This window comes from Suncus etruscus, chromosome 9 (assembly GCF_024139225.1).
Source record: "Suncus etruscus isolate mSunEtr1 chromosome 9, mSunEtr1.pri.cur, whole genome shotgun sequence".
Classification (NCBI taxonomy): Eukaryota; Metazoa; Chordata; class Mammalia; order Eulipotyphla; family Soricidae; genus Suncus; species Suncus etruscus.
In genome coordinates, this window is record NC_064856.1 from 3980364 (window position 1) to 4268721 (window position 288358).

Below are 288358 nucleotides of genomic sequence, written 5' to 3' on the forward strand. Positions count from 1 at the left end.
TCTTTCATATCCTCTGGGTTTGAGGTGGAATAACACAAGAAAGCCCCAAAGCCAGAGAGTTTTTGAAGTTTATTCTTAATGGACTCAACTCTCCCTCCCTGTTACTCTATGAAGTGAATTCCGCCCAAGTTAAACAAAATAGCAAGAGCATAATATTTGTGGTGGCTTGAAAGAGAGGAGGCAATGACAAGCATACCCTTCCTCCTCAGTTTAGCTTTCAGATTGGTTGGACAGCGTTTTAACAAGTTGTTGTTATTAGTGAGGAAAAAGTAAACATTTATTGAACGCTGTGATATAGTGAAAAACTGTGTTAAAGATATTTTGTCTAAGAGAATCTTTTTTAAAAAGCATCTATGTAAGGTCCAAATCCCCCTCATAAGCACACATAAAGGGTGAGTTTCTAATATTTTTTCATGGATTCATAAGTAGTACATAATTTATTTCTATGTGGGCCTAAAACAAAAAGAAAATAATTTTTCTGCCCAGGGTTCTAGTAGCATCTTCATCAAGCATGGCCCTGTCCTTTTCTAGCTGCCCTATTGAGAATTAGGATGTCTCTGGGAAATGGAAAATAGAAAAAGAGTAAGGGCATAGCTATATCAGGACAAAAGAGTATAGAAAGACAAATGCAGTTCCAAGTTTTAAAAAACATGAGAGAAAGACAAAATGCAATTTTTACTTAGAATTGCTTGTGTCCGCTTTCCCTGCCCTTCCCCCAGTGAAGGGTGGGGAGGGCACAGGGAAAAGGGCGGGTAGATCCTGGCTTCCAGTTCTCTACCGAATCCTTTCTTGATTGGGGAGGCTAGCTCTAGCTGGCATGGGGTCTGGGGAAACCCCAATGTCGAAGGCTTTCTCCCTAGCTTGGGCGTGCTGGGAGCCTTGGTAGGCCCCCAGCCGTCCCCTCTCCTACCCGCACCCCTGGCCTCCAGGCCTTCCCTGGGACCGAGCCCAGGTGGCCAGAAAAGGTGGGTTCAAATTTGGGGGTGCTGAGAGCTGTTCATTTTATTTAAGGCAGTCTCTGGTATATATATTAATAATATATTCTATCCTTAAGTTATGTTTTGTGTATGTAGAATGTTCATCTGGTATTCTGCTCTTTTGCACACCCCTGTAAAGCTCATTTTCACTCCTTAACTCTCTCACCCCCAAGCATCAGTACCCCCCCATTTACCGCCTGTGTGTGTGTGTGTGTGTGTGTGTGTGTGTGTGTGTGTGTTTGGGTCACACCCGGCAGTGCTCAGGGGTTTTTCCTGGCTCTGTGCTCAGAAATTGCTCCTGGCAGGCACAGGGGACTATATGGGTTGCCGGGATTCGAACGGATGACCTTCTGCATGAAGGGTAATGCCTTACGTCTATGCTATCTCTCCGGTCCCCCATTTACCCTTTTTAACCTCAGTACTGCACACTCCTAATATCACACCAACGTGGTGCACTGGATTTAACAACCCCCAACTATTTCAAAAAATGTAAAATGGACACATATGGCTTTGAATATTTTATATCTATTTTCTTTGACAGCTAACTCTTACTAAATATTCTCTTATATAGTGAATATTTTCCCCACTTTTTATCTTTTCTTATCTCTGTGAGCTGTTCAATAAGAAATATTGTGTGAAAGTGTCCCTCAGTTTAATATTTATGTTTAAACATGTCAGGGGGAGGTTTGGACTTGTTCTATATGGGCCTATAATGCCATGTGGCATTGTTCCTTGTTTGCATAGGCACATTAAAATGGGAAAATACTATACACACAAATAAGTTCTTATTTAATAGAGATTGAAACACACAAATCTTGTAGTGCAATGGGATCTTACACCCTGAACATTGACATAATGACCTGGCACAGGCCTCAGAAGAATGGGCATTCTCCATTCACCCCCGAACCAGGGAAGCTATCTACGAAACATGCAAGGTTTTTTTTATAACAACACCTGGAAGCAATCCTCTACCAGGGAAGACCCTACCGCTGCTCTGACATCTATCTATTCAAAAGAGACTTCCCTTAACACTAAGAAGACTTAAGAACATCAACAACCTGCGTACTGGCCAGGGCTTTCTGAGTTGCCCTTTAATTGTGAGGTGAAACTAGAGGACGCTCCACATCCTGACTTCAATGTAGGATATGCAGATTCCAGGATCTTTAATACAGAAACATGATACCAACAACAGAGACTGTGTGAAAAATAAAAGTGTGTGTTGGCACTACAGACAATGACTTGGATTGGGCAAACTAGTTTGCCTGGAGCCTAGAGTTGGTCTTATGCCAGGAAACTTCAGGGGTAGGGTCTCCTTGTATTTAGGCCAAGACTTTTCCTTGCCATGTCCCCCATATTTTGGTGGGCCTATGCAAACAATGACTGCCACTCTAACACCGTTTTTACTGTGCTCCTTTGACTCTTATCCTTAAAAAGAAAAACCCACGTTTGAGGTTAACTTAAACTAAGATGCATGTGCATGGAAATGTAAAAAAATACTATGCCTTCAATGTTTAAGGAGTTACATAAGTTTTATGGCTTTAGATTGCTTGATGTGCTGCTAAGAAATATTATGTATTACAATCTGGGGACTTGAGGGACAACGTAATTGTACATGGGTTCTGTTTTATTTTTCTTAATATTCTTTGGCTGAAAGTTCAAAGTTAAAATATCAGCAAGGGGATTTCTGATAATTCTGTTTATGGGTGATTGTCCTTCCACTGTAACTTTACCTTGTCCTCTTTCTTTGCATCTTTTTTCTCATAATTAAAAATAAAAAAATAAAAAAAAAGAATTGCTTGTGTCACAAAACAGACACAGGTTATTGATATATGTTGATGTTGACATGAGATAAAATGAAAATTGGACTTGGTGGGCCGGTTTGGTGGTGCAGAGATAGGGCACTTGCCTTGCATGCAGTTGACCTAGGACGGACCACAGTTCTATCCCCCAGAGCCCCATATGGTCCCCCAAGCCAGGAGCGATTTCTGAGCACATAGCCAGGACTAACCCCTGAGCATCACCTGGTATGGCCCCTCAAAAATTTGGACTTGGGTTCTCAGCTCTTCAGAAAACTAAACTCACTTATACATACTTCAGAAATTGTACTTCAGAGCAAAACACTGCCAGGTCTACACAATTTTTAAAGACAAGTTACCTAGTCTTGATTATTGTTGTGTAGGCCACACCTGGAATGTGCTCAGGGATTACTCCTGGTTTTGCTTTCAGGAATCACTCCGTACAGGCTTGGGAGAACCATATGAACCCAGTTAGCTTCAAGAAAAGCAAGTGCCCTACCCAATGTACTGGTACCATCCCAGCTTTTGATTATAAAATTAATCCTCCCACACTCTATCTTCATATATCTATCCATTGCCCCCTTCCCAGCACAAACCCCCCCTCTCTACCCATTATATGACCTTCTTAGCATTTATGGGCAACTGAGTCATGTTAGAGCACAAACTGTTGATGTCCAGTAGGCAAGAGCCACTAGTAGCGCCATGTCCCACAGTATACTCCAATGAAGCATATTTATTTCAATGATTTAGGTGCTTAGCCTATAGCCTAGGGCAATGTTTTTCAACCACTGTGCTGCAAGATATTGTCTGGTGTGCAGTGGGAAAAATTACAATTTCATCTGTAACATGCAACTTTGGCTCACAAATAGACCAAGCATTAGATTATTTCATAAAAAAAAGTAATTATAAAATAATTTTTTTTGTTTTTAGAATCCTATTCAAGAGAAATATTTTATATATAGTCAATATAGGCAGAGTTAAATTTTTTTAACATTTTTTTAATGGTGGTGTACCTCGTGATTTTTTTTTTTTTTCATGAAAAAAGTGTGCCTTTGCACAAAAAGGTTGAAAAACATTGGCCTAGGGCAAAGTTTCCTGGCATTGAACAAGGAAGTTAGATTAGATGGATTATATGGTTCTTAAAACCCAGTTTTTTCTACTTTTGAGAGCCAGCAATTTTATTCTGTCCTGTGAGGCTCCCCTGTGTTGTCCTTCCTCATTCATCCATAAGATGCTCTTCCCAATAATCTTGTCTTGGAAAGAGTTTTGGTGTCTTCTGAGTTTCTCAAAAGTGGTAGATTCTTTTAGACTGTATGGTACACACTTATACTTTAAGCACATGAATGAGACCTTTTTGGAAAGAAAGGGTTATGACCATTTTCTTGATACCAAGACACTAGCCAGTTCAGTAGGTGGAAAATCAATTAACAAATTGGGAAATGTTTGTAGGGGAGTCAAACTCTGCCACCCCAAAATGTATCTTTGGCAAAAAGTTAAGTTCATGGGTGAGGCACTGAAAGCAGGAAGGAGGTTACTTCTGAAAAAGCTATTTACATGTAAACTCACTGGAAGGGTATGAAGCTGCCAGCAGGTAGGATGGTCCTTGGCAATGTTTTAAAAACCAGTCATAAAACCAAGATAAAATCTGGAAAGGAATGTCCCGTCACCAGCACCTACATCCAAATTAAAGGGCCAACTCAAAACTTTCATAAAGGCCCAGTAAAGGATGATTCAACAGGAAGAAAGACCTTATTAGATGTTTGATTAGAAATCACCAGTCCTTTTTCCATGATCAAATCCTAATAAAGCAATCGAATTTGCTAACCAGGCCCAGGTTGGGAAGGAAGCAGTCTTGAAAAAGCTTGAGGTCAGGAATGAGTGCAGAGGATGGGACCCTAACTTACATGCAATTTAGTGAGTCAGTCCTTTACCCTTTTCTATGGTCCCCTGAGCACCATTAGGTTGAGTTACTCCAGGAGAAATTTCATTTTGGAGTCACTTATGCTATTTTACTCTGGACATAAAAATTACTTTAAAACTCACTTTATTTGGAGATCATCTGCATATCAATCTAGGTTGTATAAACCCTTTTAATTCTTCTCTTTCTCCCTCTCCCCCACTTCCTCTCTCTACCTCCTCTCTCTTCTCTCTCCCTGCTTTCTCTCTCCGCTTTCTTTACTGGTCTCTCCTCTCTAGTATTTCCTAAGTAAAATATTTTGGTTCATTGTTTTCTTGTGAATCCCTTCCTTTGTTCATTTGGTTTAGGGGCTGTATCATTTGGTTTAGGGGTTGTATCAGCTAGTACTCATGGCTCTGCTCAGCAGTCATTCCTGGTGGTGCTTAGGGTACTAAATGCAGTGGCAAGCTGAACAAACCAGGTTTGGCTTTGTGCACCTAATACCTATAACATTTCTTCAACCCTTCTGAAATACTTTAAGAAGAAAATTGACAGTTAAGCAGAAAAATATGGGTGCAAATAAATATCTATGCTGCGTAAGAGTTCCTGCAGATTTTCTTAGCCCTATTGTCCATAGGCATTCTGCTAATGAAGTCAAGTCAAGACTATAAGGACAGTGTTACTACAGCCTCTCTTCTGGCTACTTCCCTCTTCTGGACTCTCCAATCATACCTTGGGAAAAGGTGCCTCGTCCATTATTCTGGGGAAGATTTAATTTTCTGAAATTTTCAATAAAGAAGATAAGCCATAAATTTACCATGACTTGATGTCTATGTCTTCCACGATAATCTCCCTAACTGACCTTTCCTTTCTTCTCCCCAGTACCCTCTGTATTAGCCCATTATTTTAAATATGACCCACATACATGAATTACCCAATTTAGCTCACTCTTGCCTTCTGTGTACAGGAGGGATTTCTTTGTTCAAGATGCTTTTAAGCTTTCAAATACCAATGTTGTGTATATATATACATTGGGATACTACTTAACTATGTGAAACAATGAAATCTTGCAGTGGGCTGCAAAGTGAATAGAATCAGAAAGGAAAAAATAAACACCAGATGATTTCACTTATCAGGAGCCTGAAGAAACAAAGCAAGAGATAAGATAATTCCCCAATGGAAACAAACCAAAAATAAAAGTCTGTAAGATTGATTTAGGAGTAAAAAGTTGTTGAGAGGAGAATGTGTGGGGTGTAGGGAGTGGGGGAACTGAACATAATGAATGGTGCAGGGCCTTCACATTCTGCTGGTGGGTATGATATCGTAGCATTGGAAATATGAAATGATAATATTGGATGGGGTCAATAGCATGAGGGTAAGGGTCTGCCATGTGTGTTGTCAACTCCAGTCTAATCCCTGGCATTTCATATGGTCTTATAGGTAGCACTATCAGAGATTCTTGATCACAGAACTAGGAGTACAGTTTATTGTGACGTAAGTTCCCACCCCTCAGCACTGCTTAAAAACAAAACCAAGAAAGATTTAAAAAATGATATTGGAATTACTGTAGAAATTAAAACAGATTCTGTTTTTGTTTTTGTTTTTGGGCACTCAGGGATTACTTCTGGTTCTGTGCCCAGAAATCGCCGTTCCTTCCTAGCTTGGGGGACCATATTGAATGCTGGGATTTGAACCCCAGTCCATCTTGGGTTAGTTGTGTGCAATGCAAATGCTCTACCTCTGTGCTATTGCTCAGGCCTCTAGAACAGATTTTTAAAAATGATAATAAATATATTTATGCCAGCAATCTATTTGAGGGTCTTGCCTCTAAAGAACCCTACGTTTCCTTGAGTGCTTTTTTTGTTTTTGTTTTTGTTGCTGTTGTTTTGGGGCCACAGTTGTAGTGATCAGGGAATACTGCTGGCTCTGTGTTAAGGGATCACTCCTGTTGGTTCTTCTGGACCTCATGCAATGTCAGAATAGAATCAGGTTTTGCCATGAACACCTTGACTCTTTTAACCATTGTATCACCAGGTCCACAACTATGTCTTTGTCTTTCCTAAATAAATAACAGGAGGCTAAACTTTAGAAATTTAGAATTTTATTATGCTTTCAGACTAGTCCTCTCTTACCACCAAATGGAACTGCTCTAGCAGAAATATTTACATACTATAACATTAGCAGAGAGCACATGGACCTGCAAAGGTTCTGTGCAAACCTAAAAGTAATTTAAGGGCTATATAAATCTGAATATAAAAAAATAAAGATCTTTATTTTGGTGAAACTGAACCCAAAATTTAGCGTTTAATTATTAATATTAATAGAAAACTGTTTTCAAATGTATTCTGATTCTGCCATTCCATACAGATTTCTTATTATACTGTTATAGCAAATCTAAACTTTGAAACTTATAGGCTCTTTATGATATCAATTTTAAATGTTTATTTTTCATGTACTTATAGACAAATTTTAAAAATAAAGATTTAATATCTGGTGGTTATATTTTGGTATAATATTTTATCCTAAAATTTCATATATTTTATTATGTATGTTTAAAATACTATTCCCAAGTAGTTCCACAGGCTTTACTGAAAGGCACTGGTCCTTGTCACTAAAACTCATTAATATTTCTTGATAATATATAATGTGGCAACAGAGAGGAATTAAGTTCATTTTTTAGGGCAGGTATACAACTCTGACCCATGATAGAGTCTAATTAAAGGTACTAGGCCATGGAAAATCATAATAAGTAACCAGAATGAAGCAGCAGAAATCTCAATGGACTAATTTAAGTAGTGGCTTTTTTGCTTCCTCTACTTGTGTTGTGCAACTTAGAACTGACCTAGAAGTCCAGGGCGTAAGAACACCCAGACACAATGAACAAGTACGGATCCAGATGATTCTGGGAAGTAAATGACAGCCAAATGTTTGTTGTCAGTTAGATGTTTAATTGGATAGCAATTATTTGAGAACAGAAAACATTATTTGGTAATGCTGCTTACAGTGGAAAACTTGGCCCAGTTCTCACTTAAACTCAAAGTCCAGTGGATCATCCATCCATTGATTTCAAAGGAAATTTCATGCCCATATGACTTCAGTGGTATATTGAACTAAACAGAGGCATTTGAAAAAAATAAAAACAACAAGAGTAATTTAGGACACTATGTTTTATTTTCCGTAAGGCCACCATTTAAATTGTTGAGCAACACTGCAATTTGTTTACTTAGGACTTGATGGAAGTTTTAAGTGGTCTTGTATATATTTTTTTACACAAAACCTTTTGTAGATTCTCCAAAAGTCTCAGTGGGTCTACAACATACATGCTTAATTATGGCACATCACATCTCATAACATAATAACTGTTAAAAAATTGACTATCAGATCCAAAGTATGAAATAGAACTGAGTCTAAGCAGAGTAAAAGGGAACTATCAGCAAGATGTCTCTAAAATTGAAAGGCAAAGAGTGAGCAAGCCTGTGTACATGTGACTGCATATTTATTTTTCCAAGCCAAGAAGGAATATTTAAGAGGAACCCAGGAAGCAAGTGATAACAACAGTGGATTCTTAAGGCAGAGAAATTGCATCAGATTTATACAGCTTTTTGGGTTCCAGTTCTGGGTCGCAAACTATAATATGAATCTCCTTTTGACTTCTTGTAAAATTAGGCCTATCATGACCTTCAGAGGAAACAGGAAACTCGGAAAGTCAGTTAGAATTTGAAGCCTTCATTGGTTTTCCACCCTGTGGGGTTAGAATAAATAGTTAATTTGAAAAACTTCACTCTAGTGTCTTGATGAATCCAAGCTTTGTAGTTATAACAGAAACTGTTGAGCTACCCTAAATTATGCCAGTAATAAAATTTCTCTCTCATAGGTGATCGTATGGCCTGATCATCAAATTTAATTATCTCAAGCATATATAGAAGCCCTAAAATATTCACCAACTACCTGTGGTTGCTAAAAATCACTGGGGTTCTGTTTGGGATTTCCTCTGCACTAGTAGAAGAACTAGGATTACATAAATGAAGAGTATATACACCTCATTTGAAAAGCATGACATTACCCGAAGCTGGAAATGAAAGTTTAGCAGGATGGCACTTCATGTTCACAGTAGCTGTCAAAGTTGGCAGTTCCTTTAAAACATTTTGAGTTAAATAAATCACCTGAAAAATTGAACTCAGGTTCTTGTTCATAAATCCAGTATTGTAGAGGCTTTTAGGTCAGGTGACAGGACACCAACAAACCTAGGACACATTATTTGTTTTCAGAATTTTTTCCCCATTCATTTACAATTTAACTGACTATAATATGAATCAGATGTATATTTTCTAACCTTGAGAGTGACTGAAAACATTTATGTAAGAAGAAACACTATTGGGTAAGTACTTAAAAGTTGTGATTTTCAGAGTTTTAATTTCAAAAAATAAAAAGTAAATAAATAATGTAGAAAAAAAGGATATGCAAAGAGGAGGAGAAGAAAGAGAAGGGAATAAGCCACTGGATCATTTATTGGGAGAATACTTAGTGTTACTGAGGTCTGCCATATTAGCTAATTGAGAGAATTTTGGAAGGTAGTTGCAATTATATCAGTTAAATGTGATTTGGATAAATAACTTGAAGGCCATTTGAACTAACTCTAGATTTGCTTTATTAAATCCATAAAAAATTATTTTTGAAGTGTCTTCCAAGCAATGCTCTTAAATAGCTTCTCTCTGGACATTCCAGAGTGGAGGGCTGAAAAAAGGGGCCTGAGAATACTGTTCTGCTGGGATTCTATAGTGCCAGGAGCTACTTGTAGTTAGTGGTGCTAAGGTGCCATGTAGTAAAGATAAAGGGACCAGGTTACTATTATGCTATTTTCCCAGAAGCTACCACTTCTTTCTTTTACAGGCAATGCTGTAAGTTTTTTAGGTCTAAACTGATTAGTATTTCTTTTTGAAGATGAGCAAATATTCTGAATGGTTGTGGGATTAATCAGTTTATTGATTATCAAAGAAAAAAGAGAGAATGGACATAACAAGCCATACTAATTTTTCAATTTTATCTTATCACAGAGTACATTAAAGCCAATATATACTCTCTATATATACTCTACTTCCATCTATCTAGAAAGATATTGATAATTTAAAATAGAAACTTGTATTGCCAATATAGTTAAGTAAATCATTTCTCCAATGGTCATTTCATAGCAGTCTTTCTCCTTGCCTTTTTCATGTCATGAGATCTAACTTCCCTTAAGGTCCTGGCCTCCTTTACTATTTAAAATTCTTTTTATTTTTTAAAACTTAAATTCTTAATCTGACCAGACTGATATTTCTACTCAGATCCATAAAATTTCTTTTTATAATGCAGCTGTGTCTCTCACTAATATAAAAACCTCTTTCCTAGGAAATGTTTTTTATCCTGTCTCAATTTCATTGCAAGATTAGCTTTCAAGTTTATCACTTAAGAGGATAAATTTTTATTCAACACAGTTGACTTTCTGATGTATAAAATGATTGACAATCAATCTCTCTTTGCCTTTTCAGACCCATTCCTCTCCAACCTTCTCTTCCCTCTATTCTGTGTCCCAGCAGTTTGAAATGAAGAGACAGATAACATATACCAGAGTCCTTCACCTTTTGGTCTCAATTATATTTGGTCACTGATAATGGCAAAGAAGAGATCCTCAATGAGAAAAGAACACAGTTTGGTGGTGGCCATTCTCTTATGATGGTAGAGTAGACGTAAGGTTTCTCTTTTTCTTTATAGCTACAGACTTTACTGCTTTTCTATGAACCATTTCTCCCTTTGTGCCTTTAAGATAATAATCTCAAACCTTCATACTATTCATTGTTCCAGATCCTCCTTATCCCCGTTGTTTCTTTTTATACAATAAGATACTGTTTTGTTTGTTTGTTTGTTTGTTTCCAAGGAGGGATTCACTCCATGGTGCTTAGAGACTACTCAGGACTCTGCACTCTGGGTGGTCAGATGCCATGAGGTACCAGAGGGGTACCTTAATCTCTCTTGAGGTGGTTTCCTTTCAAGATGACCATCTTGTACTTCTTTTGTTTGTTTGTTTGTTTGTTTTTTTCTTTTGGGTCACATCTAGCAGTGCTCATGGTTTACTCCTGGCTCTATGCTCAGAAATAGCTCCTGACAGGCTCAGGGGACCATATGGGATGCCGGGATTCATACCACCGTCCTTCAGCATGCAAGACAAACCCCCCACCTCCATGCTATCTCTCCGGTCCCCATCTTGTTCTTCTATGTGCTCCCAGCCATGATGCTAAGACACTGGTGGAAGGCTCAATGCCCGACTTAGTGCTATCTGAATTGTGCTAGAATGACCCCAGGTGTCCGGCTGTCACTATTCTCACAAATTTTTAAAAGAAACATTAAGGAAGTATCTTTGAACTCTGTTTTTCAAATCTTCTGAACAATGAGTTGGAACCAATAGAGTAGGCTGTGTGTGGACTTCAGCAGTCTCAATATTGCTACTCAAGAAATGACAACTAATGTTCAGTTTGAGATGCAAATGTTAGTCTTTTTCTTTTCAATAAAAAGTATCATTAACTTAAAAATGATATCTGCATCATGTTCTTGCTATGAAAGTTTATTTTATCTATTACAAAATTCTAAATCTAAAGATTAAAGGATAAAAATCCTTACTTTAAAGTATTATAGGGTTCAAAGATAAAATATTAGTGTATAGGAAACTTTATTCAATAGAACTATTTACATTGGAATTTTATTGAACCAAACTTTGTCTTTCAAAATTTCTTCAACATTATTTCTTCCTGAAAAATGAAGCTTAAACAAAAATTATCCAGAAATCCTTATGTTCTTCAGAAAGCAGAGCCAGGAGTAACTTGGCAATTTCTTTTTTTTTGTTTTTTTTTTTTTTGTTTTTTTTGGGCCACACCCGGCGGTGCTCAGGGGTCACTCCTGGCTGTCTGCTCAGAAATAGCTCCTGGCAGGCACGGGGACCATATGGGACACCGGGATTCGAACCAACCACCTTTGGTCCTGAATCGGCTGCTTGCAAGGCAAATGCTGCTGTGCTATCTCTCTGGGCCTGGCAATTTCTTAATAATTACATTTGTTCTATTATAGAATAATGTACAGAACATCATAATTCATTAATAAGAAAGGATCTTAATAAATATTCTTACCCATTAATTTAAATAGAGAAGATATTTAAGTAATGCTAATTGTATTAAAATATTTTCCCATAGTAATTCACCTTGAAATTTTAGAGGTTAAAGCCTCATTTCTCTGAGAAGCTTACAATGTTTTTTTTTTGGTTTTAATCACAGAGTAAATGAACCAAAGTTGATCTCTCTCCTTGTCTAGGATATTTTTTTCATTTTATTTCATTTGTTCTTATGTATCATGTTACTCAGCTGTTCTGTTTTTTCTTTGAGTCTTTGCCTTCTAGATTTAAATTCTCAGGTGTTAATCATCATGTAGCTCTTTCTTCTACCTCTCTCATCTTTCCATTTTGTTAATTCATGCAGATTCATGAATTTGGACAATGGTGCAGTTATTGACCAAAAAGGGCAATTTTTAATTTCCAGTATTATACATCACTTAACAGTATGATGTCTAATGTAATGACATATTTAGCACTATGGATGTGAATCAAATTCTTTATGTAAAGGCCTTGATATTCATTATGTCTGATAGTTCTCAATAACTAGATTTCACATTGAATTTATTGCTATTTACTTTACCATTCATTTTTGTTTATCAGTTCATTTGGGAAATATCAGTTGTATAACCTTGAAAAAGAGTGTGGAATATTTCTGGCTGAGAGTAAAAAGAGAAATCTCATGGGAAAGTAAATCCTCACATGAGTGTCAGCTGGATTCTGGATAGTGAAAAAAATTCAGATTATTTGGATAAGCTCTGTATGAGCAGATAACATTTTTTTGAAGATCATTTGAACTAGCTCTGAACTTACAAGCAACTATGGTTCATCTATTACTGGGTACCCACAAAGCTAATGCATTCATCTATCCTAAGTTCATAGAATATCTTGTTGCACTACATTCAAACAGTTGCAGTTTTGAATGTGGACTTCAAAGTCCCTTCCAGTTATAGAATGATAAGAGCAAAGTATACTCTGGAAAGTTATTCTGTGGACTGTATTCTATTTCAAAGCTACTTTTTTCTACTATATTACTCCCTTTACTGGCTGGATCTTAAAGGAGAATTGAGCTAATTCAATGGATAGTTTGCAATTTTTCCTAAGACGTGTACAATAGAGATATACATACACATATGATCACATATATGCATATGCTATATTTATATTGTATTAGTTTGAGGGCCACATCCAGCAGTGCTCAGGGGTTACTTCTGTCTCTGAACACAGAAATTACTTCTAATAAGCTCAGGGACCATTTTAGTATGCCAGGGAACAAACCCGGGTTGGCCACATGCAGGCATATGCCCTATCTGGTGTGCTATTACTTGGGCCCAATCTATAGTTATATTTTTTTAATTTTTTTCTCTTTATTTGAATATCTTGATTACATAAATGATTGTGATAATGTTTCAGTCATATAAAGAACACCCCTCTTCACCAGTGCAACATTCCCGCCACCAAAGTCCCAAATCTCCCTCCATCCCACCCCACCCCCACCTGTACTCCAGACAGGCTTTCCAGTTCCCTCATTCATTCACTTGATTATGGTAATTCTCAGTGTAGATATTTCTATAACTGTGCTCACCACTCTTTGTGGTGAGCTTCATGGAGTGAGCTGGTGTTCCAGCTCTCCTCTAATTGTCTCTGAGGATTGTTACAAAAATGACTTTTATTTTTCTTAAAACCCATAGATGAGTGAGACTATTCTGCGTCTCTCTCTCTCCCTCTGACTTATTTCACTGAGCATGATAGATTCCATGTACATCCATATATAGGATGTACATGGATGTATAGGATTCACCCAACATCCTTCAGATAAGGGGCTAATATCCAAAATATACAGGGCACTGACAGAGCTTTACAAAAAAAAACATCTAATCCCATCAAAAAATATAGTTATATTTTTAAGTAAGACGTGTAATCAAAGCAATAGTGCAGTGGTGCTTGTTTTGCCTCTAGCTGACCTAAATCAGATCCTGGCCCCCACAAGCATAGTCTCTGTAGTGATCCCTAAGCATAGAGCCAGAAGTACGTCCTGAAAAGCACTGGATATGGCCCCCAGAAAAAAAAAATGTTAAGTCTTTATTTTGATTTAAAACATTTTTGTCGTTGTTGTTGTTGATGTTATTTTTGGCCACACCCGGTGACTCACAAGGGTTACTCCTGGCTCTGTGCTCAGAAATCACTCCTAGCTTGGGGGACCATATGGGAAACCAGGGGATTGAACAGTAGTCCACCCTAATCTAGCGCTTGCGAGGCAGACGCCTTACTTCTAGAGCCAGCTCCCGTCCCTTGATTTAAATTTTTTACTTATTTTGCCTTCTAAGCAGTATACAGGATCTTTATGGGAGATATATTCAGGAATGTTCAGAGGCTTGGTGCTCTTCACTGGGAAAGAATGTGGTGCTGGGAATTGAACTCGGGTCTCCTACACGTAAAGCATGATGTCCAGTGGATTATGTTAACTTTCTGAGTCAAGAAGTTCAGACTCTTTCGTTATTATTTGTTTGTTGTTTTTGGGGTGGGCGAAGTGGTAGACATGAAAACCAGGTGCTCGACTGCTGACCCACATTCCAGCCACCTCCCCTGCACAAACGGTACAATAATTTTTTAGCATATCTCTGTACTTCCTATGGATTCTAAAAGAAGAAATAAATTACAACACTATGAGAGATTTTAGAGTCCAGATTCTGCTTCAGTTTTTTTTTTCTCTTGATGAAATAGGCCCTGCAATAAGTCTGCAGAGTCTTGCAACTGAGTAGCGATGGCTGTCTTTGCTTAGTTCACATTTCAACACTGCATCAGTTTGGATCATTTACTTCATCTCCACATCTGCAAAAATCTTTTTTCTCATTTGTCAATCACTCTTTTCTCACTTGTCAATGAAATCCTAGTCTATTTTATAATCTTTGGGTCTCATATGAAAATATTCTTTCTAGTGGAACATGAATATCAAGATTGTATTGAATGGTTTAGAATAAAATTTCTCATCCAGAGTTGTATAGTCCTCCAATGGACCGCAAAATATTCTAAAGATAGCATAAATAAAAATAACATATGTAGGATGCTAAGCAGAAGACTAGGGGATTCCTGGTAGGAAGGGTGGGTGCATTAGGAAAGGAACAGAAAGGAAAATCTTAAAAGGGGAGCTATAGTTGGAAAGTAGGTAAGAAACATTGGATTAGAGTAATGCTTATCAAACTTTGTCATGAATCAAAGTTACCTCAAAACTTGTGAAAGTGCAGAAGGTTGTATTTTACCCTCTTGTATTCATTTCCTATTGTTGCTATAGCAATTAGCAAAAAGGTATTGACTTGCAACATAATAAAATCCCTACTTTTGATGATGGAGTTGAAAAATCCAAGTGTAAAAAAAAAGAAAAAGAAAAATTCAAGGGTAGGCAGTATTATATTTATACTGGAGGGGAAAATCCATTTTCTCATCTTTCTTATTTTCTTCTTTCTTCTTTTCTTATTTTCACTCAGTCCTCTGTTTCTGTTGTCATATCCTCTTTCATTCTGATCCTGCTACTATGCTCTTATCATAATTACAGGATTATATTAGTACAATCTAGATAACCCAGGGTAAATTTTCTTGTCAATATCTTGAACTTAATTACAACTGCAAAGTCTCTTTTTGCAGTATTTGCAGGCTCCAAGGATTAGGGTGTGGGCATTATGGGAAGCCATTAACTCCTATCTCCCAAAGGATGGGATTCTAGCAACCTCCTGCTTGATACTTCTGTTGCTAGTCTGGGAACTATAAACAGAGAACTACAGTTGAGATTGGTCAGAGGATAGTGCCTTCTAAATCACGCACTCTCCCTGGTGATATAACCTGCAAAATGCCAGTTTATTTCTCTGAACTTTCTTTACACATCAAGTCAATTGTCAATTTGCTCTGATTGATAGAAAACACTAAAGATTATTCCTCATGTTATATATAAAAGCATAAGCCCATAATAATAAAAAAAGAGCATCCCTTCGAAATCTATGGACTGGGGCTGAAGAGATAGCACAGAGGCAGGGCATTTACCTTGCAAATGACCTGGAACGGACCCAGGTAGAAGCCCTGGAATTCCATATGCCCCCGCCCCCAACACCCGGAGCCTATCAGGAGTGATTTCGGAGCACAGAGCCAGGAGTAAACTCCTGAGCACCTCCGGTGTGGCTCAAAAACCAAAAACACAAAAACAAACAAACAAACAAAAATCTATGAGACATGACAGGCTAGATCTGGCACAGAAGGTAGGATGAATTCTGTTATGTCCAATAAGGGTAGAGAAAAGTCAAGAACCTCATGTTGAATGTAGAGATGAAAAACAATATTTGGACAGAACAGAAAGTTACAGACATTGTGCTTATTTATCTTCTTTAAACAAGGGTTGAATCAGAGGCATGTAATTGAGGTATTTTTTTCTTTAATCCATTAAACAAAATAAATCATGTGTCAAAGCAGCAAAAAATATATATATATATAGTTTGTGTCAGCCAAAAAGATTTTAATATCAAAATTAATATAAGGTAGTCTAATATACTTATAATATGCTTATTCATACAGGAATTATGCCCCAGACATATTTTCACTTTTATTTAAACAAAATATCATATATTTCTATTTTTAGAAAGTAAGCATCGAAAGTAATTATGAGGATTTGTTCTTGTGAAGTATAAAAATATTAAATAGTTGCAGAACACTTTATTTACTTGACCTCCCAGAAAATCCTTGATAGCAATTAATTGATCATGTAGGTTTTAGAGAACAGGAAGTCATCAATTATAAAATATATGCTAAATCAATTTAAACTCGAAGTAAAGCAATTATGTACTCACATGTGGTACCAGGGATTGAAGTTTCATTAACTGCATGCAATGCAAATGCCCTATCAGCTGCTTGATATCTCCAGATTGACAAGTTAGTTTTTAAGTAAGGGAAGCAAATGTATGAACTGTAAGTGAAATGACTGTAAGGCTGGAAATAGATTCGAGTTTTATACTTTATCATGAAATATACTCTTATTTACTAGAGAGAGATTATTTTTCATTGTTTTGGGGTCACATCCAGTGTACGCAGGGGTTACTTCTCATTCTGTGTGCAGGGATATCTCCTCTCAACAGAGAACAAGTCTGTGTTGGCTACATGCAAGACAAGTGCATCAACCACTGTACTGACTTTCTGGCTCTAAAGAACATTTTTTAAAAGGTAGTCTTTAAACTTTCTAAACTCTAGTTTTCTCTGAAATAATGAGAATTTGAATAAATAAAAATTTCATTTACACTTTAAAACCATGAATACCCATGTTTGGCTTGATAACCCATAAACCCAGAGAGCTATTAGTTTTTTTCCGGTTGTAAGGGTGTACAATGTTTACTTCTTTTAATAAGTTGAAGTAAATGGTTCCTTGAAAATCTCTTTGAGACAATTTTTTAACAGTGAAGCCTTTGATGAAGCACATTTCTGAGGCAACAAAAAGGAGAATAATCCTAAAGATAAAGCAGAACTCCCTTTAGACATATAGTTGTGTCATCAGTGTTAGATACAACTTAAATCTGAGTTCCATTATATTATCTTATATTTAATGATTTGGACAAAGAACAAAACCAGGATATTTCTAGCAAATATCTAAAGTAAAGAAAAATTCTACTGCAAATCTAAAGTATCATCCTGGAAGTATGACAAATTTTCAGAAAATTTCCAGGAACAAATGTGTTCTTGCAGACAGTCTCATGTGCCTTTTAAAATATATAAAAGTGGTGAGTTGTCCTTAGAACATCTGAATCATAAAAGGAGATAAATCTCAATAACTTCTAACTGGCTTTATTCACAGTTCATTTTCCCTCAAATCCATTTCAAAGTTGATATAGAACAGGTTACTTTGGAAATACCTCTTTCAGGCTTGTTTTGTATCTACCAATCATTTCTTCTTCCAATTTTACACTAAATGACTAAAACATGTGCAAGTTTAATTAGTATATTGTTATTTATGGCGATAAAACAATTCTTATAAGCCACTTACTAAAATATATCCACACATATCTAAAATATTTTTATTGCTTAATTAATTCTAATATAGACATTCTAATAGACTAAACAATTTTGGTCTAGGATTAGAAATGTTAGTAGCTATTAAAACTGCCATAGCAATCATTTGGGGTTTTTTTCTAATTTAGATATATTAATTTTCACTATTACTACTTGAGTTTGCCTTAATTGATTATTAATTGATTATTGATCATATGTAAGCAATAACACTGACACAATAGTTACTTTTATTTCACATTTCTTTCTTTTAAGATGAAGGTCTTGTCACAAAGTCATTAATGTTTTCTTGCCTATTTTATGTGATTTAGCTATTTGTTGTAATCACATAATTTCATGTGCTTTCTAGTATATATAGTGGACCTCTTTTAAATAAATTATGATCACATTCTTATTTGTTGAGATTAGTGGTATATAAAAGAGTCCCTTTAGCATTTTTATATTAGGGGTCACTAAATCGATGGGAAAAAAAATCAATATGCTCACTCCACAGGGACTTTATGTTACATTGATGAATCATGAAAATACTAGCTCACAATGCATCACATGTAAAAGACTTGTATTAACATGATAGTTTTTTCTTTCAATTTTTGGTTGTTAAGCTACACCCGGTAACACTCAGGGATTACTCCTGGCTATACACTCAGAAATCGCTCCTGGCTCAGGGGAGGGGGGGTCATATGGAACGCTAGGGATTGAATCCAGGTCCATCCTGGGTTGATGGTGTGCGAGGCAAATGCCCTACTACTGTGCTATCACACTGGCCCCAACATGACAGTTTTTAGTGAAAAGAACAAGGTTGGGAAGTTTTACTCTAAACACAATTTAAATATCCTGAAAAAAAAAATGCTCTTTAGTGGGTTGTTCTTAAGATGCCTTGGTCATCATAGGGCCAGAGAGGTAGCACGGTGGTATGGTATTTGCCTTGCATGCTACTGGTCCAGAAGGATGGTGGTTCGAATCCCAGCATCCCATATGGTCCCCCCGGAGCCTGCCAGCAGCGATTTCTGCCAGCAGAGCCAGGAGTAACCCCTGAGCGTCTCTGAGTGTGACCCAAAATCCAAACACAAACAAAAATGTCCTAGTCATCATTTATTACTTCATAACACTACAAATCCTTGTTTTTAGCTTCCTGCTAGAAATTCACACATGTATTTCCACAATCACTGTCTATTGACTGATATAACTATATGTAAAAACTTTCATTAGGACATGAAAAGAGCATGAGTGAGACAGTTGACATGAAGTCTATGGGGCTTCATTTTCTCGTTCAGAGACTATAATCCAAACACTATAAAATTATTAGCAAAAAATCTTCAAGGTATATTTCTTGTATTCTGTGGAAAGAACAAGCTTTCAGTGGAAAAGCTTCAAGAATGAACAAACTTAATAAGTGACAGCCTTTGCTTCAAATGCACTATGTGTGTAAATGTATGATTCAAACTAAAAGGGATGCTGGCAGAAGTTTAAGCTCCCATACCCACAAAGTGACAGATAGCTTGACTTTGCAGTTTATAGCTCTAAAACTCTGTCCTCTGACTGGTTCTTTTGAATTCGGATGAACTGAGTATAACGTATCAATACTTTACAATAATTGTGGTAACTTACACAGTGTCTGGTAAATAGTCACTTCACTTGTCCTCATAATATCTATGTAAAGTATATGAGTGACCTTTAGACAATGGTGAGGTTCAGGGCACTCACCCCTGTGCAGTTGAAAAACTTAGGTTTAATTCTTGAGTCCCCACAGAACTGAATTTAGTACACTGCTGTTCAGTAGAAGCTTTGCCATGTCATCATTGTTTAACTACCCATATTCTTTTTTTGTTGTTGTTTTTGTTTTTGTTTTTGGGCCACACCCGGCAGTACTCAGGGGTTACTCCTGGCTATCTGCTCAGAAATAGCTCCTGGCAGGCACAGGGAACCATATGGGACACCAGGATTCGAACCAACCACCTTTGGTCCTGAATCGGCTGCTTGCAAGGCAAACGCCGCTGTGCTATCTCTCTGGGCCCTATTACCCATATTCTGTGTAGCAAATAAAGTATAAAAATTGTGGGTTTTCAGGACAAAGAAGAAGTCTGTCTCTTCTATTGAAACAGACTTTCTGAAGCTACCTTAAATTCATGTTTATCTCAACGAAAACAATATTTTTTCAGCAATAAGCAAAGTTTAATTGGATGTAAAGAACAGAAGAGAGGGCAAAGTGAATATTGCAGTCATCATATGATTCTAGTGTACCTCCTCAAACCCCAAACTAATGATCCTTTAAAATAAACTCTGGAAGACCTCCTCTAAGTTCCTTACAGAGGGACAAATAACTTCATTTCTTGAGAAGTGAAAAGGCTATTTGGGCTTTTAGTTTGTTAATTTACATATTTGGGGCATACTGTTTTTAGCCTCTTGATCTCATTTAAATAGGTTTCTGGGCATTAATGTTCATGTCACATGGAGAAAGCTGTAACTCACCCCACATCATTATGTATAAATAAAAGAAAGAATGAATAACAAAGTCTTAGATTTTTTTTTATTATCATGGTGATCTAGTCCACTGTGAAGATAACACAGTTTCTTAAGATTATTTTTCTTTGAAGGTATGGTGAAGATTTCATAAGCTATATGTTGAACATTAGAGGGTGTTCCTTATTGGAAAAGCAAGGTGATATTTATAAATATTATGCCTATATCGAATAATAAGTATCAGTACTATAAATGTGACATCATAAATATATTATCAAATATCTATAAATGGCTTAGCTCGTTAGTTTTGCGTTTTTATGAACAATCCACTGAGACTTTCTTTTTCCTCAAAAGCCTTGGTGGAAAATTGAAATATTGGCAAAAGTTTCTGAAAAAATATTTTTGAGGCAGTTTACTTAGACTACAGTCCAAAAATAACACAAAGATAGGTTCGTGTAGGGCTTGAATGCAGGTAGCTACCTCAATTAACCCATTGTCTCATCTCCAAGGCTGTTGAAAGAGGAGAGGGCAGCTCAGGAAAAGGGCCCAGCTTGCTCCTGCACATTCATTTTCATAAAGTTCATAGAAAGGTGAGTGGCCTTAGAACCATTAGCAGAGTTGGGGAAGAGACAAAGAGATGCAAATGAGCCCAAATTCTGTACCCAGGAACTCTGGGCTCAAAGTCTTTAACACTTTGCAGCTTTGAAGAGCACTTTTCATATGGAGGATAACTGTGACTTGACCCCAGGTCACCCAGGCAGTAGGGAATTTGTAGTTTCTGTAAGATAAGCAAATGCTTCTGGGCCAGAGCAGTAGCACAAGTGGTCGGGCACTTGCCTTGCACGGGGCTGACCTAGGACGAACTGATGTTCAATCCCAAGTGTCCCAGATGGTCCCCAAGCCAGGAGCAATTTCTGAGAGCATAGCCAGGAGTATCTCCTGAGAGTCACTGGGTGTGGCCCAAACACCAAAAAATAAAAAGATATGCAAATGTTTCTTTATATAATAGTACATATTTGGGCAAAATGGGACCATTACTAATTTTATGGGTTTTTTTTCTGAGTCAAATTGCTAACTCAGAAGGGTATGAGCATAATAATCAAATTAATATTTAATGGGTGACCTGTTAGACAGCTATACTTGTTGGAAAAGTCCTTTCATAAAAACATACATATATCCAGATGCTACTTACAAAAACATAGCTGAAATTTCCCAAGCAAAGCTCCAAGTTATCCTGACAATATTGCTTAGACCTCCACAAAACTAACATTACAGGGCTGAAACTCAACTATCAACAGCTTTGGATCTGTGAATCTCATGGAGATACAATAATTTTTGGAGAAAAAACAAAACAAAACAAAAAACAACAACTAGACTTTACATAGTTTCCTCTATTTTCTTTTAGTCACTGGTAATGGAAAGTTTAATCAGAAAAAATTACTAATGCAGTCAACTGCCTCTAAAAGGCTATGTGGGGACCTTAAAATCTTAGAATTTTTCTCACTTTCCATATAAACTCAATAACCTATTTGTGCAGAGACATGAGGGTACTTAAAATCAGGGATGTTTCTAATTTTTTACATGACAGGTAACCCTCTTTGCACAGGTTGGCACAGGCCTTAGTTAGGGTGTAAGCTAATCTCTGACATGGTACAGCTTCCTCGTGTCCTGTTTTCTCTCCCAATTTTTATTCAGGGCAACTATTGCCAAAAAGGCCATCAGGAATTATTCAGTGCTTGAACTCCACATATTACATCCAGACCCACATTGTCATGTGATTGGAAGGAGATGTTATAGAACATGTATTTTGTGTTTACAGTTAGCTCCATATGGACCAGCATGGAAATGTCTCTGGTATAAATTGTTCTTTCACATCTGTGGAGCAGCAGTTGCTGATTGTCTCTACCCTGGAGATCAAGACTGGTGATGAAGGAGGAAAAAAAAAAATCAAAGGACTATTTTGGATATCTTAAACTTAAAAAATATTTAGGAGTATTACCTCCATGCTAACACAACGATGGATGAAGAAAATAAAGGACACAGAAAGGTTAATAATTGTGCTTGTGTTCAGCAATGACGGAATTTTTTAGAATGAATTGTGGCAAATGACCTTCACTCAACAAATACTTGGGTGATTCTGGTTAATGTCAAATAAGGATGGTTCTCATAAAACTCCAAGAAGAAATTTAAAGGAAAAGCATAAGAGAGGAAAATTGAAGCATTTATAATTAATGGTATATTATGGTATCTAATTCACAGAAGTTTCAGCGAGTAATGAAAGTATGTATAACATATGTTCTTATCCAAGTGTAGCACTAAGACCATTATTTCCTCAAGAGTATCAACCCTCCTCTTAATCAGAGTCTGTTCTCTAGTTTCAGGTATTTACAAATAATTAGATTCTTAAAAATAGTTGAGCTCCCAAGAGATTATTTATATGGGATTTAGCAAAATTTTAGAGCAGGGCAAATTCTGTGCTCAGAGGTCACTTCTGGCCTGGGTCCAACGGATTACAGTTTGTTTGGGCAATTGAGCCACAGGTAGAATATCTATTTGCAAGGAAAGTGGCTTACTCACCCTAGTATCTCTCCATTCCTGACAGTTCTATGATGTTTTCATGTATCATTCTTTTTCATCTTTATGCTTGTCCTGAATTATTAATTTTCCAGCCTATGGAGAGGCTGGAGCACATGTTTTGCATGTGGAAGGACTTGAGTACCTTTTGGATCAACTTTCTAGCACAGAGCTGGTAGTAGAGGCCCCCAGTACTCCTGGATGTGAAACCAAAACAAACAAAAATATTACATTCACCATCATTGTTAGTAGATGCTGAAATCTCATTGGAGACCTTCTTGCCGTGTGCCAGGCAGAAATGAAGGCAGGTTGGTAGAGTTTCAGGATACTAAAAGCCTTCTCACCTTTTCTCCAGTCTACATTATATCACTCTCACAGCTGTTGTCTTCACCCTCATGTTCCTTTCTATTCTTTATACTGTAACTAAATAATTTACTATATAATTCTGTTTAACAGTAAAAAATATGTGCTGAGAGCATGTACATTTCCAAGGGTAAAAATAGTGTTTTTATAAACACATTCCTAATATTCTGTTAGAGTTTCTACTTCTCTTAGAACATGCTTTCTGGGTGCATTTTAATAGCCTTTCAACAACAAGTTAACTCGATTTTGTTTTTCTGCCAAAGAGAACCTACATAAGTTCCCCAGAGCCAATTTGTCAAACAATATAAATAAATGCCAATTCATGTCAAGAAGACGTGCTTTCCTGACTTTATTGCTTAGATAAAACATATGCTTTTGAAAAGTTTTATATGTTCATAAAATATTTCATACTTGCATCTTCATTATTTTTAATGTTAAAAAATTCTGTGACCATGATTTACCATACTATTAGTAATATGGTTTTAGACATACAATGTTCTAACTCCATGCCCCGTACAGAGTGTTAGCCCCCATCCTTAACTCCCTCCTCATCATGGTAAAACTCATTTCTATAGACCAATTCTCATTTTCTGTTGTTACCTTTGGCTGTTTATAATTCACTTAATAAATTATTTTACATCGCACATAAGAGATTGATCATTATCTATCTGTCCCCTCTCTTTAGACTAACTCCATTCAGTCTGATATACTTAAGAACCATCCACACAGCATATATTTTCCTGATTCCTTTTCCTATAGCTGAGTAGTATTTCACTCTGTTTATGTACCTGAATTTCTTTATCTACACCTCTGTTCTTGGGAACTTGACTGTTTTTTCATTCTTTTTATGACATTTGTCCTATTGCATCCAGATGGTCTCTGATTTCTCTCTTAAAGGATCATTTTTTTATTACAGTGTTTCTGCAATCATTAATAAAGAGTAAATATTAATTAAATTTAAAAGTCAAAATGAGTCAGTTACATTACTCTGTTCCTTATGTCTCCAACCTTTGAAATAACTGAAGGTTTCTGAGGGATCAAGAAGGGCATTTGCAGGCTGGAGAGGTTATGTTACCTCTAGCCAGCTTCTTTGTCACTGACTTAAGACATGGTTAGATTATTGCTTGCTGTTTCTTCTCACAAGCCTGCTTTGCTCAGAGTCAACACCCTCTGCTCACCTCCCCCAGGGAACTTAACCAACTTGCTTCTTACATTTAACAGCTTATTTCATACAATTTTGAGTTAATAAAGTGGATTATAGAAAAGAACAAGACATTCCTGAAAGTTGAACATTAGAGCTCCTTGTCCTCAACATCCATTAATTCTTCCCAGACATGGGAAAATTCTTGGAGGCTACAGTTGCCTTAATTTTCTAAATACGTATTTTAGTTCCTACGCTTGCCAGTTTCTTAATGTGCTTGATGATAAAACCAAAGTTCTGTAGTTTACTTTGATTAGAGATTGAGTTTTTCTCCTAATTGAACTCTACCTTATCTTTGGAAAGTAATGCCCCTTAACGAGTCTTCTTAAAGGAAAGGCCATGCAGCTACATTCTTAGTATTCAACACTTAGAAAGTACAGAAAGATTTTGCAAAGTAAGTATTTTGAACTACCATGATAATGGTAGTAAGAGAAGTAGATTGCCTGTCTCAGACAGGCAGGGGTCGTGGAAGAAGATGGGGGGGGGGGGCGGGAATTGGTGATGGGAAGGTTGCCCTGATGAAGGGGGATATACTTTTTTATTAGTGAAACCCAAGTACAAACATGCTTGTAATCACGGTGCTTAGATAAATATCTTAATTTTTAAAATTATTTTGGTTTAATTTTAGGTTTAAATTTAGGTTTAGGTAAAATGATTAGAACATCTGCCCGACTCTTATCCAAGCAGGGTTCAATCCCCAATATTAAGAATCTCCTAACCATTTAGTTACTTTAAGAGTAACAACAAACAGCAAGGTGAGTTATTAAACAAAATGCCTCTAGTGCCTTTGAAGAATTTTGACTTCAAATTGTGGACAACAGAGTCCAATATGTCTCAAAGCAGAAAGGTACAATATTAGCTCATGTTTATAGAATGTCAAAGTTAGAGAGGAGCTCAGTCGCTTTGCTCTGCGTTGTGGTCTCGCTCATCTTCTTGCCAATGAATCACAGCATAACATGTGGAAAAAACACACTACAAGAGTGACAATAGGGAAACAATGCACGCCAACACCAGGCATAGAGAATGAAGATGGCAGCTCTGATAACCCAAAAAGTTCCACCACCTAGTTACCCTCTCAGATAAGGATTTTAGAGAAGAAATATGGAGGATATTCACAGAACTCAAAGAAAGCATAGATCAAGTTGAAGAGACCACAAAGATAGAAATCAGAAAACCTCAAACTAAAATAATAGGACTGTAAAACCGGTAGATGAAATGAAAGCCTCAATGGAAAGCCTCTCCAACAGAATAACAGCAGCTGAGTACAGAATTAGTGAGTTATAAGATGAGATGTAGAACAACTCCATACAGCAGTAGAGATCGAAAAAAGAACCTTCAGGCAAATAATCAGACAATGTAAAAATACTCAAAGAATGTGAACAGATTAAAACGGAAGTCTTTGATAAATTCAACAGAATAGCATAAGAATAATTGGAGTCCCAGTGACTCAGGAAGAAAATCTCCAGGAAGAATCAACAAAGACATCATTACAGAGAAACTTCCAGAGCTAAGAGTGCATGCAATCAAATCTTGCATGCCCAAAGAGTACCAGCTAGAAGAGACCCAAGGAGAATATCCCCAAGGCACATCGTAGTCACTGTGATGAATCCCACAAATATGAATATAATAATAAAATCAGCAAGATTGAAGTAGGGAGGGGGAATTACATTCAAAGGTGCACCCTTAAGGGGGACCAGTTACACTAGCATTCTAGGGGGTAAAGGAGGGAGATATGGGATTCATGCTGGGAACAGAGGTGGAGGAAAGACAACATTGGTGGTGGGATTGCCCCTCAATTATTGTCACTATGTACCTTAAATATCACTGTGAAAGGTTTGTAATTTGCTTTGGCCACAATAAAAATTAAAAAGAAAAGATTTACAATAGACCTGTCACAAGAAACCCTCCAGGCCAGAAGGCAGTGCTGGGATATGATGACAAAGTTAAATAAAATTAATACTTTGCCTACAATACTGCACCTAGCCAGACTCACTTTCAGGTTGGGAGAAAGTTTACATAGCTTCACAAAAAAATAGAGCTCAGAAACTTTAGAAAATCAAAATCAGCCTTAAAAGAAAAAATGAAAGGTCTACTTTAAGACAAGACAGAAAACACACACAAAAGTACACAAAGAAGGGACCGGAGAGATAGCATGGAGATAGGGCATTTGCCTTGCATGCAGAAGGATGGTGGTTCGAATTCCGGCATCCCATATGGTTCCCTGAGACTGCCAGAAGAGATTTCTGAGAATAGTGCCAGGAGCCCTTAGCACTCCCTGGTGTGACCCAAAAACAAACAAAAAAAATACAAAAAGAAGACACTAAACCCCATGACAATTATTTTTCTCAACAGTAATGGGCTAAATGCACCTATTAAGAGACACAGTGCGGCAAGATGGATCAAAAAGATGAATCCAACATTTTCCTGCCTAAAAGAAACACACCTGAATAGTCACAACAAATATTAAAAATAAAAGACTGGAGGAAAATCATCCAATCAAACAACTCACTTAAAAAGTTGGAGTGACCATATTAATATTAGATGACAAAAACTTTAGACTCAGAAAAAAAGCTGCAAGGGACAAAGATGGACATTTAACACTAATCAAAGAATATGTACAAAGAAAGAAATCACATTCCTTAACATATATATACCCAATGAGAAACCAGCAAAATGTTAATACAATTATTGACAAATCTGAAAGAAGATATCAATAGCAATATAATAATATTGGGAGACCTCAACACTGCCCTGTCACCCCTTAATAGGTAAACCAGGCTGAAACCCACAAGAATATACTAGCTCTGAAAATAGAAATGGAAGAAAGTGGGCTAGTAGATATATATATATATAGGGCACTCATTTCCCAGAAAAATGGATACACATTCTTCTCTGATGCATATGGGTCATTCTCCAGGATCGACCACATGCTGGCCCATAAAACATATCTCCATAAAGTCAAGAGGATAGAAATTGTACAGATTACCTTCTCAGATCATAAGGCACTGAAATTAGAAGTGAATTACAAAGGGACACAAAAGAAAAATGTTAACACCTGGAAATTAAACAGCTTACTACTGAACCACCAGTGGGTCAGAGACGAAATCAAAGAGGAAATCAAAATATTCCTGGAAACAAATGACAATGAAGACACAAATTACCAGAACTTTTAGGACATAGCAAAAACAGTACTAAGAGGAAAATTTATAGTTTTTCAAGCACATATCAGAAAGGAAGAAGGGGCCTACATAATAAGCTCAATGACACAGCTTACAAAAAGAAACCAAAATAGGTAGGCAGAAAACAATAATAAAGTTTAGAGTAGAAATCAATTAAGTAGAAATAAAAGAAACAATTCAAAAGATCAACTAAAACAAAACTTGGTTCTTTGAAAAAATAAACAAGATTGATAAATCACTAGCAAAACTCACAAAGAAACAAGAGAGATAAATTTAATAAATCAGATTAGAAATGAAAAGGGGAAAATCATTACAGATACTGCAGAGATTCAAAGGGTAATCAGGTAACTTTGAGAAGCTCTATGCCACAAAACATGAGAAGCTGGAATAACTGGATAAATTATTGGACTCATACTCTTTCATAGTTAAACCAGGATGATCTAGCATAACTAAACAGATCTATCCTTACTGAGGAAATCAAAATGGTAATCAAAAGTCTCCCCATAAACAAAGGCTCAGGCCCAGTTGTATTCATTATCAAATTCTTTCAAACATTTCTAGACAAACTACTACCAATCTTTTTCAGGTTCTTTCATGAAATTGAAAAACCAGGAACAGTCCCAAATACTTTTTATGAAGGACTATCACTCTGCTACCAAAACCAGACAAAGATGCTGGGAAAAAAGAAAACTACAAACTAATAACCCTGATGAACACAGATACAAAGATTCTTAACAAAATTCTAGCAAATAGGATCCTAGACCTCATCAAGAATATCATATTGCATGACCAAGTTGCTTTCATTCCAGGAATGTAAGGATGGTTTAACAAAAGTAAATCAATCAACATAATACACTATATCAACAAAAAGAAAAAATAAAAACCACATGATCATATAAGTAGATGCAGAGAAAGAATTCCATAAGGTCCATTCTTGATAAAAAAAAAAAAAACACTCATCAAGATGGAAATGGAAGGAACTTTTCTCAATATTGTCAGGGTCATCTACCACAAGCCAATGGCAAATATTATTCTCAATGAAGATAAAATAAATGCCTTTCCTATAAAATATGTTACAAGACAAGGCTGTCCTCTCTCACTACTCCTATTCAACATAATGCTGGATGATCTTGCCCATAGCAAGTAGGCAAGAAAAATATATCAAGGGTATCCAGATAGGAAAGAAAAAAGTCAAGCTTTCACTGTTTGCAGATGACATGATAATATATTGAGAAAACACTAAGACACTACCAAAAAGCTCTAGAACCAAAAAATTCATATTGCAAAGTGGCAGGCTACCAAATTAACGTGCAAAAATCAATGGCTTTCTTGCACACCAATAATGATAGAGGAGAAATGAACATTAAAAACAATCCCATTCATATTAGTGTCACACAAGCTCAAATATCTTGGAGTCAACTAGACGAAGAAAACTATAACACTCCAAGAAAATTGAGGACACACGGAAATGGAGATATATACCCTGCTCATGGATTGGAAAGATTAAGATCAATAAAATGGCAATACTTCACAAACTATGGTACAGATTTAATGCAATTTCTCTAAGCATACCCATGACATTCTTCAAAGAAGTTGATCAAACACTCCTGAAATACATTTGAAACAATAAACACCCACAAATAGCTAAGCAACCCTTGGGAAAAGGAATATGGGAGGCATCATTTTTCCAAATTTAAATTGTATTACAAAACTGTAGTATAATCATTAAAACAGCATTAAATTGAAATAGACTTGAGTATTCAAAGACTGTTCCTCATACATACAGCAATTCATCTTTGATAAAGGGGCAACAAATGCAAATGGAGTAAGAAAAGCCCCTTCAACAAGTGGTGTTGTGACAATTGTTCAGGCATTTGCGAAAAAACAAACTCAGACCTCCATCTAACACCATCCACAAAGGTCAAATCCAAATGGACTAAAGACCTTGATATCAGACATGAAACCATAAGCTATATAGAGGCAAAACACTCCATGACATTGACATTAAAGGCATCTTCAAGGAGAAAATGGCACTCACCAAACAAGTCAAAGCAAAGATAAACAGATTAGAAACTTCTGCACTTCAAAGGAAATAGTGCCTAGGATTCAATAGCCACTCACAGAATGGGTGAAAATATTCACTCAATACCCATCAGGTAAGGGAATGATATCTAAGATATAAAAGTTAATGACAGAACTTAACCAAAAAAAAAAAAAAAAAAAGATATCTAACCCGATCAATAAATGGGGAGAAGAAATGAACAATTTCTCAAAGAAGAAATACAAATGAAGAAAAGGCACATGAAAAAATGCTCCACATCAATAATCATCAGTGAGATGCAAATCAAAACAGCAACGAAATACCACTTCATGCTACAGAGACTGGGACACATTACAAAGAACAAAAACAATCAGTGCTGGCGGGGATGTGAGAGAAAGAAACTCTTATCGATTGCTAGACTAACGTCTAGTTGAGCCTTTATGAAAAACAATATGGAGATTGCTCAAAAAAAATTAAAAATTGAGGGCCGGAGCGGTGGTACAGCAATAGGGTGTTTGTCATACACGTGGCTGACCTAGGATGGATTGCAGTTCGATTCCCCCGTGTCCCATATGGTTCCCCCAATCCAGGAGCGATTTTTGAGAGCATAGCCAGGAGTAACCCCTGAGACTCACCAGGTGTGGCTCAAAAACAAACAAAAAAATTGGAAAATTTAGCTCACATATGATCCAGCTCTACCATTCCTAGGGATACAGCCTAGGGAAAAAATGCAATACAAAAATGTCTTCCTCACACTTATATTCACTGCAGCTCTATTTACAGTAGCCATATTATGAAAACAACCCAGACACCTTTAAACAGATGAATGGTTAACGAAGCTGTGGCATACATACACACTGCAATACTATGCAGCCGTCAGGAGAGATAAAGTCAGGAAATTTTTCTATACATGGGTGGACATGGAAACTATTATGCTGTGTGAAATGAGTCAGAAGGAGAGAGATACAGAAAAGTCTCACTCATGTCTATGGGTTTTACCAATAATAAATTACATTCTTGCAATAATACCCAGAGACAGCAGACATGAGGGCCGGAAGGACTGGCACATGATATGAAGTTTACCACAAAGAGTGGTGACTGCAGGTAGAGAAATAACTACACTAACAACTACCATGATAATGTTAATGAGTGAGAGAAGTAGACTACCTGTCTCAAATACAGGCAGGGATGGGGGAGGTAGGAGATGGAGGGCATTGTTGGAGGGAATGTTGCACTGGTGAAGGGGGGGGTGTTCTTTCTATGACTGAAAACCTACTACAATCATGTTTGTAATTATGTCGCTTAAATAAATACATAATAAACAAATTTACCCCAAAGGCCTAATGTTTTCTCCAGTTACTCACAGTGAATATCTGTGATTTTGTAGCTTAAAGGGTCCAACCAGTACCACTTCTTCCCGTGGTCTCAGGGTGAGAAGGTGTTATTTGAAGTTCTTTGACTCAATTTTGGTGAAGCAGTGTAAATGGAGGACGAGCCTCCTCAAGTAATCCTTAATATCAGATGTTTATGTTGCAACTGAACTGAATTCTAACACTATCACCCAGACATAGAAAAAATCCTGAAGCAACTTAATTTCTATCCAGTTTCTAGAAATTGTCATTGTCATTGTCATTCTAGAAATTGGCTTAAGGATATCACTAATTATTAAAAACACAGTCAATCCAGTGAGGATTTTTAAGTAAACTTTTGGCTGCTTTTTATTTTATATTCTGCTATTTTTTTTAAATACTAAGAAAACCTGGCAAGTAAAGCTATGAAGATAATAGGAACATTGCTTGTTGCTTAAGGCATTTGAAGCATAAAATTCTAGAGATTCTACTACTCAGGAATAATAAATTTTTCCATAACTGAAAATGAAAAGACAAAATATTTTAAAGATTTGAAAACTTTATTACTTCATTTATCAAGAAAATAACGCTGTCTAAAAGTTTACATAAAAGTTATTATTTTTATCAATAAATCTGAGCCTATATAATAGATATATCAATACTCATTGTTAACTTTTAAGTTATTAGTTTAAATGTATTATTCTACTAATATTGCCAAATTTCATGGTTTAAGATCTCAGCCTTTAAGAAGCTCCTTATGCCTATTCAGACAAGAGTCTTTTGTTTGACGTGTTATATTTTTGAGTCACATGCTATAGTGCTCAGGGGTCACTCCTGGTAGGTCTGGGGGACAATATAGGGGTACTGGGGATTGAACCAGTGTACAAAGTAAGCACTGGTTGGAACATTCTGCCTTTACCCAAAACAAAGACTTTCCCCAGCTTCCTCTTTTCTTTCTACCTATCCCTTTGACATGTAAAAGTAGATTGACTTGTAGATACTTAAGTACCCTGCTAGGTTGGGATTTGAACTGGTAAATAAAGAGATGTTTCAGTTGTCGGCCTGGAGAGACCACTAGGCAAGAAGTCACCAGCTGAATGATTTTCTCCCTATGACTGGAAGGGTTTATTAATTTTTCATGGCTTCCTGCTTCAGACACACTTACCAGGTTTGGAAATTCAGCGTGGGAAATTGTTTTCCATCACCCTATTGACTGTATTATCTCTCTGGCCCCAGAAAAAAGTATCATGCCCCATTTGTCATCCATACATCTAACCATTCAACTAAAAATGAAGGTTATAATGACTCTTTCATTGGGTTCAATTTATTTATTAATATTGCACACAGAACTTAGAGATTTAACTTAATAATCATTGATTTATTAATATAAAAGCATTTATCTCAGTAACAGGTGGAAGATAAGGCAAGGTGTGAGAAAAAGCACGGAACACCCATTATATCACCTGGTAACTCCATGATTCACAAGTTAGAATGTTCTCTAAACCCTGTTTTTTTAATTTTATTTTATGGCATTTGCATTCCATAAGAGTGATTGGCCTAATTTTCAGCCTCCCTCTTCAAGGAGGTCATTAGGGTGAGACAAGTTTCATCCTGCATTCACCTGGTTAGCTTCACTGGTAAAAAACCCCCATCCTTTATTGTTCTCCCAGGAAATTCTCTGAGCTAGAAGAACTAATATGTGTGTCTAAATATATTGCTATAGGTAAGTATGTAGATATATATTTATGAGGATTGACATAGATGTGTAATTCATCACAATTTACTGATGCTCACAAAGAAATGCAACATACAGAAGTCTAATCAAAATATGCATTTTAAAAAAAGGAAAAAAAGAAAAATATGTATTTTACTTATTTATTTATTTATTTTGCTTCTGGGCCACCCCTGGTGGTGCTCAGGGGTTACTCCTGGTTCTGTGCTCAGAAATCAATCCTGACAGGCTTGGGGAACCATATGTGTGCAAGGCAAACTACCCGTTGTGCTATTACTCTGGCTCCTAAATAAGATATTTAAAGGCTGCAAAATATCAAACTCAAAATAATTGTTGATTATTTTCACAGAAAAATAATAGGGGTGTTATAATGAAAAAATATGTCTATATTTTGGGCAAAAGCTGTTTTACTTAATTAATTCATCTATTAAGAGTCAAAAAATAACTCAAGATAAGGTATAGATTTCATGCATTTTTTTGTTATTTAGGGATTGGTATTTGATGTTTCGTATTTCTAATATGTCAGTTGGCTTCATTTGATATTTGTTTGGTTTTTTTTTAGGGGGAGTCACACCCGATGATGCTCAGGGGTTACTCCTGGTTATGTGCTCGGAAATCGTTCCTGACTTGGGGGACCATATAGGACGCCAGGGATTGAACACAGGTCCTTCCTGGGTCAGCTGCGTGCAAGTCGAATGTCCTACTGCTATACTATTGCACATTTGTTGACGGAAAAGAATACTTTTTTTTTGAGTTCTTATTTTAATTTTTTAATTTGTTATTATTTACTCATTTGTTTTTTGGCGTAGTGCCCAAATAATAAAGTTACCATTTAAATATTGAATCTGAAATTCTTGAAGAAATAGGCTTATTTAATGTTATTTAATGCTTAAGATGTTATTTGAGCAAAAAGGGAAAATTAGATCTTTAACTATTTTTATGCAGAGATATATTTGGAAGTAATGAAGAAAATCATACTAGAATTCATTCTTTCAGAGTAGACTATTATATTCTTAGTTGAAAAGGAGAAACCTTACTATAGGTGAGAGAATTTAGAGGGGTGTTAATTTAGAGGGAAAAAGCATGAATTCTGGCTTTGAGATTACATAATTTAAAAAAATTAGTTAAAAGAGTAAATTGAAATGAACTAAGAATTCATAATTGTAAATCACTTTCAAATAACAAATTTTGGAATGAAATGTTTCTTAGAAGCATAATAAATTTAAAGTAATAATTTAAAATTTAATAATGATTGTTGGTGATATATTTATTTTAGAGACAGATTTATTAACAAAGAAATAATTTTAATGTAAAATTTAAATTGAATTATTTTGTTGATAATGAAGAATAAAAGTTTTCATATCTTTTTTTTTTTTTTTTTGGGTCACACTCGGCAGTTGCTCAGGGGTTCCTCCTGGCTCTATGCTCAGAAATCGCTCCTGGCAGGCTCAGGGGCCCATATGGGATCCGGGATTCGAACCACCGACCTTCTGCATGAAAGGCAAACGCCTTACCTCCATGCTATCTCTCTGGCCCCAAGTTTTCATATCTTAAATTTTTTTTCTCTCTGTCTCTTTCACTCTTCATTTTCATTTTATGGGATGAACAATATAGTTTCTGAGTAATAGACTCCCTAGAAGTTTATCTTTTAAATGCCCTGAGAAATAATGTTTCTTTTAATTTTATGGTATTACTTGCTTGGGTCTCCGGTTTTGTTTGTTTGTCTGTCTTAATACAGAATATAAAGTGAAAAGAAGCAAAAATCTACTTTACAAGCCTTCACTGTTTTGACTGTTGTTTTTAATAATTAAAGATATTTTTAAGTCAATTTTTAGAAAAACAAAGACAATTTCTAGAAAGTAGATTAGAATCTGTTGCTTCTGGATTTTACTATTTACTATTCAGTACCTGGTATTGCAAATTAGTGTCCACGGTGCTCATATAATCTTGGTAAATCAACTTGTATCAGTTCTAAACACTGGTGGATTCTTCTCAAAGATTTCTGACTTACCTTGAAATTCATCGGTCAGACCCTCATTCTGGATTTTGTCTAAATATTTATTCCCAAATAGAATGTTTCAGAAATGCTACCAAGAACAACTTTTTTCATAGAAGCCCCATAGAGAAATTGGGTAGATGAATGCCACCATTGGAGATAAACAGATCTGTGAAGGTTAACCCATGAAGATAGACAAACATCACAAGGTTTGAGAACAACTTCGAATCATAGCCAAACCTTTCTGGTCTGGAAGTCACATATGATTACACTCTTTGCAAGATTTCTTATTCTCCCCATCATCATCAGTCATAAACAACAAGGGAATAGATTTTCCTCACATATTTGGATAAAATCGTCTCTGTCCCAGGTTGAAAGCACTTAGAAACAAGGCATACAATGGAACAAAACAGGACTACTACACTTCTGTGAATTTGAATTAAACTTAAATAGGACATTTAGGTTCAGATTTGAAGTCATTTTCATTACCAGTTGTAACCTTTGTTTCTGCATCACCAAAGCAGTGCTAAGGGTTTATTTAGTCCTGGCATTGTGCTCAGGGATCACTGCTGGCATGCTGGCTCCAGGGACCATCACGGGTGCTGGGAATTCAACATGGGTTGGCTATACATAAGGCAAGCACCTACTGTCTTATTACACCATTTCCCATAGTTGTTACTTTTAATAAAGCTGCTATAGCCTAAGTTCATAAGCTAAAAGTTAGAGATAGATAAATACAGAGACAAACATTTTATATAGTATCATCTTTATATATCATGTCTATTATACTATTTTGACTGAAATATATATATTTTTCTGTTGTCTGTATTATTGTTTGAAGAACTTGTATTTTGCTACTACACAGAATAGCTATCCATATCCTCATTCTAGTCATCTTTATGTGTCTTTGCCAAGTGGTCTATTTATATGTTTTCTTTTTGTTACTAAGATACATTGGGCAGTATTTTAAAAATATCAATCAATAGCCATATTTAAACTTTTAATTTGAAATCACATATGTCATTCTTCTATAAAAATTGTCAGTTTGGGACTGGAGTGGTGGCACAGTGATAGGGTGTTCGCCTTGCACGCTGTTGACCGAGGATGGACCACAGTTCAAAACCCTGGTGTCCCATATGGTCCCCCAAGACAGGAGCTGTTTCTGAGCTCACAAGAGTAAGCTCTGAGCGTTACCAGTGTAACCCCAAAACAAAAACAAATTGTCAATTTGTCGATAGATATTCTATTCTAACCATTTTAACCTCACTTTCACTTTGAATTTTCCTACTGAAAAAAAAAAAAGAAGTCCTACGATCTTTTGAATAACATCTAACTGCATATTGTTTAGTGTGCACTTATTTTAGAAATGTACCTCTTGTAAAAAGATTTATTTATTATTTATTTATTTGGGGATGCTCAAACAATACTCAGGAGGCCTAAAAACCCTTTCAGGGGATTCTCAGGCAATTGGGTCAGGGTCAGCATTCACTTTTAAAGTTCAAGGATGTAATGCTGTTGAGATCCTGAACTGGAAAGAATTATCTGTTCACTATTCAGTTGTTCATTGGCATCCCAGGCTGTACCCAGGATAGTTGAGATGTCAGACCTTGAACCAGGACCAGCTGTGTGCAGGGCATGCACTTTAAATATGTACCATTTTTCTAGTTCTAGAAGTATACAAAAATGCTTTATTTACTCTGTTGTGTATATGGTACATTCAATTTAGAGTTCTAGTTACACTTCTGCAATTATCATCATCTTTATATAGCTTGAAATTTTTGTTTTTTGAGTCAATCAAATCAAGAATAATACTTAGGAAAGAAAAACATAAAATTGATTTCAAACTCTGCTCTGTTCCTCCACACTGTCAGTTGTGACCTCTATGAGAAAAAAAGAAACCGTATATTTTATGTCTCTTATTTATCGCTTATGAAGAAACATAGTACTGGACTAACAAATGAATAATAGTAATTTCCTGACAGTTGGCCTATAGGATTGAGGATACCAAGAGAGTGGAGAAGACCTTGCTTGGTACATTGGTGGAGGGGTATATTCAAGTTAGTAATGACTGTGGTAATTGAGCTTTTTCTGTACAGCTGAAACTATTACTAAATCATGGTGTCTAAATAAAATTAAAAAATTATAAATACAATAAAATGTTATCAATAGAAAAAATGCCCTGAAGCTTGTTGGTAAAGGTCATTTTAAAGATATGCTTTACTGAGAAATTCAACAAGATGCTAATGACCTAATTGTCCCCAATAAATCAGTTAATGAATATATTATCATCTGTTTATTTAATTCATTATCATGGACCAACCAAATACTGACTGAATAAATCAACTTACATAAGAATAAAAATATATAGAAAAACACATGAAAAAATGTATAGCTTAAAAGCCATTTGGGTTAGCAAAACAGAAGACCCTAGATGAGACTGATTTTCATTAACTTCAGTGTAGAAGAAACTATTTGAAAGAAAGGGACGGTTTATCTCCTTTTCTGCCACATAGCACTCATTTACTTACTGCATCAATGTTCTTTGTAATATTTTCCCTTCTCTTACACCCCATCACCCCTTTCTTAGAAGGACTTCTGGTTGTAACGAAAGCAAATCCAGTCCTAAGATTTGTAGTTCTCAGGAAGTGAAATATTGCACTTTCTTGGCTATGATAGGGCCAAAGAAGAATTTGAAGAACTCTTTTGCTTTAATGAAGACGCCAAGACTCTGACCAGACACTACCATCCAGGAGAACTTCTCTTAACCTCTGATATTCTTGCACTTCATTTTCCACAACTGAAAACACATCCCATGATGTTTCTCTGTCATTTCCAGTACATGTGGTTTATGTTCCTTAGTATCACATGCTCATCATTTTCTGTCATGATTTTGTGTAAATTTTTTAAAACAGCAATGATCTATCTAAACTCTTACATCACTTTATCTCTGCTGGGTGTGAAACAAGACACTCAGTTCCCTCTCTTTGAAGCTCTGCTTAGAAAACATCATTCCAAACTCAGTGGTTCACTTGCCAATAAAACTTGTCTTTTCCATGGAGTTCCTCCTGTAGTTTTTGAACAATATAAAAGTGTATCTGTCTAAATATCTACATCATTTTGCCAAGCTTAAATGGTAATTGTTGACTATTTGATTTCTGCTTTTGTTAGTTTATTGGCAAAAATCATAAAAAAAAACACTTTAGAGAAACAACCAATATTTTGAAAAACTCCCAGTTGCCTTCAATATTTTTTATTAATGAGTCCTCTGAGTACTCCCAGGAGTAAATCCTGAGCACAGAACAATAAGTTAATCTTTAGCACTGCGACTTTAAAAATAAAAACAGTAGTATTTATCTGACATATTGTTAAGCATACTGTCTGGACTGGGTAAGACTATTTTGCAATGAGATATGGGATTCAAGTCATAAATGAAAAAGGCAACTTAGGCAGTGCAAGGCAATTTGCATGCATGAATAAATTGATTAAAAACATATTTAGAGGTTTTTACATTTTGGATGTATAGATAAATGTCTTTGGAGAGAGGAAACACTAGTACTTGCTACACATATAGTGCAATTATAGAAGGGATAATATATGTACATATATATAGGGATATGCATAGATATGTTATATCTGTATATAGTAAACATTGAATATACGAATAAGGTATGTGCAACACACCCAAGATGTAGAAAATATTTAAAATGCATTGTACCTGTTCTTCCTTCTAATCAGAAAGAGCCTTGAATTAAGCAATTTTATTTAATTTTGATAACTATTTTTACCTTATTCTTGACACTACAAAGTCATTTAATTCTTTAGACAGATTTTACAAATCCTTTTCATATATATATATATATATATATATTAATAGCACAATGCAGAATCAGAGAAAATACCAAGTGGTATAGAAAATTGTCTATCTTGCATGAAGTCACTTCAGATTAGCACCACCAGGAAAGATTTCTAAGTACAGAGCCAGTAGTAACTCTGAGCATATCTGGATGTGTCCCAAAAATAAACAAACAACACTCCACTTTTAAAAATCATGAACACACACGTTTGTCCACTCTGCTTTGCTTCATTTTTTTGGTGTGTATTTGTGTAAGAACACTTTAATACCATTTAATATTTACATATTTTATCATTAAATTTCTAGCTAAGATTAAGTGTGCTTAGAATGTACTTGAGTCATAAAAAAAGCCAAAAATTTGTTTTTACATCTCATTGAAATGTCGTATAAAATACTTAGTAATAAACACAACTAATTGCAATTTCCTGAAATCGAGGTGACTTTTAATAAAGCTTATTCTCTTTGCTTGTTTGATTTTTCTGTTTGTTTTGGGCCACACCCAGCTGTGCTCAGGGCATACTCCTGACTGTGCTTAGGGTTCACTACTGGTAAGCTTTAGGGACCTCTTGGGGTGATGGCATCAAACCTGGACTGGCTGTGTGCAAGGCAATTTTCAAACCAGCTGTGCTGTCTCCAATAAAGACAGCTGTACTGTCTCTTGCACTCTAATAAAGCTTATTATTTTTATGTTTTACTTTATCCTGACTTTTGGATTGCGTGATTTGACATCAGAAATAACTTAGATGAGATTATTTTCTTGTATTTTTATTTTACTCCCAGACCATGTGCTGTCATATTCTTTTCATAATGAAAAAAATCAATAAACCTCAAGGAACAAATGTACTACAAGTCTACCAATTCAAAATATTTATAATGAGAGCTGGCTTGAATTTGGAAACAAAGAACATGCTAAAGGGGAGTCATATGTTTACTTTCAATTCGCAAGCTGTAATGGGAACCCATTTACTTCTGTGTGCTTAAACATAGGGCTTGCTGAGGACATTTTAATGAGCAGAAAATACTTAGAATTCTGTTCCTTTTTTTTTTTTTTTTTGCTGGTACAACTAAAGTGGTTTTAAAAGTACTTATGAATAGTGGAATATTAAGCAAAATTATACTTCAATTTTCTGACACCCAATCTTTAAAATATTTGCATCTCTTTCAGATGTTTTAAAGCTCCAAGTATTATTTTAGGTATGTACGTCCTTTCATGTTCAAGAGTCCACATGGACGTTTGCAAGTATTTTCAGTTAATTAAAAAAATGTCAAATTAGGTCATACTTGCAAGGCAGAGTTAGAATCCATATCGGGCTACTATTTTCCCCCTTCTTTTATTAGTGCCAAGTACATCTGCAAGCGTAACAAAAGTGCAGAGGATAAATTGTGATCTTTGCATATCTATTCACTTATTTCATGTTGCCCTTATTAACTGGCTTTAGAATTTAGATAGACCTATTTTTCTTTAAAACAGTCTACAAGCATTATTGAAAATATGTTCTTCTCAGGTACAAAGTTGTGAATTTGGCATTGGTCTAGTTTAATTCTTATTTCCTTTTATAAATCATTGCTTTATTTCTAAAAATTTTAATAACTTTAAAACTAATAGCTTCTGCATATCACTTGAAGTTCTCAAATTTGCTAAAAATATAATGTCAGTTAGTGAACACATGGAGATTTGAGGACAGTGGTGTTCGTGAAAATGCTCTGGAAGTGGCTATGATCAGGGCTCATTCTTGGCTCTGCTCAGGGGACAATATTGGAGTTCATGAAACCCTATGTGGTATCAAGAATGAACTTGGGTTGGATACCTTCAAGGTCTTTAATAATGATAATGCCGATAAGAATAACTCCTGAACAATAAAAAAATCCATTCCTAAAGAAAATAGGACCCTAGGCACAGTCCCCCAAAATAGAAGCAGACAGAGACAGCAGAAGCAGGGTTCTTCTTGTGACTCAGAAGGGCCATTTTCACATTTAGAACAGTATATCCTGAGAATAGTGCAGTCCATCTGTGGCCAGGCATTTCTTCCAAATATATAAAAATACCATAATATAATAAACATAATAAACACCATAATAGGATATGAGGTGGGCAACCTGCCTTTAGATTAAATTGTTGCTGTTTCCTTATTGCCAGGATGTCAGATGTACCTACCCTGGCACAAGTTGGTGCCAGAGCTGTTTTAGGGGCTCTCCGGCAGGGGGAGTATGATTCCTGGTGTTGTTGCAGGGAACTGTTCTAATGTTAGAATTCAGGGATTGGGATAGGCCAGTCAATGTCTGATCACGTGAGGTCTAAATCAAGACCCTATGACAAATGTTCAGGGTGGGAGGTGCCCTGTATTATAAGCTTTATGGGTTTATAAGACAAGAGCTTTAGTAGATAAGCACTTGTTTTTATATATAGGATTTCCCCATTGTAGTGTGCCTATGCAAAAAGGAATGATGACATATTATATTATTGGTGCATTAGGGAGTAAAAATGACAATCTATACAATCTCTGTGCCCTGGTTAAGAACTGAGCTTTTATCCCAAGCAAGACTTTTCTTTTAGAAAATTTCATACTAAGCAAAAACAGAACAAGCAAAGAAAATAAATAAATAAATAAATAAATAATTTTGAAAAAGGAATAGAAGAGGCTCCCTTCATATTTAGAAATAGACACACTATGAGGAATAACTATTAAAGAATTAAACATATAGATATCCTCATTAAGTCTTTTGAGATAATATTGGGGAGGAATGAGATCCAGGGCACATTTTTGTTCCTGACTATGGTCTTATTGAGTCTAAGAAATGGCTTGAAACAGTAAGGGATAATTGGTGGCCTCGAGTTGGGGGTCCTTCTGGAGATGAATTTGGTAGCATGCACCAGTCCATGTTTGGGTTTTTTATTTCCCCAATACTTAATGTGCCTATGCAAAAAATATCTTCTATACCAGTCACCTTTTCTTTATTTTGTTTTCTTTTTCTTTTTTCTCTCATCTTTTACATGCATAGCTTCTAGACAGGGGCTCCTCCCCCTTTTTCCAACAGAACCATAGAACATAAATTATGAAAAATATGGATGGTTCTAGGGGCAAGTAGTCTCACTAACATTGAGTGGAAATAAAAATTGATCAGACCTAAATACCCAACTCAAAGTCAATGAAAACTGAATCAAGAGATCTAAATTACAACAAACTATACACAAAAGGGACCCTGTTATACTTGCAATCCAGAGGGCTAAGTGTGGAGTTATCAGAAGCATGCCTGGGATAGGGACAGAGGGAGGACAACGCTGGTGGTGGGAATGGCCCGAATTCACTGTCACTGTGTACCTTAAATATAACTGCAAAAGACCTGTAAAAAAAGACGCCATAGTATATAATATACAGAACCAGACTGTACAGTCACAATGAGAAGACAGCAATGAACCCAACCACATTTAAAGGTAGTTGTGAAATCCTAAACAGTATTAGTCAGCTATGTGTCTCCAATAAACACTTTAGAAAGAAAATGTTGAGGGTGTTCAGGAAACTCAAAGAAATCATGGATTGGAAAAATCAATAATAGTCAAGGGAGGGGCCAGGTCAGTGGACAGTGGAAGGGCGTTTACATCACACACGGCTGAGCTAGGATGGTGCGGGGTTCAATCCTTTGGCGTCCCATATGGTCCCTCAAGCAAGGGGCCATTTCTGAGCACATAGCCAGGAATAACCCCTGAGCGTCACCAAATGAGGGCCAAAAATCAATAGCCAAACTCTGGAAACAACCAAGATGCCCTTCAACAGATGAATGGCTACAAAAACTGGTACATATACACAATGGACTATTATGCAGCCATCATGAGAGATGAAGTCATGAAATTTTCCTATATGTGATGTATATGAAAACCATTATGCTGAGTGAAATAAACCAGAGGGAAAGAGAGACACACAGAATAATCTCTCTGAACTATTTTTTAAATAAAAATAAAGACATTATTGTTATAATCCCCAGAGATGAGGGCTAGAAGGACCAGCTCACAATATGAAGCTTACCTTAAAGAGGAGTGAATGCAGTTAGAGAAATAATACACTATCAACTACCATGACAATGTTAATGCGAAGGAGAAGTAGAATGCTTGTCTCTAAAACAGGCAGGGGGTGGGGGAGTAGGGAGATGGGGGCATTGGTGGTGGGAATGTTGCACTGGTGAAGAGGGGGTGTTCTTTGTATGACTGAAACAAAACTACAATAATGTTTTTAATAAAAGAGAAAAAATAAGTATTTAACTTTGTCAATATTTATCCCTTGAAGTGAGATTATGGATTATTAATCTAAAGAAAGAAAACTTCCAAGTACCTCAGAAAAAGGTATCATTTTTGCTTGACATGAATAAATACTACTTTTTCCTCATTAATTCACATGACTAAAATTCTCCCATAAGCCAGTAGAGAAAAATTAGGTCCCATTTCTAGTATACCTTGTGTTGAATAAAAGTATAAAGAGGAAGTTAGTAAATTTTCTTTCCTAATCAACAAATTTATTTATTTCTTTAAACTCCCACAAATGAAAAACATTTGTGTAATGATTTTCAGAAACAAAATAGAAGAGGACTGGAGGGTCCAGCTCCCAACATGAGCTCACCACAGGGATTTATTAGTGCAGTCACAGAAATAACTACACTGAGTACTGTCATAACATAATGTGACTGAATGAGGGAAGTATAAAGCTTGTTTAGAGTACAGGCAAGTGTTGGGTGGAGAGGAAGGACACTTGGGATATTGGTGATGGAAATGTTGCACTGGTGAAGGTTTTTTTTTTTTTCAAATATATAAAAGATCAAAAAAAAAAAAAGAAAAGAAAAGAAAAGATAAGCTCTCCCAATGCTTACCACAGGCTGTGTTCTTTACACTGACTGTACAGAGAGAGTGAAAAGGAATGAAACCCCATGCCAGATTTCACTTAGGAAAGGACCACATGTTCACGAGCTTCCTTCTAGTGAAAAGGAAGTTCCGCATTCACCTCTACCTCACCAATGATTTGTGTATCATGGCGGAAGTCCCGCCTTCACCCCTACCTCACCAATGATCCCCGTTATCGTGGCGGAAGTCCTACCTCACCAATGATTTGTGTTATTGTGGCGGAAGTCCCGCCTTTACCCCTACCTCACCAATAATTCGTGTTATCATAGTGGAAGCCCAGCCCTCAAGGAAGTGGCATCATTCTACTTCCTTCCCCTCCCATTTCCCATCTTATATAATGGGGAACCAGCGGAAGCACGAGGTCTCTGCCTCTGCTCTGTTGGGAGGAGGCTGTAGACCCTGGTATACCAGAATAAAAGAATCCACCTGAGCATTTGCTTGAGTTGTTCTCCCTTCAATTCTCCGCGTTGGAGCAGAATTTGGAAACCTCGAACCGTACATTTGGCGAGCCAGCCAGGAGTTACCAGATCTGCCCGGAGCGGGGTAGTGAACGGACCACTCGGTGGGTTCTAATTAATGTAGCTTGTGTTGTTGGTTGTAACTTGTTGTGAGTAGAAACTAGCAATGTATCTTGTGTTGTCGGTTGTAACTTGTTTCGAGTAGAAACTGGCAGTATACTTTATGTTGTTGTGACTGGATGTGTATCGAAAATGGAAGTAGGGAAATGGTAGGGTGACCGAGGACTTGAGAGTCCCCACTCGAAGTGGATTCCAGGTGGCAGTGAATTGACGAGTTCAGAAACTATAGGTCACGACCCTGGAGGGCCCCCAGGAGTTTGAGTTTGCAGCAGGAAGACGTTCCCAGGCTGCTGTGGTGAACCTTATTTCTATTAATTAGAGATCTCTGTTTTTGAGTTTTACTCCTCTGTTTTGTTTTGTTTTGTTGTAGTTGGTGTCGTGTAAGTGTGTAGGTTCTGTAGGCGTGTGTTGGCTTAAATTCTTTGAACTCTTCTATCCTCACCCCCTTTGCCCCCCCCCCCCAATCTTTTCCTCATCTACTCCTTTGATTTTCTGTTCTCATTATGGGACAGAAGCAGATAACTCCTTTGTCCCTCACTCTGGACCACTGGTCAGAAGTGAGGACTCGTGCACAAAATTGTTCCCTGGTCATAAAAAGGGGCAAGTGGCAGACATGCTGTGCTGCTGAGTGGCCAACCTTTCAGGTTGGATGGCCAAATGGGGGGTCTTTTTATATTTCCCTAGTTCGCAGAATGAGAGACATCGTGTACCGACCGGGGCCGCATGGACATCCTGATCAAGAACCCTACATTCTCATGTGGGAGGACCTCTGTACCAGTCCCCCTGGCTGGGTGCGGCCATTCCTTCCCCCCACCCAAACCTTCTTCTTTACAGCCGCCCTTGGAGCCTACGATCCTACCCATGAAGGAGAAAAGGGAATCGGAGTCAAAGCCTAAAGAGGAGCGAGCTGTGCCCTGCATTTACCCTGACACTACATACCTACTTCTCTTTGACCACCCTCCTTACAACCCGTCTGCTCGCACCCCTTCCGCTCCAGCAGAGGAGGCGACTGCAGAACCCCGTTCCCCATCAGATCCCTCCTCAGCTTCCCAGCCTTCCCGCATGCTGCAGGGAGCAGGAGGAGGAGTAGTTTCCCTACCACAGGGAGGAGAGGGAGGAGCAGCTTCCCACGTGCTCCAGGGGGGAGGGGGAGGAGTAGCTTCCCTGCCACAGGGAGGAGGGGGAGGAGCAGCTTCCCACGTGCTCCAGGGGGGAGGGGAAGGAGCAGCTCCCACGTGCTGCAGGAAGCAGGAGGAGGAGTAGCTTCCCTGCCACAGGGAGGAGAGGGAGGAGCAGCTTCCCACGTGCTCCAGGAGGGAGGGTGAGGAGCAACTTGCTTGCCTCCATCATCCCCGGAGTCCTTACTGGATGAGAACCAGAGAGCAGGGCCAGCTGCGGGAACCCGCAGCAGACAAAGAGATCCGACATTTGGAGCTTTGCCAATCATGCCGCTGAGGCCAGTAGGGCCCCATGATGGACGATGGGGGGGGGGGAGATGCCTGCCCTCCAGTATTGGCCCTTCCCCACTTCTGACCTTTATAACTGGTAACCATCCCTCTTTCTCTGAAGACCCCACTAGGTTAATTAATCTTTTAGATTCTCTGATGAACACCCACCAACCTACTTGGGATGACTGCCAGCAGCTGCTTCGTACCCTGTTCAATACTGAAGAACAGGACCGCATTTTGGCAGCAGCCCGGAAAAATGTGATAGGATTAGATGGCTTGGTGACAACCAGACCTGATGTTATTGGTGACTCTTTCCCCTTGCGGAGACCGGATTGGGACCCCAACACATATGAAGGTAGGGGGAATCTGTCCACCTATCGCCAGACTCTCATGAGAGGTCTCCAGGAAGCGGTTATAAAGCCCACAAATTTGGCCAAGGTAAAAGAGGTAATACAGGGACCTGATGAGCCTCCCAGGGTTTTCCTAGAAAGGCTGATGGAAGCCTATAGGAGGTATACTCCTTTTGATCCAACCTCCGAAACTCATCAGGCTTCAGTCATTATGGCTTTTGTAGGACAGTCAGCAGCAGATATTAGAAAGAAACTCCAGAGGCTGGAGGATATCCAAGGAAAGACTTTACAAGACCTAGTAAAGGAGGCTGAGAAAGTGTTCAGTAAGAGAGAAACAAAGGAAGAAAGAGAGGAGCGACTAGAAAGGAGAGAAGAGAGTGGCAGGAGAAGAGAGACAGAGAAAGGAGAGAAGCAGAGGAGAAAGAGAGGGAAGAGAGAGAGAGGAGGGAAGAACAAAAGGACAGAAGAAGGAATAAGGAACTGGCAAGGGTCTTGGCAGTAGCAGTAGACAGATCTAGCACAGGTCAGAAAGGTAGGGACCTGGGCCCACGAAGACGCCGACCCCTGGACAAGGACCAATGCGCTCGCTGCCGCCAGAGGGGACACTGGGCTCGGGAATGCACCCAACCCCCACAATCCCCTCGTAGCACCCAACCCCCACGATCCCCTCGTAGCACTCAACCCCCACGATCCCCTTGACCTTCAAGGACCCTGGCCCTTGAATCTGAATAGGGGGGTCAGGGCTCCAACCCCCTCCGGGAGCTCAGGGCTAAATTTAAGGTGGAGAGGACTCCCATAGACTTTGAACTCGACACAGGGGCAGTATACTCGGTCCTAAAGAAACCTTTGGGACCCCTCTCTAGTAAGCAATCCTTAGTACAAGGAGCAAATGGAAGTAGCTATCGTTCCTGGACTACTTCCCGGACTATGGACTTGGGAAAAGGAGAAATCAAGCATTCTTTCCTGGTCATACCAAACTGCCCCTCACCTCTAATGGGACGAGACTTGCTAACCAAACTCAGAGCCCAGATAACTTTTGAAGAAACTGGTCCAGAAATTGCTTTTTTTAACCCCAGTGTCCAACCACTTACCACCTCCGTCCTGACCATCAGGGCTGAGGATGAATATAGACTATTTACAAATGACCCCTTGCCAGTTGAAAGCCAAGACACCGATTTTTGGTTGAGACTAGTTCCAGGAGCTTGGGCCGAAACTGCTGGACTGGGGTTGTCTACCTTACAGGCTCCAGTGGTGGTAGAGTTGAAAACTACTACTGTCCCTGTGAGAGTTAGGCAGTACCCCATGAGTCAGGAAGCGAAGAAAGGCATAACTCCTCATATCCGGAAACTTCTCCAACAAGGGGTCTTAGTAAAATGTCAGTCAGCTTGGAATACTCCATTACTCCCAGTTAAAAAGCCTAGAACTGGGGACTATCGGCCAGTACAGGACCTAAGGGCAGTTAACAGTCAGGTGGAAGTCATCCATCCCACTGTGCCCAACCCATACAATCTTCTCAGCACCTTAAGTCCTGAGAGAGTATGGTATACTGTATTGGACTTAAAAGATGCTTTCTTCTGCCTGTCCCTACATCCAGCCAGTCAACCCTTATTTGCTTTTGAGTGGAGTGATCCTGAGACAGGAATTTCAGGCCAACTAACCTGGACCAGATTGCCTCAGGGATTTAAGAACTCCCCTACCATCTTTGATGAGGCCTTGCACCAAGACTTAAGTCTCTTCCGCAGCCAGCACCCCCAGGTAACCCTGCTACAGTATGTGGACGATATTTTGATTGCAGGAAAAACTGAAGAAGATTGCAATCAGGCCACTCATAACCTGCTGAAGGAACTTGCTCGGCTAGGGTATAGAGCATCAGCTATGAAGGCGCAGCTGTGCCAGAGAGAGGTGACGTTTCTGGGATACATGCTACAAGGGGGAAAGCGATGGCTGACGGAGGCCCAGAAGAAGGTCCGTGGCACAGATCCCAGCACCTACTACTCACTGGCAGTTACATGAGTTTCTGGGGACGACAGGTTTCTGCCGCCTCTGGATCCCTGGTTTCGCCAACCTGGAAGCCCCACTGTACCCCCTCACAAAAGGGAATGCCAAGTTTGAGTGGACCCATGAATGCCAGAGGGCGTTTGACTCTATCAAAACAGCTCTGCTCACAGCCCCAGCCCTGGCCCTCCCTGATGCTAGCAGGCCCTTTACCTTATATCTAGAGGAGAAAGGGGAAATAGCAAGGGGAGTGCTGACACAGACGCTAGGTCCGTGGAAAAGGCCTGTTGCCTACCTATCAAAGAAACTAGACCCAGTGGCCAGCGGGTGGCCTAAATGTTTGATGGCAATAGCCGCAACTGCACTGCTGGTAAAGGATGCAGATAAAATTTCCTTGGGACAAAAGCTGACTATAATAGCCCCTCATGACCTGGAAAGTATAATTCGACAGCCCCCTGACCGTTGGCTCTCAAATGCCCATATCACCCACTATCAGAGTATCCTTCTAGACAAAGGCAGAATAACTATCGGCCTACCTGTGATTCTCAACCCAGCCACCCTGCTCCCTGAAGAGTCAGAGACACCAGTGTTGCATAACTGCCAGGATTTGCTGGCCGAAGAGAGTGGGCTGAGAAGGGATCTACAGGACCAGCCATTAAAGAACCCTGACGTCATATGGTACACAGATGGAAGTAGTTTTCTCCAAGATGGAGAGAGACGAGCTGGGGCTGCGGTGGTGAGTGATCATGACGTTATCTGGTCCAAATGCCTGAAAGAGGGGACCTCTGCTCAGCGAGCTGAGTTGATAGCCCTTACCAGAGCACTGGAAATGGCAGCAGGAAAAAGGGCAACCATCTACACAGATAGCAGATATGCTTTCGGAACTGCCCATGTCCATGGCGCTATCTACCAAAGGAGGGGACTCCTGACATCTGCAGGAAAAGAAATTAAACACAAAGAAGAGATACTGCATCTTTTATCTGCTCTTCTCCTACCCAAAGAACTGGCAATAGTACACTGTCCAGGTCATCAAACGGAAAAGGAAATCGTCGCATCCGGAAACAGAAGAGCTGATGAAGCGGCGAAGGCAGCGGCATCCCGCATGAAGGAGATCCCTTCGCTTATTGTTACTGAACCCGACAACCTCCCACCAGTGTCAACTGTAGACTCCCTTCTTTCTGGGGAACCAGAGGTAAATCAGTATCTGCAAACTCTTCACCAACTCACCCACCTAGGGGTCAGAAAAATGATGGAGCTAACTAAGGAATGGCCTCGGGTACCAAAACCAGAGAGGCTAAAGGAAATGGCCGAAAAAATCGTAAGGTCCTGCCAACCCTGCCAACTGGTAAATGCCTATCCTACTAAGATGGGAACCGGGAAGAGACTGAGAGGGGAGAGACCAGGCCAACATTGGGAGATTGATTTCACTGAAATCAAGCCTGCCAAATATGGACTAAAGTATTTGCTAGTCTTTGTAGATACATTTTCAGGATGGGTGGAAGCCTACCCATGCAAGAAGGAAACAGCCCAGGTGGTGACTAAGAAGATATTAGATGACATCTTCCCCAGGTTTGGACTTCCTCAGGTAATTGGGTCAGACAACGGACCAGCTTTTGTGGCCCAGGTAAGTCAGGGGTTAGCCAAGACCCTGGGCATAAATTGGAAATTACACTGTTCGTATCGCCCGCAGAGTTCAGGGCAGGTAGAAAGGATGAATAGATCTATTAAGGAGACTTTAACCAAATTATCTCTAGAGACTGGCATAGGGGACTGGACTACCCTCCTACCTTCCGCCCTCTTCAGGGCTAAGAATACCCCTTTGCCTTCTTTGTGTAAACTAACTCCCTTTGAAGTGTTGTATGGTGCTACCCCCCCCCCCCCGGTGTGAATGCTTTTTGAGCCTTATGATGTTTTCTCTCCCCCCTCCACTCCCTTAGCAGCTTAGCTGGCCGCCATCGCTGCCCTACAAAGCCAAGTCTGGAAAGAACTCAGACAGGCATATGAACCTGGAGAATTGACGGTGCCACATCCCTTCAAGCCAGGAGACCAGGTCCTTGTGAGGCGGCATCGCTCTCAGACACTGGAGCCTCGGTGGAAGGGACCTTATGATGTCCTTCTGATCACCCCTACTGCTGTTAAAGTGGACGGCATTGCTTCCTGGGTTCACGCCTCCCATCTAAAACCTGCCCCTGCTGACCTCAACCATAATGAGTGGAAAGTGGAGCGCACTGAGAATCCCCTCAAGATTCAAGTCCAGTGATCGCACTCTAGCCCTGATACGCCCTCTGACTCTAACAATGCTCCTCCTGGCACCGACTGAAGGAGGACTTGATCAGCCCATAATCCCAGATGAACTGGTAAAAAAAACTATTTGGAAACCCCTGTGACTGTATGGGAGGCTATCAACTCAACAGTAGGCTCCTGTACACTCGAGCAGTAGACTGTGGAACTAGAATTGCTTACCTCCAGTCCCCTACTTCTTCCCATGGGGGGGGGGGAAACCAGAATGGGTGTGTAGAGAAAAACCTCAACCCTTGCCTCCCTTTTCTGGGGGGAAATGCCCTGCTAGATGTGTGGAGCTTACTCAAGTTCACTCCCGGTGCTATAGGGAGTATTGAGAGTGTACCAAAAACAACCAGGCATATCTGGTGGCCAGACTCACCGAAACTTACAAGGGGAGCATAGGAGGGAAATGGACAGTTAGTAGCTATAAATCTCCCTATGGAGCCGCAAGCTGCATGGCCGAAGTAGGAGACTTGGTCTGCTGGCCCCTAAAGGCGCCCATTCACATCTCGGATGGCGAAGGGCCAACAGACCAGGAAAGAGAGAAGAAGGCCATAGACTGGGCTACAAAGGAGGTGGAGACCCAAATGCCTAAGTGGCCTCGGCACCCCTCCCTCCGACCCCGGATGCCTGCTGAGAAGTTAGATCCAAATACTCATGGCATCCTAGAAGAAACTCACAAACTTCTTAATTTCTCTAACCCTACTTTAGCTGCTGATTGTTGGCTTTGTATGAGAATGGGGGAAAATTGGCCTTTGGCTATCCCTGTCCAACTAGGTAATCTAACCTTTGCTTCTTCTAGCTGTACTTATGTCAAACCCTTTAAGGTAGTCCCTTTTAGCTTTGAATCATCTGTTTGCTATTCGCATAACAGCACTGAATCAGTAGACCTGGGTCAGGTAGGGGCTACTCAGTGTTCAGAAGTCCTACTTGCTCCCTCTAGCCCAGGGTGTTTACCTCCGGGACGGGCATGGATATGTGGTGGAAATTTGGCTTACTCTCTTTTTCCCCAGAACTGGACTGGAATTTGCGTCCCAGCATTAGTGCTCCCCAACATTGACATCATCCCGGGGACAGAGTCCATCCCTCTGCCTAGCATAGATCTCTTAGGCGGCACCTGATGGTCTCGACGAGCTATAGTGTTCCTGCCGCTACTGGTAGGGCTAGGGGTAGCGGGTGGACTAGCAACCGGAAGTGCAGGGCTAGCCATATCAATAGACAAATATAACAAACTCTCGCAAAAATTAATTTCAGATGTGGAGACAGTATATAATTCTATTAATGATGTGCTGGACCAGCTCGACTCCGTGGCTGAAGTGGTATTACAAAACAGGCGAGGGTTAGATTTAATCTTGGCAGAGCAAGGAGGGCTTTATGTGGCCTTGCAAGAAAAATGTTGTTTTTATACTAACAAGTCAGGAATAGTGCGAGACAGGATCAGACACCATCAAGAGGAGCTTGCCCAAAGAAGAAAAGAGCTATTAGATGGTCCCTTATGGTCTTTATGGGGTGGGATTCTCCCCTATCTAATACCCCTACTGGGGCCCCTTCTAGGTCTTTTACTTCTGGTAGCCATTGGTCCATGCATAATCAATCGGATCACTGCGTTCATACGAGCCCAGGTTGGGGAAGTTAAACTTATGGTATTCCGTCAACAATATCAAGAATTAGCTCATGCAGATAATTCTGACCAGGAATATCAGGAAGCGGAGGCCCCTGATCACATTGACTTCTAGGATTAGAAGTCTCACTACAAGAAGTGGGGAGATGAAAAGGAATGAAACCCCATGCCAGGTTTCACTTAGGAAAGGACCACATGTTCACAAACTTGCTTCTAGTGAAAAGGAAGTCCTGCCTTCACCCCTACCTCACCAATGATCTGCGTTATCGTGGCGGAAGTCCTACCTCACCAATGATTTGTGTTATTGTGGCGGAAGTCCCGCCTTTACCCCTACCTCATCAATGATTCGTGTTATCATAGTGGAAGCCCAGCCCTCAAGGAAGTGGCATCATTCTACTTCCTTCCCCTCCCATTTCCCATTTTATATAAGGGGGAACCAGCGGAAGCACAAGGTCTCTGCCTCTGCTCTGTTGGGAGGAGGCTGTAGACCCTGGTATACCAGAATAAAAGAATCCACCTGAGCATTTGCTTGAGTTGTTCTCCCTTCAATTCTCCGCGTTGGAGCAGAATTTGGAAACCTCGAACCGTACAAGAGGAGGTACAGTAAATGCTCCCCATATACACCTCAAACCAGGCCCTTTGCCTGGTCTATATTGTGAATGGGGGAACAAAAAAAAAAAAAACCTCCCAGAAGTCAGAATAAGTTGATTGCCTTTTCATATTAAAACATCAATAATGGAAAAAAATCAAAGATAAAGATCATTTTAATATCCTGTAATATTCTTATTATCAGTCATAAGACTGATAGAATTTTTACCAAAGCAATCAAATGTAGGTCTTTTAAGATTATTTTGAAGCTATGTGAATTTGTCAACAGTCAGGCTTTACAGATACTATTAGTTTCACATAATTATGTTGAAGTATTTGGGCAATTGTTAGGAATATCTACATTCCTAATTTTAATGCTAAACTTCACAAAATAGGTATTAATTTTCTGAATAATATAGGCACACTGAATTCTCAGATTTATCTACCTGCAATAAAATACTTGTTTGAGTTTGTTTTGTTGTTGATTTTTTATTTTCAGTTTTGTCTTGTACGTGTAGCTTAAGTAGTGTGGGGAGAAAGGCTTGGAAATTTTTGCAAGCTGGCCTTGAATATAAAAGAAAGTCTCTTTTTAGAGACTTGTGTCCTTGCTGTTATGAGTACAGGATGAGCTAAGAAGGAAGTCATCCAGGTCAAATCACCTGTCCTTACAAACTATCTAGGCAAATAGTGCCATAAGAATTGCAACCTTTATCTTTACATACTTCCTGATTGAATGGTGCAATGGGCATTCTAATCACTATCTTTGCATACCATCCAAATCAACGATGCCATATACTTTGTGACTGTCGTCTTCACATACCATCTTGTTGCTACAATGCCTGAGCTGTATTACCCACACTGTTTCCCACTTACAGTTTGCCCTTAAAAGCCTTGTCCCTACCTTCAAAAAATGAAGTTTATTGCTCTTGCAAACGATCTGTGGATCGCCGTCTTCCCTCCTTTTCCTGTTTCTGACCTTTGAGGGTCAAGAAGAGACCCTTACCTGCCCTTGCATCCTCCTCCTCAGGGGCCCAGCACCAGAGCAAGACAAGGTAGAGCATCACAATACGTGGCAATTAATTCTTTGTTTGCTTGTTTGCTTTTTTGTTTTGGGCCACACCCAGTTGCAATTGGAGTTATTCATGGCTCTGCACTCAGGAATCACTCTTGGCAGGCTCGTGGGATCCTATGGGCTGCCAGGGATCAAACTGGAAACAAATCCATGTAAAGTAAACGCCCTCCCCACTGTGCTATCGCTCTGACACCAACAAATAATTTTCATGTAGAGCATATTTATAGAGCTTCTATTACATGTTAGTTAAATTCATTATTTTGGAGTTCAAGTAGTAAACAGGTAGGAAATTAATGTTAAAAAAATTAGAGTATTCGAATTTGGAATCTAGGACCAGCCTCCCTATTTTTGCACCTGGTTTTCACAATAAACTGTCTAAAATTGCTCTGACATTTAGCTTTTTAAATAAAAATATTGGTACAATAATGATTTTCTTAGTTTAAGAAGAAGATTACTGTTGAATCTATTTCAACAATAGATGTGAAGTACTTAACTACATCTGAGAGATATTTGTTATTGTTTCTATTAATTCCTTATTTATGTCTTACTAAATAAAATCTGCTCTTTGTAGAAATTCTTATCATAATAATATCTGTGATGTAGTGGAGATGTGGATATGTTTTTCTTTTTGGTTTTTGGGTCACACTCGGCAGCACTAAGGGGCTACTTCTGGCTCTACGCTCAGAAATCACTCCTGGCAGGCTCAGGGGACCATCTGGGATGCCATGATTCGGACCACCGTCCTTCTGCATGCAAGGCAAATACCTTACCTCCATGCTATCTCTCTGGCCACAGATGTGGATATTTTAAAGAAAATTTTTCATTTTTAAGGATTCTTGTAGCCCACAATCATCAGAGTGATCCCATCAAAATTATTATTTCTATGACATGGAATTGATTTTTATTGGAAATGTGGCACCAATGATATTTTCTCAAATAAGTTGCATTCAAAATATCTGGTAGAGAAGAATCCATATGATGGTAAAGGACTCTTAGCTTTTATTTTATATAAACCCAATAGTTTTGTTTCCAATTACACATGTGGAAAATGACTACTTGTAATTTCAGCCAAAGAGAAAGGAATGGAATCTCAGTCTTTAAAAGATGTTCTGAGATTTCAGTGTTCATATTCCTTTTGGGATATGAGAGAATATGAGAATATAGTTTACTCCTATCTTTTGTTCCCCTAGAGAAATAGAAAATGAGAGTTTGATATGTTGGGTGATGTAGAAATCCATGTAAATAAGTTATCAATGAATCTGGATGTCAACTTTGTGGAAGGGAACAAGTTCTTTTGTATGTATGGACTTAATCTTTTCATTTTTAAAAAGTTAGAGTTAACTTCTATATCACACAGTTTGTGTTTCATTTAGATTTGGGATTTCATCATAATTCATGGAACATTAGACAGTGGTTCCTATGAGGAGAGAATTATGTATTTTTTATAGTAAAACATATTTCTATTTTTAATATCTTTATTTAAACACGTTGATTACAAATAAATTGTGGGGCCAGCGAGGTGGCGCTAGAAGTAAGGTGTCTGCCTTACAAGCGCTAGCGTAGGATGGACTGCGGTTCAATACCCCAGCAGTAGTAACCCCTGAGCATTACCAGGTGTGGCCCAAAAACCACCACCCCAAAAAAAAACCCCAAAACCCAAATAAGATTGTAGTTGGGTTTCAGTCATGTAAAGAACATCCCCCTTCACCAGTGCAACATTCCCATCCCCAATGTCCTTAATCTCCCTCCTCCTCACCTCACCCCCGCCTGTACTCTAGACAGGCTTTCTAATTCCCTCATTCATACATATTGTTATGATAGTTATCAGTGTAGGTATTTCTCTAACTGCACTCACCATTCTTTGTGGTGAGCTTCATGTAGTGAGCTGGACCTTCCAGCCCTCATCTCTTTTGTCTCTGAGAATTGTTGCAAAACTGTTTTATTTTTCTTAAAACCCATAGATGAGTAAGACTATTCTGCATCTATCTCTCTTCCTCTGGCTTATTTCACTCAGCAGATACCGTGTACAACAATGTATATGAAAATTCATGACTTCATCTCTCTGACGGCTGCATAATATTCCATTGTGTATATGTATCATAGTTTCTTTAGTCATTCATCTGTCGAAGGGCCTCTTGGCATTCATAGCATTGCAATGAATATAGGTGTGAGGAAGATGATTTTGTGTTGTATTTTTCTGTTCCTAGGGTATATCCCTAGGAGTGGTATAGCTGGATTGTATGGGAGCTCAATTTCCAGTTTTTGGAGGAATCTCCATATCACTTTCCATAAAGGTTGGTCTAGATGGCATTCCCACAAGAAGTGGATAAGAGTTCCTTTCTCTCCACATCCTCGCCAGCACTGCTTGTTCTCATTCATTGTGATGTGCCTCAATCTCTGTGGTATGAGATGTTACCTCACAGCTCTTTTGATTTGCATCTCCCAGATGATTAGTGATGTGGAGCATTTTTTCATGTGACTTTTGGCAATTTGTATTTCTTCTTTGACAAAGTGTCTGTTTATTTTTTTTCCCAGTTTTTTTTTTTTATGGAATTAGATTCTTTTTTCTTGTAAAGTTCTGTCAGTGCTTTGTTTAATTTGGATATTAGCCCCTTATCTGATGGGTATTGGGTAAATAGTTTTTCCCACTCAGTGGGTGCTCTTGTATCCTGGGCACTATTTTCTTTGAGGTGCAGAAGATTCTCAGATTAAAATATTCCCATTTGTTTATCTCTGCTTCCACTTGTTTGGAGAGTACTGTTTCCTCCTTAAAGATGCCTTTAGTATCAATATCATGGAGTGTTTCACTGCGTGTTGTTCTATATACCTTATAGTTTCAGGTCTAATATCAAGTTCTTTAATTCATTTGGATTTTACCTCCATACATGGTGTTAGCTGGGGAGGTCTGAGTTCGCTTTTTTGCAAGTGGCTAACCAGTTGTGCCAACACCACTTGTTGAAGAGCCTTTCCTTGCTCCATTTAGGATTTCTTGCTCTCTTATCAAAAAATAGGTGATTACATGTCTGGGGAATATTATCTGAGTTCCCCAGACCAATTGCACTGATCTGAGGTTCTATCTTTATTCCAGTACCATGCTGTTTTGATAACTATTGCTTTGTAGTGCAGTTTAAAGTTGGGGAAAGTAATGTCTCCCATTTTCCTTTTCTCAAAGATTGGTTTAGCTTTTCATGGGTGTTTATTGTTTCAAATGAATTTCAGAAGTGTTTGATCCACTACTTTGAAGAATGTCATGGGTATCTTTAGAGGGATCACATTACATCTGAGCAATGCTTTGGGGAGTATTGCCATTTTAATTATATTAATTCTGCTAATTCATGAGCAGCATATGTGTTTCCATTTCTTATTTCTTGGAGCATGGCTTTCTAATTTTCTTTGTATAGGTCTTTCACCTAATTAGTTAAGTTGACTCTAAGATAATTGAGTTTTTGTGACACTAATGTGAATGGGGTTGTTTTCTTAATGTCCATTTCTTCCCTATCATTATTGATGTATAAAAAGGCCATTGATTTCTGTGTATTAATTTTGTAGCCTGCCACATTACTATATAAATCTATTGTTTCTAGAAGCTTTTTGGTAGAGTCTTTAGTGTTTTCTAAGTAGAGTATCATGTCACCTGCAACAGTGAGAGCTTGAATTCTTCCTTTTCAATATGGATTCCCTTTAAACCTGAGACAGAATTAGTATGCTAAAGTTCTAGAAGTTGAGTCTTACAAGGATGCACTAAATATTATTTTAATAAAGTTTCATTTTTTGTGTTGTCTTGTTTAATTTTGTATGTTTTTTTATTTGTTTTGTTTTGTGACTATACCTGATCGTTCTCAGAAGCTTATCCCCGTACTGTGCTCAGGGGACCTCCTTGGAGATGCTGAAGGGACCGTGCAGTTGTGTCTACAGCAAACACACAATACACACACGAAAACATCAAACACAGAAAATTAGTTCAAAATATACCACACAATTAATCTGAGAGGCTTCTGGCAGTGTTGACCAATGTTTCACTTTTTCTTGGGAAAAAGAGTTGTGAGAGGAAAAGGCTTAAGAAGCCCTATTCTACTCTTTAAAAAAATGTTTTCATATAATAATTTTCTGTCTCCCTAGAGCATTTAGTGCCTAAAAATGTCATCAGTTTTATAGACCTATTAACAATGTCAGTGTCACTCACTGACACGTGGGGAATGAAGCACTTAAGTGCACTGAAAGAACTTTTCAAAACACAATTATATGCTTTCTTCTACAAATGATTGTCTTTTAGCGCACCAGAAACACTTGCAACAGGCTTGTATGCTGTGAGAAATGAATAAAGATTAATTGAACCCAAATCTGTGATACTTCACTTTTAAATATCAGTACATTCTGTTCCAGTACATTTCTAGAAGTTTTTTATCCCTTGACTTCAAGCTTAGCAAATCTCTCTGTGTATGATCTTAACCTACAAAGGGACTGAACAGAAAGGAAGAAGATGGGGCTCAATTCTGGATACTGAATTTGAGTGAAAACTGACTTTAAACAAATCTTTGTTCTATTTAATTTTTTCCACAAACATGTAAGTGAATTTTGTATGGAAGTCATGGTAAATGCAGCATTTTAGATTTTATAGAGAATGTTTATTTAAAATACTTACAAGAAGCCAATCAGAGGGATTGGCCTTCCCTCACAAAATAAATAGCTGCCCATTTGATAGCTGTCAATGTATACAGAGATTTAAAGGAAAAGAACTCGCAGAAAAGAGATTCCAAAAAAGCCTTTGGTTGTCATGTGGCAACAATGTAGTGGTTGGACATTATTAAAAGTGATTAAAGTTCTATTAATACTCTCTTTCCTTTACTGCTTGGAATCTTTGGAAATGCAGCTTACAGAAACACGTAGTGTTTTTTCGGTATATATTAGCACTGCTAAAGGATTTTGATATTTCCCAATGAACAAACTATGACTAAATTATGAGAAATATGGTGACCTTATAATGTAGACTCAAACATCATTGAGTTCAGTTCTCCATTTATTATACATAACATTTCTGCAAATAGTATTTCTTGATCTATGGAATGGAAAAAGCATAGTATTAACATTTAGAGTTTCTTTCTCCTTCCCTTCCCTTCCCTCCATTCCTTCTTTCCCCTCCTCCCCCCTCTCTTCCCCTCTTCTTTATCCCCTGGCCTATGCTATCAGGGACACCAGGCAGAGAGGTGACTCCTTTGTCTGTGAGGGAGTTCTCTTTTCCCTTCCACTCTCGTCTCCTCTCCTCTTCTTTTCTTTCTTCTCTCTCCTCTCCTCTTCTCTTCTCTCCCCTAACCCTGTACCTCCCTCTCCTTCTTCCCTCCCCACTTTCCTTCCATTCCATTTTATCTCCTCTCCTACCCTCCCTTCTTGCCCTTCCTTTCTTTTCTCCCTCTTTCTCTTCTCTCCCTTCTTCTTTTCTCTTTTTTCTTCATTTTATCTTTCCTCCTCCTTCTCTTCCCTTCCCTCCTCTCTTCTCTATTCCACCCTTACCTTTGTTTCTCTTCTGTGCTGAATAAAAATCCAGTGTCTGAATGTACCACAGTGAACAAGTTGGTTGCTTCTAGGTTTTAGTCATTATGAATAGACCTACTCAACATATCCACGCACAGTGAGTTTTTTGAATAAATATTTTCAACTCTTTTAATATACAGTAAGGAGAATGATCATCACGTCATATGGCTTTCTTTGTTCCATTCCTTTCTCCTCCCATGCTCTTTCCTTCCTTCTTTCCCTACTTCCTCCCTCCCTCCCTCTTTCTCTCCTTTCATCCTTTGTTGTGTATGTAAACATTTTATGAGATTATTATGTTACTGACACTACCCTGATCAGTGATTGTGCCCTATCCTAGGGTGTGACCTGGCATTCTGCTCCCACCCTAGAGTGGTACCTGATTCTACTTCCACCATTGGGTGGTATCTGATCCCACCATTGGGTGGGACCTGATTCTGGGGGATAAAAACAAGGGTCTGTGGAAGGTGAAGGGCTTTTGGCTGGAACTGAGGCTGAGACTTTGGACTTCAGTCTTGTCCACTGAATAAAGCTAATATTTCCACAAGTCTGACTGTCTGCGAGCTGTCTACCCGCTGTTTCACCTCAGAACCATCTGCTGGAAAGGGTGGCAGATGCATGCTCCAAGCTGGAGGGGAAAGACCTCATTCTCCATCCCTCCATCAGTCAACCTTTTCAGGAGCTGACTTGCAACAATCCTTCTTCCTTTCTCCTTCCCTCCTTTCTCTTTCCTTCCCTCCTTTCCTCTTTCCTTCCTTCATTTCTTCCTTCCTTCCTTTCTTCTTTCCTTCCTTCCCTCCTTCAATCCCTCCCAGTGGTACTCAAGGGTTAATTTCTGTCCTTGTAATCAGGGATAATCACTGGTGGGTTCAAGGGATCATATGTGGTGCCCAATGATTAAAAATGGGTTGTGTATCTACTGTTTTATCATTCTAATCACTCTTGTGGGTATATTTGGCTATCATGCATTCTAATCTAATAATTAATTAACCTTTAATTTGAAAAAAGCGGGGAGTCTCCCCTGCTGTGAGATTGGCGACTGGGAGAAGGTGAGACCTGTTGGCTTTGCGTGTTTCTCTTCTCTGGTCTCCTGAAGCTCTCTTCAGGGGGCTTGGAAGAGCTGGAAAAAAACTGTCTCCTGGAGCCACTCAGGCCAAAAGACCAAGAAAGATGGAGTGAGTAAAACATGCTATCAGGGACGCCAGGCAGAGAGGTGACTACTTTGTCTGTGCACACTGATTGTGAGATTGGCAACTGGAAGAAGCTGAGGGGATCTGTTGGCTTTGTATATTTCTATTCTCTGGTACCACGAAGCTCTCCTCAGAGAGCTAGGAAAGGCAGCCCAAAAAATTGTCTCCTGGAGACCCCAACACTCTAATTAATGAACTGCACCACAACATGCAGAAAAGAAATCACACTACAAGTGTGACAATGGGGAAACCTCGCAGGTAAACACCATTCACAGAGAATGAAGATTATAGCTCTGAAGACAAAAAAAAAAAATACAAACCATCTGATTAACCTCTCAGATAAGGAGTTTAGAATAGAAATATGGAAAATCCTCATGGAAATCAAACAAAACATAGCTCTAGTTCAGGGATCCTCAAACTTTTTAAACATGGGGCCAGTTCACTGTCCCTCAGACCATTGGAGGATCTGACTATAGTAAAAACAAAACTTATGAACGATCTTATGCACACTGCATATATCTTATTTTGCAATGAAGAAACAAAACAGATACAAATACAATATGTGGCCCGCGGGCCATAGTTTGAGGACCACTGCTCAAGTTGAACAGAACACAAAGCCAGAAATCAGAAAATTACAAACTGAAATAACAGATCTGAAAAACACAGTAGCTAACTGAGAAATTCAATGGAAAGTCTCTCCAACAGGGTAACAGCAGCTGAGGACAGAATCAGTGAACTGAAATGCAGAACAACTCCATGCAGCAGAAGAGATTGGAAAAGAACGATCAGACAATGGAAAAAGTACTCAAGGAATGTGAACACAATGAAAATAGAAGTCTTTGATAAACACAACAGAAACAATGTAAGAATCACTGGAGTCCCAGAGGCCCAGGAAAAAGATACCCAGGAAGAATCAATAGTCAAAACATCATCACAGATAAATTCCCAGAGCTAAAGACTGCATACAATCAGATCCTGCATGCCCGAAGCGTACCAGCTAAAGAAGAAAAACACCCCATGAAACATTCTAGTTACAATGACAAATCCCACAGACAGAGATAGAATACTGAAAACAGCAAGATCTAAAGGGATATTACATTAAAAGGAGCATCCTTAAGACTTACAACAGACATGTCATGAGAAACTTTCAAAGCCAGAAAACAGTGGTGGGATATTGTGACGAAAGACTGCATGAAATGTGTGCCTCCCCTAGTATACTAAACCCAACCTGACTCACATTCAAGTTTGAAGAAAGGATAAAGAGCTTCATGGATAAGCAACAACTCAGAAACTTCACAAATACAAAACCAGCCTTAAAGGAAAAACTGAACGGGCTACTTTAAGACAAGACAGACCAACAAAAATAGCAAATTTGTACACAATGATGACATTAAATCCTATGACAATCATTTTCCTCAATGTCAAGGAACTAAATGCACCAATTAAGAGACACAGAGTGGCAAAATGGATCAAAAAGATAAAACCAACCTTCTGATGCCTACAAGAAACACACCTGAATAGTCAGAATAAACAGTCTCAAAATCAAAGGCTGGAGAAAAATCATCCAAGCAAACAACACCTTTAAAAAGCTGGGGTGGCTCTTTCCTTCCTGGGAGCTGAGCTGGGAGGTCCTGGCAGCATGGTGTCTAGCAACCCTTCGCCATGCCAAAGGCTGCTTTAACCAGGCCTAGGAAGGGAGTGCGGGACATGGGTCACCCCAGCACCCCCCTACCTCCTTCCTCCGGTACTCCAGGGCTTTGCCTGGCCACATGGCGGGGCAAACCAGCTAGGTGATCCCTTGGAGGAGTTTGTGGGTGTTCCTAGGCTTGCCCCATTTTCCTCCCATCTCCAAAGGGAGGGTCAGGGGAGGGGGCTCCGACCTCCTGGCCTCCAAGCTCGGGAAGGGAAGAACCTCTTTCCTTCCTGGGAGCTGAGCTGAGAGGTCCTGGCAGCATGGCGTCTGGCAGCCCTCTGCCATGCCAAAGGCTGCTTTAACCAGGCCTAGGAAGGGGGTGCAGGACATGGGTCACAATAGGTTCTAGCATTAATACTTATCAGGGAAGTTTCCTTATTAAACCTGTCCATTGCAAAACCGCGCGGGGGCTAGCGCCCCCACACGGAACATTATAAGAAATATATGGATATCATTGTGTTTCATCTGCTAGTCATTTTCTGAACATTGTCCATGTGCTCCTTTTATTCCTTTGCTCTCTCACTTCCATCTCTTGTTACCACACATTTAGCCAATTTCTGACTAATGATTTTTTTCTGGCCAAGGTGGATTACATATCTTTCACAGTAATTTTTGGGTGGAGTCTGAAGCTTTAGCAGGCAATGCATCACGGCAAGGTTTCATGCTGTAGGCTTTCTGTCCAAGATAAGGTGAAGATGCAGCCTCCGTGGCCCCCCACAGCCTTCTCTCTCCTTCCTCCCCATCCCATGGTTATTCCTGGACATCTGCTCAGGGTCCCAGCAAGTGGGTTCCAGTGAGGTGCAATTTAAAAGAGACCCCAGGTTTCCTTGTTCATGCAAGGGGCTGGGAGGGGACTGCTGAACTGTCAACTTCTAGCATTTCAGAAGCAAAGCCTCTTGTGCAGTCGGAAGCTTCAGCAGACAACAAGTGGAGGACATGGCTCCATGCTCTCTTCGCTTGTCCAAATCACAGACCAAAGTGGTGTCTTGGAAACACCCTCCTCCCTCTTGACTATTTCTAAAACATAAAAGGGTCACGTGTATCTCCTTTGTATATCTCAGATGTATTCCCTTAACATCTATAACTCTTTTCGAATATCCTCATATAGTGACAATTTTGCCCACTGGATTTGTTATTTGATTGTTTGATTTTCCCCCTTTGAGATCTGTTTTATAAGCAATACTGGTAGAAGAGTATCACTGTATAGATTTCATGTTTGTACCAAGTTACAGGGAATGTTGGACTTTATTCGTCAGCCCCCAGATGCATCAACAATATCTTGTGGCATTGCTTCTCTTTTGCAGAGGCACATTAAAATGGGGAAATAATACATATGCAAACAAGTTCTTATCTAATAGAGATGGGGACACAAATTTGGTAATGTAATTAGGCCTTTTACCCTGAACATTGGCATAATGATTTGGCTCAGGCCTCAGAAGAATGGACATCGCCCATACACACCTGAACAATGGATACCGTCTATAGAAACAACCACAATTGTCTTCAACATTACCAGGATCCAAGCCTCTACCAGGGAAGACCTACCACTGCTTTGGCAGTGACTTACTCCAAAGAGTGCTCCCAACACCCAGATGACTCAGCAACAGTCTGCATGCAGGGCAGATTGCTCTGCATTTAATGGTATGCTGAAACCTGAAGATGCTCCACATCAGCCTGACATCGATGAAAGAGATGCACAGAATCCAGAGTCTTTAAATATAAGAATCTGATACCAACAACAGCTAAAGTGTGAAAAAGTTTCACTGGGACCTTGAGAATGACTGGAGTTGGACTGTCTGGTTTGCCTGGAACCCAGAGTCTATCTTATGCCAAAAAACTGAGGTGAGGCCTTTTTAGTAATCAGGTCGAGAATTTTTTTCCATTTTCCCCATTTTTTGGACCTATGCAAACAACGGCTCTTGCTACTATCACACCTTTACTTTTCTTTATTTTTATTTTTTATGGAAAAAAAATACAACTTACTGAACTTAAAAACAATTCTAGTAGAATTCCTGTCTTGAATACAGGCGAGGGATGGGAAGGGGGAAGGGGGTAATGCTATACTGGTGAAGGGGGATGTTCTGGTTATGACTGTAACCCAAATATGATCATGTTACTTAAAAATATATTAAAAAAAAAGAATGAATGAGGGAACTGGAAAACCTGTCTAGAGTACAGGTGGGGGGGATGGAAGGAGATTTGGGATATTGGTGGTGGGAATGTTGTACTGGAGATGGGAGTGTTCTTTACATCACCGAAACCTAATCACAATCATTTGTAATCAAGATGTTTAAAAAATAATTTTTTTAAAAAAAAGCTGGAGTGACCATATAAATATGACACCAATGTTAAATTCAGAAAAGTTGTAAGGAACAAAGATGGACAATCTCTACTAATTAAGGGATATGTGCAAGGATATGTACAAGGGATATATGCAGGAAGAAATCACACTACTAAACATATACACATCCAATGAGAGACCAGCAAATTATCTAATACCATTATTGATAAATCTCAAAGAAGACATTAATAATAACACAATAATTGTGGGAGATGAACATGACCCTGTCAACAATTGATAGGTCAACCAGACTGAAACCCAACAAAAATATACTAGCCCTGAAAAGAGAAATGAAAGAAAGAGGACTAGTAGATATATATAGAACACTCCATCCCCAGAAACCAGGATATACACTCTTCTCCAATGTACCTGGGTCATTCTCCAGGATAGATCACATGCTGGCACATAAAATGTACCTTCATAAAATCAAGAGGATAGAAATTTTACAGGCTACCTTTGCTGACCACAAGGCTCTGAAATTAGATGTGAACTACAAAAAAAAAAAAAAAAACAAAAAAAAAACAACCCACAAAAGAAAAACTTTAATAACTGGAAATAAAACAACCTGCTACTAAACAACCAGTTGTTCCAAGATGAAATCAAAGAGGAAATCAAAACTTTTCTGGAAACAAATAACAATGAAGACATGAACTATAGGAAACAGCAAAAGAAGTACTGAGAAGAAAATTTATAGCTTTGCAAGCACACGTCAGGAAGGAAGAAGGGGCATACCTGAAGAGCTTAATGACACAGCTTATAAAATTAGAAAATGATCAACAAAAGGAACCAAAAATAGGGAGACAGAAGAAAATAACAAAGCTTGGAGCAAAAATCGATGAAGTGGAAACACAAAACACAATAGAAAGATCAATGAAAGTAGAGTTGGTTTTCTTGAAAATTAAACAAGATTGATAGACTATTGGCAAAACTCACAACAAAAGAGAGACACTTGATAACACATATTAGAAATGAAAAGGGGCATATCACTACAGATATTGCGGCAATTCAAAGGGTAATCAGAGACTACTTTGAGAAACTCTATGCCACCAAATATGAGAATCTGGAAGAAATGGATAAATTCTTGGACTCCTACAACCATCCACAGTTAAATAAGGAGTATGTAGCATATCTAAACACCCCCAACACTATTGAGAAAATTAAAACAGTAATCAAAAGTCGGCCCAAAAACAAAGCCCAGGCCCAGATGGATTTACTAATGAATACTTTCAAACCATTCAAGAGGAACTACCACCAATCCTAGCCAGGCTCCTTCATGAAATTGATAAAACAGGAACATTTCCATACAGCTTTTATGAAGCCAACATCACCTTGGTACCAAAACCAGACAGAGATGCTGCCAAGAAAGAAAATGACAGAACACTATCCCTGATGAACACAAATACAAAGATCCTCAACAAAATCCTGACAGATAGGATCCAATACCTCATCAAGAAGATCATTCACTATGATCAAGTAGATTTCATCCCACTAATGGTTTAACATCCCTAAATCTATCAACATAATGCACAACATCAACTACAAGAAAAATAAAATCACATGATCATATCAATAGACACAGGGAAAGCATTTAATAAGGTCCAAGACCCATTCTTCATAATAAAAATCTCAGCAAGATGGGAGTGAAACGAACCTTTCTCAATATACTTAAGGCCATCTACCACAAGCCAATGGCAAATATTGTTCTCAATGGAGAAAAACTAAAAGCCTTTCCTCTAAATTCTGGTACAAGACAAGGCTGTCATCTCTCACCACTCCTATTCAACATAGTAGTGGAAGTACTTGCTATAGCAATTAGGCAAGAAAAAGATGTCAAGGGCATCCAGATAGAAAAGGACAAAGTCTAGCTCTCCCAGTTTGCAGATGACATGATAATCTACTTAGAAAACCCTAAAGACTCTACCAAAAAGCTTCTAGAAACAATAAATTCATATAGCAAGGTGGCAGGCTACTAAATTAACACACAAAAATCAATAGCCTTTTTATACACCAATAGTGATAGAGAAGAAACAGACATGAAGAAAACAACCCCATTCACATTAGTGTCACACAAACTCAAGTATCTTGGTGTCAACTTGACCAAAAATGTGAAGGACCTATACAAAGGAAACTATAAAACCCTGCTCCAAGAAATAAGAGAGGACACGCGGAAATGATAACACATACCCTTCTCATGGATTGGCGAGATTAATATAATTAAAATGGCAATATTCTCCAAAGCATTATACAGATTTAATGCAATCCTCTAAATTTACCCATTAACTTAAACACCTTCGAATAGCTAAAGCACTCCTTGGGAATAGGAATATGTGAGGTATTACTTTCCTCAACTTTAAACTGTATTACAAAGCAATAGTTATTCAAAGAAAGCCTGTTATTGGAATAAAGACACACCCTCAGATCAATGGAATAGGCTTGAGTACTCAGAGAATGTTCCCCAGATATACAATCACCTAATTTTTGATAAAGAAACAATAAATCCTAAATGGGCAAGGAAAGCCTCTTCAACAAGTGTTATTGGCACAACTGGCTAGGCACTTTCAAAAAAGCGAATTTAGACCCCCAGTTAACATCATGTAAGAAGGTTAAATCCAAATGGATTAAAGACCTTGATAACAGACCTGATACCATAAGATATATAGAACAGCATGTAGGTAAAACACTCCATGACATTGAGACTAAAGGCATCTTCAAAGAGGAAACTACACTCTCCAAACAAGTGGAAGCAGAGATAAACAGATGGGAATATATTCAGTTGAGAAGCTTCTGCACCTCAAAGGAAACACTGCCCAGGATACAAGGGTCACCCCGTGAGTGGGAGAAACTATTCGCCCAATACCTAATTTTGGTGAATACCAAAATATACAAGGCACTAACAGAACTTTACAAGAATAAAACATTTAATCCCATCAAAAAATGGGGAGAAGAAATGGACAGACACTTTGACAAAGAAGAAATACAGATGTCCAAAAGGCACATGAAAAAATGCTCCACATTACTAATTAACAGGGAGATGCATATCAAAACAACTATGAGGTACCATCTCACGCCACACAGATTGGCACACATCAAAGAATGAGAACAATCAGTGCTGGCGGGGATGTGGAGAGAGAGGAACTCTTATCCACTGCTGATGGAATGCCATCTAGTCCAACCTTTATGGAAAGCAATATGGAGATTCCTCAAAAATCTGGAAATTGAGCTCTCAAACGATCCAGCTATGCTATTCCTAGGGATATATCCAAAATACAGTACAAAAATCCCTTCTTCACACCTGTATTTATTACTGCACTATTTTCAATATCCAGACTCTGGAAACAACCAAGTTGCCCTTCAACAGATGAATGGCTACAGAAACTGTGGTACATATACACAATGGAATATTACATAGCCATCAGGAGAGATGAAGTCATGAAATTTTTATGTACATGGATGTACATGGAATCTATTATGCTGAGTGAAATAAGTCAGAGGGAGAGATATAGACGCAGAATAGTCTCACTCATCTATGGGTTTTAAGAAAAATAAAAGACATTCTTGCAATCATTTTCAGAGACAATAGAGATGAGGGCTGGAATGTCCAGCTCGTGATATGAAGCTCACCACAAAGAGTTGTGAGTGCAGTTAGAGAAATAACTACACTGACAACTAACATAACAATGTTAGTGAATTAGGGAAGTATAAAGCCTGTCTGTCTCAAATACAGGCAGGGGAGTAGTGAGGTGGGAGATTTGTGGCATTGGTAATGGGAATTTTGCTCTGGTGAAGGGGGTGTTCTTTACATGACTGAAACCCAACCACAATCATATTTGTAATCAAGTTGTTTAAATAAAGATCTTAATTAATAGCAAAAAATAATTTAAAAAAGCATGCAAATATTCTGTGTCTTGATCATTATTTTACACTTTAATTTGAATGGGAGAAAATCATGTAATAACTTCTGAAATATTAAATGTTCATTAAAATAATAATATAGTAAAAATGGGCTCATTAAAACATGGTTCTCTCAAACCCACCTTCAATTATTCATTTCAAATTTTTTTAACTTGAAGTACAGTATTATATTAGACATTTGTGAGTGTGTGTGTGTGTGTGTTTTATTTCTAAGCTACATTCAGAGATACTCATAGCTTATCCCTTGCTCTTTGCTTTGGATTACTCCTGATGGTATTCTGGGGACTATATAAAGTGCTGGGATTGAATCCAGATGACCTGCATGTAAAGAAAATGCCCTACCAATAGTATTATTTCTCTAGCCCATAAATTTTGTATATATTAGTCATATACACTCAAATTGCTACCCATCATTAGTAAACTTGTTTTGATTGGTAAATTGTTATATTTTTGTAGTGAATTTATGCATTTTCAGTATTGAAATAAAGCACATTGAAAATGAAATGATCAGTTAAGTTATCCCAGTATACTCAGAACTGATTTCTTCCAGACTTTCATCTGGGGCACAATTGATTATTTTGAGCTGAGAAAAATGAAGATCCTGGAAGCTATGGAGGATCTTTTACTTTTTCTCTAATCCCCCTTTCTTATGCCTAATTAAAGAATTGATCACTTGTCATGGGTTTATTCATAAAAATATCCTTTCTATCTTTCTTTTTAGAGTAAAAATAAAGTCAACCTTCTTGATATCTGAAATTAATCTTGGGCACCATCATCTCTTCCTTTGGTCCAGATTTAAACCATCCCCCAATATAATATGAAATATTATCATTGGCAATCTCCTGACTCACGTGAAATGTCAATTTTGTATGGAAATTTTTTATTTAAAAGCATATATATACTTCAATAGAAAGTTTAAATTGCTAATCTTTCTGCTAATACTGTTTTTGATTACTCACTCTGAGAAGAACCCAGAGGAATAGAGTATTTTCCCATATTTTCCCATTCTTATATAGCATTGCAAATTTTCACAAAAAGTTCATGAAAACTATGTTGCTTTTATTTACTAGGTTTTCACTTTGAGTAATGTTCTTTAGGAAGAGAAATAAGTCAGTTAGCAAAAAATATGCAAGTAAATTAAACAGAAATACATATTTGTGAAAATTATCTGAACTGTTAATCCATTTCCTACAGGCATAGGATATTTTTCTAGGGCTTCAGCATCTTTAATTCTCCTGAATGTATATATAACTGATATATATATATATATATATATATATATATACATATTTCAGTTATAGAAAACCCAATTTTAAAGCTTATAAAGTGCCTACTTTATGGAAGCATAATATGCAGTCCTTGGCAAGTACAACCATCTGATGTTAAACATAGCATAGAGGTGATGAATATTAAATTTGTGCAGAAGTTGACAATTTTGTCGATAGGTTCCCTGGTCTCGCACCTGTGCTGTAGGTCTAAAATTAAAGTTGTTGTAGGCAATATTATTACTGAGTTTTTCTGAAAGGCGTCACTGACTCCATATAATTGAAACAGAATGTATTCCTCCAAACATTAGCATGTCATAAATCATATGAGTTTTGGAAAACTACTGGCTTTCAACAAGGTTTTATTTAATGAAAATTAACACAATAAAATGTCTTCATTGCAGTAATCATGCTGCAATGGAAACCATTCAAAACACATGGATTTCATTTTTTTTCTTGAAAGACTAAAACATCTTGCCAAAACAAGATAGTCAAAAAAGAAAAAAGTCTGATTATTTTACATTCCATGATTTGAAATGGATGGAGCATTGGAGAATAACAATGATGAATACCAGAATTGATCTCATGTCACCAACTTAAAACTTTATTTTTGGTAGCATATTACAGTGACATGTGTTAAAAAGTAGCCAAAGTGTTACAGAAAAAATGAGGGGTAGGAAAAAAATCTAATTTTGTTCCATAAGAATTGTGAATTGGGAACAGTCTTTTAAAATGTTAGTTCAGCTGAGACATTCTGATGAGCAGGAAGGTGTGAGTAATTTGCTTTGGAAAGAAGTCATTTTAAATGGCTGGCTATTTGTTTGAGGACTAACCAGGGCAGGTAATATGTAGCATAGTTTTGGAGGTAATAACTTAAAGCTAAAATTTCCTTCTAAAATAAAGTCTTTGCTTAACCAATCTTCCAACTACTTGTGTATGTTTATATTAGACAGGTTTAGGCTGAAAGTTTATTAAATGAAACTTGTGCAAGATCATCAGAAAATTAATTTATACTGAATTTGGCATGACAACAAGAGAGGAAATATTCTCATAGAATTTTGGCATGCTCACATATTAGACATGACGTTTGTGGAAATGTAATTAACTGCAAAAATACACTTTCTAATACCACAGTTGGCAGAAAAGGGGGAAAAACACTATAGAAAAGGAAAAGGATCTAAGACAATGGTAACTAAAGTGAGCATCTTTGTTCCTTATTGGTATTAATGGAATTTTTTATTTCAAAATATGGGAAAGCTATAACTTTGTTGTCTAAAAATTTATATATTATTTGCCATATGTGTATGCATGTTATTAACACAATAATTTGGAAATAATCTAAAATTTGACTATATATTAGAAATAAATATATTTATATTTGATAAGTAAAATCATGTCGGGCATTTAACTCATTTTTCTTTTTCCACAATTATTTTTAACAATTATTTTCCAGAGTTCTGGGGGATGTTGGCAGTAACTCTAAAATATGCACAGGGCATAAACACTGACCCCTATGGCAAAGCTACTGATAAGTAATTTCATCAGGATAATTTTATTAGTTTCAAATATCTCGTTCAAATCAGAAAAGAGTCTTCACCTATATTAAAATAGTCTCTCTTTGCCTAAGGTACATAGTTTAATTGTGTTTGGGTGAAAGCATATTTATCTATGAACTGAAAATATCCAGGAATCTATTCAGTTTCTTATGTGTATAGATATCCCAAAATTACTATTATAGTTAACCTGAGTTTCATTAACAATGTGCACCAAATGTTTGGTATAGATATTAGCTTGCTATTTTTGAGTTCAGTTATGAAAATCTGTTATTTTCTTCCTTGTTTTAATCAAATTTTTACCTCTCCATGAGAAGAAACCCTTTAAAGCTTCAAGGGACTGTATAATTGAATGCATTTCTTACCCCTTGTTCTCTACAAACCAAGCGCTCTTATACGTAGAAGTCTTAGATTCAGGAGGAAAAATATGTGCAATCTCTAATCCAATAATGGAAACCAGACTCACGTTTATGTTTATGGCTAACATACAGTTCAATCTCCATTTTGAATTGTTAAGTTTTAGCCTTGATTTTAAAATGATTTTTTTTATTTTTTAAAATAACTTTTATTGTGAACAAAGTGAATTATGAATCTTTCAAAGTAATATTTAAGGTACATAGTGACAATGAATCAGGGCCTCTCCCACCACCAGTATTGTCCTCCCTCCACCCCTGTTCCCAGCATCCATCTTGTATCTCTCCCCTTTGCCCTTTGGACTGCTAGTGTAATTGGTCCCCTCTGTTAATAGCTTGTTGTAGATTTTTATAGTAATTCAAGTGCTATTACTATGCCAGTGGTACTTGAAAGAAATAAGCTTCCAAATTCAGTGACTTAATCATTAAACAATTTTTGTTTGTTTTGTTTTTGGGACATACCCAGCAGCACTCAGGGGTTACTCCTCGCTTGTGCTCAGAAATCGCTCTTGGCAGGCTAGGGGGACCATATGGAATGCCGGGATTCGAATCACCATCCTTCTGCATTCAAGGCAAATGCCCTGCCTCCGTATTCTCTCTTTGGCCCCATTAAACAATCTTTTCACTCAGAAACTGTGTGTTTGTTATTACTCTTTCTAGAGTTAGCTGTGTCTGAGTGCTCCTGTAATATGGATCATCTTTGTTTCGCATCAGTACTCTGTTCAGTTGCTATATAGAAAATATACTTTTTAGAAATGTTTGAGATCATAAAAATTTAAAATTAACCCTATTTGAAACAATACAAAAACACATATAAGAAAAATAGCTGAGCCTTTAAGAATAAATTCAGTTGTCTTAGTTAACCTTTATCCATTTCACAATTTCTAATTCAACTATCCTTGAAAAAGAAATATTATATTCTCCAGTAATGAGGAGGTGAAACAGGGCCGTGACTTTTAAATTCTATTTCCCAAAAGATTGCCAATATTTGAGCTAGCTGATGAATCTAAAATTCAACTGAAAATTACACTCATTATCTAATCAGAATAGATGTACATTTCCTGTTCCTTAGGGACCACCTGCCAAAAATATTTACAGATAAACTTTTTGTTTGGGACAATGAATAACAGATAAGCTTTATGTAAATGTTAATGAAAAGTGAAAGGAACAACCAAGAAATTATGTGTCTATAAGAGTGTTGATAAGCTTTGGAATATTCTTAAAAGGCAGGAAAGCTACGTAGCTGCACATATTCTGGAAAAATATTAGAGAACAACAATGAAAAGACTTCCTATATGGAAAATTAGAAAACTTACTATTGTTAAAACAGTATAACTTCCCTAATTCAGTTGTATATTCAATGCAATTTTGATCAATAGTTTTGCTTTCTTTTCAGAAACAGACAACTGCTATTAAAATTATTATGAAAATACAGGTAAGCCGAAATTATTGAAACAGAACAAAGTTGAAGGACACAATTATTTTGAATTTTAAAATTTACTACAAAGAGGGGCCTGAGCGATAGTGCAGCTGTAGGGCATTTGCCTTTCACGCGGCTGATCCAGGACAGACTGCAGTTTAATCCTTGGTGTCCCATTTGGTCCCCCAAGCCAGGAACAATTTCTGAGCACATAGCCAGGGTAACCCCTGAGCATCACCATGTGTGGCCCAAAAACAAGCAAACAAAATTACTATTAAGAAAGAAACAAGAGTTTGTGGTGTTTGAGGAGACACATAATTTAAAGGAATTGAAAGTTGAAAAATAAAAAAATTCTTTTTGGTATTTGGGCCACACCCAGTGACACTCAGGGGTTACTCCTGGCTATGTGCTCAGAAATCGCTCCTGTCTTGGGAGACCATATGGATACCGGGGATCGAACCGCGATCGGCCTAGGCTAGCACGGGCAAGGCAGATGCCTTACCCCTTGTGCCACCACTCCACCCCCTCAAAAATAAATTCTTAAGCCAATTTTAAATTAATTTTATTTTCAAAAGACTGGCTAGAGAATAGTATTCTCAACAAATGGTGCTGGGATAGATATCTTTACATATGTTCAATATATTATATCATAGAACCTTAACCTGGTTTATATACACTAGAATTTTGTTTCTGAGATATCTAAGGTCACAGCACTGCAAATACATTGTGAAGATTGGTGAATACTTGATTTCTGGCTCATAAAGGGCACTTTCTTGTGTTGCACATGATAGAAAGAATTAGAAATTTTTATGGGATCTCATTATAAGGTACTAATTCCACTTGTACTTTTTTTTTTTTTTTGATTTTTCGGGCCACATCCGTTTGATGCTCAGGGGTTACTCCTGGCTAAGCGCTCAGAAATTGCCCCTGGCTTGGGGGTACCATATGGGACGCAGTGGGATCGAACCACGGTCACGATCTTCCTTGGCTAGTGCTTGCAAGGCAGACACCTTACCTCTAGCGCCACCTTGCCGGCCCCCACTTGTACATTCATGGTTTAAGTACTTCTAAGAGACTCATCTCCTAAAATCTTTATGTTTTGAGGAAGGTGTTTCAATATATAAATCTGGGGGAGTACTTTGTAATCAGGCTAATGAACAAAAAGATAAATTGAATTTCATCAGGTCAAATACTTTGGCGTGTCATAAAAAATATTTAGTGAAATAACCGAGTGGGAGAAAATATTTGAAAACCATTTACCAAATAAGAGGCTATGATCCAAAGTATATACAAAAGACATACAACTCAACAATAAAAAGAAAATAGCACGAGAAAGTGATAAATAAATTTAAAAAGACATTTCTGCAAGAGTAGACATAGAGACTATCAAAAAGTAAACAAAAGATTTAGTATAATCATTTTGTAGAGAAAGAAGAATAAAAATACAATAAAATACCAGAGTAACAGTAATAAAGCACAGATTAGAAAAAGTGTTGGGAATATAATACAATGGTTTAGATACTTAACTTGCACATGGCCACTCTGGTACTATACCCAGCATTGCATACAGGACCACCAAAGACCCTAGGAGTGGTCCCTGAACACAGAACCAAGAGTAATACCTGAGCAACACTTTATAAAATCCCAAAACTAGTGCTTGCTTTGGCAGCACATATACTAAAATTGGAATGATATAGAGGTTAGCATGGCCCTTGCACAAGGATGACATGCAAATTCATAAAATCCCAAAACTAAAACATTAATGAATAAACAAAATAAAGAATTGTTAAAATTCCAATGACATTCCCTAAGAAAAAATTTAGGGGAAAACTCTATTAAAAATTGTATGCATTGGGGCCAGAGAGATGCATGGAGGTAGGTCATTTGCCTTGCATGTAGCAGGATGGTGGTTCGAATCCCAGCATCTCATGTGGTCCCCTGAGCCTGCCAGGAGCGATTTTTTAGTGTAGAGCCAAAAGTAACCCCTGAGCGTTGCTAAGTGTGACCCAAAACCCCCCCAAAAATTGTATGACATTATAAAATTTCCAAAATAGTCAAACATATCTAATAAAGATAATTATATTATGAAGATAAATTAATAAGTAAATATTTGTGGTACTAGAATAAATGTAGCCTCAAACAAATGGAACAGAATTGTGGCAATAGAGGAATGCTCATGTCGATGGATATTTAATCTATGACAAAATCTCTATGTACATGAAGACAAGCAAGAAGAGCCTTCAAAAGTAGTGTCAGGGAAAACAAATACATGCACAAAAACCTAGATTAACATTTAACACCATATACAAGAATTAACTCAAATTAGATTAAAAAGATTAGTTAGAATTTGTAAAATTACGTTGATAAAAATAAGCGTAAGTTTCCAAGATATGAGGAGAGGTCTCTTCAATGATTTAACTCCAGAAAAAAAGATAACAAGCAAAAATAAAAATATTAAATTACATAAAATTGAAAGTTTTTATATGGTAAAGGGACTTTAAAGTAAAATAAAATATATTGAGCAGAGAAAATATACAATTTATAAAATAACAGTTGAATATTTAAGGTATCAAAGGAATCATAAACTTTTCAAGAAATCAATAACATTATCAAAATATAGGGAGAGAGATCAACAGACACTTTCCTAAAAAGAACACAGAGATGGCTAATAGATGTATAAAAAAGTTTTCAACATCATTTTTTTATGTTGCTTTTGATTTGGAGTCACAAAAGGCAGTACTTGGTGGATTATCCTGGCTCTGCTCAGGGATTTCTCAGACAGTGATAATGGTACCATATTTGGTTCCAGGGATTAAATCCAATTGGCTTTGTACAAGGCAAGCACCCGATCAAAATTGCATTTGTTCCAACCCATACTCTTTATTAAGAAAATGCAAATAAAATTGTTTTGACATTAATGATAATGGAATGCATAATAAAAACTGGAAACAAGCAATATTAGTAGGTATGTGGTGAAAATAACTTTCTTTCACTGTTGGTGGGAATGTTGTCTGATTAATTTAATGTTGAAAACTATTATGTTGAGTGAAATGAGTCAGAGGGAGAGAGTTAGACACAGCATAGTCTTGCTCATCTGTGGGGTCTAAGAAAAATAGAAGATGGTAGATAATAATACAATAGAGATGAGGTTTGAAAGGACCAGCCAATGATATGAAGCTTACCACAAATATGGTTGAGTTCAGTTAGAGGAACTACATCAACAACTATCATGACAATGGTAATGAGTGAGAGAAGTAGAATGCTTGTTTTGAATACAGGCAGTGAGTGGAGGAGAAGGTAAATGGTGTGTATTGGTGGTAGGAATGTTGCACTGGTGAAGGGGGGTATTTTTGATAACTGAAATCCAACTACAAACATGGTGCTTAAATAAAGATATAAAAAAATATAGTCTACAGGTGGGAATCTCAAAAGCATCCCCTGATACACTTCCTGCAAGCTAATCTCCAACCAAAAAAAATGATTTCTATATGACCCAGAAATTCTACTTCTAGATATCTACCTCAAAGAGATTTCTTCATACATTTATATACACCCCTATGTGTTTTTTTTTTTAGTAATATATACAGGATATAGAAGTTTATCTACCAATTGCCCAATGGTGGTTGAAGCATGATGACTTTGTGATTACAGATACTCAATGGAATGTTATGTAGGGTACAAAATGATGTAAGTGGGCCGGGCGGTGGCGCTGGAGGTAAGGTACCTGCCTTGCCTGCGCTAGCCTAGGATGGACCGCGGTTCGATCCCCCGGCGTCCCATATGGTCCCCCAAGAAGCCAGGAGCAACTTCTGAGCGCATAGCCAGGAGTAACCCCTGAGCGTCACAGGGTGTGGCCCAAAAACCAAAAAAAAAAAAAAACCAAAATGATGTAAGTAAGTAGTCCACTGCTACATTCATGGAACTGAAATGTATTATAATAAGCAAAGAAAGTTATAAGGAGAAGGAAACCAGATGACTTCACACATTTGTGATTTGTACGGAAATAAAATAAGGGAATAGATTGGATCAAATAATGCCAACCCCTTGGCATGCATTATATAACTGAAACTACCAAATTGAGAGGAAGTGGTAGATGCAATGGAGCTGCACTAGAAACAACATAAGGACATTGATGGAATGTCTTGGACACTTTGGTGGGGGTAAGATATGGTAATCATAGTAATATGGTACATTAAAACAATAAACATAACTCTATTAGAGCCATGTTAACTGAATTATGATGCATTACTATAAAATAACCTAGTGCTCAGTTTTTTATCTGAGCATGAACATATATCCAATTTACTGTAGAAGGATCTCTTAATTACCATTAAGTAGAAATTATTTGTATTTACATAGAATTTCATATACAGAAATTGTCTTTCATCTAATTTATAGTGAAATCATAATATTTTTTCTTTAACTCTGCAAGGTTCTTTAGTTTTCAAATTACTCTAATATACAACATTTCAGTGACAGAGAGAGGAGCACTGTGTAATTTTTAAAGATTGTAGTGTTTAAAAAATATATATTCCTACTAAAAGGTTCATGATTATTAACCTCTAAACCATGGTTTTTGGTAAATATAAGTAATATTTGTGTAACAAAAAGGAGTATGAGTATGTGAAGATGTGGAGAAACTGAGGACCTAATTCACTACTTACTGTATTGTCATGTATGTGGGTATAGACAATACTTTTTGAGGTCTTCAAAAAGTTAAACCACATGACCATGAAATTTCACTCCTATATGTAGACCTATGAGAACTTGAAATATATGTTTACATAAAAACCTGTACAGTGCTTTTTGCAGCAGCATTATTTATAACCAGCCAAATTGTAGAAACTGCCCAGAAGTCTTTAAACTGGTGTGTGGGTAATGCAATATATTGGTTTGTCATTCACACATAAAAGGGATAAAACATGGGTACACGCTACAACATGGATAAACCTTGAAATCTTTATACTAAGTCAGACACAAAAGCTTTAAATCATGTGGTTTCACTTATATAAAATAACCAGATTAGGCAAATCCAGGGAGATAGATCAATGAATGCTAGAGGTTACAGAGAGAGGACTAGGGAGTGGCTTTTGGGAGATGTAAAGTGTCTTTGGGAATGATAAAAACGTTGTGGGCTGAGAAATTTCAATCATTGTATCTTCTTGTAATTATACTAGAAAAACAGTGACATTTAAATGTGAATGACATGTTAATTTTACTAAAGAATGCCAAGCAATATGAAATAATAGGAATAGAATACACAAATTTCAAGTCAATTGAAGAACATAATAAAACATGACACATCTGGAATCGCTGAAGATGAAAATTTAAAATTGCTAAGAAGAAAGTACAATAACAACTTTGCAGAATTTATCAAAATACATCAATAATAATGTCAAATGAAGATTAGCAATTGAAAAAAATATGACGAAGGCCTGTTTTTATACAGGAGTGAGTACAAAGAATACGTTTTCGCATTTTTATATATCTTTACTTAAGCACCATGATTACAGATGTGTTTGTAATTGAGTTTAAGTTATAAGAAAGAACACCCACCATCACCAGTGCAACATTCCACTTTTGCACTTTAAAAGAAGTATTGAAATAAATTTAAAAAAAAGACTTGGAGGAGCAGTCACTGAAATCATTATTTTCATTATTATATGGAGAGATAGTATATGGGGTTAAGTCACTTGCTCTGTGTGCACTGGATCCTGTCACACCTTCCCAGGCCTATAGGTTCCTGGCCAACAACAAGACTAATCGCTGAACATTACAGATGTGATCCTAAAGCTCAAGAACTCTGTGCCCCACCCTAAAAATATTGCTTCCAAAGTCTAACAATTTTACTGATAGGTCTAATACAGAAAAAAATGTATTTTGATACCTTTATCTCAGCTAGGTTTCCTGGGTTGTTTGTTTGTTTGTTTGTTTTTTGCATGGAGCAACACCTGCTAGTGCTCAGTGGTTACTCCCGGCTTTGCACTCAGGAATCATTCTTGGCACGCTCATGGACCTAATGGGATGCTGGGGATCAAAACCAGGTCTCTGCATGCAAGGCAAGTAAGTGCCTTACCCACTGTATTATATCTTCAGCCCGATCTCAGTTTAACTCTGGGTCAAAATTTATAAACATAATAAATTATGTCAATACATAAGCTACTAATATATTATTTAATCAATAAAACTAGTATCTGCCAAATTCTGAAGAGTTGTTGGAAGTACCTTTTCCAGCATGATTTCACAATATATTTCCAGATCAAAGTTTGCCATAAATGGAACCTATATAGATTTTTGATGCTCAGCACTAGATTAGAATAAAGGAGCTTTGTCAAAGACCGTTGATAGTCAGGGGCTTGCTTTGGGAACTTTCGAGGATTATCCTATTTGGTTCTTTAGCCAAAGACCTCTGAAGTTATTTTTTGTTTCATTTTGTTTTGTTTTCCTTTAACATTCTTCCTTATGCTCAATGTTAATTTCTCTTTACTCTCCTATAAATTTCACTATACCCTCCATATAAATATTTCCTGAAACGATGCAGATTATATATTTTATGTCACATTCTGTTAGTTCAGCAAATTTGAAAATTTGGGACATTTGTTCCGTAAGGTATATAAGAGAAGCATTAATGTTTTAATTTAAAATGCAACCTAGGGGCCGGCGTGGTGACGTTAGAGATAAGGTGCCTGCCTTGCCTGCGCTAGCCTTGGACGGACCGCGGTTCTATCCTCCGGTGCTCCATATGGTCCCCCAAGCCAGAATCGACTTCTGAGCGCATAGCCAGGAGTAACCCCTGAACGGTACCGGATGTGGTCCAAAAACCAAAAAAAAAAAAAAAAAAAAAAAAAAAGAAATGCAACCTAATAAAACTGTTAAGAGAAGGAACCGGATAAGCACATCCAATCCCTATCCTCTCTCTCTCTCTTTATCCCTGGTATAGGCACTCAGTATGCCCCTACAGATCAGCCTCAGTAAGATTAACCTCCCTAGTAGAAAACAGGGTAGAAAAGATAAAGAATAGACTTAGAATGGAAGCAGAAGGCAGCTAGTTCCCACCTAATGTACTAATTCACATACTGAAATAAACACCATCTTATTGGTCCTTAGAAAGCAGAGATCAACTATGCAATGACTCAGATTCTATACTTTCAAATCAATGATGGAGAGACATGAATCTGTATGTTAAAGGGCATATGGTATTGCTTAAAATAGAATAATTATTTAATTGTTTATTAGAAAGAGGCTGAGGAGTAAATTAATTTTAAGTAGAATAAGGAGGAGCCTGAGAAAAGCGCAGAGGTTAAGGTACATGCCTTGCATGAAGCAGATTATATGGTCCCCTAAGAATAGTCAGATGCAAAGCTGCCAGATGTGGCCCTAGCACCTATCATGCACTGAAGAAACGCCCAGGTAATTGCCAAGCCCTTTTTTTGAGCCCCTTGTGCTCCTCAGTACTGCTTGGGAGGACCCCAAAATAAATGATGATATTCAAAACAATTAAAAAATATAAGGTTAAGTCAGAAGTAACCACAATGATAACTTTTTCAAAAATAAGTTAAGGAACAAGATGCTAAATAGCAAGTGCATTATGAAAGTAGCGATTTACATAACATATAAATTTGGTATCCCATTTTTTGGTATTTTGTAAAAAGCAGGATTGTGGTAGATTTGACTTGTTGGATGAAGGCCGTTGCAAGCAGGTTTGAAAGGGAAGGAAGGAAAACAGGAAGTATCAAGCAGAGGAAAGAAACGAGTAAGACTGTATTGGCTGAGCTTGATCATCCAAACTTGATTCCTGAGGAGCACTAGAGAATGAATTAAATCACAACACCACAGTCTCCTTTCAAAGCGCAGGGCTGACAGACATACACACATCAGCCAATCACTGGCTGTGAGCTGACCTGTGGAAAACATTCTCTCAGAGCATCTCCTTCCTTGAAATCCAGGACAATCCTTCAGAGAACAAAACAGCTGAGAGCCATTGGTAGTAAACACCCACTGCATCTGAAATTAAAGTGCACCAGCAGTGAGGGGCCCACAAGGGCTTGACAATGCCACCACCGCACCATGAAACAATAACGCATACTTATGGCCTTGCACATAAAGTCAAATTGCAAGCATTTGCATGAAAAAATAAAGTTTTCTTCTAAGAGAAGAGAAAGGAAAATAATTCAGTATTTATCTCAATCTTTATTTAAACTATGTAATTTCAAGTGTTAAAGCAACCAGTTAATCTTTAAATCTAGGAGTAGAAACATGAGCATCTGCAAGCATTAAAACATTAGACATAATGCAGGAAGGGGATATGGGAGGAGGTATATGGAAGGCATTGGGGGTGAAGGTTGCACTGGTAAAGGGAGTGTTCCTTTTTATAACTGAACCCCAACTACAAACATTTTATAATCATGGTGCTTAAATAAAGACATTGTATAAAAATAAATAAAAAGAGAAGATAATGTCAGAACCACAAAAAATAAATACATTTGGGGCCAGGGCAGTAGCACAGTGGTAGGGTGTTCGCCTTGGTTTGATCCCCCAGAATCCCACGTGGTCCCCTGAGCCAGGAGCGAGTTCTGAGTGCATAGCCAGGAGTAAACCCTGAGTGACACCGAGTGTGGCCCAAAAAACAGGAACAAAAAATAAAAAATACATTTGAAACTGACAATAACAATTTTATTTAAATAATGTGTTTATTATATTTCAAAATCAGTGCTAAAAATATAAACCGTTTTTAAATGCATATAAATGTAGATTGTTTAGTTGGACTTTTCTTTTTGTGACTTCAATACATTTTGAAATATTCCTTTAAATTAAAATGATAGTCTTGAGATTACACAATATACATGCTTCTTCACTTTTTCTATCTTTAATATTTTATGTGAAGATATAAAAAATTAAAATGCTTTAAGTAAAAAGATAATATATGTGATTGGGGGTATTTTGAAGATTTACTAGCTTCGTTAGTTGCACAGACAAACCATGGTTACAAATCACATTACATAACCATGGTTAGTTAGGGATGTTAGTTGCTAACTATCTATATAACCATGAGTAACTGCTTTTGTGACTTCTTAACATGGTCTCCCATTAGCAACAGTAAAATAAAACTAGGCTAATGGTAGTAAGACTAAAATTATTTTCAGGGCCGGAGAGATAGCATGGAGGTAAGGCATTTGCCTTGCATGTAGAAGGTCAGTGGTTCGAATCCTGACATCCCATATGGTCCTCCAGACCTGCCAAGCGCAACTTCTGAGCATAGAGCCAGGAAGGAGTAACCCCTGAGTGCTGCAGGATGTGACCCAAAAACAAAAACAAAAGACTAAAATTATTTTCATAAATGAAAGTAAATTTCCTTTAAAGTGGAGGTATTGAATATTTCTGTCTTGGCTTGACATAATTTTTTTTACACTTTGCCTCGTTCTGAGACTATTGCTAATATTTTATAGTTTTGTGGTTAATTCTTGGAAGATTGTTTACTGCACAGTGTGCCATGCCCCTGTTTGCTTTCGAGATACAATTGCAGTCTCCATTGATCCTCACAAAATTATTCAGCAATTTCCTAAATGCGTTCTTCCGCGTGCATTAGATTCCACTGGAACTTGGTTGGGCTCCTCATCGATCTGAGGAAGGCCAACAAAGGGAGCTCGTCATTCTCATGTATGACCCCTGCTCCTTTAAAAGGACCCCACTCCACACAAACTTTTTTGTTTGTTTATTAATATCTTTATTTAAGTACCATGGTTTCAAACATGTTTGTAGCTGTGTTTTAATCCTAAACAAGTACACCCTTCACCAGTGCAACCTTCCCATCAATAGTGCCCTCCATTTCTCTCCTCCCCCACCCCCTGCCTGTCTTTGAGATGGGCATTTTATTTCTCTATCTACCATGGTAGTATCTATCATGATAGTCATGGTAGTTGTTGGTGTAGTTATTTCTCTAACTGGACTCACCAATCTTTGTGATAAGCTTCCTATTGTGAGCTGGTCCTTTCAAACCTCATCTCTATTGTCTTTGGGTATTGATAGAGTCTGGAATATAGGATCCACCACCCAAAAGTTCACCAGGGAGACAAGTAAATGCAAGGGAGTTTATTCCAGCCTGGTAGGATCCAAGAGCCAAAATTTTAAACTGTGAGAGTCAGAGAGCCACACCACGCAGTGACCTACCAAAACAGACAAAGACTCACACAAAAGCATATAATTTTAACAATAATATATTAAACACATATTGCATTTTGCCATTTTGAGTGAGGGTCAAAATCCTGTTTGCCACCCCTGCATTAGTTGTATAAAACTGCAGCCTCTCATGGCTTCACTTATGCTCACAGCAAAGCCAGGTTTATAGTAGTTTATTTCCTCAAGCAAGCAGAGTACAGAAGCCAAGGCAATGATATTTCTAAACAAAGACTCACCATATTCTAACATCAACATTTAGGTTACAGTTAATTCTAAATCTTAGAATCTAACATTATTACCATACTGTCTTTTATTTTCTTAAATTCCACAGTTCAGTGAGATTATTTTGTGTCTATCTCTATCCCTATGACTCATTTGAATTGACACAAATTCTTTTTTAATTTTTTTATTTTTAATTATGAGAACAAAGATGCAAAGAAAGAGGTCAAGGTAAAGTTACAGTGGAAGGACAATCACTCATAACATAATTCTCAGAAGAAGTTCCCTTGCTTATATCTTAACTTTGAACTTTCAGCCAAAGAACATTAAGACAAATAAAACAGAATCCATGTACAATTACTTTGTCCCTCAAGTCCCCAGATTGTAACACATTATAATATTTTTTAACAGCACACAAGGCAATCTAAAGCCATAAAACTTACGTAACTCCTTAAACATTAGAGGCATAGTATTTTTTACATTTCTATGTACATGCATATTAGCTTAAATTAACCTCAAATTTTAAGTGTTTTTTTTTTTAAGGATTAGAGTCAAAGGAGCACAGTGAAAAAAGGTGTTAGAGTGGCAACTGTTGTTTGCATAGGCCCACCAAAATATGAGGGGAATGAAAAGAATAACCTTGGCTTAAATACAAAGAGACCTGACCCCTGAAGTTTTCTGGCATAAAACCAACTCTAGGCTCCAGGCAAGCTAGAATTGACACAAATTTTTAAAACTCAACACTGGTTAGATTGGCCTCAGGGCCACATCCAGCAGTGCTGAGGACTACTCATGACTCTGTGCCTCTCGACCAAGCTTTGGACCATATGTGTTGCTCTAGAGAACCTGGATCATTGTCATGCAAAGCAAGTGCTTAACTTATGGTATTATATCTAGCCTTTTATTTCAATGATTTCATTGAGTTATTTCAGGTATGGATCAATAGACTTAAAATATGAACATATTGTTCTGAGTTTTTGGGTTTTTTTCTTTTTGTCTTTTGCACATACTTGGCTGTGGCATTCCAACACTTGGTTGTGGTGCTCACCAGATTTTCATATCTGGTAGCAGTGTTTGCACACAGGCTTGCAAGGGGGTCACAGTCTTTTAGTTGTGATCGCGATTGGTTTGGTTGTCATGTTCACAGGAAATTGCATCCAGGTTGCACTACTCATGTGTGTTTTGGGAGTGATGCTTCCTTGAACTTTGTAGTAAGGTGTTCACTTTCCATTCACCAGATGCTCGATATTGCACTTTTGGATGCAGTGTATGGGCCCTCCTTGGGGGACTTAATTTGTAGACTGACATTTGCAAAGCAGGTGCTTTTTGGTTTCCACAAGCTCTCTTGCAACAGTGGTGGGAACTATTTTTATTACCCTCATTTTGTTGATAAGGAAACAGGAAAATACTGATAGTTTAAGTTACTGTGACTGCCAAAACCACATAAATGCCAAATGACAGAATAGGAATAATGATCATTTGCTTCATATGATAGGGTGGGAAAGGTTTCACTACATTCCCTTAAGTCTCTGCCTGGATATGAGTTTTAAGCTGACAAAAACAGATTCACAAGAGAAAAGCATACATATTTATTAATTATAAGTTAAAAGTGTCACAGGAGCCTTTATAAGGAAGTGAAGACCAAAAGAATCAGTCCTGATTTATGCTAAGTTTGAAAATAAGGCAATTTTAGAGATGTCATAAGAAAAGAAGAGAAAAGTAAACTGGAAAAAGACTTAGAAAGACCAATCAGAAATCATTATAGTGTCTTTCTATTTGGAGATATGAAATGTATTTTTCTTCCAGGTGTAGAAAAGACATTCCTCTCAGGACAATTTTATTAACAGTTTCAGCGAAAGTAAATTTAGGCAAGACTTACTTTGCCTCCTGCTGTTGTTTATTTATACTATTCAGGCTTTGAATTTGGGTGTTTTTGTTGCTGTTTTTCACTTTTGTTTTGTTTTGTTTGTTTATTTATGGTGGGCCACTTCCAATGGTTCTTGGGGACTACTCCTGACTCTGTGCTCAGCTCAGGGATCATGCATGTTTAAAGTGGCTTGAACAACCATTTGAGGTGCTGAGAATTGAACCCAGATCAGCGGTATGCAAGGCAAGTGGCTCTGTCCTGTGTATTATCAATCACTCCAGCAGCCCCCTTTAGACATAATGCCTGGGATATCATATTTGGTGTTAGCTGTCTTGAATTATGTCAATGAGTGCTAACAAAAATGTAGTAAAGGCAGAACTTATGAACATATTCTGTTTTTATTGCAAGAAACCACAGAATATAAAAAAGTATAGTTTATATTTTTTGTCCTTTTATCTTCTTTTCCTAATTTTTGTGTGTGTGAAAGAAAGTGTCTGCAAATAAATGTTTCATCAACTTGCACCAACTGTGAGAGCTTTCAAAGGAAAACTTACACTGTGAAAAACTCAAATCTCTCTCCATACATAAGCTAAAAGCTTTTAATTATAACTGATATATCAAAATAAACATGATATTTGTGCTGCCGATTGGTATTGCCATCTCTCTGTTCTTTGTAAATGAATCTGTTAGGATGGGAACATGTTCAATTTTCTTCTCACATTTTGCCTTATATGGTAATTAAAAATGACCACAAATTCTTTCTCTTCTTAATCCTTTTTATTTTTTTCAATAAGATTTTGCAGTTTATTCTATCAAAGAATAGAAAGTCAATTTTTTTCTAATTTTTGGATATAATATGGACATTTTTAGACAGGTTTATAGCACTGAGACACTTTTCAAAAATGATAGAAACAGAGGCTTAAGACTAGGGCTTTTCCTCTTGCTATTCTTAATATTAACCTTTAGAGTAGGGCCATTTAGCAAATAATTAATTGGAGTTTACAGCAAGGAGAAGTTATTGTAGTTAAATGTTTTATTTTTACTCCACCCAATCTTTCTTCATGCTTTCTTATGTTTACTAGTCTTCAGTGGCAAAATAAATTGACCCTTTGCTTTACAAGTCCACGGGCATTTCAGTTCTGTGGATCATTTTTAATTCTTTTAGAATGTGTCTAATTTTATTGCAAAAGGTGTGTATTGGGCTAATGAGACAGGTTATTTGGCTATGTTTCCTTTCTTTCCTACCCCAGAGTTCTTGCTGCTTACGCAGTACCTTCACTTCTAAAGGAAGTCTGAGCACTTCATAAACTTAGCCAGTAGACTTATAAAATTTATGGCCAAGAAATCAGTCCATCTCTAAAAGGTAACCTGTTTCTGGTGTGAAAAGTAGCAATTATTTACATATGGCTAACTTAAAGGCATATGGATTAAGATGTCAACCATTAAGATCTCTTTGAGCAGGTCCTGGTAGCATTTCCTTTTCTTTATTAAGTTCTTTTCTATATTGGATTTAGTTGACTGAGCTCCAGAGGAAGTAGAATCAATGAGTCAACTGAACTCATGACCCTACACACCTGGTTAGAAATGTCCTTTGTGTAGTGACATGCGACAAACACAATCTCCAGATTCAGAGGAGGCCAATAGGAAAACAATCTTATTTATGAAATTCTTGAAATTTGATGAAGAATATTTCCATATCATTATGTAGTGCTACTTAAAAAGATGAAGTATTACTGCATATTGCAATCAAGTATATATTAATTTTTTTGTGGGGGTATGGGTCTCTTTTTTATGGCAATGGATCCTGAATGTTATTCTAGTAATATTTTTTGTTTTCCCTTAGTGAGATTTCATTTGTGAGGTGGGAGGAATCCCATCAACTACTTTTCTTGAAAGTCTTTTTAGGAAGTAAAAGGAGTCTGAGTCCATATAGTAACACGTAATTGGCCAGTTTTCCTAGTATTGTTTCTTCAAGAAACTTCACTTGCTCCACTTTATGCTTTTATGTCCTTTGCTGAAGATTGACTGACTTTATACTTGAGACTCTGTTTCTGAAGTCTCAAATCATTTTCATTTTTAGTATCACCCAATCTTAATTACCACAGCTTTATTAGTTAGAAAATTAAAGTCCTCCCATTTTTTTTTCTCCCAGACTTGTTTGGCTGAGTCTGGGGTGGGGTTATTGTCATATTTATTTCAACCGTATTTGATAAATCTCTTTAAAAATGCCATGTGTGATTTTTATAGAAACTTTATTGAATCTTCTATGATTTGTGCAAGATTGTCATTTTGACAATGTTAATTTTTCCAATCCATGAGCAAGGGTCTGAGTTTCTACTTTCTTGTCTTCCTTTATTTATTTTAATAGTGATCTATATAAACACTTAATCTATTTTATTACTGATTACCATATATTTGATCATTTAATGTGAATTATGAACAAAAATTTTACCAAATTTCTCTAACCTATTATTTTGCTAGCACATATAGATGTCATAGATTTTTGCATAAAACTTTCGTAACAGCCACTTTACAGTATAAGTTTGATGTTTTAGGAAGATTTTGTTTTTATTGCTGTTGTTGGATTTTTTAAACATAATATCATGTTATCTTCAAATAGAAATAGCTTGACTTCTTTTCAGTCTGGATATAGAATACCTATCTCACACATGGAAAACAGTCCATTTAAAATCAATTAAAAACATTAAAATCATTTTTTTTTGTTTTTGTTTGTTTTGTTTTGCTTTGAATGATGAAACCAAAAGGTCTGTTACATGTTTTAGTTAAAAATTCTAAGTATGATTATTGTTGCTAAGATAAATCAAAAATTTAATTTTGATTATATTTACAAAAGTATATACATTAAATATTTTAGATGTAATAGCTACTTAAATTATTGTGATATGTGAATAAAAATTTAAACTTAAAAAAATAGAAAAAAAATTAAAATCAGACCTACATTCATAAATTATACTAAGGAAGACATAGGAAAAATTCATTATACAAAATTAATTAAATAATAATTTATTGGTGATATGGGAAAGAGGAAGAGCTATACATTCAAAGCACAGACTCAAAAATACTGAAAACATGAGAACTTAGCTAAAACCATAGAACTTTAATGTGTCTGCCAAGTGTGGCAGGTGGAATTTAAGTGAGGGATGACAGGGGCTGGGGGATGACCAAGTCTTGGAGTACTGCTGATGGAGTTTACACTGCTATTAGGATTGGTGTTGAAATATTATATGACTAAATCTTATCTACAGATAACTGTAATTTAGGGTTCTTAAATTAAATTAAAAAATAAAGAAATCTTTATTCAAAAAGGTATCTATATGGACCATATTGTAATCTACAGTGTAATACTATTTACAATAACCAAAATATGGAAATGATTCATGTGTCCAAGAAAAAAACCAAGAAACTATAGTGTGTGTATTTTTACATTTGTATGTATATATATACACAAATGAATACTACTTGGCTCTTAGAATTATGAAATCTGTTGCTTTAATCCATCAGTACAGGTCAGTAAAATATCAGCAATGGGATAAGCATAAGTCATCTCTTTTTTCTTGTATGAGATAAAAAAAATCATAGTAAGAGAACAACAAATGTGCCAATATCAACAGAATCTAAGAAGTGGCCATAGAATGGAATATATCATAGCAATGGCATATGGGTCACTAAGGAGTTGAGGTGAGAACTCTGAGATAAAAGTAGGGAAACAGACATTCTGTTAGGGGGAAATAGTGTTGGAATATTGTATGCCTGAAACCTTATTGCTGGAAGTATTATACAACTGTACATCAGAGTGATAAAAAAAAATGGCAAGGGGGTACGCGAGATACTGTAGGAGTTAGGGCACATGCCAGGAAGACTCAGATTCAGTTGATCCCCAGTGCTACATCGCATCACTGCAAGTAGCCCTCAGCTCTCTGAACACCATCAGGGTGTTCCACACAGTTAGAGATCCTCGTCTCTGATCATCATTTGAAAGGCAAAACAATAAAACAATCATAAAACATGTAAACAAGTTGAAAAAGTCTCTTCCTTGTCTAGCCAGACAGAGATTGTTTGATAGCATTATAAAGAATATGATCTAGTAAATAAATCCAGTAAAAAAAGTTAATGAGGATAAGTAAAATCCTTGAAAATAGTCTTATATGTGCCATTATATAACTCATATGCTTAAATATAAGATGCTGGTGAGATATTTAAGATTCAAATAATCTTTGCTAAAATATTTCTTAATTTATAATGTGAAATTAGTAATATAAAAGTAAAGTAAACTTAAAGTAAAAAACTAGATAATTACATCTTTGAAAATATTCTTACATGCGCCATTATATAAATTATATGCTTGAATATATGATGACTGGTGATATATTTACAGATTAAAATTATCTTTCTTAAAATGTTTCTTAATTTATAATGTGAAATTAGTAATGTGGTAATGGATTGTTTTAACAGACACAACTTTAACAAAATAATTACTAATCAAAGGACTATTCAAATCATATGCCATGTGCAATAAAATAATGTGAAGGCCATATCATTAGTTCTGTTAGTTTCTCCCATGATGTATAATATAAATTTAGTAATAAAGAAGTCAATATCACCTCAAACATATAAAAATTAGAAAAATGTTGAAAAATTAATGATTCTTATTATTCAAAGAATTTACTTAAAATAATACTGAATAGAAGTAATAACTGCAATGAAACATGTGATTCCTTTTATTAGCACATTTACAAATGTTTTTTTTTTACTAATTGAAAATTAAATGTGGCTATTTCAACCTTTGATATATTTGCATCATAATGGTGTTATGTCAATGATGAACCACTTATGCAAAAGTTCCCCAAATTCTCATGCCTACTAATAATCATTTCAGACATCATAAGTTTTTAAAATGTGGGCAGTAACCTTATATATCTAATATATACCACATCCCTTGATAGAATCATTTCACTTTGTGCTTGATTTAATATCCTGGTTTCTTGTTCATCATGGCCCATAAGCTTACAAGATCCACTGATAATGTTGCCAGGTTGAATGATTAACCTTGAAAGTAAATGAAACATTATGAAGAACTGTGAAAGTGGAAAATCAGTGATGGTTAATTCTTGCAAGTCAGGCATGTCTCATTCCACATAACTACAATCCTGATGAACAAGAACAAAGTGACAGAGTTGTTAAGAGATCTGCTTAATTGAAAGCAACAAGACAAACAGAAGTTCAGAAAAGGCTTAGATCAGTTATTGGGAATCTCCCAATGATCTGAATTAAAGACCAGGCACACAACCTTCTTCCTCGCAATACCATGACAACCACAACTAAAGTCAAACCTCTGTTTCTCAATATTTAGAGAAAGATAAGATCTTTTAAATTTAATGTTATTTCAGGTTATTATAAATAATTCAGGGATTGTTTTACATTACAAAATGTGATCAATTTCTAATTTCTTATGTAAAAGGAAACATTTTAACACTAGATTTAGTTGATTTAAGAGGAAAATTTACTTACTAGAATAGATATTCATTATGGATGAAACTTCTTTAATCTGATAAATGATGGTGAAAATAAATTTCAAACATAAAATGTTTCAGTCATAAACAGAATATCCCCCTTAAACCTAACTACAAATATGTTTGTAATCATGGTGCTTAAATCATAATTCAAATATTAAAATAATATTTCTCTCTTCAAATAGCATCTATATACCTTATGGTTCTGGGTTCAACTGATAAAGGAGATGCAGAAAACTGTAAGGCCTATTATCCAAGAAAAATCTTTGCCTAATCTATTGATGCCATTGAGAAACACACCTAGGCAGCACTGACTCAATTCTGGAAGGACTTACTTAATTTGGGAGTCATCATGCTTGTGTTTGGGTAAAGATCACCAACAGTGAGAACGAATATCTAGAAGAAAACATTCATTGAATCTGTCCATTATTTCTAAGTTGTTGCCAAGGTTGCTAAAAAGAAGAAAAGCATGAATCAAATGGCAAATAACATTAGCTTTTATGTAGATGAGGATACTGTTGATTAGTTTCTAGAAATAGTGGAATAGTGGAAAAGAAAACAAAAACAAAGTAAACTGCAGAAAAAAAGAGGAATTACTTGGAAAATTCACAACACATTTGTGGTTTTTGTTTGTTTTTTTCTGTTTGTATTTGTTGTTGCTTTTGTTTTTAGGCTACAGCCAGCAGTCTTTAGGGCTCTTTAGTACTTAGTGGCTCCTCAATCGGAAATCACTCCTGGCAGGTTTGGGGAACCATATGGGATGCCAGGGATGCAAGCCCAATTGGCCATATGCAAGGCAAATAAATGCCTTACCACTGTGCTATTGCTCCAACAGTCACAACTCATGTTGTTATTCTCAAAAATGCCAAAATAATCTAATGATGTATTGCTCAGAATTAATCTCATCTTTTAAGTGAAACAATACTTTACTAAAGCATTATGAAATTATGTCAGTCTGAAATAAATACTTTCCTCTAAAGGTAAGGAATAAAGCAATGATTGGAATTTGAGAGAATAAAATTTGAGGTTTACATGATATAAATGCATCATGTTAATTTCCTGATTTGGAAAGATGTGATTACTTTAGAGAGCATCCTTGTTTGTACACAACACAAAAAAGATTTGGAGGTATTGAAGCATCAAATTACCACATTGTTTTAAAATTTGTGATAAGTTTGTAAGTTCCTCTTAAAGATACAACTAGAAAAGTGCAAAAAGCCAGATAGAAGGATAGAAGACCTCTCTATTCTATAATATGCATTATATACTATGGTATATAATGAATAGCAAACACTATTTGCTATGAGCAAAGGGAAGAATAGAAGAAAGTAAACAAAGTATATAGGTGTGCATAAGGCATATTTGTATTGTGATTTTTGTTTCCTAGCGTATATCCCTAGGAGTGATATAGATAGATCATATGGTAGCTCAATTTACAGATTTTTGAGGAATCTCTGTATTGTTTTCCATAAGGGTTGGACTATATGGCATTCCCAACAGCAGTGAATGAGAGTTCCTTTTTCTCCACATCCCCGCCAGCACTGATTATTCCTGTTCTTTTGATATGTGTCAGTCTCTGTGACATGAGATGATACCTTATTGTTGTTTTGATTTGCATTTCTCTGATGATTAGTGATGTGGAGCATTTTTCATATGCCTTTTGACCATTTGTATTTATTCTATGAGGGAGTGTCTGTTCATTTCTTCTCCCCATTTTTTTATTGGGCTAGATGTTTTTCTCTTGTTAAGTTCTGTCAGTACCTTGTATATATCTTAGATAATATTCCCTTATCTGAAGGGTATTGGGGAATTTATTCTTTCATTCTGTGAGTGGTCTTTGTAGTCATTGTCTGCTTTCCTTGAGGTGCAGAATCTTCTCAGCTTAATATAGTCCCATCAGTTTATCTCTGTGTTCACTTGTTTGGAGAGTGATGTTTCCTCCTTGAAGATGATTTTAGTCTCAATGCCATGTATACCTATGTATTCTTCTATATACCTTATGGTTTGGGTCTGAAATCAGTCTTTAATCCATTTGGATTTAACCTTTGTGCAAGGTGTTATATTGAGATCCTCGTTTTTTGCATGTGTCTGACCAGTTGTCCCAACGCCACTTGTTCAAGAGGCTTCCCTTGCTCCATTTTGCATTCCTTGCTCTTTTATCAAAGATTCATTGATTGTATGTCTGGGAACATTCTCTTAATACTCAAGTCTGTTCCATTGATCTGAGGCTCCTGTCTTTACTCCAATAGCAGGTTATTTTAATGACTATTGATCTGTGATACAATTTAAATTTGGGGAAAGTGATGCATCCCATATTCTTTTTTCCTGTTTTTTTTTAGGTATCCATGGGTGTTTACTGTTCCAAATAAATCAACAGATGAGTGGTTAAAGAAACTGTGGCACATATACACAATGGAATGCTAAGCAGCTGCCAGGAGAGATGAAAGTATTATGCTGAGTGAAATAAGTCAGAGAGAGAGAGATAGAACAGAATAATCTCACTCATCTATGGGTTTTAAGAAAAACAAAAGACAGTTATTGCTAATAATGCCCAGAGACAATAGAAATGAGGGATGGAAGAACCAGCCCTCAATATGAAGCTTACCACAAAGAGTGCAATTACAGAAATAACTACACTAAAATCTATCATGACAATGGTAGTGAGTGAGAAAATTACAGGCAGGGGGTGGGAGAAGAGGGGAATAGGAGGCATTTGTGATGGGAATGTTATACTGGTGTTCTTTTTATGATTGAAACCCAACTACAACGTGTTTGTAATCATGGTGCTTAAATAAAGATATTAATTTAAAATATATAATGCAAAGGCAATGTGAAAACTCTAACAATATTTAATAATGTTTTTAATAAAAACTCTAACTTAATATTTTCTTTTATTTACATAAGTACCTTTCTGTGTAAATGCTCTCTGCAACTATAATCCCTGGCTACATATTTATATATAGCATGTATTTTATATGGCACATATATAATATATAGCCTGGAAAAATATATTCATATATATTAATATATATGAACCTATTTACTTTGATACTTCAAAGAAGTAGCATACAGGTCTTTAGTTATTCCTATCCTTTTAGCTTTGCTGGCTGTCACCAGGATATGAATACATGAGAAACAGCATAGAAAAGAACATAGAGCTAAAGCCACAGACGAGTAGAAACTGTTCTATTATGTCCTGTTAGACATGAGTGTGAATAAGGCTGCACCTGGAGGAAGAGAAAAAAGGAAGCATTCATCCATCTCATCTCACATGGGAAGTCAGATAGGGCAAGGAGGCCATTCTGTCAAGAGAATGATTCAGGAGTTCTTGCTCTCTAAAAATTAATCATACCAAAGGGCAGGAGTAAAGAATATCCTGCACTATTGGTGTCCTAGTCTCTCCCCTCTTCCTGGATCCCAAATGATGCTATTTTCATATGTCTATATATTAGTGGAACAGAGCTGCTGAAAAGTCAGACACATCTGGGAGATGAATCACACCATGCAGAAATGAAATAATTAGATATGTTTAGCTCACCACCGAGGTCTGAAAGGTGTCTATTTGAGTGGTCCACAATTGAGCCAGAAAGCAATGAGTATTTGAAGAGAATGTCATGATTAATTTTCCATTCAACAAGTGGTACAAAATTTGTTAATGTGTACAGAATCAAGTGTGGGCATTTTCTGTGCTGTGTATGAATTAAATGAGTATGGTGTTATCCTGAAATTTTTAAAGCTTGAATGAATGCTTAAAAATAGAGAATATAGCACAGTTGTAGGGCATTTGACTTGCACTCAGCAAACAATGGATGATCCTGGTTCAATTCCTGGCATCCATATGGTTTTCTGAGCCTGCCAAGAGCTATTTCTATGCTATAGTGCCAGAAGTAACCCCTGGACCCTGCTGAGTGTGACCAAAAATCAAAACAAGCAAAACAAACAAGCAAAGAAACAAAAGAGAATATAGTTAAATACAAACTTTTTTTAAAAAAAAACTTATTATGAAATTGTCACACATAAATGAAGAATTTATATTTTCTCAAGACCACACACTTCTTCAGAAAATCAGTTTTATAATTAGACATTGCCAGTCAAATGATATAGAGCCATGGGCCATTTTAAGCAAAAAAAAAAAAAATGGCTTTGTTTAATTTTTGTAATAGAAATAAGGTAAAAGTGCTTTAAAAACAACATATTTTATTAAAAAGTTAGAAGCATATTATACTATGTAGATTATTTGTCCAAGAAATACTTACCTGCTTATAGTTGTTAAGAATATAACAATCGCACATACTTATGTAATGATTGTATGCTGTACACTACATTTTCTGTGGTTCCCAGATAATTAGTAGTATTTTTGTTAATTTGGGAATTCAAAAAAGAAATTATCGTAATTTTACTAAGTTAAGTAATTGAAGAACTTGAAGGAGCTTTGACCCTTTAGAATAATAAAATTTATCACTATAATTAAACTAGCGTTGTCATAATAATGAACTTGGCTCTACATGTTACATATAAATTTTGCTTAGATTTTATCTCTATTCATTTTACTGATTTCTTTTTTCAAATTCAAAACAAGTTGACTGTGCGAATAAGGACAAACCTAACCACTTGGTATTAGAGTTCTGTGTTTAAACTATAAGAAAATAAAATGAGTGGATTCACTGGGACTCCTTTTGACCTGAATTCAATGATATATCTATAATATTAAAAAATATTAGTTTCGGGCCGGGCGGTGGCGCTGGAGGTAAGGTGCCTGCCTTGCCTGCGCTAGCCTAGGACGGACCGCGGTTCGATCCCCCGGCGTCCCATATGGTCCCCCAAGAAGCCAGGAGCAACTTCTGAGCGCATAGCCAGGAGTAACCCCTGAGCGTCACAGGGTGTGGCCCAAAAAAAAATTAGTTTCAAAAGATCAAGCTCAATGAACTAAATATAAATTCTCTTCCATCTAACACATATCTTGCTTTTTCTAAAGATTTTCTTCAGAACTGTGAACCATTTGGTGAGAAAGAGAAACTGTCAAGATACAGTTGCATATATAAATTCAAAATCAGAAACGTAGTCAATTCTCCAAGACTTTGTATTATATAAAAGCTTAGATTTATCTAAAGAATGATTAGAGGAACATTCTTTCTTTTTTTTTTTTTTTTTTGGTTTTTGGTTTTTGGGCCACACCCGGTGTCACTCCTAGCTATACGCCCAAACATCGCTCTTGGCTTGGGGGCCATATGGGATGCAGGGGGATCAAACTGTGGTCCGTCATAGGCTATGCGGGCAAGGCATCTTGCCTTACAGCTTGTGCCATGGTTCCGACACCAAAAGAACACTCTTAAGGAGAGTAAAAGTAAAGTAAACTATGAAAGACAAAAAGGCTACTGAGAGGTAAAGGCAGATCTTTCCAAGTAAAAAGGTGCTTGTAAAAATTTTCTGAGGCAAATATCAATAGCAAACAGTTCATAAGAAAACAGCTTCTTTCTTTTGAGAAATTACAAACAAGCCAATTATTTTTTCTTAAAATTTCTAGTCAAATGGTTTTAGGCTCGTCTATTCAAAGGGATACAGAGTAGGTACGTGAAAGTCAGAATAAAGGATAAATATCTGAGTTTCTCTTCTCTTTCCCTCTGTCATCTCCATGTATCTCTCTCATTCACTGAGTGTCTCTGTGACTCAGGACTCAGATGATGGCCAAAGTTACAACATGTCTGTTGTTCATACTTCATCAGTTTACCTTGACTTCTGGAATCCATCAACACAGTTTCTATGTTGTGATTTTATTCATAGAGTTGTGGGCTTTACCTCCATTGGATGGCATTGTTCTTTTTTGGGTTACGAAACAAGTCTATAATTCCCTTTATCTAAGTCTCTAATAAAAATTTAAAAAAAAAAACTAGAGTAAGTTATATTGTGTGGTCATTTGGCTCAGTCAACTTACAAAGCAAATCAGAGAGACAGTTTGATCACAGTATGATTCTACAAAGGACCCTTCCTTTTATTACATCATGATGCTGCAATAGAACCTACTTAGAGTTCATGTAGATGATATATAAGATAAGCAAACTGACCTCCAGATGTCTTCAGTGTGTGGCTTTTTATTTTACAGTCATGTAGGTCTATTTCTGTGGACTGATCCTTCTAAGCTATCTTCAGCAACAGGAGAAACCGAACCTACACTTTTGAGATAGCACATTATTTTTCCTTCCCCATCACTGATTTTTTTTGTTTTTTTTTGTTGATGTTTTGTTTTTGTTATTTTAATCTCTTTTCCTTCTTGCTACTGCTTCTTATTATCTGCTCCTTGTCATCTTCCTCTCACTATATGCTGTATTTCCCATTTGTGGTCTGTTCAAAGGGATTTTGGCATCTTTCTCTTTTGTTCCACTATCTACTCTCCTACCATGTGGAACCTGTGTTTTGATGTACTGTTTATACTTGTTCCTTTGTTGCTTCTTCTATCTGATTGGTTATGAATTAGTTAAATGAGAGTCTGTGGAACTGACCGAGCAGATTGGATATGATTTATGCAAATAAGTGTGATAGGCAACCAGTCAGGTTATACATAGAAAAAACTAAAGTACCAGCAATCTTGTTCATCTGGACTCTCCCTCAAAGTTTCTTTATAACAATACTATCAAATATCTAATTGCTTACTAAATAATTGCCTGACTAAAATTAACATCACCAACAGGATATATATTTCATTTATGTAAAATTTACTATGAAATGAATTTATGATGATAATATATACACATAAGTTCACAACATACCTGAATTTGTTCTTATAAATCTTAATTATAGTTCTTATACAGTTTATATCTTATGTATTTTAATATATCTTTTATATTTTATATATCTTAATTATAGTTCTAAAGCTTGAACCTCTGATATCATTAAATGAGTCTCATTTATTTAATATAAAATAATTTTAAAGATATTATATAGAAAACCATATGTCATATCTAATTCTAAGCATTAGAAATACAGTGGGAGACAAAAACCTTGATGAATATTCTTTAAAAGATAAAAGATATATAAAAGAGGCACCAAATGAAAATTGATAAAAATCAAATATAAAGAGAATTTTACATAATTCCTTCATAATAAGATAAATATCCTTCATCACAGGTGAAGTGTACTGTCTAATATTTAAATTATTAAATGTAATTTTTGTTAAAAGAAAAATAATTCTTACCTAACTAGATAATAAACAGTATTTAATTTTCAGAATAACTGTTTGGGGAAGTTTGTTTATTAGTAGCACCATCATTTTATATGTAAACTTTTATGTATTCATATAAAAATGTAAGTGGATAAAATTATTTGGTCTCTACTGTAATCCTTCCCTCAACTTTCTGTTTCCCTAATGTCTTCTTTTGGTATGTAAAAGCCCACCTGGGTTACAGAGCCTTCCTTTCTCCATCCCGGGGGGGTGGGATTCTTGAAAACAGAGCATATGACAGGCAGGCAGCACATGGCAGAGAAAGACCAGGAGAAAACAAAGGGAGCTGAGTCCAATGACTATCTTTTCTGACTGCTTTGTATTATTTCTCCACAATTACCTTGCCAGAGGGGTTAGAACTATGGTGCCTGGAATGACCTCATCCAACATGTGAACTATATTTTATATTTTTAATCTACAATACATAACTACTTGACTTTTGTTACATAAATGATAGTTATAATTTGTTGTCCTTGTATCTGTAAAATCCATAAAAAAAACAGACATTTTTAAGTTTTCAAATTTCATTAATTATTCTTAAAATCTCATGATAATTTTAATTCACATTTTCTTAATGAGTAACAATGCTGAGGGAAGAATTTGGGGCAGTTTTCAAATTTCATTAATTATTCTTAAAATCTCATGATAATTTTAATTCACATTTTCTTAATGAGTAACAATGCTGAGGGAAGAATTTGGGGCCGCTGTTGTCTACGTTCTGGGGCAAAAAGCCACAAACTTTTTAATGTTGACTTATCTTTACCAGCAATACTTGCAAATACCACCAGGTGGTGATGTTTCTCCAAAGCATGTTATTTCCTGCTTTTTTTTAAAAGCAATATTAATTATGTAATCAATCAAAATCTAATTTTTCTTATTATATGCATGCCTAATGATTATTTGCCAGACACTGTAATTTTATTTTCTTGAGTCCTGAATAGTTAACCTCTAAATGCTGTCTTCTTTTATATATTGGAATAGAATTAAATATTGCAAATTAAATAGAATAGAATTAAATTATGCAAAAACAATTGAATCATATGGCATGTTATTTTTAAGATTTCATATAGGGCTGAAGTAGTGTTTAGTTGAATCAACAACTTCGCATAACACTAATCACAATCTGGAACTTCCCCAGATCTCTCTGGATTACTCTCCAGTGTTCGTAGGCAGTCTGGCATATCATGTCGGGCTAATTATTTTCCGCAGACATTCTATTTCCTCAACATCAAAGACTTGGATGTCTTTTTTCTGAGCACTTCTCACTATTCTGTAGCCTGAAAACTGTTTCAAGGTTGTCCACCACTAGTAATTGAAATGATCATTTCATTAAAAAATTCTTCCAGTGGTCACTGTCCTTTCTTGTCTCATGACTGATGTCCTCTAACCTATTGTTTTATATATTGTACCTGTGTTTTTCTTATTTTAGACAGAAATATATACATTTATTTACCCTGTTATTTTTTTTATTTTTTTATTTTTAATTATGAGAACAAGGATGCAAAGAAAGAGGACAAGGTAAAGTTACAGTGGAAGGACAATCACCCATAACATAATTCTCAGAAGTCCCCTTGCTGATATCTTAACTTTGAAATTTCAGCCAAAGAACCAAAGAACATTAAGATAAATAAGACAGAATCCCTGTACAATTACTTTGTCCCTCAAGTCCCCAGATTGTAACACATTATAATATTTCTTAACAGCATACAAGGCAATATAAAGCCATAAAACTTACATAACTCCTTAAACATTACAGGCATAGTATTTTTTTATATTTCCATATACATGCATATTAGCTTAAGTTAACCTCAAATTTTAAGTGGGTTCTTTTTAAGGATTGAGTCAAAGGAGCACAGTAAAAATGGTGTTAGAGTGGCAATTGTTTGCCTAGGCCCATCAAAATATGAGGGACATGGAAAGAAATAACCTTGGCCTAAATACAAAGAGACCCGACCCCTGAAGTTTCCTGGCACAAGACCAACTCTCTAAGCTCCAGGCAAGCTAGATCGTTCAATCCAAGACATTGTCTGTAGTGCCAACACACTTTTATTTTTCACACAGTCTCTGTTGTTGGTATCATGTTTCTGTATTAAAGATCCTGGAATCTGCATATCTTACATTGAAGTCAGGATGTGGGGCATCCTCTCGTTTCACCTTACAATCAAAGGGCAATGCAGGGAGCCCTGTCCTGTAAGCAGGTCGTTGTGGTTGTTAAGTCTTCTCAGTGTTAAGGGAAGTCTCTTTTGAGCAGGTCGATGTCTGAGCAGTATAGGGTCTTCTGTGGTAGAGGATTACTTCCAGGTGATGTTATAGACAAGCCTGGATGTTTCGTGGATGGCTTCCCTGGTTCAGGGGTGAATGGAAAATGCCCTTTCTTCTGAGGTCTGTGCCAGGTCAATGTTCAGGGTGTAAGGTCCCCTTGCACTACAAGATTTGTGTGTTCTAATCTCTATTATATAGGATCTTATTTGTATGTATAGTATTTTCCCATTTTAATGTGCCTATGCAAAAAAGGAGCAATGCCACGTGGTGTTATTGGCACATATGGGGGCCATAGGAACAATTCCAACAATTCCCATGATATGGTTCAATCATAAGCATTAAACTGGGGGACTCTTTCACCAAAATCCTTGTTAAACAGCTCAAAAAGAGAAGATAAAAAGTGGTTAGAATCGTCATTGTATAAGACAACATTTAGTAAGAATTATAGTTGTCAGAGAAAAAACACAAAAAATTCTAAAGAAATACATGTCCATTTTATGTGTCTTGAAACAGTTTGGGGTTGTTACACACAATGCACGGCTTTGGTCTGTGATTAGGATTGTACACTACTGAAGTTAAAAAGAGTAATGTAGGGGACGGGAAGGTGGCGCTAGAGGTAAGGTGTCTGCCTTGCAAGCGCTACCATAGGACGGACTTGGTTCGATCCCCTGGTGTCCCATATTTACCCTGTTATTTTATCTGGACCAAAAGTACGAGGCATTTCCTTTCCTTTAAATCAAAGAATCCTGATAAATTATTTTGCTGTATTGTTCTAGATACTTATTCATTCAAACTTTATTGATCAATTGCTGTGAACTATGATAATATTAAAGACATATATTAATTCTTTAATTCAACTAATCAAACCCAGTAAAGTTTGTAAACAGAAATGACATATCTATCTCTTTGTTCTTGTTCTCATTTTTTCTATTTTTTTTGCATTATCATGATTATGAATTCTGAATATTTTATGCTGACAGAAGTAAGTATGACATTACTGTTAAGCTTTTTTGGAGAGATACACCTGGCAATTCTCAAAGGTCTGCACTCAGAAATCACTCTTGGCAGTGATCAAGGGACCCTATGGGATGCTCAGGATTGAACCTGGGTCAGCCTCGTGTAAGACAAGTGCTTTCCACACTATTTGACCCCAAATGCTTTACACACTCTGACCCCAAGTTAGGCATTCTCTAAATTAATAATCAGGTTATTTCTTTAGAGTGAAAAACATTCTCAAATTTTAACACGTGTAGTAATAATTTTCTTTGTTCAACAAGAAAATGCAGCTCTAGTTAAAGGAACCTAGAGTGAAGCCAACTATGCTATTTAGAGAAAACCAGATACTCTTGGGTAGTAAACTAACTTTTGTAAATGGACACCTGTTGATGCATACAAGTTTTTCTAAAAAAAAATTAGAGCTAAAACACATTTGACAAATTAGATTAAATCAAGTTTTATTGATATCCTTATAATTGGAAATTTATAACTATTGAAAAATAATTCATTAGGTCCTATCTATATAGTGCCAATCCTTGAAAAGGTCTGGAACAGAATGAACTCCTAGAAAAAATATTGGGCAAACTTTGGTTAAACTGAGCATAATATAAGAAAAGGGAGTATTGTTTCCTTGGGAATAAAAAGTCCTGTAGTGATTTTTCTGAGTTACCTACTCTTGTAAAATCAAAAAAGCATGTGCCGATAAGCACCCAGTTTTTTTTTTAATCCAAATTAGTATATATACATGCTTTTGAAAATCTCTTAATTATCATCCACTCTTAATATTTATATATACTGTAGCTGTTAATGAACAGAAATATTAAAATTTTGGCTAACATCCATGGGCTGATCAAGACTAAAATTTTATTATCTCAGGAGTCTGTTAACTTACAATATTTTTTTTCTCTTCAATTATCCCCTCCCCCCCTTTTTTTTTTTACTTAACTAAATACATTTTCCATTCATGACAAAAAGTGAACTTTATTGTCTAAAGCTAAATGAGCTGACTGTTGGGAGTTGTAATTTTGTCTTGGGTTTTCTGTCCAGAGAATCTATAATGTAAGCACATGGTGCTACCCAGGGGAACTGCTTTAGAGAGACTAGGACCACCTGTTCCTAAATGCTTCTTCAGCAAAGCTTAGCACCAAAATGTGATGTCACTGTGAAAATCCTCTAAAAACAAAGCAGGTGTAATTTTATATTTTTTATCCAATTGATGTTTGCATCCTAAGATATCAAAGTAATTTGAGCTTTCTTTTATCTCACTCTCACTGGGGATATACCAATTAAAGCAATTTTCACTGGTGGTGGGAAGGCACATTGCAAAGCATAGATTAATGAACATAGATTAATGTAGTATTTTGAAAGCAAATTCATGAGTAGAACTTGACATAATTGGATTTACAAAGAGCAATGTGGATTTGCAGTGAGTACACTGAAAGTAATATAAAATTAGAAAAAATTACCCATACAGGTGCCAGCAACAGCTGTCTCCTCCCACCCAAATGCCAAAAGACCTGTTATTTCTGTTTGGAGTTTTCATTCAAAAATCCCTTCCTCATACCTATATTCATTGCAGTGCTATTTACAATAGCTAGATTCTGAAAATAACCAGGTGCCCTTCAACAGATGAATGACTAAAGAAATGTGGTACAGATACAAAATAGAACATTATACAGCCGTCAGGAGTGATGAAGTTATAAAATTTTCCTATACATGGATGTACATAGAATCTACTATGCTGAATGAAATAAGTCAGATGAAAAGAGAGACATACAGAATAATCTCATTCATCTATGGGTTTTAAGAAAAATTAAAGAAATTATTGTAACAATGCCCAGAGACAATAGAGATGAGGGCTGGAAGGAATGGCTCACAATATGAAGCTCACCACAAAGAGTGGTGAGTGAAGTTAGGGAAATAACTACACTAACAACTAGCATGACAATGTTAATGAGTGAGAGTAGAATGCCTGTCTCGAATACACGCAGGAGTGGGTGAGGAAAGGAGGAGCATTTGTGGTGGAAATGTTGCACTGGTGAAGGGGGGTGTTCTGTTTATAACTAAAACCCAACTACAATCATGCTTGTAACTATGGTGCTTAAATAAAGGTGCTTACATATTTATAAAAATAAAATTTCAGGTGCTTAAATATTTATAAAAAATAAAATTTCAGGGGATGGGGGGGAAATAAGATTTCAAAAAAAACATTTAAATACCAATGGAAGATAACTTTGCTGTGTGGCATTTGTGAGTTCAGGAAGGAGACACACATGTTTGGGAATTTTTCCCAACAACAAAAATACATAAAAATATCTCTGGGCATTTGTCAACTTGGTCAATGTGCTATCATTTTGAAACAACAGAATTAAAACAGAATTTTATCTGGAGAAAGAAGGATATTTTATTTATATTAAGCTCTTTATTATCTTTTGAAGACCTGTCTCAGTATGGCAAGTGGACAATCCACAATTTGTACTGCTATTATTGTTAGGACATTGATTTGATTCTTGTTCATTTATTTGAGAATTTCCCAGTTGAAGCTATTGATTTGTTTAAACATTTCCTGCAAGTCTTGAACTGGGTCATTGAAATAGCTCTTAACATTTAACTAGAGTCATTAAAAGTAAATAGACATTTGAGAATAGTGTAATTGGTTGTGAAGGCATTTCCAAGGTGGAAAGGCCAAAGGTGGCGAAGCAAGCATGTTGTCTTTGAGACCTGACTGACTCAGCACTTCTCCAGAAAAGACTAAAGACTTCCTATAGCTTCAGGCACTAATTTGTGTGAAGACTGTTATAAGACTTGGGCTAAAGAAAACCAGAAAGCCTATGAAAGCATGGCTTACTAATAACACATCCCAGCTGTTCACTCCCTGTTAAAAACTAGAGAATGACGTGTTTTGGAACTGCTTAAGTACTCTGCTGGGTATGTTTTCAGGTCTGGACCAAGTTTTAACAGCATGAATCCTGTTCATTTTAACTGAAATTCTGTTGTTTATGCTTGTATCAAAACTCGTTTGTTATTGATATGTCATATTTAGGATATCTGTTTGTATAAGTGGGTTTTTGCCAAAGTACTGGTTCAAGTTATCATTTAGGTAGATAACTCAACCTCCTGGATGCAAAAGACATCCTCATTCTTATAAGAAATTTTACTGCTTATCAATACCTCGGCTGTAGTCATTGTATGCCTAATGATCAAGACTAACTTAAGTGTAAGAAAACTTAAGAATATTTACTTTATATTTAATTCTCAATACTTAAGTGTAAAAATTATGTAGAGAGTAAAGGAGATAGCTTAAGTCATATATATGCCATATAAATATGGCATATATATATTTAATGAGTTTGATATGAGGTCTGGAGTTGCAACTTGACACTACATGGCCACATCTCACCTCATATCAAACTCATATACATCAGAGTCATAAGTTCTTGTGCATATACATAAGAATTATTTAGAATTAACCAATCATTTAAATGACCAGTCATTTCTTTGCTACCTAAGAAAAGAAGACTGCCGATATTTAGTGTTACTCAAGAATCAGCATTTCTAATAAACTCCTTGCTGCCTATTATGGAACTGAGCTCAGATTGACTATGATTGAAAATCCTAGATAAATCTAAATCCCCAAGTATATCATAGACTTAACTTTAACTATATTAAAATAAATTAATTGGACAATATAAACTCTTACATATGAAGTTTAAGTAAATATGATGTTGCTATCATATTGTAAAAGAAATTTATAGTCAAATAAATGCTTGGCCATACTGTTATAAAAGAAATAATTAAGTTGTCAATGTTTTCACCCATTCAATGATCATCTCAAGTTCTAGTTATAGATGCAGGTGTGCAATCTTGCCATTAAACTGTGATAAATGGCATTGCCTTCTGTGTTGTGATTTTTTAAAATAATATCTTTACTTAAGTACTATGATTACAAACATGTTTGCAGTTGAGTATTATTATAAAAAAGAACACCTCTCTTTACCATTGCAACCTTCCCACTACCAATGACTCCCATTCCCTCCTCACCCACCTGTATTCAAGGCAGGCATTCTATTTTTCTCACTCACTACTATTGTAATGATAGTTACCAGTGTATTTATTTCTCTAACTAAACTTTTTTTCTTGGTGAAATCATTTATTCATTCAACATTTATTAAGGGCCTACTGTTTTCCAGGCACCGTGCTAGGCGCAGAAAGACAGAAATGCATAAGATACATTCCATGCTCTGAAGAGTTCACAGTCAGAGAAAGGGAGTCAAAAGTGTAAACAGTAAAATACAGTGTGATGGAAGTCACGGGGAAATGAAGCATTTACAAAGATTGGAGGTAGCCTGGAGGGGAGAGTGGAGTGAGGGGTAAGCTTCATATCATTGTGATATTTTTCTGAAGAGAAAACAATCCTTGGCAGAGTGCTAAAAACAAAAAACAAAACAGAGGACATATTTTCTCATTGTTGTATGGTAGCTAATTATCAAACAGTGTCAGAAAAAGTCCTTATGTTTATATATAAAATTAATTCAATTTTCTCCTGTACAATTTTAAGATAAAAATGAGGCATTAGAATGGAGAAAATTACATAGTACATTGTAGGGCATAGAAAAGTGTAGGTTTTTCTTAACTAAAAAACAATTGTAAATGCAAATACTGTGCTGACAAAAAATGTCCACCAAATTCTCTTACTGTCTAATATTATATAGTAGAATATCAAACACATTATCCTGAAATAGTAGGCAATTGATTTTCATTTGTTTAGAGCCTTTGACTAAGTGTATTTGGGGGATACTCTTGTTCTATGCTTGGAGACTATAGAGGTCCCAAAATAAATTCAAAACTCTGTCATGCAGAGAAAGCACTCTAGTTATTTGAACTATCTCCCCAGTTCCAAATATATTTTTATTTTTAGTTTAAGATACTCTGGCACATTGTATATTTACAACAATATTTTAATAATTTTGTAAGTAAGATGAGAGATAAGAACAATTTTGGGTTACAGTCAGAAACTGGAGTAATAACATGGCATGAATCCAATTGCTTGCAGCAAAATCAAATACCTTGGGTGTTGGAGTGCCCTGTTTGGCCTGTCATAATTATGTGTAGTTGATGTACTTGTAAATAATTACAATCTTTCTCTAAAGTATATTTACCTGGACAAGAAATAGTGCTGTTAAGATTAAATATACTTAGATAAAAATTTAAGGTGCTGATAACCAATACTATTTTGCTTTGGAAAGAAAAGTTTTCAAAAATTAATAAGGATATTTTGTCTGCAATAAATTAAAGCTAGAAAATATTTATAATATTAAAAATGAGCAGAGGCTATTTTCATCTAAGACTATCTTGACATACAACATTTAATAATTTCTTAGAATTTTCTGTAATTTCATTATTTTCTATGATTCTATATATGCACATAACAGCACGAAACAGTGAAGGTACACCCTCTGACTTTGACATTTTATAGCTATGCTGATATTCATATTGTGAAAAGTGAAAAGGTCACAGGGAATCTTTATATGAAGGATTTAAAAATGACAGCATATGTCTAACATAGCTTTCCTTAACTCTTTCATCTCTACTAAATAAAAATAGGAGCTGGTATGACAATTAGTGTTCTAAAAATAATTTCTGTAGTACATAGTCTTGCTCTAGGATAAACTTAGGAGTGCAAAAATATTCTAATTGAGATCTCTCTGTATCCTATTTAAATATTGTAAGTGGAATTTAGTATAAACTTCCTAAGTCTGTTCCAGCTTCTTCTGAATAATAACTTCTTGGTTAAAACCTCAAGCAATCTGAACTTACTCTTCCCTTTTCAAGAAACATTTCTCTTACTCTTGCCCCATAAGTCCATGTTTCTAGCATTACTCATTATTTAATTCTAAATTATTATTTGTGACAATAGTTATTGATTTAAAATAAATGTCACAAGAAGCATTTGTTTATGATTCTAATATAATTGTGGCCTTCTGTCAGTATTTATTTTTCTTTGATTTTCTTTTTTCTTTTTTCTTAAATTTATTTAAACACCTTGATTACATACATGATTGTGTTTGGGTTTCAGTCATGTAAAGAACACCACCCATCACCAGTGCAACATTCCCATCACCAATGTCCCAAGTCTCCCTCCACCCCACCCGACTCCCGCCTGTACTCTAGACAGGCTCTCCATTTTCCTCATACATTCTCGTTATTAGGACAGTTCAAAATGTAGTTATTTCTCTAACTAAACTCATCACTCTTTGTGGTGAGCTTCCTGAGGTGAGCTGGAACTTCCAGCTCTTTTCTCTTTTGTGTCTGAAAATTATTATTACAAGGGTGTCTTTCATTTTTCTTAAAACCCATAGATGAGTGAGACCATTCTGCGTTTTTCTCTCTCTCTCTGACTTATTTCACTCAGCATAATAAATTCCGTGTACATCCATGTATAAGAAAATGATTTTATTTTTCTTAATTAAGCCATAAAGAGATATTACTGAGTTATGACTCATCTAGCACAATATTAATTAATATGTTGCCTCAATTTCAGTGGTGTTCAATGGAATAGGTATTGAAATACAAGTTAGATATTGCCACAGACTTGGGATAAGAACAACTTGCCTTTTGAAAAGGAAGAACTCAATTTAAATTCTGTTCTATAGGTTTTAAAGGGTAGAATCATAAGTTGAATTCCTTCAAACCAGGGGATTAATTTGACACTTGGGAATTGGTCTGGCTACCAATTTCCATATATCATCAAAATAGAAGAGTTCTAGGGTTTTTACATTGGCAATAGTATGGAGAGGAAAGTGCTAGCCTTGACTGCAGTTTACCCAATCCTCGGTACCTCATCTGATTAACCAAGTCCATCAGGAATGATCCCTGAGGCACAGAGCCAGAGTTAAGCCCTAGCATTTCCAGGTGTGATATATAACTAACCCATCACCACCACCACCAAAGGAGAAGTTCTATAAATATTTTCAATTCTTGGAAATAAATTGGAATAGTGTGCCAACATTCAACCCTTGAATTTAAGAAGGAACAAATATATAGATAATTGGAGGAGGATTGAGTAACTAGATCTTAGATGGTCACAGTCTACCTTTGTTTAAGGTTCAAATATTCTAAAGAGTAGAAAAGTCTGGGTGAGAAAAATCAGTCATGGCAAAAGTAATGTCATCTTTTCAGACAATAGGTTGTTGGGCAAAATATGTGTGTCATACAGCAAGAAATGCTTTTCAGTAGCAGAAATGCTGAAAACAGTAATGTTAGTTCATTCAATCACAATAATTGAATTATTAAGATTGATGATCTATGGGTAATGTGAAGGATCATGAACAGTTTTGATGTGGGGGGCAGAGTAATTTTGTATATCAATCTAGTATGACTTTAACCCTATCACAACCCCCTTAAAATAAAAAAAAATATATTCAAAGTCAAAGGTTTAAGGAAACTGTTATACAGCTAAAGCTCCAAGAAGAATCTCAGAACATTCCTCTAAAAATAAAAAACAAACAGGGAGGAGCTGGAGCAGTGGCGCAGGTGGTAGGGCATCTGCCTTGCATGTGCTAACCTAGGACAAACTGTAATTGGATCCCCTGGACTCCCATATGGTCCCCCAAGCCAGGAACAATTTCTAAGCGCATAATCAGGAGTAACCCCTGAGTGTCACTGAGTGTGGCCCCCAAACAAACAAACAAACAAACAAAACAAAATAGGTAATCTGTAAAAAAATAATAGTTCTAACATTTCCCCACTAACAAAACATTAGGCTATTTTTATTTAATACAAATGTCACAATAATAATAAATTATTTCATGTCTATATCCTCTAATATCACAGTAGCTATCCATGCTTTATTTTTAAATATTGAAAAAGTGGGCTGCCTAGATCACTCTTGTCCTCAGACGATAGTTGAAGAGAAGAAAAGCAGTAGAGCAGAAAGGGAAAAGATAGATGTGGTATAACGGGGAACGGGTCTCACAGGGATTCAGGTATATTGATGGTATTAAGAAAGAACAGGGGGCCGGGAAGGTGGCGCTACAGGCAAGGTGTCTGCCTTGCAAGCACTAGCGTAGGACGGACCACCGTTCCATCCCCCGGCGTCCCATATGGTCCCCCCAAGCCCGGGGCGATTTCTGAGCGCATAGCCAGGAGTAACCCCTGAGCATCAAACGGGTGTGGCCCAAAAAAAAAAAAAAAAGAAAGAACAGAACTGAGTACTGAAATCATGAGACCCAAACTTAAACTTAAGGTCACTGTCAAAATGGCAGTCTGGAAGGGAGAAGTATGTGAAATGCTCTGGGAACATTGATAGAGGGAGATTGACACTGGTGGTGGGATTTGTGCTGGAACTCTCTATGTCTAAATCATATATGTAATTTATGTTATGCATAACTAATTCATGCATGTAATTCATATATGAATGCCTTTGTAATTCATGTGCTTCAATTAAAAATAATTAGCGAATATAGGCATAATTTCCATATCCCTGACCTAAGACAGAAAGAGCTCAAAATTTCACCAAGTACAATATTAGATATAATAACTCTAATCAGATTCAAAATTTCTCATTGTAATTAAAAACTTCATTATAAATGTAAAAAAGAGAAGTAAAGTAAAAAATGTGGTCTATGTTGCAAGGGCATAAATTTTTATTGTAATTTATGATTTAAAATGTAAATAATGGGGCCAGATTGATAGCACAGCAGTAGGGCTTTACCTTGCATGTGGCCAATCCAGGATGGACCTTGGTTCAATCCCCAGCATACCATATGCTCCACCGAGCCAAGAGTGATTTCTGAGCACATAGCCAGGAGTAACTCTGAGTGTCACAGGGTGTGGACCAAAAAGAAATATATATATATGTATGTATGTATATATATATGTATGTATGTATATATATAAAAATCATGACCATGACAATGATCAAATAGCCCAGCTATAGAAAGATCATGTTGATAAAAATATTTGCCCACCCCTACTATATACTTACATTTTATTTTATAATGTTATCATAGTCACCACCATGCTTTTTTCATTCAGTACTGCCTCAGCCATTCATCTTTGCCAGATTTCTCTGACATAAAATTCATTGGAGTGGTTAGCAGTGCAAGATGAAATTTACCTTTCATTCTTTATAGCAGTTGCGAGGTAAATCACCTTTGGATAAACATACTCAAGAAAAACTAATTTTCCTAATAAAAGAGTCACTTCCTTTCATCTTCAAATGGCAATTTTAATGAGAACTGTGAACACTTGATACATTCGCACACTACAGAGATGAAAATGTTGTGCTGAAAGGGCTTCTTGCCAGGATTATGTGCAGGTCACTGTGACCCAGCTAGAAAGCTACAGATTGCCACGGTGCTTAATGTGGATACTAACTGAAGAAATAGTTTAAGAGTTTAACCAGTCTTTTAATAACAGTGAATTTTTCTAGCATTTAATGATAAGTGTTTATGGTTTTTGATCTGGACAAATAGAAAATGATTTTTTTTAACTTTGATAAAGACATTCCTTGGAACATTCTTTAGAACATGAGTAAAAATCTGATGTTTGGTTGAAAAAGCTATTCTGTGTAAGCATTTGGGTTCTCATATGAGGAGTCTGTAAATATTGATATACCAAAACCCCTGCTAGTAATAAAAAAAATTCCTCTTAATTAATGTACTGATGGATCCTACTTAATGCCAAAATTTAGTTAAGTAATGTGTTTAAATTTCAAAAATGCTTCAGTATAGTAAAAATAACTTCTTCAGGAATATATCTAATAGGAGCCAGGATGATAATTCAGTTGGTTCTATACTTATGATAATATGGTCCCCTAAGAACCTCAGAGAAAAAAATCTGGATATAAACTAATATATATATATAATTTTAATATATGATATAACAGGGATCATAGTTGTGTTCTCTTTCTAAACCTTTAATATATGTTATCATAGAAGTGTAACACGAAGTATTTATTTGAGAAAAGTCACTGAATCTTCAGAGCTATTTAAGTTAATGGCAATTATTGGAAGTCTTTAGAGGAAAACATAAGCAGAATATTTTAAACAAATAATCAAATAATATATAAATATAACTATCGATATTAGAAACAATTGTGTTGTTTTTGTTTCCAAGAAACTATAATGTTAGATACCAATGTAAAGTCTATTCCATTTGGTTTTTTTTTAATATCATTTTTATTTCGATCGTAGTGGTTTACATATTGTTGACAATAATATTATGGGTACATATTTACATAAAATCAGGGGGGTTCCCATCACTGATTTGTCCTCTCTACCCCTCCGTGTTCGTCCTACCTCCCATATCCTCCTCCCTCACCCCCGGAGCTGCGAGAATACGTGGTCCCCTCTGTACCTAGCTTACTACTTAGAAGTCTTAGTCTTGGTGCCTTCCTTATTTACCCCTCTAACTGGGAGGAAGGACTACATTGTTCAAGTTATGTGGTTTTATTTGAAGAAGAGAAAAGTAGTAAACTGGGGTAAAAGTCTAATATGCTGAAAATGGGCGGAATCCTTCTAGAGGCTCTCATCGTCGATTTGAGAGATGAAGGAGAAAAAGAAGGTGAAACACCCCAACAATACAAAAAGAATTGTCAAATATCCAGTGAGCACTCAGGTGATAACGATAGGCACCACAAAAAAGCCATGGTCTTGAGTTAAAAAACATGGCGGAGCACCTAAAGAAAGAAAAGAAGAAAAAAAAAAACCAATATAAATATAAATGGGGACAACAACTTCAATAACCACACCAAAACAAAGAAATCGACAAAAAGTAGATAGGTAAATAATAATAATAATAATAATAATAATAATAATAAATGAAGAAAAAATATATAAAAGATAAAAAATGTTTTGTACTTTTTGCCTTTTTTTTTTCTTCCTGCACTGACACAGTAAATATTGGGGTCATTCGAAAAGGAATTCACTTGGCCTAAGCGCTATGGGGTTTCTCCACCCTTGGGGTATATTGTCACGGGATTAACTATAGACTCCGTTCAGGTTCATTTACTCTACTGGTGGTGCTTTCCTGGGTTTGGATAACTTTTGCTCCATACTGGGTGATGAGATAAGACCTCTGTATCTAGAGATCTCAGTATCTGCACAGGTCCAGGAGTGGGACTAATGATGAAGTCTTTCTTTGTGGTTCTAAAAGTTTTGTTCCCTTAGTGTCATTTTAATTCATCTTCTGTGATTGGTGGTCTTAGTCTTTGCACTGATCCTGGCTGGGATGGAACCTAGGATAGCGTCTTTCATTGTGTGTTCAGAAGCCCCATTCCGTTGCGATTGTCTCTGCCGGACCTTTGGAACTGGGGATCATGGCTGTTGTGCGTGTGTATTTCAAACCCTAGACTCGGACTTTTTTATTGGTCTCAAGATATATTCAGTCCAGTCATGGTTCTAGCAGCCAGTCCTCTGTAAATCGCGATCTTGGCTTTTGGACCGACCAAAGGGTGACAAGTCTTCTGATTTTGTCTTATCGTTAGCTGGTGAGGTAGGATAACCTGTTCTTAGGTCAAGTTGTTCCCATTTTCTTTGTTGTCAGGATATCATATTAGAACTGGCACTTGTTGTGGCCCAGCGGTATTAAGGATGTCCCGGATGGGGTTTGTTTCCTGTAGCTGTTGTGAATTTGTTTTTATTTAAAGTAATACGTTATCGAAATTTCTTCATAAAATGAGTGTTAAATAAGATGTGCTTATAATAAATATTTTGGTACATTATTAAAAATATAATCTTTCTTCTGCTGGAAAACAGATGTGACAGAACAATTTGTAGGGTGTTTGCTTTGCATATTGTAGACCCAGATTCTATTCCAGACTCCCCATATGGCTCTTGAACTTAGCAAGAGTGATTCCTGAGCTAGGAGTAAACATTGAGAACCTCTAGGTGTGGCCTCCAAAAACCAAAGCAAACCAAGCAAAAAAAGTCAGTTGCTGGAGAGAAAAAAGGGGGTAGTCAATTAATTTGCTATTCAAAATATATTCTTGATATGGTTATTTCCTTGGAACATATTAGGAATACAAACCAATAACCCTCACAATAGACCGTATGAATTATCTCTGGGAATAGGACTCAGAAAACAAGTTTTCTGGGTAATGCTTTATACATTAGACATGATGATTTTTAGTTTTTGCACAGAGTGTTCTTCCTGGTAGGCCCTCAGAAGGTTAATAACGCTGCAAGAATCAATGCAGTTTCAAAAGGCAAAGATCTTCTAAAAAGTTGTATAAAGATGACTGAAAATACTCTCAAATACGACAATGTTTTGGATCTATGACTAAATATAGCTTGTTGTAAATCTCTACATGAGGTTAATTTATTGAGCCTTTTCAAGTAAATCGAATTTCTCTGTGAGAAAGGACTGCCTTTGACAAGGATTTTCAAGATTCTAATGAAAAGTCTATGCAGAGTTTCAGTAAAGTATCAGGTACTTATTCATAAGCTAGCCTTGGTATTGAACATTATAAAAGGAGCTGAAGATACTTTGGGGTCAGGCAAGGGAAAAGGAAAGAGAAAATATTTAATGTATGTTTCCAAAGCTGATCACTAATAGAAATGTAACGTTCATCTCTATCCTTCTTCAGAGAATATGGTCCTTTTCACCCCGATTTTGGTGATATCATTGATTTATTTATATCCCGTTGCACATGTCCATCTCATGAAAATTAATTGGTGGCACCTTGCACTTTCAGGGGTGTTAGTTCTAGTAATCTTTTCTTAACCTCCCTTGGAGTCCACCAGACTGTGGGCCTGGCGCAACTCCACCAGCTTTGGAGAGAATCCGTGCAAGAGTTCATCCAGTGCCCTGAAGTTCTGCACATGTGCAGGAGCCACAGGAAGCCCAGGGATCAAAGGGACCCGAGAGCCTCGACAGGGCTGCAGGAACATCGTGTGATTTACCCAAACCATCTGTGAGTGACATAAATACCAGCCGTGAAGAACACCTGCAGCAGATGACTCAGCAGCGAGTTGGGAAGCCAGCAGGGGGTTGAAATAAAAGAAAACAAAAACTTCAGTGACTGGAGCAAAACAAATCATCACAGTTTGGCCCCAGCTGCACTGGAAAAAAAAAAAAAAGAACGCAAGAAAATGAGTTGGCAATTTTTTGCCAACTTCCAGTTAGAAAGATTTGCCAGCTGGACATGTGGAAGTTGATGTTGGGGTAGGAGAAAGGGTTTTGAAATAAGTCTTTTAAGAAATATTTAATCCCAGAAACCTCCAAGAATAGTTACTGGATGCTGGGTAGCCTGATAAAGAGCAGCTGCTGGTAACTTTCAGACACAATATTGACACAATATGCTCATGCGTTGATTAAGACCTTGAAGGGCTGAAGAAACATTTTTTTTCACTTAGAATTAAGAAAGCATGAGCAAAAATGGTGTTAAAAAGAGAGAGGCGGGGAGAGAGACAGAGAGAGAGAGAAAGAGAGCTGAGAGAGAGGGGAAAGAGAGAGAGAGAAGAGAGAGAGAGGAGAGAGAGAGAGAGAGAGAGAGAGAGAGAGAGAAGAGAGAGAGAGAGAGAGAGAGAGAGAGAGAGAGAGAGAGAGAGAGAGAGAGAGAGAGAGAGAGAGAATGAGAATGCCTGGGCAAAAGGTTCTGTTGTACTCTTTCTTTGGCCTGTGAAGTCACTCAGTGATGTAGACAGATGTCGATACAGTCCTTCAAAAGCTATTAGAAAATCCCCATGTAACTCCAGTCACCAGTCAAGCCAACATTACAATATCAACCCTTGAGGATATACCTTCAAACAAGAAAAAAATAATCCTGATGCCTTGTGAGCTCTTCCAATAATTAGGTTTCTGAAATGGTAGACTTTCTTTCCTTTTTTCTTTTCTTTTCTTTCTTTTCTTTTTTTTTTTTTTTTTTTTTTTTTTTTTTTTTTTTTTTTTTTTTTTTTTTTTTTTTTTTTTTTCTTTTTTCTTTTTTTTTCTTTTTTTTTTTTTTTTTTTTTTTTTTTTTTTCTTTCTTTTTTTTTTTTTTTTTTTTTTTTTTTTTTTTTTTCTTTTTTTTTTTTTTTTTTTTTCCTCTTTTTTTCTCTTTCTTTCTTTTTCTTTTCTTTTCTTTCTTTCTTTTCTTTCTTTCTTTTCTTTCTTTTCTTTTTTCTCTTTTTCTTTCTTTCTTTTTTTTCTTTCTTTCTTTCTTTCTTTCTTTCTTTCTTTTTCTTTCTTTCTTTCTTTCTTTCTTTCTTTCTTTCTTTCTTTCTTTTCTTCTTTCTTTCTTTCTTTCTTTCTTTCTTTCTTTTTTCTTTCTTCTTTCTTTTTTTTTCTTTCTTTCTTTTCTTTTTTTGAGTGTCTGTTGCTAGGACTTGTCTAATAGAAAGAAGAGGTATGGGCTTTGGGCACATCATTTGGACACATCATGTTTTGCCTTTATTCACCAGATGAATGCAGATGAATGGCCATTGCAGTGGCCCATTGGTGACTAAATTCTAATTTCTTGAGCTGATTTTTTTTATTCCTATGTGGGAATTTTGATCCACTTTTTTCCAACTAATTGTATCAATCTACTTTTTGTTTTATACAGTTCTCTCAGCAAAAGTTTACAAAACTGCAGAGACAATTTCTCTAGAAAGTATCCGCCTCTATCCTTGTTCACTGCCTGTGACCCAATTATACTCAACACCTAATACATACTGGTTAATAAACAAGCCCAAACTCCCACACAACTCTGACTAGGCTTTAATTATTATTGACACCTAACAATGGGTCCTTATTCTACTGCTAAATGGACAGTGAGGACCATGCAAGTATCATGCTAAATCCTAAGTAGTGAGATTCATTTGTGAAGAGGACCTACCTAAATCTTGGGGCAACTCCTACAGCAACTCTCTTTATTGGAGGGTGGCCTTTTTGGTGATTGCTAGAGCTAATAATGTGGCACAAAACATGAAGGACAACTCCCATGAAGGTCTGTGACAGCCTTCCTCCTCTCCTGCTGCAAATATAATTAGTTTACATTAGCTGAAAAGGTCAGAGGTTGGTAAAGGGTATCCTAGTCTTTGTTTTTTGGCAAGACAGTGAAATAATCGCTTGATGCTCAGATCTGCAGGTGTGGTGAGGAGTTCATTTGGGCTAGGCAGCCTGCAGGGAAAGCTAATTTCCTCTGGGAAACCACATACTTCCTTGTGACAGAGTCTATTTGCCATGACAGTGGTGATTATCCATTCATCCCCTCAGGACAATATCTGCCACACGCTGCCCTCACCTTACTTCCATTTTCACACACTCCAGGAATTGAACCCATTCTTTTCTTTGCTCCTGAGAACAGTCAATAGGGCATGAGCCCACAGACTGACCTGGGTGATTCTGTGCAACAGACCTTTCTGGGCATGTCAAGGTACAGTGGGAGATTGGGGGAGTGAGGTGAGGTAAAGAGATCAGTCAATTTGAAATAAATAATATTTTTTAAGGGTGGAGAAAGGAGACACTTTAATTGTCAATGAGGTTAATATCTCACTTTTTAAGTAGAAGAACAAATAACGAAGAATGTAGAAGAGCTTCTGTGCAATGAGGGATCACTTAAAAAAGAATCCTGTATTTTCTTCAATGTAGTATAGTTTTTTTTCTAATCTGTCTCAGTGAGAGCTTGTACAAGTTGCAACATGGTACCTGATAAAAATTTATCACAAGATTTATTTCTTCTTTTTTCCCATGACTCTTGCCCAGGTCTGGGAGTGGGCAGCAGAGCCTATAGGACAAAAATCAGAGCCCCAGTTTCCCATGAAGTAATCTCCCAAAGCAAGGCAGAAGCTGACCACATAGAGATATTTACTTATTCATTTATTTATCTATTTATTTATTTACTTATTCCCTCAGTAGTGGTATTTGCACATATGCTCACCGGGGATCACACTCTTTACTTGTGGAGTTTGTAAATACTTCATGGCAGCAGAGCAGAGACCATTCACAGACGTCATGATGTGAACTGTGGAGAGTCACAAACAGTACCAGGTATTTGTGGGTGGTGCCAGAATGGAACTGAGTTTCAAGCATGCAAGAAAGGTACTTTGAAATGTTTAAACATAGAAGAAAAACTTTCCATGAAGTCCAGTCTCATGTTGGCTGTGAGAAACACCTAACCTTAGTAATAGATAAAGATTATGAATACAACCATTTGTTGAAGAAGAAAAATAATTCTACTTCTAGTTATGTTCCACATTCTTTTGAACTTTTTACGAGTGAATCAGACAAGGTACTCTTCTTTATTATACAGACAACTATATTTGACTATATAATATGGTGATAATGGCTTAGTATAGTTCTTTTCCAGTTGATCAAGGGTGAAAATTATGTTTTAGAGTGAGCCTTCCCATTCCAGTAAACAGCTAAAGTAAATATTTTAGTCTTGTTCAAATAAATGTTATTAGAGCTTTTAAATTAAGTTGTATTCTTGGTGGAACATCTATGCCCTGGATGTTTTGATTAAGCCCTTCACTCTCTTAATTGAAATGTTTTTAATATCTAGTATGCCTTATCTAATGAAACTACCTAATAAGACTTGCATTGCTTTTTTGCTAGTCTCCAGCTTACTCTTTCAACTTCTCAGTTCTGTGAAGGTCCTGAACTTATTTATCAGCTTAATATGTTATTGACCCCTAAAATAACTATTTATATAGTGGTGTAGGGTCAAATCAGGATACTTCACATGTAGAAATGAGATAACATGATCAATACTGAAGTAACACTTGAATCATCTAAAACTTGTCTAATTTCAGTTCACATGACTAATTTAGACAGGTGTGCAGCTTTGTGGTGGCATTTAAAAATAAAGAAATCAGTATTTGATGTTAGCAAATGCTTTGCCTTTCATATATTTTCACACCTGTTTTTAGGAGTATGTGCAAGTCATGTGCCTGAAGAAATATTGTCTATGGAGTCAGAAATCTAATTAACTTAGATGAAAAGGGTTTTTTGAAACCGTTTCTCTTAACAAGTCAATATTCTTATAAGAATTGAAAAAATGTATTTCTTGAAAGAAAAAGTTGAAAATGAAAATAAAGATGGAAGGTAAATGAGGAAGGTAGGGAGAGTAAGAGGAAAAAAGAAGGAAAGAAAAGAATAAAGATAGTGGGAAACGAAGGGAGGAGAAAAGGAAAATAATAAGGTGGGAAAATGGTGGGTTATATCAAACTGACACTAGTAAATGTTAATACAAAATAATATAACATACAATATATTAATATATTATATTATAGTTATAATCCTATTACATAATTATAATGCACAATTATGATCAATATATAATTATATAAATATAAGTATAATACTATATTAAATTTCAATAATATATAACACGATAATATTGGACACTACAAAGAGAAAGAAAATAGAATATAATTATATGAATATCTATGATAATATATATTAATAATATATAATAAAGTAATATGACATAGAGCATTAAACAGAGAAAGAATGAGTTCATGAATACATATATTTATAAAAATAGATTAATGAGCAAAGGATCAAAAACACCAAGGAAGTGTCTAACCTTTGCCTATCAGTTGTTACAGAACTTTAAAATTATAGAACTTCTTCCTATTCCCTTGCTTGATTATGCAGTTAGTTATGAAATAAAGCTGAAGAATATATAGACAAAAGAATGATTTAAAATCTAATAATGAGAGTTTTACATTCTTGAATGAAAGAGAGCTTGGAATGTTTACCTAAGAAGTCAAGGACACCTTATCCTCAAGATGGTTAAAAGGTAGTATACATGTAGAGAGAGAAATTAGGGACTCAATAAGCAAAAGCATGTCAAGTGGAACACTACTCTTTTGGTAGATGACAGCCAACAATAGTGCCACTATAACATCTACTTTGTACCTATGACATTTTTTCTAATATATCATTATCTTACTATGCGGTATAATGTTCTGCTCCATCTAAATTTTGTTTAGTCTGAATGCTAACAAATATGGGGTCAATAATATAATATAAAATATAAAAATATAGTGGAACTTTGAAAAAGTTCTTACAGATATATTCTTTCAAAGGCCCCTTGCCCATTACCCTAAGAAAATATACAGACTAACCTCCTGAAGTATGAGATATATAATGTAGGTAGAGCACAATTGTCCAGTTTTTTTCTCCTGGACATTCTGACAGTCAACTTATTCGATACCTAGTAGTGAGTGTCACAAGGTGTGGCCCAAAAAGCAAAAAAAAAAAGCAACAAAAACAGAGAGAGAGAGAGAGAGAGAGAGAGAGAGAGAGAGAGAGAGAGAGAGAGAGAGAGAGAGAGAGAGAGTTTGAGGTGATACATTATGCAGAATTATCATGACAATACATAAATGATACAAGAATAATGGGGTTTTGGAATTGTTTTTAGTTTTGGGGCCACTCCTGGTGACACTCAGGGATTACTCCTGGCTATGCTCTCAGAAATCACTCCTGGCTTAGGGGACCAGATAGGACGCTGGAAATACAAACCGAGATTTATCCTGGGTCAGCTGCGTGCAAGGCAAACAAATGCTCTACCGAAGAGCTATAGCTCAGCCCGGAGCTTTGGAAAAAATTAAAAAAAAATCCTTTATTTAAAGACTGTGGTTACAAGATTGTTCATAGTATAGTTGGTTGGTTGTTTTGTTCTTTTTTACAGTTACAAAGTATTCATTACTGAGTTTCAGTTATACAATATATAACACCATTGCACATTTCCCACCCTTGATGTCCCCATTTGCATCCCCTCCATTCCTCCTTCCCTTTCCTCTTTCTGACTTTAGGGCAGGCACTTTTCTTCACTCATTTCTCTCCCCCTCCCTTGTTGACATTTTTTTTTATTTTAGACACTGTGGTTTGCAATATTGTTACTTAAGGGATATCACGCATAAGATATTACCTCCTGGGGCCGGGTAGGTGGCGCTGGAGGTAAGGTGTCTGCCTTGCAAGCGCTAGCCAAGGAAGGACCGCGGTTCGATCCCCCGGCGTCCCATATGGTCCCCCCAAGCCAGGGGCGATTTCTGAGCACATAGCCAGGAGTAACCCCTGAGCGTCAAACGGGTGTGGCCCAAAAACCAAAAAAAAAAAAAAAAAAAGATATTACCTCCTTTTTTGCACTCAGTTCTTATCCACGTTGATCATTCCAACTATCATGATCATAGTGGCCACTTTGCTGACCTTACTGCACTCCCCTGCTATTTGTACAGACACTACCATAAATGAGAAAGATGATGAGACCTTTTTTTCACACAGGATAAGTGTAATTGAGAAAACTAGTATGATTATCAGTTAATTCACCACTAAAATCTCAGTCCTTAAACAGTTACAAAAATTATTTTTAATTAATATCTTTATTTAAACACCTTGATTACAAACATGATTGTGGTTGGGTTTCAGTCATGTAAAGAACACTCCCCTTCACCAGTGCAGCATTCCCATCCCCAGTGTCCCAAATATCCCATTCCTCACCCCACCCCCACCTGTGCTCTAGACAGGTTTTCTACTTCCCTCATTCATTCACATTGTTATGATAGTTCTCAATGTAGTTATTTCTCTAACTGCATTCATCACTCTTTGTGGTGAGCTTCACCTAGTGAGCTGAAACTTCCAGCCCTCCTCTCTTTTGTCTCTGAAAATTATTGCAAGAATGTCTTTTCTTTTTCTTTTTTTTTTTCTTTTATTTTTCTTAAAACCCCTAGATGAGTGAGGCTATTCTGTGTCTATCTTTCTCCCCCTGGCTGATTTCACTCAGCATAATATTTTCCATGTACATCGATGTATAAGAAAATTTCATGACTTCATCTCTCCTGACGGCTGCATAATATTCCATTGTGTATATATACCACAGTTTCTTTAGCCATTCATCTGTTGAAGAGCATCTTGGTTGAAGAAACCAAATGTTAATGAAGATGGTTTTCCTATGAAGCCCCAACCTAGTGAATTCTCCCAAGTATATGACAAGCAGTATTTTATTGTAAATAAAATTAAGAGATTTTTGAAACATTTAAAAATTCAAATTTTGTTAGTACATAAAATTTTTCGACATTTTCATAGGGCAATATGAGACTAGAGAGATAATACAGTGGGTAAGGCACTTACCTTACATACGAAATACAGGGTTAATCTTTAAAACCACATATGATGCTCAAACCCTACCAGTTATTGATCACTGAGTGCAGAACCAGGATTAAGCACAGCAAAGTGAGAACTAAAAGACAAAAAATACAAGACAAATACAAATTTATATGAAACAAAAGATACTGTTTTTCAAAATACAAAAAATAATCACACAAAAAATAAAAATTCACTAGTTTATGGAAGATATATCAGTGATGTTTAAGATCATGCTTCAGTGATTCTCTCCATATATACATTGTTATATTTGACCTTGCTTTAACTCATAAATGACCACTAATCTATATATTTTGTCCTAATCTACACATTTTCCTCCAATGTTATAAATGTCTTACACTAAAATATTTAAGATCAATATGATGTGTTTTATCTGAAATTCCATACAATGCTGTCTGACTCAGTTTCTATCTCTATCTTCCTAAATATATTGGTACATGTAAACATAATATGACACTTCATGCAAGTATTCTATATACTTTAAAATTTGTACAAATATATTAAGGAATTAAGACCAACCTTGTATGTAGTTGACCACAATTTGACCCAAGGTACCATAAGGTCTCCTGAGAACCACTGAGTATATTGATCCCAGGAAGCCTAACTTTAACATGGAATACCTAGGTAGTCTCTAGCACCACAACCCCTTAGATGCACCATACTCAAATGCCTTTGCTTTGAAACACTGGTCTGGGTGACAGTTTTTCGCCCATAAAATACTGACTCCTGAACACTCATGGGAAGTCAACCCTACATTTTGAAAGAAGTAGTAGCTAGTGAGCAAATAAAATAATCTAAATAAATATTAAGTACTCAAAAATTAATAAAATAACATATGATTGATAGAAATAGACTTGGATGAAAAGACACTAGATGAAAGACTTTTACTTATAGACTGGTTAAAACATTTATTACCTAAGTAGTTTTGAGAAAAACATGCAAAACATGCATTTAGAAAATATAAGGATTCCACTCATCATGTGAAGAGAATCAATGCTATATTTATTTAAGGTCAGATTATGGATATCTTGGGGAGTAGGTAATCAGTGCTGGTGGCAACACAATTGAGCCACCAAGTCTTTTATTATTTTACATTGTTTTTGTTCATTTTAACTACTTTTACAGTTTGGTGCATATGGATGTTATTTTGCAAATGAGAGAAGAGCAATGCCGAGCCATCTGGCCTCCATTATCTGCTTTTCTAATGAGCCAAGGTACATCTAACTTAAAAAAATATATATTAAGACAAGATGGTTTAGAAAGTTGACCATTGTTAGAAGCCAGTGCTGCAATACAGAGGAGCATCTCCAGGTGCACATCTGGGTCACATTCCCCTGACCTATGGGAAAACAACCCTCACACTGGCACCAAACTCCACTCAGATGTCAGAACTAGTGTCATGGCTCAACATTCACGGCCTTTCAATCTCCCGCTTTCAACAGAGCTGCCTCAGAGTTCTCCATATCAGTGAGGAGGCCGTCAAGAATGATGTGTAAGACATGTACTGCCAGAGTGAAAAAGGAGCCACGGTAAAACAGTGCAGAACCCCACAACAAGGAATGGATAAAGAATAAGGAGAATAGGAGCTGGAGCTATTGCACAGGGGATAGGGCAATTGCCTTGCATGCGGCCATGCAAATTCAATCCCAGGTATTTCATGTGGTCCTTCAAACCTGACAGGAGTAATTTCAGGAGTGTAAAGCCAGGAGTAACTCCTGAGAGCCACTGGGTGTGGTCCAAAACCAAAAGCCAAACAAACAAACAAACAAAACAACAAACACAAACAAAAATATAACACAGAGAGAATGTCTTGAGGAATCAATTAATAACAACCTCTGTATTTCTCTGAAGAGACTTCAGAATGTAATGCTTAGGATGGTTAATAAGCTCAAAGAAACCAGGGAAGGGACAATCAATAAAACAGGAGAATATGAAATTAGAAATGAGAATACTTCAAACAGAAATGTCAGAGCTGAAAACTTGGTAGGCAAACTAAAAAACTCAAACGTTGCCAAGAAATTAATATTTGCTGAACTCAAAGATTTGTGAATTCAAAGATGGAGTCCAGAAAACTCTCAAGCAACAGAACAAGATGAGTAAAAGACTCAAAATAAATATACATATGACAAGAGAATATTTGGTAGGTAAATTCAAGTGGAAAAAATATAACAATCATTGGGGTCCCAGAATGCAAGGAAGACAATCCCTATGAAGAAACAACAGTGAAAGATGTTGTTGCTGAGAAGTTCATGGAGATGGAGAATTCATGCACCACTATCCTAGAACACCAACTGGAAAAACATTCTCTAGGATACATGCTGATATAAATGATGGAAACCATAGATATAGAATACTGACCGCAGCAAGGTCAACTGGCAAAATTTCACACAAATAAACAAATAAGATTTATGTGACCCTCAAAGCCTCAACAAAATGGTGCGGTACAGTGATAAAAAAAACCTCATTAACATAAATGCGTTATCGGCGCATATGGGGGCCATAAGAACAAGTCCAACAATCCCCATGACATGGTTCAATCATATGCATTAAACTGAGGGACTCTTCCACCAAAATTTCTTATTGAACAGCTCACAAAGAGAAGACAAGATAAAAAGTGGGTAGAATCCTCATGGTAAAAGAATAATTAGAAAGAGTTATAGCTGTTAAAGAAAATACACATAAAATATTCAAAAGACATATGCGTCCATTTTATGGCTTTTGAAATAGTTGGGGGTTGTTAAATCCAATGCATGACTTTGGTCTGCGATTAGGACTATGTAGTACTGAAGTTAAAAAGGGTAAATGTGGGGTACTGATGGTTGGGGGTGATAGAGTTAAGGAGTAATAATGAGCTTTGTAGGGGTGTGCAGAAAGGGCAGAATCTGTTGGGGCAGGAGGTCGGTCTTGGTGCCTAACAAGTTAAAGAACTGAAGGTAAAGAGGGTTAATTAAAGGGAAGATAACAAATCTGGATTGGGAGATAGGGAGTAAAAGGGGCTCTGGTGTGGGGGAGGGGAAATATATCAGAGGGGCTATATACATCGTATAGATAAATTGTTTATGGATTAGGCTTGGCAGCCAGAGAGGACCACTATATAGGAAGTCACATCCACATATATACTGATTTTAGAGACCTATTTGAATATTATGCTCCAAATCGAGGGAATTCTATTTTTTTTCCTAGAAAGTCGAGAATTAAGAATATTTTTGGGTGTTGTTAAAAAAGTATAATGTGCCTGCGCGCTTTTGAAAATGAATACTAGTAAGAAAAGAACTCCTGAATGGGGTCCAATATGCATGGGGGGGGGGAATTTCTCTCCCCCACCCTCCCCCCAGGGCCCAATTTACCAGGCGTGGCCCTGAAGACCAGTCTGGCGTGGGGGGATCTCAGTCCCTTGGACTAAGTGGTCAGCCCAGGGGGCCTATGGCTAGCTGTCCTGCCCAAAGCCCCCAACATACCAGGTGAAGAGAAACAGAAGAACTGGCATGTGGAGTCTTCTGGGTGCAGCCCCTGCCTCTGTAGTTTGTGTATGCATAATACTGTGTAGTACTGAAGTTAAAACGGGTAAATGTGGGGTACTGATGGTTGGGGGTGAGAGAGTTTAGGAGTAATAATGAGTTTTGTAGGGGTGTGCAGGAAGGGCAGAATCTGTTGGGGCAGGAGGTCGGTCTTGGTGCCTAACAAGTTAAAGAACTGAAGGTAAAGAGGATTAATTAAGGGGAAGATAAGGAATCTGGATTGGGAGATGAGGGAGTAGAATGGGCTCTGGTGTGGGGGAGGGGAAATATGTCAGAGGGGCTATATACATCATATAGATGAATTGTTTATTTAGGCCAAGGCTTTTCCTTTCCATGCCCCTCATATTTTGGTGGGCCTATGCAGACAATAATTGCCACTCTAACACCATTTTTTTGTGCTCCTTTGTCTCTAATCCTTAAGAAAAAGACTCCACTTAAAATTTTGAGGTTAACAAACTAATATGCATGTGCATGGAAATGTAAAAAAGTACTTTGCCATCAATGTATAAGGAGTTATATAAGTTTTATGGCTTTAGATTGCTTTGTGTGCTGCTAAGAAATATTATGTATTACAATCTGGGGACTTGAGGGACAAAGTACTAGTACATGGATTCTGTTTTATTTTTCTTATTGTTCTTTGGCTGAAAGTTCAAAGTTAAGATATCAGCAATGGGACCACTGAGAATTATGTTTATGGGTGATTGTCCTTCCACTGTAACTTTACTTGTCCTCTTTCTTTGCATCTTTGTTCTCATAATTAAAAATAAAAAATTAAAAAAAAGCTTTGTTTTCACAGGTTACACTCTGATATGTACTTTAACTCAGCTCAAAATTGCTATTTTGAAGTATCTGTTAATTTTAAATTACATATTAATGCAAAACACATCATTTTTATTTTGTTTTTGTTTCTTGGGCCACACCCAGTGATGTTCAGGGGTTACTCCTGGCTATGTGCTCAGAAATCTCTTCTGACTTAAGGGACCATATGAGATGCTGGGATGGAACCAAGGTTCATCTGTCCTTGATTTGCAACGTGCAAGACAAATGCCCTACCACTTTGCTATTGCTCTGAACTTACAAGACACATAATTTTGTTTTGTTTTGTTTTTTGGGTCACATCCAGCAGTGCTCAGAGGCTACTCCTGGCTCTATGCTCAGAAATTGCTCTTGGCAGACTCAGGGGACCATATGGGATACCCGGATTCGAACCACCGTCTTTTGCATGCAAGGCAAACACCCTACGTCCATGCTATCTCTCCAGCCCTCAAGACACATAATTTTATAAAATATTCAAAACTATTTTTACAAATTTGCCAGATATTTTAAATGTTTCTCTTCATAAAGGATTAAAAAGATCATTTTATTTATAGATGCAGTTATCCATGAATCAGCTTTGGTTCAAATATATGGAGAAATTATGGCTTCACAGAGATATGCAGTAAGAAAAAAAATTGTTTTAATAGCTTGTTCTGAGAATGATGTAACGTCTTCTAAAAGAACACTAAAATTCAGCAAGTGGTGGTTTCTTGAAGGGTTAGCAGTGATGTGTAATATGAAATGTTATAAATGATCTTATTCTACTTTGTAACATTAAAATTCACTGGTCTCTCTTGCAAAAATATTATTTAACTGTATATTTTAACACATCTTTGAAATAGCAAGGATAGATTTAAAGGAAATATTTGAATTGTAAAATTGCATCAATGAAATGATCTGGTCTTGGGCTCTTGGGTTTGGGGAATCATCTGACTACTGTATTGATTTTCTTGCTTTAATTATTTTTAATTTAGGTATTCTATTTCTTTAAGTTAGGTGAGGTAATAAGATTTAAAATATCTATTTCCTTTAGGCTCTCCTGTTTAGTGGCAAAAAATTGTTCATATTTGTCTTTTTAACAATTTCTATAACTTTTACAATGCTTCCTTTCTCTTATATTGTTCAGGTTATTATTTATAAGCTTTCTTGAGCTTATCTAGGAGCTTTTAAGTTTTGATGACATTTTAAATAAAGTATTTATTGATCATCTGTGTGGACATTTTAGTTATATTTTATTTACTTCTCTTAAATTTTGTATTTCCTTATACTGATTTTAGCTTTCATTTGATCTTTCAATAGTATTTTCAGATAAAGTAGTTTCTTTGATTTATTGTCATCTGAAATAATCCTGGGTTACTATTAATTTCCTGATAGCATTTCTTTTGTCATGTCCCATATGTTCTGATAACTCAGGTTTTCATTTTCATTTGTGTCTACAAATTTTTTTATTATTTTTATTTTTGTTTCCTTTAGGAGTCACACCTAACAGTCCATGAGAACTATCCTGATTTGGTGGCTGTCCCTGGTCATATTCTAGGAACAATGTGGTGCTGAGCATTGAACTCAACATCCTATAAACAAAATATCTTAGCATGAGCTCATTGTTCTGAGGTCGCCATGGCCTTGTTATTAGGAATATTTTGTGGTTTATAGTGAAGCAAGGCAGTTTTTTTTATTTAGTTTTTTATTTATAACTTATTTAGAAAGATATGGTCTCCATATATTAATTTTTCACCTTCCTTTTTGTCATTGTTTTAAAACTTTATAGCATTGTGATCTGAGAAGTTACTCTTATGATTTTAATCTTTATACATGTATTGGCATGCGTTTCGTGTTTTGAACATGTTAATCATCCAAAATATACTATTTTCAATTACAAAAATGTTTATTTAGCATTGATAAATGTAGAAAGTTCTGTAAATGCCTATTAAACTAGGCTTTTGTCAACTTTTTGTTTGTGGCTGTTGTTTATCAAAATATTTTGGTTGTTCTGCTCATTGGTGATAGTGGGTCAATAAAGACCTTTTTTTATTATTGTGATTCTATCAGTTTCTCTTTAAGTGTTAATGCTTGCTTTATACATCCTGATTTTCATTTGTGTGGTGTATACATTTTATTGAGAGCTTTGTCCTTTCATTGGAGCAAGCCCTTAATCAGGATATAACGTTATTATATAACACAAGTTTCCATTTCTTGTTACATTTGTTAATATCTTGTTTCTTTGATCTGTGTTTCTGTCTTTGTTTTTTTTTTTTTTTTTTTTTTTTTTTTTTTTTTTTTTTTTGGTTTTTGGGCCACACCCGGTAACGCTCAGGGGTTACTCCTGGCTATGTGCTCAGAAGTTTGCTCCTGGCTTGGGGGACCATATGGGACACCGGGGGATCGAACCGCGGTCCGTCCAAGGTTAGCGCAGGCAAGGCAGGCACCTTACCTTTAGCGCCACCGCCCGGCCCCGTTTCTGTCTTTGTTTAGATTAGCATTTGTCTGCGACATTGATTTTCAGACTTTATTTTAGTTTATATCTATCATTAGAGTTCAGGTATGGGAGAAGATTGTATTTTGCTTATATTTCAGATCAATTCTGCCACATGTTGTGCTTTTTAAACTGTGAGTTCGGAACACTAATATTTAGTAAAATTTTTTAAATAAAGAATTCATTGCCACTTTTTGTGAGTTCTGTGTGTTATATGTTTGAATTTTTATATCTTATTCTATTCCATGGTATTTTAGATCTATCATTTATGTAATGATCAATTTACCCTTGTGACTTTTTTTTTAAAAGTTTTGAGTTTACTGGATTTTATATCTAAGTTAATAAGAAAATAAAAAAGCAACTAAATCATTAGTTAATTCTGAGGTCCCCATTTATATTCTCCCTCTGAAGAAGTATCCTTAGTATTTCTTGTGTGACCAGTTTAGAAATGATTAATTCTTTGTCCTTTATTCTGTTACCACAAGCACTTTATTATTCACTGAAAGTTGAATAATAACTAAATGGGTAAAATATTTTTGTTTATTTACTTACTATTAATGAAATATATTATATAGAATATACTTCTCCCATCTGGTCCTTAAAGAAGCAATTTTTAAAATTTTGCTAATTGATTTATAAGCATATCCTTATATGTTGTAGATGTGACTTTTCTTGCCTTTTGGATATCTATCTTCTTTGTTTAGATCGTTATTGTCTTTTTTTTTTTTTTTGCTATTTTAATTATATTGTCTTGGAATAGATATGTTTAGGTTTATTTTATTTGGCATAATCTGTCCTCCTTGGATCTTAGTTTAGATATCCTCCCTCAAGTTTAGATAGTTCTCAGCTATTATTTCTTCTGATAATATTTCTGCCTTATTTTCTAGGTTTTTGTCTTGATCAGAAACCCATATTATGAGTGTAAAATAAACATCCATGAGTTGTGAATTCACAACAGCTGTGTTTCTAACCCCTTTGGCAGACAGGTCTGAAGAAGGAAGGTATCAGTGAAAAAAATAATAAGCCAAGCCTGTAAGGGAAGAGCCATGAAACAGTCTGTTTTTTGCCTTGAAGTCTCTTAGCCTCCTTCAAAGCTACAACTCCGCTTTCTTTATCAAACCCATTAGCCATACCATGAGGAGGAAGGTTGAAAGAAACAAAAGTACCTATCTCCTGGACTTTTACATATGAAGGGAAGATATGAAAGGAAGGAGGAAGTTGGGAGAATGCCTTTGTTTTGAGTTAATAGCTGAGTGTCAATTTATGAAGAAAATATTTTTTTCCTTTTAATGCTCTCTCCTAAAGATTTTGTTGTCATTATTGTCAGTTCTTTCTTGTCACTGAATTGATTTTCTGTTTATTTAATTGTGTTTCTGGTCCCAACTACATATTTTTTTTAGTTAAATTAATGTATTCTAGTTCTAATTTATGCTTCTATGCTTAGGGACTGAATCACAAGTAGTCTCAGCTAAAATATATAATAAATAAACTTGGAGGGAAAGCCATGGAATCTGATAGAGAAACGATAATTCTGTCTCCCTTACAGAGGTAGGGTAGAAAGTTACATAATGTCAAAAATAATTTAGATTTAGTAAAAGCACTAGAACTATAATCTAAAATCTATTGTTTTAAGCATGCATTTTCTTATCATTATTAGTATAATATCAATAATCTACAATTATATATTAAAAATAAGACCCCGTATATTCTTGTTTGACAGACTTTTTTTGTCAAATTGTTTTTTTAGGAAAACAATTCTACCAAAATTTAAACTGAACTTTCCTGATAGGACTCAAGAAAAGCATAAATTGTAGGAGGATGACTAAGGTTTGAAACCTTGCTCAAACACTTGGAAATTTTAATTTCTTTTTCCCTCAGTTTCCTGATTTGGAAATAGAATTCATACTACTACCACTTCAATCCTTTTAAGCTAATATGAATGCTGAGAAAGAGATATTTAGTGAAAGATATCTCTAAACACTTTTTTGAACTTGAGTTCTTAGAAGACACAAGCTTCTAGTTTTAAGGTTTAGTTTTATCAAGGACAGAAATGAATGGAAAGGAATTTGTTATGTAGGTATCTGAATATTCATCCATTGTCTTCACTCAAAATATAAATTCTAACCCTCAAAGTTTATTATGGATCACAATGTATGTGGTACCTAAAGTAAATATGTAAAAGGAAAAACTGTAGTAAAAATAATTTAAATTTGCATCATTCATTCAAGCAAAATAAAAATATATATAGCCAAAATAATGAAGTATGGAACACTACTTATAGTTAAAGGTGCAACAAACACATATCAATGAGAAGGACTGTCCCATATTTACAATGTATTATAATCCTTCTACTTATCACATGTCTGAAATTGATCACAATATCCAAGGTTTTTATGCATTACTGATTATTTTGAAAGCAATGGCATGCATATATGTGGATATATTTCTTATAATAAAATTGGATTAGTAACACAGAACTATGAATGTTCAGCAAAAGCAAACTTTAAAAGAAAACTCAACTTTTTTAAATGTTTCCTTGGACAGTTTTCTAAAATCAGCCTCATTTCTACATAATATTTGTTTTGGTTGGGCAAAGGCTAGTTAAAATATTCATTATTTTTTTAATGTACTATGCTTCTATTTGCAGCTTCAGGTAGTTAATATTTGTGTTTAAGATTTGCAGTTCAAATGGGAAAATCCACCCTAAACAGCATTGCTGAACAGCATGAAGGAATCCTTCGAAACAGGAGGTCCCTTTCCTGAATACCAATCAGTGTGGCTTTCCTCTGTGGCTGAAAAAGGAAGCACTAACCAATGTTTGCACTCCACCATGTCCTGCATGTCACAAGCTGTTTCTAACACTGGCAGCCTTGTTGACAGAGTTTCTAGATGCAGAATAAATTGAACTTCTGTAGAAAAATGGCGCTATGTGTTCAGATGACGTCAATGTCTTTTGGGACAACAGGATGAAAAGGAAAATATAATAAGCAAATGTCTGACTCAGGATTACCTCAATGAAGTGTGTTTGGATTTTATAGGCTAAGTTAGAAGAAAAATCATCTTCTTTTTATTTTTATTGTGCTCACACCTAGTAGTGCTGAGTGGGGATACTGGAGGATGCTTGAGTTTTGGGACCTATGCCTTATATAGTAATGAATGTGGTACTGGGAACCAAACTTGTGGCCTTGCACGTAAGAATTTTCTCAACTACTTTAGCTATCTCCTGATCTAATTGTATTTAAAATTTTGTTGTTGCTTTGGTCCAAACCCAGAAGTTGTAAGAGTTTTATTCTTATTTCTGTGCTCAGGAATCATTCTGATAGTGCTCAAAGTATCATAGGTGGCACTAAGAAACAAATTTAGCTTACTCTTGGGCAAAACAAGCATCTTAATCACTTTATCTTTTGGACCCCGACTTCAAAATTTTTAATGAAAGACTTAGGTTAAAATACAACTAGTGGTCAACAAGTAGTGACTAAAAAAGTTAAGTAAATACTAACTTTACATATGTAAATGCTTCTTCCAACAAAGCTTTGATGATACCTATTAAACACAATTCTATGTCTAATCTAAAACCTACACTTGCTTCAACAGAAATTGCTGGTTAGAGAAACAGAAATTTGAAAATTAAAACTCATAAGATTTAATTATATTTTCTCATGAAATATACCTATTCATTTTTTCAGCTATATTGACTGAACTCTCATTTTGTATCATAATCTATGTCCCAATATGAATGAGCAAGACAGAGCTGGGACATGAACTCAGTTACTTAATCTTTACAGCTGTCAATTTAATGACTTTTTAAGGCACACACACATATGTATATATACATATATATCATATAATAACCCCAGATATTCTTGCTATTTTAAAAGTACCTGTACCTTATTTATTTATTTACATATTTTTCCTTTTATTAATCATATGGAGATAAAATAATATTGCAACATTATCCCATATGTTGCCTTTCATTCCTTAACCATGTTTAATAACTTTCCATTCAGTGCTTTGAGATCACCAGTTTTCAAAGTGACTCCGTTCTAACAAGGACAGAGAAAGTTGTTACTTTAAGAATTTAAAGATTCTTGGGAGAGAGCATTCACGTTGTCCTTTGGCCTTCTTTAACCTCTTTCCTTAATTCAGCTTCTTCCCCAAATTTATTGTTCTTTTCCCAAGTTTGGAACACCCATGCCTAGTTTTACTAGAATTAATCTAGGCTACATCTGTTAAGCAGCTTTAGCCAAAATGGCAGCACTCCCAGTTCCAAAGCTGTGAGTATTTCCTACAAAGCAATTTTGTAGGTGCCTTCATATGCTGTTATCTGTGATCCAGGTTGTTGCTTTTCGAGGTGTATTTTTTTTGCTTATTTTTACTCCATTCATGCATTTCAAGACAGATAATTTTCAAAATCATAAATTTTCTGCTTTTAACTGTTATAGTTCACCATCCTTTTGAATAAAAAACAATACCAACCTAATAATAAAATAAAACGTTTGCATTCTATACTATTTGACTTTGCTGTGGTTTTCCTCTTTCAACATTCTCATCTATACATTCTTTCTCATTACTTTAAGAATAATCCTACATAGTCATCCAACTCTTGATTTATTTGGTCACCTGTATCTTATTTATCCCAGGTTGTTACTCACACCACCATTTCTAACCTTTATATCACAAGAAAACACTCTACACGAAAAATTTAAGTATCTCCTTCATGTTTTAAGAGTTTTTGCATAGTTTCTTTACTGTATAGTATATGATCTCATTCTTCCATATTTTCTTTTAAGTTTCCTGGAAATCTTCACACAGTCAAAAATTTTTTTTGCAGTTACAAGGGAAGAAAACTGGCTGAACAAGTCAAAGTATCTACCCAGCATACATGAAATTGTGCATTCTAATCTTGCTCTTATCTGAGCTTACCATAGAGAAGAAAGGAGATGAGTGAACTGAGTGGGAAGGAAATACTGGGTGAAGAGTACAGAATTTGGAATATTGTACAGATGCAACTCTATAATTAGTAGTACTGTCAATCACAGTGTCATCCACATTTTTAATTAAAAATTAAATTAAAGAAAAAACAATCTTATTGTTTTTCAGCCTGTGCTGAAGCCATCATAATTTGACTATATGTGAACCCCAATAAGGGAAAACTAAAAGAAGACTTTTTAGTGTTTTATTCAAGCTTTGAAGAGTTCTGGATCATAGAGATATGGTATTCCATGATCAAAACTGGCAATTAGGGGCTGGAGCAATAGCAGTGAGTAAAGCCCTTGCCTTGCACACAACTGATCTAGTATCCCATTTGGTTCCCTATATCCTCCAGGAGTGATACCTTAGTGCTGAGCCAAAAGTCAACCCTTAACACTACCAAGTGTGTCCTCCCCACCATAAAAATAACTACACAAGTAAATAAGTGGTAATTAATATAAATGGGTTCAATATTAATGGGACTTGGGGTCAAAGTGGCAGTACAGTGACATAAGTGTATATTACATGTGTATTATATCACTTATTAGTGATAGTACAATTACTTGCATAAAGCAGATCTTGGTTTGATCCCTTATATCTCATATAGAACCAGGAGCCTGGCAGGAGTGATCCCTGAGTGTAGAGAGTCAGGAGTGCGCCTCAAGTATCCTGGGTGTGTCCCCCCATAAAGACATCAAAAACTATCTATTAATAGGACTTATGTATTGATTGTATTAATGGTATTAATAGTATCGATTTTTGTCCTTCACTGTATCCACATGCTATTTCCTTGTGACTTTATAATTCAATAATTAAGAAATCTAGCTCCTTACTCTTAATTCTAATTATGGGTATGCTACTGTTTTTTTCCCATTGGGGAGCTAACATATGTGGAGCATGCAGAGACTTTAAAACATGCTGGCGCATTTTCACTTCTGCAGTAATATCCATGTTTTGATCATAAGAACAAATTGGGACTGGGTTCTGGAAATTGGAGACACATGTAGACGAGTCATTGATCCCAGTGACCCAGTTTAAGTTAGTTTAAGTCACTGACAGCCAGTCAATCCAGAAATATGGGACACAATAAGTATAACTATAGAACAAACATGCTAACCCACAGAATCATAAACTAAAGAAAACCTTCGGGCTGATTCTTTACAAGGCATTCTGTGATAAAGTAGCACAATGGAGGCTGATAAAAGAGTGTGATGAGAAGATGCTTGTTTTAGATGTGGAGGACCTGCCTTTAACTGCCTGACCACTTATAGTTCCTTAATTCCCACTGTAGTGGTCACTGAGCACAGTGCCAAGCATAGTGCATTGATTCCTTTGGGCACAGCCCCAAAGCCAAATTTAATGAACCTAAAAGTTAATGTACAGCTTCTGCTATGCTTTCCCATCTACTTTCTCAAAACAATTTTCAAAAATAATTTTCATATTCCTCAGAATAAATAAAGTGCACTACAGAGAAACTGGATTGTTTTTGAAGTCTCCTAATTTTCTTCATAAACTTAAACTGCAAACTAACCAGCTCCCACATATCTATGCTGTGTCTCTCCAGAGTTTGTATCTATAGCCTTCCTACTGTTATCTCCTAGGTCACAAATGTGGTAAATGCTATTGTAATCTTTCTCTTTCTATGTGTTATATACATTCGTTAACTAATTTATATCTCTCTCTAATATTTTCCTTCCATGTGAAATGTTGTCCCTGGGCAATTCTTTAAATGACCTTAAACTTACTTTTAAAAATAAATTCTCGAGGCCGGCGAGGTGGCGCTAGAGGTAAGGTGTCTGCCTTGCAAGCGCTATCCAAGGAAGGACCACGGTTCAATTCCCCGGCGTCCCATATAATCCCTCCAAGCCAGGGGCAATTTCTGAGCACTTAGCCAGGAGTAACTCCTGAGCGTCAAACCCCCCAAAAAAATTCTCATCTAAATTTGCCTTTCAAAACAATTAAATATTCTGAGCATTTAGGTATTGTTGAAAATAATCCTTATATTGATTTCTATAAAATAAGTATTTTGTTTGTTTCTATAAACATTTTTGTTTATCTTATATTTAAAATTAGAACTTAGTCAGATTTATCTAACTAAGACAGACTATTTTTCACTATTTGTTCTTTTACTCTCCCTCTTTTTTACCAGACCAAGCAATTCTCAGGGGTTACTCCTGGCTTTGCATTCAGAAATTAACTCCTGGTGGTGCTCAGAGGACCATTTGGGATGCCAGAAATTGAACCTAGGTTGGTTACATAGAAGGCAAACACTCTATTCATGGTACCATCCCTCAAGACTGTGCTACACTCTCTCACATTCAAATATATCCCACCTTGTCCAATTATTTACCTTCCTACAGATGACTCAGAAATTAATCTCGATCTCAGAATTGCTTCTGAGCTCCAAACCATTTTAATTTAGCTACCTTAATAGCAGAATTTTTTTAATGCATTTTCTTTTTTTTTTAATTTTTATTTTGATCATAGTGGCTTACATATTGTTGACAATAATATTCTAGGTACATATTTACATAAAACCAGGGGGGATTCCCATCCCTAAATTGTCCTCCCTACACCTCCGTTTTTGTCCTACCTCCCATTTCCTCTTCCCTCCCCCCCAGGGTGGCTAGAATATGTGATCCCCTCTGTATTTGACCTACTACTTAGTAGTCTTGCATCAGTTTGGTCTTGGTGCCTCCCTTATTTGCCCCTCTAAGTGGGGGCAGGGCTAGCAGTTCAAGTTGGGTGGTTGTGCCTGAAAAGGAGACAATGAGTAAACTGGGGTAAGAGTCTAATACCCCAAAAATGGGCAGAATCCTTCTAGGGGTTCTCCTCGTCGATTTGGGAAATGAAGGAGAAAAAGAAGGTGAAACACCCCATCAGTACCAAAAGAAGTGTCAAATATCCAGTGAGGTCTCCAGTTACATCGATAAGCACCACAATAAACTGATAAAAAAAATACAAACAAAAACAAACAAACATATGAACAACAACAACAAAAAAAACTCGCCGTGGTCTTGAAATAAGAGACATGGTGTAGCACATAAGGAAAGAAAAGAAAGGAAAAAAAACACACACACCAAAAAAAAAAAAAAAAAGAATAATTGGGGACAACAATTTCAATAATCACATCCGAACCGAGAAATCGACCAAAATAGCTAGGTAAATAAAATTAATAATAACAATAATAAATGAAGGTAATATATATATATATATATATAAATATCCAAGGTTTTGTGCTTTTTGCATTTTTGTTTTTTCCCTCTGCCCTGGCACAGTAAATATTGGGGTCATTCGAAACGGAGTTCACTTGCCCTATGAGATATGGGGATTCTCCGTCCTTGGAGTATACTGTCATGGGATCAGTTCTAGGCTTTGCTCAGGATCATTACTCTCCCGGTGGTGTTTTTTCTTTTTTATTTTTTTTTTATTTTTTTTTTTGTTTGTTTGTTTTTTTGTGTGTGGAAGACTTCTGCTTTGTCCAGGGTGATACATTCAGAGCTCTGTGTTGAGTGGTCTCAGTATCTGTACAACTCCTGAGGTGGGCCTTATGGTGAAGTCAGTCTTTGTGAGTCTAGAGGTTCTGTTGCCTCAGTGCCAATTGGATCCGTCTTCTGTGGTTGGTGATCTTGGTCTTTGCACTGAACCTAGGATGGCACCTAGGATAGTGTCCTTCTTCGTGCTTCCAGAAGCCCCTTTCCGTTACAGTTGTCTCTGCCGGACCTTTGGAGCTGGGGATCATGCTTATTGTGTCGGTCTTAGTTCAAAGCCTAGACTAGGGCTTTTTGATTGGTCCCAAGATGTATACAGTCTGGTCGTGGTTCTAGCAGCCAGTCCTCTGTAAATCATGATCTTGGCTTTTGGACCTACCAAAGGGTGCCACGTCTTCTGGTTTTGTCTTGTCGTTAGCTGGTAAAGTAGGCTAAACTGCTCTAAGGTCAAGTTGTTCACGTTTTCTTCATTGTCGGGATATCATGTTAGCGCTGGCCCTTGTTGTTGACCCTGCAGTATTGAGGCCGTCCCAGATGGAGTTTGTTTCTTGCAGCTGTTGTGAAGAGCTGTGCCGTTTCTATGCCTGGGAACCAGGGTTCAAGGCTGGATGAATGGAATCCGATCACCTGAGGTCTAAGTTGATTCCACATGACATATTTTCAAGGTAGGAGATATCCCTGTATTGTAAACAACTATGAGCTCCTATCTCTAGTAGGTAAGAGCTCTTGTTTTTTTTTTTTTTTTATGTAAGATTTCCCCTTTATTTATTGTGCCTTTGCAGGGGGAAGTGGTGCTCCATTATATTGTCGGTGTATTTGGGGTGGAGAGAGTGGGTAACATAAATAGGTCACATACCCAAACACGATTAAGAAAAAAAAAATTGCATGTGCCCACAAATGAATAGCAGAATTTTTATATCAGTAAGATACAGCAAATTTGTCCATGTCAAAGTAAACGTTACCAATTTCCACTTTAGTAAGATGAGTCTAAGTTAGCATTAACAATTTTAGACAGAAATAAATAGCATACATGTATATGGCATGCAACAGCAATCTTATAATAATTTTTGCAATTCCTTAGTCAATACAAAGTTCTTGAGGTCATGATAATTTTATATGATTTTTTTAACATCATTTATTCTAAACTACTGACTTCTACTTATATTACAATTATACTAACATCAAAGCTGGCTTGGAATATATGAAAATGATCCCTTTATCTTGTAGTAAATTCATATTAAAATTATCTACATTTCTATTTCACATAAAATTCATTAAAACTCCTGAGATATGATTAGAAATTAAAATTCCTGAAACTGGTTACCACTTGTATGTGCAGCTTTCTTTCACACTCCTCCATTTTTGCCTCCTCTGATTTTTCTTCTGTTTCTAGAATTTTACATATATCATGCTTCTTGAATCAGACTTCCTGATTACTCACAATACCATTTCTTTGATACTTGCTCCTTCTCTGAACAAGAATATCACCTCTCGTATACCAGTGCAAGTTTGAGAAGTCAAAGTTTTGCCAAGTTTTATCTTGCTAAAATTTCTTTGATTCATTTTCTCATTTCTTTGTAGATAAGATTGCGTTGTCTACTAAATTTTATAAGTTAACTCGACTCAGTTTTTAATAGAGCTGTTTTGATGAACATTCCTAGTGATGGGACATTTTAACTTTACCATACACTTGTCTATTGTCCCCTGAAAGACTTCCTCAATTGAGTTTACAGGAATTCAAGTAAAAATCCTTCACACTATCATTTCTGTCAATTTAATTTGTTTTATTCACTAATGCAGTTCTTGTTCCTAGAATAGTACTTTTCAGAGTCAGCACCAATAAGCATGCTTTGAATGGAAAAGTAAATAAAGGTAAGTAAGGAGGAAGAGAGGAATACAGGGGGAAAGAAAGGAAGAAATGATAGAAGGGAAGGGACAACTTGGAATTCAGTATCGCTATTTTCAGGCTCTATAATTCAGCTTTCAAAAGAAAATGGAATTAGTCTAATTCCCTTTATTTACAATAATCAAAGTAGTATTTCCACAAAGAACAGTAAAATCTTCACCAGGGATTGGCTCAAAAATCTAAGTATAAGCTGTGCATACAGGAGCCTCAGGTTCTGGTGTGGTCCCCAGAACAGTGCTGGGAACATCCCGTAAGCACCTAGTTGAGAATAGTTTCTACTCCCTGAATCACTACATTTGACCAAAACTTGGAAGCTAGACAACAACACAAGATCTGTTCAACCTGTATCTATATTTTAATCAATATAACAGTATATATATTTCTTAAGAAAAATAATTTGTATATATTATGTAAATTTGGAAATGTAGACTCTAAAATGCCTCGTAATTATTTGAAGAGGGTGACAGCAAATTTTTAAAGACTCTCTTGAGTTATGCAACATGCCTCTGCAAGCCCCCTGGCCAGCCCTGCACCTGCTTTTCAGTATCATTTCTCTTGTGGGAGCAATTCAGTATGTGAATGAATGTGAAAGTCTCTCCTTTGCCCTTTGTATATGTCACCCTCTCATTCTGACAAATATTATATGCACATTTTTGTCTGAGTCAACTAATACCTAATTTGTTGCCATGGTTGCATTTGATTTCACATCACTGTCAACATTTTGAAAATGACACATATCATTTAAAGACACATGTCTTTTGGTATGATAGTCTTTGTATTGTTGTTCCCTACGTGTGATTGTTTCCAATTTCTAATACATACAGCTTGATTAATTCAAATAAGTGTTGTGTTGAGAATGAAGTAGAGGAATGTTTGTCTTCAAAAACTCAACAGAGTTGAGGAGAAAAAGTATAAACAGGAAGAGCAGGAAGCGTCCTGTGGGCCACATAATAATATTTACCAACATATTGGGGGTCTCAGATCACAAACACTTCATGAAAAAATTATCTCAATGAAATACATATATCTCCCCAAAAATAGAAGCTCATTGTTATACTCTTCAAAATGCATTGCCTTCTTATAATATGGTATACATGATGAACATAGATATTTATGTATTAATGTTTCACAATAAATGTGCTTTTAATCTATCCCAAATTCTCACATCACTTGAGTAGATCAAAAAATTCTGATCTAAGTGAATTCATTTCTCAGAAGATGCTATGTTGTGTTATTCACCAGCCCAGCCTTTTTTTTTTAAATTTATTAGAATAGGTCTTAATATCAATCCAGTCAGCTTGGCTTCTGACTTTCAACTATGCTCTTAGATTGTTTTAAGAACCAGGACAAGGCAGCTTATGTACTATTCTTTTCTTGCTTGGGGTTTTTGTTTGTTTGTTTGTTTGGGGGCCAAACCCAGTGCCTTCAGGGTTACTCTTGGCTCTGCATTCAGAAATTTCTCCTGGCAGGTTAGAAAATTAAGGGGAATGTTTGGGATCAAACCTGGGTCATCTGAGTGCAAGGTTGTACTATTTTTCAAGCCCTCTTAAATGGTTGTTTTATCATCTTTAAAATGAACTAATGATTAAATGTCAATAATATACATATATGGTAAAAATATTATCAGAGCTTTTATAAACACTAAGACTAAAGATGCCTAGACCACCCAGTGTAATAACTCAGGCATACAGACTTCTCCCATTTCAAATGTCAGTAGCAAATGGAATCTGTCCCTGTATGCAACTGATTGTAAACTAAATGGTTCTCTTTAAATTCTCTATTCCTTAGGGTTGATAATAAAAAGGATAGACCTAAAAACTCAGAAGAATCTCTACTTATAAGTTTTTAATAAAGGATGCAAGTAAAACAGAACCAAATGAAAGGAAAACATGGGGAGTAGACAAAGAATAACTACTATGATCTCTGTGGAACACTTATCTCTTGAGGCATCTTTTTGCTAGCCAATACCAATAGACTCTGTTTAGAGAATTTGGTAAAAATTCTTATAAAAGCTTTATTCTATGATTTTTAAATTAAATTATTGACATTGATCATTGAACCCCATCTATAGATTATTTCCTTTATTCAGATGTAGGGAGGGGGACCTGAAAAAATGTCATCTCTCAAGTCCTTGATTTGTTTGTATCCAGTGCCCATCCTGAAACTCTCTAGGGCTTTGTCTTAGTCTTTTTATTAGTATAAACTCAGCATCCATTGTACATAACAGAAGATAAATCTATCACAAGCAAATTCAAAGAGTTTTAGAAGATCGGTGACAAAAGATGGTAGGAGAGACTAACTCTCTCTATATGTATGTATATATATTATACAACAAATATATAAATTTTTAGTCAGTGAACTAATTATGAAGATTTTTTTCACACTGCAGTTGTCTTTAGTCCACTTTACTGAACATGGGCTGTAAACTATCTTTGATTTTTTTAATATATAGAACTTGTCTCACCCAGCCTTATAGTAGATACAAACAATATTAGCTATCCAAACAATATTAGCTAAGCATATTTCAGCTTCAATAGGGAGCAAAAAACACTTTTATAGCAGATTATGAATAAGATTTAATGATGAGCCAATGTATATATGTACAGTGAGTTACAGAAATTCAGTCAAAGATGGTAAAGGACACCAGTAGAAATTACACCAGTGGAAATTATTTTCTCAGATCTTAGAAGAGAAATATGCATTATTGAAAATTGGGAATATCTGGGGTGATTTAAGGATTGATTAATAATATCTGCACTCTAACAAGGAAACACACCAGCTAGACAAACGGAGAGAGTGTAGAATGAAATAAGTCGTTTTTATATCCTATAGTCACCTACTAGACTTTCAAATACCTTAATAATTAGTTCAAGGACAGTGATACTACAAGGACATGGAGTTTGCCTTGCACATGGCCGACCTGGAACTGACCCAGGTTCGATCCCTGGCATTCCATGTGGTCCCACATGCCTGCCAGGAGTGATTTCTGACTGCAGAGCCAGAGTAACCTCCGAGTTCCACTGGGTGTGACCTCCCTCCAAAAATTAGTTCATTATTCACTCACCTGTTTTTGAGCACTTGGATTATTTTCATATTTTGTTTTGTAAAGCCCTTGGTATTAATCCTAATTCTACAAATTACAGTGAGGAGAAGTAGAGGCAGAAGAGCACTTGTGTTATTGATTCTAGAGGTATTGTTATGACAGTGCCAATGGCTAAGCAAATAAAAACAAAATTAAACAAGTGTTTAATTTAAACAAGTGTTAAATATAATTAAATATTTCTGAGACATGCCTGCCCCCTTCATTAACAATAGTTTAAACCACAGTGTCAAAGAAATAGAAGAGAGAGTGAGAAAGAGAGAAAGAAAGAGAGAGAAAAAGTATATTGCCAGCCCCAGAAGAAGGTATCAGGGAAGGTGAGAGAAAAATTCTTGACGTTATTGGCAGGAAATATACACTAGTGAAGGTTGTTTCATATTGTATGACTGTAATTCAAACATGAACTAATTTCACCTGTGAAAAAAACTGTATGAACAATTTAGCAACCATGGTGTGTAAATAAAATATTAAAAATTACACATCTATATAATGCAAAAAATAACAATTATAACAAAATGCAATAAATAGCATGTAAGAAATTATTTGCTCATCACATATTTGACAAAGGAGTAATGTCAAAGATACATTGAAAATAGGAAAACAACCTCATTAAAAATGCTCAGAAGCACTAGATATATTAAGTTACACCTCATTTTACCTAAAACAAAGGTCATCCCTGATTCCTTTATATATTTGTTTACAATTTGGATTGATCCCAAAGAGAGATTTTTTTACTTGTAAACCTGGGTGGGATTGGCTCAGGATAGCCTGAGTTATCTGTCCTTCTACCTCACCCAGGGGTGGTCTCTGTACTCAATAAAAATGGCAGTTTGGGCAGGTAACTGGTTCTCCATATGAAGTAAAAGAGTGCCAGTCTATACGTTTTCACCTTTAGCCTGGTTTGGATTATTTCATTCGCGACCCTGATTTAGACTTGTTTACCTGGGATTGGAGACATGGCTCATGGAGTGATTTTACACTTTCTAAAAAAAAGAACGGTTGTTGGTCATGACTTATAGGTATATGAAAAATGCTCTTTATCACATTATCAAGGAAGTTCAAGAGGATACAGTTGGTCAGTAGTCATAAGAAAAGTGCTCATTATCACTTGTTATCTAGGAAATACAAATCAAAATGACAATGATATATCTTCTTGTACCACTGAATATATAATATATCAGAAAGGCTAGAAACAACCTGTACTAGTAGGGATGTAGTGATACATCCACTCTTAGTGAGAATGTTGGCTAGTTTAACTCTCTATGGATAATAGTAAGGAGACTTCTTTTTAAATTAAGAATAAAGATTCTTTATGACCTAGAAATATTTCTTCTTGGTATTTAACTCACAAAAATGTTCAAAAAGTTGTGTGCAGGGACCACACCAATAGCACAAAGCAGAGGGCACTTGCCTTGCATATGGCTGACCCAGATTTGATCCCTGACATCCCTGAACACCAAGTCAAGATATTTTCCTGTCACTACTAGGTGTGGCCCCCAAATCTTTATATGCATAACTGTGTTCATGGCAGTGCTAACTTCAGTAGCCAGTACATGCAGACAACAAATATATTCAATGCATATGAACATATAAAATATATGTAATGAAATACTATGCAGCTATTAAAAGATAAAATTGTATAGTTTTCTACAAGTTAGATAAAATGGAGGGCATCAAGTGAAGAGAAATAAATTCAAAAAAGAAAAACACATGGCAATGATCTCACTTATATGTGGAATTTAAAGAAGCAAAACAAGGGGATAGATAATATTTAATGAGGGTCTTTGCAAAACTGAGATTATCAAGCAGTGGTGGTAGAAAGCTGGGGAGAGATAGACTCAAGAGGGATGAGGTAGTTAGTTTATGCCAAATCTTGGTTACGTGTATTACCTATGGATGCAGTAACTTTATTCATCAGTAACAAGAAAATCGACACTGTAATAGCATGTGTTAGCTAAAGCACAATAATTGGATATGTTATATGTATTATTTATAAGGATTCTGTGTTTGCCTCCTCATTTGTAAAAGTAGGTAAATATACATGTATATAACTTGAATATAATATGTGTGTACATCTTTTCTGTTATCCTTCGACATTTCATGTAATGAATTAAGTATTTGTGAGTCATGTTATCATTATGTATTCTCTTAAAATGCAACTTATTGGGCCTGGAATGATAGCACAACTGGAAGTGCATCTGCCCTGCACGTGGCTAAACCAGGTTTGATCCATGGCATCCCATATGTCACCCAAGCCTGTCAGGAGTAATTTCTGAGTGTAGAGCTAGGAGAAACCCCCTGAGTGCTGCAGGGCATGGTCCCAAAACAACAACAACAACAACAACAACAACAAATGCAATCTTACTACTTTGGAGCAACTATGTCTTTGTAATGTCTATATGTATATGTATATATACTTGGGAAATTCCAGTGGTATGCAGGTTGTGATGGTCAAGAAGAGTACTCAATTTATAAAGCCAAGGATTAAGATTTTAGATAAAGTAAGAGAAAGGAGTCATTATAAGAAAGCTCAGGTTTCACTAAAAGGAAGTAGAAATTAACTTAGAATTCAGGTGGATATGTATGACTGTACCGACTTTGTTGCCAGACCTTTTGAATAAGTCCTTTTTTATTTTATTTTATTTTCCCCTCACATATTGCAATGTTTGTTGATAGATTGATAGAGAAAATCAGAGTATGAACAGGATTTGATTAATTATGTAGAGCTTATTCTCATAAGAGGGGCCAATTCAAATAAAATTCTAATCATTTATTTCACACCCACAAAAACATTTCAAGGGCATCAACTAGCTCTCAGAATTGTGAACTACAAGTTTTTCACAGCTGTATTTCAGGCATATAGTGACAGTGAATTAGGGCTATTCCCACCATCAGTGTTGACCTCCCTCCATCATAGTTCCCAGCATGCAACTCATACCTTCACCCTTAGCCCCCTAACAGGTTCATTTTGTTTACCTTGTTATAGTTTGAGTCTCTTGATTCTACTGATGTTGACTTTGATTTGGATATTTAGTTCTGACCTTTTTTTCCCCACTCAATGCACCTGAGACCACTTGGCCCCTGAGTCCCATCCCATTTTTGTTTTCTTTTCTCAACTTGTAGGAACTCAGAAATATGAGGCAGAACAAAATGATTCATGTTTTAAGGTTCTATGAAAAAGGCAGGAGACCCTATCTAGAAGATATAAATAAGATCTTAAAAAAAAAAGATGGGCAGATATGGCAAGTTTTTTTTTTATCCCTACATAGGCACAATAAACATTGGGTAAATTAAAAAGGAAATTCCCTTGGCTTAAAAGAGACAGGGTGTCTCCACCCATATACTGTCATAAGACTGTTTTCAGACTCTGGGCACGTTAGTTGTCCAACCACAAGATCTTTCTTTATGGTCCTAGGAAAAGTGCTACTCCGTTGTGTTTGTCATAGTCAATTTTCTGTAACTAGAGATCTTGGTTTTTGAACAGATCGTATGAAGAAGCCAGGGTGTCAGGGAGTGTATTCTGATTTCATATCATCGGTAGGTGGCAAGGTAAAGGCCACCAGCCCTTAGACCAAATTATTGTTGTTTCCTCGTTGTCAGGGTGCCATATAAGCCTACTATGGAGCAAGTAGGTGCCAGAGCAGCATTAGAGCCTCTCCCCACACCCCTCCCAAAAGAGTTTGATCCCTGGTGCTGATTCAGGAAACTATCCCAGTTCTATGGATGGGATCCTGGGTTCGACATTGGAAGGTTGAAGTCTGATCAACTGAGGCCTAAGTCAAGTACCCATGACAAATATGCTTTTAAATATCCAAATAGAGGTCATCTGATTTACTGTATGATTTTTTGAAATTGCTAATAATATTTATAATGTATGCTTTGTTAGTAACACTGAAATATCATTCAGGCAGAATAGAGATAATTACATTATTTTAGGTTCTCAACTAAGGCTGTGGCAAGTGGTGTGAGTGGAACCCAGAATTGAGACCATCTATGTGTTGATAGAATATACAGTATGTTTCAATTAATGACATTTTGTGGCAAGAATGTTCTCCATATCATACATTTCCACGTGTCAGTACTATTAGATCCCCTTATGTCACCAATCTCAAATTGAACAGATTCTGTTTCACATCAAAAATCTTTTCTGTTCCTTATTGGCAGATGAATCATCTTCTTTCAGTGGCTCACATCAAATATTTGTGCATAATTCTTAAACATTCCCTTCTGTTAATTCCCCACAGCAACATTAAATCCTTGCTTCGTTGGTGTGGTGGTGTTACTATCGTTGGGGTCACACCACTTTATGGTACCATACTAGAATGAGGTTCTTCTCCATTGGAGATTTACATTTGATCTTACTCAAGAGGTGAGAAGCAGTGATCTTCTGCAAGTTTATTCTCACAATGATGCCATGGTAAATTTGTAATTACAGGTATAAATGATTACTACCCCATTAATTCTTTCTAATCCTTAATTTTGGATGCTATATTCTAATTTAATGAAGTCCCTACAAATTTGTACTTTCTACAAATATATCTTGGAATTATTTTGAACTATGTGATTATTTCAAAAGCTAATCTTTTCTAATCTCCAGTACGACATCATTGCTTCTAGGATGTAGCATATATTCTAACATTCCCTACTAACTTGTACATTATATATATTTTCTACATTGACTTGCCACTACATGATTGATTTTGCCACCCGCCCAATGGCAATCTGTATTATTGCTGTGCACAAATGTGTCAGTGGAATTATAAATATTATTTTATGCAAGCTCCTTCTCTCTATCTCACTTGCTCTAATTTCAATATAGTTTTAGTTTGCTTAGACCACAAAATTGTCTTTGCTTATAAAACCAATATTGTTTTGGAATAATTATTTAGTTTTGTTCTTGGATCAACTCCAGTGATGCTCCATAGATATCTAAGTGCAGTGACTGAAGAAGGGAGTCTGGAAATCTCACTATCAATAGTTCTCAAAGGATCCAGCAGGCTGGGATTTAACCCAGACCTCCTGCAAACAAAGCATGTGCTGAGGTCTTTTAAATTATCTTTTAGGCTTTCAAACTCTTTGTAATGATGTATGAGGTGACAGACATAAACTAAAGAAAGATGTTCAATTTGACAGCTTAATTTAAAATAAATACAGATGGTCTAGCACTTGATAAGTTGGAATATTGAATAGTTTAAAATCTGTAAACTCTGTAGAAAAAAGAAAGTAAGAATCTCGAGATAATTATCAAAATGGCTCTAAGACATGTATTAGGGCCTTTACATATGTAAATACTAGATATCTAGTATTCTTTTTATCCAGAAATGTGCAAGAAGTTAAAGAGTATAGTGATAGACGTTTAATGCCAAAACTTAAAAAAAAAACAAAAACAATAATTAAATCTTATCAAAACAATTCAGGAATGATCACTTAAGCATTGGTACCATCTGGTGATACACTTTAAATCATGGAACACAACTGTTGTATGTACAAGGTCTTGAGTTTACTACCCTGTATTACATGGCACACCCAAGAAACACTTGAATTGTATGTTCTCTGTAGCATGAAGTAGACATTGATTTTATATATTGTAGAGAATAATTTTTATTTCTAAGTACCATAATAAAACAATAAAGTAGACATCTGAAACCCCAATTTTCACTAAGAAATAGGATGAGAGAATAAGTGGTAATAAGTAGCATTTCCCTCTCCTTCCTTCCTCCTTTCTTGTCTCCTCTCTCTTTCTTTTCTTCCTCTCATTTCTTTCTTTTCTTCCTTCCTTCCTTTCCTTCCTTCCTTCCTTCCTTCCTTCCTTCCTTCCTTCCTTCCTTCCTTCCTTCCTTCCTTCCTTCCTTCCTTCCTTCCTTCCTTCCTTCCTTCCCTTCCTTCCTTTCCTCCTTCCTTTTCTTTCTTTCCTTTCCTTCCTTTACTTCCTTCCTTTCCTTTTCTTCCTTTCCTTTCCTTCCTTCCTTTCCTTCCTTTCCTTCCTTCCTTCCTTCCTTCCTTCCTTCCTTCCTTCCTTCCTTCCCTTCCTTCCTTCCTTCCTTCCTTCCTTCCTTCCTTCCTTCCTTCCTTCCTTCCCTTCCTTCCTTTCCTTCCTTCCTTTCCTTCCTTCCTTCCTTCCTTCCTTCCTTCCTTCCTTCCTTCTTCCTTCCTTCCTACCTACCTTCCTTCTTTCTCTCTTCCTTCCTTCTTTCTTTCTTCTTCCTTCCTTCCTTCTTTCCTTTATTCTTTCTTTTTCTTTCTTTCTTTCTTTCTTTCTTTCTTTCTTACTTTATTTCTTTCTTTCTTTCTATCTTTCTTTCTTTATTTCTTTCTTTCTATATTTCTTTCTTTCTTTCTTTCTTTCTTTCTTTCTTTCTTTCTTTCTTTCTTTCTTTCTTTCTTTCTTTCTTTCTTTCTTTCTTTCTTTCTTTTCGTTCTTTCTTTCTTCTTTCTTTCCTTTCTTTCTTCTTTTTTTTTAAAAAAATATTTTATTTAAACATCATGGTTAAGAAAATATTCATAGTTGAGTTTCAGTCATAGAGTGTACACCACCCTTTACCAATGCAACCTTCCTTCCACCAATGACCCCCATTTCCCACCCATCTCCGCCTATCTCTGGAACAGGCATGCTGTTTCACTCTCAGTATCTTGTCATGATTGCACTCACTCATGACTCTTTGTGGCAAGCTTTGTATCATGTCCTGGTTCTCCAGGTCCTCTTCTCTATTGTCTCTGTATATTATTACACAGTCTTATTTTGGTGGGTTGTATTTTGGCCACATTTAGTGGTACTCAGAAGTTATTTCTGGATCTTTACTCAGTGACCAATTCTGCAGGGAGATTTGCAGGGCTGATGACACCACATTCAATGCCAGGGATTGAATTTTGATGGCAATTTGCAAGGGAAGCACTTTACCTGTTGTAATATCTTTCTATTCCCAACACATTTATCTTTTATTAAAGGAAAGACAAGATCAAGAAAAGTCAAATGGCAAATGAAAGGATGAAATAAAATAGTTAAAGTATCAATACCTAAAAGTCAATTAATTACACTAGAGAGTTATTTTCGTGGAGTAAAATCTTAATCAAGGAATATTGCCAACAAATAGAGTAAGAAAAGCTGGTGATATATTCTATTTACAAATTGGTACATAATAGTGTCTGATATGGTATTTTTATTCTCCAATCTGAATGACACCGACTAGTAATTTTGTCACTGTTGCAAAATTATGCTTTGGTATCATAGGTGATACAAGTGATGATATGATTTTATAAACCTATATATCAGAATTAGCTATCCTACAGAAAAATAAAAACAAAGAAACCAAAAAGCAAACAAACAAAAAAACAAAGAAACCACAAGAACAAAAACAAACAATAAAGGAAACTCTAAGACTCAGTCAAGACTATGGAAGGTACTAAAAAGAGTAGAGAAGTGAAAGTAATAGGCAGAAGTTTTATTCATTTACTTATTGATTAATTGATTGATTTTTGGGGCCGAACCTGTCAGTGCTCTGGAAACATACCTGGCAGGATTCAAAGGACCATATGGATTCCAAAGACTGAAATAAGGTTAGTTATGTGCAAGTTAAGTACCTTACTCATTATACTATGATTCTGCCCCATAATGTTGGACCTTTTGATAATGGGATGTTACTAAAACCTTGATAGTGTGAATGAGAATTATATAACATAGAAGTATAAACATAGACTCCGAAACTTTATAGCATTATTAAGCACTTCTTTATTATTTAGAAATCACTGTGAGAATAGATAAGACTATTGAATGTCATCTCCATGTGATCCTGATGAAGATTTTCATGTTTATTACATTAGAATCTGATGTCTTAATTTGATGAAGATTTTAGTAGTGCACCAGTAACTATTACCAGCTTTTGAAAGCCAATCTATTAATCTTTTCCTAAGTCATACTTGTTGAATTAAATAGCCTTAACCCTAATTTGTTATGGTATATAGACCTTCACCCTTAACAATGATGTTACATAGGCGCTTTACCTTAACCTTCTCCCCACCAAAGGGGTGATCCTACTTTGCCAATTCATATTGTGGTCCTGCCAGCCTTTCTCTCTTGCTCCACATTGTGGAAAGTTTCCTGGATCTGTGTTTCATCTCTCTTAAGCCTGGTTTGAATTATTTCCTGTAGCAGCCATGCTCCAGACCCATTTCTTCCTTCCACTGGGGATTATGTCATGTGGATTTATTCACATACACTATCAGGTCTTGTATGAGTAGCTTTATATTAAGATATGGTGTTATTCTATCACAGAAATCTTTTGCTCCAAGTTAGGTTTTATTTCAGCTCTTGCTTAGCTATAAACAACTTCTCTTAAGTTGTTTAGTATATGGAAAATATATTTTGCTCAGCAAAAAATAAAAATAATTGTGCCCAAGAAACGAATCATGCTAGGGTTAAAATGACCAGTAATTGCCCTAATTTCTTTGATAATTGAACACATTTCCTTCAACTTTGATTCTTGGACAATGTGATAACTGATTTGCATAACAAAATTAGGTAGAAGACTTGTGGAATGAATTCTGGGTATTGGCTTTATGAGCACTTATGACTTCACTTTGTTCTCTCTGAGCATGATACTTTTATGGAAACAAGTCCTTGCTACCTAACTGGAGAGTGAGACCATAAGAATCAAACAGCAGAGATACTGCATTCCATATAGTCTCCAATCTCCTAATTTACCAGCCTATGAGTGATCACAAATAATGTTAGAAGAAAAATCATTCCACAGAGCCCAGTTCGACATGGATTTCATCACTATCATAAATAAAATCTTTATGATATAAAATAAACATTTTAAGTTAATGATACAATACTAATAAAAGAATGGTTTTTAAGGTATTTTCTAAATTGTGACAGTTAATTAAAACCATACTGAGTCACTGATATGATGGAGTTGATAAATAAAAAGTCTAAATTTAGTTGAGAATGTGTAGAAGATCAGTCTTCTGCTTCGTGTAGGTCCTTGAAAGAATCCTTTCCAGATAGACATCTGTTTGTTACTAGCTACTTTGGAATATGATGCATCTCTTTATAACCCTTCAAATAGTCCTACTTGTTAGTACATATTTTTCTATAATTTTTAATTTAGAGTATTTATATTGGTTTATTTTCCCTGTCTTTATTCAGGACCATTAAATAGAACCATGTAACGGGATTTTACTAAGCTTTTACAATTTGTTTTGCTATAATTTTTGTTTTTGAAAACTTCAAATGGATAGCTTTGGAGCTATGCAACTAGAGAACTATTAGAAGGCTGTGTTGCAACATTGTCATGATTAATTCATTAATTTATGTGAACAATCCCTACAAATATTTGAGGAAAAACTACATCAGTCCCAGACATACTTCAGAGCTTAACTTGGCTGACTTTCCTGAACTTGACAATGTAATGCTAAGAGACTTACTTAAATCTATTGCTTCTAAAACTTTCTAAAGTTCTCAGAAAGCTAAGTCAAATCTTCCACTTTACTTCATCAGAAAAGAGAGCCAAGGGGCCAATGTAAGCTTCGAGCATTACTATTAATCTCTTGGATTTAAGTGCATTGATTTATATATCTGGTACAAATATTTTAAACTCACGCCCAATAGCAGAAAACCAGATGTGTACATATTTTCAGAATAATATGCAAGGTGCTAAGTTCACATTTACTGTAGATGATTATTTATGGGAGCACCTGTTTTAAATCCACCATTATTTCCAAATTCCCTACTGTTACTAATTTTATTTTCCATGTCTTTGTTGTTTTAATTTAGATTTGGATTGCAATAATAGACTTAAAAGAAAATGAAAATATTCTCACTCTTACGTTCCCTTTTGTTCTCTCTCCACTGGGTATCAATTGGAAACAGGTGCCATGTAGAGAAAATATTCAGATGAAATTTAAACACCACATAATTTATTTAGAAATTACTAATTTGAATCTTTATAGGAGTATTCTGAGCAAGGGCAATACATTCCTAACTTACCTGCATTAAAGTTAATTTACATACATAAAATGATATTATCTTATGCATATAGTTTTATAATACCCGATAAATGCATATAATATGCAACAGCCTCCATATAAGCTATGGAATAATATTTTACTATAAAACATTTTGTGGGACTGGTAGCAAAGTGAGTAAGGCATTTGCCTTGCATATGGCTGACCCGGATAATTTTTAGTGGCTAGGAGAAAGGGAATAGGTAACTTTTGAATTGATATAAAGTTTAATGATGCAAGATGAGATAAGACCTTTAAACCTGCCTTGTGATTATAATGAACAATAGTGTATTGTACACTTACAATTTCTTAAGGTTAGATTCTATGCTAATACTTTAAAAAAAAAACAAAATAATGAAAAGTAAAAACTAATAAACAAAGGGGACATTTGGATGCAGTGTATGAAATGGTAGACCCAAACCTTGATTATTGTGTTGGTTATTTTGTAAATCTGTTCATTTAATTTGTTTTCAAGACTCATCTTCTTATATATATTAAATATGTACAACATATATATATATGACATCAGTAATACCTCAGTGAAGTTGTTATAAAGCATGATTTCTCCTTGATAGACAATATTTTATATTGTATAGAAGAAACTATTGCATAATATAAGGGACATCTATAATTATATTTTGAAGAGAAACTGCAGTGAAGAAGACTGAACAAGAAATGCACTGCTCCATAGACTTGCTCTTTTCTCAAGGGAGGTGGAAAGAGAGCCGTGAAAGATCATAGGTATGGGTTCACACAGCAGAAATTTGGCCATCTCAGGAGAAGAGGGCGGTAATGCTCTCACCCCCACTGAAGCCACAGCGAAACAATGTCTGCTGCCCTCATCATCCACAATCATTATTTCCATGATGGCCATGCCTCATCACTGATATTCTAAGATTCCCTTCAGGGATTCTAATCCTACCAAACTTCAGGCATGCCAGTCTTTGGGCTGATATCACCAGGACTTCTTGGAATGAGTGCAGGTGTGCCCCATGAGGTCAGGAAGCCCTCTCTGTACATACCCCTAAAAGTTGCATTATCAGTAATAGTGCTTTAAACTTCTGAACTTCATTTTTTTTATGCTGTCATCCATATAGGATCACACAAATTTAAACTAATAGCTAGAGTTTACTAAACATTTTGTCATGGTATTAAAGACTTTATTGGAGATACAATAATGTTCACAAATATGCTTTTTATTGTACTTTGTCCTTTTTCTTTCTTTAAAACGTTTTTTCTCTTCCTTTTTTTGGGTCACATCCAGCAGGCAGTGATTAGGGGTTACTCCTGGCTCTGTGCTCAGAAACCACTCCTGGCAGGTACAGGGGTCCGTATGGGATGCCAGGATTCAAACCCCCATCTGTCCTGGACCAGCTGTGTGCAAGGCAAATGCCCTAGCTGTGCTATCTCTCCGGCCCTCTTCTTTTTCTTTTTCTCTTTCTGTTATTTTTTTCAATAACTTTGCTATCACGTACCTGGAAACAAATTTTCATCAACTATATCTCTGTATGATGCATTTTTATATAAAATAAAAAAGAATGAAATAGATCCAAAAACTGCTCTGTTAAGGAATAAATTTATAAGTGATAATTTTATACCTCTCCAAAGCACTCTACTGACAGAAATACTTATTTTTCTTCTTTAACAAGTTTCCTCTTTTCTGTAAACACTTTGACATTAAATTTTCACCTGTTCTTGTTGCATGATTTCAATCACTTTTTCATTCAAGAAGTCAATTGTGATGACATATTAACATATTTTTAGATATATAGATCTTTTTTACAGTTAATATATTAACATTTATTGAGAATCCTGTGAAGTTGATATTTAAGTTGTGGAGTCTCTTTAATGGTGGATCTTAGCAGTCATAGTTGATTGATAGGTAATAGAATATACTTGGTTAGGTGATATTTTCAGTAATTCCATGTGGTTCTACACAAGCTAAATTAATCTTAATGGAAGCTATTTCTGACCATAAAAACAATACTTATATGGTCACAATGTCATTTATTCCTTTCAATCTCATGAATGTTTCTCTGACACTTGATAGTATGTGAGAATCAAGGGAAATAACGGGTAAGCCAGGAAATAGTAGAGCCTATTTTAATATTATAATGTATCAAACATCTTACTTATAATGTCAACTTATATCATGCTCCTCAGTATATATATATATCTTTTTGATCCTATCTGTATAAATTCTAAGTTATATTATTAGTAAGATAAGATATTTCTTACTGACTTGACCATAAAGGTAGTAATAGACAAAGAATTTGGTTAAGTATGTTAAACATACTTTGGAGCATAGACCTTTCCAAAACAAATAATACTTATGAAATTTATTCATATTTTTTTAATTAACATATAAAATAGGGCCAAGATTATATCACAGTATTAAACTAGACTTAAAGGAGAGCATTGCCAAAGCTGACAACCTGTTAACCATGTTCATTTCCTCTTCTTCCTTATATATATTTAGATATATGCTTTCTGAGCATACACTTAATTTAAATTTAGTGTCAAGTGTGATCATATGGCTGAGGATTCAACAAGTGTGACTATAGGTAATATATGATATTTCCAGATATGAGCACTACACACATGTCACATGGGATGACAAAGGTCTAAACGAAAGGACTCTGAATCTATGTGATTCCTTTAAGAAATACATATATGTAGATATATATCAGAACAAAATCCTTTCAGAGCATGATTTAGAACATCTTCAGAACAAAATAAACTGTGAAATCAATTATACAAAATATTATTCAAGTATAAAAGAAAAAATATAGAAACAATAGTCATTCTGATTAATGAGATATCTTTAGTTTCTTATTTGATTTAAATTAACCAGTTTAAATAAATTATGGGTCAGAAAGATAGTACAGACTAAAGTATTTATTGAAACTGGCTTGAATGTTTAGCTCATCTGATCCTCCTAAAACCTCCAGGGCCTATCTCTGAGCATAGAGTTGGGAATTGTCTTGGTCATTCTCAGGTATGCCCAAAGTCTTATGGCTTCTGTACTCAAAAAGTGTAGAAATCAATGATAAATGACTGGGCAATGCTGCTTTAAACATGCTTTAGATGAATATCACCAATCATTCTACAATATCAAGAAAACTTATCTCATCTAAGTATGTCAATAAAAGAAAGGGCATGCCAATACTTGATTTAAAAACTAATGTTAATTTGTATATGTATTCTAATAATTTTGATTATAAATTATGTTTTTATTGTGGTTCCAACTATCCATGTAACTACTTGTTCAAATCATATGAATGATCTTACAAAGATACAGTACATCGATAACATTTATAAAATAAAAATAAAACAAAATGGTAGGTAAAGTTGGAAGGCATGTGAACATTACTATAGTCAATTAGAAACATTTGGGGCTGGTGAGATAGCACAGCAGTAGGGTGTTTGCCTTGCAAGCAGCTACCCAGGACCAACAGTGGTTTGAATCCAGGCACCACATATGATCCTCTGGGCCTGCCAGGAGTGATTGCTGAGCACAACCTGAGAGCTGCCTGATGTGGCCCAAACATCAAAAGAGAGGGAGAGAGAGAATGAGAGATTTTTTGTAAAGAGTTAAAATTAAATCTAAAGATTTGAGTTTGAGAGGATGATAGCATTAACAATATTTAAATACACATAAAAGTTTAAGAAAATGTGAAAAACTTAGCTATGTGAGAACATAACATTAGTCAAGGTTGTAATGACTTCAAAGAGGATAAGAGGCCAGAAAAATGTAGGCAGTTGAAATGATGGGACATTTGGATTTTTATATAAGGCCAATGAAAAGCTTTTTAAGCATTAGAGCAGAATGTTATTTCTAGGTTTTAACATATCACTTTGAGTTATTCTTTAAAGTTATATTGAAGAAGACAACAGTGAAATGAAACTTTTTATTAAAGGCTTTTACAGTAGTCCAGAAAAATAAAAAATATGATTCAGGATAAAAAAGGTGGCAATGAAAAGTAGTGATGGTATCCAAGATAAATCAAGTAAAATGAACAGAATGTGGATTGAATACAGGGGAAGAAAGAGAGGATGGGCAAAAGAGCTGAATGTTTTATTTGCCATCTTTTTATTTTTTGCTTTAACAATTCTTTAGTAAAGTAATTTTCTAAGGGTTAAATAATTAGAATAAGACCTAAGGAATTTTTTTCTTCAAATGTAATCCACTTATATACCAAAAGTTTAAGTGTTTACAAGAGTAATATTGATCATAGCACAATGTTATAAGGTATATCTCTATAATTATTCATACGTAAAACTAAAATTTTATATTCATTCAATAACACTTCATTTATCCTACCCTGTTTCTCTGGCCATGATTCTTTCTCTGCATGTATAACTAAAAGTTTTCATGTTTTATCATAACTGAATAGTATTTCATTGTGTATTCCATATGTGCTTCCATATAGCAATTTGGGGGGGAAGGGACACACCTAGTGATGCTTAGGGCTGACTCCTGGCTCTGTGCACAATGATAACTTCTAGCAGTACTCATACATGATGCTAGGATTAAACTAAAATTCGTCATATGCAAAACAAGCACTTAATCTCTGGAATCTCTAGCCCAAATGATTTCAGTTACTCTTCTCTTGAGCACTTAGGTTGTTTTCAGATTTTGGCAATTGTAAATGATACTATGATTAACACATTGTGTGTAGTATATATCCTCTAATATAAATAATGCTTTATATGTAATATTGTAAATAACCCTATACTCCTTATCTCCAATCCCAAGTGAATGAGACTGAAGCAGAGTCGCTGCAAGAAATAATCCTAGAAATAAGACTAGTTAGAGGGTGAAATACATGTAGTCTGGCAATCTTCTACATCATATGGAGAATGACCTACCTGCCAAAATGGTCATTTTTTGTATTGAGTACAGAGACCACCCTGGCTAAGGACAGATAGCTTGAGCTATCCTGAGCCAGTCCCGCCAGGGACATGTAAGGCAAGCTCTGTTTTGGCATAAAACCAAGTTGTAAACAAACAGATAAAAAAGAACCAGAGATGATCTTTGTTTTGGATGAAACAAGGTGTAATCAAAAATAATATATCTCATACAAATAATCATCTGATGAGTTATAAATGCATACATATATCAATTTTTTTAATATCAATGTATAATCCTGTAGTGAACCTAGGTGTGCACATATCTTTTCAAATGAACGATTTTGTGTTTTTTAGTAGAATAGTTGGAGTGATAAATTCCACCAAGGACTGGAAATGTTGGACAATATTGAGGTTCTATTACTGATATTCTTAAATGTCTCCAAACAATTTTTCAAAGAAGCCAAACCCAACAGAGAACAACTCACCTAGAGTGAATGAGAGGAGCTCTTTTACAACACTTTCCTGTCAGAAGTTTTGTTTCTGGACATTTTTTACACATGCTGTTTTTTCTAGTACCTACACTGTCCTTTGACCTTTATTTCTCAAATAATCAGTAACGATGACTACTTTTTCAGATGTCTTTTGTCCATTTTATGTCTTTTTTAGTCCTATTTTTTAATTAAAATATGTGTTCTTAATTTTGGGGAGGCATACCCAGTGGTATTCATTGCTTTTTGCTCAGAAATTATTCCTGGCAGAGCACAGGGGACCATATGGGATGCTGGGGATCTAACCTAAGTTGGTCACATGCAAACCATACCTGCTGTGTGGTTGCTCTAACCCCAGAAATATGTCTTATTTGAAGAAGTATCTACTCAACTTGCTACCATTTTCAAATATAATTTTATGTTTTCTGAATTGTTTTTAGTTCTTGGTTCACAATAGGTGATGCTAAGGGGGCTACTCCTGGCTATGCATTCAAAAATAGTTCCTGGCTTGTGACACTGTGGATTGAACCCAGGTCGATTCTGGATCGGCTGCAGGCAAGGCAAATGCCTTACCTCTGTGCTATCGCTCAGCCCCTCTGATTCATTCTTAAAACCACCCATATACCTGAGGCTCCTGGCCCTTGCCCCCTGTCATTTCATTTTTGTCTTTCTTCTCCTCACTCAATATATTTCCTTCCCCTCACTGGGCCTAGAGTGTTCTTGACAATCCTCAATTAAACCTTTGCATTTCTTCATGCAATTATTCTAAATACCACATATAATTGACACCATCCTATATTTATCCTTCTTCTGGCTTACTTCATTTATCATATCTTTTATTTCTATCCATGTTGCAGGAAATTGAATTATTGCATCATTCCTTATAGCTATGTAGCACATTTTCAAGTCATCTACTGTTGGACATCTACATTGATTCCAACCCTTAGTTATTGTACTGAGTACTTCTATTTAGTGGTGCATGTACACCTTTTTGGATCAGTATTTTTTCTGTTTTGGGGATAGATACCCAAAAGCAGGATTGCTGGGTCACATGACAGATCTATTTTTAGTTTACTGATTACCTTCTATACTGGTTTCCATAAGGTTTAATACAGACAGTAATCTCACCAGCAGTGAATGAGAGTTTCTTTTCCACCATATTCTAGCCAACACAAATTATTCCCAGTATTTTTGATATGTGCAACCATACTGGTGTAAAATGATATCTCATTGTTTTTTGAATTGGATTTCCCTAAAGATAAGTGATACTGAGCATTTTTTATATTTGCCTATTAATCATCTCTTGGTCTTCATCAGTAGACCATGTGTGATGGGAAAATATTTTTTCTTATTAGTATGGTGTAATTTTATTTTAGGCATTATTTTCCTTGAGGAATTATTTTAGTTTTATATGATGTCATTGATTCTGCTTTTGTTTTCTCTGTTAGTAGGGTTGTCTCATTGAAAATTTCTCTAAGATCACTACTGTGGAGAGCCCCACTTAGGTTTTCCTAAATGTATTTTATATGTACAACTTAATATTAAGATTTTTAATATATATATGGTCCAACTTCATTTCTTTTCTTTTTTTTTTCTTTTTTTTTTTTTTGGTTTTTGGGTCACACCCAGCAGTGCTCAGGGGTTAATCCTGGCTCTATGCTCAGAAATCGCTCCTGGTAGGCTCGGGGGTTCATATGGGATGCCAGGATTCGAACCATTGTCGTTCTGCGTCTAAGGCTAGCGCTTTACCACTGTGCTATCTCTCCGGCCATTTCTTTTTTTAATGTATCCAATTTTCCATAAACTATTTGCTAAAGAGATTCTCATTGATGCAATTCATGTGTCTAATACCTTTACTTTAAATTAAGTGTCCATTCATTGAAGATTGTATGTCTAGCTTCTTAATTTTCTTTGGTCTGATAGCATTTGTAACATACCATATGATCTCAGCCAGTATAGTTTTGTAATGCATTTAAGATCTGGTCATACAATAACTCATTATTTTCAAAATTAGGAATGCTTTGAATTTTTAAGTAGTTTTATAGCTCCAAATACACCTTAGAAGTATATGGTTTCCTCAAGGAGAATCATAAGAATTTTGATGGTAGACCTATTAAATCTACAAATTATTTTGGATTAAATAGTTATGTTACTATTCATTCTTCTAGTTTATGAATCAGGATATGTTTCCATTTCTTATGTCTTATTTCCTTTCTTCCAGAGTGATTTATAGTTTTTATCAAATGTCTTTCACCTCCTTTATTGAATTGATCCATAGATACCTTAGTTTCTGAAATACTTAAATAGGGAATTAAAAAAATTAATTCTATAATTGGTGTTTAAATATAATGTTAAAAGCACAATAGTAAATATTCTTATAAAACATGGTACATAATATGACATTAAATGCTAATAATTAAGACAAAATTTTCATAAAGAAAATTTCATTAAGAAAAATTATATGGAGTCATTTTGTTGATATGAATAAGAAATTATGCAGCTGTTTTTGAAATAATATAGAGGTTTTCCAAAACAGAAAATAAAATTATCATACAATTCAACAATACTCCTTTTATTTATTTAAATGTACTGAAATCATTTAAATTTATTTAAATGTACTGTAAAATATTTGTACACAAATGCTCATACAAAACTATTTATAATAGTCAATATGTTCAAGAAATCTAAGGTATTATGTTCTAAGTTTACCTATAAAACACACTAGAGCATTAAACCAGAGATTATAATCACACAGACAAGTATATGATATAATTGATATAATTGGTGACAGTTTGATCCTCAAAGGATATTTATTAAAACAAAAATTGTCATTCCCTAAATGTGAATTTGAGTGAATCAATATAAAAAAATTTAAATGAAATAGATTTTTTAAAAGATAAAACAACTTTTATTCAAATTTCTTTATTTAATTAGGAAGTAACAAAGAAAGGTACAGAGACCTAAATAGAAAAGAAAAAAACTGTATTTTTTGATAAATATTACTTTTTTTAAGTTTAATTTTAATATATTTTTTTTGGTTTTTGGGCCACACCAAGTGGCTCTCAGAGTTAACTCCTGGCTCTGCACTCAGAAGTCACTCCTGGCAGGCTCAGAAGACCATATGGGATGCTGGAAATCAAACCCAGGTTCATCCTGGTCAGCTGTGTGCAAGGCATACTCCCTACCGCTGAGCTATTGCCCCTGCCACATTAATTTTTAAATTTCTCATTGATACCGTTGTGAATTACAAGTCTTTCATAGTTGTATTTAAGCATACAATGACAGAGAATGCGAGCTATTCCTACCACCAGTGTTGACCTCCCTTCACCGTAGTTCCCAGCATGTAACCTATACCTCCACCCTATAGCCCAATGGTCCTCAAACTACTGCCCGCAGGCCACATGCAACTCACTGAGGACATTTATCCAGTGCTGGCCCACGTAGCAGGCTGCTGCTTGTCATTATATATATATATATTACAAAAAGACAGTCATCCTTGTGAGAGGGCTGGGGAATTAAGGAAATCAATGTCCGGCCTTTAACTATTCAGCTTAGACTTAAAAATGTTACATGACTGTATGCTATGAAAAGAACAAAATGGGCCTATTTTTTTCAACATGTATGCACTTTTCTCTGCCTACCCACAAGAGCAGCTTTTGTTTGTTTTGTTTTGTTTTTGGGTCACACCCAGCAGCGCTCAGGGGTTACTCTGGCTCTACACTCAGAAAATGCTTCTGGCAGGCTTGGGGGGGTGGGGGGGTGGGGCATACAGGATGCCGAGATTTGAACCACTGTCCTTCTGCATGCAAGGCAAACTCCTTACCTCCATGATCTCTCCGGCCCTCAAAGCAGGTTTTTAAACACTCTTTAGTACAATGTTGGATATATCAGACCTACTGCCGTTTTTTCAACGGCTACCTGAGCATAGTGGTAGGGCCATGAAATGAAGCTAGCTGACTCCTGGAACTTCATCTGACTGCTTTGGGAATCTCTCCGCCCTCACCCTGCCACCTTCGGACCTACCAGATCATAGGGGCCGCAGGAGCCGGGTAGAGCCCAGAAAGGCCCCACCATCCCCACTCCAACACCAGGACTCTTTAATATATTAAAACAACAAACCCCACCACTCACAGCATCAGAAAAACCAACAGAATCAATGAAACGTTGTTTTATTCCTCTTGAGAGGCAAAGCAACAGAGCAAACTCCGTAGGGCCTTGACCACCCTGTTTCTTGGGGTTGTCCAGAGTCCTTTTCCCTGGAGAGCTGGCACAACCCCCTCCAGGCCCTGAGAGGCTATGGCTGGCTTGGGGGTACCCCCTGCGCTCAGGCGACGTCCAGGAGTGGTGAGGGGAGGAGAGCAAATGGCAGCCAAGAAAGGTAGGCTTCTTCCCCTGGGAGAGCTGCCAAGAGGATATGTGGCCCCAGGAGTTCTGCTGCGGTTCAACTACAGGCAGGGGTGCCCAGGGCCCCAGAGAGGAGGGGGCAGTCCAGTGATGGAGCGCCGCCTGGGGTTCCTTTGAGGAGGTCGAGAGAGGCAGATGGGGAAGAGGTACAGTGGTTCTCTGTACTGGGCCTCGATGGTGTTCTTTCTGCAGAGGACACAGAGCACAGGGTGGACCAGGAGGGAGAGGAAAGGACCCCGGGGGTGTGTGTCTGGATGGGGTGATGGGTTCTGGATCCCCAGCCTCAGGGCCATAATGTCCCAACACCCCCAACTGCCCCATGACCTCACAGTACCCGCCAACTGCCACAGGGCCACCACACCCATCCCTCCCCCACCCCCCATGGCTCCCAGGCCTTGTAGGCCTTGTCCAGGGGAGGCAGACCCCACCTCCAGAATGGATGAAGAGAAGAATTACCTATTATGTAGAGCCACAAGGGCACATCTCCACTTCTAAAAAAGAGGAAGTTGGCTTTAAGGAGAAAGGCGCCACGTCAGTGGCGTCAGCAAAGCTGCTGGTCGGGTCCAGGGTGATCTTGGCCTGCTCTGTCTCTGAGCCTCCAGGACCTCCCTAACTTACACAATCACTTACATAGGCTCCTGCTTCTGGGCAAAGGCCTGTCAGACCATCTTGGGATGTCAGAACCCCTGGGAGACTCAAGAGGACCCTCTATCCAAGCACTCAGGGAATGTGACCAAGGCCGAAGGCACAACTGTCCTGCACCCCTCACCCCACGCCCACCCGGAGCAGCAGTCACTGCCCTTCAAATACCCGAAAATGAATCATCTGGACTCCCCAAAGCCCCTCAGGTTCTGTCTGACTTCCCATTGGCTGCTACTCCCTGGGCCCTGGCTTCTCTGAGGGATGACGTCTATACTGACATCCTCAGAACTCATGCTGGGACTTGAAGACAGGGAGAGGAGGGTCCTCCTGGCTTCTTCCCTCTCAATAAGGGGGGGGTCTTCTTCTCTCTGCCCTCTAAAGCTGAAAAGAGAAGAGTGAGGTGGGGACTCTCGGCAATTCAGAGAAGCCTGGTGAATAGCACAGGATGACACAGAGTATTTTTTCTTCCAGGATCATTGATACCGATGATACAATGGTTTCATTCTCCTCAGTAGGCCCACATCCACGGTACCAGCTAGCTCTGCCAAGGAAACTCCTAGAATAAGGCCCCTAATCCGAGGACTGTCTTAGGGCCAACGCTGTTCCCTCTGCTGAGAGGCTCTCAGAAACTCGTCTCCACCATCCTGAGCAGCCCCACAAGGGGATTCACTTTGTGAGTGGCCTCAATATGGGTCTGTGACTTGTTATGCAGAGCTTAGACTCCAGTTCTCCAACAGCCCTTCATGTGGTATTTGACCTCAGACCCCTCCACAGAACCCAAATCGTCTCTGAACTTGATGTAATAGGCAATAGGCTCCCCTGAACCCCTACATCTCTGCTCTGCTAGAGATGTTTAATCTTTGGCTTAATCTGTTTAATCTGATGTTTAATCCTGGCTTTAAACTTCTCAGTCTCAGTGTCTCTGAATTATCTCCTTCTGATACACTGTCCTACCGTGAAATTTCCAGAAACTTGTCCTGTGTCCTTACCTGGTAAGAGGTCATTAGTTTTCTAACAAAGAGGAGCCACGCAATAAAAAAGAGTAGCCCCAACAGGAGTTTAAAGTAGAGAGACCCACCTTGGGACTGATGCCTTGGGACTGGGTCAGGGGAATAAGGGGGATCGATGTTCTCCATAGTGAGCTATCCAACTGCACATGCCGCTTGCCTACAACAAATGAGACTAGAACACGTAGGTCCTATTTAGACATCAGTGACATCACTGGTCATTGAGATCACAATAGATCACAGGGATTCCATGGTTATGGAATATACCACAGAGTATATGTTTATGATTTTTAATTTTCTTTCCACTATCATTTCAGTCACATCTATTCATTTTAAGTAGAATTCTTTATTTAAGTCTGCTTGAAGTCATTAATTCTAATCTTTTGTTATTTTGAGGGGGACTTTTTAGTTATTAAAATTTTATTATTTTATTTAAACACCATTGTTACAAGGCTGTTTATGATATAGTTGGCTTTTTCAGATTTATCAAGTTGTTCATGATTGAATTTTATTCTTACACTATACAACACCTTTAACCAGTGCACAATTCCCACCACTGGTGTCACCTTTCCCTTCTGCCTTTCCCCTGCCTCACTCCTGTCTGCTTTTCTGGCAAATATTTTTATTTCTTTTCTTTTGGCAAATTCTTCTCTTCTGGCAAAATTCTGGCAAATAGGATCTAATGCCTCATCAAGAAGGTCATACACTACAACCAAATAAGTTTCATTCCAGGAATGCAAGGATGGTTTAACATACATAAATCAATCAACATAATACACTATATCAACAAAAATAAAAATAAAAATAATACGATCACATCAATAGATGCATAGAAAGCATGCAGTAAAGTCCAATACTTATTCTTGATTAAAACTCTCATCAAGATGAGAATGAAAGAAACTTTTCTCAATATAGTCAAGGTCTCTACCACAAGCCAATGGTAAATATTATCAATGGAGATAAACTAAATGCCTTTTCTCTAAAATATGGTACAAGAAAAGGGTGCCCTCTCTCACCACTGCTATTCAATATAGTGATGGAAGTTCTTGTCATATTGCAGGGGTCTTCAAACTATGGTCCGTGGGCCACATGTGGCCTGCTGAGGTCATTTATCAGGTGTGCTGACCCACTGGGCCTGCTGCTCCCTGTTATTTTCTTTTTACAGAAAGACAGTCATCAGTGGGAGAGGGGGCAGGGAATTATGGGAATTGATTCAGGTGGTGAGAGGATCTGAATATTGCAGCTGGATTACAACTACCCAAAACTCAGAGAAATCATTTGAAGCACTGCCTGCAGATGGTTTGTGGGCAGTGAATGTTGGAGAGCGGGAGAGAGAGTGTGTGGGAGACAGAGGTGCAGTCAGAGGCAGCTTGGAGGAAGTTAGTAGCATTATTAAGAGGTGAGTCCTATGCTCACTACCAGAATGAATAGAAAGAATTGTGGATAAGAAGAAGAAATGCAGTTAAGGGTGAAAAGAACGAAACATTGAAAGATGGACAGAAAGAAAGGTATAAAGGAGGAAAGAAGTTATGGTGTGAATAAGGAAAGAAGGTGGAACAGAAGGAAAGGGGAAAGCATGAAAGGAGGAAAGGTAGAAAGGAAGGGAGAAGGAAAGATGTTAACATAGATGGGTGGTAACAGTGTTATCTGATCTTTGGATGGGCTGCCTGGTATTCTCCCCTGCTGGTCAGTAACAAATAGCTGAGGAGTAGAAAAAAACTTTAAAATATAGTAAGTGCATTTATATTCAGTTATATAGTGTTATATGTCATATGTTGTGTAAACCCCTGTGTATGCTATTGTGATCTATGAACAAAACTGCAGGTGTATTTAATTTTTTCACTTTTTAGGAACCACCTTATTGTAAACATTATAATAAAAATTAACATTTAATATAATGTTTTATTAATTTACACAAAATAGAAGTCAGAGAAGTGATCAAATAATCTTAAACAAAAGCCCTAGATGTGGTGGGGAAAGTGCGTTGACATGATAGTTGGTACTATGTGATATGTCTTCACAATAAACTCTTAAAGTCGCAGAGTGCAACATTTCTTGAAGGGGCCTAATCATTAAGGCGGCAGAACACTGCAGTTGTCAAGTGGTTAAAGGCACCTGCACCAGTGTGAGATTCAAGTAAAAACAGAGTTTCACCAATCAAACTTTAGTCTGATTGGTGATATTCTGCATTGCATTCTGCATATCTCTGTGTGGACAAAGTTATTGCTGGTATATTGTTTTTGTAGTGCTGTATATAAATATATATGTCATATAAGGACATATACATGTCAAGAAAGAGAACAATTGACTCAGAGTGTAGGACATTCAAAGAACAGTGGATTTTTTTTATTACATTTTCATGCAGTACAAGGAAAAAGCTGTGTGTCTGACATGCCAGATAAACATATCCATGACCAAACATTATAATTTTGACACTATGAAACTCAACATAAAGATAAATATGATGTTTGGTCAGAGAAGTTAGAAAAAATAAAATATTAAAACTGAAAACTGTGTTGACAACTCAGCAAAATACTTTTGTGAAGCAGAAGCTAAATCTTTTCATCACTGTGAGCAAGTTTTCAAGTTCCCAAACTAATCGCACACACTTCTGACTATTCGTGATGAGAGAATTTGCTAAAGAATGCCTTCCTTCTGTTGCCAAAGAGAAGTGTTCAGAGAAGGCCAATTTATGTAGTACAGTGAGCCTTTCAGGAACTACAATTACATGGAGAATTTAAGAAATTGGAGACAATTTGCATCAGCATTTGCACAACTCCACCAGAAAACTTGCATATTTGTCCTTGGCACTCGATGAAAGCAATAATGTTTATGATTCTGCACAATTTCAAATTTGTATTCATGGGATGAATGATTATTTTGTATTCACAGAAGAGCTTGCTGCACTGCAAAGCATCAAAGGAACAACCACAGGTGAGGATATCTATGAAAAGATTTGCCAAACTGTGAATGGTTTGGAGCTGGACTGGACTAAACTAGCTAGCGTGACAATTGATGGTGTTCCTAGCATTGTGGGGGTCTAAGAAAGAAGTTATTATTCACATAAACCAAGAGATACACAAAAATAACCATTTTTATCCAATGGCCATACACTGCCTCATCCACCAGCAAGCGCTGTATTGTAAATCACTGATGTGGTACTCTATTTTCAAAATTGTGGTATCTTGTGTTAACTTCATTAGAGTTCATGCACTAAACCACAGACAATTTCAGGAATTTTTGTCTGAGCTAAATGTTGACTATGAAGATGTTCTCTATCAAAGAAAAGTCCAGTGACTGAATCAAAGGAGAGTTTTGAAAGGTTTCTATGAGTTATTTCTACATTTTACAACGTTTCTGATTTAAAAAAACAAAGACATACCAGAGCTCAATGATGCATAATGGAAATGGCACCTTGCCTTTCTGACAGATGTAACAGAGCTACTCAACAATTTCACTGTGCAACTTCAAGGAAAGAGGAAGCTCATCTGTGAAATGCAATCACATGTCAAAGCATTTGAAGTAAAAGTAGGCCTCTTAATCAAGGAAGTGAAGGAGAAAAACTTCTGCAACAACTCAAAGTCTATTAGCAGAAAAACTATTGGTTGCATTCCCCCCAAAAAGCATGTATTGATTCACTTGAAATATTGCAAAAAGAGTTCCAAATTCAATCTCCAAGAACAGGACATACTGCTTTTCCATAACCCATTTTCTATTGACATTGAAAATGTGGATACAATTTACCAAATGGAACTGGCTGAACTGCAGAATTGTGACTCTCTGAAGGATGCATTCAATCAAGCAGCCTCCTTAAATTTTATGCATCTCTACTCTCTGAGACATAACCTCATCTCAGGAACAATACACTCAAAAAGGCAACCATCTTTGGTAGCACTTATGTCTGTGAACAGACGGTTTCTAGATTGAAACATTTGAAATCTCCCACTAGATCAAGACTACAGGATGCATACTTGCATTTGTTATGACTAGCAGTGACAAATATCAAACATGGACCATCTCATTATCCAAAAGCAGGCCCATAGTTCCCATTGAAATACTGGTAATTTTGTTGATTTAATTTTGCTTCATTTATCTATTGTATTTGTTCCCATTTTGTTTCTTCACTTCAAAATAAGATATATGCAGTGTACATAGAAATTTATTCATAATTTTTGTTTTTACTATAGTCCAGCCCTCCAACAGTCTGAGGGACAGTAAACTACTGGCTCTCTGTTTAAAATGTTTGAGGATCCGTGCTATAGCCCATTGAACTACTAGTATAACAGGTCCATTTTGTGTTTAGCTTTTTATAGTTTGGATCTCTTGATTTTACCGTTGCTGAATTTGGCTGGATATGTAGATCTGACCATTTTTTCCCACTCAATACACCTGAGAATGCTTTGCCCTTGGGTCCCATTTTGTTTCTTTTCTCAATTTGTAGAAAGATACATAAAGATGAGGCAGCACAAAATAATTCAAGTTCTAAGGTTCTATATAAAAGTAAAAAAGGCTTTCCACATCTTTCCCCATTTTTCTCTTCTTTTAATTTTATTTATCTCTTCTAGATAGGGGCTCCCGCTTTTTTTATAAGATACCTTTCAGTAGATGTTTGCATAACATCAACATACTGGAACAACGTAAAATACAAAATTGGGGCAGTTCAGATATGAAAATAAAATAAAGTTATTTACTTGTGAAATCCATTGTAGCTCAGAATCATTTAATAATAAGAGTAAAATGTTTTTTGATATGTTTTCACGGAAGAGAAAATAAATGTAAAATTTCAAAAACTTCAATTGCAAAATATATTTTAAATGCTAAAATATTTTTGAGGAGTTTAGCTAAAATGTTTTAACCTTGTCAGCTTTGTTATTATTAGTTTGTTACTAGTTATTATTTTAATATATTTCATTTTATCTTGACAGTATAAAAACATTTAAAGGAAAGAATATATCTAAATATTACTAGATGACTAGCATGTAATATTTATGGTGCTTTGACACAGATAAAATTTCCTGCTCCCACAAAAATTATTATAATATATTTATTTTCTTCATATAGTTTATTATAAAAGTAATTTATTGTTATGATAAGTTGATAGCAGTAGATGAGAAGTAAGTCCCAAACACTATTGTATTATTCATGAGAAATTATCTAGATTAGATAACAGGCATAGTTACACATATTTCTGCCTTTTATATTGTATAAAAATTTCAAGACATGAAAAATATTAGCAGATTGGAATAGAAGAGTAATATGTCACCAATTATAATGGAAAGTCTCCTGCAGAGATGAAAAATATGTTTCTTCAAGTCTATCTAATGTTGAATTAATTGTAGAACTGCTCTTGACTGATTACCCCAAAAAGTAAGAAATTCCATCTTCATTTTAAAGAAAACTCACATGTTACCCACCTGCTTTATTTCCAAACATTTTTCAGTTGGATTGTAGAATGACATAGAAATAGAATGTTTTGACCTGAAAGGTCTTACTGTTCAAATAGCAACTGAATTCCTTACCCTCTAGAAACCTAATATTGATCATATGGATGGGTCTCACAAATGAGATGTGTCCATATAGCGGTTTCTGAAAATATTGTAAGATCTGTAGAAAGCAATCTCCTCACAAACTCAATCCAGGCATACAAGGCAGGTGAAATAAAAGATGAGGCCCTCTGTTTACAACCTAAAGAATACATCATTTCTGGTGCTAGAAGAAAACTTAGATATTATTTTTATTCAACACACACCTTGGAAATGGAAAAATTTTCACCATACAGTATAAAAACCACTGTCTAGATCAGGGGTCTTCAAACTTTTTAAACAGGGGGTCAGTTCACTGTCCTTCAAACTGTTGGAGGGCCAGATTATAGTAAACATAAAAATCATGAACAAATTTCTATGCACAATGCATATATCTTATTTAGAAGTGAAGAAACAAAATGGGAATAAATACAATATGTGGCCCACGGGCCGTAGTTTGAAGACCCCTGGCTAGATGAAATAAAAAAAGAGAAGTAGGAGGTTAGAAACAGAGTAATATGATTAAATCAACCTTTGGCAAAACATAAAATGTGCTTGTTTCTTCTTATATCTAGATCTATTATTTATGTTTCACATCATAAAAAAATAGACCTACATGTCTATAATAGGACTAATTTCATGAAGTCTTCTGGCAAGTTTAGAAGGCTCTCACAAGAAACAGAAACATTCCCTGAAGAGTTGAAATTGGTCATGTATATAAAGCACTGGTATGACTTAGGCATCAGTAGCATAAAACAGGAGAAAAATGGTTTGGGAAAGCAGAAAATATGACTCCATGGAAATAAAGATTCATCTGGAACAACATTTGTGAAATCAGACAAGTCTTTACCATTATTCAAAAAAATACATAAAACTTGTTGTCTAGATCTTGACTGCAATCTAGAGGTAGAAATTGAAGGGACTTATCCCCAAAAGATAGAAAATAGTAAGACCAAATCTTCAACAACATACCAATAATATAAAAATTGCTAAAAATCCTTGAGGTAGGTTGAATAACTAGCAAATACTTAGAAAAATATATATTTACTTATTACATAAGTATTTTGATGATTTTTGACTATTTAAACTAAGATAATGTGCATGTTAGAAAAGGTACAGGTGACATTGTAATAAATAATTTCTAGTACATGGAAGGATAAAATTGTCTTAAATAGGGCCCGGAGAGATAACACAGCGGTGTTTGCCTTGCAAGCAGCCGATCCAGGACCAAAGGTGGTTGGTTCGAATCCCGGTGTCCCATATGGTCCCCCGTGCCTGCAAGGAGCTATTTCTGAGCAGACAGCCAGGAGTAACCCCTGAGTAATGCCGGGTGTGGCCCAAAAACCAAAAAAAAAATAAAATTGTCTTAACTAAGATTCTTATTCTATATCAAAGTAGTCTAAACTTTAAAAAGTAATATAAATTTATTTGAAGTTGAGGGTTCATCACTCTAAACTCTAAAGCAATATTTGTTATGAAAATAAAGTTACAATTTATCAGCAAAGGAAATCGAAGAAGCAAGCATGCACAATGTGCTATTCTATTTACATGAAGTTCTTAGAAATGGCAGATAAAGGATACAGACAGGAAACAGATCAGTGGTTTCTTTGCAAAGGGTTTGAGAGGAGACCTAGAAGAGAATAATTTGGAAGGAAGAGATGTTGTATATTTACTAAATTTTGGGATAGTTTCATGGCTCAGGGAAAAATTGGAAGGCAAATTCTGGAGTTGTTTAAAAAACAAAAATATAAGATTTTACTATGAAATGCAAGTGTATGTAATAGATACTTTTGTATTGAATGCGTTATATGACTCCCCTTTTTTAATGAAATACCTGTACTTTTTGTAAGTTATTTGGACAAAAGCATGACACACACATCATGAGTACTTTTGTAGACTCAGAACAACAAAACTAGATTTTTTTTAATGATATTATAGCAAGACTTTTAAGATGTCAAATATACTCTTTAGTTTGCTACTTGCTCAGAATGACAGTAAATGTTTGGTTATAACCACTTGAAGTTTGCTAGAAATCAACATTCTGCAAGGTTTTGTTTGGAAGAATCAATGCATTTTTCTAAATATAGAAAATAAGGAATTATGAACTGATTTTTTCATGGAAATATGAAGTGAACTATAGCAGGAATATTAGAACTACAAATACTTCAAAGAGAAAAGAGACAATAATTTACCTCAATTTTTAAAAGGAGATATTTGGGGATAGAATGATATTACAGCACATAGGGCAATTACATTCCATGTAGCAGACCCAGGTTTAATCCCTGTCATCACATATGGTCCCCTAAGCACCACTGGGAGTAATTCCTGAGTACAGAGCTAGGAGTAATCCTTGAGCACTACCAGGTGTGACCCCAAAACAAACAATAAATAGATGTTTAATATTTTCATAGGCTAGATCAGATAATATAGACCAAAACTAATTGTTTTCAAGAGAATAATGGTCTTCAAGGTGCATCACATATATCAGTTCTAAGGTTTCACCTCAAACTAGTTTGTCACAGTCATAGTTCAGTAAATAGAGATCTTGTTGTTTAACAAGAGCTATGTTGAAGTCAAAGTATCAAGAATCATCTCCTGGCATCATCTCACAATTAGGTAGAATGGCAGGGAAATCCACCTTGAAAGCAAGTCATTGCTGATTTCCAAGTCATCATCAGAGTAGCATATGAGCCCACCTGGGGCAAGTAGATGCCAAGGCAGTTCTATGGCCTGTTCTGGTCGATGGTCGATTCCTGGTGTAGGAGCAGAAAACTGTGCCAGATCCAAATTTGGGGCCCAAAATTCAGGGGTGATTGGCCAATGTCTGAGTAACTGAAACTTATACCAAGTTACTATGGCCAATGTTCAGGGTAGAAGGCCCCATGTAGAAAAATTTCAAAGTTTTTATTCATAAAATTTCTCCATTTTATTGTCTAAAATTTAATGTGTCTAAAAATCCTCATTTACTGTGTCCATGCAAAAAGGAACAGTGAAACAGGATACCATTGGTGCCTAAGAGGAAATAATAGCAGGCCAAACAATCCCTATAACCTAGTTTCATCAAAAAATAAAACTCAAAGAATACTATCTATACTAACTACTATGAATTATTACTAGCGAATCCAAAGAGGAGGGGGGAAACTACAGCTACATAATGAAATATACAATAAGGAATTATACATAATGTGTAAATACATCTAAGAAATATACAAGGGAAGTATACATATCCCCTTTAAGTCTTTTGAAATAGTCTGAGTAGAGAACAAATTCTGTATCACAGCTGCAGCTGGCAACAGAGTGTTGTGAAGTCTGAAGAAATGACTTGCAGCAGTCACAGATCAGGAAATGTTCTAGAGCTGAAGGTTTCTCAAAAGCCTAAGTCAGTTGTGGGCAATAGTCCATCCTGAAGAAATGGGGGAAAATGAAGGCCATTGAGAACACATCAGCACCTTCAGAAGAGTCAAAATGAGGGGTGGTGTTCTGGTTCCTGAGAAGTTAAGAACTGAGGGTAAAAAGAGTTAATTCGGGAGAAATAATAAATCAGGTGATAGAGTGAAAGAAAACAATAGACACGGATTTGTAAAATGGTAAATAGAGTAGGGAGAGAAAGAGAGGACTATATCCAACAGCATGAAAGACTATATACAACATTATCTATAATATGGAAGGATATTAAACAGAGGTGGCCACCACACACACACACACACACACACACACACACACACACACTATCCATAGATTGCATTTGGAAAACTGACCCAAGTGGAATGAATTAAAGCACTTCAATATATAAAGCCAGCATGTCAATTGGAAAAGTTTTACATTTCTTGTGAATATGTCAATTGTACTCATTCTGTAATTGATACAAGAATGTAATGGTCAATGAAGATGTTAATACAGATACAACCAAATTAACGTAAAATGAGTAAGGTAGGGTCTGAGAGATAATGAAGGGCTAAAGTCATTTGCCTTGTTTGCTGTCACAGGCCAGTTTGCTTCCCAGCACTATATGTAGTTTCCTAAGTCATTCCAGGAATAACCCATAAGCAGAGCCAGGAGTAAGCCCTGAGCACAGCCAATAACTTTAACACTTACTAAAGTGTAATAATGCAAAAGGGAAGAAAATTTAAACATGAAATTAAAAGAAGAAATAGTAACATAAGCAGAAATTACAGAAAGCATTCTCCTAATGCATTTTCTGATATGAACAAGTTGTATGGAATAAGTGTCCATGTTCATCAAAAGAGTGAAACTCCAATTTGTCTTAGAAATAGTACTTATGGGCTGGAGCAGTGGCACAGTGATAGGGTGTTTGACTTGCACACGGTTGACTTAGGATGAACCATGGTTTTATCCTCTGGCATCCCTTATGGTCAGGAACAATTTGTGAGTGTATAGCCAGGAGTAACCCCTGAGCATCACCAGGTGTGGCCTAAAAACCAAAATATAAAAAAATAGTACTTTTTAAGAATCTATCTCATTGGTCTATTTAATCTTTTTGTTTGTTTGTTTGTTTTTGTTTTGGGCTCACACCTGACAATGCTCAGAGGTTACCCCTGGCTCTATGCTCAGAAATCGCTCCTGGCAGGCTTGGGAACCATATAAGATGCCAGGACTTGAACCACCATTCTTCTGCATGCAAGACAAATGACCTACCTTCATGCTATTTCTCTGGGCACTGGTCTATTTATTCTTATTCACATTTTTTCTCTATACAATATATACATATCCACCTTGAAAGCAATACATTTATTTTTTTATATTAAAATATTTTTCTTATTCAAAATACATATTTTATTTATTCTCATATTATCAAGATAACCTCATAATTGATAGCAGTACATTTTAAAACTTTAAATGAAAAATTTCTGTATTTTTTTCCCTGAAGTTACAGCTGGGTGTATGGCTTAAGCCAGTTAGATTGGCATCTTTGACCCCCTTCCCGCATTCAATAGGGTTCAGTCACAGAGAACGAGACAAACACTTAAGGAGAAAAACACATGGATTGTTCAAACTTTGGTTGCCTAGATGTCGTCTCACAAGCTGTCCTTTTATTTATTCAATACCCATTTTTTTCGCTACAGGAACTGACATTGTTTAAATAGACAAAAATATTAACATACAATAGGTACATGACGATTAGTGGCTAGAGTATTCCACAGAGCTAATTAGTAGGCCCCTTAAAAGTATCAAGTCATGGGCCTGAGAAATAGCACATTGGTAGGGTATTTACCTTGCATGCAGCCTACCTTGAACAGACCTAGTTCAAATTCTGGCATCCCATATGGTCTCCCGAGCTTGTCAGGAACGATTTCTGAACACAGAGCCAGGAACATTGCCAGGTGTGGCCCAAATCAATCAATTAATTAATAAATAAATTAACTGTTTTATAAAGAAAGTATCAAATCATGGAAATTTTCTATTCTGTTTTTTTCCATTTAGCCCCTAAATCTAAAAAACCCTACGGAATGTTATTCTTTGCTTGGTGCATTTTTTTTTCAGTGATCAAGTTGTTTTCTATTCTATTGTTTCCTGTTTTCTTATTTTTTCCCTGGGTACATTTGCACACCTTTTGCATTCTAAGATTCAAATTATTTTCCCTAGGGGAATATCCCATCTTTGAGGGTTTTGTTAAGAAATGAATTCCCATAGAAGTCATGAATCTTATCGTTGTTAGAAGGAGCTACATAAAATGCTGTTTAATTTATAATGAAGTAGATGCAGGTCTCTTGAGCAGACAGTGCATGCTTGTTAAATAACATGTTGGTATTCATATAGTTTTCTGTTTCATCCTTTTGGGAAACTTTAAAAATGTCTTTCCAGGGGCTGGAGAAATAGTATGGAGGTAAAGCATTTTCCTTGCATGCAGAAGGACGGTAGTTCAAATCCTGGCATCCCATATGGTCCCCTGAGCCTGCAGGGAGCAAATTCTGAGTGTAGAGTCAGGAGTAACCCCTGAGTGCTGCCAGGTATGACCCAAAAAAACAACAACAAAAAATGTTTTTCCAGACTGTCTATTTATTACTTTTAATAATGACTTTATTGGGATACCCATTATTTTCTTTGAGCTAGAGAAAATGTGGTAAACTATATTATTCTGTAATTTTGGATTTCTTTTATGAATTATGGTTGTGTTATTCTACATTGAAATTTAATCCCAAACTTGAAGTAACAAGTTGAGAATGGCAAGATTTGAACAAATAAACAAGTCTTCAAAAACGTTTTTTTACAGAAGTAGTGAGGAATCTGAACTTTCTATTTTAGTATTAAGTTATTACATGTGCAATGCCTTCAAAAATCTGGAATGAAATGTTTTGGCAAATTTTGTGTAACTCTTTAGTACTTACATTTGATGTGTCCCAAGAATATGTTTAAACAACTTATTCTGTTCAATCTTATCAGTGGGGTTCAGAATTGCAGTTTTCATTTCAGCCAACATTCACAAATTCCACCTCTCAACCACTGACTCACATACTTTTACAAATATGCTAAAGCAGTTCAGAAACCTTAAGAAATATGTAGCTAAATGTAGCACCAGAAGAACTTCTAATTAACAGTACTCATGCCAACTGATCTGGTAATTTGAATTGAGGGTGTGTAAAACCTTTGCCAACTCAGAAATACCTCCATGTCTCTTCTCTCAAGTCTGATATTACTATAGGAGTTGCATAAGCTATTTGTCTCATTAAATTTTCACTGTTCCTGGAGAAATCATACAGTGATACATTTCATCTTGAAGAATATTTTCAGGAGAGTAAAAATGATTGAAAAACCATACCTTAAATAATAAGTTGTTAGGAGTAAGCAGATAGCTCAAACTGCTAGTGAATGCCATGCATAGCAGAGACCCAGGATAAATACCTGCTACTGCATTATCCTTGGAATACTGCTGGGGTGAATCTTTAACAAAATATTGGGAGTCACTCTTGACCACTGTCAGTTCTATTAATGCATCATAGTAAAAATATGGATTTTAGAGGGGAGAGAAAATTTGGTCTAGAGAGGAAATCAGAAGCAAGAACAAAATACAGAACATGGAGAGATGATGAGAAAGCTCAGAGGTAGAAGACTGGAATAAGACCCAGGGAATAAGATAAGGAGGTAACAAAGGAAGGAGAGAAGAAAAAAACACAATAGAAAAACTTTGGGAGAATGAAAAAAGTGAAGAAGATGAGGGAGGTGAGGCAAGTGAAGAAATCTCTATAAAGAACAAAATATTCAGTAAATAGAACGTGTGATTAATAGGAATACTTACAGGAATAGCAAGTTATCATAACTAATCACACTTTAAACAATAGGACATGTACATGTGACTGGAATGTCCCCTTTATTGAGCTAAAATAGCTCCATTCAACTGATGTTTCCCAAAACATCTCAGTATTTCTTATTGGTGTGGGATTCAAAAGTGGAGTGTGATTTTTGTTTTCTATGACTGTCATAGAGGTACAAAAGACTAGATAATTCAAATACAGGTTATTTTTCAGATCAAGGTGCCTCAAGAGTTTTTTGACTTTCAAGGCCATAACTTCAAGATTTACCCAGAGTTTGTTCTTGACTTGCAGCTGACCAAATCACTTTGCCTCTTTACCATGTCTGTCCCTCTGTATGACCAACTTCTTGTCATAGACATTTGTGATATTGAATGAGACATCAGTATAATGCCCTTCTTTTAATGTAATTAGTATTTTATGAAATGGCTATCCAAATATATGGATCGTGTTATTAGGGTAATGCTTTTTATGAATTGGGGTGACAGATTCAGTCATTAAATATTCAACTGCATACCTACTGGTTTCTGAAGTTTTTGACAGAGCACAATATCTAAGATAGGAAGTGCTGTCTATTATTATTTTGATTTGCATTTCCCTGATAATCAGTGATGCTAATTAAGTGTCCTTTTATATACCATCTATATATCTTATGTAAGAACAGTTAAGATTCTATTTCCATACCTAGGTGGTGTTTTTGTTGCTGATTTTTATGCATTAAATTTTATAAGTGCTTTATGTATCTTAAATAATATCCCTTTGATATATTTATGGGCTTAAAATCTTGCATTCCTTTTGGGAGACTGTCTTTATTTTAACCCTAGTTTCTTTCTCTGTGCAGATTTGTTTTGATTTCTTTGCCAATTAGTATGTTATATAATATATTACTTTTTTTTCTTGGTTTTTGGGTCACACTTGGTGACACACAGGGGTTACTCCTGGCTATGTGCTCAAAATCACTCCTGGCTTGGAGGACCATATCTGATACCAGGGGATTCGAACTGTGGTCCAACCTAGGTTAACACATGCAAGGCAAACACCCTACTGCTTGCATCACTGCCCCATATTACATTTTTATTTATGATAATATACATAATTTCATCTGTAGCAATGAAATATGTATTCAATGGAATAAAATATATTAAATTAATATAAATATTACTTGTTTACATATTTAAAGAATCAACATTGGTATAGCTTGCATAAGACATTTGTGTGTGTGTGTGTGTGTGTGTGTGTGTGGTTTTTGGGTCACACCCGGCAGTGCTCAGGGGTTATTTCTGGCTCCAGGCTCAGAAGTTGCTCCTGGCAGGCACGGGGGACCATATGGAACGCCGGGATTCAAACCGATGACCTCCTGCATGAAAGGCAAACACCTTACCTCCACCTCTCTCCGGCCCCGCATAAGACATTTTCAAGGGCTCATCAACGATTCTTTGGGGTAACTCTCATATTGGTGCTCAAGAGTCATATAGGTCTCAAAAATTTTTGGACATTGGATGATCTTAGGAGTAACTATATAACTAGACTAGTATAATGTGTATAGAAATATTTGTTTGACTAAAAAACTTGCTTGCAAATTTCCGGGCCAACAATATTAATCAGATATTCTGGGCCTCTGACTTAAAAATTTATATTTTAGCAAGCCTTCCAGGTGTTCCTGATTCATCAGGAGTTTGAGCACAAGCATTAGAGAAATAAAGAAGATACAAGGTGGTAGGTCTTTTGAATTATTTAGGCAAGTCAGGATACGCATAGTTTCCATATGTCATTGAGTGGAGTGAGTCAGTGTGAGGACTCACTGACCAGATGTGACTATGTGGCCTAATGACATCCCCGTGTTTTGTGAAATGTTTCCAAACTTAGATCCTTGTAGTCTCCCACCTCCTTAAGTTTTATAAAATTCTGTCCTGCAAAGGACAATGAGCAACAATTATTGTCAAGAATTAAGCCCAAGGAGAAATTAAAAGCTTTTTTATTTTTTTGTAAAGCTATTATACACTTGCCTCATATCCTGCTGGCTGACTTTCTCTCTTGGGGCCAAGAACCAGGAAATCTTTGAAGCAGGTGCAGTTACAACAGATGTCACAAAGCCTGAGACAACAAGCACACTGCTTCCCCTGTTTGTTGTTCAATAAGTAGTTGCTTTGCAGAGATCACCTTGGAGCCTCACTGAGAATATCTGTCTCCTACCTAGTCAGGCAGCATATTTCTCTAAGGAAGTGAACTTTCTTCTGGTGTCCCAGACAATTTCTTCTGTTGAACATGGACTGTCAGGAGACATTAGTAGTTGTTTTACTTTCACGTCTTGTAGACTGTCTGGGTGCTCTTATCAATGTAAAAATTCCATTATTTGGAAAGAGTGACTTATGTAAGTATCATTCACTAACCAGATGTTTTATTTTTCCTTCCAATAGAATACAACATAAAGAGAAAAACTAAACTATGAGGATTTTTTTCCTGCAATGCAATTTTTTAGAAGGCATAATAAGAGTTGAGATGCAGAAGCAAAAAATAAAAGGCAGAATAGAGGAGTTCTTTATCATGGACTCTGAAGGTCGACTGAGTCACTTAATGTAGCAAGGTGGTCAACTTGTTATTCTTTTTTTTTTTTTTCATGACATAGAGGATGATAACTACTATTCCGCAGAGTTGTTGGAGTAATTAAAATGCTATATTATAAAAGACTTTCTTGTTTTGTTCTGCTTTAGGGCTACTCCCAGCAATGCTTAGGGTTTATTCCTGGTTTTGTATATTGGGATTATTCCTAGCATGGTTGGGGAACTATATTGGGTGCTGGAATTTGAACCCAGGTTGATTGCATTCAAGGCAAGTAACCATTGTATATGGCTATATCCAAAGAAAGACTCTTTTAAGATTAGATGAATAGTATTACCTACCTCATACATATCTGCAACCATATTTTTGTTATTAATGTCATTTAACTAATTCACTACTTAGGACTACATACCAAGAATGGCCCCATTCTCTCCACTCTCTCATATTTATTAAAGCAGCAGAAGAAGCTACATAGGAATCTAACTTTGGAGGCAGAAAGGAAACAAAACAAAACAAAAAACAACCATCTTTTCATGCTGTCTGATATAGTCTCCAGTTAATTAAATCTTCACATACGTTGGTCTTAATTCCTCACTTGAATCCTCTGATCCTTAAAAGCAGGTCTTTGCTTTAGCCCCTTTTTGTCCAAACTGGAATATTAAGCACAGCAGTTTTCATATTGTGGTAGATTACATTTTCATAAGACATTTGTCAGTCAACCAGAAAAAATAATTACCTGTAAATCCTTACTCATCAGAGCCCATTGAGATTTCGCTCTTGAGTCTGCTGTTTCTCAGGATACACCCTGGATGCCAAGAATGGTGCTGGTCGTCCACATGTCCACAAACTTTAGTGTTTGGTTACTGATTTGACCTGAAGGTCAAACAACCAAATGATAAATACTTAGGCACCTTTTCTGGAGACATTGCAGAAATTCTAAGTGAGTACATTACTTTTGCTAGTTTCCTTTCCTCCAAAGTATTATCTGATCACCCAGCTCTAATATTACAGAGATTTTTGTCAATACTACATAGATCAGTGGGAAAACTATGTTTATTTGGAAAATAAAAACTCAAAATGTGTAGTCATTTTCAGAAAAGGCTTAATGAAATTTTAGGGAACTGAAATTTTCCAAATTCAGTTGACTGAAGTTTCCCCACCTGTATGATGATTTCATATCACATAGCACATCCTTCCATGTCACAGTGTATCTCAAGGGACATATAGATCAGACAAAACGATCCAGAAAATATTCCACATGACAAGATCCAAAAATATGTGTTACTTAGTAATAATGGTGTCAAATGGCCTTAATTAAATTCACCTAGTGAATGCAAATAGCTTTAAAATAAACTTCTCACTGAACAAGGTAGCCTCAACATAAAAAGGATTTATCTTTTATTAAGCTTTATGATTTTTTGGTATATATATTTTTGGAACAAAAAATGAACTATAGGGCCAGAGAAAGGTAGGGCATTTGCCTTGCATGCAGAAGGACAGTGGTTCTAATCCCAGCATCCCATATGGTCCCCTGAGCCTGCCAGGAGTGATTTCTGAGTGTAGAAGATCCAGGAGTAACTCCTGTGCGCTGCCTGGTGTGACCCCCTCTCCCCAAAAGAAAATGAACATATGAAATTTTATAAATAATAACTTGAATTTATAATGTGCTAAAATGAGGAATATTTTTATTATCTTTATGAAGGTACTGTGATTTATATCATACAGTACTGTTAATGATAATTTCATGTGCGCATTGCTCAAACACCATAGCAATCACCAGAGTACTTGATTTCCTCCCCCAATGCCCTAAACCTTCTTTCCATCCATCCACCGTTACCCCATTTTACAATAGAATCAATTTTATGCATCTACTCTTTAGTTCTGTTACCCTTGACAATATGTGGCTCCCTTATTCTGTATATTTTGACATATGAGAGACATCATTCTATGTCTACCATTTTTCTTCTGATTGATGCCGCTCAACAACATGTTGTCTTAAGTAAATCCACATAACAACAGATTGCATGATTTTATCTTTCAACTGTTGTATGCCATGATTTTCTAATCCATCTATAGATGGATATTTTAGCTATTTCCATATCTTAGCTATTGTTTTTTAAAATTATTTTAAATTTTTAATTGATTTATTGATTGGTTTTTGGGCCACACCCAGCAGTGCTCAGGGGTTACTCCTGGCTCTGCACTCAGAAATTGCCCCAGGCAGTCTGGTGGAGCATATGGGATGATGGGAATCGAACTGGGTTCCTCCCAGGTCAGCTGCATGCAAAGCAAACACCCTATCGCTCTGCTATCTCTCTGGTCCCACATATCTTAGCTATTATAAGTGCTACAGTGAGCACAGTGTTCATGTATGCCTTTGAATTGATGTTTTAAATTTCACTGGAGCTGAGGGTACATGTGAAAAGCAAAATCACTAAGTTATATGGCAGTTCTATTTTTTTTTTTTGAGAAATATCCATATTGCTTTCCTTAGAGGCTGAACTGAATGATATCCCCTTCACCAACAGTGAATAAGGGCTTCTTTCTCACCATATGAAAATAACACTGGTTCTTTCTACTCTTGAAATATTCCATTTTCCCTTGTGTGTGATGATACCTCATTGTTAGTTTGATTTGTGTTTTTCTGATAATAAGTAATGAGCACCACAAAAATAAAAAGAATCATATGGTCCTACATCAGATTAAGAAATTTTGCAAGCAAAGGCCACTCTAAAATTACAATATACCCTACTAATTGGGAGAAGTATTTACATTCAGTACATCAACTTAATGGCTAGTATTCAGCATTCACAAAACACTCACAAAGCTGGACCACAAAAAGCTCACTAACCCCATCTCCACAAAAAAATAAGAGGAGGATATGATCAGACACTCCCCGTAATAGACTTACCAATAACTAGTAGGCATATGAAGCTTTATGTTGAGGTTGCCAAAACGTATCATCTTCTATGAAAACTCCCATAAACCAAAACTTAATATACTTATCATGAGTGAATTATTTTGAGTAAGCATATATCTTTCATTTTCATTTTTGGGGGTGTCACACCTGGTGGCACTCAGTGTTACTCCTGGCTCTCTGCTCAGAAATTACTCCTGGCAGGCACGGGAACCATATGGAAACTGGGATTCAAACCACCGTTGGTCCTAGGTCGGCTGCTTGCAAGGCAAACCCCCTACCGCTGCGCTATCTTTCCAGCCTTGCATTTTCATTTTTATTATGTATCTTCTGATGTTTATAAACGCTATGGATCACATAAAACTGGATTTTCCTTATAATTTTAGGGGCAGAGTTCCTTATGATACTTCACTATCAGTCATAAAAGGAATCAACCTATCACAACCCAATTATGCTGAACAACAAAAATTCAAAATACTTTTATAAAATAATAGTAATTGTCATAAATATTGTGATCACCTTACGTATTGTATCTCTAACAATGACTTAGAATATTTTTATCTAGTATCTGTGTAACCTGGAACTGTGCTAGGATCCAAAATTTTAAGTTCAAATATATATTGGTTCCTCTATTCACCTTGGATAATTACTCTCAGATTTAAGAATGAATCTACCATAATCAGACTTTTAAACTCCTTTATAGTTCTATATATGTGTGTACATATTTTATCTTAAAATGACGGTTCAGTGAATTCTCAACCTTACTTATCAGATTTCCATGCAGAATTTAGATAAGCAAAATCAGATAAAAATACATCCTACCTATGCCAAACTAACCCAATTTGAGTTTTCCAGCTAAATGTGAGTTTCAGATAGAGAGACTAATTTTAAGCATAAATATGCCTTAGGTCTTATGGGACATACTTATACTATGGCATTGTTCACTAAGTTTAAAATTTAGCTGTGTGTATTTATCTTGTGTGTATTTACCTGGAAATTTATTTCCTTTCAGTAAATCTAGAAATCTTAAGTTTTGGTTATTTGCCAGCTAATTTGTTTCTACCTATAATAAATTTGATTTTCTTTAAATTTCTCCTTTAATTTCAAATGCACATTTCAGAGTTAAAGCCAATACTATGACACGGATAGAGTTTTTAGTTGGGAGTGTGATATTTTTATATCATATGTTTTTAAACTAGCTTATTATTCAAGAAAAGCATTATAATTTTTAATACAAATTTAAATACAAATTAAATTAAAGCTGTTACTTTACATATAAAGTTGTAGTTTTTTATTTTTAAACATTTTATTACCTTTTTTATCATTATGTGAAAACCCTGTTGATTCAGTTTGGATTTTTGTATGCTTAATATTAGGCCCACAGACAGGAAAAAATGTACAGAAATGTGAAAATGAGAAAATATGTGAGAAAAAAAGTGCATTTCTCATCATGATAATGTTCAACATTTTTTATAGTGGAAGTAGTGCAATTCTGAAGTTTAATTGCATGGATTTAAAATGAAAAAAAATAAGGTGATAATTGGTGCTTCTTTTAAAGCTACCTTAAATGAAGGGAAAAAAAGAAAGAATAAGTGACCTCTTAAGGCAATTGGTGTCAGGTGTCAGAGGCAGAATTCCTTAATCCCTGCGAGTTGTAATGGGGAGTTAGGATGCAGAGTGTGAAAATGTCAAAGCAGAGTCATGAAATCCTAGAAAGACCGGGGAGGTACAGAGAATAAAGACTGTCATGAAAAGTTGTTGAGAATCCAGGCTCTGGGAACTGCTGTGCATTTCAACATAAATCCCCAAGCCCAGGTACCATGGGAACAACTGATCCTCCACAAACATTTGTTGATGTGTGGAGATGAGATGGGCCCTGACTTGCTGTCTGGATATTATGAGCAAGGTGAAGGGTAACCAAGGGGACCAGACTGACAGTATGAAGCTGCCTAAATCCCAGCTGTTAATTCAAAAGCAGTGCCTGGGCTTGAATATTCTTTTTTGCCCCAATTCATGTGCAAACTGACCTCTGCAAAGAGGCTTGGAAATACTGCTAAGTAATTTGGTTTACAGGAATATAATGACTTCCTTAGGTGCTATCTGAGGAGAATTTAAAAAGAATGAGTGCAAATTATACTTAGACCTATGTCACTATCTAAAAGAACTGAGGGGAGAGAGAGAGAGAGAGAGAGAGAGAGAGAGAGAGAGAGAGAGAGAGAGAGAGAGAGAGAGAGAGAGAGAGAGAGAGAGAGAGAAAGAGAGAAAGAGAGAGAGAAAAGAGAGCGAGAAGAGAGAGAGGAGAGAGGAGAAAGGAGAGAGGAAAGAGAGAGGGAGGGAGGGAGGTGAATAAGCTTAAACACTTTTTTAAAAAGTGTTTTCTATTAAGAGAAAGTGCTAGTAAATTTTCTTGGAAAAGTTTCCAATAAATTGTAACATTCAGGCACATTCCTTATTGCTCATTAAAAAATGTAAAGTGTAATAATTAAGTTTACTTAGTATGAGCTCTCAGCGGTTACTGAATAAAATTGATTACAATTTGTTTTATATGCATAGCTTTGAGTACTAGGAAACATTCATTAAAAAGCTGGTGCTATTCTGTAACATTTTAAATGCATGTTTCCAAGTCTTTCTGGGTTCTGAATTCAGGATCAAACTAAAACTCTAAGAGGGGCAAATTTCATTTAAATTTGGCAAAGACAGCCTTAGTGCAGGAAAAAGGGGGGAACTATAAAAAGTAATAAACTCAAACTTTCTGTAGTGTTGAGTTGTGAAATGTTTGATTTTGGAAAATACTGTGTATTTATTAGGAGCTTAACTGATGTCTTTAAGTGTTCTGTAAACTACAAACAGGAAACAGAAATAGGAATGTATGGAAATAGACAAGCAAAAACTAAAACCCCTTTATTTTTTCCCTCTATTAAGAATAACTAGTAGCCAACCTATCCAGAGTTCTATGTTGGTTGTCTCAGTCAAATGTGCCAGTTCCAAAATACATTTGAAAATAGTACTGAAGAGAAAAAGCCACCATTCCAGGTCAGACTGGCCATAGTGATACAGAAAATAAAAAGTACTGGTCTTTCTTTCATCTCACTTCTAGGTTAAAAGTGTTCTTTAGTGACATACCTGGCTACTAATTTTTCTTTTGGGGGGTACACCCAGAGACACTCAGGGATTACTCCTGGCTATGCACTCAGAAATCGCTCCTGGCTTGGGGGACCATATGGGACTCCAGGGGATCAAACCATGGTCCATCCTAGGCAAGCATGCACAAGGCAGACACCTTACCTTTGTGTCATCGCTCTGGGTCCTGGATACCAATTTTTGGTGAAAGCCAGCACAAATTTTTCTCTGAACTTTAATCTTCAGGGCCAAATATTTCTAGTTCTTTCTTTTCACTTTATTTTAATGATTTATTTTAATGGTCTATTTAGATAAATATTTTGTATAAAATGTCAATTTTTCTCAAATTATTGATATTAGTTGTGAAAGTGATAGTAATCCTATCAAATATATAAAGAAACATAAGAACATACTAATAAAATGTTATGATGTCATATAAAAATGATTCAATATATAATAAATAAATTTAGGGGCTGGAGTGATAGCGCAGCAGTAGGGCATTTGCCTTGCACGCGGCTGACCAAGGACAGACCCCAGTTCAATCCATGGCGTCCCATATTGTCCTCCAATCCAGGAGCGATATCTGAGTGCATAGGCAGGAGTGACCCCAGAGTGTAACCAGGTATGGCCCCAAAACAGACAAACAACATAAATAAATTTATTATATAACTTAATAGAATAATGGACACTAAGCCATATAATTACCTTAAATAGATATTTAAAAAATAAAAATGATATTTAAAAAATGCTATACTTCAGCGCCCTTTCATGTTAAATAGAAAAGGAAAATCCTGGGCTAGAGAGATAGTATAGTGGGTAAGATGCTTGGCTTACACACAACTTCATTGAATACCTTTGGAAATAATCTCTGAAAACAGAATCAGGAGTAAATTCTGAGCACTATCATGAATAGCCCTCTCCCACAAGTAAAATAAATAAATAAATAAATAAATAAACAAACAAACAAATAAATAAAAACTCTCACAGGAAGATAACATAAAAGTAATATTTATCATACTTGAAACCTCAGAGCTAACATTAAACCTAATGTTAAAAACTGAAAACGTTTTCTTTAGCATAGTGGAAAAAATCAGATAGTCACTTATATCAATTTTCATGAATGAAATAGAGCTGGAAATTCTTACCAGAGCAATAGGAAGAAAAAATGGGAAGTTGATAAAAGTATCCAAATTGAAATGGAAAATATTAAATTTCATGCTCATGTAAGGTTTGATCTACAAAGTTTGATGAAACTTGGTAAACCTCAAGTTCCCTATTTAAAAAGATTTTTAGAATTAATGAACAAATAGGGGTGAGAGCGGAGGCACAAGCAGTAAGGCATTTGCCTTGCACACGCTGGCCTAAAATGGACCGCAGTTCAATCCCCCAGTGACCCCAAGCCAGGAGTGAATTCTGAGTGCATAGCCAGGAGTAACCCCTGAGCATCACCGGGTGTGGCCCAAAAACCAAAAATAAAAATTATTAGTGAACAAATTCAGCAAGGTAAATCATCAAATAGCTGGCTTTTCATCCTTTGTGACATTCTCTGCTCTTTCATAAAAAGACACTACTGCTTGAAGGTTAATACTACTCAAAAAATGCTTGCCAATTAAATTGAATCCCTATAAAATTGAACATGTATTTGCAGAAATATTAAAAAGTCCTAAAATTCGTATATAATCTTCTGTGACACATAAAATCTAAAATGTATTGTTAATGGTCAATGTTTAAAGATTCATAACTCTTGATTTCAAAGTTTATAATAAAGCTGCAATAATCAAAAACAGTATGATACTTGCATTAAAAAATCCCAAAGATCAAAATAAAGAGCACTGAAATAAGAGTTACATATAGGGGGCCTGGAGAGATAGAACAGCGATGTTTGCCTTGCAAGCAGCCGATCCAGGACCAAAGGTGGTTGGTTTGAATCCCGGTGTCCCATATGGTCCCCTGTGCCTGCCAGGAGCTATTTCTGAGCAGAAAGCCAGGAGTAACTCCTGAGCATTGCCGGGTGTGGCCCAAAAACAAAAAAACAAACAAACAAAAAAAAGAGTTACATACAGGATAAAAAATAATGTTTAGTGAGGATGTCAGGACCATTCAGAGGGGAAAGGATACACAAAATAATCAGGTTTTACAATTATCTTAAACCAAATACAACCAGTAACTCTACATAGATCAAAGACATCAAAAATCTATAAACTTGGAAATTTTGAAAAGAAAATATAGATGATAGAGAAAATCTCAATGAAAAAATATTTCGCAATGATTTATTGGATCTGATACAAAATAAATATATACAGAAAGAGAAAAATATAAATAATCAATCATCAAAATTAGAAACCTTTCTTTGATATAGTCAATAGTTTAACATGGTAGCTGACAGAATGGAAGAAAATATTTTCTATCCATGTCTCTAATGAAAAATGAATAACAAAAAATACATAAAGGACTCTTAAACCTCAACAAAGAATTCAACTAAAAAAAGGACAAAGTTAGGATGAGCCAATTTTACAGTGGGCAGGATATTTGCCTTACATGTGATTCACTTGGATTACAATATCTAGCACCACAAATGGTTCCCGAAGCTGTAATGGGAGTAATCCCTGCCTAAGCACAGAGTCAGGAGTAAGTCCAGAGCACTATTGAGTGTTACCAAAATGAACAAAAAAGACAAAAGACTTGAATAGAAACACTTCAAAGGACATATAAAACATATTCCTCATCTGTAATCATTAGGCACCGTGAATTGAAATTATAATGAGAAATCATTTCATTATCATTAGAAAGGATAATATGAAACAAAGTGAAATGAAACTAAAACAAATAATTTAGCAAGTGTTAGAATGGATGCAAAAAATCAGGGACATTTATATCTTGTTGAAGGAATTTAAAATCATAGAGTGACTGTAAAAATAGCATGTAATTATTTTTACATAATAAAGCATAGATAAAACACTTTAGTATGTAATTCTACAAAAATGACAACAGGAATTAAACATATATTTGTATACCAATATGTTTATACCTGCATTATTCATAATGCAAAAAATAAAAGTTAACCTAATATTCACCAATGAATGAATGAATAAAGAAATGTAATAGACATACAATGATTGTTATTGCATCTTATAGAGGAAGGACATTTTACTACATTCTTCAATGTGGATAAAATATGACATTATTGTTAGGTGACTTAAGCCAGATACCAAAGGACAAAATAATGTTATAATTCACTTATAAGGAATGTGAAAGCTAGTCAAATTTATAGAGACAATAAATATAATGGATGCTACCTGTGCAACTGGGCAACAGTACAGTGGTTAGGACATTGACATTAGACACAGCTCACACATAATTGATCCCTGGCACCTATATGGTCTTCTAAAACAACTACAAGTGATCCCTGAGCATAGAACCAGGAATATGCCCCATGCACCAATGGGTGTAACTTAAAAAGTACCAAAATATGTATTTTAAGAGGGTGGAGAGAAGAAAAAATCAGTAGTTAAGTTTTTGTTTGTTTTTGCTTTTTGGGCCACACTCTGGTGACAGGTGTTACTCCTAGCTCTGCACTCAGAAATTGCTCCTGGCTTGGGAAACCATACGGGACGCCGGGGATCGAACAAAGATTTGTCCCAGATCGGCTGCATGTAAGGCAAACATGTTATCGCTCCAGCCCATATAATCAGTAATTAAAATTTAATGATACAAACTTTCTTTGTTTTTAGTTTCTTAAATTATAGTTTAATAACATTATTACAATAATATTTAACTTTATGGTACTGATGTACAAAATTATTCCAACCTCCCAACTACTGCTAACTGCCCAATGCTTTCCACTACTCTTATGTTTTCACTGGAAAGATGCATATTCTATAGATGCCTGATTATAACTTCTGTGAAACAATGTGATTGTCATGTCACTGCTGCATACTTAAAATGTTTAAAATGGTATATGTGTTTTATGTTTTTACTATAATTTCAAAATAATTTCAAAACAAAGTGCCATATGATAAATTATCTTCTGACATAGAATCCACCAGTAATATCGACCAGTAATATTTAGACAGGCACAGTCATCTAACTGCAATGGTATAAAAATACATCCCCCTCCCCAAATCCTTTACATGCAAAACAAAAAAACTTATAGGTACTAAAAAAGAATTGAGAGGAAAGTGGAAAGGAGAGCTCAAGGAGATATAAAGTTAGAAAAACATCTAAGGACCAGCTCCAGGAAAACCTTGAATGTCATAGTAACAATTTTGGACTTTATCCTTTGGGCATTGAAAAGCTGCCAGGTCTTTTAGCAGAAGAATGGGTTGACCAGACAAATATCAGGAATAAAACTCTTATGAAAACATAGAGCATGGAGTGAAAGTGAATGCAGGAAACCAATTAAGAAGTGAGGGGAAGGAAAGTATAAATTTATGGGGGAGCAATTAAATATATTTATGGAAATTGACTTTCTGAAAATAACTCTAGTGAGTTAAGTCTTTCCATTCTGATATATTTTCTTAAATATAGGGGAGAAAGACTGAGGCTTATACTTTCTTCAAAATCTCCACTTGCTGAAGCTATTCAAAAGGGCATGCCCATCCATAATGCGGAGAGATAATTTACTAGGCTATGATTTCACTCAAGGCAGATTCACTATGATATGAACAAAGGGGCTCAAGAAAAAAGAAACAAAAACAAAGATACTTGTTTTTACTTCAAATGAAAGATAGGGGCTGGAGAGATAGCACAGCAGTAAGGCATTTGCCTTGGACGCAATGGATCCAGGATGGACGGTGGCTCAAATCCCAGCATCCCATATGGTCCTCCATGCCAGCCAAAAGTGATTTCTGAGTGCAGAACCAGGAGTAACCCCTGAGTGCTGCCTGATGAGACCCAAACAAAACAAAACAAAAACAAATGAAAGACAGACTTATGATAGTATTTAATTTATGCAAAATTTATAAGAAAATGATTAAAATAGAAACTTGTATAATTTTTAACATATATCCCTTAATCATTTGCAAAAACAATTTTGAAGAATTTGTTTTTTTCCACACCCGGTGACACTCAGAGGTTACTCCTGGCTATGTCTTTCTGGCTTGGGGACCATAAGGGATGCCGGGGGATAGAATAGCAGTCTGTCCTGTTATCCACATGCAAGGCAAATGTCCTACCACTACAACATCGCTCAGGACCCTGAAGAATTTGTTATACTTAGAGTGAAACAAGGTGTTTTATAAATCATAAGACCTAAATATCCTGAAATATCCTTGATAATCCTTTTGTTTCCACTTTTCAAAGTGATGGTAGACTAATTATTTTAATGTGCTCATCAAAGATTTTCATTATTTAAGCTCTGAAGACTTGGTTTTCCTGAAATGATTGTCTACCACAGCATAAAAGGAAGCACCCTGATCTGAAGCCACCATGAAGATGTTGGCTGGTTTATGATATCAAAATAAATCTCTGGCCAATGAAGACAACCTTAGAATTAGGCAACTGTAGTTGGATAGTCATCTACTTCTATGGCCCTTCCATAATATATATTCTTTTATTTGGCTGGAAGGTTCAAACCCAGTGGCACTCTTCACTCAGAACTTGCTCCTGACCAGCTGTGTGCAAGGCAAATGCCCTACCGCTGTGCTATCTCTCTGCCCCCCTAATATATATTCTTTATTAGAAGGAAGGAAGGATTCCTTGTCTTACTTCTATACTTCTATTTAGACACTTGGAAACATCCATAACTTGCAACTGATCTTTATCAATGATCACTGAATACAAATGACAAGAAAAAAGTGAAATTTCAAGTTCTTGAAAGGATACCTGCTGCTTCTCTAAACAAAACAACCAGATAAATATGTGACCTGTTGCAGTTCTGAGAAATCAGGTCGCATATTTAACCCCCATATCATTTCTTTCTAAGTGAATTATATTTCTTTCTTTGCCGTGCTAACTATAGTTTCAAAATAAAAACTACTACTACTAATTAAATAATAAAGATTTTAAAATGAATCTCTGACATATGAACATCGTGATACTATTATGCTCTAGGAGCATGTCTTGACCTTGTTTCTAAAACATATTTCTCAATATTTCAAAAAGAAAGTCAAATATAGTAGGAAATAACAAATGCCAAGAGGCAATAGAAGCAAAAACATGCCATTGGAGTTTGGGGGGGTAGGACAAAGAAGGGAACACTGAAATGGTAGGCATGATACACAATCAGTTCAGTACTATAAACCACAGAGACTGAAAGAAATTTCGTGGAGGGAAGTGGGCATTGGTGAACTGATTGGTACTGAGATGTTGTATGCCTGAAACCTAATCATGAATGATATTTTAACTTATAGTGACTCAACATTTAAAAAAGTTCATATGCCAAAAGACAAAAAAGAAAACAAATATTCCTGAATTATTTTCATATTAACTCTCTGAACATACATATGAATTTATGGATCCAGATAGAATTATGTTTATATAAATAGATGAGATAGATAGATAAACACAGGTAGATAGATACAGATAAATTGTTTTTAAGATTAGAGTTAGGATGAGATAAATGAAGCTACTTCAAGCACTAGCCAGCTAATATATTTCTGTCATCTCCATAGATAGTATTTCCATTAGGTAGATACATAATACTTATGTCAATTAGGTAGTATTTCTATAGCTGGAACACTCACTAGAACTACAAACATCTAAGTCAGATACTTAACCTTTCTAGGTGTTCATTATAAAATTATAGTCAATATCTTATAGTATTATGAAGATTATATGTGTTATTTCCCATTGATTACCCAAAGCATTTCCTAACTAAAAATTAATATTATTAATGTCCATTACTACCATATAAGATTTGGTTTTATTTAAACTAGCAGTGGTACTATATGTTTCAGAATTGTGTTAAGTTAGAAATAGCTTTTATGTGAGTGGACTTCTGCTACTTCTGTCCTTGCAGTAGTGAAAATTGGATTATATAGTCTTTGAAAATGAAAAAAAAACAAACTTAAATGAAAAACCCTAATTATTCCCATCTGTACTTATTCTGCAATTATTTTTAAAATATGCTAGAGATTTTTTTTAAACTGTGATCAAATATTATTGGACCTCACAAGAGCCTAAGTGCTGAACTTTCACTTTAAATCTGGTACTTTTTCATGAATATTGGGCAGAAAAAAATAGCACTTTCAGTTGTGTGCAAGGCAGTGGTGTCCAGTGGCTTTCTTCTCACTATTAAGGCATGTATAAAAATAACATTATACGACACAGTAATCCTACTAAGAAAAGAAAACAGAAGGAGGAAAACTTTAAGTGAGTTTGATTTTGAAAGCCAAATACTTTTTTTTATAAAAATGCAATGAAACCTGCTTATGACTTTCTTATTTTCAACATTTCCCTACATCAAATGTTTCTGTTTTAAAGGACTAGTTTAGAATAAACGCAGATATGCACACAGTGATTATTCACTCTCTTCCTCAAACTTTTAATATTTCCCTTCACAGTTCTTGGGAAGAACATTATAAATATAGAATATATATATAAATACATTGTTAAAACAAATATAAATAGGAAACAGAGAGCAAGCAGAAGTGTCAAGGCACTTACTTTGCATGTAAGTAATCCCAGTTTAATCTCTCTTTTATTGTATGGTCACCTGAGAACATGTAGGAGGAACCTAAAAAATATAGAGCCAGGAGCAACCCTTGTGCATGATCAGGTATGGCCCCAAAGACCAAAATAAATAAATAAAAGCAAATACAAATAAACTATATATTAAAAATAGCACATTTTTGGAAGAACTGAAAATCACCACAATCAAGTTTTTTGGTGTCTGCTTTCTCCTACACCTATTCCAGACCCTCCTACTTCAGCATGGAGCTTTAGAGTATTGAAGTATTTTTAGAACATGAACTCTGGATTACTGGTGCTGTGTCCTAAGGGAAAAACAGTGAAGAGAAATTCCTCAAAACTCTCAGAGGTAAACTTCTAGAACATTATCCATAACTACCAAAGGTTCTGTTCCTTGTCTACTAGTCCTGGTTCATAGATCTGTAAGTGTTGAATTTCCAGATCTTGAATGAGGACCTAAAGGTAGTTATTTAGTTGAGTGTTAAAAAAAAAAAAAAATAAAATCGACTAAGTAAAAGTCAAGGCAAAGAGACTTTCTAATAACAAAAACACACAGATTAATGCTGGCTCACTTCCGACAATGAGTTGAAATGATTCCTGATGTTTGTGTGTCGACTGTTGTAGCAGCCCCACTAAGAAAGCCAGGAAATTCGTAATTAACGTCAAGCACATTCCCAAATGCTGAACTCACTGGGTTTCCCGAAAGCTTTGTCCCAGGTAGTCAGCAGGTGGCGCTGTTCCCTGAGGCTCAGCCTATTCGTTGCTATCTTGCCTTAGATCTGGGTTATACTTATATGCCTGCAGAAGGCATCTGAGTAATATGCAAAAAGTTAAAAAAATATTAAACAAAAATGCATAAATTAACTTTAGTTAAACAGTGCTGAAATATAGAGAACCACTAGAAATATCATTTGTTATCACCTTTAAGACACCATTATGCAGATATTTGGGAATTGTGCTAAGTTAACTTATTTTAAAGGTAAGAATTATATACCTAAGAAAATGAATTTTTCATTTAATGTGATCTGCCGCCAAAATAAAAAAAAGAGAAATCAAAAAATCAAAGTTAGAAGTCAACCTCTCCCACATGCCAGGAAGACACTAATTTACTATGCCCTAAAACTCACTAGGTTGTTGTGAAAGGAAATGTCCTGAGAAAACTATGTGATGAAAAGCTTATCTCTTGTCTGCATTGAAACAGATCTTCTCTCTCTCTCTCTCTTTTTTTTAAATTTTTATTGTGACCAATGTGAATTACATGTCTTTCACAGTTATGCTTAAGGTCCATAGTGACAGTGAATTAGGGCCATTCCCATCATCGGTGTTGTCCTCTGCCACTGTTCCCAGCATGCATCCCATATCTTGACCCATAACCCCCTGGACTGTTAGTATAACGGGGTCCCCTTTGTATATAGCCTGTTGTAGGTTGGGTATCTTGATTTTGTTGTCGTTGACTTTGGTTTTGATACTTAGGTCTGATCATTTTTTATTTCCATTCAATGTTCATATGACTGTTTGCTCCTAGTACTATTCACTTTTTCCCCTCCTAAATTTATGAGACTGGACAAGATGATTCAAGTTCTGTGGTTCTGTTAGGAAAAAAAAAAAGGAAAGGTGGTGGAGTCTGTCTAGAAGATATCAATATCAATTTAAAAGAAGGGAAAAGAAAGAAAAGGGGGAAAAAAGTAATAAACAACAACTATACTATACAACAACAGAGAAAAAAATGAAAGAATAGAAAAGAAGGAGGGCTGGTGTCTTTCACCAAAATTCCTTATTGAACAGCTCACAAAAGAGAAGATAAAAAGTGGTTAGAATTGTCCCTGTATAAGAGAATATTTAGTAAGACTTATAGTTGTCAGAGAAAAAACACAAAAATATTCAAAAGAAATAGTTGGGGTTTGTTACACACAATGCACGGCTTTGGTCTGTGATTAGGATTGTGCAGTACTGAAGTTAGAAAGAGTAATGTGGGTTAGTGATGTTTGGGGGGGTGAGAGAGTTAAGGAATAAAAATGAGCTTTGTAGGGGTGTGGGAAAGGGCAGAATACAAAACGGACGTTATGGATACGCAAAACATAACATAAAGATAGGGAATACTCTTTTTTTTTTTTTTTTTGTGGTTTTTGGGTCACACCCGGCAGTGCTCAGGGGTTACTCCTGGCTCCATGCTCAGAAATTGCTCTTGGCAGGCACAGGGGACCATATGGGACGCTGGGATTCGAACCGATGACCTCTTGCATGAAAGGCAAACGCTTTACCTCCATGCTATCTCTCCAGCCCCGGGAATACTCTTAATACATGCAGTGAGCGCGGGTTTTCCATATGTAGGCTGATCAGAAATTGACAGTGACAAACAGTGCAACCGAGCAAATCTCAGCACACCCCAAGTTAGGACCCACCATTTCTGGCCGCCTGGGCTGGAACCCAGGGAAGGCCTGGAGGCCGGGGGCAGAAGAGGGGACTGCTGGGGGCTCCCAGTGCACCCAAGTTAGGGAGAAGACCCTTGAACCCCATCCAGGAGGGAGCCCCCCCCCCGACACCCACCTTGTCTGGCCGCCTGGGCTGCCACCCCAGAAAGGCTTGGTGGCCAGGGACAGGAGACTGCTGGGGCCTGTCAAGGCTCCCAGTGCACCCAAGTTAGGAGAAGGCCTTCCACATGGGGTCTCCCCAAACTCCATGCTGGCTAGAGCTAGCCTCCAGATCAAGAAAGGATCAATAGAGAGTCGGAAGCCAGGATCTGCCTGTCCTCCACCCTGTGCCCTTCCCACCCTAGTGCAGGGGGAGGGGCATGAAAAGCTTGGGACCCCATCCAGGAGGGGACCACCCCCGCAACCCCCCCCCCCCCACATCCACCTTGTCTGGCTGCCTGGGCTGCCACTCCAGGAAGGCCTGGAGGCTGGGGGCAGAAGAGGGGACGTCTGGGGGCCTATTAAGGCTCCCAGGGCACCCAAGTTAGGGAGAAGACCTTCCATATGGGGTCTCCCCAAACCCCATGCAGGCTAGAGCTAGCCTCCAGATCAAGAAAAAAAAGCAACTACAACTAAAGGACTTTTAATTTGCCTCTAGAAACTAGTAAAACTCATATCGTTACCACTTTTGTACATCTGTAAATAAAATAATGTATATAAATATAAAATAAAAATGTATGTATGTATATAACAATGTATATAAGCATACTGATGTCATGGTATATGTTATATGCGTGTAGACTTATTCATTGTTGTATAAAATATACTGTATAAGAGTGATCAGTGGACCACTGTTTGTTTGGAGGTATAAAATGGATAAAATTCACTAAGATATAATTGAGTTTACTATGAACAATTGTATAATTTATAGATAAATATATTTGTATATCTTACATTCCTGGTATACATAGATGACTATATATAAAAACTATATATAATACTGTTCCTAGGGTAGAAACTAGAAAGGGTGATCACTAAAAGATATGGAGATTCTCTCTTTTTTTTTTTTTTTTTTTTTAGTTTTTTAGTAGTTTATGTGCTTTCATTTAAAGTCCTTTCCAAACGAAGCCCCAGAAATGCTGGGGCTCAGTTAAGCCCCTGGGCATGATTCACTGCTTTGTTATGCATGACTGGATTCATTCCCCAACACAAGCCCTGGAATAAAAGATGGTCAAAGCAGAAATCTTCTTAGAAGACTTCATTTTGGGGGCTTGTCTTCAACTATTCAAATACCCTTCACCAAAGAACCATGTCTGTCTGTCCATCCGAAAATATGGTCCCCAATATGCAGCTTTGGGTAGAGGAAGGCTGCACCCCCTATTCAGCCAAATCACCCTCATATCCCCCTTAGTTCATCATGGACTAGGCAGCTATGGTCAAAATGAAAAAAACAGGGATCTTTGGAACTGGGGCTGTGATGAGAAACATACACATGATCGTAACCATCTTTTTCCCAACTGTGCCTTCCACTCTAGCTTCTGAAGCAGAAAAATCTTTTCTGAATACACATGAACAGTTCCAGAAACAAAAATGCAATACTGGTTCAGTTCTTCTGCCAAATGAGCTGATCGGTCTGGATAACCTGGATAACCCTGGATAACTGGGCCAGTCCATCTCCTGGAGGAAGTCCACCCTTTGGTCAGTGGCGTGACAGGTCTCCGAAAACTGGAAAAGGCACCAGAACCCAGACATGGCCTGGAAGGCAATTTCATGCAGGAGGTCTTCCAGGCAAATGACATCAACTTCCCCAGATGCTTTTCAATCACTATATTGTCTGTCTGTTAGCCTGTCTGTCAGGGAGGAACTTATTGTTAACCTTGGCTGGTCCACATTTCAAGATGAGCTCCTGGACTGAATTCCTGACTTCAGACTTGGAAACCACCAGGTCACCTATGGGTCTACAGTCCAAAGCATTTTGACTGTGTGAGGAGTTACTTTGACAGACACCACTGAGCATCTTCTGGAAGCAAAGTTGTAAATTGCTCTGCTATGCCTGGAATTCATGCCCCTAAACCAGGCATCTCAAACTCAATTTACCTGGGGGCCGCAGGAGGCAAAGTCGGGGTGAGGCAGGGCCGCATAAGGGTTTTCACACAAAAAAAGTCCTCAAATGTCATTATTAAGTTTTAATTATTTCTTCTGAATATAAATAGAACATTGAGTGAAAATCATGAACAGTTCTTCTGAACATGGCATCTTTTCCCTATTCCTTGCTGCCAGAGACTTGACAGCGCTTCTTCTCACAAATCTGAACCACATTTGGCTTTAGAGAGGAAGCAGTTGAGACCCTCAGTATGGCTTGAAGATGATCATTTTTAAGTCTAGACCTGTACTTTGACTTATTGAAGTTCAATGTGGAGAATAACTTTCACACAAATATGTGCTCCCAAAAAGGCACATGGTGCGCTTGAACATTCGGGAAAGCTCAGGGAAGCTAGGGGGCAATTCTCTCAAAAATTGCCCATGCATCTCCCTGAACTTGGCTTTGAGATCAGAGTTGCATTGCAGGTCAATGAGCTCCATTTGAAGCACAGGAGGGGCATCTTGCACATCAAAGGAAAAGGGGTCCACAAAAATTTGGAAAGTGGCTCTGTGCTTTTTGAAGTCTGAAAATCTGTGATCAAATTCCTTCTCTAGCTTAAAAATAGCATCAACATATTTCTCACCACCAAATGGTATGCCTGCATCCACAAGTTCCTTGCATGCTGGGAAATAGCAAAGGTTTGTCTGAGAGAGCTGAGATTTCCATAGCACAAGTTTTGTAGAGAATGCCCTCATGTTGTCATAGGCAACACTGATAAGCTGCCCTGGGCCTTGTAAGATCTTGTTTAGTACATTCAGCTCATGTGTGATGTCAACAAGAAAAGCTAAGTCCATGAGCCATTTGTGATCACACAACTCAGAAACAGCATTCCCATCCTTCTCCATGAAGGCTTTCACTTCTCTCAACTCAAAAAATCTTTTCAGGACATTTCCCTTGCTGAGCCAATGTACCTTGATGAAATAGAGCACATCTCCATATTCTGACTCCATTTTCTCTAAAAAAAAAAAACATGGAACCTCCTGTGCTTTAAGCCCCTGGATATGATTTGGTTGATGCATTTCCGAACAACAGACATCACATTGTCACACGGCAGGCATTTACTGCAAAGGGCCTACTGATGGATAATGCAGTGAAGAGCAATGGCCTTCTCTACACCCTCCTCTTCAAGTTTTTTTTTTTTTTGAACAAGTGCCACCAGTCCATTTTTCCTCCCTGTCATCGATGGTGCTCCATCGGTTATTATTCCAACAAACCTCTTCCATGGCAAACCTGCATTCTCAATGGCATCACACAGATGCCGAAATATCTCATTAGCGCTTGTCTGGCAATGCATTGGAATTATTGTGAGCAGCTCCTCTGTCAATTCAAAATTGCAATCAACACCACGAACATAAATTGTGAGCTGTGCAGTGTCTGTTATATCTGTGCCCTAATCAAGAGCAACTGACTATGGATCAAAACATTTGGCTTTCTCACACAGTTGATGATAAATGTCACTTGACATGTCAGAAATGCGCTCTGCCACAGTGTTGGCAGAAAGGCTGATTTTGCTAAACTGACCTTTCTTTTCCGGACAGGTAATACTTGCAGCCTGTAACATGCATTTTTTAACAATCTCTCCTTCTGTGAATGGTTTCCCTGCCTTAGCAATCATCTCACTAACCATGTAACTAGCTTTGACTGATGCAACATTCTCTTTGATTGCTTTCTTGAAGAAAGCTTGTTGCCTCATTAGACATGCTTTAAGACCGGCAACCCGCCTGGCTCTATCATTTCCTTGATATTTTGCACATTCCTCAGCATGTTTAGTTGAATAATGGCATTTCAAGTTGTATTTTTGTGCACTGCAACTTTCTCTGAGCAAATAAGACATGCGGAGATGCCCCGTGCTCCACAAAGAAATACTGCATCTCTCACTTTTCCTGAAATTGTCTGTGCTCGTCATCAATCTTTCTCTTCACTGCAGGCTTTGATGAAGTCATGATGAAGGTATGACAAAATCTAATTCTGTAATAAACTTCTCTCCCTTAGGCCTCTGATAATGCACGGGACAGCAGGCAGGAGCAGCTGAAATGATATCTGCGCTAGGTACAAAGCATTCACGATTATTCGCTTACCAAATATTTGCAATGAAAAATCGCATTAGTAAGAAAAAAATAGCATTAAACATTTGCATCGCCTGAACGAAACTGCTTGGGGTGTGCGATGTTTAATGCAATTTTTTCTTACTAATGCGTTTTTTATTGCGATTATTCGGTAAGCGAATAATCTCGAATACTACGATATTTGAAGGCCAGCCGCAGGCCACAAAATGTTGTACGAAGGGCCACAAATGACCCGCGGGCCGCGAGTTTGAGACCCCTGCCCTAAATCTTTGCATGAGTAAAGGAAGGGCAAGAAAGGGATATCTGGCGCCCCCAAGCCCTGGGGTTTTACTTCTGGATGGCTTTGAGGGCCTGCTAGGCCTTCCTCAGATGCTTCTTTTTCAGGAGATTCTCCAGAATCAGAGGGATCTTCTTCCTTTCCTTTGGCTCTGCCAATGCTTCCATGACTGCTGCAGATTCTATTTTAGGAAGAAGTGACTTTATTCTAAAATTAATTGTGAAAATAGTTGCATAAATATAATAAAATAATCGTGTAAACATAATAAAAATACTTGCTTCCCTTTTCAAAAATCCTTCTCTTTTCTTTTGAAGCTAGTTTTGGAATAACTCTAGGTATGTTGGTCCCTAAGAACTAGTTTTTCAAGGATCTACAATTCATACATTGTGATCAGTGATTCATTGAAGTTATGTTCTTTTCAAAAATTTATGGTAACACATGTATTTTAGAGCTACAACTAAAATGCTTTTATTATAAAAATGTTTCTTCAATATAAACTTTGATTTATATTCTTTATATAGGTGAATTTTATAGACCATTAATATCAGTAATATCATCAAACCTTCATAAATTTAAAATAAAATACCCATGGGACAGTTTGAGGTGTATTTTTTTTCATTTTATAAATTGAGCAAAGATAGTATAGCTTGTAATATAAATTTAAATTTTAGAAAATATCCTTGGAAGTCATGTTTCACATAAAACAGGAAAAATGTTTGTACACTAACAGAAAGAAGCCCAACAAAAATACAATTATTATGGTCATATTAAAAAAGAGAGATTAGTAGAATGGATAATATAAAATTTCAAGAGATCTTGTATGTGGATAAAGGATATATAATAGAGATATAGAGAAATTTAAAGAGTCAAATCAAACATTTTCAAATAACTGAGTTTAAGTATCCCTTAGTTATGTGACTGTTGAAACTGGTTACATGCTGATGAACAAAATAAAAATCATAGGACCAGAATGATAGGGAATTTGCCTAGAAGTGGCAACCTGAGTTTGATCCCAACACTCCATATGGCCCTCTGAGCCAGTCTAGGAGTGAGTCCTGAGTGATAAATTATGAGTCAGTCTGGACCATCACTAGGTATAACCCCCAAACCACAAACAAACAAAATTATAAAATATTATATAGAAAACTTGAAAGAAGGGGCTGGTGAGGTGGCGCTAGAGGTAAGGTGTCTGCCTTGCAAGCGCAAGCCAAGGAAGGACTGTGGTTTGATCCCCCAGAGTCCCAAGCCAGGGGCAATTTCTGAGCCCTTAGCCAGGAGTAACCCCTGAGCATCAAACGGGTGTGGCCCGAAAATACCAAAACAAACAAACAAACAAAAAAGGAAAACCTGAAAGAAATGTAAGAGTTTCAGAGAATTTTACTTAAGATTAGAGTAGATATCCATCTCCTAGATCCCAAATGTGTACTAAGAATTTTTAAAAGTAAGAATAAAAAATGATATAAAATTATTTCTAGAAATAAAATTCAAGATGAATGTTTATATAGTTTTTAGTGTACTCGGTATATAAATTCAAACAGTATCCTGAAATTTTTAGAAAGTAATGGTATATACAATGAAGTGTGAGTACCATTCATTCTGAAGAACATTTTGGTGAGTGGAGGGTTCATGGAACACACCAGGGTGATTCAGGAGGTATTTCTGGCTCAAGAATGTCTCCTGGTTATGCTAGAGTAACATATGTTAAAGTTCCAAACTTGGGTTGCTAGATGTTAAAGCAGGTGCCTTAACCCTTGTACAATCTCTGTAGCACAAGAAAAAAAAGCAATGGGAAAGAAATGCTTTAACACAAGAAAGACTATCAAGGCACAGATCAACTTACTAGTGGTTTAGTCTGGCTGTGGAATCAGAGAAAAACAGAGATGGAACCTCAAATATATTTCAGTCAACTTTGTTTCCTCATGTTGCCACCATGAACTTTTTAGTTATAAAGTTGATACAAATCCTCTTTGAACCAAATTGTACCATATTCTGCACTGAATTTTAAAAGAAATATTTTTCCTAATTATAATTGTTCCCTTTAATTGCTCTAGAATGACTGAACTTAAGCTGAAATATATTAAAATATTAAAGGGTTTTGATCATTGTACTAATAAAATAAATGTAAAAATAAATGTAAAATCATTACCCTAAGTACCACTTCTAAAATTGAAAATATTGTTTCTACCTCCATTCAGTACTACACTGCTATATTTATAATTTTAAAAGAATGATGCTATGCTTTATACAATCCAGATACAATTTGAAATCTTGCATGGTTTATTAAAAGCTACAGAACTGCAAATTTTAAATCCAGGTCTTCATTAAGGTCATCTTTCAAATAGAATATAATCATCATGCACATTTGCATATCAATACTTAGTTTAAAAGAAGGCTTCTGTTTTTTTGTTCATTTTGTGGCCACACCCAATGGAGCTCAGGGTTCGTGTTTACAGATTACTCCTAGAAGTGCTCAGGGGAATCACTTGTAGCTCTGAAATGAACAAACCTTCTAACATATATATATATATATATATACATTTATATATATACATATATACATATGAAGCCCTCTAAAGGAAGATAAAATAGAAAAATGTGATATAAACAGAAAGGAATTTATTATGATTTCTTGGCTCAAACTTCTTTCAGAAAAAAATTTTTATAAATTGGACATTATTAAAATACATATTTCTTATAGACATTATTTGATCTTAAAGACATTAGATTTATTTGAAGAGTTGAATTAGAAATCAAAAGAAATTAACAAAAATCTGACACACTTTTCCTCCCTCCCTCCCTCCCTCCCTCCCTCCCTCCCTCCCTCCCTCCCTCCCTTCCTTCCTTCCTTCCTTCCTTCCTTCCTTCCTTCCTTCCTTCCTTCCTTCCTTCCTTCCTTCCTTCCTTCCTTCCTTCCTTCCTTCCTCCCTCCCTTCTTCCTACCTCCTCCCTTTCTTCTTCCCTTTCTCCCTTCCTCCCTCCTTTTCTCCCTTCCTTCCTCCCTGCCTTTCTTTCTCCCTCCCTCCTTTTCTTTCTTCCTTTCTCCCTCCATTCTTCTTCCTCTCTCCTACCCTCCCTCTCTCACCCTTCTTTCTTTCCTTCCTCCCTCCCTTTCTTCTTCCATCCCTTCCTTCCTTATTTCCTGTTATTTCAAGCACACAATGTCCCAACACCCATCTCACCAAGGGAAGTTTGAACTTCCCTTTGCCATAAGTTTCCAGTTTTCTTTTTATCTCCCTAATCATCCCTTTATACAGACACATAACAAACTTACTACATATTGCAAATGGAATTATCAGAAAATAAATCAATAAAATCATCTTGTTACATCTTATAATGATGCTACTGAAGTCATTGTTTGAGGATTCATTGAGCTCATTGATGCTTTTTGGGCCCTCCATGTTATTGTTTTTGCTCAGTGAGTTTGGTGGAGTTCTAAGGAATGTCTGCATCCAATTTTCTCTGCTCCTGTTTGACTGTTACTACTGTGACTTGATGAAACTTTAGGAGATGTGGAGCATGAAATATTTATAAAGTAGAGATTTTTGGGAATGGAGGCTACCTGGCCTAGCCTGAAGGGAGGAGAATATACCAAACTCTGTTCCCTAAAAGGCATCAGAGTTTTTAGAAATCAATCTCCCTGTAGTATGTGGCAACTAGTTGAGAAAACAGGACTTGGAAAATTTTGGAGGCTTGTTGAACTCTCCTTTTTTTTTTTTTTTTTTAATTTTTTGAGTGTAATTTCTTTCCTTTTATTTTTTGAGAGTAATTCCTAACTGTTATCCAAATGAAAGTATCAGATTATGCTCTAGTGAAGTGCTTAATGATAAGTTGGATATTCTTGAGCTTTAATTTATAACAATGTTAGGAAAAGCTCTAAGCAAATAGGCCTCATTAGGCACACAGACCTTGCTTAAAGGCCTGCCTTGACTTGAAGGGACATGTCCACACCATGTACGGGAGAAATTTGCTTGCAATTGTGTTGAAACAGGATCTGAGATCAGAATAAGGGGCTTTGACAAACAAGAATAAGGAAGTTGCTGACGTAGTACAGGCTTGAAATTAGACAAACTCTATAGGCTGCTAGGAAACTCTAGAGAGGCTGGGATTGGATCTTGCACACTATTGTTAACTGCTTTGGTGAATTCTCTAAACCCTGATTTGCCTGCTTGGCCCCCTGAATTGCCCATTTATGTGTGAAAACAGGCTGCTCAGGGCAACTCCTCACAGTTGCCCTATCAGGTTAGCTTAATAAAGTTGCTTGCTGTTGCGTTTTCCTCAGTCCTTGGAGTCTTCATTTGAGGCAGTGGGCTTCCTCGAACCTTTACAATGGGGGCTTGTCCTGGATGCCAATAAACCTCTCAACAAAGATCCCAACGACTTGGAGAAGCAAATTTCCCAGGAAAAGGAACCTGGCATCAGTCTGATGTTCGTAGGCTGTGTCAGACTCTGAAACAAGGCAGGGGTTAGTGATCCCCTAAAAGTCCCCTGAAAGGTTGGGCACAGATTACTGAGGTGGAAGAATTCTCAGGAAAAGCCTGCAGGTAGTTGGGGGAGGTTTTGAATAAAACTGAGAGGCCCAACTTAAGCTTGCCAGAGGCAGTTCTAATAGAAATGTGAGGCCTGGCTAGTCAGGAGCAGTCTATCTTGAACTGACCAAGAGGCCATACTGAGGAGACACTTAAACTGGGGCTGGGTGTGAGGCTAGCAGATGTGCTTGAGAGCTCCCTGGCAGAGTGCTCAGGGATGCCGTGCACTCTCTGTACTTCTTGGAATGGTGGGCTCTGTTTGGTAAGACAGAAGGGGAGGGAAGGAAAAGGCCTTGGGTAATCATGCACGCCATTCTAGTATGTGTCTCATTTCTGTGTTTGTCTGCCTCTCGTCATGTTCTGTGTTCTGTATATTTCTGAGCCTGCTACAGCAATGGACAAGGGAAGTGACACCATTGGGGCTGGTGGAAGCGGCAGCCTGCTGATCTGGGTTTCGTGGGGAAAGTAGGTTCACCTGCAACCTGCTCTCTCCTCTTCCATGGGAATGGGGGAGTCCTGGCCTCTGGAGCAGGCTGTGCCAGGAGAGTCAGGACCGGCATTTCTGAATTGTTTCTAGACCCGGTTGGAAAGCGAGCGCCTAGGAAAGTATGAAACCTAGCTTCTTCTCCACTCCCTAAGCAAGTTACTGTGTCTTCAGGGAACATAGGCAGCAATGCCCGACAAAGAAAGAATGAGGGTGGGGTGTTAACCACTGACAACTGTGGAGCTCCAGTAACTATTAAGACATTGGGAATTGGGAAAGTTTTTAAGTTCAGGCCTGTGATAGTTAAAATCCTCCAAAGAAGAAGAGCTGGAACTTTGAACAAGAACATATATAAATTAATTTATTGTCCATATGATAAAGAACAATCTAATAACTAGGAAAAGAAAAACTTTAGTTGTTTTAAATTCAAGCCAACTGAGCTACAAAAGAGGGGGAGGGCAGTTTTAAAAATGTGAGCATTTTATATTTCTACTGGAGAAAAACTTTCTGATTTTAAAGGTATCTAAAAATTTTTAAAAAATGCATGGAATATGTTGTTGTTAGCTTTTTTCTTAGAATATATTAATTTTGTGAGTGCTTAATATTGTTGAGATAACTAAGTTTCATAAATGTTGTGAGCAGGTATTAAATTTAATGTTGGTCATAAAGTCTAAAATTTGGAAGACTTGATTTAAATGTCTTTAATAAGTATCATCCAGGTCAACTTGGTCTTGTAAGATTTAAGAAAACATAGCAACTTTCAAAATTGGAGGAAAAGATAAAAAATTGAATATTTGGATAAAATAGAAACTTCAAAATTGGAGTAAAATCAGTCTTATTCTATCTTTCTGAAGCTTTACAACTTACTATAATACCTAGATTTGAAAATCATTTGTTGTTCTTGATATGTTGATTTGGGAATTATTGCATATTACCTATATCTCATTTGCTGAAGTTGAGTGAGTCACCCTGTAAAGTCTAGGTAATTTAGTAATTGGTATTTTAAAAAACATACAGATATTACTATGGACCATTTATTGAAATTTGGCACTTGGAAAAGAGATATTTATAGGGGTGTTTTGTAGAAAATATTTAAAAATTTTTGTTAGCAAACACTACATTTCAAATTGTTTTACTTGTTTAGAAGTATTTGCAGATAATATCAGGGCAAGAAGGAACCTCCTTGCTTCACATCAGTATAACATGTTAAACTATTTGCTTTCAATAACATCAATCCTTCAGTGAATAACTTTTATATCATTTTATAACTTTACTAGTTCATGAACCCAATATTTTCTATTTTTATTTTCTCTGCTAAGTAGTAACTTTAGTTTTAATAAAAACAGGCTACAGTTCAATGAGCTGTGTATACAATTTTCATGTAAGGAGGCCCAGTTTCAGTACTTTTATTATGTTGGTTGTAAGAGCATTAGAAAGGAGAGATTTCCAGAATAGAAATGGCAGTAGACAGAGCATTGCTAGATGTGGTTTAAAAACAAATAAAGTTTACAATAGATATTTTAAAGTCATACTTCTTGAAATGCCCTCCATCAGATGGATTGACTTATGTGAAAATCTTACACATTTTAACTTCTGTTTTTATAAGGCCATCTAAAGCATGAAAATTAAGCATAATTATCCCATTTCCTCCTAAATCTCAAAGGTTTTACTACACAGCTAAAAATGATTTTACTTTACTGCTAGAAATTATCTATATTTTAGCTCCTATCTGGGATTTTAAGATTCTCAAGGCTAAAACTGGTTGTTTGCTACTCACTTTAATATGTTCCAACACTGTTTCAGTGTGCCATGCATTTTCTGAATAAGTAATTACTTCAGGGAGTCAAACACCAATCTACCAAATTTTCTAAGAGCCACTTAATGTGCCCCAAATAATATGTAACTGTTCTATCTTCTCCTTCCTATCATGTGCCTAAAGTTGACACATAGTTCTGAACACATACCCTAGAACTTTTTGAATGTTTTTAAATTTTCTGTCTCTCAATAAATGTGCTTTTACCCAGATATTGAAGCACAAATGCATGAACTGATTCCGTTTCACATAATGATATGTTCTGCCCTCTAGGATCTCAGTTCCACAGAACACAACACGACTGCAATGTTTTCCTTGGATGCCAATGTGAAATTTAATTGAACTTCTCCTAACCTCTTGAATCTTGGACGTTGGGTTGCAAGTCACTTGGGTTTCCCAGTTGCCTCACAAGTACTTTCTGGTTTCAACCCAGTTGGAAATATTGAGACAAGAGTTTCTCTCAGAGCGTAGTGTTTGATCACTTTTACTTTTTCGAGTTGAAGGGAAGCAAAGCCTCTAAAAACAAATAAACAACAGTTAATCAAGCTTTGATCCTCCTCAAAAGTTTGAACTCAGTTCCAGTTTGAGGCAAAAATTTAGGTCAGCTCTCATTTTATTTATTTGTTTCAAATTTTTCAAGGGAGCCCTTCACCTAAGACGCCCCAGGGCACAAACACAGTAACACTCTCTCTCTCTCTCTCTCTCTCTCTCTCTCTCTCTCTCTCTCTCCTCTCTCTCTCTCTCTCTCACACACACACACACACACACACACACAAGCAAATACATCCATGTTATTCTAAAATTCATCTACTTTTTCATAGAAGCACTACAGTTTCTTAACAGAAAAAAGGAACAATAACATACCGATTCCAAAACTAACAACATTTTATCAGTGGGATTTTCCCCAGTTGCTTTTATAGTATTGTTTCAGTGATAATACCAATAGATTTCCCTGTCCTCAAATATTCCAAAAGTCGCCCTATCATATGAGTGATTTAGACTTTGAATAAAAGCATTAATCTCAAAAAATCCTTTAATACCTTAGGAGAAGTAGCACTAATCCATTGACACTTCAATGTGAATTAGTTTATAGGAGATTAATGAGTGAGTCATTTTTTAGACGTGTAGGAACTCCCCACAAATTTAGATTCTTGCTCACTATCCCCCAAACCTTTTCTTACACACACCTGTTTGTTCCAACTACTCCCTAAGATTTGCTTGTTGGGCATGCCAGCCCCTGCACCTACTTGGAATTTGTTTAATAATTTAAGGCTTAGCTCAACCTTTTTTCTTCCATAATTACCATGATGGAATAATTACTATATATCAAATACTTTACACAGTGTTGATTATTTATTTTGGTGATGGTCAATGGGTTGAGTATAGTACAAATGCCATTATTTTATCTGCATAGTTAATAAAGATTTCTTTGAGCACTTCAAGATTGACAGTTAAATCACAATTATCTTTACATGCCAAGTTAATGGCTAGTAAGAGTTCTAAGGTGCGGATTTGTATTTCAATTTGGATCACACTTGAAGTGTAATAGGGTGACAAGTTAAACTTTTTTGAATACCAGGGAACATTTAATTAGAAGTATTCAGTAAAGGGTTGATAGGCAAGAGATATTCATATTTAAATATGAAGGAAGAAAGAAAATCAAAGACTTTAAAGAATTAGGTGAAAAAACATGGAAGAGCTGTAATAAGTACATCATCATAAAACATTTTTCAGAGGTGGGGGAAATAGTGGGTAAGGCACTTACTTGCCTTGCAGGTAGCAACTCAGGTTTGATCCCTGGAACCCATCTGGTCTTCTGAGTCCCACTATGAGTGACTACTGAGTGGTTCCAAAAGTAATCCCTGAGAAGTTTCAGGTGTGGTCCTGAAAGTTCTCAGCCCCACCCCAAAGAAGAAAAGATAAAGGAGTCATTTACTTATGTAGATAGAACAGAGTAAACTATGAGGAGCAGTGGGTGAGTACATGAGAAAGTCAGAAAGGTAATAATGCTAGACTGTAGCATGTTTCCTACAAAATAAGCTTTAAAAATAGATTGGTATCATAGGAAAAAGTGTGTGTCTAAGAGTCAAAAGAAGAAAAGCAAAATTTGCTGAATAATTTTTACAGGTAAGTAAAAAGAGGAAATTTTCATGACTAAGCAAATATGAGTTAGCATGTAGTGCTTATGGTTCTATTTGAGGAAGACATATATATTTATAGCAAACCATTGAACATTAATAAATGGCACCAAGAAGACATTACCCACGGCAATTACTTTGCTTACCCCAAATCAATTCTGTATGTATAAACATAAGGAGATAATAGATGTATTTATATCCCCATTAAGTCAATGAATCACAACTCTTCTATTCTAAAAAAAATGAGTTAGACGGGCCAGAGCAGTGGTGCAGCAGTAGGGCTTTTGCCTTGCACATGTCTGACCTAGGATGGACCAGGGTTCCATCCACCACCATCCCATATGGTCCCCCAAGCAATGAGTGATTTCTGAGCACATAGCCAGGAATAACCCCTGAGTATCACCTGGTGTGGCCCAAAAACCAACCCTTCCCCCAAAAAAGAGTCAAAAGTTGAATAATGCTGTCTACCCCAAATAGCATCACTGTTAATTATCAAAATTTGGAAACAACCAAATCACTTATTAGGTAAATAAATAAACTATGGTTTACATCCCAATATAAAAATATTATTTAGTACTATGAAGTTAGCTTTAAAGTAACGAACAGATATGCAGACAAACATTTTACTAAATAAAATAAGTCAATATAAAAAGCTATAAACTATATGATTATTACCATATGACATTGTAGGAAAGATAGAATTTTGATGAATATAAAAATATTAGTGGTGAAGCTGAAGCAATAGCACAATATGTAGGCGCAGGAGTCCTCAAACTTTTTAAACAGGGGGCCAGTTCACTGTCCCTCAGACCATTGGAGGGTCTGACTATAGTAAAAACAAAACTTATGAACGAATTCTTATGCACACTGCATAGATCTTATTTTGCAATGAAGAAACAAAACAGATACAAATACAATATGTGGCCTGCGGGCCATAGTTTGAGGACCACTGATAGGCATTTGTCATGCATGTGGCCAACCTGGGTTCGGTCCCTGGCATCCCATATAGTCCTGCGAGCCTGCCAGGAATGATTTCTGAGTGCAGAGCCAGGAGTTATCCTTGAGCACTGCTAGGTGTGGCCCCAAATCTAACTAACTAACTAACTAACTAACTAACTAACTAACTAATCATATTAGTAGTTTCAGGGGTTGGTGGAGGCAGAGAAACCAGGAGATTTTTAGGAATGAAATTATTCCAGATATCACTAGGTATATGCCATTATAAATTTGTTTAAATATACAGAATTTACAGCAAAATAAATAAATAAATAAATAAATAAATAAATAAATAAATAAATAAATAAAACAACCCCGAATCATAATAGAAACTATGGACTTTGACTAGAAATGTTGCATCAGACAGGAAAATCAGTGCAACAAGTTGGGGTGCTTGTGTCTTGCATGCAGCTGGCAAAGTTTGGGTTCCTGAACACCTTATGATTCCTTGAACCCCACCAGAAGTGATGATCCTAGAGCACAGAGCAAATATTAAACACTGAGCACCTTAAAGTACATTCCCTCAAACTTTTTTTTTTGTTTTGTTTTCCTTTCTATTTTGTTTTGTTTTGTTTTGTTTTGCTTTGTTTTGTTTTGTTTTTTGGGTTATTTTGACCAAAGTGGCTTATATATCTTTCACAATAATATTTTAGGTACATATTAACATTAAATCAGGGGCATTCCCATCACCAAAGTTGTCCTCTCTCCACCCCTGTTCCCATCTTGCATCCCATATCCCCCCTCCTACACCCCTGGGCTACTAGTATAAGTGGTCTCCTCTGTGTCTAGCTTACTACTTAGTGATCATTAAACTGTTTGGTCTTGATACTTTTTTTTTTAAAGATAACAACAGAATCATATGTGAACTGTTGGCTTACTAATGATTATTCATTGTCATTCAGCTTTTCGATATAGCAATGGGTTCTTATTCAAAAAGGGATAAACACCTCATTCAAAAAGCACCTTATATCAAAGCATCAATTTTCAAACTCATCCCTAAGAAAAACCTTGAAATTAAATAAGAGGATCAGGCAGTGAGACAGATATGTAAAACAATGATAATTAAATCAACTGGAATAAATTTTCACACAATCCTTACGCAAACTTCTTCTTTTTTTTTTTGTTTTTGTTTTTGTTTTTGTTTTTGTTTTTGGGCCACACCTGGTGACACTCAGGGGTTACTCCTGGTTAAATGCTCAGAAATCGCTCCTGGCTCGGGGAACCATATGGGACATTGGGGATTGAACTCACATCAATCCTGGGTCAGCCACGTGCAAGGCAAATGTCCTACCTCTATGTTATCGCACTGGCCCTTACACAAATCTTTTCACGATTCAAAAAAATCTGCACACAACTCTGAAAATGACTAACTTTGTAAAAAGTGAGATGAGAGCTTCCAGAAGGACTCCACCCATTTTCGGCCTGTTTGATTTTTTCCCCCAGTTTATTACTTTTCTCTTCTTCAAACAAAACCACCTAACTTGAACTATCTAGTTCTGCCTCCCAACTAGAGCGGGAAATAAGGGAGGTACCAAGACCAAACAGGTGTAGGACCACTGAGTAGTCAGCTAGGCACAGAGGGGACCACTTATTCTGGCAGCCCCGGGGGTGAGGGAGGAGGATATGGGAGGTAGGACAGGAATGGAGGTGGAGGGAGGACAATTAGGTGATGGGAATTCCCCTGATTTTATGTTAATATGTACCTAAAATATTATTGTCAATGATATGTAGGCCACTATGATTAAAATAAAATATATATTTAAAAAAGTGTATATCTTTGCAGTTACTTTTATTTGTTTTTGTTTTTTTGTTTTTTGTTTTTTGGGCCACACCCAGTGGTGCTCAGGGGTTACTCCTGGCTGTCTGCTCAGAAATAGCTCCTGGCAGGCACGGGGGACCATATGGGACACCGGGATTCGAACCAACCACCTTTGGTCCTGAATCGGCTGCTTGCAAGGCAAAGGCCGCTGTGCTATCTCTCCCGGCCCTGCAGTTACTTTTAAATATCTCTGTTATATCAACAGAATTTTGGTGTAGGAATCATATGCAAGAACATCAGTTATAGCTTCAAGCGGTAAGGTCAAAGGTGAAATTTTGATAAGAATTAATCCTATGGATTTCAGTACTAAACACAAATGTATAACAGAAGAGAAAATGTTTGAAACACAGTCATTTGTTGAAATATTTTCCCAATATATAGTTATGTAAAGATGTATGGAAAGTAAATGTGAAGGAAAATTCTAGAGAAGCATCTGATAGTTCATTGTTCTATTTTCTCTGGATATTTCTGTTTATTTTGTGACTCTCGTGGCATATTTACAATGTATATAATAAATACATTTTTGTTACTAGTTTTCTCATTTTTAATAGATATTAATTATAGATTATTATCTCATCTTATTTTAATTTTTTATCATTTAGGAAACAAAATTTCTACATTTTGTCGTATTTTTAGACATATAACAAATGAATTTATGTAATATAATGTGTTTTGTTTGTTGTAAATAATATGACATAATTATAAACATGGTATGCAAAATCAAGCATTTTGTTTTGAGTCTTGCTTTTTTTCTCTTTTAGTTTTTAAAAAGCAGAATTAATTTAAGTTTAGTTGTACTATGCTATTTTTGTTTTTCTTTTAATGCTATTATCAGCCTAATTAAAAAGTTTTTATGGTTAAGTAAGGGTAGAATATAAGAAAACAGTATAAGTTTTGGGGGGCATATTGATGGGGTTGTGTGTGTGTGTGTGTGTGTGTGTGTGTGTGTGTGTGTGTGTGTGTGTGTATGTGTCTTTTCTTTCTTAGCTCTACTGAGATTGAGGTGGGTCCTTTTTCGCAAAAGCATTTTACTCCAAGAATTAACTACACTAGCAAAGAAAGCTTGGAAGCCTAATAGCCTACTCTTCAATTTCTAAAATACTAACTTGTGTTTCCTTGGAGGATCAAAATGCACAATAACCTAGGAAGAGAGGTTTAAGAATGTGGTGTCTGTGGCCATGACCTCATAGTAATTAATCCACCAGATGGAGCCAGAGATTGAAGAGATCCCTATATAAGGAAGAGAAAGGAAGACCACTACCCAATTCCGGGTGGTTCTCCTTGGACTCAGAGACAAATTGGGAAATCAGTGTACATTTGTATTTATCAAATAGATACTATTTATTTTTGTTTTGCTTTGTTTTCGGGCCACACTTGTTTGATGCTCAGGGGTTACTCCTTGCAAAGCGCTCAGAAATTGCCCCTGGCTTGGTGGGACCACATGGGACGCCCGGGTATCGAACCCTCAGCATCAAACAAGTGTGGCCCGAAAACAAAGCAAAACAAAAATAATTTATTTTGAATAATTTGCTTACAATACAAATTTAGCAATCACTGGACAAGACTAAGAGAACATAAAAATTCAGCAAGGAGAGACACTCTTTTTAGAGAACTTATACTACATGTAGCTTATAAAATATATTTATATAATACAAATTATCAAAGTATGCTAAATGGTACAGTCCCATCTGAAGGTCTCACTTATAAAAATACAGGTGACTAGTGAGCTGCAGTTAAAAGTATTTTGATCCTACTATTAAGTTTGTATATTTTGCCATCTTCAAAAGAACTTTTAGGAAAACAAATACAGTTCATTATTATTATTATTATATTCTTTTGAATTTTGAGCCACACTGGTGATGCTCAGGGGTTACTCCTGGCAATGCGCTCAGAAATCATTCCTGGCTTGGGGGACAATATGGGACACTGGGGGATCGAACTGTTGTCTGTCCTGAGGAAGCCACATGCAAGGCAAATGCCCTACAGCTGTGCCATCACTCCAGTCCCCAGTTAATTATTTTTACAATTCTCATATATCTCAGAAAATCTATAATTGCATTTTTACTTCCTTTTGAATATTTTACCTCAGCAGGGATATAATTACTCCTTATGCTAGGACCCACTAAAACACATACTTAGCAACAACTTAAAATTATTTTACTTTGATTCCTGCTGGTTTCTGCCAGGAGTCAGAAGGGTGCAGAAGCCATCTGGGGTCATGCTGTTTTCAGCAGCCTGAGACTGGATTTCATCAGCGTTCCTGCTGGTGATCCTGCCTGCTTCAGACGTGGGTCGGGACATACATACACTGATTCCTGCTGGTTTCTGCCAGGAGTCAGAAGGGTGCAGAAGCCATCTTGGGTCACGCGATTTACAGCTGCCAGAGACTGAATTTCATCTTTGTTCCTGCCAGCGATCCTGCCTGCTTCAGAGGTGGGTCAGGACATACACACACTGATTCCCTGCTGGTTTCTGCCAGGAGTCAGAAGGGTGCAGAAGCCATCTTGGTTCATGCTGTTTTCAACTGCCTGAGACTGGATTTCATCAGCGTTCCTGCTGGTGATCCTGACTGCTTCAGAGGAGAATGTCAATTTTCTGGGTGACCCTGGAGACCACAGTGAAGGTTTTGGAGGCTTCAAGCTTTTTCACCTTTGTCAGTAAGAGGATGGGAAGCCCCAACCATCTGATGGGATTACCCATTTCAGACTAGGATTAAAGTTCTAAAGGATTTCTGGGAATTCAGATGCCAGCACCCCTATCTGCCTGTCTTCTGTGCTGTGCTGCATTTTTGGCCCAATTTCATCCTGTGTGTGGCTCATCTGTGGATGGCTCACCTTCCCTGGAGTCTTCCCTGGAGGTGAGCTTACACACCCGGAAAGGGAGGAGCCAGAGGAGCGGCTGCAATTCGCAGCATGCACATCATTTAGCCAATGAATACAACCATAACATGTAGAAAAACCCACAATACAAGTGTGACAATGGGAAAACAATGCAGGCCAGCGCCAGACATAGAGAATGACGATGGCAACTCTGATGACTTGAATATGACCAACCAACTAGTCAGTCTCCTCTCAGATAGGAGTTTAGAGTCGTAATTTGAAAGATGTTTAAAGAAATCAAAGAAAGTATAGAAGAGAACACTAATAAGAATCAAGAGAATATAAAGATAGAAATCAGAAAACTCCAAACTGAAATTTCAGGTCAAATATCAGGTCTGAAAAACTTAATAGATGAATTAAAGAAAAACATGGTTGAGCTTTTGCACAGGTTATAGCAGCTGAGGATAGAATTAGTACACTGGAAGATGAGATGAATAACACTTCCATACAGCAGAAGAAATTGGGAAAAAAGCCTTAAAGCAAATGATCAAACAATGGAAAAATTACTCAAAGAATGGGAACAGATGAAAATAGAAGTCTATGAAAAGCTCAACAGAAATAACGTAAGAATCATTGGAGTCCCAGAGACCCAGCAAGAAAATCTCCAGGAAGAATCAATGGTCAAGAACATCATTAAAAAGAAACTACCAGAGCTAAAGAATACATGCGATCAAATCCTGCATGCTGAAGAGTACCAACTAAAAGAGACCCCAGAAAAAACAACCCAAGACACATCCTAGTCACAATGACGAATCCCACAGATAGAGACAGAATTCTGAAAGCAGCAAGATTGAAAAGAGAAATTACATTCAAGGGAACATTCTTGACATTTACTGCAGACCTGTCACTGGAGACACTCAAGGCCAGAAGGCAGTAGTGGGACATAGTGACAAAACTCAAGGAAATAAATGTGTTGCCTAGAATACTGCACTCAGCAAAACTCACTTTCAGGTTTGAAGGAACAATTCATGGTTTTACAGACAAACAACAGCTGAGAAACTTTACAGATTCAAAACCATTCTTAAAAGAAAAACTGAACGGCCTACTTTAAGACTGACAAACAGACACACCAAACTTCAATATAAAGATGGCACTAACTCCCAGGACAATTCTTTCTCTCAATGTCAATGGACTAAATGCACCACTTAAGAGACACAGGGTGGCTAAATGGATCAGAAAACTCAACCCAACCTTCTGCTGCCTACAAGAATCACAGCTGAATAGTCAGAACAAACATAGACTCAAAATAAAAGGCTGGAGGAAAATCATCCAAGCCAACAACACCCATAAAAAAGCTGGAGTGGCCATACTAATATCAGATGATGCAAACTTTATACTTAGGAAAGTTGTAAGGGAAAAAGATGGACATTTTGTATTAATCAAGGGGTACATACAACAGGAAGAAATCATTCTCCTAAACATATATGCACTGAATGAGGGGCCAGCAAAATATTTAATAAAATTGTTGACAAATCTGAAAAATAAAATAATAACAACACAATAATTGTGGGAGACCTCAACACAGCGTTGTCAACACTTGACAGGTCAACCAGACTGAAACCCAACAAGAATATACTAGACCTGAAAAGATAAATGGAAGAAAGAGGCCTAGTAGATATATACAGGACACTCCACCCTCAGAAGTCTAGATACACATTCTTCTCTAATGTACATGGGACATTCTCCAGGATAGACTACATGCTAGCACATAAAACATACCTCCATAATCAAGAGGATAGAAATTTTGCAGGCTACCTTCGCTGACCATAAAGCCCTGAAATTATATGTGAACTACAAAGAGACACAGAAAAAAAATTTAATACCTGGAAGTTAAACAGCCTAATACTGAATAATTAGTGGTTCCGAGATGAAATCAAAATGGAAATCAAAACCTTCCTGAAAACAAACGACAATGGAGACACAAACTATCAGAACCTATGGGACACAGCAAAAGCAGTACTGAAGGAAAATTTATAGCTTTGCAAGCACACATCAGGAAAGAAGAAGGGGCATACCTGAATAGCTTGATGATGCAGCTCATAGAATTAGAAAGTACTCAACAAAAGGACCCAAAAATAGGGAGACAGAAGGAAATAACAAAGCTGAGAGAAGAAATCAATGAAGTGGAAATCCAAAAAGCAATCCAAAAGATCAACAAAAGCAGAAGTTGGTTCTTTGAAAAAATAAACAAGATTGATAGACCACTGGCAAAACTAACAAAGAAAGAGAGAGAAACTTGATAATTTGTATTAGGAATGAAAAATGAGAGATCACTACTGATATGGTAGAGATCCAAAGGGTAATCAGAAACTACTTTAAGAAACTCTATGCCACTAAAAATGAAAACCTGGAAGAAATGGATAAATTTTTGAAATCTTATAATCTTCCATGGTGGAACGAAGAGGATGTAGCATATCTAAATACCCCCATCACTACTGAGGAAATTAAGATAGTAATCAAATGTCTGCCCAAAAACAAAAGCCCAGGCCCAGATGGATTCACTAATGAATTCTTCCAAACCTTTCAAGAGGAACTACTATCAATGATGGCAAGACTCTTTCATGAAATCAAAAAAACAGGAACACTTCCAAATAGCTTTTATGAAGCCAACATTACCTTAATACCTAAACCAGACAGAGATGCTACCAAAAAAAGAAAATTACAGACTAATATCGCTGATTAATACAGATGCAAAAATCCTCAACAAAATCCCGGCAAATAGGATTCAATGCCTCATTAAAAAGGTCATCCACTATGATCAAGTAGGTTTCATCCCAGAAATGCAAGGCTGGTTTAACATCCATAAATCTATCAACATAATACACAACATCAACAACAAGAAAAATAAAAATCACATGATCATATCAATAGATGCAGAGAAAGCATTTGATAAGGTCCAACACCCATTCTTGATCAAAACTCTCAACAAGATGGGAATGGAAGGAACCTTTCTCAATATAGTTGACACCATCTACCACAGCCAGAGGCAAATATTGTCCTCAATGGAGAAAATCTGAAAGCCTTTCCTCTAAATTCTGGCACAAGACAAGGCTGTCCTCTCTCACCACTCCTATTCAACATAGCACTGGAAGTACTCACTGTAGCGATTAGGCAAGAAAAAGATATCAAGGGAATCCAGATAGGAAAGGAAGAAGTCAAGAAGTCACTGTTTGCAGATGGCATGATACTCTACTTAGAAAACCCTAAAGACTCTACCAAAAAGCTTCTAGAAACAATAGACTCATATAGCAAGTTGGCAGGCTACAAAATTAACACACAAAAATCAATGGCTTTCCTATACACCAATAGTAATAAGGAAGAAATGGACATTAAGAAAACAACCCCATTCACAATAGTGCCACACAAAGTCAAATATCTTGGAATCAACTTGACTAAAAATGTGAAGGGCCTATACAATGAATACTATAAAACTCTGCTCCAAGAAATAAGAGAGGACACGTGGATATGGAAGCACATACCCTGCTCATGGATTGGCAGTATTAACATCATTAAAATGGCAATACTACTCAAAGCATTGTACAGATTTAATGTGATACCTCTAAAGCAGGGGTCCTCAAACTTTTTAAACAGGGGACCAGTTCACTGTCCTTCAGACTGTTGGAGGGCCAGATTATAGTAAAAACAAAAATTATGAACAAATTTCTATGCACACTGAATATATCTTATTTAGAAGTCAAGAAACAAAATGGGAATAAATACAATATGTGGCCTGCAGGTTGTAGTTTGAGGACCATTGCTCTAAAGGTACCCATGACATTCTTCAAAGAAGTGGATCAGGCACTTTTGAAATTCATTTGGAACAATAAATACCCTAGAATAGCTAAAGAAATCATTGGGAAAAAGAATATGGGAGGATTACTTTTCCCAACTTTAAACTGTACTACAAAGCAATAGTTATCAAAACAGCATGGTATTGGTATAAGGACAGGCTTGCAGATCAGTGGAATAGGCTTGAATACTCAGAGAATGTTCCCCAGACATACAATCACCCAATTTTTGATAAAGGAGCAAGAAATCCTAAATGGAGCAGGGAAAGCCTCTTCAACAAGTGGTGTTGGCACAACTGGCTGGCCACTTGAAAAATTGAACTTAGACCCCCATCTAATATAATGTATGAAGGTTAAATCCAAATGGATGAAAGACCTCAATATCAGACCTGAAACCATAAGATGTATAGAACAACACGTAGGTAAAACACTTCAGGACATTGAGACTAAAGTCATCTTCAAGGAGGAAACTTCACTCTCCAAGCAAGTGAAAGCAGAGAGTAACAGATGGGAATATATTAAACTGAGAAGCTTCTGCACCTCAAAAGAAATAGCGCCCAGCATACAAAAGCCCCCCACTGAGTCGGAGAAACTATTCACCCAATACCCATCAGACAAGGGGCTAATCTCCAAAATAAACAAGGCACTGACAGAACTTTACAAGAAAAAACATCTAATCCCATCAAAAAATGGGGATAAATGGACAGACACTTTAACAAAGAAGATATACAAATGGCCAAAACACACATGAAAAAATGCTCCATATTACTAATCATCAGGAAGATGCAAATCAAAACAACTATGAGGTACCACCTCACACCCCAGAGATTGGTACACATCACAAAGAATGAAAACAAGCTCTGTTGGCGGGGATGTAGAGAAAAAGGAACTCATCCACTGTTGATGGGAATGCTGTCTAGTTCAACCTTTACAGAAAGCAATATGGAGATTCCTCCAAAAACTGGAAATCAAGCTCCCATATGACCCAGCTATACTACTCCTAGGAATATACCCTAGGAATACAAAAATACAATACAAAAATCCTTTCCTTACACCTATGTTCATTGCAGCATTATTTATCATAGCAAGACTCTGGAAACAGCCAAGATACCCTTCAACAGATGAATGGCTAAAGAAACTGTGGTACAAATACACAATGGAATATTATACAGCTGTCAGGATAGACGAAGTCATGAAATTTTCCTATACATGGATGTACATGGAATCTATTATTATGAGTGAAATAAGTCAGAGAGAGAGAAAGATGCAGAATAGTATTACTCATCTATGGGTTTTAAGAAAAATGAAAGACATTCTTCCAATAATAACTTTCAGACACAAAAGAGAAAAGAGATGGAAGTTACAGCTCACCTCATGAAGCTCACCCCAAACAGGGATGAGTTTAGTTATAGAAATAACTACGTTTTGAACAATCCTAATAATGAGAATATACGAGAGAAATAGAAATCTTGTCTAGAGTACAGGCGGGGGTTGGGTGGGGAGGAGGGAGATTTGGGACATTGGTGATGGGAATGTTGCACTGCTGATGGGTGGTATTCTTTACATGACTGAAACCCAAACAGAATCATGTATGTAATAAAATTGTTTAAAATAAAATAAATAAAATGTAAAAAAAAAGAAAAATTAAAGACATTATTGTAATAAGGCCCAGAGATAATAGAATTAAGGGCTGAAATGACCAAAAGGATGGCTCACAAAAAAATTATTTTACTTTTGTCAATACAAGTAGGGTGCACAACTGCTGATAAGTTGTTATCAAATGGCTCTTGGTAAACTCTATAGTGCTGGAGTACAAACATAAGATGCTGCATTAGCATGGTGTCTGTACCATCACTTTAATCACAGTCCCAACCTAATGCTAAACTATTCTTTAAAACATTTTCAGAGTGATAGCACAGCAGGAGGGCTTATGCCTTACACATGGCTGACCCAGGACAGACAGTGGTTCAATACCTGGTGTCCCATATGGTCCCCCAAGCCAGGAAAGATTTCTGAGCACATAACCAGAAGTCACCCCTGAGCATCACTGGGTGTAGCCCAAAACAAACATACAAACAAACAAACAAAAAATCATTTAGGAGACTTACAAGGCCTTAGCAGAAGTCTAGTTCTTTTTCTCCTGACTTCTTCCCAATCTCAAAAAGCATTAGGAAAATAATTATTAGTGAAGATTACTCAAATCCCATTGAATTTTTAAAGAAGCTGAATTAAAAAAATCTTATAAAATTTTCTATTATTAATTTATTTACATTACTTTTTTCTATTTTAGAATCAGACTCTTGCCATTTCTTTATATTTATGTAATATATACATTACTTACATGCTGTAGACAAAAGGCGCAAAAATTATGGAAAATATATCCTTGGAAATAAAACACTGAATCTTGAAACTTTTATGAAGAAGTTACACCTAGACAGAGAGTATGAGTAAATAACCCTTAGTTATTCTAGAATCTTCTACAGCTCTTTGATAATGTTATCTCCATAAAATGAAGCAGTTATTGTAATTATTTACTGATGTCAATTGAGTCTAAAGAAGATAACTCTCTGCTTTCATCAAAACTCCCAGATATTGATAAAGGGGAAGGAATAGGCAGTACAAGTGCTAGAACAGTCATCAGCCATGCGCAAGCACATTACCTCTGTACTATCTATCTGACCCCTGAGTGTTTGTAATTATTTTACCTTTTACATAACTCCCAGTCTACCTCTGATGTTTCCTGATTTTTCTTTCTTTTCAATTATAGTATCTAAACTTCAAAGTTAGAGATTTATAGGAGGAAAAGTCATTGTAGGTAATGATTGGCAATAAGCAAATTAATTTTGGACTTTAAAAGTATGGGAGGAGGGAGATTTGGGACATTGGTGATGGGAATATTGCACTGGTGATGGGTGGTGTTCTTTACATGACTGAAACCCAAACACAATCATGGATGTAATCAAGGTGTTCAAATAAAAAAAAAAAGAAATAACTACATTGAGAACTACCACAACAACAACAACAACAAATAATATAAAATGTATGTGACACAAAACACATGAAAGTCACCTTTACTCTTCCAGAAATAGTAAAACTAAACCCACTATTCCAATCTCCTTTACTTCTCCATAAGATGAGAGGACATAGGGCAGGAGAGATAGCATGGAGGTAAGGTGTTTGCCTTGTATGCAGAAGGTCAGTGGTTCAAATCCTGACATCCTATATGGTACCCAAGTCTGCCAGGAGCGATTTCTGAGCGTAGAGCCAGGAGTAACCCCTGAGCACTGCCAGGTGTGACCCAAAAACAAAAGAAAACAAGGACAAAAAAAAAGATGAGAGGACATTTTTCCTCTTTGCATTAATTTTCCACAAAAAATTAATTCTTCTTACCATATCACCGTAATTCTACTATGAGTTTGCTAATTTTCCTATTTAATACTTTGAACATTCTCACATCCTTTTGAGCAACATCTCAGCATAGCAAAAAATCTTAGATGCTTAAAAAATCAAAACCTTCAATTGAAATAATCACACAGTACCATATTCTTTTCACCCCATAAAAGATTCATTTAGCATAAACTAACACAGGTTGAAAGCTGGCTCATGAGAGAAAATTTTTACTTTCTTTATCAGATATCTTTATACATATAGTTTATGGTTTTTATCTTCATGTATGTATAATTTTTATGTATAGATACATATGTAACATACCTATATACATATAAGCCACATAGGTACATGAAGACATATATTTACTCTAAAGTCTCAGCAAAATAAAAATGGTTTCTCCTTTTCAGAATTTGTCTTAGGATTTGCTCAAGATTTTTCAATCTAGAATTATGTAAATAAATTATAGCATACGAGGCAATATGTTCAAGGAGTACTTACATCAAGTAAGTAAACATCATAAAAAAAACTCTAAAAAACAAAGTTTCTCATTCCAGTTCCTTTGAAACATGTTTATTCTGGTAACTCATTCCCTCTTCAAACCCCCTTACCTTTAAACTGCTTCCAAGCTCAAAGAGGCCCGGAAGGAATATATATGCCTGAAGCAATACCACCCTGAAAGGATCTCCTTAAATTTTACAATTGTCAGGTGGAGACGGGGGCAGGGTGGAGTCGGGTTCAATAAGAGTGGGAAGCAAAAGCATCACACACCTGCACTGAAGGGGAGTCAGGAAGCAGTGCCAATGACTCAGGCCTGGATCAGGCTTTTCAACTCAGGATCTAAAGGCTGTTGCTCATTTTTTTTTAACAATAATAAAATCTAACCCCCAAATAAATAAATAAAAGCCTTTGGTATAATGTCATTGAGAAAGGGATGTTAATCCTCTTGCCTGGCCTGAACTGATCCTTGGAATGTTCTGAGCTGCCTGCCTCAGTTTCACCTGTAGGTTGAGCTCAACCTTCTTTCTTTATTTTCTCAGCCAGGTTTTGCTTCATACAGCTAGTTAGACAGAAGCTGTTCTCAAGCCCAGAAGAACCACAATGGGCTCATCCACTACTGCTCCTTTACAAATGGGAATAGGATCCATGGTTTGTTTAGCATGTGGAACCCATGACTATCTTGCATCATTCTTGACTCTTGATAGGTTGGCAAGTAGATAGAACTATTTATTTTAGAATATTAACAATATTTGACTTTGTAGAAAAACCTGGGTTATACTGATTCCAATACATTAGGTGTATAGTTGCATGACATGATAAAATCAAGTATCACTTTGATTAAAAGGAAGTATTGCAGTCTTTCCATTTAGGGAAGAGGAGATGGTGTAGAGATTAAGGCTCCAAGTACACAACCAAGATCTGACACCAGGAACCACATCACATGGTCAGCAGAGTGTTCCCTGGAGGCTCCACAACTATGAACATAGGGTGTGGCTATGGAGTTTCCCAACACCTCTGATCTACCTTGATATCTCTAGCAATGCAAGCCAGATTAAGCATTTCATTTTCCACCCATTGCAGTAAACTTTAGCCTGCTTGGCCACAAATCACCAATGGAATATCAGGCCTCCAAGTCCCTAATCCTTAATGAAAGGAGGTATTATATAATATATTATATATGTTATATAATATATATTTTATATATAACCTATATACAAATCATTGTCTCCCAATCTCTCTATAGATTACAACAATTGATCTCTTGTTTCACTGAGCAAACATAAGAGCAATTAACCCTCAGGATTCTCTCCTTCTACCCTTTCTTCTACCTACAAAAAATAAAAAAACAACCACATAGCCTGTTTCAGATACCTTGGGACCAATCTAGGGTAAATAGGAATGATAAAATAGAGTACTGTGGAATAAAAATTGGTTCAGGGTAGGACATTTTTTGACAATTATTTGCATCAGCCACAAAGAGAAAAACTTTCTTTTTAGATATTTAAAATCTTAAGGGTTCAACCCATTTCTGAAACTGCACTAATAGGTTGGTCCATTTAGCCAAAATAGCTTACAATAAATTGTTATCTCTAGGTTTTTGTGGGTTATTTTATTTTGCTTGGGGAGCAGGTTTGGGGCCATATTCAGCAGTGTAAAGTTCTTACACCTGGCTCTGTTCTCCGGGATTAATCCTTGTGGTATCTGTGGTATATGTGTCGCCAAATAGGCTTTGTGGCTGCTTCATGCCAACAAAAGTATATTAACCCCTGTTTTCTCTTTTGATGAAATGTTATCTATTAATTTGCATTTTCTAGAACTAGAGTGGTTCCTCAGGTAGTAATATTGAGTCTAAAATAATATATTTTCTTGGACAAAAGAGATAAAATCAGGGGTAAGATGTTTGATTTGCATCCAGCCAATTCCGATTCCACCCCAGCACATCAGATAGTCCCCCAGAATCTAGCAAGTTTCACTTCTGAGCACATAGCTAGGAATAGTTTCTGTAAACCAAAGCCATCCCAACTTCACAGTACATTGTTTTTAATATTTAAGTATTTTAATTTTCCTTTTGGGGTAACAGGGGCACACCAAGCGCAGCAATGTGCAGGGTTCCTCCTGGCTCTGAGCTCAAAAATTACTCCTGGCAGTCTCGGAGGACCAAGTGGGATGCCACGGATGGAACCTAGTCAGCCACAAGCAAGATAATCATCCTACTACTAACACTATTGTTCTGGCCCCACAATGAATTTTCTTATTAAGCCAGGAAGTTCACAACCTCCAGACACCCATTAAAAATAAATGCTTTGAAGAAACGGTGTGGTGTGTTGGGGTGAGGCCTGCTGGACAGGGCGGTGGTGCCTGGGTGTCCGCAGGATTCCCGTGACCTCCTGGCCGGGGCTGGGGGAAGTTCTCTGGACAGCAGGACCTCATTTCCTGTGGATGAGCTGCTTGGGGCCTTGGAACTTGCATTTTGTGATCACTGTCAAGCTCTGAGGTTGGTTGATACTAATGCGTTCGTTTCCCACCCTCTCGAGTCCATGGTTGCTGGGTCCATTGCTTTTGGATGAAACTCATTTGCTTGTGTCGTTGAAAGTACCATTTTCTGCTCTGGTTTATAAAGTTGTATCTCTTCTTCCTAGGACCCTGCCCAGATCCTGGTGGGTCTCTGGAGTGGCGGGACATCTGTGGGGCCCTGTCCCAACGGCTTTGTCTTTAAGCCCTTCTGCCTGCCCGTTACAGATTCCCGTGTGCAGAGGTAGAATCTGTGGCAGACATCGCTTCCCCCTTAGTGGACTTGCCAGGAGGGACTTGACCCAGGACCAAGCTATCTTAAATGTGTTTAGGGTACATGGGGCAGAGCTGTTCCCATGTAGAGAATGCTGAGGGTGGGTCCCTGAGTCTTTTGAGGGAGTTACCCTGCTATGCCAGACCTAATATTAGATGGACTTTGAGCTGGAAGGATGGTCAAGTCTTCCAGGCAGAGATTATCGAAATATTTTAAGTTCAGTTTAATGAGCTTAAAGTGCAAAGTTCTCTTGGTCTGGCCTGGGAAGCTGAACTATTGATGGAAAGGTTCCCTGATTTTGTGGGTCCAGAGACTGGCCCCTGACCCAATTTCCCAAGATAGGTTAAGTCTTGTTCTGGGGCAGACAGGTCTTTGAGAAGGTACTAAACGAGGTCAGGAACTGCAGTGTTTTCACAAATGCCCCATATTGCCACACTTAAAACCTATGACTTGACCTCATGAAATAGTCTTTGGACCTTCCTAGTTGCTGAGAGGACATTTAGGTACTGAATGACAGTCACTTCCCAATGAAATCCCTTCCAACACCTCAGGCAAGGACCACATGGTTTCCATGGGAAAAAGCCATTGATCTGATTTTCTGGAGTGTGCCTCTGAAGAAGCACATGTTGTTAGAAGTGCTATGGTGGAGAAGAGGGGGACATTTCTAAGTCCCAGTATTTCTATCAGAAAGTAGAAATCTCATGACATGTTCTATCTCTCTAATTGGGTATAAGATAGCCTGAGAACTTTAATTGGCATTGTCAAAGGCTAAGGAGGTATATTGCATTTCCATATTTCTAACCAGTCTTTTAATTGCCTCTATCAATTTTCCCACAAATTCTGCATAGGGCCCTGTAGCTTCCAGAATAATCTATGTATAACTCCCCATGAACTACATATCTCAGTCATTTTATTTCCCAAGACTTCAATTCAAGTCCCCTGACAAGTTTTAAAACCACCCTGGGTAGTCTTGCCTGCCTATTTTCTTCCTATGTACTGTCCTTCACCTATCAGCATTTCATTAAGATAATGTGATTCCTGCAACCCTCCTTCCAGAGTGATCTGGACTATTACATTTACTCAGAGAATTTTCTTTAAAGCACATTTTCCATTATAAATATTGAGAAGCACTCAAATAGGTTTTTGCTACAGTGATAAAGTACTGTTGAGTCCAACACCCACCACCACTCCAGGTACCAAGGTATTCAACATAAAATGGAAAATAAGACCATACTCCGAGTATGCTTTCTTAAATCTACTGAGGGGTTTCTCTGGCTAAGCATTCAGAAACTGCTCCAGCTTGGGGGACCATATGGGATGCCTGAGATTGAACACAGACTTATTAGAATTATTAGAAAGAACTTCAGAAACTTTGAAAGCAAGATTAGAATAATCAGTCTATGTCTCATCAAATTTTAATGAGAGGTTAGAGAATTCAGCCTGATCTTTTGATTCTCAAGATATATACAAAATGAAAAAAAAAAAAAAAACCAAACAAGGAAGCCACCACTAATGCAATTTGCATGAGTAGAAGCCAGGGTCCTTCAACCAAAGTCCAAGCAAATGACATCATATTGAACCAAAGAGTCATAAACCTAATATCCTAGAATGGCAAATCTACCTGAAAAGTAAGTAATGAAATGAATATCTAACCAGTCAGTGGCAGAGTCCCTGTTATAACTCCTTTTACAGTTTCAGATCCAAGTTTGGACAACATCTCTAATGGGTGAGCCTTGCTCCAAAATGAGGAACTGGTGAGACTCCGGTGTAGAAGCAAATGTTGAATCAGGAAATAATTCACAGAGTAAAAAATTACAGGAACAGGGGCCAGAATGGTGACACAGCAGTAGGACGCTTGCTTACATAGGGCTGACCTTGAATGGACTACAGTTTGTTCCCCTGGTATCCCATATGGTCCCCTAAGCCAGGAACTATTTCTGAGCACATAGCCAGGAGTAACCACTGAGCGCCACTTGTTGTAACCAAAGAACCAAAAACCAAAAACCAAAAAAAATGTACAAGAAAGGTTTAGGAAATCCAGCACTCAAGCAAAGAATTCCACCACACAAGCTTTCTGTTCTTAAGAAGGAACACAGCTTAGTGGAAGAAGACTGAAGAATGAACTTCTGTTTTCCTCAAAACCCTACTTTTGACAAGAAACAGGCCACACCTTAGGGTGGGAGAGAAAATACAAGAAGGAAATAATCCAAAAATTCCATCACCAGATCACATCCTAGGGCAGAGTAAGAATATTGATAAGTGTGGGACCAATAATCCAATAATGTACTAGCCCTGACCTGGTCCTATGTCATGGCCAGCATGTGTTTTCAGTGGAGGAATGAATGGTGTGCCTCTACAAAAACTTGCCCTCCCATGCCTTGTGGTGTAGGTGGGGGCCCAGACAGCCTGCCAACAGCCAGGCTGTTCCTCCTGCCTCTTCTTTGGGGTGCTTGCAGAGGGTCTTGCTCAGTCTCCCCAGGCAACTCTGGCTGAGACGCATTCAGCCTGGACTAGCAACTTGATGGGACCATTGGCATGGAGAGGGGCAGGTCATATTGGGATCTGGACAGTCTCCCAGCTAACTTGGCCAACAGTGTACATGGTGTGTGTGAATCAAGTTGTTCTGTTATCACTGAGTCCTCCCGCTGCTGACCTCTCTGACACTGGGTCACCAGGCCCCTGAATGTGGCTCATTCATTGGCTCAAAATGTGCAGGAAAGAGGCTGATGGACGCCCATACCAGTGTGGGCCCCAGTTCCAGGCGGCTCCAGAAAAAAAAAAAAACAGATTCTGGCTTCATGTGGTATGGACATGGCCGCCAGCTGCCTCAGTTACTTCTGGAGCTGAGTCAGCCTCAGGGCCATGGAACCGATTGTGGGTTGGGCTGGTGTGGGTACGAGGGTCCCAGTTAGTGTCTCAGCAGGATCAATGGCAGTGCCCATTCGTGTTCCTTCTGCCCTCATTACAGCTCTGCATCCAGGTAAACCTCTGGCTCACTTGAGCAGGGTCAATGGGGGTGACTTCCTGGCCCAGTGAGTGCAAGTGTTCCAGGAATCCACCAAAATGTCCTCATAGCTGCGCATCCTCTCACACTTCTACCAGATGTGTAGAACTCAGGCCTCCCCTCTGCATTGATGAAGGCCAGACACCCCAATCCAGACTGGGACTGGTTGGGGCAGGACAAGCTCCTTCCATCTGGAGCCAGATACCCCTCCTCTCCTGAATGGGCCTCTCCCTCAACTTTCTCTCTTCCAGACTCTCTTCTACCCACTAAACTTACCTCCTTCATGACTGGGGACCCAGCTAGGGTTGAGGCTAGGCCAACCCAATCTGTCAGGGCTCTGGATGGTTTGGGGACAAACTCATTTGAATAATGAAGATTCCCTTTCCCTCGCCAATTTTGTCCTTGTAAATATGTATATCCACTGACCAGATTGGAGGTAGCATTTTTGTAAGAAAGGTCACATCAAGTAATGTAAGTCTGTCTTTATTTTGTCTGCCTTTATTATGTGAAAATTTGGAAATTGTCCGGTTGAGGAGCAGCATGGGCATAGCCTGTAGCCCCTTCAGAGTCTTCAGGCACTGAGGGGTCAGCAATCCAGAACTGGAAAACGGGTCACAGCCAGTCATCTTTTTCTTCCTCCTACCCACTCAGCACACAGGAGCTGACCTCACTGGCATTGCTTGTTGGTGCCCAAGTCACGGTTTCTGGTAAAAACAGGGAAGGGAGGTGGGTGTCGACCTTGTGCCAGGAGCAGAGGTGGCTAGGAAAGACAGGGCATTGCTATGGAGCAGAGAGCTCACCAGCAAGAACACGGTGTGACATGGTTGCCCATGAGCTCAATGGACTCTAGGACTCTGAATGGGCTTCATGTTCAGGAAGAATACTGTGGGACTCAGTCCTGCGAAATGCCCAGGTGACAGCTGGGCCCAAAGTGACCTTTGTCCCGGGGCCAGTACTGGACACTGCTGTCCATTGAAAGCCTCTCTCTGATTCTCTGGGTGGTCTGGTGGGAGGATGGAGGACAGGATGCTCTGCTCTTCCCTCTGAGTCCTACCTGGTACAATCTTCCATTCTTTGAGTGTAAGGCCAGCAGAAGAATGAGCTGCACCATGTTTTTGGGTGACAGTTCCATAATTAAACTGAAACTCTTGTTTCAGAAACTACTCTTTCTGTTTCTGTTTCAGACACAGAAACTCAAATGTCTCCTCACTTCTGAGAACAAAGAGACCTAAAGGTCCCTGCTCTATGAGGTCATCTGGTGACGTTATGAATACCAATGAGGGGCAGGCAAGCTGGCAAGGCTTATTGGGTCACATATGCTCTTCCATGAGGGCTGCCTTGATTATCTGGTCCTTCTTTTCCTCTGGAACAGTCCTCCAGGGACCCCATTCAGGAGTTCCCCACTTCCCGATGAATTATCTAAGCTGTTGTTTGTACATGAAGCTCTGTATCACTCCTTTAAATCAGAACAATAACCTCATTGGATAGAATATTCTTGGTAACTAGTTCACTCTATTCAGTTCCACGGTGTTTTTTCTGTATCCCTTTATTCCCGTTCGCTCAAAGTCCATTTGATTGATCTGTGAGTCTTCTAGAACTCGTTTTGTATGTGAGTTCCTTCTGAGTTTCAATATTCTGCCTTGGGTCCTGGAATTCGAAGTTTTGGAGTTTTTCTAGTTGGGTCTAATTTTGCTGGGACCCTTGAGATTCTTGGTTATGGGTGCCTGTAATCCTCAGCGCTGGAAAATTCTTACCAGTGTGTTATTTAAATATAAAATAAGAAGTCTAAAGACCTAAAAAAAATAAAGAAATGCTTTGCTATTCTAATAATTATTTTAATGTCAATTTTTCCTCTATTGAGACTAGCCCACCTGCCCAACTATTTGCAAGTTAGAACCTGCCCTTATTGGAGAAATGGGGTGTGCATATGCATTTCTTGATGCTTTCTTGGAAGCATTAGAACTCTGAAAAATTAAGCTTTCTTCTTTTCCTCCATACAGCAGTGATATTTTATTTTATTTAATAGTATGCATATGAATACAATCATTGATGTGAAAGAAACAAATATAATCAGCTAATATTTACTCTCATCTAAAGGAAGAAATTATATGGCCATTTGGGGAAGTGAGGGTAAACATGGTGCTTATTTTCACCTGATGTTACTCAAGTATCCAGAAGGCTGTGTAGGATCTGGAAAATTAAAGCCAAAATATGACTCTGATAGTCCCTCATGATTAATAATGAAATATACCTTGCTAGATTTGGCAGACAAAATGCAAAGCACCTGGCTAATTTTGAATATCAGATAAACAACAAACAATTTTAAGCGTAAATTTGCCACAAATAGTATATGGCAAGACGAACAGAAATTTGAAGTTTGTCAAAATTTCAAATGAATTGAATTTCCACTACTTTCTATTTGCTGATTTTATACTGCCTTTTGTCCAAATCTGAAAATCCCTAGAAAACTGATTTCATAAAGCTGTTCTGGCCCAAATGCAAATTGCACAAATTTGAAGAGAGACAAACTTGCTTGCATTATAGTCTCTTGGTTACATCACTAAACAAAATTTTCTTTGGTTTACTTTCCCATTTCGACATCTGTCTGGGAGTCTTCAAGGTTTCTGGAAAACAGAGATTATACTCTCTGTTGTCTAAAGAAAATTTCTATTTTTGAATGTACCCTGAGCCAAAGGAGTATGTGAGTTGGAAAAGAAAAGGGCAAAAAGTAAAGGGTCCTAATATATAGGTTTTGTATTTGTATTTTTAAATTGCTATTATTAAAACCCTTAATAAAATTTTCTCAGAGTAGTAATTTACAAGTATAATTAAAATTAAAATTATTTTCCAATACATATCAATGCCTTTGTTATTTTCTGTATTTATATCATACATAAGTTGGTATAAATTATAAAAAATATTAAATAAACAATTTATTTTATTTTTTAAATAAAAAGAAAAATAATCACTTCAATATACATTTAAGCTTTATAGAACTAATCTAAGTTCACATTGCAGGTGAACTGAAGTTGATAGTAAAATTAGCTTTGTCCTAACTAAATAGCAATTTTTTTTATATGTGCAGCACAGTTTTCTTCGGCTGCCATTGTTATATAAGGAGTTTAACAACATCTATTTGATTTTAAAAAATGAAACCAATGCCATACAACAAAACTATGGGTGGTTTTGCAACTCAGTTATGAAAAGCATTTGGATTGAGAATTTGGAAATTTGGAATTGACAACTTGGTGAACCTCTAATTACCCTATTATACTCAAGTATAAGCTTATCCTTATACCCGAGTTGGGTTATACTCAGGTTGGTTTATATTCGAGTATATACAATATGTGATCCAGATTTCTAAATCTAAAGTAAATTTATCAAGTTTTTATAGCTTTTAATGAGAAAATTTAACACAATGAAAAATCTAATTGAATACTAAAATTATTCTTCCTTCCCATACACATATGAGTTTTATGGATATAAGAGTTTTCATATAGAATTTTTTAAAGTAAATCACAAATTAAGGAATATTAATTTATAATTTGAGAGAATAAGAACTTTATATATATATATATATATATATATATATATATATATAAAAGAATGTGTTTCTTATATAGTAGAAACATATTCACGGTCTTTTGCTATAAGCACTTTAATTCCTGAAAGAAAAAGTCAAAATAAAATATAAACTCTTAAATATTTCTTTTTTTCCTGGCAAATACAGTATCAAAAAATGTCTTCCTCAAGAAAGTCCTCAATTAAATTCCCTAAATAGCAGGATTATTGATAATGAGTGGAAGTTCTAGAATCATGGAAGGGACTATGATAAAGTAGATGTCCCACTACTAGAGACTGGTCATTAGGAAGTTATGACTAACAAATGCTAACATTTTCCTCCCCTTGCCATTTCCTAATTCTTTTGTTAATATTTTAGATTGTTATTTACCCTAAAATTCATCAGAGAAAAATGGTATCCTAGGCCTAGTATAAATACAGACAAGGCATATAGAGATATTTTATTATACGAGAATTTAAGGAAACTGTTCTTTTAATTAGAACAGATTCAAGACTTTGACAAGTCTTGAAAGAGTAGCATATGAGACATTCCAGGTTTTCTCTGCAGTCAAGCTCAGTGTTTCCAGCCTTTGAAGTTGCTGATTTACACACATCTGTGATGGGCTCAGCTGGACTCACTTCTTAAAGAGAACTTTAGAGTCACAACCCCTGGTCCATGACATTTAAAGGGCTTAATAGAGCAGTACTGTTCATCCTTGTCTGCACAGTAGAATCACTCAAAGAGCTTTCCAAGAATCCCATTACCTAGACTGTATCCAGACTGACAAAGTCAGCTGAAAACTGAGGCAGTTGATTGGAGGGGAGACGGTAGACACATCCAGACAAGATTGCTTTTAAAATTCGCAAATGGCAGATGGAGAATGAGAATAAAGGACCAAAGAAACGTCATAGCAAATAACAGCATTTGCCTTGCACAAAACTGACCTGGGTTTAATCCTTGGCACCACCAAGAATGATTCCTAAGTGCAGAGTCAGATGTAATCCCTCAGCTTCGGTAGGTGTATACCTAAGACAAAAAAAAAAAAAAAAAAAAAAAAAAAAGGACAAAACTAAATAGATATTTTTTTTTTGCTTTTTGAGCCACACCCGGTGATGCTCAGGTTTTACTCCTGGTTATGCACTCAGAAATCACTCCTGTCTTGGGGGACCATATGGAATGCTGGGGGATCAAACTACAGTCCATTCTAGGTTAGTACGTGCAAGGCAAATGCCCTACTGCCTACACCACCTCTCCAGCCCCGAGACTAAATTGATTTTAAAGAACCCATGAATTAATATTTATAATAGGCAGATCTCTAAATGCAACCCTGGTAGTTTGATAGATAATAACTATAGGAAAGTGTCTCAAATGAGGAAAATAACCCTCAACCTTAGAGATCTAGGATGAAATAAAGTTCACAAAATAGGCTTTCCTATAGACTTTTAAGGAATGTACATGCTCTAGATTAATGCTGCTTTAATTCCACATTTTTTTCATTCTAACACAAATCATCCTATAAAATCCTTTACACTTCAGTTTCATTATTTGACTGAGGGCAAGTTCTTATTAGTAACTCCTAGCCATGGAGACCTATCAGAATCTTCTAGAAAATTATGTAAAATTTGCATGCCCAGGCTGCACCCTTGATCAATTTAGTCAGAATATGTGCAGCAGGAATGCAAGCTCTGATATTTTAATGTTCCTTGTATAGGGTTGCCAGACAAAATGGAGGATGTTAATTTTGATTTACAAAGAGAAATAAAAACATTTTTATATTAATAGAGCCCCAATTATTTCATACATAATTTAAAAAACTGCAGCTTATATGAAATTCAGATTCAAGTATCTTGTACTCTACATTCCAAATCTCATTACCCTGTGTATATGATTACAGAATGTAAACAACTGTCTCCTTGCTATTTGCTGCATGGTATAGTCTCTCCTGATCAGCAGCAGCAGTGACAGTTTACCCTAGTACCTCGTTAGAAATGCAAACACTCAAGACCTCCCTCTTCTTCAAAAAGCAGAAAACAGTATTTTAACAAAATCCTCAAGTATTGATGTGCACGTTAAAGTTTAAAAAGCACTGGCCTAGAAGATCTACCACAAAGTTTCCAAGAATCTTCCAGCCCTACCAGCCAAAATCAGCAAATCTAGAGTTTGCATTACAAATCAAAATGTGTCCCCAAGTTCTTGGAAGCTCCAGCAATAGTTTGGCTACAATCTGGCAAGAAAACTCGTTGCTTCTATTTTCACCCCAACTCTAAGTTCAAATATCTGCATTCTCTACCTAAGAGCTGTGGGTTTGCATATATAGTAGATATTTGATCAAACATAACCTGCCCCTGCATGTTTTCTTCCCAAAATGGCAAAGCCTGAATTTTGACCTAGGTCTTACTCTTGTCAGAAAAACATATAGCTGGGCTAACTTTATGCCCCAAACTCCAGAATGTTGACACATATCTGAACTGCCTTTGCCGAATCTCCTACCTACGGGGCAGGGCTTCTTTACGTGAGCTAACAAATTAGGTGTCTAATGATAGCAAGGAATTCAAATCTTCCTAAAAGATAAACATATATCTATACATGCATTTATACTTAAATACCTCCATAGAACAATATTCTGTATTATGGATATATGTGTATATAAATATACGTATTTATATATTAAGTATTGTATATATATCTATATGTATATAGATATTTATATATATCGCATTGTTGTTGCTAAATATTACTAAAATGCACTGCATTTAACATTACCTTTTTTTTTTAAGTTTCTGGGATATATCCAGCTATGCTTAGTGTTCATTCCTGGATATATTCTCAAAAATCACTCCTGGTGAGCGCAGGGGACTATGAGGTACCAAGGATCAAACCTGGGTCTAATGGGTGCAGGGCCCTACCTGCCACCTTAACATTCCAAACTTGGAATTACAATACCTGTGTACTAATCATCATTATAATCTAAACCATACTTATCAAATAACTATCTATCCACTCTCTGATCTCAAGACACAATTACGTACCTAAATACAATTCATTGAGTCATTTTCTTATTAAGACTTTGTATAAAATTAAATTGTATTTGTTTTAAAGCATGTGATTTCTACATTAATTTTTTCATAAAATATGTCTATTCTTATTCCCATTCAAAAGGTAGTTATATCCCTAAATATTAATTACATATTCTACTATACTACTCTATATTTAAGGTAAATTCAATATTTATTGCTTCTAATCCATAATCATTGAACTACAAAAATATTGTTTTGCAAATGATATTTGTTATACAAGATAATATATTTATTAATCTTACTGCTTTGCTAGATAAAGAGGAATCAATACTGTAACCTAAAAAGCAGATATTAAAATAAATCTGAAAGCTATCACCCTATTAGCTCAAATGCTTTCCAAATTGTTTTGCTTCAGCAATCAGAATTTGGAAGATTATTAAAGGTTTTTTATTTTACAGTTTAAGAAACAGCAAAAACATAAGATGTCTAAGGGTATGTATTGAACTCTGTATACCCTAGTTCTATTCACTTCCTCAAGAAATCTCCATCAAAACATGAAATGATTCCACTTATTTTGTAAAATCAGAAATATACACAGAACTTTTTTTTTGCTATAGAAACTAGCATTAGCATAAATGTTACAGTGGCCTCACAATTAAAAGATAAATCCCTAGTGCTATTTTACAGCTAAGAAACTAGCAATTTTCTCCTTATTATCGGGACCAACTTGATGACCTAACTTACATTATTTTTCCCTTTCAATTTGGTAGTTGACAGTGAACTCAGTTCTTCCCTCCAGATCATGCCTTTGGCTGTGGAGTTCCTGACAGATGTTAGCTGGCTGAAACATGCCCTCCTTGCTTGCTGAGGTGACAGGACCTTTTTTGCCCCATGGGGACAAGAGCCATTCAAACCAACACCCACACAGGGTGGGACTGATTCTCCCTGGACATAAATCTGCCAGATTGTCATCAACTAGATCATCCCCCTACAAGGGCAGAGCAGTATAAGCAAGCTGAATCATGGATGACTTCACAGCTTGTAGCTAATAAAATAACAGTCTCAAAGGTTAATGTAATCATTTTCCTTAGTTCAGGACCATCTTCTGAGACAATTGGCTGAAAAGTGGATACAAAATTAAAGACCTCTGATAATAAAATAATTGAGTAAAGGTATAGTAAATTACTTGTCAAAAGCCTGGGGATTAGGCTAATTTATAGAAGTATTTTCAACAAAAAATACATTAAGAAGATAAAATGCACACTTAGAAGACACAAATTAATATTTACTGCTATATAAATATTTGATATGAAAATGTGCTAAATGATATAAATGGCCAATCATGGCTCTTTATGATTGTTTTTTAATTAAAATTAGGGCATTTTAAATATTATTTAAATTTCTCACTGGCAGTTCCTGAGTTTTCATCTCCTTCTCTAATATTTCCTACAGAGTTCAATGATCAAATACAAGAATGGTTATCTCTAATGAAAATGAAAATGTATCAAACAAATTGAGTAAGTGATAGTGTATTGTAAGAAAACAATGTTTTCTCCATAAGAATACTTAATGATTTTTCTGGCTGGGGAAGGCAGCTGGCAGACCGTCTGACAGGGAGGGGTATGGGAAACCCAACCCAGGTCTGGACCAGTGCTCTACTATTACCACGGCTGGGGAAGGCCATGTGAAAGGGTGCCCTACACTGTCTGACAGATAGGAGGAGAGGGAAAACCTTGACATGGTTGGGCAAGGCTGAGGGGACCTACACTTTCTGCTGGTAAAGTGGTGGAGGAGACTTGAGCATAGCACCAAACCTCAGCAACTGCAGCCATCATATATGACTAGGGCCGCACTCCAGAGAAGGGACCCAGCCCCACACCATAGGTGACAAAGGAGGGCTGAGATACAAAGGCAGAACACTCCAAGCCAAAACACCAAATGCAAATGATTATGGATAAACTAAGGAAGACACTAGCAACCAGGGATATAAGAAGTAATCCTTGCAAGTTTCCAAGCCCACCAAAATGCACAGGCCCAATATATGAGGACCTAAAGGTAGCAATAAAAGCCATGGCAATAGAAATCAAGGAATCACTAGCCAGTGACTTCAAGAAATATATAAATGAACAAATCAACCAACTTAAAGAAGAAATTTTTCAGAAGATGAGAGGACCCATACAAACAGAATTAAAGGGAAAAAATGTCTTGGCAAGCTGCAATAGCAGAATTACACAGTTGGAGAATCGCATAGAAGAACTTGAAAAACTACAAACCAAAAATGACAAAAAGCCAATAATTAAATAAGAGGCAAAGCATTAGAAGAAAATATTAGGTATTTCATAAACGAAGACAAAAGAAACAATCTATGAATTGTAGAAATACCAGAAGAGGAGGAAATAGAAAAAGGGGAAGGACAAGTGGTCAGGGAAATAATAGCAGAAAACTTTCCCACCCCTGGAAAGAGGCTTGGGTGCAAATCCAAGAGGTGAAAATAATAATATAAACCCTAATAAACCAACAATAAGACATATAATAATCCAAATGGCAAAGAGAGAGAGAGAAATGAACTCCTTAAAGCAACAAAGGAGAAAAACCCTCAAGTACAGAGGAAGGAACATAAGAATCAAACCAGATCTCCCATTTGAAATAATCCAAGCAAGAAGACAGTGGAATGACATATATAAATGACTAAATAAAAGAAATTACCAACCTAGAGTCCACTACCCAGCAAAACTCTCATTCATCTGGGAGAGAGGACTAAAAAATTATCACACAGAAAAGAATACACATTATTTGTGCAATCAAAACCGATTCTAAATGATCTACTCAGAAATGAATTACATATCCAAACACCCAATTGTAACAACAACCACCCTACACAATACAACTGCACAACAGTTCTCTCTGTCAATAATCTCCTTAAATATCAATGGACTAAACTCTCCCATTAAAAGACACATATTAGAGAGGTGGGTGTGGAGTTTAGGGAGATTTGGGACACTGGTGATGGGAATGTTGCACTGGTGAAGTGGGGTGTTCTATACATGACTGAAACCCAAAAACAATCATATTTATAATCAAGGTGTTTAAATAAAGATATTAAGAAAAAATAAAAAATAATAATGATAAAGAATGATTCCCAAACAATAACTGTGGCTATTCAAAGTTCCTTTTTTCATGTTAATTTGTTTTAAATAAGATTTACTATTATTTGATATAAAATTATTATTATTAAAGTGGCATTTGTACATAATAAAACAAGTGTTTACCCTCCAAAAGAAAACAATACAAAAATCAATGAGACCAGGAGTTGGTTTTTTGAAAGAATAAACAAGATAGACAAACCACTGGCAAGACTCACTAAAAAAAAAAAAAAAGAGGCAAAACACACAAATAAATAGGATCACAAATGAAAGTGGAGAGATTACAACAGAACCCCAGGAAATCCAACACATCATGTGGACTTATTATGAACAACTATACTCAATTAGGTTAGAGAATTCAGATGAAACTGACAGATTTCTGGAAGAATATCATCTTCTGAGACTGCATAAGGAGGATGAAGAAAGTCTAAACAGGCCAATCACATCTGAGGAAATTGAATCAGTAATTGAGAACATAAGTAATTAAGATTTTTGTTCCTGAAGAACAAAAGTTCAGGTCCAGATGGTTTTACAGGTAAATTCTATCAAACACTTTGAGAAGAATTATTTCCATTGTTCCATAGAATCTTCCAAAACATAAAAAGACAGGAATCCTTCATACCTCCTTTCATGAGGCTATTATCACACTCATTCCCAAAGATGACAAAGACACTACCAAGTTAGAAAACTACAGCCCAATCTCATTAATGAACATCAATGCAAAAATCCTCAACAAAATCTTAGCAAACCGAATTCAAAAAATACATCAAAAATACATCAAACAAATACATCAAAAAGATTATACACAATGACCAAGTGGGTTTATTTCCAGGAATGAAAGTATGGTTCAACATACACAAATCAATCAACATCATACACCACATCATCAACAAGAAATACAAAATTAACATGATTATATCAATCAATGCAGAGAAGAAATTTGACAAAATCCAATGCCCATTCATGATGAAAACACTCAGCAAAATAGGACAGGAAGAAACCTTCTTCAAGATAGTTACAGCTATCTATAAAAAGCCCACAGCCAACTTCAACCTAAAAGCATTTCCACTAAGGTCAGGAACTAGGAAAGGCTTTCCACTCTCTAATCTCTTATTCAATATAGTCTTAGAAGCCCTAGAAGTAGCAATCAGACAAGAGAAGGAAATTAAAGGAATCCAAATAGGTAAAGAAGAACTGAAACTAGCTTTTTTTGTAGATGATATGATGATATACATTGAAAACCCTAAATCGTCCACAGTAAAACTTTTAGAAACAATTAACCATTGGGGTCGGCGAGGTGGCGCTAGAGGTAAGGTGTTTGCCTTGCAAGTGCTAGCCAAGGAAGGACCGCGGTTCGATCCCCCAGCATCCCATATGGTCCCCCTAAGCCAGGAGCAATTTCTGAGCATTTATCTAGGAGTAACCCTTGAGCATCAAATGGGTGTGGCTCAAAAAAAAAAAGAAACAATTAACCATTACAGCAAAGTGGCTGGTTACAAAGTCAATACACAAAACACAATAGCATTCCTCTATACAAATCATGAAGTAGAGAAGAAAGTGATTAAGAGATAATTCCATTTAAAATAGTATCCAAAAATATCAAGTACCTTGGAATCAACCTTATAAGAGAAGTGAAGGAACTATAACATGAAAACTTCAAGACATTTCAGAAAGAAATTGAAGAGGACCTAAGGAATTGGAAGAACATCCCATTTTCATGGGTAGGTAGAATCAACATTGTTAAAATGACGATCTTACCTAAATTTCTATATAGATTCAATGTATTCCCTATCCAAATTCAGACTTTATTCTTTAAGGACCTAGAACAATCAATTATGAAATTCACCTGGAACCACAAAAGACCCAGGTTAGCCAAACGTACACCCTGAAAAACAAGAAGCTGGGTGTCATCTCTTTACCTAACCTGAAGCTTTACTATAAAGTCATAGTGATAAAAACAGCATGGTACTGGAACAAAGACAGAGTCTCAGATCAGTGGGTTAGAATAGAATATACAGAGATGAACCCCCAAATATACAGTCAACTAATATTTGACAAAAGAGCCAAGAACTTGAAATGGAACAAAGACATCTCTTCAACAAATGGTGTTGGAACAACTAGATAAACACCTGTAAGAAATTAACGATTTATTCATACCTCACACCTTACACAAAAGTCAACTCAAAATGGATTAAAGACCTTGAAATCAGACCCGAGTCTATAAAGTTTATTGAGGAAAAATAGGCAGAACACTTCAAGTGTTGAAAAAAAGTATCAAAAAAGTCTTTGAGAATAAATTGCCAATGACAAGAACTTTAACATCAAACCTAAATAAATGGGACTACATCAAATTATAGTTTCTACATGGTGAAAGAAACCCTAATTAATACTAGAAGACAGTTAACAGAATGGGAAAAACTTTTGCACTTAACACATCAGAGAAAAGGCTAATATCTAAGATATACAAAGCACTCAGAAAGGGGAGTTCCAAAATAATGTAATAAAGCCATAATAAAGTGGGGAGAATAAATGAATAGACACTTCTCCGAGGAAGACCAAAAGATGGCCAATACACACATGAAAACATGCTCACCATCACTCATCATTAGGGACAACAATCAAGACAACAATACCACCTTACACCAGTGAGGATGACTCACATAAAAAATTACAGGACCAATCTCTGTTGGCAGGGATGTGGTAAGAAAGGAAATCTTATCCACTGCTCGTGGGAATACTGCTTGGTACAACCCCTATGGAAAAAATGTGGAGAGTGCTCAGTACACTCAGAATTGAGCTGCCATATGACCCAGTAATTTCTCTCCTAGGTATCTATCCTCAAGTCAAAAGGACATTCATCCCAAAGTATGTGAGCACTCCACTATTTATTGCAGCACTCTGTACAATAGTCAAGATTTGGAACCAACTTCGATGTCCAACAAAAGATGAGTGGATCATGAAATGTGGTATTTATACACAATGGAATACTACATAGCAATTAGAAATGATACAATCATGGGATTTTCAGCAACATGGATGGATCTTGAAAATATTATGTTAAATGAATTAAGCCAGATGAAAAACGATAGACACAGAATGATAGCACTTCTCTGAGGTATTTAGAATATACACTATATATATAATACTCCAAGAATAAATACAATGGTCTAATAGGGTTGAAACTTCAAGCACCTTATTTGCCAGCATTTAACTGGAAGAAATGTTCAAATCAAGTGGAATAGGAACAGCACAAAGCCTCGACTATCCATTATACCATAAAGAAGCCAGCAACAATGGAAACAATGGTTTAGAGTGAACAGGAATGTAATCAGCCTTTTATTTCAAAGGCCTATAATAATATTTTAGGGAACTTTTAAACAGATACAGGTGAAGAATAACGTTGGAAGCCAGAGACTCCAGCTGCAGTGATTCCTAACAATATATTTTAATGTCTTAATCTTACTAGGAATAAAATAACCTTCCAGCTTCTTTGTCCACAGGGATTCTTGGATACAAAGGGTGGACTCCATAATTTTACACCTTGGTACTCAGTTATACTAGATACCATATTCAGTTTGCATTATGATAATGTCTTGATAAAACATTTCAATATAACTTTTCTTTTGGTTTATGTCCTCTTTTAGGACCTGAAGCATAGGATCATTCAGACCACTGAAACAGTCATCTGTGAATCACAGACTTATGTTAAAGGACCTAATCAATGAGCATGTTTTGGCAAATTAATATTTACTTTCTCTTTCTCTTTCTCCTATCCTTACTTCTCTCCTTCTCCCCTTTCTTATTCTTCCTCTTCATCATCATCATCAATTCAATCTTTGTCAGATAAAACCCACACTGTTAGTTTCTCTTTAGGAAAGAAAATTTGATACATAAGACATAGCAGACAATAGTACATACGGGACCCACCTACTAAGGGAGACCTCACTACCACATTGCGTAGTACTCGAGACGTGAAAATTATGTGCATTCTAAAATGCTCCAGCCATTATCTAACCCTGAACCCTTCATTTAGCAAGGCGCAACCCCGTCACTGAAAAAATGCTTAGAATCTAGGAAAACCTCCCAACTCCGTTGCACTGGCCCAATCTCTTTTATTTGACTTACTTAATTTTCTTTCTTAATTTATTTCACTATATTAATTATTTTTCTTTTTTCCTCTCTCTTGTCTTTTGTTCTCCCATCCTCTCTTTCCTAAGATATACCTAAGCTAATTATTTTTCTTAATTCAACCAGTCCTTAAGAGTTCAGACCCATCCTATTAAGATCAGACCTCTAACAACAATTTAAGAATAGATCAGAAATGTATGCCTTTAATGTCTTTATGTAGGCATGAGTACGTAGACTGAGGACTCCTCTCTGACTGCCAAACCTAAATGGTAAACAATACACACCTAAAGTGTATATAGCCCCTCCTATATACTTTAGAAATCCTACTATCCTTTCACTCCCCAATCCCAATCCAATATCCCTCCTTATTAACGCTCTTTACTCTCAGTTCTTAACTCATCAACTACCAATACAGACCTCCTGCCCCAATAGACCATAACCCTGCTTCCAAGCAAAAGGACACCTCTCAGCCCCACATCTTTCCCGGACAGAAACTACAACCAACTCCTGCTGACTCATGCTCTTTGGCTCTCCTTCTCACCTCTCTCCCATATGTGGACTCTCTTGTTTTTGTTTTCTTCTCTTCCTTAACTTCACCTGTTTTGGTTCTGCTTGGTACAAAAAACTACAAAAAAAAGTTTTTACTGGGATAGAAGCTCAGGTCAAAACCAGAGCACAGAGATGATAGAGCCTGGCACTTTCACCCCAAATGCACCAGCAATATAATATGGTACCATTTCTTTCTGCAAAGGCATACTAAATAAGGGAAAATTTTACATATAGAAACAAGCTCTTATCTACCAGGGATAAGAACCCATACATTTTACAATACAGGGTGCCTCCCACCTTGAACATATGTTATGTGGACCCAACTTAGATTCCGTGTGATTACACAACGACCATCAAACCCTGATCCCTAAATTTCAGGAGTAGAACTGATAGAGTTCTCCACAACAACTCCAGGAACTAAACTCCCTCTGGGATATTCTTAATACGGCTCTGACACCAATATGCGCCAATTTTGATATGACATCCTGATAATAAGAAATGTCAACAACTTGATCTAAGAAGAGCTTGTCTTATCTCATCACCTAATGCTAAGATAAAATCATACTTTGATATGTGCAAAAATCAGGATTGTTGACTACAGAAGGCTGTGACAACCATGACTGGGCAGAACTTATTCTGGGACCAATAAGAAAGGCTTTGGCCTGCAATCTGTTCAACAATCAAGATATCTAACTTCAGATATCTGACTGAGACAGGTGCAACTGAGCAGAACTTCTGGAAACATAATGAAAGACTCTATCCTAGGCTTCATCCTAGGATCAGTGCAAACACCAAACCACCAATTATAGAAGACTAATTAAAACAACAGTGTTGGAACAGAACTTTTAGAATCATAAAGACTTTATCCTAGGCCCCATTCTATGACCTGTGCAAATATCAAGATATCAAGTTACAGGGGGCTGATTTTATCATCCACAACTGAGCAGAAAGTTTTCAGACACCACAAAAAGACCTAGGAGAGAGTAAAAGAGCATGTAAGGAGTCTGTAGTTATTCCCATGACAGTGTTCTTCAAGGGTGGAGAAACCCTGTGTCTCTTAGGCCAATGGAATTTCCTTTCTAATCTCCCCAGTTATTTACTATGCCTATGCAACAGAGGGGAAAAAAAGAAAGCACAATTTTTTTTTTATTTTTATTTTGCGCTTGTGATTATTGCTTGGTTGTTGTCTATATTGCAGTGGTGCTTTTTGGGTTTTTGTTATTGTTGTTGTCATTTTAGTTTTGGTTCTTTTTGTTTTCTTGTTTGTCTATTTCTTTTTTTTTCTTATTTTTTGTGATGTTTTCTTCTTTTTTCCCCTTTCTTCTTTTAAATTGATTTTTATAACCCTCTAGAATCTAGACCCTCCCATATTTGTTTGTTTATTGCTTTTTTGTTTTTGTTTTTCTTTTCTTTCCCTTCAAACAGAACCACATAACTTGAATCATCTTGTTCTGCCTCATAAATTGAGAGGGAAATGGATGGTTCCAATACCAAACAGTTGTATGAATATTGAGTAGAAATAAAAAAAATATGATCCCTCTTAAACACCAAATCCATAGCCAATGACAACAGAATCTATACCCATTCTACAACAAGCTAGACATAGAAGGGACCACTTATACTAGCAGCCTGGGGGGGGCAAAAGAGAAGGAATATGGGATGCATGTTGGGAACAGGGTTAGAGGGAGGATAGCACTGGTGGTGGGAATGCCCTGGGCTCAATGCAGCTATGTACCTATAATATTACTGATAAAGATTTGTAATCCATTTTGGTCATAATAAAAATTATTAATAAAAAGGATATTTAATGATTTTATTTAAAAACAGTAATCATAGGGGCCAAAGAGGTAGTAAAGTGGATAATGTATTGCCTTGCAAGCTCTGACATGAATTCAATCCCATATGAGCACCAGGACTGTTTCCTGAGCACAACATGAGGACTAAACTCTAAACACTTCTGGGTGTGATTCAATTCCCTAACAATGAAGAATATGCTTTGTTAAAAGTATTCAAGACGCCCAACTTTTATACTGAAGAGCACAATTACAAATAACTTTACTAGAAATCATCCATTGGAAGGTTGAGAAGTATTTCTTTCACTGCTGCTGAATAACAAATTACACCCAAACTTTGGAACTGAAAACAAGTTCATGATTTTGTGGATCAGGAATTTAGAAAGGACTTTACTCAGTAATTTCAGCTTAAGATCTTATATATGGCTGTTGATGTTTTCCTGGAATTGTAGTTTCCTGCAGGTTCATCTGGGTGAAACATGCAGAAAAGCATTCTTGTCTGGAGATAGTGATTAAGACTTTGGGCTGATGGGGCCAGAGTGATGGTGCAGTGGTAGGGTGTTTGCCTTGCATGAAGCTTACCCAGGATAGATTGCAGTTGATTTCTGGCATCCCATATGGTCCCTCAAATTAGGAGAGATTTCTGAGTGCATAGCCAGGAGTAACTCCTGAGCATCACTGGGTGTGGCCCAAAGACTGGGCTATTGATCAATGCCTACTACATGGACCATCTGTAGCATGTGATCTTGGATCTTAGATTATTGAAGAACCTAGTCAGGGTTCTTAAATGATCTTCTGACAGTTTTTATTGGCCATCAGAAAAGTCACATTTGAAAGGGAAAATATTATTTCATGTCTTGAATGGCATGGTCTTTTAAGTACTTGTTGCACAGGATATGTTGCAGTCACTATCAGGAAACTCTACCAATACTTAAGGAATACACAAGGAACTAAATAAAATAGAATTAAAAATAATATAATATAAAGAAGAGATACAGAATAAAAATGAAAGAAGAGAGAAATAAAGTTGAAAGAAGAGAGAATGAAGTAAAAAGAAAGAGAACGAATGGAAAGAGAAAAATAGAAGAAATTGAGAGTAAAAGAGATTGAGGTAAAACAAAAAGAGAAAGAAAGAGATGAAAGTAGGGAAGTAAGGGGAAAGGATGAGAGGGATAGACAAGGGAGAGAATAGGGGCAGAGTAGGAAGTGAAAGGAAGAAAGGGAGATAGAAAACGAAAGAGGAAAGGAGGGAAGTGGAAGTCAGGGAAGAAGAAGGGAAGGGAGTAGGAAGGGAAGAAAGAATTGAGGAAGAAAATGGAGGGAGGGAAAAGGGGAGGAAGTGAGGAAAGGAAGAGGGTAGGAAGGGAGCAAGAGAGAAAGATAAAGAGGGATTAGGAAGGAAAGAAGGAAGGAAGAAAGGAAGGATGGAAGGAAGGAAGGAAGGAAGGAAGGAAGGAAGGAAGGAAGGAAGGAAGGAAGGAAGGAAGGGAGGGAGGGAGGGAGGGAGGGAGGAAAAAGGAAAGAAGGAAATAGGAAGGAAGGAAGGAAGGATACAAGTAATTAAGTTCTTTTATGAAAAAGTTTTAAATCTGCCAGGCAATTAATCCTCTGAAATGAACTTTTGCTTTCCCATTCAATGGGAAGAGTTGGCCTAAGATAGCAGATAGATTGTTCTCAGCCCAGAATTGATTATAGCTATACTATCATCACAGATGGATTTTAGGAATGAGAAAACATAAAAGAAATACGTGTGGTAAAGGAAACAAAAGAGAACATAAGGGAGGGTGTCTAGGGAGATAGCTCAAAGGGTTGGACCACAAGCTGTTCATGATCGAGTCCCATCTTCAATTCCTTATGTTGCATAGTGTGGGCCAAACACCAGAACTGAAGTTTAGAGTTTTATTGTTTGAAGTAAAACAAAGTTATTCAGAGAAATTTATTTACAGAAATATGAGGGAGAGAGTTAATTTACTAATTATCAAGAGACAGCACAGGTTTCTCCAAGGGGAAGATGCTGCGAGTGCACATAGCAGGTCCAGATGACCCCTAAGTTTCAGAATTAACTTTTGTACTTTTTGTGGGGCTAGAGGAACAAACATGGTAGTGCTCAGGGATTACTTCTGGCCTTGCTCTGAACTTAGGACTAAATCCTGGCAGTGATTGGGGAAACATTTTGGGTCCATGAATCAAATCCTGATAGGCCACATGCAAGGCAAGCAAGCACTCTAGCTCCCCAGACTCTTGTATCTTTTTTAATGATTTAAATGTATGCTCTTTGTAGTATATTCACTAGTTCATTTCACCCTATCTGTCCTTTTTTTTATTCATTTATAATTGAATTCCCTTCAACTTCATCTAATTCTACTCGGATGTCTGCTTTACAAGGCCAACCAGTTTTGATCTGCACAGAGCTAGGAGTAACCCCTGAGAGCTGCCGGGCATGTCCCCAAAACCAAAAGCCACCCCCTGATAAAAGTACTATAGCTATTTAATTAAAATACAGAAAACAAAACAAAACAACAACAAAAAACAAAAAACAATCAATTAACTAATTTTGTCCACTGTCTTTAATGCCCCAATCTTGATTTTAGAACTCATGAACACTCATGAATTAATAACTTCCTTTAAAAAATGAGAACAGCTTAGTAGTCAAATAGCTTATATCTATAAATAAATAGAATTGCATGTCCCTCAGATCTTTGCATTAAACTATTGGAGAATGTTTTGAGTGATGTATTTGCTAAATCTATTTTTCTAAAGTATCAATAAATTCAAAATTTAAAACTATCACAAATTTACAATTTCTATAACTTTTATCTCTGAATTTATGCATTATATGTGCTTTAGATTAATTTATATTGAATTTTAATCAGTTTAAAACAAGATGAAAATTTTGTATTCTTATTTATCTAGCTCATTTAAAAACTCATTATAGGGGCTAGAGTGGTAGCACAGTAGTAGGGTATTTGCCTTGCATGCGGCTGACTCAGGACGGACATGAAATAATGCTGGTTCGACCCCCAGCATCCCATATGCTACTCTGAGCCTGCCGGGAGCAAATTATGAGCACAGAGCTTGGAGTAACCCTTGAGATACATCGGGTATGGCCCAAAAATCAAAAAAGATTCATCATATTTTGTAATTGTTACACTATCACTGACAGTGATATTTTCAAACATACATATTTTTTGTTATTTTTTTAATTGGACAGAATCTACAAAGTTATTTTTAGTGAACTGGCTCTTTTAATAGACGGTTTTACCCTTAGATTGTCCTGGTTTGTAGTGCCATAGCTCTAGTAGATGGGCCTGTTGATTAAGGCCTTTGTAGGATACAGAGGCCACCTTGATTTTCCCATTTAATAGCACTGTTAAGCACACCAACTTCCCTGTAAATATTTAAATAGAAATGAACTTTAGAGTAGCCATATCAGAAGATTCACAAGTCTGAGTGTTATAAAAGGTTCTAATTCTCTTTCTGGCTTTGATTAATGTCCAAAAGAGAGAAATCCAATTGACTCCTCTTGTACTAATGTTAATTAATTGCCTGTGGTGTCTGTTCCTCAAGTGTGTGTGTGTAGAAACCTGTTAGTTCACTTACACAGGGGCTAAGCTTAGCAGATGGGGAAAATATTATTTTGGCCTGTTTTTAATGGCAGCACAATGTATTTTTATCTCACTCTTTGGTGTACATAAAAGGAGACAGCCACCTGTGCTTTGTGGATAAGTGTCAATGATTTGGACAGATTAATTTATGGCTTTGCAGAGAACCTCAAAAGATTGCTAGAACAGAACTCACTATTTGTTCCAGAAATGACACAGATTATAGTTTTACTCTATTTGCAAGGTCTAGGAGACTGCACTGATTTAAATTGATGCCACATATAATATAATGTGCCTCCTCTTGATGCTGGAAAGTAGAAGTCAAGGTATAGTTTTGTTTTATAGAGCTAAAATTATCTGTACGCTCAGAAACTTGACTTACCTAAGAAAACAAATTTTGTAATTATTATGAAAAAAATAGAAACACAAATGACATTGTGGATGATGTAAAAGCAATAGTAGATGACTGAAAACATCGTTTTAGATGGTTAAAAGTTAGAATACTCAAAGGCAATTTATGTGGGTTTTTTTGCCTGGAACTTGGTTTAGAATATGAATTTTGAAGTTAGAATGGTGCTAGATATCTTCTTGAACTATTCCACACACATTGTAATTTTCATGAAATAGGTTTAACTTAAATATATATACTAGAGCCTTTCAAAGAACTGCTCACTCTTTCAAAGAACCGCTTGTTGTATTACCCACGGCTTTTCTGTTCTCTCATAGTTGAAATAATTAAAATCATTTGTTGGGCCTGGTTTACTCATTTTGCCTAGTTACTTTGCTGCTATGGCCCCTTATGTCTATAGAGGCGTACCTTTATTTAATCTGAACATCTGGAATGCATCACATGTAGTGAAAGACAAGATATATCCTCAGTTTAAGCCAATTTCATGATAAAACTGATGGATGAAATCAATATGCATAGGTGAGCAAGATTAATATTTGAGAAATATATTTTGTGATTGAGAGGTTCATAAGGAAAGATTGTTTTACTTATTTTTTGCTTTATTTTGTTTTACTGTATTTCCTTTTATTTAATAATTTTGCAAGATCAGATTATGATTGAGGGCAAACAATTCTGTTTGTTTTAGTAAACATTTGAATGAAGAAAGAACCATTACTTTTCAAATATCTCCAGTTCAAGACTTCTATTTTTTATAATCCCTTTATAACGTTCAGTAGATCTAACTGCAGAAAATATCTGCAGGTAAATGGACATATGTCTGTCATGCACATTTCTTTCCTTTGTCTCTGAAAAAAAAAAAAAAAAAAAAACAACCCTGAAATTTTGTTGGAGTCTATAGTTCATTTTGGTTTATTTTAATCATAAAATATATAAACTCCAAAGCACACGAACTTCATTTTTAATAGTATAAATCATCCCATGTTTATATGCTTTCTCTGATCCTTATTTTTTATTTCTTCATTTTTTTTAAATTTTAAGAACATCTGTTCCACTGCTATTTCATCAGGAAATCCAATTAAAAAGATAGAGAAAACGTATGGCAAACGAAGCAAAATAGGGCAGCTCTGCCTCTTAATATTGCCTATTCTAATGACTCCCAAATGAACACCTACTTCTTCTACAGTATAAATTCTAGCTCACCTGATAGAAATGGGCAGTTGATGGATCAAAGAGTGGTTTAGAGAAGAGCAAGATCACAGTGGACATGAAATATATTGTTAAGAAACTTAAAATCATAATGTGGATGAGAGTTATTTTTACTGAAGCATTGATGAAGACACAGGGGACCATGTCAAGTAAAAAAAAATAGCCTTACAATGAGTTGAAACTTTGCCTTGTATCATTTTTGTCTTAATCTGATCCCCAGATATGCACTTGAAGAATGTGGGCCGACTGGGCTATGAAATAGTTGGGAATTATACAACAATGAAGAGAATGAAAGAAATTTCGTTTGGAATTTAAGACAGTTGAGGCTGAATAGCCAAAGATCATTTAATTGGATCCTTCAGCCATTAGCAGATTTTATTTATGGGAATTTTATGTGATATTGTGAATGTAATCCTTAGAAATTCATAACTCTATAATGTTCTTATAAAATATATGAGACTAAGGCCTAATCTTTGTGTTTATAAGAGATTAAGAGAAATAAGAATATCAAATCCATTGGAACTCTTCCTATTATTTCTCATTGTCAGAGACTATCCAATGGAAATAGGGCCCGGAGAGATAGCACAGTGGCGTTTGCCTTGCAAGCAGCCGATCCAAGCCCTAACGTGGTTGGTTCGAATCCCGGCGTCCCATATGGTCCCCTGTGCCTGCCAGGAGCTATTTTTGAGCAGATAGCCAGGAGTAACCTCTGAGCACCGCAGAGTGTGGCCCAAAACACACACACACACACACACACACAGAGACTATCCATGGAAATATATTCCTTCTTTCTCTTTCATTTTCCCGATAGGCAAAGAAAAATCAGTAAAGGGTCATGGTTATGATCAAAGACCTAGATGAAATGTATCTATTCAAAAAGATGTATTCATAGTTGTTAAATAATATAAAATGCTGCCCAAATTACTCTATTTTGAAATGTATTGTTCCTTGGCCCTAACATTGACAGTTGTCTCGGTGGACCAGATGAGATTTTTCACTTCCAAATACAGAATAACTCCTCTGCTCACCATGTTCTTTCATGCTACCACCCATTACTTGTTAACTTTCAATTTTTATAAAAAATAACTTCTGTTTTAACCAGAGATGCTGTTTATGACTTTAATTGATGGTAGTAAATTAAATAACAATAGTAACTCTTCTACCTGCATATTTAAGGGGATTTAATCAAGAGGAATGATTCATTTTATGGAACTGGCAACTATCTAGTTGAGGCTGAATAGTATTGATGCTGAATATGTATTACTTTAAAATTTTAATTTAATGTCATGGAGTGTTTTGCATAATTTTTCCCTGTAACTTATGATTTCAGTTATGATAGCTAGTTCTTTATTTCATTTTGATTTGATCTTTATGCATGATGTCTGAGAGGTCCAGGTTCTTTTTTTTCTTTCTTCTTCATCTAATTGGCCAATTAACCCTACATCATTTGCTGAAGAGTCTTTCTTTGCTCCACTTTGTGTTTCTTGCTCATTTATCAAAGATTAATTATATATTTGGGGTTCAGTCAGAATACTCAAGTCCATTTCATTGATCTGAGGGTCTGTCTTTATTTTAATGTCATGCTTTTTTTTTAATGACCACTGTTTTAAAGTTTAGTATAAAGGCATAGTCAAAGATGAAACACTGATGTTTAAGCAAATAGAAGCAAAGATATGCAAATGGGACAATATGAAACTAAAAAAACTGAGAAGCTTCTGTACTTGAAATAAAATGGTGACTGGGATACAAAGGTTACCCATGGAATGGGAGAAATTATTTACCCAATAGCAATATGCTAAGTGATAATCATCTAAGATATAAAAGGTACTGATAGAATTTAGGAAGAAAAAAATATTTAACCCCATTAAACATGGGAGATAAAATGAATAGACATTTTCTCAAAGAAGAAATAAGAGGCTAAAAGGCACATGAAAAAATTATCCTCATCACTATAATCATCAGGAGATGCAAATCAAAACAACAAAGAGATATCAACTCACACCACAGATACAAGAACACATCACAAAAAAAAAATACAAAAAAACAAGAACAACTAGGCTGGCATGGATACAGACTGATACAGCCATTTTGGAAAATAATATGGACATTCTTCAAAAAGCAAGAAATTCAGCTTCCATACTCTCCTTAAGTATCTAAAAACACCATGCAGAACCCCAAAACACAATTTCTCTACCTTTTTATTAATATCTTTATTTAAGCACCTTGATTACAAATATAATTATAATTGGTTTAAAGTTATGTAAAGAACACCAAAGTTAGGTAAAGAACACCCCCCCTTCACCACCAGTGCAACATTCCCATCACCAATGTCCCAAATCTCCCTTCTCTACATTTCTATGTCATCACAACTGTTGTTACAATAGCCAGAATCTGAAAATAATGCAAGTGCCCAGGAAAAGATAATTGGCTAAAGAAACTATAGTACAGCTATACAATGAAGCTGTTAGGAAAAATAAAATATTGAAATTTGCTTATATATAGATATACATTAAGGTTTTCATGCTGCATGAAATGTAGCAGCATAAATAAAACTAAATTACTAGGGTTAAAAACCACTTGGGAGCTAGTATAATGGTACTTAGAAGAGAACTTTACTCTTTTGGTTGCAGTTTGCAAAAGTTCAGCATGGGATGTGTGCTTATTGGGTGCAATGAAAATTAGGTGTGGGTTCAAGGTGATAAAATGATAGATTAGGAAGGGATTCCATTAATCACAGTTCTCGAAAGCACTCTGTGTTAACCCTTTTCTTTTCTTTCTCTAAGACAGCTTTGATGTTGTTCAGAAGATTGAAATCAAGAGTGAATTTTGAGTTAAGGTACACATCCCATGCCTTCACTAATTGCTATTGACATTATTTAAAAGGGCATTTAGGGCAATGAAAGCATCATTTCCACTTAATATTTCTGTGTGGGTTTTGCGACCATTTAATTAAGTGGTATATTTATTTGTATCTATGCATAACTGTATCTAAGTCTTAAAAACTTTAGATTGTGCTTTATCTTAAAGATTGACTTGTCCTCGCAAACAACCTATAGATTTAAAAATTAAAATGTAATTTCACTAAGAACACACTGTTTGTTGCATTTAATTTCTTCTACTTAAATATTTTGTGAGTTTACATTTTGAGGCAATATACAGCCATGATCAAAAGTACCAGGCAATGCTAGATATCAAACCTAAGACTCTAGCATGTGCTCCAGCCCTTTGAGCTCTCTGCCTGGCACAAAAATGATCAGCTATCCAGGGTGGTAGTTCAAGGTGGGGGCCTAAAAACACAATGATGTTCTGGGCCTACAAGGTCAGGAATTATCCAGGACTCCCTGTTGGTCTTCTAGGATCAGGAAGATATATCTCGTTAAGCTTGTAGATGGAGGTCAGCCATATATATATATATATATATATATATATATATATATATATATATATATATATATATATATATATATATATATATATATACATATATATAATGTGATAGCAATAATCCCTGTGCCAAGCATCCAATGGTGTTTTTAAAAGGATTATTCTAGACTAAAATTGATGTGTGTAGAAACACCTCGCACAGTATCTCAAAATCTTCTCAATTGTTGCTAATTAGTTTTTGCTAAATGTTGGAATTTAAAGGATTTGGGATCCAAAGCAATAGCACAGCAGGTAGGGTGCTTGCCCTGTGCGAAGCTGACACATGTTCAATTTTCAGCATACCATATGATCTTCTGAGCACCAGCAGGATTAATTCATGACCATAGAGTCAGGAGTAACAGATGGGCATCACTGGGTGTGCCCCCCAAAACAAAGAAACAGAAAAGAAATCCAAAGATTTTAAATCAATATAATATCATCTTTCTTATAATGAAAGTCAAATGTTGCAAAATCCTGATCTTTAAGCAATATGGTTAAAGGAAGAAGTTAGAAACTATTGAGTGCCTTCATTTTAATTTTTATTCTTACCCCATGTTCTCCTGGAAATACATTTATTTGTATATATGCAAAATCCTCACAGTTGTTTGTAACCTTTTACAAGTTATTTTTTGAAATAAATAAGGTTTTTTATTTTTATCTGATTGAAGTTTCTAATTTGGAAGGCTAATGACAGTCACAGTTTGTTTCTCTAACAATGAGCAGAGAGCCTGGCACGTGGTAGGCTTCTAGTAATACATTTTGAAGGCAAAATAAATTCTAGATATTGATAAAAAAAAACAATGTGTACAAAAGTTTCAATCACTTGCATGAATATTAGTAAATTAGAAAGTGATGACTTAAAACAGCCAGTTTGTGTCAACACAAACCTGTGTTTATGCTTTCTGCTTCCTTTACCTTCTAAAACACTCAGCAAAAATGTTTCTCACTGTAGCAAAAAACTGAAAGGTGTGAGTGGTGAGATATTGAATATATATTTCACAATATTTCACAAAATTTGTCTAATATTGGGTATTGTCATACATCTTTGCCAATTTCATAGTTAAGAAGTCACAACTTATTTGAACATTTCATTGTTTGCTTAAACAGACTTAAACAGACCCCTGCTTACTCGAAGGGTCACACAGAAAGTTGGCAGATTTTAATTAAACAAAGATTTAAAATGTGTTTTTACGTTGAGAATTTTTATATAGCTCTAAATATTGTATCACAAAAAGAACATATCTCACTTGCCACTGACTGGAACCAGGAGAACAAGAAACAACTGGAGCTGACTTAAATTCTGCTTGCAGCTCTGACTCAAGTCCAGATAAAACCTTTGTTTTGTTGTTGTTGTTGTTGTTGTTTGTTTGTTTTTAAGTAATACCTTTATTTAAGCACCATGATTACAAACATGTTTGTAGTTAGGTTTCAGTTATAAAAAAGTGCACCCTCCTTTAAGAGTGCAACCTTCCCACCAACAATGCCCCCATCTCCCTCCTCTCACACCCCCTGCCTGTATTTGAGGCAAGCATTCTATTTCTCTCACTCACTATCATTGTAATGATAATTGTCAGTATAGTTATTTCTCTAACTACACTCACCACTCTTTGGAGTGAGCTTTATATCATGAGGTAGTCCGTCCAGCCCTCATCTCTATTGTTTCCGGGTATTGTTACAAAGATGTTTTTTTGTTTTTCTAAAACCATAAATGAGTGAGACTATTTTATGTCTATCTCTCTCCTGACTTATTTCACTCAGCATAATAGTTACCATGTCCATCCGTGTACAGAAAAATTCCATGACTTCATCTCCCCTGATGGCTGCATAATATTCCCCTGTGTATATGTACTACAGTTTCTTTAGCCACACATCTGTTGTCGGGCATTTGGGTTGTTTCCAGATTCTGGCTAATGTAAATAGTGCTCAATAAATATATTTGCGCAGAAGGCATTTTTGCATTGTGTTTTTGTGTTCTTGCCCTTATGCAGTCAAGATTGAAAGCAAGGGACTGGAAAGCAAATCACCACATTCATAAAAGACTTTCTTTAAGGGAAGGGTAAGAAAGGAAATAAGATTCCAGGAAGCTCCCAGATTATGGAAGTTATCTCATACAGAAAGATTTAGTATGGGGCTGGAGAGATAGCATGGAGGTAAGGCGTTTGCCTTTCATGCAGAAGGTCATCGGTTCAAATCCCAGTGTCCCATATGGTCCCCAGTGCCTGCCAGGAGCAATTTCTGAGCATGGAGCCAGGAGTATCCCCTGAGCACTGCCGGGTGTGAACCAAAAACCACCAGAAAAAAAAAGAAAGATTTAGTAGAAAGAAAAAAGTTTTTTTCTTTTGATACCTTTTTATAAAGTGGTGGAACCAACAGCATTTCTTTAATATGTTCAAAGAATGTGGTGTACAATAGAATTAGAGCAGATGCTCAAAGATTACCTTTGCACCATTTTAGGGCATCCTTGTGATATTTTCTATAAATGATTCCATTTTTATGGCCATATTTCTAAGCTTGTCCTGCCTGTCCCCTTTTGTCCCTGTCAATGGGATGGTGATTTAAGGTGTCAATTCAAAGAAATATTTTTGGACATGAAAATCACACTGAATTTAATGAACTGCATTGATTTAGTTTATGTGCTATAGAGTTGCTATGTGCTTTAGAACAGAGGAAAAGGAGTTAGAAATGTAGCTCCTAGTTGTCCTGTACTGTATGTTTCACATAGTTGCTCTAGGCCAATATCTTAATGTTAAAAAGATGAGGCAATAAAAGACATCTTCAATAGACCTAATAAAATCTTTCTTTATAAAATAGAACAGAAATGAGAAAACATTTTTGTATGGGAGCCCTTCAGTAAATATTAGTGACTTTCCTATGTGTGTGTGTGTGTGTGTGTGTGTGTGTGTGTGTGTGTGTGTGTGTGTATGTTAGACTTGGATTAAACAGCAGAAAGAGAAAAAAAACCATCTCATTAAGGATAGTTGAAAATGTTGAGAATTTTTCTCTTTCTACCCATAAAATTTTATGAGTGGAGGGGTGGTGCAAAGTGGTAGGGCATCTGCCTTGACCAAGCTAGACTAGGACGGACCACTGTTCGATCCTCCGGCGTCCCATATCATCCCCCAAGCTAGGAGCAATTCTGAGTTCATAGCCAAGAGTAACCCCTGAGAGACACCGAGTGTGGTCAAAATAAACAAGCAAACAAACAAACAAAAAAAGAAATACGGATTTAGGGGCCAAACAATGACACAGTGGCGTGCATTTGTGTTTGACACAGCTGACACAGGGACAGACTGCGGTTAGATCACCCAGCATCCCATGTGGTCCCTCAAGCCAGGAGTGATTTCTAAGTGCATAGCCAGTAGTAACCCTTGAGCATCACCGGGTGTGGCCCAGAATAAAAAATAAATAAATAAAAACTAGATTTTCAGTTAATCTTGAAGTGTTTTTTAGAGGAACAGCTCCTAAGATAATTAATAAATCAACATGGTTCCCATCATTCTGTAACTCACAGCTTCTTAAAAATGTGCTTTCATTTTCTTATAAAATTGCTTCTCATGATCAAGCCAGCAAAATTATTGCTTTGATAACTTGAGTATACTGTCTTCCAACCTGCTAACTGTTGTCAATAAAAATGTTTTTCTATAGGTTATCACGCTTCTCATTTTGGTGGCCTTTAACTAGCAGCATTGCAAAAGAAGCTTTGTGATTCAATATCTATCTACCTACCTACCTATCTCTATCTATCTATCTATCTATCTATCTATCTATCTATCTATCTATCTATCTATCTATCTATCTATCTATCTATCTATCTATCTCTCTCTCTCTATCTATCTATCTATCTATCTATCTATCTATCTATCTATCTATCTATCTATCTACCTATCTACCTACCTACTTATCTATATATCTATCTACCTATCTACCTACCTACTTATCTATATATTTATCTATCTACCTACCTACCTATCTATCTATCATCTACATATTTGTATTTCTATTATTTATCTATTTTAGTTTATAAATTGTAAATTTATTAAATACTGATATTCAGTATGCTTGGAAAAATTATAATAAAAGAATTTGAGTTCTTAGTTGGATGTCCTGGATTTTTTTTAATAAATATTTATTTAAGCACCATGATTACAAGCATGTTTTTAGTTGGGTTTCAGTCATAAACAGACATTCTGGATTTGAATGTGAGATGTGTTAGTTTGTAAATATAATTAATCTCACTGGCTTTAATTTTTCATTTGTGATGAAGATAACATTTAATAAAATTTTATGTGAAAAAATGAGCTAATACTTATTTTGGTAGTTAAGAGGTAATATTTCATCTATCATTTCTAAATGATAATATTTAGATTTTCTAAAGGGCTACTCAATTTTACTTTTATTTTCAAACAAAAGGGAGAAATAATAAACTCTCCATGTAAATTGGGCAATATTAGTGAAATGCTATGATAAAAGGAGCCTTAAATTTGAGACTAAAATAGAATCAAGTTCAGAGTTCCTTAATTCCACTAATGTCTTTTAGTACTTATATTTTCATATAAGGTAACCAAAGGATTAGTTTTAGTAAATTATTCTTTTTAACAAATGTATTATTTGTCTGTTAGCCTTAAAGTTAAGAGCATCGATTTGTTTTTCCATTATTTTCCCATAAGATTACTTGTCAATGACTTGTGCTGATTTTGAACTGGCATATTTGAAAAGACTAATTTTACAAATCCTGAAGTTCCAATGCAGTCATTTAATTCACAACAGACTAGAACCTTGTATAATTGTTCTCAGCTCAATACAATCTTTAACAGCTTTTGATTTACATATTGAACAGCTGTTTTGAATAAGAAATTGTCCATCATGGATCCTTTTGTCATCTATCCAAGGAATGTGTTTATAAATGGTTCCAATTAGAGTAATGAAGGATTCATGTGAGAACAATGATCAATGGCCAACCTAAGGAACAATATAAGCCAAAGACAGATATAAACTGTGACAGGGCAAAAACAGTAACAGTATCAAGCTATCATTTGGGATTGTGCACAATTACTCCTGGAAAACAAGTGGAAATTTTCAAGTCTCTGACTATTGGGCAGTATTTGTTTCCATAACACTGAAGCATTCATTTTCTGTGTTAAATAAATCATTGAGCCACTCATGACTAAGACTGTGCAGTATAATGCGAACAACAGTGGCTAAGGAAAAGACAGTTCAAAAAGGCCAGCCAGATGAGTTCTTTACCATGACTATGGACTGTATGTATACTCCACATGCCCCCTCCCCTGCCAGTCTGCAAGAACAGATGTCTGTTACTATGAAAATGAGCCACGTTGATACCAAAGTTTCTGTGCAAACATACTTTAGACTATGTCAGACACATCTGGTCAAGGGCTTTGTAATAGCTTTATTTATTTCTTGCCTGAACTGGAATGTCAGAAGCATGCACTTCACATTAAGGCAAGAGTTCCCTTTGTTCCACACGGCTGCCACAGCTGGATCTTTTTGTTGGTTGACACAGCCAGATCTTCTATAGAGACCGTTATATTTTTTGGCCTATCTCAGTGTATTTGCATCTTTTAATCCACCTATGAAAGCAAGAGGAAGTTTGTAAGGGCCCTTTATAGAACCTTTTATTACAACTATGCAAGAGTACCAGCTGGGAATGCAAAATTGATAATATTGAGGTGGCTTGCTACTAAGTTGAGCATGGTGGGCCTGCATTATTTGCCAGTCTTATTTAATCAGATCATTTAGGAAAAGAGCTTCAGAGCAGAAGTTGCTCAGTAGTTTGGGCACCAGGGTTTTTACAATCTCTAGCCAACTAGACAAAAAACCCTCAGATTATAAGATCTGTATAAGACATGGTTTCATGAGGATGACTAAAGAAACATCTGGCCTACAAAAGTTGAAGAAGATGAGACCAGTTAAAACTAGGTTCTGCCTAGAATTTTAATATAATTAAATCAGTTTTTCCTCTTGAACCACATCAATTGAAAGCTCAATTAAATTTTCTATTGCCTTAGGAATCATAAGTTAAAGGGAGGTAGGGAAGACTGAAAGCTGCAAGTAGATACTTACAATGTGCAACTCAAATGTCTTGAAAGGCTTGCTGAATTGATTATATCGAGCCTAGTTCAGAGAAGTTCAGTGCTGGCTTCTAGATTTCAGGAACTAGATGTTTCAAGGTGCACTCTCACCTTGTCTTGGATCCACAAGCCCTTGGAACACTGACCTTGCTAAACTGCCACACTCAGCTCTATTTCGGCCTTACTACAACTCTGTGATCAGGTTTCACACCTGCCATAACTCATAACATCATATGGAGTCCTGGGAAGTGAACCTGTGTCAGACCCTAGCAAGTTTTTATTTTTGTTTGTTTTGGTGCCACCCCCAGCAGAGTCCAGGAGCTACTCTTCAGTTTGCACTATAAACTCCTCCCAGCAAAAAAGCAGCAGGAAGCTCAGCTTGGGCAGAGGCTGGCAAAAACCCTGAGAAACAGAGGAGTGACTCCCCTAAAGGACAAAGTTAAGCTGAGAGGCATACACAAGACCCTCATTGGTAGAAGACATACAAGTATCATCTGCACAGAGACATAAAAACAAAGGAGCAGCCACTCTGTTTTGCTCTGTGGCTGAGCTTATTACCTACCACGGGTCCTCAAACTTTTTAAACAGGGGGCCAGTTCACTGTCCCTCAGACCATTGGAGGGTCTGACTATAGTAAAAACAAAACTTATGAACAAATTCTTATGCACACTGCATAGATCTTATTTTGCAATGAAGAAACAAAACAGATACAAGTATAATATGTGGCCCACGGGCCATAGTTTGAGGACTACTGACACCTGCACAACACATAATAAAAAACACACTGCAAAGGACACTAAGAGCAAGCACCACGATCCCCACCATGCTTAGGTATTGAAGATGATGGATCTGAAGACCCAAGAGGTACCAGTCACCTACATAGTCTCTCTGAAAAAGATTATAGAGAGAAAATTTGGAGGATGTTCAAAGAATCGTGGTGTGAACTGAAAGAATCAATAGTACTTCTTGGTCGCCAAAATGAAAGATTTACTAGATAGCCTTGCCAACAGAGTAATAGCCGCCGAAGACAGAATCAGTGAGCTGGAAGATGAGATGCTTAACAACTTCATACAATAGTAGAGCTGGAAAAGACTTAAAGAATCAGACTGTGGAAGAAATCCTAAAAAATATGAACAGATAAAAATAGAATTCTGTGATACACTCAACAGAAACAGCGTAAAAATCATTGGAGTCCCAGAGACCTAAGAACCAAATTTTAATGAAAACTCAACAGTCAAGGATTTCATTACAGAAAAACTCCCAGAGCTACAGAATGCATGAAACCAAATACAACATGTCCAAAGAGTGACAGTAAAAGAGATACAAAGCAACGCACATCCTAGTCACAGTACCAAATCCCACAGATGGATATGTATTACTGAAGACAGCAATATAAAAAGAAAAAGTATGTACAGAGAAGCATTCATACAGAATACAGCAGATTTGTCACAAGTAACTATCTAGGTTTGAAGGCAGTGGGGGTTATAGTGACAAAACTTAATAAAATGAATGCTTCATTAAGAGTACTTCAACCTGCCAGACCTACATTCAGGTTTGAAGAAAAGATACACAGCTTCTCAGATGAACAAGAGCCGAGGAATTTTACAGACTCAAAACCAACCTTAAAAGAACCAAAAGGTCTAATTTAAGGCAAGGCAGACCCAACAAACACATCAAACTTTTGCAAAACTTAATAAAACCCTAAATACCATGACAATAGTCTCTCTCTCAATGTCAATGAACTCAATATACTCAGGGATCATTCCTCACAAGCTCATGAGGCACTGTGGAATGCCAGGGATTGAATCTAGATTGGCCATGTGCAAGGCAAGTGTCCTACCTTGATATGATTGCTCAGACCCCTCTCTAGAAAGTATAGGAGCAGGGGTCTCAAACTCAATTTACCTGGGGGCCGCAGGAGGCAAAGACGGGATGATCCTTAAGTGCAAAGTCAGTAGTAAGCCTTGAACATTGGGGAGTGTGACCCAAACAACTAAAACAAAACAAAACAAAAAAAGATTCCTCTAGGGCAGGGCCACAAAATGTTGTACGGAGGGCCATTTGCGGCCCCGGGCAGAGAGTTTGAGAGCCCTGAATTAGACATCAGAATCTAGAAAACAGAAGATGAGAGAAGCCATTCTACCAGTTATAAGACAAGCATTTTATTACATTAATATTAAAGTCAGGAGGAAAAAAAACTGAGATTATATACCAATATATCACGCAAAGACTAGCATTAAGACATCAAAAATCTTAGTATATCAATGATATATTATTGTCTTTTAAATTGCCTATTTCCTTCCCCAGACAAAACTTTTCATGACACTTATTTCCTAATTGGAGTTGTGGAGGTGATAAATGAAAATGAAACAGTAGCAAAAGTATTCTGCTCCAGAAAATGAGAGAGTAATGAACATAAAATTAATTGGAAGCAATTGCTTCCAAAAAATATTTCCATCAATATCAAGTCAGTTTTTTTTGGGTGGGAGAATTGTGTTGTATAACAAATAATTCACTTCAATATATAGTTTCATATATAGCTTTATATAAGTCATATCAAATCTGAAATTAAATGTTAAGTCAAATTTTCATTCATAATTAATCAAAGATGGTTCCAAATATAGAAGGAAATTGTCAGTCAAGATGAGAAGTGCTTGTCAGCACATTAAGAAAATATTAATAACCCAGAAGCCAGATTAGATACTGTTTTTTAAATAACTTTGTAATGAGACCCCTAATATTTTAATTTGATGCTGCTAGGTTATGTCAAAAAGAAAGTGTCATGCACAAGTTAAAGTAATCTTTCAACTTCACACTAATCAGGTTCTTATTAGTATATTAAAAGAACCATTTTTCTTCTTTCACACAGAAGTAGAAGAGAAATTTATGTGCTTTAGACTGTTATTTCTGAGAAAAAATTGATATAACTGATTGAGAATGAAACTTCTTCTCTGAGCCAATGGAGGATTATGGACCTGCTTTAGATTGGCTTAGCAAGGAAAATGATGTGCTTATAGGAAACAAATGACAGTCTGATGTTAGAAGAAAATTGACAGAGTTCTCTGCGGGAGAGAGGATATGAAGTTTTTCTTTTTCTTTTTCTTTTTTTTTTGAACTTTTTCTTAATGGAGACTTTATTAGAACTGACCTGAATGGCAAGGAAATTTCATCTAGATCTAGATTTCTAATAAGAGATGAAAATTAAACATTTTGTTCTTTCATCTGAAAATGTACAGTTATTTATTACTACTTATTCCTTCATTAAGTCCTATGTATAACCACTTCTGCTAAACTTTCCAAATTTTCCTACCCATCCTTTAAGTTCCCCCCATAGTAGATTAACTTTAATGATTCACTTTTATTCACTTTACTAGTGTCTTCTCTCTTACTGCCCACGAGTAATGTGCCTTTCTCAGTTCTTCATACTGAAGAGGCAGAATTCTATTCCTCTACACCTAACTTTTAAATAGAAGTATGTAACTTGTTTCATTCAGTAGAATCTTACATCAAAAAAGAACATTCTCTTGACTTCGCACATTTAACTGTGGGAACATACTTGAGTTACTCTACTCAAAGATGCAAGCAGTAGAGAAAAACTATATAGTTTATGACATTCCATCCAGTTCACATTAAATCAGTGGCTAATCAATATTCAGGCACCACTGAAGGAAATACTGCCACATGGCCAAGTTACAAGTCCTTAACATCTTGGAAAGCTCACCTTGTTAATTGGATTTCATTTTCCTTTAACTCTCTACCTGGCAATATGAATGGCTTGTATTATGTTAATCATAATATTAATCTGATTGAAGTCTTCTTTCCTAATGCTATTTTCTGGTTCATAGTCCATTCTCCAAATCTTTAACCTTCATCTTCTATCTGCACTGCTATTTGCCAACATGTACTCAATATTGAAAAATTAAGTAAATTGTTCTCCCTTTACTATATAAGTATCCTTGTTTTAATATTATAATTTAATTTAGTAAGGCTTCTGGAATGATTCTCAGGATCCTGGAAGCCTCTCTCAATGATTCTTGGACACCAGAGAACAAGCTGGGATTAACCTCATTCAAGTTATGCACCTTAAATTCTGTACTATCTATGTACCCCACTATTAGTTTTATTTAGGACTTCTATGGATCTGATAATATTGGAAATATTTATATCTTCCATATACATTTGCTCTTCAGCAGACATTCTCCATTATATACTTTATAATACTAGTCTTGAATCCATTTTTATTATGTATATCATACCAGTTTAAAGACTATTATGTGTACCTTTTATTTCTGCAAATTTGTTACCCATGTCTATATTTCACTTCTGACATAGTCTTTTCAACCTTTAAATTTTCCATCTAGAACTTTTGTTGTTCTTTGTTTTAGGATTAAATCAAGAGGAAGATCCTAATATACCTAAAGAACTGACTCATGCTTAAATTTTCTAATTCTCTGGTATTTCCTCTCTCTCCAATAAAGTTAACCTCTTTTGACTATATAGGAATAGCAAAGACATTTTGTAGCCACTGATTTGTACAAGATTATTAACAGCATGCTTTATTCCTACTTGAATTATATTTTGATTTTAAGAATATTTAGATTTTGCTCAACAATGTCTCAGATTTTGTTCCATAGAGTTTATGACTAATGAGGCTCAGGAAGTCATTTTGGAATTTGAAGCAAGAATCTGTGTCTTTTTCCTTCCCTTGTTATCATCATTTAGTAGAGATCTCCGACATTTATGATTGAGCTTTAAAATAGTGAAATAATCTACATAGTATTCCCTAGTGGTAAATTACATAGTAAGTAAAAATTTCAATATGGCTATGTTATTGTTAGTTACAAATAGTGAATACTTTAGTAACTGAAAAAAAATTAGATTCCAAATACAAATGTTGACTATATTTGGTTTAAAGTCTTTGCTTGCCTATTCAATCACTCAATAAAGAAAAGCAAGCATCTTAACCCTTGAAGAAAAGCTTACACTAATTATAGATCAGAGCAAAATCCAGAAACCAGTTTAAATTCTTATTATTCACAGATACCTAGTTAGTTTACATTAATAAAGCATAAAATAAGTTAATATATATCAAGTACATGAAATAAATCATAAAAATAATACCAAAAAATGCATTTTAAATTCCACAGCACATATGTTGGAAAGGGACAGAGAAACAATAGCATAAGTGACTGAGGTAAACAGCAAATATACAGTATATCACATAAAATGAAAAAATAAAAGCGCTATTAATAAATGCGTAGATATAAATGATTCAGATTGAATCAACAATATAATCCTGTTCTATCCAAAATATAGCCAGTTTTTAATAGGATGTAACTAAAAGTAAATAAGTGTTCTGAAGAGATAGTTTAGAGACTAAAATATTTGCCTTATATGCAGCTGATGCTGGTTCCACTGCTGGATGAAGTTGATAATTAAAAAAGCAAATAAGATACATATAAATTTTCAGAGAGATTTTTAGATTTTGAGACAAAGTAAAAATCACAACCCCCAAATCAGTATTGAATAAGTTGAAGTCGTACCAAATAGAATTCTCTAAGATTAACATACACATATAGATAAATGATAAAATTCATAGTTAGAAAATATCCTGAAGGCATTTTTCCTTTTAAAGATTCTATTGAGATTTTGTGGTTTACAATATTACTAATAGTGTTTTCTCATGGACATCCCTCAACCAATTCACTTGTGTGTATCAGTTCTTCTGTCCCATTATAGTGCCTTTGGACCTCTGTTGTTAGACTTGCTGTATATCTTTAAGTCCTACATATAAGAGAGATAGTTCTATATCATCCCCCCCCCTTTTTTTCCTTTTGGTGTCTCTTGGGTTTTGTTTTTTATGTCATACCCAAGAATGCTGAGGGATAACTTCTGACTCTGCACTCAAGAATCACTCCAGGCAGTGCTTGGAGGATCATATGGTATGCCAGGGATCAAATCCAGGTTGGTCACAAGCAAGGCAAGTGCTTTACCTCCTGTACTATCCCTGTGATTCCTAGACCTTTTCTTTTGACTGACTTTATTTGGGCTGATATCCTCTCATTCAGGCTATGTTGTTGCAGCATAATTTTGTTTTTTAGTGCTGTATAGTATTCCACTGTTTATATATACCACACTATTTGATATATTCATCCATAGTTCTACATTTGACTTGTTAGCACCTTTGCTATTGTGCTAAGTGTGGCAGGGAATATATATGTTCATATATATTTTTACATTAATATTTTTGTGTTTTGGGGATGGATGCCAAGAAGTGATATTACTGGGTCATATATATGGTAGTCTTATTCCTAATTTTTATAGATATCTGTATTGCTTCACTTAAAATAGAACCAAATAACATTTACACTGTTGATAATGGTTGAGACATCAAAAATCAAGCTATAATAAAAAGACATTCTACTGAATGGAACACAATATTTGCCCGTCATACGTCAGATAAGGGATCGGTATCCAGGATAGACAAAGAATTCACAAAGCACAACAAAAAAGCCAATATTGTCATTCATAAATAGGCCAAGCAGATTTTTCCCCCCAAAAAGGAGCATGGATGGACACCAGTCAAAGGGCAATATTCTCAACATTCACGATTAGAGAAATGTAAATCAAAACAACAGTGAGATACCATCTCATTCCTGTGAGAATGGAACTTATCCAAACCTAGAAACAAACAGTTAGCAGAGTTGTAATATTTATACTATTTTGAAAAATAATTCCTAAAAATAAAATTACTAAATCACGTAGCATACCATTTATTTTTTCCTCCTTCCCTTCCCTTTGTTGCTGTTCTTGCAATGGCCAGCAGTAACATATGCTTGGGTGTAATGCTTTCTAGGATAGCACTTCTGGTCACAATAATAATGCACCTTTTTCAGTTATGCAATTTGCTTTAGTGCTCAAACACACCTGGCTGTGCTCACATACTCTGCTACAATCCCAGGGGATACCAAACAGCAGAAATATTGGAACAGCTCTTGGCATTTTGAAGTGCCTCTGGAAAACCAAACTAATAGCCTTAAATTTACAAGACAAGCAATTTTCACAAGGTCTGTGTCACAGTTAGTTGGATTAGTTTTCTTGCATTTTTGGTATTGGTTTTAATTTTGTCTATTTAGATTTTGGGACACACTCAGCGATGCTCAGGAGTTACTCCTGGCTCTGCACTCAGAAGTTACCTGTATGGGCTCAGGGGGACCATATTGGATGCTAGATATCTAACCCAGGTCACTCATGTGTAAGGTTTTAAAAGCCCTACCCTCTGTACTAATTTTGCCCCCATGTTGAAAAACATATTCGTTATAAAGTCCATATGGTGGTGGATGATGGTGAGATGAAAGGATGCCAGCCCGGGCTATGCGTCTGCAATTCCCTCCAGCCGGCATGTCTGAGGGTTCAGGATAGCCATGAGGAAATGATCCACAGGCAGTCAAGTTTCAGAAGACATCAGCTTTATTAAGGCCCTAACCACCATACTCCTAAGTGTTAAATCTTTTAAACATACTCTTAAGTAGCCTGCCTTCATACCTGTCTCTACCAGCCACCTCTCTTGCTGAATCCTCTCTCTGAATGCTCTCCTACCTAACTAAGCATCTACTTTCTGCCCTCTCAAGGTGAGCAAAACAGGAAGCCAAAGATTCTTCTCAGAAGTGGGCAGGTCTGCCTCTAAAGGGGAGCCAAACATGAAGTTGGGGGAGGGGAGTAACAAGCCCCTACATTTTATGTTTGTTTGTTTTTTAAAGGAAGCACTATGCACTCTGCAACAATCATGCTTAAATTTTAAGTAATTCCTATCTTATTTTTTAAATAATGTCTTTATTTAAACATCATGATTACAAACATGACTGTCGTTCAGTTTCAGTCATACAAAGAACACCCCCCTTCACAAGTACAACATTCCCGCCACCAATGCCCCTCATCTCCCTCCTTCCCAAAACCCTTCCTGTATTCAAGACAGGGATTGGCATGATAATTGTTAGTGTATTATTTCCCTTAACTGCACTCACCTATCTTTAAGGTGAGCTTCATACTTTGAGCCAATCCTTCTAGCCCACATCTCTGTGCATTATTAAAATTATGTCTTTTATTTTTCATAAAACCCATAGATAAGTGAGACTATTCAATTTGTCTCTCTCCCTCTGACTTATTTCACTCATCATAATAGTTTTCATGTCCATCCACGGGGTCCACCTGTGCCTCTGGGACCACTGGATACAATGAGGATACCCAAGCCACTGGGTCGTCCAAGGCCACCCAAGCTATTTTCCTTGCTGAGAAGGTCAATGGCTATGGGCAGACTGAGATTAGCCATGCTACAGGGCATGATGCTGCTGCTGCTGCTCTGGATTGTGATGTAGCAGTTGCTGCCACTAGTATAATCATGACACTACCTCTGATACCTCTGAAGCCACCTTCAATGCCACTGCCTTGAAGATGCTTTCCGATATTGCCACAGTCATCACCAACTCCCCTGGATCCACCGAGACCTCACAGACCACTGGGTGGTATACGAAATACTCCAAGGGCATGGAGTGATCTGAGGCTAAGCAAGTGGCTGGGGCATCTGAGGCCACCCAAGCTGTTGGTTACACTGGGGCCACCTGTGCCTCTGCTTCCACTGGATCCACTGAGACCACTCAAGGTACTGGGTCCTCCAAAGCTACTCCCTCTATTGTCCTTGCTGAGAAGATCCGTGGTTATGGGCAATCTGAGACGACCATGCTACAGATCATGATTCTGTTGATGCTTCTCTGGACTTCGATGTTGCAAGCTGTATCCCCAAGAAGCCGTCTCTGCTGGTGTCTCTGCCAGTGATTCTGGTTATGCTTTTTTATATTGCTACTGTTATCACTTATTCCCCTGGATGCATGGAAACTGCAGAGACCATGGAAGGTATGCCAAAACTTCCAAGGGCACAGGATCCTCGGGGACTAATTAAGTCGCTGGGTACTCTGAGGCTACTCGAGCTGCTGGGTCCACCAGGGACACCTGGGCCTTTGGGTCTACTGGATACACTGAGTCCAACCAATCCACTGGGTCCTCCAAGGACACCCAGGCTGTTGTCCTTTCCTAAGAAGTTCAGTGGTTATGGGCAGGCTGAGACTAGCCATGCTATGGGACATTTTGCTGCTGATGCTCCTATAGAATATGATGTAGCAATTTATGCCACTAATATCACCACGACACTGCCTCTTCTACTGTTACTGCTACCAACTTCAGTGCCGCTGCTTCTCATGATATTTTCTGATATTCCCAGTGTCATAAATGATGCCCCTGGATCCAACAATATCTCAGAGACCACTGAGAGGAAACATGGTCCTCTAAGATTAACCAAGTGTTGAGTCCTCTGAGGCAACCGAAGATGCTGGATACGATGGGGCCAACTTGCCTCTGGGACCACTGTATCCACAGAGGCCACCAAAGCCATTGGGTATTCCAAGGCCACCCACACTATTGTCCTTGCAGAGAAGACCAATGTTTATGGGCAGGCTGAGACTAGTCATACTATAGGCCATGATGCTACTTATGCTCCTCTGGATTTCGATGTAGTGATGCTGCCACTAGTATTCCCCAATACTGCCTATGCTCATGCCTCTGCCTCTGCCTGTGCATATGATAATGCTTTATGATATTTCCACTGTCATAATAGATGCCCCTGGATCAACTGTGGCCTCAGAGACCACTTGGCAGTATGCTGAACTCTCCAAGGGTACAACATCCTCTGAGGCAATCCAAGTCAATGGGTCCTTGGAGGACACCCAAGCTGCTTGAGCCACCGGGGCCACCAGGGTCTCTGAATCCACTGAATGCTCTGAGGCCACACAATCCACTGAGTCCTCCAAGGTTACCCAAGCTGTAGTCTTTGATGTGATCAATAGTTATGGGCAGGCTGAGACTAGCCATTCTACGGGACATGATGCTTCTGATTTTCCTCTAGATTTTGATGTAGTGGTTGCTGCCACTAGTATCATCATGAAACTGTCTCTGCTGATGCCCTACTACCACCTTCACTGCCATTGCCTCTGATGTTGCTTTCTGATAAAGCCATTGTCATCACCTATGCCCCTGGATGCACTGAGATCTCAGATACGACTTGGAGGTTTGCCGAAACCTCCAATGGCACGGGATCCTCTGAGGCTTACCAAAATGCCAGGTCCTCTGAGTACACACAACCTTCTGGGTCCACTAGTACCATCTACGTTTCTGGGACCACTGTATCCACTGAGGCCACCCAAGCCAATGGCTCCTCCAAGTCCACCCAAGCTTTGATTCTTGCTGTGAAGATAAATGGTTATGGGCAGGCTGACATTAGCCTAGCTACATGCCATAATGCTGTTGATGCTCATCTGGATTTGGCTGTAGTGGTTGCTGCCACTAAATCCCCCCAAAGCTGCATTTGATGGTCCTCTGCTCTGTCTCTGCATGTGCCTCTTATGATAATTTCTGATATTTCCATTGTCATCACCTATGCCCCCGAATACACCAAGACCTCAGAGACCACTGGGACATATGCAAAACCTTCAAGGGCATGAGATCCTCAGAGGCTAACCTAGGTCGACCAAGGCCACCGGTTCCTCTGGGTTCACTAGATACACTGAGGCCACCCAGGCACTGGTCCTACAAGGCCACCCACACTTTTGTCCTTGCTAAGAATTTCAATAGTTATGGGCAGGCTGAGACATGACGCTGCTAATGTTCTTCTGAATTTTGATATTGAGGTTGTGGTCACTACTATCACCATGAAACTGCCTCCGATGATGTTTCTGTTATCACCTTCAGCGATGTCCCCGGATACAACAAGACCTAAGAGACCACTGGAAAGTAGGCAAAAACCTCCAAGGGCAAGGTATCCTCTGAGGCTAAGTCGCTGTGAACTCTGAGGCCACTCAAGCTGCGGGATCCACTGGGGCCACTTGTTTCTGAGTCCAGCCATGCCACTGGGTAATACAAGGCCACCCACACTTTTATTCTTGATGAGAAGATCAATAATTATGGGCAGTCTGAGACTAGTTATGCTAAATGACATGATGCTTCTGACGCTTCTCTGGATTTCGATGTAGCTGTTGCTGCCACTATTATTCCCCCCCACCCCGACACTGCCTTTGCTGGTGCCTTTGTTTCTGCATCTCCTGCTGCTTCTGATGATGCTTTCTGATATTGCCACTGTCACTACCTATGAACCTGGATCCACAAAGACCTCAGAGACCACTGGGAGGTATGCTGAAACCTCCCAGGGCACAGGATCCTCAGAGGCTATCCAAATTGCTGGGTACTCGAAGGCTACCCAATCTGCTGGGTCCACCAAGGCTACCTGTGCCTCTGGGTCTATTGGATACCCTGTGGCTACCCACGCCACTGGGTCCTCCAAGGCCACCCAGGCTGTTGTTCTTCCGAGAAGTTCAATGGCTATGGGCAAGCTGAGATTAGCAAAGCTACAGGCCATGCTGCTGCTGCTGCTCCTCCGGATTTTGATGTAGCAGTTGCTGCTACTAATACCCCCCCCCCAATACTGCCTCTGCTTTCTGATATTGCCACTGTCATCATCTATGTGCCTGAATTCACTGAGACCACAGAGACCACTGGGAGGTATGCCGAAACCTCAAAGGACACAGGATTCTCCAAGGCTCACCAACTCGCTGGGTCCTTTGAGGCCACCCATGCTGCTTTGTTGACCAGGGACAGCTCTGCTTCTAGTTACACAGGATACACTGAGGTCACCCAAGCTACTGGGTCCTCCAAGGACATACATGCTCTTTTCCTTGCTGAGAATTTCAGTGGTTATGGACTGGATCATACTAGCCATGCTTCGAGACATTATGATGTGATGCTCCACCAGATTATGACATAGCGGCTTCTGCCATTAAAATCACCATGACACTGCCTCTTCTGATGTTACTGCTACCTATCTTCAGTGATGCTGTATCTCATGATGTTTGCTGTAATGCCAGTGTCATCAACGATGTGCCTGGATCCACCAAGACCTCAGAGAGCACTGGAAGGTATGCTGAAACTTTCAAGGGATGGGGTCCTCTGAGGCTAACCAAGTTGCTGTGTCCCCTGAGTCCACCCATGCTGCTGGATCCACCGAGCCACCTGTGCCTCTGGGTCCACGGGATCTACTTAGGCCACCCAACCACTGGGTCCTCCAATGCCACCCACGCTGTTGTCCTTGCTAAGAAGATCAATGGTTATGGACAGGCTGAAATTAGTCATGCTACAGGCCATGATGGTGCTAATAGTCCTCTCGATTTCGATGTAGTGGTTGCTGCCACTAATATTTCTTTGATGAAGCCTCTGATGGTGCTTCTGCTTCTGCCTCTGCCTGTGACTCTGTTAATGCTTTATGATATTGCCACTGTCATCTCTATGCCCCTGGATCCACCGTGGCCTCACAGAAAACTGTAAGGTATGACAAAATCTCCAAGGGTGTGATATTTTCTGAGGCTAACCAAGTGGCTGAGTCCTCTGAGGCCATTCAAGCTGCTGGGTCCAGCGGGACTACCTGTACCTCTGTGACTACTGATCCATTGAGGCCACCCAAGCAACTGGTTCCTACAAGGCCACTCACACTGTTGTTCTTACTGGGAAGATCAATGGTTATGTGCAAGCTGAGACTAGCCATGCTATGGGCCATGGTGCTGTTAATGGGTCTTTGGATTTAGGTGTAGCGGTTGAAGCACTAATTACCCCTGATGGTTCCTCTGCTGGTGCCTCTGCTTCTGGCCTATACTGGTGCCTCTGATGATGCTTTCTGATATTGCCACTTTCATCACTGATGCCCCTGGATCCCCTGAGACCTCAGAAACCACTGAGTATTATCCCAAAACTTCCAAGTCACGGGATCCTGTGACTTTACCCAAGTGGCATGGTCCTCTGAGGCCACTTAAGCTGCTGGTTACACCTGAGGCACCTGTGCCTCTGGCTCCACTGGATCCACTGAGACCATCTAAGCCTCTTGATCCTCCAAGGCTACATACACTGTTGTTCTTGCTGAGAAGATCAATCATTATGGGCAGGCTGAGACTAGCCATGCCATGAGCCATGATGCTACTGATTCTCCTCTGAATTTTGATGTAGCTGTTGCTACAACTGGTATCACCAGAACATTGCCTCTGGTGATGCCTCTGCTAACACCTTCACTGCTGCCGCCTATGAAATTACTTTATGATATTGCCACTGTCATCAACGATGCCCCTGGATCCACTGAGATCTCAGATACAAATGGGATATATGCCAAAACCTCAAAGGGCATAAGATCTGCTGAGGCTAACCAAGATGCTAGATAAGCTGAGGCCACACATAATGCTAGGCCACCGGGGCTATCTGTGCTTCTGGGACCATTGGATTCACTGAGGCTGCCCAAGCCACTGATTCCTTCAAGACCACCCAAGCTTTTGTCCTTGCTGAGATAAATGGATATGAACAGGCTGAGATTAGCATAGCTACATACCATAATGCTCCTCTAGATTTTGATGTAGTGGTTGCTGCCACTAGTATTCCCTTGACTCTGCTTCTGTTGGTACTTCTTTTTCTGCTTCTGCAGGTGCCTATGGTAGTTTCTGATATTGCCACTGTCATCTCCTATGCCACTGAGACCTCAGTAACCACTGGAAAATATGCCTAAACCCCCAAAGGCATGGGGTCCTCTGAGACTAAACAAGTGGTGTGGTCCTCTGAGGCCACCAAGCTGCTGGGTCTTCCAGGTCCACCTGTGCCTCTGTGTCCACTGGATCCACTGAGCCACCAAAGCCACTGTGTTCTCCAAGGACCCCACGCTATAGTCTTTGCTGAGTAGAACAATGGTTATTCAGGCAAAGACTAGTGTGCTATAGGCCATGATGCTACTAATGCTCCTCTGGATTTCCATGTAGTAGTTGCTGCCACTAGTGTTTGCCCAACACTGCCTCTTCTGGTACTTCTACTTCTGACTCTGTTGGTGCCTCTGTCGTTGCTTTCTGTCATCACCATTGCCGCTGAATTTACTAACACTGGGAGGTACGCCGAAAAGGCCAAGGGCACAGGATACACTGAGGCTAACCAAGTCGCTGGGTCCTCTGAGCCACCCAAGATGCTGGATCCACCGGGGCCAGCCAGCTATGATTCTGGGTCCAATGGATTCACTGAGGCCATCCGAGCCACTGCGTGCTCAAAGGCCACCCACACTATTTTATTTGATGAAAATATCAATGGTTCTGGACAGGCTGAAACTAGCTATGCGACAGGCCATGATTTTGCTAATACTCCTCTGGATTTTGTTGTACAGGTTGTTGCCACTAGTATCCCCACGTCACTGCTGATGCCTCTACTTCTGCCTCTGTTGATGGTTTCTGATATTGCCACTGTCATCACCTATGCCACTGTGTCCACCAAGAATACAGAGACAAAAAGGAGGTATGAAGGGGATCCTCTTGGGCTAACCAAGACGCTGGGTTTTCTGAGGCCACCCAAGTTTCTGGGTCCACCAGGGCCACCTGGGCCTGTGGGTCCCTTGGATACACTGAGACCACAAAGGTCCCTGGGTCTGCCAAGGCCTACCCACGCTGTTGTTTTTGCTGAGTCTATCGATGTTTATAGGCATACTAGGAGAAGCTGTGGCCACTTCTGCCTCTGAGTCCACTAGATCCCCTGAGGCCACAAGCCACTAGGTTCTCTAAGACCACTCTACCTTTTTTGTTGCTGACAAGATCAATGGTTGTAGGCAGGCTGTGACTAGCCATGCTACCGGACATGATGCTGCTGCTGCTTCTCTGGATTTTGATGTAGCGCTTGCTGCCACTAGTATCACAATGACACTACCTCCACTGATGTTTCTGCTACGACCTTCACTGGATCAAGTTGCTATTGCAACTCTTATCACTGATGCCCCTGGATTCACCGAGACCTCAGAGACCACTTGGAGATATTCCGAAACATCCAAGGTCAAGGGATCCTCTGCTGCTAACCAAGTTGGTGGGTCCTCTGAGGCACCCAAGCAGCTGGGTGCATCGTGGCCACCTGTGACTCTGGGTTCACTGAATCAAATGAGACCACCCAAGCCTCCCATGTTGTTGTATTTGGTGAAATTAATGGTGTGGACTGGCTGAGATTAGCCATGCTATATGCCATGATACTCTGATGCTACTCTGAATTTTGATGTAGCAGTTGCTGCCACTAGTATCCCCTCATCACTGCCTCTTCAGGTGCCTCTGTATCTGCCTCTGCTGCTGCCTCTGTTTATGCTTTCTGATATTGCCACTGTAATCACTGATGCCCCTGGATCTACTGAGACCTCAGTGACTACTGGGAGGCATGTGAAATCTTCTAAGGGCACAGGAATCTCTGAGAGTAACCAAGTCACTGGGTCCTCTGAGGCCACCCAAGCTGATGGTTCCATCTGAGCAACCTGTGCCTCTGGGTCCACTGTATTCACTGAGGCCACCATTTGAGGCACTGGGCCATCAAAGGTCATCCACACTGTTATCCTTGCAGAGATGATCAGTGGTTATGGGCTAGCTGAGACTGGTCATGAGATGGGCCATCATGCAGCTGTTGTTCCTCTGGCTTTGATGTTTTGATTGCTGCCACTAGTATACACCCATCACAGCCTCTACTGGTGCCTCTGTTGATGATTTCTGATATTGCCACTGTTCTCACCAATGCTCCTAGATTCAATGACAATTCTTAGTCCAAAACCTTCAAAGGCAAGATATCCTTGGAGGCTACCAAGTCTCAGTGTCCTCTGAGATCAACAAAGCTGCTGGATCCTCCCTTGCCCTGCTGATGCCTCTGCTGTCACCTTCATGCCACTGCCTTTGATTATGCTTTCTGATATTGCCATTGTCATCATTTATGCCCCTGGATCCACCGAGACCACAAAGAAAACTGGGAGGTATGTAAAAAACTCCAAGAATACTGCATCTTTGGAGGCTAACCAAGTCACTGGGTCCACTGAGGCCACCCAAGCTTCTGGGTCCACCTGGGCCACCTGTGCCTCTGGGTCCACTAAGTACACTGAGGCCACCCAAGCTACTGGATCCTCCACGGCCACCGATGCTCTTGTCCTTGCTGAGAAGTACAATTGTTATCCGCAGGCTGAGACTAGCCGTGCTACAGGACATGATTCTGCTGATAGTCCTCTGGATTTCGATGTAGCCTTTGCTGCCACTAGTATCCCCTCAATGCTGCCTCTGCTGGAACCTCTGCTTCTGCCCCTCCAGGTGGCACTGATGATACTTTCTGATATTGCCACTCCCATCACCTCTGCTCCTGGATCCACCAAGGCTGCAGAGACCACTGGAAGATATGCCAAAACCTCCAAGAGCACCAAATCCTCAGAAGCTAACCAAGTCGCTGGGTCCTCTGGCGTCAACCAAGCAGCTGAGTCCCCCAAGGACACCAACACTATTGTCCTTGCTGCATAGTTCAATGGTTATTGGTGGACTGACACTAGCCATGCTATAGGCCATGATGATGCTGATGCTCCTCTTGAACTTAATGTAGCGGTTGATGCCACTAGTATAACCACAACACTGTCGCTGTTTATGTTTCTGCTACCACTTTCAGTGCCGCTGCCTCTCGTGATGCTTTTTGGTATTGCCAGTGTCACGAACCATGCCCTTGGATCCACTAAGACCTCAGAGACCACTGGGAGGTATGCCAAGACTTCCAATGGCACGGGATCCTCTTAGGCTAACAAAGATGTTGGGTCCTCTGAGGCCACCCAAGCTGCTCGGTCCACCGGGACAACTGTGCCACAGGGACCACTGGATCCACTGAGGCCACCGGTGCCACTGGGCCCACCAAATCCACCCAAGCTGTTGTACTTGCTGAGAATATTAATGTTTATGGGCAGGCTGAGATTAGCCATTTTTCAGCCCATGATGCCTCTGATGCACCTCTTGATTTCGATGGACCTTGTGCTGCCAGTAGTATTTCCTGACGTTGCCACTGCTGGTGGCTCTGCGTCTGCTGCTGCAGGTACCTGGATGATGTGCTCTGATATTGCCACTGTTATCACCTATGCTCTGGATACACCGAGACCACAGAGACCACTGGGAGGTATGCTGAGACTTCCAAGGTCATGAAATCATCCGAGGCTAACCAAGTCACTTGGTCTTTGAGGCCACCCATGCTGCTGGGTCGACCAGAGGCAACTGAGCGTCTGGTCCACTGGATACACTGAGGCAACCCAAGCCATTTGGTCCTCCAAGGACACTCAGGCTGTTGTCCTTGCTGAGATATTTAATGGTAATGGGCAGGCTGAGACTAGCCATGCTAAGAGTCATGAACCTGCTGATGTTCCTCTGTATTTTGATGTAGCAGTTGCTCCCACAAGTATCTCCACGACATTGTCTCTGCTGATGTTTCTGCTACCACCTTCCATGACACTGCCTCTCATGATGTTTTCTGGTATTTCCAGTGACATGAACAATGACCCTGAATCCACCGTGACCTTAGAGACCACTTGGAGATATGAAGAAATCTCCAAGGGCATGAGATCCTCAGAGGCTAACCAAGTTGCTGGGTTCTCTGGGCCACCCAAGCTGATTGGTCCACCGGGGACACTTGTGCCTCTGGATACACTGATTCCACTGAGGCCATCCCAGACTATGTCTTCCAAGGCCACCCACACTGTTGTCCTTGCTGAGTAGATCAATGCTTATGGGCAGACTGAGAGTACCCAAGCTACAAATATGATGGTGCTGTTGGTCCTCTTGATGTTGATGTATTGGTTGCTGCCAATATTATCCCCCTTGACATAGCCTCTGCTAGTGCCTCTGCTTCTGCCTCTGCCAGTGCCTCTGATGATGCTTTCTCATACTGTCACTGTCATCACCAATGCCTCTGAATCCACCTCAGAGAGCACTGGGAGATATTTCAAAACATCCATGGGCATGGTATCTTCTGAGGCTAACCAATTTGCTGGGTCCTCTTTGTCCAGCCAAGCTGCTGGGTCCTCTGGGGCCACCTATGACTCTAGGTCCACTGAATACACTGAGGCTACCCAAGTCACTGGGTCCTCCAAGGTCATCCTGGCTGTTTTCCTTGGTGAGAAGTTCAATGTTTATGGGAGGCTGAGAGTAGTCATTCTATTGGCCATGATGCTGCTGTTGCTCCTCTGGATTTTGATATAGTGGCTGCTGCCACTAGTATCCCCTCAAATCTGCCTCAGCTCGTGCCTCTGTATCCGCCTCTGCCTATGCCTCTGATGATGCTTTCTGATATTGTCACTGTCATCACCGATGCCCTTGGATCCACCAAGATCTCAGAGACCACTGGGAGATATGACAAATCCTCTAAGGGCAGGGGATCCTCTGAGCCTAGCCAAGTTTCTGGGTCCTCTGAGGCCACACAAGCTGCTGGTTCTACTGGGGCCACCTGTGCCTCTGAGTCCACTGGATTCACTGAGGCCACCCAGTTCACTGAGTCATCCTAGGCCACCCAAGCTGTTGTCTTTGCTGAGAAGATCAATGGTTATGGGCACGCTGAGACTAGCCATGATGCTGCTGATGCTCCTTGGGATTTTGACGTAGCAATTGCTGCCACTACTATCACCATGACACTGCCTCTGCTGATGTTTCGCCTACCACCTTCATTGCCACTGCCCTTATGATGCTTTCTGATATTACCCGCCATCACCAATGCTCCTGGACCCAACATGACCTCAGAGACCACTGGGAGGTATGAAGAATACTCCAAGGTCATGGAATAATCCGAGGCTAAGCAAGTGGCTGGGTCATCTGAGGCCACCCAAGCTGCTGGTTCCACTGGGTCCACCTGTGCCTTTGGGTCCACTGAATCCACTGAATCCTCCAAAACCACTGGGATCTCCAATGCCATCCATGCTTTTGTCCTTGCTGAGACTTTCGATGGCTATTGGGAGACTTAGACTAGCTATGCTTCAGGCCATAATGCTGCTGATGCTCCTCTGGATTTTGATGTAGTGGTTGCTACCATTAGTAGTATCCCCCCTATACTGCCCCTGCTGGTGCCTCTGCTTCTGCCTCTGCTGGTGCTTCTGGTGATGTTTTCTGATATTGCCACTCTCATCACCAATGTCCCTAGATCCACGAAAACTTCAGAGACCAATGGGAGGTATGCTAAAACTACAAGTTTATGGGATCCTCTGAGGTAACCGAGTAGCTGGGTCCTCTGAGGCCACCCATGCTGCTGGGTCTACTGGGGCCACTTGTGCCTCTGGGTTCACTGGATCCACTGAGGCCACCTAAGCCACTGGGTCCTCCAGGGCATCCACACTTTTGTCTTTGCTGAGAAGATCAATGGTTATTGGCAGGCTGAGACTAGCCATGCTATGGTCTGTGATGCTGCTGATTCCATTCTCTATTTTGATGTAGCAGTTGCTGCCAAGAGGATCCCGCTAACACTGCCTATGCTGATGCCTCTGCTACAACCTTCACTGTCGCTGCCTCTGGTGATACTTTCTGGTTTTTCCACTGTCATCACTGATGCCCCTGGATCCCCTGTGACCTCAGGGAGGTATGCTGAAACCTCCAAGGTCACATGATCCGCTGAGGTTAACCAAGTCGCTGGGTCCTCCAAAGCCATTCAAGACGCTGGCTCGCTCCATCAGGGCCACCTGTTCCACTGGGTCCACTGAATCCAATGAGGCCTCCCAAGCCACTGGGACCTCCAAAGCCACCCAAGATGTTTTCTTTGCTGTGCAAATCAATGTTTATCGGCAGTCTGAGACTAAATATGCTGTGGGCTCCTCTGAATTTCTCTCTAGTGATTGCTATTACTAGTATTACCACAACACTGCCTCTGTTTTTTTCCTCTGCTACCACCTTCACTGCTGCTGCCTCCATTACTTCCATTGCCATCAATGATGCTCCCTTTGCTGCTTCTGTCCTGGCTACTTTTATCTGAGGCAGTCACTGTCTTCAAAGTCCCCAAGCACGGCTGCCATCTTTGCTCTTTTCACTGTCACTGCAGATGCCAGGACCAACATCTGTGGAGGACAGAGAAAAGTGGCAGGCTTTGGTTATGTGTAGGTCTCTTGAGTCTCATCTTCCAGTTTCTGCTGAAAGGTCACTTGGACATTCTCTGGCAGCAAATGTGCAGTCAGTGCCAACTGGCCATGAGGACCAGTGTAGCCATCCTGGTATGGACCTGCCAGCCAGACTGACAATAGGCCTGGCCAGACTTGTAGGCACTCTCACCTCAGGGCTGGAGCTGGAACCAGGGACATAGATGGGTGCTGAGGAGCAATGTGGAATGGGGCTGAAGGAGTAATGAAGATCGAGAGTGGCAGAGTGAGAGGGCCTGGGCAGTATGGTGCCTAGTATGGTACCAATGGGCTGGCCTCACTCTGCTATGAAGGTACCAGAGTTTATGCGTCTGGAAGGACTCTGGGGTGCTCCAAGGAGAAAAACACACAAGTACTCTTGGGGGTGCATAGAAGTTCAGAAGGTGGGGAGAAGCAAATCACTGCATGGACTGGGGCTGTCTGGGCTATTCGCAGTGGGCACAGAGTGAGAATGGGCTGGGGTGCAGAATGGCAGCACATGACTGGTTCCTGTGGAGAGGTAAGATGGAGGCCAGGGATCCAGAACACATGTCTCTGTGTGACTGTATGTCTAGGCACAGTCTTGGTCTATGTATCTGTGTACATGTTCCTTTGTCTCTCTAATCACATGTGTCTGCATGTGGCTGTGTATATGTAGGTGTGACTGTGTGTCTTCACATAAAGTCTCGATGCCTGTGTGTCTATCTCTTGTGTGGTTGTTTGAATATACATCTTTTTCTCCCTGCTACCCACTCAGCGCATAGGAGCTGACCTCACTGGCATTGCTGGTGCCCAAGTCTCGGTTCCTGGTGAAACAGAGAAGGGAGGTAGGTCTTGACCTTGTGCCAGGAGCAGAGGTGCCCAGGAAAGACAGGGCATGGCCACAGAGCAAAGAGCTCACCAGCAAGAAGGTGTGATGTGGTCGACCATGGGCTGTGGGACTCTGAATGGGTGTTGTGCTCAGGAGGAAGACGGTGGGACTCTGAGTCCCAGGAAATGCTCAGGTGCCAGCTGGACCTGACCCAGGGCCAGTGCTTGGCACTGCTGTCCATTGAAAGCCTCCCTCTGACTCCTCCAGGTGGTCCGGTGGGAGGATGGAGAAAGTGAGGGTGCTCTACTCTTCCCTCTGGTGCAAAGAACTGAGGAGTGAGTCCTAATACACATTTTGTATTTGTATGTATTGTTTAAATTACTATTATTAGAACCCTCAATAAAATTTTCTCATAATAGTAATTTAAAATTAAAATTATTTTTAATACATATCAATGTCTTTGTTTTCTTATTTATGTCACACACAAGTTGTTATAAATTATAGAAATAGTGAACCATTTTTATTTTACTTTTTAAATAAAAAGAAAAAATAATCACTTTTATATACATTTAAGCTTTGTAAAACTATTCTAAGTGAACTGAAGTTGATGGTAAAATTGGTCTTGTCGTATAGAAAGAGGAGGTACAGTAAATGCACCCCATATACACCTCAATACAGGCCCTTTGCCTGGTCTGTATTGTGAATTGGGGGACAAAAAAATTGGCCTTGTCTTGAGCTAAATAGAAATATTTTCTATATGTCCAGCACAATTTTCTTTCAGCTGATATTTTTATAGAAGGAGTTGAACAATGTCTATTTTATTTAAGAAATGAAACCAATGCCATACAACAAGACTGTGGGTGGTTTTACAACTCTGTTATGAAAAGCATTTGGATTGAGAATTTGGAAATTTGAAAATGACAACTTGATGAATCTCTAATTATGTGAGACAAATTTCTAAATCTAATTTATCAAGTTTTATAGCTTGTAGTGAGGAAATTTAAAACAATGAAAAAAACTAATTGAATACTAAAATTATTCTTCCTTCCCATATGAAAATAGGAGTTTTATGGATATAAGAGTTTTCTTATAGAATTTTTCACTGTAAATCACAGACTAAAAAAATGTTAATCTGGGGCTGGAGAGGTAACATGGAGGTAAGGCGTTTGCCTCTCATGCAGAAGGATAGTGGTTCGAATCCCGGCATCCCATATGGTCTCCCGTACCTGCCAGGGGTGATTTCTGAGCATGGAGCCAGGAGTAACCCCTGAGCACTGCCGGATGTGACCCCAAAACCAAAAAAAAAAAAAGAAAGAAATGTTCATCTACAATTATATAGTAGAAACACATTCATGGTTTTTGCTATCAGCACTTCAATTCCTGAAGGAAAATGTCAAAATAAAGTATAAACTCTTATTTATTTCTCTTGTTCCTGGCAAATATAGTCATTACTTAAGAAATTTCTTCCTCAAGAAAGTCCTCAAATAAATTCCTTAAATATCAGGAATCTGACCTACTGATAATGAGTGGAAGTTCTAGGTCATGGGAAGGGACTGTGATACAGTACTTGTCCCACTACTAGAGACTGATCCTTGGAAAGTTATGATTAAGCAAATGGTAACATTTTCCTCCCCTTGCCATTTCCTAATTCTTTTGTTAATATTTTTAGATGGTTAGTTAGTCTAAAATTAATCAGAGAAAAATGGTATCTTGGGCCTAGTATAAGTGCAGACAAGGCCTATAGAGGTATTTTAAGATGCCAGAATTTAAGGAAACTGTTCTTTTAATTAGAACAGATTCAAGACTGACAAGTTTTGAAAGAGTAACATATGAGACATTCCAGGTTTTCTCTGCAGTCAAGCTCAGTGTTTCCAGCCTTTGAAGTTGCTGATTTACACTCATCTGTGATGGGCTCAGCTGGACTCACTTCTTAGAGAGAAAGTTAGAGTCACAACCCCTGGTCCATGACATTTAAAGGGCTTAATAGAGCAGTACTGTTCATCCCTGTCTGCGCAGTAGAATCACTCAAGGAGCTTTCCAAGAATTCCATTACCTAGATTGCATCCAGACTGACAAAGTCAGCTGAAAACTGAGGCAGTTGATTGGAGGGGAGACGGTAGACACATCCAGACAGCTTTGCTTTTTAAATTCCCAGAGGGCAGATGGAGAATGAGTATAAAGGACTAAAGAAACAGCATAGCAAGTAACAGCATTTGCCTTACACAAAACTGACCTGGGCTCAATCCTTGGCACCACCAAGTGTGATTCCTGAGTGCATAGCCAGTGTAATCCTTGCTTCAGTGGGTATATTCCCAAAACAAAAAATAGAGAATGAGAATAAATTTTAAGGAACCCAAGAATTAATATTTATAATAGGCAGATCTCTAAATGCAATCCTGGTAATTTGATAGGACAAGGACTATAGTAAAGTGTCTCAAATGAAGGAAATACATGTTTATAATCATTGTTCTTAAATTAAGGTATGAGAAAAATAAAATAAAAACATACACATACAAAAGAAAAATACTGAAAGAAATGAGCACATTTAAAATTGTTATGAGACTTGATCTTACCTCTCTTAGATATGGAAATGTATAATCTAAGAAAATAAAATAAATTGTTGTAAATTAGATTTTATTAAAAATTAGTATTTATTAGATAATAGATCTCATATCATATCTTGGAATATAAAGTATTTGTACAATCAATTTTTAAGAGCTTTGTATGTTTTCAGTCAAAAACATAATTTATGTATATTTCACTATTTTTTTCATTTTAAATAATTGGATTTCACCAAGTTAATTTTATGATTATATGAACATATAATCACCACACACACCATCAAAAATATAACATTACTCATTCACTAAAAAGTCTTTATAATTATTTTTTATCTTGTAAGACCTCCAAAAATCTCCAGTTTTTGCTAAACTTAGTAATAAATTTTATTCGCATTTTACTTACAAACATTTCAACAAGGATGAAATATTCCAGTACTTCCCTTTCACTTAATATAATCACTTCAAATTTCATTTGTCATAAAATTTAAGGTTTGATATATTTTCTGTCCAAGAAGTATTCAATTAGGGACATATATACCCAGTTTTTTATATAGAATTGTGTGTGTGTGGGGGGGAGTTGTTGGTGTGTGAGATTTCTCTATCAATCTATCCTTGGGAATTTAGGTTGATTTTAAGTTTTAACTATGGGGAATGATGTTAATGTTACTATTAGTAAAGAGGTATAAAATTTTTCAAGTTATTTATATATACTTGGATAAATTTCCCATAGTAGTTTTTGCTGAACAATATCAACTTTTAATTACATTAAAATGTCTACATCATTTTCCATAGAAGCTTTAACAAATTATATTCCACCAACAATGCACAGATTTCTTCATTTGCCACACCCTCTCCTAAAGTATGCTATTTTAAATCTAGTGGATATAGACCATTTTCCCAGGGGTTAAGAGGCTATCTTGTTGTTGCTTTAGTTGCACTTCCTTAATAGTGAGTGACATTGAGCATTATTTTATATCTATAGGCCATTCTTTTTCTTCTTTGTCAGTGTCTGTCTAGGTCTTAAACTTGAATAAATAATTTCTTAATTAGGATGTGTGTGTTTTATTTCATTATTGTTGTAGAGTTGATATATTCTGGGCATCAGTTTATCATTTTATTTAAATGTACAATGTGCATATATTTTCTTGAATTTCTATGTTTCTTTTTTGTTTTGTTTTGTTTTGTTGATGTAGTTTCTTTTGCTTTGCAAAAGCCTTTAAATTTTATGTAGTCCCATTTTTATGCTTACTTTTGTTTCCATGGCTATTTAGGCTATAACCCCAAAATCTATTAGGATGAGATTGTGGAGTATATTAAAATACCTTTGATATTTTCTATTTTTGTGTCTATTTTCAAATAATTAATTTTGAGTAATTTCGTATGGTACTGCAACTTTGTTATAATTACCTACCTACCTACCTATTGATCTATCTACATATCATCTATTATCTATCTACCTATCTATCATCAATTTATCAATCTATCTATCTATCTGTCTGTCTGTCTGTCTGTCTATCTGTCTCTTTTTCTGTCTCAGTTGTCTACTTATTGATTTAAGTGAGGAAGCTATATTTTAGTCAATCTGTGTGACAGTGTTTGCTTTAATATTTATTGTATGTTAATTATCACCATGTGGTAAGATATTTTGAACTGAGGAATTTTAATAGCTCTATTTTCTTACTTTTCTCTCAGTTTCTATGAGGAAGATAAAGAGATAATGAGAAAGAAGAAGAAATAGGAGAAGTTTTGCCTTATAGGCATACAAAAGGGAGGATGAGAGGGCAACTGGAGATATTAGTAAAGGGAATTGTGCACTGGTAAAGACTGTTGTACACTGTATGATTGAAACTCAACTATAAACAAATTTTGATCTGTGGGGAAAAACGCAACTGCATTATTAACAACCTTGTAACCACAGTTAATAAAAATCAGGACTATCATCAACTTCCATAAATCAACTATAGATGAGAAACTAGCCTTTCTTATCTATATTTTGGGAAAGTCAATAAAGTGAATATATTGTAATTAATATAATTCATATATTATTACTTAGATATATAATTTATGTCTAAGTTAGTAATTAATATAATTAGTAATTAATATAATTCATATATTATTCATATATTATTACTTAGATATATAATTTATATAATAATAATGTGTATATATAATAAATTTATATATATTTAGATATATAATTTATGTCTAAATTATGTCTAAATTAGACATAATAATCTCTAAATTAGTACCATTACTACTTTTATTTTGACAGATAAGACAAGGTATAGACTAACTGGTTGATAAATGAGTTATAAGAACAAGGTGGGGACTGGAGTCAGCACAGTGGATAACTTTCCTTGCACACAGCTTCCCAGTTTAAAACCCTGGCATCTCTTATTGTTCTAAGCCTTTCAGGAGTGATTTATGAACGCAAAGCCAGGAGTAACCATTGAGTGCTGCTGAATATGGTCCCAGGAATTATTCCAGGCAGAGCTATCAGGTCTATATGTGGTGCTGGGGATCAAACCAGGGTCTTCCATATGCAAGGCAAGTGCCCTACCTGCCATACTATCATTAGTATCCCTTAAAGCAGTATTATATTTAGAATTCTGTTTTAGAGAAGTATACAAAGGCATTAACGACAGTTATATTAATAGTCATTTATATAATTTCACACCTATTTCAAGTATATTTGGGTTTTTCTTGTTTTTTTGTGGGGGATCATGCCCATGGGGGCTCTCAGATTTTACTACTAGCTCTACACTCAGAAATTACTCCTGGCATGCTTGGGGAACCACATGGGATGCCAGAGATTGAACCTGGGTTGACTGCTTGCAAACCAAATGCCCTAACTGCTGTGCAATCATTCTGTCCCCCTTCAAGACTACTTGTAATTAAAACTAAAAAAAAAATCACTTCAAAGAATTAACATACACAGTAGTTTGCCTAATAATTAAAGTTTTTATTTTAAATGACAAGATATTATGCCCTTTTTAAAAAATTGTTTTATATAAGCATCATGGTTACACAATTTTTTATTGTTGGGTTTCAGTCATACAATGTACACCATCATTCAGCAGTGCACCCATCTCATCATTGTGATAAATGCATGCCATTTTCCTCCCACCACCCACCACCCACCACCCACCCCTGCATTGCTCCAGTGCAGACAAATTGCTTCTCTCTCTCTCTCTCTGTCTCTCACTTTCTCTTTCTCTCAATTTGACACTCTTTTGACACTGAGTCTTACACTACTGTTAATGGAGGGATGCCTTGCCTGTTAGTTTTTTCACTTCAGTGCTGAGTTCTTTTCCAGAGCGATTGGTTGCAACTATCATTGTCCTAGTTACACTACTCTACCCTAGCTACACTTCAGCTCTTTGTGGCAAGCTTTCTACTCTGGGCTGGACCATTGTCTTTACTATCTCTGGTTTTTCTTTTATGATAGAAATGAGTGAGATTATTCTTGTCTATTCCTTTGTTCATTTCACTCAGCAAAAATAGGCTCCATGTCCATCCATGTATAAGCAAATTTTATGACTTCATTTTCCTAAGGACTGCATAATATTTATTCCATTGTGTGTATATGTGCCACAGTTTCTTTAGCCAATCACTTGTTCTTGGACCCCTGTAAAGTTTTCTGATTCTGGCTATTATAAATAGTGCTGAGTTGAACATAGGAGTGTGGAGGGAATTTTTGTATTGTGTGTGTGGGGGGGGGCAGGTCCTGGGGGTTTATCCCTAAGAATGGTATTGCTGGGTCATATTAAGTTCAACTTCTAGATTTTTGAAGAATGTCTATATAGTTTTCCAAAATGTCTGAAACAGTCTCCCTGCATCCACACCAGTATTAGTTTTTCTTGGTTTTGATAATATGTGCTAGTCTCTGTGGTGTGAGATGATATCTCCCAGTTGTTTTGATTTGCATCTACCTGATTAGAGATGAAGAGCAATTTTTTCATTTGCCTTTTGACCATCTTTATTTCTTTGAGAAAATGTCTGTTCATTTCTTCTCCCCATTTTTTGACGGGGTTAGATATTTTTATTTATAGAGTTCAATAAGTGTCTTGTATATCTTAGATATTAACCCTTTATCTGATGGATATTGAGTGAAAAGTTTCTCCAATTATGAGTAGCCTTTGTATCCTAGTCACTATGTCCTTGTCCTTTGAGGTATGGAAATATCTAAGTTTAATGTATTCCCATTTGTTTATCTTTACTTCAACTTACTTGGACAGTGATATATCCTCCTTTAAAATGCCTTTAGCCTCAATATCATGGAGTGTTCTGCTATGTTTTCCTCTATGTACCTTATGGTTTCAGGTCTGATATCTTGGTCTTTATTCCATTTTGATTTTACATTTGTTATTGGTGTTGAGAGGCCCCAGTTCATTTTTTTGCATACAGTTGTCCAGTTTTCACAGCATCACTTTTTGAAGAGGTTTTCCTTGTTCCACCTTGTATTTCTTGCTCCTTTATAAAAATAATTGTTCACAAACCTGTGGGTTTATCTCTGGAAATTCAAATCTTTTCTACTCTTTTATGGGTCTGTATTTATTTCAATATCACGCTGTTTTAATGAATAGTGCTTTATAGTACAGCTTAAAGTTGGGAAAATTGATTCTTCTCATCTTTAATGCCAAGGATTGTTTAGCTGTTTGTGATATTTATTTCTCCATATAAATATCAAGATTGTCAGATCCATGTTTTTAAAAATGTCATAGAAAATTTTATAGGGACTGATTAAATGTCAATACTTTAGGAAGTATTGACATTGTGATATTTATACTCAATGTGCAGGACATATGCTTCCATTTTCTTATGTCCTCTGTTATTTCTTGAAGTACTGTTTTGTAATTTTCTTTACATATCTCTTTCATTGTTTTTGTTAAGTTGACTCAAGGTACTTGTTTTCCTTAGACACATTGTAAATAGAATTGTTTTTCATATACAGTTTCTTCTCTTTTATTATTTGTGCATAGATAACCTATTATTTTTGCATATTAGCTTTGTACCCTACTACTGTACTATACATATTGTTTCAAGAAGCTTTTTAATAGAGTATTTAGGATTTTTTATTTATAGCATCATGTCATCTGCAAACAATGAGAGATTCACTTCCTTTCTTATGTAGATACCCTTGATATATTATTCTTGCTTGATTTCTATGGCAAGTACTTCCAGTACTATATTTAATAGAAGTGACAAGAGGGGAAAACTTGCATTGTGCCAGATCTTGTGGAAAGGATTTTAGTTTTTCCCTGTTGAGTATAATGTTTGCAATGGGCTTGTGATAAATGGTTTTGAAAATATTGAGGAAAGTTTCTTCAATTTCCATCTTACTGAGTATTTTATTATGAATGTGTGTAACCTAGTCAAAAGTTTTTTCAGCATCTTTTGAGATGATCATATGATTTTTTCCTTATTTTAAGGTGTATTATATTTATTGACATGCATATATTAAATCATTCTTACATCACTGGAATAAATTCTGCTTGGTCATGGTATACTTGAGCATTGGATTCTGTTTGCTAGTATTTGGTTGTAGATCTTTTGGTCCATGTTTGTCAAGGATATGAGCTTATAATTCCCTTTTTTGTAGAACTTTGTTTTTGATATCAGGGTGATGTTGGTTTCATAAAATCTATTTGATGGTGTTTTTTTTTTTTTTTTTTTTTTTTTTTTTTGTTTTTTGGGTCACACCCGGCAGTGCTCAGGGGTTATTCCTGGCTCCAGGCTCAGAAATTGCTCCTGGCAGGCACGGGAGGACCATATATGGGACGCCGGGATTCGAACCGATGACCTCCTGCATGAGAGGCAAACGCCTTACCTCCATGCTATCTCTCCGGCCCCTTGATGGTGTTTCTCTTTCTTCAATTTCCTGGTAAACCTTGAAGATATTGGCAGTAGGTCCTCTTTAATGGTTTGAAATAATTCACTACTAAATCCATATATCTATAATTTTGTTTTTGGAAAACCTTTTGATTACCCTTTTAATTTCATCAATAATGATAGGTCTGCTCAGTTACTCCTGATCATCTTGGCTCAAACTTGAAAAATTTTAAGAGTTCAAAAATGTATTCATTTATTCCACTTGCTCTTGTTTTGTAGCATAGAGATTCTCAAAGTAGTCTCTGATAACCCTTTGAATATCTATAATTTCCATAGTGACATGCCTCTGTTCATTTCTGATTCTGCTTATTAAGTTTCTTTTTCCCTTTCTTCATGATTTATCAATTTTGTTTAATTTTTCAAAGAACCAACTCTTGCTTTCATTGATCTTTTGCATTATTTTAATGTCCAATTTATTAATTTTTTGCTCTAAGTTTTATTGTTTCCTTCCACCTGCTTACATTTGGCTCACTTCTTTGGTCATTTTCCAATTTTCTTAGCCATACCATTAGTTATTTATGTAGGCTTTTCTTTTTTTCTTCTGAATGTTCATAAAGCTATAAATTACCCTCTTAATACAACTTTTGTTGTGTCCCACAGATTCTGATAGTTTGTATCTTCATTCTTTGTTTTCAGGAATTTTTTTTTTTATTTCTTCTCTGATTGTGTCTCTGAGCCACTGATTGTTCAGAAGTAAACTGCTTAATTTCCAGATTTTAAAGTTATTTCTCCATGTCTTCTTGTAATTCATCTTTATTTTCAGTGCTTTGTGGTGTGAGAAAATAGCAGAAACAATTTATATCCTTTTGATTTTATAGAGTTATGTTTTATTGGACAGCATGTTGTCTAACGTGGAGAATGACATATATGCATTTGAGGAGAAGATGTTTTCTAGGGATGAATCTCTCTCTCTCTCTCTCTCTCTCTCTCTCTATATATATATATATATATATATATATATATAATTAGTCACATTCTTCTATTCCTTCAGAAACAGTATAGCTTCATTAACCTATCATGGTTGCCCTATCAAGGGGTAACAAGATGGTGTTAAAGTCTTCCACTATTATTGTTTTGCTACTTGTCTTTTTTTAAGTTTATCATCAGTTGTTTAAATATTTTTCTGCACCATCATTGGGTGCATATATATATTTAAAAGTGTGATTTCTTCTGATTACTACATCCGTTGAATAATAAGAAATTCCCTTCTCTCTCTTATATTCTTTATAAGAATAAATTCTGTGTCATCGATATGAGTATGGTCAACCCAACCTTTTTAAGAAAGTTGTTTACTTGAATTATTGTTCTCCAGTCTTTGACTTTTAGTTTATATTTGTTTTGACTATTCGGGTGTGTTTCTTTTAGGCAGCAAAAT

At 37.0% G+C, this 288358-nt stretch overlaps 1 long non-coding RNA gene, 1 other non-coding gene and 2 pseudogenes across 2 annotated transcripts; 3 read left to right on the plus strand and 1 right to left on the minus strand.

Moving 5' to 3' along the window:
* Positions 1-2583: 2583 nt before the first annotated feature.
* Positions 2584-125349, minus strand: LOC126017525 (uncharacterized). Its single transcript, XR_007498890.1, has 2 exons — positions 125314-125349; positions 2584-2707 (listed from the first exon to the last, which is right to left on the minus strand). It is a non-coding gene; the product is annotated as an uncharacterized LOC126017525 (long non-coding RNA).
* LOC126019448 (uncharacterized) lies at positions 52331-52428 on the plus strand (annotated as a pseudogene).
* On the plus strand, positions 74382-74485 carry LOC126019975 (U6 spliceosomal RNA). The gene has a single exon (XR_007499570.1). It is a non-coding gene; the product is annotated as a U6 spliceosomal RNA (small nuclear RNA).
* A 153753-nt stretch (positions 125350-279102) lies between the features above and the next one.
* LOC126019447 (uncharacterized) lies at positions 279103-279247 on the plus strand (annotated as a pseudogene).
* The last annotated feature ends 9111 nt before the right edge of the window (positions 279248-288358 follow it).